Source organism: Lithobates pipiens, unplaced genomic scaffold, assembly GCF_037356315.1.
Source record: "Lithobates pipiens isolate NorthernLeopardFrog02 unplaced genomic scaffold, aLitPip1_a1.2 Scaffold_13, whole genome shotgun sequence".
In the NCBI taxonomy this organism is placed as follows: domain Eukaryota; kingdom Metazoa; phylum Chordata; class Amphibia; order Anura; family Ranidae; genus Lithobates; species Lithobates pipiens.
The window spans coordinates 322,414,203-322,616,053 of NW_027507718.1; the positions used below are offsets into that span (position 1 = coordinate 322,414,203).

The 201,851-nt window shown below is 43.2% G+C and overlaps 2 protein-coding genes across 2 annotated transcripts; one reads left to right on the top strand and one right to left on the bottom strand.

Moving 5' to 3' along the window:
- Positions 1 to 9,414: 9,414 nt before the first annotated feature.
- On the top strand, positions 9,415 to 100,880 carry NAA15 (N-alpha-acetyltransferase 15, NatA auxiliary subunit). The gene is made up of 20 exons (XM_077476922.1): positions 9,415 to 9,724; positions 25,137 to 25,221; positions 25,344 to 25,448; positions 25,691 to 25,848; positions 26,364 to 26,498; positions 56,499 to 56,652; positions 57,750 to 57,869; positions 59,513 to 59,608; positions 59,685 to 59,791; positions 62,202 to 62,274; positions 63,018 to 63,187; positions 64,960 to 65,112; positions 65,875 to 66,003; positions 67,177 to 67,390; positions 69,041 to 69,234; positions 69,758 to 69,866; positions 79,366 to 79,464; positions 92,330 to 92,473; positions 95,355 to 95,452; positions 98,555 to 100,880. Exons 1-20 carry the CDS (start codon positions 9,671 to 9,673, stop codon positions 98,753 to 98,755), a joined length of 2,598 nt encoding a protein of 865 aa, XP_077333048.1. The 5' UTR covers positions 9,415 to 9,670; the 3' UTR covers positions 98,756 to 100,880.
- Positions 100,881 to 102,331: 1,451 nt separating this feature from the next.
- Positions 102,332 to 178,726, bottom strand: LOC143975011 (uncharacterized). Its single transcript, XM_077476923.1, has 15 exons — positions 178,675 to 178,726; positions 165,677 to 165,805; positions 161,503 to 161,721; positions 159,904 to 159,994; positions 159,737 to 159,813; positions 158,870 to 158,980; positions 154,197 to 154,256; positions 150,547 to 150,703; positions 147,603 to 147,801; positions 144,892 to 144,970; positions 142,487 to 142,576; positions 131,139 to 131,211; positions 127,213 to 127,280; positions 119,059 to 119,186; positions 102,332 to 106,690 (listed from the first exon to the last, which is right to left on the bottom strand). The coding sequence occupies exons 2-15, from the start codon at positions 165,800 to 165,802 to the stop codon at positions 106,567 to 106,569; spliced, it is 1,602 nt and encodes a 533-aa protein (XP_077333049.1). The 5' UTR covers positions 165,803 to 165,805; positions 178,675 to 178,726; the 3' UTR covers positions 102,332 to 106,566.
- Positions 178,727 to 201,851: the final 23,125 nt, after the last annotated feature.

Genomic DNA, 201,851 nt, shown 5'->3' on the forward strand with positions numbered 1-201,851 from the left:
TTGTACCTCCCCCAGAATTTCGGAGGAGGAAAGATTTAGTTTTTCGTGAAAAGGTGCCTTCTATATTATTTGAAAGTGTCTACTGAGTTTAGGAGGTCCACTCAGCTCCTAGTTTCATTTAGTGGCCCCAAAAAGGGGACCAAATCCTTCAGGGGTTCCATTTCCAGATGGATTAGGGAAGCTATTTGTGAAGCTTACAGGTCATCAGGTCAGACCCCTCCTAACAATGTTAGAGCTCATTCTACTAGATATTTGGCCGCATCATGGGCAGAAAGAGTGGGAGCATCATGGGAAGAAATATCCAAAGCTGCTGTCTAGTCCTCCTCTCATGCATTCATCAAGCATTATAGAGTCTAAATGCTCTCCAGCCAGGAACTCTCCTTTGGAAGGAAAGTACTTTAGGCTGTCGTCTCCCTAAGGTATAGAACCTTGCTTATCCTCTCAAGTAGCTGTCCTGGAAGATGAAGGCGGAAAACCCTGTTAGACCCATCGGTAACAGTATTTCCATGTCTCAGGACAGCGTCTATATTCCCACCCTATTCTTTATTCACCGGTCTCCTTATTTAACCTGGTGGTGGTGTTTTAGTGAGATTCTGTTATTCCTCTGCCTGGTACACATTGGTGGAGGTTTACTTGACTTTCAAACAACTGAGGGTCAGAGGAATGGGAGGGGCCTTTAAATAGTGTCTGATTTGTGATTCCTGTAGAAGGCAGAGCCAATCATTTCTCAAGTAGCTGTCCTGGAAGATTCATGGAAATACCATTACAGGTAAGTCTAAGCCCTTGTACACACGGTCAGACATTCCAACAACAAAATCCGTCGGATTTTGTCCGAAACTGGTGTTGCATACACACGGTCGGACAAAGTTGTTGGAAAATCCGATCGTTCATAACATGATGACGTTATTTAGTTACGACGGGACTACGTTCAGGCTAGTAGCCAATAGCTTGGGTCTAGAAATTTGATCTGAGCATATGTGGCACTTTGTCCGATCTTCATTCTCTACAAACGATTGGACAAAGTCCGATCGGATCATATTGTCGGAAAATTTTTATATCCAGCTCTCAAACTTTGTTGGTCGGACATTCCGACGGAAAAAGTCAGATGAAGCCCACACATGGTCAGATTATCCGACAACATGGTCTGATCGGACATTTTCCATCAGAATGTCTGATCATGTGTACAAGGGCTTACAGGGGTTTTTATACACATAGAGCTTTCTTTCTGTTGGTGGTATTTGTTCACCACTGCTTTTCATGTTTTGGTAAACAAACAAAAAAGACAAAAAAATTAAGAAAAAAAATTCTTATCAAATTTTTCAAACAGGTAATTTTTCTCCTTCACTGATGTGCGCTGATGAGGCTGCACTATTGGGCACTGATGAGGTAGCACTGGTGGGCACAGATAAGTGACACTAATGGGACTGCACTAATAATCAGGCCATTGATAATCACTCAATCTGGGGTGATGTCTCTTTAGACAAAATACGAGCCTTGCTGATGCCATTGCATTAACTTACTGCTATTGAATATTCCTAGAAGTGCTTTTTATTCATCCAAATGTGTTCCTGCTTTTTAAATAAATCCTTTTTTACAACAACGGTTTTCCACTTTGTAGAGAATTTGTTTCCTTTTTGGCTATACCGTATGAGTGCATAAGGAAGACTTGATCCACCCTTTGTTTGGGGCTGCCAGTCCTGACCGGTTATCACTACATTGAGCCATTTAAGGGATGGAGGGATCATCACCCCTTGTGGCCAGGAGTAAGAGGCATGGAAGGTCCATCCCATTGGTGTATATTCACTACAAGCCTTGGCGACTCATTGGGCATATGCCTTACTGAGTCCATACATTCCAGCTGCCAGTCCTGAACAGTTATACAGTGGTGTGAAAAAGTGTTTGCCCCCTTCCTCATTTCCTGTTCCTTTGCATGTTTGTCACACTTAAGTGTTTCGGAACATCAAACCAATTTAAACAATAGTCAAGGACAACACAAGTAAACACAAAATGCAATTTGTAAATGAAGGTGTTTATTATTAAAGGTGAAAAAAAATCCAAACCATCATGGCCCTGTGTGAAAAAGTGATTGCCCCCTAAACCTAATAACTGGTTGGGCCACCCTTAGCAGCAACAACTGCAACCAAGCATTTGCGATAACGTGCAATGAGGCTTTTACAGCGTCCTGGAGGAATTTTGGCCCACTCATCTTTGCAGAATTGTCCTAATTCAGTTACATTAGAGGGTTTTCGAGCATGAACGGCCTTTTTAAGGTCATACCACAACATCTCAATAGGATTCAGGTCAGGACTTTGGCTAGGCCACTCCAAAGTCTTCATTTTGTTTTTCTTCAGCCATTCGGTGGTGGACTTGCTGGTGTGTTTAGGATCATTGTCCTGCTGCAGAACCCAAGTTTGTTTCAGCTTGAGTACACGAACAGATGGTCGGACATTCTCCTTCAGGATCTCTTGGTAGACAGCAGAATTCATAGTTCCCTTTATCACGGCAAGTCTTCCAGGTCCTGAAGCAGCAAAACAGCCCCAGACCATCACACTACAACCACCATATTTTACTGTTGGTATAATGTTCTTTTTATGAAATGCAGTGTTCCTTCTACGCCAGATATACTTGGACACACACCTTCCAAAGAGTTCCACTTTTGTCTCATCGGTCCACAGAATGTTGTCCCAAAAGTCTTGGGGATCATCAAGATGTGTTGTGGAGAAATTGAGACGAGCTTTGGTGTTCTTTTTGCTCAGCAGTGGTTTTCTCCTTGGAACTCTGCCATGCAGGCCATTTTTGCCCAGTCTTTTCCTGATGGTGGAGGCATGAACGCTGACCTTAACTGAGGCAAGTGAGGCCTGCAGTTCCTTGGACATTGTTGTGGGGTCTTTTGTGACCTCTTGGATGAATCGTCGCTGCGCTCTTCGGGTAATTTTGGGCGGCCGGCCACTCCTGGGAAGGTTCACCACTGTTCCATGTCTTCGCCATTTGTGGATAATGGCTCTCACTGTGGTTCGCTGGATTCCCAAAGCTTTGGAAATGGCTTTATAACCCTTTCCAGACTGATAGATCTCAATTACTTTCTTTCTCAATTGTTCCTGAATTTCTTTGGGTCTCGGCATGATGTGTAGCTTTTAAGGATCTTCTGGTGGACCTTACTGTGTCAAGCAGCTCCTATTTAAGTGATGCCTTGATTGTGAACAGGTGTGGCAATAATCAGGCCTGGGTGTGGCTAGAGAAATTGAACTCAGGTGTGGACAACCACAGTTATAGTACGTTTTAACAAGGGGGGCAATCACTTTTTCACACAGGGCCATGATGGTTTGGATTTTTTTTCACCTTTAATAATAAACACCTTCATTTACAAATTGCATTTTGTGTTTACGTGTGTTGTCCTTGACTATTGTTTAAATTGGTTTGATGTTCCGAAACACTTAAGTGTGACAAACATGCAAAGGAACAGGAAATGAGGAAGGGGGCAAACACTTTTTCACACCACTGTAACTACATTGAGCTATTCAAGGGAAGGAGGGATCATCTCCCATTCTGGCCAGGAGTAATAGGTATGGAAGTTCCATCCCATTGGTGTACAATATCTCACGTAAGTGAGTAGACCCATCACATTTTTGTAAATTTTTTATTATATCTTTTCATGTGACAACACTGAAGAAATGACACTTTGCTAAAATGTAAAATAGTGAGTGTACAGCTTGTACAACAGTGTAAATTTGCTGTCTCATCAAAATAACGAAACACAAAGCCATTAATATATAAAGTGTTGGCAACAAACATTAGTACACTCCTAAGTGAAAATGTCCAAATTAGGCCCAATTTGCCCTTTTCCCTCACCGGTGTCATTTGGCTCTGTAGCCTTACAAGGTCACAGGTGTGAATGGGGAGCAGGTGTGTTGAATTTGGTGTTATCGCTCTCACTCTCATAAACTGGTTACTGGAAGTTCAACATGGCACCTCATGGCAAAGAACTCTGAGGATCTGAAAAAAAGAATTGTTGCTCTACAAAAAGATGGCCTAGGCCAGTGATGGCGAACCTTGGCACCCCTGATGTTTTGGATCTACATTTCCTATGATGCTCATGCACTCTGCGGTGTAGCTGAGTATCATGGGAAATGCAGTTCCAAAACATCTGGGGTGCCAAGGTTTGCCATCACTGGCCTAGGCTATAAAAATCTTGCAAAGACCCTGAAACTGAGCTGCAGCACAGTGCCCAAGACCATACAGCGGTTAAACAGAACAGGTTTCACTCAGAACAGGCCTCGCCATTGTTGACAAAAGAAGTTGAGTACACATGCTCAGCATCATATCCAGAGGTTGCCTTTGGGAAATAGATGTGTGTGTGCTGCCAGCATTATTGAAGAGGTTGAAGGGGTGGGGGTCAGCCTGTCAGTGCTCAAACCATACACCGCACATTGCATCAAATTGGTCTGCATGGCTTTCATCCCAGAAGGAAGCCTCTTCTAAAGATGATGCACAAGAAAGCCTGCAAACAGTTTGCTGAAGACAAGCAGACTAAGGACATGGCTTACTAGAACCACGTCCTGTGGTTTGATGAGACCAAGATAAACTTATTTGGTTCAGATGATGTCAAGCGTGTGTGGCTGCAATTAGGTGAGGAGTACAAAGACAAGTGTGTCTTGCCTACAGTCAAGCATGGTGGTGGGAGTGTCATGGTCTGGAGCTGCAAGAGTGCTGTCGGCACTGGGGAGCTACAGTTTATTGAGGGAACCATGATTGCCATCATGTACTATGACATACTGAAGCAGAGCATGATCCCCTCCCTTCGGAGACTGGGCCGCAGGGCAGTATTCCAACATGATAACGACCCCAAACACACCTCCAAGATGATCACTGCCTTGCTAAAGAAGCTGAGGGTAAAGGTGATGGAGTGGCCAAGAATGTCGCCAGACCTAAACCCTATTCAACATCTGTGGAGCATCCACAAACGGAAGGTGGAGGAGCGCAAGGTCTCTAACATCCACCAGCTCCGTGATGTCATCATGGAAGAATGTAAGAGGACTCCAGTTCCAACCTGTGAAGCTCTGGTGAACTCCATGTCCAAGAGGGTTAAGACAGTGCTGGAAAATAATGGTGGCCACACAAAATATTGACACTTTGGACATTTTCACTTTCACTTAGTCCCCCTGCTTGCATTCTCTCTTGAAGTTTCTGGCCGGAGACCAGAATTTCCAAACATTTATTCCATTTTCACTTAGAGGTGAAATGATCACGTGGTAAAGGGCCGCTGTGATTATTGATCACAGAGCAACACCGCCCCTGGGCCTGGAACGTGATCATGGGAGGACATCAATAGATGCCCTCCCGGCAAAGTAAGCCTGTGCTATAGCCTTCATTCGGCTATAGTGCAGGCAGCAACAGGTTAATGAAGAGCAGGAATGTTTGAAATGGTAAAGAATTAAGAAGAAGAAGTAAAGAATTTTGCAGATTGGAGATTGTATTCTTTTTTGATACAGTGGATATAAAAAGTCTACACACACCTTTGTCTGGTTTCTGTGATGTAAAAAAAAAATTAGACAAAGATAAATAATTTCAGAACCTTTTCCACCTTTAATGTGACCTATAAACGGTACAGTGCAGTTGAACAACAAACTAAAATATTTTAGGTGGGGGGAAGCACAAATAAAAAAACTAAAATAATATGGTTGCATAAGTGTGCACACCCTTAAACTGATACTTTGTTGAAGCACCTTCTGATTTTATTACAGCACTCAGTCTTTTTGGGTATGAGTCTATCAGCATGACACATCTTGACTTGCCAATATTTATCCACTCTTCTTTGTAAAAACACTCCAAATCTGTCAGATTGCGAGGGCATCTCCTATGCACAGCCCTCTTCAGATCACCCCACACATTTTTTATCTGATTCATGTCTGGGCTCTGTCTGGACCATTCCAAAACTTTAATATTTTTCTGGTGAAGCCATTTCTTTGTTGATTTGGAAGTATGCTTTGGGATGTTGTCATGCTGAAGGTCCTCTTCATGTTCAGCTTTCTAGCAAAAGCCTGAAATTTTGTGCCAATATTGACTCGTATTTGGAACTGTACATAATTCCCTCTACCTTGACTAAGGCCCCTGTTACAGCTGAAGAAAAACAGTCTCAAAGAATGATGCTGCCACCACCATGCTTCACTGTGGGTATGGTGTTCTTTTGGTGATGTGCAGTGCTGTTTTTGCACCAAACATATTTTTTTAGAATTATGGCCCACACAGTTCAAACTTGGTTTCATCAGACCACGACACACATGCTTTTGGGAGACTTCAGACGTGTTTTTGCAAAATTTAGTTGGGCTTGGATGTTTTTCTTTGTAAGAAAAGGCTTCCGTCTTGTCACTCTACCCCATAGCCCAGACATATGAAGAATACGGGAGATTGTTGTCACATGTACCACACAGCCAGTACTTGCCAGATATTTCTGCAGCTCCTTAATGTTGCTGTAGGCCTCTTGGCAGCCTCCCTGACAAGTTTTCTTCTCGTCTTTTCATCAATTTTAAAGGGACGTCCAGTTACCGTTGAACCATATTTTCTTCACTAGATGGTGACTGCCTTCACAGTGTTCCATTGAATAGCTAATGCCTTGAAAACTATTCTGTACCCTTCCCCTGATTGATACCTTTAACAATGAGATCCCACTGATGCATTGGAACCTCTCTGCAGAGGATGTGACTAAGAAAATGTCAGGAAAGACCTACTAGAACAGCTGAACTTTATTTGGAGTTAATCAGAGGTATTTTAAATGATGGCAGGTGTGTACTGACTCCTATTTACCATGAATTTGATTGCTTAATTCTGAACACAGCTACATCCCCAGTTATAAGAGGGTGTGCACACTTATGCAACCACATTATTTTAGTTTTTCACTTTGTAACCCCCCCAAAGATTTCTGTTTGTTTTTCAATTGAGTTGTACAGTTTATAGGCCACATTCACATCAGTCTGTTTTCACATGCGATTTGATTGTCATATCGCTGCCTATTACCAGCAACGCCACCATCCGATCAGTGCGACGCCGACTTTGCGGTGCCACACTGATTCCCAAGTGTAGCTCCTCCACTACTTTTGGCGACTTTGGGGGGCGATTTCGATAGACATCTGTGCAGGAACACACACAAGTCTCTGAAATCACTCCTGAAGTCGGAATGACACGCGGGTGTGTGTTTTATATATATATATATATATATATATATATATATATATATATATATATATATATATCATGTTTTGGGGATTCTAATTAATTTTCTAGAAAAACATTACAGATTTTTACATGTAGAAGAGAAATATTAGAATTGGCCTGGGTGGGAAGTAGGCAGTGGAGAGATTAGAATGCTTGTCAGTTTTTAGTGCGGTCTGTGCCCTGTTTCACCCTCTCTATTAGAATTGTTTACCATTATCATTGAAAGTAAAAGAAAATCCACAATTTTGGGTTGTCCCCTGAAAAATATTAGAAAGGAAATCTTCTAATGGGGACACTAGTTCTGGTGACCTGGGGGTTCCCAAGAGATTCCCTTAATTTGCAGGGATTTCCTTTCACTTCCTGTTTTAGAGGAAAATCTCTAAACTGGAACACGGATGGTGGGAAAAAAAAAGAATCGCAACAGGGTCATAACCCTTTATTGCTATATCTCAAATGGAGAAAAAAATGTTTTGCCTGTGTGTAGCGGATGACATTTGGGATCAAATGTCACACGCATTGTAAATTTAGTTTTTGTCTCAGGACAATAAGGTTCTGAGGGTAAATTGTGTAGGTAGGCCTTAACACCAGTCTGGCCAGGCTATGTTTGAAAGTTCTGCCTGGTCATGTGAACGGTGAGGTGCACATGACAGGCCAGAACCAAGTCTGGTTGAATTCTTGGGTATGGGCCCTCTCGGAGCCAATCAGTGGGAGTGTCGGGGCTTGCTGATGAGTCTGGGAAGGGGTACTTAAACAGGTGTGGGTCACATGTTCGGGGTTCCGGAGTTGTTCGAGAGACCCGTGTGGTCTGTTCTGGTTCCAGGACCGGGGAAGCCCCGTGAGGGGTCCCAGTCATGGGGTGTTCGACACCCTGCAACATGTTCCTGTCTGTGGACCCTGATAGATCTGCCTGATCTGGGGTAGGGATCCGTCTGTTCCCCAATCTCGGAACCGGCTGGTCCGAGGCGCAGTAACTGAGGGAGGATTCAAAGTGTCCGGTGTGCTCTCGGCTTGGAGGGACACCACAGCTCGCAGAAGTGGCCGGGGGAGGACTCTTCGGAGGAGGGCCGGCAAGTGGCATCCTGAGAAGTGCCTGGTTACTGAGTTGAGAAGGATATTGACTAATTCACACTTTTCCAGTACCATTGAGGAAGCGGAAAACGTTCCAGGTACAGTGGAAAAAAAGGTTCCTGTTCACCCTCGGTTGATTGTTCAAGTTTTGAGTCAACGTGCTGACTGCCATGATCTCTGGCTAGAGATCTGTTCAGCCTTGAAGTACCCAGCTGCGAGTGGCTACTCTCTGGGTGGAAATAGAGACTTTGCTAAACCTGCAGTTCAAGGTACCTAAGTTCTTCACCTGTACCCTCTGTTCCCTATGAGACTGTGTTTGTGAAAGTTTTACTGCAAAATAAACCTTTTTGAAAGGAATTTATCTGTGTCAGTGTACAACTCGATGGGTATCAACCCCTAGACGTGGAGGAGCAGGCCAGGAGAAGGTAACTGGTAAGCCCATTAAGTCAAGGCCACCCTGCAACGGGTTATGGTCGCTACATGTAGTTCTACTTTACAATACTGGCAAGGAAGAATTATTTTTACTTTGTCTATACGCTTGCACACCTTTACTCAACATTACACTGGTCTTTACGTCCAGTTTTTGGCCCTTGCCCACGGGCGTCACAAAGAAATGAGAAAATATCAGTAAATTATGATACCCGTGTGCAAGGGACCTGATAAATTGAAGGACCAAAGAAAAACTAGTTTACAGAACAGTTCCTGCACTCAATCAGATATAGTTGCTGCTTGTGTATTTGGACTACATTCAATGCCAAATGTCAGAACACATTATCTGCTGTAGAAGATTCTTCCAGCAAGATTGATCAATGTTCGGGCCTACCGAGAGAGACTCTCCACTGAGGTAAATGGAGGTTTCTCCCACAGAAATGGCAGTCTGACATGAAGGGAAGGAAGATCCTATGAGAAGGGTAACCAGACATGTGAATAAAGTACAAACCAGACACGCCGTATACAGACACCCCTAGTCCTCATGGTACACAGAGAGGTGAGGGGACCATGTGCTCAGCCCTGGGCCCCTCAAACTCCGCACACTCCCAGCACTGGGGCCCCTGAGTGCTCTGTGGGCGTACACTGCTGTCAGCGGAAAGAGCCGGACACCGGGTCATGGCGCAGGCGCTGCTCTCCTTGTGACCCGGGAAGCCGTCCCTCCTCCTTCCGCCATTTTGGCCTCTGCCTCTTGTCGGGTCTGTTCAGTTACCACGTGAAGCGCCCGGCCGGGGCCCTGACAGGCCAGGGAGGAGGAGAGGCATATCGCTAGCACACGGGACTAGTCACACCGACTACCGTTGGGGAGGAGGCGAATCGGGCCACAGCACGAGGGGAACCGGGCGAGAGAAGCGGGAGGAGCAGAACGGCGAGTCCAACTGGAGGGGCGAGCAACGGCCGCGACATGCCGAGTGTCAGCCTCCCGCCCAAGGAGAACGCGCTCTTCAAACGGATCCTGGTGAGCGGGGGAGGGGAGCAACGGGGCCTTCCAATAATACTCTATTACTGTATACATCAATACATGGGGGCTTCCAATAATACTGTATACATCAATACATGTACGGGGTCTTCCAATAATACTGTATACATCAATACATGGAGGGGGGATTCCAATAATGTATACATCAATACATGGATGGGGGGCTTCCAATAATACTGTATACATCAATACATGGATGGGGGGCTTCCAGTAATACTGTATACATCAATACATGGATGGGGGGCTTCCAATAATACTGTATACATCAATACATGGATGGGGGGCTTCCAATAATACTGTATACATCAATACATGGATGGGGGGCTTCCAATAATACTGTATACATCAATACATGGATGGGGGGCTTCCAATAATAGTGTATACATCAATACATGGATGGGGGGCTTCCAATAATGCTGTGTACATCAATACATCGATGGAGGGCTTCCAATAATGCTGTATACATCAATACATGGATGGAGGGCTTCCAATAATGCTGTATACATCAATACATGGAAGGGGGCTTCCAATAATGCTGTATACATCAATACATGGAAGGGGGCTTCCAATAATGCTGTATACATCAATACATGGAAGGGGGCTTCCAATAATGCTGTATACATCAATACATGGAAGGGGGCTTCCAATAATGCTGTATACATCAATACATGTAAGGGGGCTTCCAATAATTCTGTATACGTGGAAGGGGGCTTCCAATAATGCTGTATACATCAATACGTGGAAGGGGGCTTCCAATAATGCTGTATACATCAATACGTGGAAGGGGGCTTCCAATAATGCTGTATACATCAATACGTGGAAGGGGGCTTCCAATAATGCTGTATACATCAATACGTGGAAGGGGGCTTCCAATAATGCTGTATACATCAATACGTGGAAGGGGGCTTCCAATAATGCTGTATACATCAATACGTGGAAGGGGGCTTCCAATAATGCTGTATACATCAATACGTGGAAGGGGGCTTCCTATAATGCTGTATACATCAATACGTGGAAGGGGGCTTCCTATAATGCTGTATACATCAATACGTGGAAGGGGGCTTCCTATAATGCTGTATACATCAATACGTGGAAGGGGGCTTCCTATAATGCTGTATACATCAATACGTGGAAGGGGGCTTCCTATAATGCTGTATACATCAATACATGGAAGGGGGGGGGATTCCAAAAATGCAGTATACATCAATACATGGAAGGGGGGGGGGGGGGATGACAATAATGCAGTATACATCAATACATGGAAGGGGGGGGATTCCAATAATGCAGTATACATCAATACATGGAAGGGGGGGGATTCCAATAATGCAGTATACATCAATACATGGAAGGGGGGGATTCCAATAATGAAGAATACATGGAACGGGGCTTCCAATAATGCAGTATACATCAATACATGGAAGGGGGGGGGAATTCCAATAATGCAGTATACATCAATACATGGAAGGGGGGGGGAATTCCAATAATACTGTATACATCAATACATGGAAGGGGGGGGATTCCAATAATACTGTATACATCAATATATGGAGGGGGGGGGATTCCAATAATACTGTATACATCAATATATGGAGGGGGGGGGATTCCAATAATACTGTATACATCAATATATGGAGGGGGGGGGATTCCAATAATACTGTATACATCAATATATGGAGGGAGGGGGGGGAATTCCAATAATACTGTATACATCAATACATGGAGGGGGGATTCCAATAATACTGTATACATCAATACATGGAGGGGGGAAATTCCAATAATACCGTATACATCAATACATGGAGGGGGGCTTCCAATAATACCAAGTACATGGAGGGGGGGCTGGAGGCTCTTCCAATAATACTGTATACATCAATACACGGGGGATTCCAATAATACTTTATACATCAATATATGGAGGGGGGCTGGGATATATACTTGGCACGTCACTATGAATAGAAGGGGGCCTTTCAATAATACTTTATACATCAATACAATGAGGGGGCCTGGGATATATACATTAATGTATATTTGGCATATCCCTATCACAGAGTACAGGGAGGGGGTGCTATGATTGATATACAGTAGTGTATACATGGCCTACCCCTACAGAGAGGGGGATTTGAGATGTACATTACTATATATATCATATAACAGAGTATGGGGGGGTCTGGGATATACATTTAACGTATACACCGATCAGCTGTAACTTTATAAACCATGAAAGTAAAGGGAATAACATTGATCATCTCCTCACAATGTTATCTGATAGTTGGTGGCATATAATAGGCAACAAGTAAACATGTTGCTCTTGAAGTTGATGTGCTGAAAGCAGAGATAATGGGCATCACGGTTTGTTGTGTATGGGGCTGTGTAGCTGTGGACCAGTTAGGGTGGCCACTGGACTCATGTCCACAGCCAAAAGTGCCTACAATGGGCACATGAGAACTGCCCCACAGAGCAATGTTAGAAGGTGGCCTGGTCTGATGAATCGTGTTTCTTTTATATCATGTGACTGGCCGGGCTTGTGTGTGTCACTTACCTGGCACTATGGGAAGAAGACAAGCCAGCGGAAGCAGTGTGATGCTTTGGGCATTGGTTTGCTGGATAATCTTGGGTCCCGCTATTCATTTGGATGTTACTTGACATGTATCACCTACCTTAATGTTGTTGCTGACTAAGTACACGCCTTCATGGATACAGTTATTTCTGATGGCAGTGGTCTCTTTGAGCAGGATAATGTGGTCTGCCACTCTGTAAAAAAATGGTTTGACATGGGTGCAGCTCAGTGTAGCCCAGTTTTCATGTGGGTTAGTGGCACATAATAGAAGTCTAAGGCAAAGCGCAAAAATGGTGGGTATACAGATCTGCACCCACTCTGTGAGAATAGTGCAACAGATCAGTGTGAAAGGGGCCAAACACGAGTTTGCAGTGTTGCCTTGGCCTACAAATTTTCCAGCTCTGAATCCATTCAAGCCTCTGTTGGATGTGCTGGTAAAACGAGCTTGATCCGTGGTGGCCCCACATCACAACTTACAAGGCTGAAGGCTGGGTTCACACCTATGTGAATTGGATGCAGGTTTCTCGGCATGCTAGGAGAGTGAGGCCAGCCTTCTATGGAGGGGTCCTGTGCGTCTTTTGGTCTGTTTCAGGTCTGAATTCTGCCCAGAAATTTGAGTTGAAATTGGTCCTGAAATGGTGAACGGGGACACACCAGACCCATGCTGTGAGCCACATGTGGCAGTAGTGTGAACCCATTTTGGTGAGGTGTGATCATTATTACACTATCACCTTTATGGTAACTGTTATTGTGAAATAAATTTTAACAAAACACTGTCTTTTAATACTTAGTCACTATAGAGTGATTTGGTAGAGCACTATTTTAACATGGGTAGCGCCACTCGTCCCTTCGCATCTTTTCTTTTTATATCCTAGAGCCGTCTTACGTTTTTTTTTTTTTTTGGGGAGGCTACAACCTTTACACACGTCCTAAGCGCAGACCTTCCTAATTAATTTGTTTACTTGAACCCATTTTTACCTAAATGCATTGCATTTACTTATCAGAGTCCTCATTCGATTCATCGCTGTGCCTGTGTGTGGCTCTTCTCTCCCCTCACTTCCTGGTCTCTCCGGTTTTGCTGAGGCAGTGGGAGCCCAATGCTGTCAATCAAAGCTGGTAGCAAGGGCAGAATCCCACCGTCTTTGTTTATAGATGCAGACAGCATGGCTCAAACAAGCTCGCCCGAGTGCCCCAATAGAAAGCGGCTTTCTGTGGCACTCACCGGAGAGAAGGAGCCAGGAGCTCTGATAGGGGACCCGAGAAAAGCAGGTTTGGGGCCACTATGCAATTCTATTGCACAGAGCACATAAGAATAAACCTGCTTATTTAAAAAAAAAAAAAAATACAATCACTTGAAAGGATCTGCTACGGACAGTTTCATGCCAGATAGCATAGCACACCTTCAGAGGTCTAGTGGCATCCACGCCCCAATGGGTCAGGGCTGCTTTGGCAGCAAAAGAGGGACCTATTCAATATTAAGCACTTTAACCTGGTCTGGGGGGGGGGGGGGGGGATACATTATTATATACATGCCATTTTTACTAAGTATTGAACGAGTTCTGGGATATTCATTACTGTATACATGACATTCTACAGTGCAGTAAATGTGAGCACCCTGGGCATCTACTTGCATATTTGTGGGTGTGTGCTCATCATGGTGGGTGGGGTTACGCTTTAAAATAAGTTAAGTTTATTTAACTTTATTGCAATAAAAATGGGTTAACAGACCCCTATATGATACCACTGGGCAGGTGACAGGTACTCTTAGGCTTCATGCACACTAAACTGCAGTTTATTGGAGTTTGGGTGTTTTTTTTTTTTTTTTTTTTTTTTATAAAAGCCCATAAACTCCACTCTGTTAGCCTATGTGTCCATGCACACATGGACGTTTTTTTTAGCTTTAATGAACAGTGGAGTTTATGGTTTTTTTTCTGAACGCTAGAAATTTGCGTTCAAAGTGCAGTTTTTCACTGCCAAATAACGATAAACATGCATAAACGCTCATAAACATGTGTTAATTAGTGTTCGGCGTTTTTTTTTTTTTTTTAATTCATTGTGGGAGTTTGGAATGCACTGTGGGATTTTTGGAGTGTCCTCTGTGTATTTTTATTAAAAACGTCCATAAACGCTAGTACAAAACGCTGTTAAAAGCAGGTTTTTCAACCAGCGTTTTTGAGCTTCAGTGTGCACGGAGCCTTAAGGCTCCGTGCACACTGAAGCTCAAAAAAGCGTTTTCTGGACTCCAGATTGCTGGCAGAAAACGCTGGTTGAAAAACCTGCTTTAAACGCTAGTACAAAACGCTGTTAATGAGCGTTAGCGTTTATGGGCGTTTTTAATAAAAATACACAGAGGACACTCCAAAAATCCCACAGTGCATTGAAAAAATAGAGTGGAGTTTATGGGCTTTTAAAAAAACACCCAAACTCCAATAAAATGCAGTTTATGAGCTCCAGTGTGCATGGAGCCTTAAGGAGACTCAAATTTCTCCCCTGCCCTTCAAAGCATCCAAACGAGCAAAGATACTTCTCTTGCTGTATCATCCAGGGAACACAGCTCTGAAACTGGAATTGTCAATCCACTGGATCACTTTGACTTTCCAGCCAGGAGCCAGCTGAGGAAAATGGGTAAAAGCTGATGGCTGCTACTATAACTGACAGCTTGTGCTTAACCTGTCACTCTTTGGATACAGTATGTAAGGCCAAAGAGCTAAACTACCGGTAGGTAAACTGTGGTGCCTCTAAGTTTCTTTTTTAGGCTTTTTTCCTTTATTTTTTCATCTGTTTTGTTGTCAAATATAGCTGCAGGAAAAGATTCCAAGTTACTGTTCTGTTGTTATGATGGCTGTGGGTGCTGGCAGGGGAGATTTTTTTTTTCTTGGCTGGAGAAATCTATATGTGCATGCCTATCCTTATTGTATGCTTTTCAGATTGATTTTTTGATACCCTTATAATGCTTCAAGTAGCTTATTAAACACAAGGTGGTCTGCTTCCTTTCCCATTTTTTCCTGACATAAATGTGATGGACCCAAGGTAGTGTTATGTAAACTGATGCACATTTGTTTACATCTGCCTGCTGTTTAGCTCAGATTCACTGATCCCCTGCTCAGCAAAATGTACATGGCCATTGTGAAGGCACTCTAGAATATTTTAACTAGTCAAATATAATGTTGCTGGAGAAAGGAAATACTTTTTCCTATGTTTTAACAAGTTGTGCATTTTTTAAATTGGTAACCTGAGCTGCTTGTTCCTCAGCTGGTTGGTACAGTTGTGGTGTTGGCTCAGCATTTTAGCTGTGAATTCTTGCAGGCTATGACCTGCATCAATTCCAAACTGGTGCCTTGCTTCAAGCTGGTATAGGAACATTATGCTTCTGTTCATGCACCTCCCATGGGAGGCAGACACAAGCTTTCCTGTGTTTTTAGGAATGCAGTTTCAGCACTTTTTTTTTTTTTTTTTTCTCCACCACCCTCATAATTTGTTTGAATCACTTTAGCAAAGTGCTAAATACATAGTCAACATTGATATTTGTAAACCATCTTATTTGATAGTAAAAGTGATTCTCTTAAAGCGATAGTAAACTCCAACACTCCTTTTTAAAGTGGTTGGATAGTCATTTTTATAACTTTTTACCTACAGGAAAGCCTATAATAAGGCTTACCTGTAGGTAAAAAAAAAAAAAAAAAAATCTCTAAACCTGTACGGTTTAGGAGATATTCCCCTGGCAAAGCGCCACTGACTGCAGCGGCGCATGTACGCTGGAGATTCCCGGCTGAAAGTCCGGCAGACGCCGGACCCTGCTGGGAAGAAATCTCCCACGCACATGCGCGGGAGTGACGATATCGCTGCTCTGGCCAATCACTGCGCCGGAGCCGCAAAACTCGAAAGACACGCCGAGGGAACATGTCAGCTCCCTCGGCGTGGATCGGCCAGATGTCGGGGCCTCGTTTTATGGTAAGTATTTCATAATGAGCTAGTATGTGGTGCATACTAGCTCATTATGCCTTTTCCTTTGCAGGTCCAAAAAAAAAGTCAGGGGGTTTACTACCGCTTTAAATTAGTACAGTTAAGCTTTTGAAAACATTTAACGTTAATATTAAGCCCCTGCGCATGTTTCTTACTTTAAATGTTTTTTTTTTTTTTTAAATGTTTCTTTTTGGGAGCAGCTGCTGCCATCATAACTGTCTTCCATGACTGAGGTTAGCTGTACTTCCACCCTTTCATCTTATCCAAGTATGTAATCTCGTGCAAGTGCAGTAATAGTTTAGCCATGCCTTGTTTTCATTGCGGGATTACTATGGCAACCATGTCCTGCGAATCGGAGCAAGCGTGCTTATGATTGTAAATGAAGTCTCGTGGTATCTCGGAGCTGTGCCGTAGACAAAGCACTGACGCAATGAGCATGCCGTAAACAGAGGCAAATATGCACTGGTGGTGTAAGCAGAAGAAACAGGACAGATTACAGACAAAATGACAAGGTTGAAATTAACACACAGCGATCAGTTAAGTGCTTATTAATGCTTTATATTGGGGAAAATTATCAGGAAGAGTTTACTACCACTTGAAAATCATTTTCTAATCCAGACACCCCTGCCAGTTACTATACAAGGTCTTGAACATTTACATTTGTGCATTACAAACAAGCACTACAGCTTGGTCAAGACACTGTTTAGTAAAGGTACAGCAGCTCACTACTGAGCTCATTTTCTTGGCTCTGTCCTTCAGTCGGCAAGCTCCATTTATTAGGCTGGCCATGTATGGCCACTGTGCTTGAATGTAGGTTGATCTATCAATGAACTTTTGTTCAACCAGTCTGTTGGAAAGTATTGATCAGCGCCAGTCGTTGTATTCTGATGGCAGGGAAGTTTCCCCACTGTCCAGAATACGACACCGGGGAGGATTCCCTCATCTACATTAAATGGGGGAATCGGGTCACTTTTTTTTTTTTTTCAACCTGCTGGGTACATGAAAAAACTGACCTATGGCCAGCTTTAGAGAACTATGCAATTCATTAAATTGTGAAAGTCTTACGTGACTGCATTTTCTTCTCCCAAAATATAATGCTAATATGGAGGTTATTATAGTTGGCTAATTTTAAAGAGTGATTGCAGTGCTATTTAAAAATACAGTGAATTCAGACATTAAAAAAACGAAAAAGTTACCCCTGCCAGATAAGGGCATAACCCCTCCAGTGGCGCTTACAGGGCTTCTATCTTCACCCAGTCTTTCTTCCAGGCTCTGCCATTCGAATTGCCGAGCCCAGATGATAGCACACCCGTGCATGCGTCACTCCTGTGAGTGACGCATGCACGGGATTGTTTTGAAAGGACAGCGTGCGTATGCCGTCAATTCAGAGCACATGCGCCGGGCTACAGGAACACTGAATATCTCTTAAACTGTGCACATTTGGATTTTCCTTGTACCTACAGGTAAGCTTTAACCGGTTCCCGAACACGTCACACAGATATGCTGTGGCACAGTGGCTCTCCTGGGTGAAATTCTGTACAGGCACGTCCTACCTCTTTTTTGGCCACCAGAGGGCATGCACCCGCTGCATGTAGGGAAACGTGATGTATGTGGCCGGCAGGCACGATTGTGTGTAAACACACAAACCCCTGTGCTGTCAGAGGAGAGGAGCCATATCGTTTGTTCCTACTAAGTAGGAAAAACTATGTCTCTGGTCCTAGTCAATCCTATCCCCGTACAGTTAGAACACACTGAGGGAGAACAATTAGCCCCTTGATCACCCCCATAGTGTTAACCCCTTACCTGCCAGTGACATTTACACAGTAATCAGTGCATTTTTATAGCACTGATCGCTGTATAAATGCCAATGGTCCTAAAAAAGTGTCAAAAGTCTACGATCTGTATGTCGCAGTACCGCTAAAAATTGCACATCACTGCCATTACTAGTTAAAAAAAATAAAAAATGCCATAAATCTTTCCCATAGTTTGCAGACTATAAATTTTGCGCAAACCAATCAATATACGCGTATTGCGATTTTTAGCAAAAACATGTAGAAGAATAAATATTGGACTAGACTGATGAAGACATTTTTAAAACTTTTTTGGGCGATATATATATTTTTTTTAATTGTTGCTTTTTTGTTTGTAGCTCAAAAACTAAAAACCGCAGAGGTGATCAAATACCACCAAAAGAAAGCTCTATTTGTGGGTACAGCGTACAACCACCCAATTGTCAGTTTTAAGTAATAGAGTGCCAAATTGTAAAAAAGTGCTCTCGTCAGGAAGGGGGTAAAATCTTCTTCCAGGGCTGAAGTGGTTAAAGGAGTTGTAAAGGCAGAAGGTTTTTTTTTTTTTATCTTAATGCATTCTATGCATTAAAGTGTTACTAAACCCAGTAATATGAAAATTGTTAATCTGCCCCCGCAGTGCCCACACCTTATAAATCTTCTTTTTACATTCAAATATTGCCACTATATACCTTTTTGGCTGATCTGTATACCATGGTCAGTGATCAATTACCTGAGAGTTGAGGTAGGAGGAGATTTCCACTGTATACATGCCCAAGTGTGATGCCAATATCATGTGACCGCCTATGTCTGAAAACAAGTAAATGTTTTCTCCAGCATAAAAGACACAACTGAGCATGTGCAGGTTGGCCACTGCCTGTGTGTTAGCTGGCCTTCCCAAGATAGACAATGCAGGAAGGGAAGGATCTATGCATATAGGTTAAAACAGCCTTTTTACACAATGCAGAGGATTAACCCCTTAGGTGCGACAGTGAATATATAACAAGCATTCTATGCCTGTATATAAAGACAGATTTTACTGTTGCGGGATTATGAGTGTCTTAGCCCCCAGGGACTCTCCCGATTGGCTGCGACACAGCAGCAGCGCCATTGGCTCCTGCTCCTGTCAATCAGTCAGTTAGCCAATCAGAAGAGAAGAGGGTTGGGGTTCAGTGTCTGAATGGACACACCGAGCTGTGACCCGCCTCGGGTGCCCCCATAGCAAGTACTGAACGGGGGGGAGGGGCCATGAACAGCAAAGAGGGACCATAGAAGAGGAGGATCCAGGATGCCCTATGCAAAACCAACTGCACAGAGGAGGTAAGTATAACATGTTTGTTCATTTTTCTTTCCCTCCTTTTTTTTATTTTTTTTGCAAACTGGTAATTTTTTTCCTTCATTGATGTGCGCTGATGAGGCTGCACTGTTGGCCACTGCTAGGTGACACTGGCAGCACTGGGCATTGATAGGTGGCACAGGTACACTGGCAGGTGGCACTGGTGGGCACAGATACTTGGGTGGGGTCTCTTCGAGACCGCTGTCCCTCTGACACTAGCAGGTGATTGTTTGTTTTTTTTTTTTGTTTTTTTTTCTGCTCGTGCTGTCATTACAAGCAGAAAAAAAGGCAGATTACTGATCTTTTGTTTACATCACGTGATCAGCTGTCATTGGCGGACAGCTGATCACATTAAGGAGCTGGGATTGGCCCCTTACACGATCTGTGATCAGCTGAGTCTCATTGAGACGGGCAGCTCATGCACGGGAGGACATTTATTGACGGCCTCCCGGTAATTAAGGTCTGCGCTGTACCTGCTATTCGGCTATAGCACGGGCGCAAGAAGGTTAAAAGGTGTGTAAAATTGTGACTTGTGCTTTTAATGCCTTTAAACTTCGCCAATTTTGCCAGGTTACCTGGGGAATATAGGGAATTGTGTTCTAACACCCTTCACAGTGATTCTTTCTCTTCCTGCGGTAGTTTACATAATGTAAAGTTACTGAAAGTACGTAAAAGTGCATGTTGCACCCTGATAATGACTGTGGCAGAAGGAAACATAGTGCACAAACCTTATTATTGAAATCCTCTAAAGCAGTGGTAATCAACCCTGTCCTCGGGGGGCCCACTAAATAAGAGCCCATTCACACAGGGGCAACACGACTTCCAGTGAGACTTTGGGAGGCAACTTGGACGACTTGAGTATGAATCACAGCACAACTTGAAGCAACTTACAAGGCAACTTGAAGTTGCCTCCAGGACAGGGGACTTTGCCAGTGGCCAATCACATAATAATCCGCTCTGTGGGAGGGAGGGATGTGCCTAGAAAACTATTTTTACTTCCTGGAAAGTTGCTTCAGTTAAGACAGGGGATCCGACTTGGAGGCAACTTCCATTGAAATCAATGGGTACAAGTTGCTTAGAAGTCGTATTGAAGTAGTACAGGAACCTTTTCTGAAGTCGGAGCGACTTCAGTAGTGTACATTAAGACGGCTCTCATTCACTTACATTGATTTTATCATGTTGCGCGACTTGAAGCAACTTGGGACCACTTCGTCGGATCCAAAGTTGCCTCAGTGTGAATGGACACTAACAGGCCAGGTTTGCAAGATAAGTGAAATACATCACAGTTGATCTCATTTGCTGCTCAATGATTGCAGTATTCTAGTCTGCATCTCCCCAATGTAATACATAAAAGCTGGCCTGTTGGTGGGCCCTGAGGACGGGGTTGATGACCACTGCTCTAAAGGTTTTGGAAACTCTGATGTGCCCAGAACGGCAAACACTGGAAGCTTACATTCATTTTCTGTGATGGTCTTTGGTAACGATTGCATTATTAAAATTTGAAGGGACCAATGTATAGAAGCTGTCCCAAAACAGGAAAAGGTTGTTGCCTTCAGAAAAGTGAACTTACTCTGATATTCTGTAATTGGCAACTAACACTTTTTTCTTAGGTTATGGTCAAAAGAATATCCAACACCGTTGCTGGAATCCGTAGATTGTCACTCTTTAGTAAACACGCTGAAGAATTCTGTCACCTCTTAACACTACAATTGTTGTAAACATGTCCTTGCTAAACACAACCTCATAAGTGCAACTCGGTAATGCTGAGGCCCCTGCCCAGCTGCTGTGCCTGTCACACAGATGAATGCATAGCTGAGGAGTTTTGTTGTTGGATCGATAGTCTTATGGGGAAGTCTGAGACTAGTTCCCAATTAAGACTGCCTTGTTTGTGGATCAACCAGTGGGTGGATTTCATAGCTGCTATTCAGACTAAAAGCAGCCATAAAATCAGCCTGCTGCTGTCAAAGGCAAGGCGGGTCTGAACAACTAATCTCTCAGCATCCCCCCTCAGGCTCTTCCCACTCACAAGAAACTGTAAACCAAGACACTTCATAATTTCTCAAGTAGCGCTACAGGGCAACGAATACACACATGCAAGATAATGGCACTGCAACTTACAATCGTACAACCGTATCAACTGTGAGTAAGGCCTCGGTAGGCTGAAGTGCATTAGTGTTGGCTCTGTTTGGAACAACTCCTTGGACACAGAGAATTTTTATTCATCCTCTCCTTGTTGTTTACTCTTATCTATATGACGGGGCAACAAATCTTATGGTCCATTTCACCTATTCACCCTACTCTCTCTCTCTGGTGTATTCTTCTTTTTTTTTTTTTTTCTGAGACACAGAGCTCCTTCCTTTGGGACAGGACATTTGTTAACCTACTGTGCCTTCTCCTGGTCTGGTGCTTCCATTGTTTTCAGTGACCGGGGAGGGCCATGACCACTGGCAAAAGTCCCCTTAGCTGGGTCCTGGCAGAGTGCATTGCTTGAGTGTGAGCATGTATGGCAGCGGCTCGGCCACAGGGCATAACTGTGCATTATGTCCTAGCTTCTCCAAGGAGATGTTTTTACTGCTAGCAAAGATAGCATCAGGCACAAAAAACACCTATAAATGTTAAGATAGTTACTTCTGTGAATGGAGCGGGTGGGCTGAGAAGCTGTGTATGATCACACTGCAGCTCTCCCCTCAGCCTTGGAGTGTATCCACCAGACGCCATAAACCATAAAATGTTCTAAAATGAAGCGCACAGGTGGCTTGCACCTCGTTGGACTTAACTCGGTGTGTCTGCACAGTTATAAAAGTGGCTAAATTCCCAGAGTTTGGCTTTAAAGTGATACTGGAGTCTTTGAGTTTTTTGTTTTTCCAAAAATAAAAAGGGCATATATATGCAAGGTTATATATGTGCAAGGTTATTACACCGAGCCATTTCTTGCCTCCTCTTCTGGAGTCCCCTGTCGGTGTCTGTTCTTCCTTCCTTGCATGTGCCCCCATAGCAAGCTGTGTGCTATGAGGGCACATGTGCGGGCACACTTCCGAGCTGGGCTGTGTGCATCCATAATGCAGCTCACCCACGCCTCCTCTCTCCTCACAGGATTTGACTGACAGCAGCAGGAGCCAATGGCATCAGACACACCTGGAAGAGTGTCGGATGTAAGACATTTTTCTGGTGCCTGGAGCTCTTCCAGATAGGGAAGCTTCTGGGAACAGATGGTGGGAAAGATGAGTATAAATAGAAACTTCTGTTGCTCCCTATGGTGAAAGCATGTAGATGCAATTAATACCATATAATGCAATAGTGCAATTGAGTCCAATAAATTACAGTTTCTTGTTGCTTTCTGGCATGTACCATAGGGAGCAGTTGTTAGCACTCAGGTTCTGTTTATCAGCAATTAATTTCAGGAGATTTTAGCTTGGACCTCAAGTTCCAGTAAAACGGAATTATGGTTAAGCCATATTTCAAAACCTGTTTGAGCATTGTTGCTCTTTTAGGAGTTTTGTTCAGCATTGTCAGTTGCAGGAGCATTTTATACTTGCTGAGCCAGTTTTTTCTAGAGAGCTTGAAGTTTCTAAATGGATGCAACTGCCGGGGGTGGAAAGACCAGTTCTATTTTTATTGTTTTCACATTGCGTTATCTCTTTCAATCTAAGTGCAAGACATTGTCTATTTTCATGATATTAATTATAACGACGAGAATTGTTCTGTCCTTTGAAATACACATTTTTGTGTATCCCGGATAGAATGGGTAAATGGCAGATCAAGCACAATCTGTTCTCCATTGGCTGCAGTTGAGGGACCCCTGATGTCTTCATAATTCAGTACCAGTCATCAGCCCAATGTTATTACAGATGGGGTTAGTTCTTTGTGATAGCAATACATGTAAGTGGATAAAAAACAATCAAAATCTAACAAAGAAATTTGAAGCACCCCTACCTTGTGCGCATGCATTTGAACATAAATGCACACATGGGGGTACATGTAAACAACAATTGCATAACACCATTGTACATGTGAGAGCAATCATTTTAGGCCCCTCATTTACAGGCAGCTCTACACTAATACGTTGTAAGGACATCATTTTGTATTTATCGGTTTTGCAGGTACGCAACATTTGGCGGTCTGACATATTTCATAACTACTCAGCACAGACTCCTTTTTGATTTTTATGTATTTAAAAAAGAAGTTTGTGTGCACAAATAAACTTTAAAGAGGTGAGTATATATATATATCTATATATATATATCTATATATATATATATATATATATATATATATATATATATATATATTTATTGACCCTAACCTGTCCAGCGGTGTCCATACCTGAGGCGATTCTGCAGGCGTTACACTCCATCTTGTGAAATCTCCTGTAGTCTTTTGGGACCTGTGATGTGTCCCAGAAGACTGCGGGGGGGGGGGGGTCAAGTTATGGCGATCTGAGCCGCAAGGGTGAGCAGGAATCTGTCAACCCCCCCCCCCCCCAAAAGTGCCAAGTGTGACAGTGGAGGGGGGAAGGTTGCAAACAAGCAGATCTTCCCATTTTTGGGTGGAGTTCCGCTTTAGGGTACTTTCAGACAAACTGCACCCAGTTCCCTCATCAGTGATGGAATAAATGGATCTCTAGCTGAATCATAGCAAAACAAATCCTCTCTGCTGAGCAGACCCATGTTAGGTCTTTGGGCATGCACATGTAAAGGGACATGAGTCAGTTTACATCGTTTTATCTCCAATCCATCACATTTAGGTTTAAAAAATTTAAAACCCTTTCCATTTTTTGTTTTCATACCTCAGAGTTGGATGTAAATGGACACGGCGTCCTGAAAGGGCCCTTCATTTTGGTAAATCTAAAGGAAATTGTGTGGTGTATTGAAAATGTAGATTTGATAGACCATTACACAAATATTGTGTGATATGTTTCAACCTTTGTGGGGAATAAATACTCTGGTAGTGAAAGGGTTAATCGGGGAAATAAAACAGGAAGTGTGTATTACAGGAATATACTAAATGTTATGAATTTTTCCTTGCCATGTAGTTTAAAATGGAAGTAAACCCTTCCAAACAACTTTGACCTACAGGTAAGCCTAGATTAAGGCTTACCTGTAGGTCCAAGTAATATCTCCTAAACCTATATGGTTTAGGAGATATTTGCCCGAAAATGGGCACCGCTGTCTACGGCGCATGCGCCGTAGACAGCGGCGCGCAGGCGCACTAAATGCGGCAAGTCCAAGAATGGATTTGCCAAATTTGTCTACTCCCGTGCGCATGCGCGGGAGTGACGTCATCGCGGCTCCGGCGAATGGCAGCGTCGGAGCTCCGAGACGCGACTCCCGTGCGCATGCGCGGGAGTGACGTCATCGCGGCTTCTCCGCTGTCATTCGTCGGAGCTGCGAGAGACGCCACAACCAAGATGGATGCGGCGGACTACAGGTGACAGCGGCGACTTCGCTGGCTCCTGTGTCAGGTAAGTGACACATAATGAGCTACTATGCGATGCATAGTAGTCCATTATGCTTTACCTTTGCAGGGAAAAAAAGAGGAAGTAAACCCATCAGGGTTTACTTCCTCTTTAACAGACCATAAGAGAGCAAATAAGATCAGTTTAGTGTTGAGCTAAAGTTTAGGTTTAAATAAACTGTAACGTCAATAGTGTTTTAGGTTTTGTGTGTTCCTAGTTTGTGTTGTGTGAACGTATTAGATTGTTTGAAACTTTATTGTGTAGCTGAATGTTTTCAATTCTCTTTTATTCAGCGATGTTATGAACACAAGCAATATCGAAATGGGTTGAAGTTTTGTAAGCAGATACTTTCCAATCCCAAATTTGCTGAACATGGGGGTAAGTATTGATGAAGTGTTCTCTGTGTATTTGTGTTTTACTGGTCTAAGAATACAATTTCATTATCTAGTTGCAATAAATGCAACCAACAGGATCACTAAATCTACAATTTGTCTCCTCAGAAACTCTGGCAATGAAAGGATTGACTTTAAATTGTCTTGGGAAGAAAGAAGATGCTTATGATCTTGTACGAAGAGGACTAAGAAACGATCTAAAGAGTCATGTCTGTATCCTTTGTACACCATATAATCCTGTCCAAGTTGTATTCTTGGTAACAAAGCTTATATAATTCTTCAAAGTGACCTTCAGGTTCTGCTTTTGGTATGCACTAATTGCCTTAATTAAACTGTCCACCATTTTTATAGGTGCTTTCCTATTTTTATTATTGGGCATAGCTGTGATAAAAAGCTTGTGTGTGTGTGTATAACTGTGTATATTGAGTGGAATCTTTCTTAACTCGTCTGTTAAGGCTGGCATGTATATGGATTATTACAAAGATCCGATAAAAAGTATGATGAAGCCATCAAGTGTTATAGAAATGCATTGAAATGGGACAAAGACAATCTCCAGATCCTTAGGGATCTCTCTCTGCTTCAAATCCAAATGCGAGACCTTGAGGGTTACCGGGTATGTACAATTTTTACAATTTTGTAGTGCACCAATACCAGCATTATGTATCTAACAGTCTCTACCTCAGTGAAAAAGTGCCTTTAGATTATTAGGATAAGAAATAAACCCTTTTGGAATTCTTACATTTAAAAATTTTTTTATATAATAGTTATAATATTTTAAATGCCATCTGCAGGCTTCTATTCAGTCTTGAACTGTTTTATAGGCTCCACCACTGAAATTACTTATTTCAGCGCAAGATGTGAGCTTTTCAAATGTGCTATAAAAGCTGCAGGAAGTCGGGTAGAGCCCACTTTATATCCTGGCTGGAGGATGTCTATCATCATCTGATTCTTGTCTCCCCAGCCTGACTGTCCCCCAGTGATGACATCATTGGGTCCTAAATAAGCTATGTAATGACAACGAAAAGATTTTATTTAAAAATGTTATAGTGTTGATGACGTGGGGAGGGGAGGAACCAGGGAAATTGGATAAAACTTCAGCTTTATGTGCACATTTTTCTTGATTTGCAGGAAACCAGGTACCAGTTGCTGCAATTGAGGCCGGCACAGAGGGCATCTTGGATTGGTTATGCTATTGCGTACCATTTGCTTGAAGACTACGAGATGGCTGCAAAGATCCTTGAGGAATTTCGGAAGACCCAGCAGGTATTGCATGTGATTGAGTTTTATTACTTTCTTAATTGTTTATTAAGTGACACAGGTTGAAATGATTCAGAAACATTGGGTATGGTTGCCTTCAAGAGATTGAACACTGCTAAAACAAAGCTGTAAGGATAGCCTAGTATATAACCCCTTCCAATTCCAGCATGCCTCAGGTTTTTGCTAATGTCCTAGAACAGATGTCTTCTCTCCTCTGAACAGAGCAAGCTGCTACTTAATTTTTCTACCTTTTTATCAAGATAATGTTTTCTAATATGAAATAAAATAGTGACACGTTAATATGCAGATTACCTGGATAATAAACCTACAATTGCTGCAGCTGTCACTAATGTGCTCCCACAGAAAAACAGTATAAAAAATTAGAAGTATGGCAGCACTTTTCATTTTTTTATAATGTTTTCTAATAGCAAGTTTCTTAAATTGTTGCAGAGCTGCCAGGCTTGGTTTGCATTTTTCCAGATCAGTCGGTAGTCTACATCGCCTTGGAAGGTCATACATTGACCCTCTGGAGAGGAAGATGCAGGGTCAGCCTTTAATGTGTCGTTGTGCACTAGAGCTGCAACTAACGATTAATTTGTCGACTAATCTATCGATTATTTTTTCGATTAGTCAATGACTATCCGATTTTTTTTTTTTTTTTCTTTTTTTTTTTCTTTTTTTTTCAATAAGCACAAGAGCAGCAGTCCTGTGGGCCTAGCTAGCTTATTATCTACCAGTTCTCAGACAAGACCCCACGGCATGGGTGCGCATATGCAATAGTTCGCAAACTGCCTCTTGAATTGTATGGTATAGCCGTTCCAGGAGCTGTTTGCAAGATGTCATACAGGAGCATACAACCCATGGGAGACTCGTGGGGTGTCTGCGCATGTGCCGGATCTCCTTAAAATAGGGGGACATTACAAAAGTTCTCCTTCCTTTTTATTATCAAGCAAGACAACGTTGGAGTCCACGTGGCATGTACAGTAACTAGTATGTTGTGTGTGGTTTCTTTTTTTTTTTTTGGGGGGGGGGGGGGGGGGGGGTAGGCTGAGTGAAAATCTTGTTTAAACCTTACGTTCAGGGGTGGCTTCTTCGTCCTTATCCAGGGAAGTATGCCAAAGTTTAATGGAAAAAAAATCAGCCCTGTTAACTTGGAATGCAGGAGCCACAAGACTGCATCCATTCCCTCTCCTCCAGAGTCCATATGTGATTTCTGTTTGGCTTTAGCTGCTTTTGCACACTTCTGATCACCTCTATGGTCTAGCAGACCCGGGAGCAACGACCATTTTCATTACTTTCTGTTTCCCACGGATGTACACAGTGTTATTTAAAAAAAAAAAATTAAAGAATTTGATCACATACTGATCTTTGTGTGATCTAATAGACTCCATAAGGCAGGCATGTCCAAAGTCCGGCCCGCGGTCCGGTTTTGAACGGCCCGCCTGGCTATCAGGGCTGTCAGATGAGCCGATCCCCTGCCGAGCTGTACATCTGCACTGTGAGAAGCTTTGTCAGCCTCAAAAGTGAAAGTAAAATGCAGGGGAATGTGCTGTGCTCTCTGCTTCCCCCTATAGCGCAGTACCCAGCTGAACGAGGAAGCTGGAAAGGTACTGTACTAAGCTAAAAGCTAGATTAGTTTTAAAAGTGCTTTATTCATGTGTCTGTATGGATGTCTGTGTGCGTGTGTCTGTATGTATGTGCATGTATGTGTATGCATGCATTTGTCTGTAAGTTACTTTTAATCCGAAACCCCCCCCATTCCTGTACCATCAGAACTGCTTTTGTAGGGGTTGTGTGTGATAGCTGCCAGGACTGCTGCTCCTGGGAAAAGCAATCCATGCACATCACTTTTGAGAGGCATTTGAAAGGCGGTAAAGAGGCATTATGTTGCTTCCTCACCACCTGTTTTAAGCCCGTAAATACAGCATCACTATACCGCAACTGTGCAATCCACACAGTTGCGGGGTGGTTGAAGTGCAGGCCCATTCACCCTGGGTATACCTCCAGCTGCAGCCACAGCATGTGTACACCCTCAGCTGCTCCCTCTGCAGCTAAAGGGGGAGAAGTTGGGGGTGGTAAAAACCGCTTAACCATGGGGTTTTACTGCCCCTCCAACCTGACATGTGAACAAGCCCTTGGTTCACATCTGTGTGGCTGTGTGTAGGGCAGCCCATTCATTTCAATGGGCTTCCCTACCCACAAAAATGCAGGGAAAGGAGTCCCCGAGCTTTTTTTTTTTTTTTTATTATTTTTTTTTTTTTTTTTTTCACTGAACCAAAAGCACCCCATGTTTTCCAATGTGTGGTACCATTAAGAATTATCGGTACCCCTAAAGTGCAGAGCATTCGTCTGTGTGTCGGGAACGAGCGCGACAAAGGCAAGACAATTCTTGCTGGGCAGTGTGTTAGTGCTCGGACGGACACACAGACCGAATTTTAATGGTTCAATGGTTGGCCCTCGTGCATGTTCACTTCATCAAATCTAGCCCTCTTTGAAAAGTTTGGACACCCCTGCCATAAGGAGTACCTATCATCAGTGTTAATTTTGGCAGAAAATTTTAGTTTTATGCTGTGTACGCATGGCCGGACTTTTCGACAACAGAGGTCTGATGGAATAAATCCATCCGACAATTTGATCGTGTGTGGGTTCATCGGACCTTTGCTGTCAAAATCAGACTGCCTTTAGATTTAGAACATGTTTCAAATATTTCCGGTGGAAAAATCTGTTCCTCTGTATGCTAGTCCGACGGACGAAAACCCACGCTAGGGCAGCTACTGGCTATGAACTTTCCTTATTCTAGTCTGGTCATATGTCATCACATTCGAATCCGTCAGACTTTAGTGTGATTGTGTGTGGCTAAGTCCGGTCGTTCGGAAAGTCAGTTGGAACTCCGCGGAAAAAGCAGTCGGGAAGACCGTCGGACCTAGTCTGCTGGAAAGTCCGGTGTACACTGCATAGGTCTGTCTTTTGACTGGATCTCAAAAGCTTTTTCTGGTCGCTAGATTGCTATAATACTACTATAAATAAAAATTATTTATTAAAAAAAATAGAACGCAGAACGATAATTAACGCGCGTTTAGTGTTTTTAGCTTTTTTTGTGGTCAGAAAAACAGCACTTTGAACGCGATTTTATGGAGTTCAGAGAACAGCCCATAAACTCCACTGCTGATAAAAGCTACAAAAAAAGGTCCATGTGTGCATGGACACATAGGATAACGTGGAGTTTATGGGCTCTTAAACAATAAAATTAAATAAATAAAATAAAAAATAATAATGCCCAAACTCCAAAAAACGGCCGGTTATGAGCTCCAGTGTGCATAGAGCCTTAACCGCTTCCCGCCGATATACGTCGGCAGAAGGGCACGAACCTGTACATTTCCCTTTAAGGGGGGAAACTCCAAGAGACCGGTCGCGGGTCCCGTGGATTTGATCGCCGCGGAGATACCCGCAAACGCCTCACAGAGAGGAAGAACGGGAATATGCTAAAGTAAACAAGCATCTCCCTGTTCTGCCTAAGAACAGTGACACAGATCTCTGCTCCCGGTGACTGGAGCAGAGATCAGTGATCTGTAAAACAGACATGCCCCCCACAGTTAGCAAGATGCCCCTAGGACACTCTTAACCCTACACTGCCACGTATTGGTTAACCCCTTCACTACCAGTGTCATTTACACAGGAATCGGTGCTTTTGAATAGGACTGATTACTGTATAAATGACTGGTCCCAAAAATGTCCGATATAATGTCTCAGTCACAATAAAATGCTCTGATCGCCTGCCTTTAAAAAAATTTTTTTATATATCTATATAGTAATAAAAATGCCATAAAACTATACCCTATTTTCGCTTATTGTGGTGTGTATTTATTTTTTTCTTTTTTTTTACCAAAAATAGAAGAATACGTATCGACCTAAACTGAGGGAAAAAATAGTTTATTTTATATATTTTTGGGGGATATTTATCATAGCAAAAGTAAAAAATAATGCTTTTTTTTTTTTTCGAAATTGAAGAATTAAAACCGCAGAGGTAATATCACCAAAAGAAATCTCTATTTGTGGGGGAAAAAAGGACGTCAATTTTTGTTTGGGAGCCACGTCGCATGATTGTGTAATTGTTGGTTAAAGCGGTGCAGTGCCGAATCGCAAAAAGTGCTCTGGTCAGGAAGGGGCTTAATTCTTCTGGAGCTGAAGTGGTTAAATGGCATTTTAGTCCCTTTTTGGTCTTCTGCAACGGTTTTCGATTTAATCGACTAAATCGTCAATACATTTTCCCAAGTGTTCTTCCAGGACAGCCCTTGAGAGATGGAGCTCCTCCCATCGACACAGGAAACACATTGCCACAGTTCAAAAGGCGGTCCCTCAGGTCCCTGGTCAGTCATTTGTGTTTCCTCCGTCGGAGGAACATGTTGCCAGGAACCTGGAGGCCCCTCTCAGGGGCTGCCTGAGAATCTGCAAGCCTAAGGGACCGGGTCCTGGTTTATGGCTGCAGTTTGGGTCCATACCTTTTTTCTTTGGCTCGGGTACCGTCCAGCTGAACCGGAGCAGACCCGTTACCCTCCTCCTTCCAGTGCCGAGGTGGCCAGGGGCAGAATGACGCCGGTTTCCCCCAGGAGTGGTGAGTGGAACCTTCCATCTTCCCTCCTCGTTGCAGGGGGTCGGAGACGCCGAGCGTTCACTTCCGGCGGAACCGCGTCATCACTGCGTGCCGAGACTTCCGGTTCCGGGTCTCTAAGGGTACAAGGAGGAGAGGGAGAGCCAGCGCTGTGCCTGTGAAGCCCGACCAGCGTCCAGCTATACCGGATTAGCGGCGGGATTCGGAGCGTCAGAGGGGGACCATGGAGGCTATTCCCCAGGATACTCCGGCGGAGACAGGCACCAGCCAAACCCAGGTAGGCTGCTGGGCATGCTATTACTCTGGTGGAGTGGTGGTGTTTGTAGGCTGGGCCCTGTAGTACCCCACGGTGGCGGTTTACTCACAGTGAGGTTGTTTGTTAGTGGTGATTCTAAGAGGGACATGGTGCTGACGCTAAGAAATCCTTTTGTCTTCTTATTTTCAGGCTAAAGAGATGCCAAGGGAAGACAAGACAGGCCGCAAAAAGTGCCCTAATTGTGGGAATAGGTTGTCCTCGGGCTCTAACAAAGCCCTATGCAAGCAATGCATTGCAAGCTTGCTTAAATCTGAGGCAGATTCCCCTTTAGCAAAGTTTTTGGGCTCCTTTAAAGAGGAAATGGCGTCGACCTTTAAGTCCCTCCGGGAGTTAATCACTGACGTGGGATCAGCTGCAGCTGCCTCCACGAGTAAAACAACTATAATCTCATCCTCACCATGCCTTACAACACCCAGCTCAGGGGAGCCCCGTATGGTCAGGGAGCCTAGCCCCACGTTGATTAGTCCCGAATCCTCTGACACTGACTCGGGTCAGGAAGAGGATCAAGCAGCATCTAAAGCCTCAAAATATAGATTATCTCTCGAGGAAGTAGATGAGCTAATGGGGGCTATCTATGATACGCTGGAAATTGAGGAGGAAGAAACTCAGTTATCCAGACATGATCAAATGTATGAGGCTCTGGGGAAAAAGAAAGCAAGGGTTTTCCCTATACATAAGGTGCTTTCTGACCTTGTCCTTAAGGAGTGGTCTGAACCAGACAAGAAGGTTTTCTTTCCTAAATCCCTTAAGAGAAGGTTCCCTTTTGATGAGAGCCCAGAGGCGGTCTGGAATAAAAATCCAAAACTAGACGCCCCTCTGTCCAAAATCTCAAAGCAGGCTGATCTGGCCTTTGAGGATATGGGCCACCTGAAAGATCCCATGGACAGGAGAACAGACATTGTCTTAAAGAGGGCCTGGGATGCCTCTATGGCAGGCTTAAAACCAGCTCTAGCCACTTCCTGTGTAGCTAGAAACCTGGAGTTCTGGTTATCGCAACTACAAGAACACTTAAAGGCAGGCACTCCTAGGGGGGAGCTTTTGAAATCCTTCCCTATGCTTTTTAAGGCCACCAGTTTCATCTCTGACGCCTCCACGGACTCCGTTAAATTTACGGCTAAATCTGCAGCACTTTCAGTGGCAGCAAGGAGGTCAGTATGGATGAAAACCTGGGGGGGAGACACGGCGTCTAAAACCCGCCTGTGCAGCGTCCCTTTTACAGGAGACTTAGTCTTCGGGCCTGAATTAGACTCCGCCTTAGAAAGGACGGCGGACAAAAAGAAAACCTTTCCCGCAAAAAAGAAAAATTTTCAAAGAAAAATTTTTCGTCCCTTTAAGGAACCCTCTAAATCAGAGAAGAGTTCAACCCCCAAAAAGCATTGGTCGGGACATAAAGGGAAAGGAAAAGGGGGCATACTGTTTAGCCGCCCCAATCAGGATCCCAAACCCCAGTGACGTCAGGGTTCCTGTGGGAGGAAGATTAAGCAAATTTCTTCCTCAATGGGAAGAGACAACCTCGAACGAGTTTGTCTTAAATATAATAAAAAGGGGTCATGCGCTGGAATTTCACAGCAACCCTCCTTCCAAGTTTCTGGTGACAAAGCTTCCAAGTCACTCAGAAAAGGCCAGGGCCTTACCTTTACTAATAGGGGAAATGGTAGATCAAGAAGTATTGACACCAGTCCCTATTCAGGAACAAGGGGACGGTTTTTACTCGCACATCTTTGTGGTAAGAAAACCGTCAGGGAGATTCAGACTAATTATGAACCTCCGTCCACTGAATCGCTCCATCCGTTACAAGAGATTTCGGATGGAGTCCATTTATTCCATAAAGAATCTCCTGCAGAAAGAGACATTTATGGCAACCCTGGACCTAAGGGATCCTTATCTGCACATTCCAATAAGGGAGGAATGCCAGAAATTTCTTCGAATGGCAGTGCAGATAGACACAAAGGTTTACCACTTTCAGTGCAGAGCACTTCCCTTCGGTCTATCATCCTCTCCGAGAATCTTTACCAAGGTTCTCGGAGAGGCTTTAGTTCCTCTGAGGCTTCAATCAGTCTCAATTATCCCCTACCTAGACGATCTGCTCCTAACAGCCCACTCAGAGAGTCGTCTTTCTCAGGACCTAGAATTGACTCAACTCAGTCTGAGTCGATTAGGGTGGATTGTCAGTCAGGAGAAATCCAAGACAACCCCAACACAGGAGATCCTGTATCTGGGGTACTGGATCAAGTCTGTAGATCAGAAAATTATACTGCCGGAAGAAAAGATTTTGAATCTGTGGCAGAGAATATCTTTTCTTCAATGCAGCCCCAAGTGTACGGTGAGGGAAGTAATGTCGGTCTTAGGTCTTATGACGGCAGCCATTCCAGCCGTACAATGGGCCAGGTTCCATCAAAGAGAACTTCAGGGTTTTCTGTTAGAACAATTAAAAGGCAGAGATCTGGAGGAGGAGGTATCGATCCCCTCAAGGGTAAAACGCTCCCTCTGGTGGTGGAAGGACAGGGAGAACCTAAACAAAGGGGTTCATTGGGTCCTTCCTATCACTTCAACACTAACAACGGATGCGAGCAGTTGGGGCTGGGGAGCCCACCTAGGCTCAAGCTGGGTCCAGGACAAGTGGACCCCGGAGGAGAAATGTTTCTCTTCCAATTGGAAAGAACTAACAGCAATCCTGAGAGCTGTTCTAGCTTTCCACCCCGCAATACAGGGTCACCATCTACAAGTCCGTTCAGACAATACGACGGCTGTAGCATACATAAACAAACAAGGAGGAACCAGAAGTCCTCGTTTGATGGTGGTAGCCAGACGCATTCTCCAGTGGGCAGAAGCCAATCTGGAATCCATTTCTGCAGTTCACCTGAAAGGGGAGCTGAACAACAAGGCGGACTTCTTGAGTCGACAAAAGATTTCGAACCAAGAATGGTCCTTACACCCAGAGGCATTCAATCTCATAACAGCTCACTGGGGAGAACCAGAGGTAGACCTTTTTGCGAGCAAGAAAAATGCAAAGGTTCCCAATTTTTTCTCGCTAAACCCAGGAGATCAACCCCTGGCGGTAGATGCCTTGCAAACTCCATGGACTTTCAGTCTGGCGTATGCATTTCCCCCTCTTCATCTCATTCCGAGGGTCCTAGCAAGATTCCTCAAGGAGAAAACCTGTTTGATTCTAGTAGCACCTTTTTGGCCCAGGAGACCGTGGTTCACAACGTTGCTACAATTGACAGACTGTCCGCCTCTAAGACTTCCCTACAGACAGGACCTCCTGTCGCAGGGACCTCTTTACCATCCGCAGGTCGCCACACTGAAGCTGTCAGCGTGGTTACTGAGGAGGAAATCTTAAGGAGTAAGGGCCTGTCAGACGAGGTAATTGCGACCTTACTACAGAGTCGCAAACCAGTCACGAGAGCTATTTACAAAAAAGTCTGGAAAAAATTCAATAGCTGGCTGAATAGCCGGGACATAAATACGGCTAATATTCTACAGTTTTTACAGGAAGGTGTAAACAAGGGTTTAACCCTAAGTACTATTAAAGTACAGATAGCTGCCTTAAGTGTATACCTAGATGAACGCTTACAGGAAAATCCTTTTGTCGCTAGATTCTGTAAGGCAGTCGCTAGACGCAAGCCAGTCAGAATCACAAAAGTCCCATCCTGGGATTTAGCAGTTGTGCTAAAGGCTTTCTTGGGGTCACCCTTTGAGCCTATCTCAGAGGCCTCCCTAAGGCTTATTACCTTTAAGACAGTTCTCCTGGTGGCAATCACTTCAGCCCGTAGGGTCAGTGAAATCCAAGCACTTTCCATCAGGGAACCATTCCTACAGATCCTAGAAGACAGAGTCATTCTAAAGACAGACCCTGGGTTCTTACCAAAGGTAGCATCTAGCTTCCATAGGTCCCAAGATATTGTCCTCCCTTCATTTTGTCAAAATGCAGCAAATGAGAAAGAGGAACGTTTTCATTTATTGGATGTGAGGAGGTGTATTCTAGAATATCTTAAAATAACAAATCCATTCAGAATCTCAGACTCCCTTTTTGTCCTTTTTTCCGGACAGCGTAGGGGACAGAAAGCTTCAAAAGTAACCATAGCTAGATGGATTAGGCTAGCTATAGCAGAGGGGTATAAGGCCTTGAATAGAGATCCTCCTGAGGGTGTTAAAGCTCACTCCACAAGAGCGTTGTCTGCATCCTGGGCAGAAAGAGCTGGTGCCACCCCGGAGCAGGTATGTAAAGCAGCCACATGGTCAAGCTTTTCCACCTTTACAAGGCATTACCGACTGGACTTAATGTCTAGTCAGGATCAGGCCTTTGGGAGGAAAGTCCTCCAGGCCGTGGTCCCCCCCTAATCTGGTAAGTACTTGGGGATCCTCTCAAGGGCTGTCCTGGAAGAACACTTGGGAAAACTGGAGTTAGTACTTACCGGTAACTCCTTTTCCGGTGGTCTTCCAGGACAGCACGATCCCACCCTTTATTTGATTATAGTGATGTACTAATGTTATTACCTGTTATGGTTTATATGTTTTTCAGTTCCATCCTTCGGTTCTTGGTGAATGACTGACCAGGGACCTGAGGGACCGCCTTTTGAACTGTGGCAATGTGTTTCCTGTGTCGATGGGAGGAGCTCCATCTCTCAAGGGCTGTCCTGGAAGACCACCGGAAAAGGAGTTACCGGTAAGTACTAACTCCAGTTTTAGTCGACTAAAATCTAATGGGTGTAGTTAAATTGTAATGCATTATTAGTCTTTTGACTAAAATGCCATTTTAATCATCTCAATTTTAGTCGACTAAAATACAACAAAGTTAGCCGACAAAATGAACACTGCCTACTGCTGTCGCAAGGGATGTTTGCATAATAATCTTTTTTTTATCTATCTTTCTTTCTGCTCGCCACACAGAGGCAAATGCATATGCACTTGCATATATAAACGGTGTTCACACTACACATGTGAGAGATTGCAGTAAATGTTATAGTGAGAGCAATAATTCTAGCTCTGGACTTCCTTTGTAACGCTGAACTGGTAGCCTACGGAGAGTTTTTTAAGTTTTCTAGATTGTCACCAATCCACGAGTGTGCGCAGTTTTAAAGTGTGACATGCTGGATATCTAGTTACTTGGCGTAACATCTTTTATATTTTATTGAAAACATCGGGTTGTAGATTTTGGTGTGTTTTTTTTTTTTTGTAATTAAAATTCATTGAAGTGTATCTTTTTCCCAAAAAATTGTATTTGAAAAACTGCTGTTCAAATACCACGAGATATAAAAAATTGCAACGACCACCATTATATTCTCTAGAGTCTATGCTAAAAAAAAGTATGTTTAGACATTCTAAGTTACTTTCTAGTAAAAGCATACTGATTTTTACATGTAAACTAAAAGTGTCAGAATATGCCTGGTCTTCAAGCGGATGGAAATAAGGAGCAAACTGTCAAAACGCATGCAGAATGTGTGGTTAACACACATCAAAGTGCAGTACGTCACATGTGCAAAGGTGTGAATTGGTCATAAAGCTTTTTAAGGGGGAATATTTAAAGTCTCATGCTCTCCCAATGATACCTGACCCTAGGACAGCAAGTAAAGGGTTAAATCTCTCCAATGGAGACAGATTGCATTAAAAAAATACCTCACTAAGTGACGTTATGCCTTTTGGAGAGAAATCATCTTATTTTTTAACCATAGTGACACAATGCAAAGTAAGCGGAACTATTCATCCCAGTAATACCAATGATGGGGCACTATTTCTCCTCCTGCTTACCAACCTTGAGGCCATGTTTATTCTCACTGATGTTGGGCCCTGGGACATTTTCTACCCCTGCTGACTACCCCTGCTGAAGGACCGTAAACTGGCTCTTTGAAAAATTTGGAGACACACTGTTCAGTAACTCGTGCTGCCAATGAATAGCCCACTGTACTCTAGATTGTTAATGGGGGCCATTAGATTTGTTATGCGCAGAAGTATTGGTGTGCCATTTGTGAAGATCGTATAATTGATTGTTCATGCTGATCAGAAGCTTTATGCATATTTTCCACAGTAAAGAGAAATGTTTATAAATCAATTAACTAAACACTGTTGTACAAAAAATGCATACAATTAACAGTACAGTCACTGTGTGGTATGTTGAATGTAGAATTTTATAAAACCATCTTTGAATATTTTGTCCTTTTTTAACATATTGTAATTAAAGCAGAGCTCCACCCAAAAGGGAAGCTTCACTTTAAGCACTCCTACACCCCCCCCCCCCCCCCCTGCCACATTTGCATGTCGTTTTTTTTTGTCAAAACTAGGTACCCGCTCCCACTTGGGCTCACTTCGCCTAGCCCTAGACAATCCGAGCGGAAGGTCTCCTCTCCTCCTCCCTCCCTGCAGTCTTTTGGGACGTGTCGGGTCCCAGAAGACTGTCAGACCATTCAGGAGGTGCAGTGTGACTCACCCATGCCCGGTGCACACCTAGTTATGAAGCCGTAAGCTGTCATAGCTGGGTGCCCACAGTTGAAATGTCGAGAAGGGAGAGTAGCAAATTCTCATGTGCACATTTTTGGCTGCTGGAACAGGTGAGTGTGTGTGTTAAAACTCGGATATGTGCGCTATTTCTGATTGTTATTCTATCCGAGTTTGGATACATAACTTGTACTATACCACTTTTATTGATGGCTTTGAGGATACACATCAATTATATGTTATGTTAATATGCTTTTTGTAGCTGCTGACTTTTAATAAACACATTAGCCACTAGAGCGCCTATTCAAACCAGTTTATAAGCACACTCAAGATGCATTAATAGATACTGATTTGTTTTTCTTGCATGCCATTTATATATAGAATATATAAAAAAAGAAGCTACTGATCTGTGGAGCATAAAATACCCTTTGCAATCATCCCTTTTTTTCCCCCCTTCAATAGGCGATTATTTTATCGCCAAATTCCAGAGTTTGCACATGCCATAGCTCAGCTAATTGTTATGCTGTACATAGACAAAGTCACTTAGCTGTTAGATCTATGAAGGCTGCAGTCTTATGGCTTCTGTTTTTAATTTATTATGTTGTAAAAACACAAGATTTGTTGTTTGCATGCTATATTGCTGTGCAGCAGAGTGCAACATCTTACTTTGTTACATTTGCCCGTGTATGCTGTAGGTCCCCCCAAGGGATCTTTTATTAGGGGGGTTTTTTTTTTGTTTTTTGTTTTTTATTGAACATAAATAAGCAGACAAGAAGTTGACACTGTAATAAACAAACTTAAAGAGGAGCTGCACCTAAAAAAAAAATATTAAAAGCCAGCAGCTACTAATATTGCAGCTGCTGACTTTTAATAAAATCACACTTACCTGTCCCAGGTTCCAGCGATGTCGGCGGCAGATGACGAGCGATCGCTCGTCTCGCTGCTGCCACCGCCGCCATCCTCTGTCAGGGAATCGGGAAGTGAAACATGACGGCTTCACTGCCCGGTTCCCTACTGCGCATGCGCGAGTCGCGCTGCGCGTCTCTTATGGTCCCCCGCTGTGTCTCTGGGAACTGTGTGTTTCCCAGAACACAACGGGGGGGGGCGGAGCGTCTGCGGGGGTCTGCGGCGGTCTGGCCGGAAGTGGGTGCAGTTACCTGGATTATCCAGGTAACTGCACCCCCCTCCCCCCTGAAAGGTGCCGATTGTGGCACCGGAGGGGGGGAGGGATAAGATTAGCGGAACTTCCCCTTTAGGGTGAAGAACCGCTTTAAGCATAATGGCAATAGGAACCGTGTGTATCAAGTAACAGTGGACAGAAAGATAAACTATTAGGGGTCATTGCTGGCTCCACATAATAACTGCAAATTAGCAGATGGGGTCTGTAATAGACCACAGTAAAACCCAGAAAAGAAGGGGGAAAAAAAAGAAGAGCGAAATAGGAGAAGATGGGGAGGGGGGGGGGGGGGCCTCGACCACCAGCTCAGGGTGGGTCCTCTCGTCTGTGCCAATCCTCCCAGACTTTGTCATGTATATTCAGTTTATCCTGTAATCTGGCTGTCATTTTCTCCATCAGTTCTATGTCTTTTATTCTAGTATACAGATCTGCCTGGGAGGATGGGCACCGTTGTTTCCAATGTAGGGCCACCAGGCATCTCGCAGCTGTCGGGACGTGTCTGAGCAGTTTTTTGGAACGTTTGGGAATCTGCAGGGGTGAGACTCCCAAAAGAAATGATTTTGGGGTCTTGGGTATCTGTACTCCTAAAAGGCGGGACAATAAAAGTACTTTTTTGGACAGAAACGCAGCTATCTTAGGGCAGGTCCAGTAAATGTGGTATAGGGTCCCTTTGGCTCCCTGATGGCGCCAACACCTATCTGAGCTGGAAGGGTAAATAGGGTGGAGAACATCCGGTGTCGGGTACCAAAAATAGAGAATTTTGTAGGCCTTTTATATGTAGAGTGTGCAGAAAGAGAGCTTTTGGCTGCCTAAGACCAGATCATCTGCCATGTCGCCTTGGGGATCTCCACTCCCCATACCTTTTCCCAGCAAAGCATGTATGCATGCTTACCCTGGGTGGGGATAGAGTAAGCCCTTGTAAACACAGTTTGGAGATTCCGACAACCAAATCCGTCAGATTTTGTCCGTCGGATTTTGTGCGAAAACTATTGTATACACACGGTCGGACAAAGTTGTCGGAAAATATGACGTTATTTCATTACGACGGGACTATGTTCACGCTAGTAGCCAATAGCTTTGGTGTAGGAATTTGATCTGAGCATGCGTGGCACTTTGTCCGATCGGAATTCTCTACACATGATCGGAGTATGTCCGATCGGAGCATCTTGTCAGAAAATATTTCCGAAAAGTTGGTCCGACGGAAACAGTCCGATGCAGATCACACACAGTCGGAATATCGAACAAAACGCTCCGATCGGACACATTCCGACGGAATCTCCGTCCGTGTGTACAAGGGCTAAGAGTTTAGCAGCCGATACATGTCTGAAATTGGACCTCGGCATGCGGATCCCTCCAACACCAGGCTCTCAAAGGGGGTTGGTGCTGAAAATTAGAGATTCGGGGGTCTTATTTGCAAATACCCATAGACTACCTGGCGAAGTAGACCAAATTTTCAGTGAATGATAGTATCTTGCGTGAGCAAGGGGTACCCAAGGGAACTTTTTGTGACTAGGTTATACTGTGTATTATTCAAGCAATATTGGCAATAATGTGTTTTCTATATGGGTGGCACTATGCTATCATAGTTAGTCAGGTTGAAAAAAGACACAAGTCCATCCAGTTCAACCTTAAAAACAAATAAATAAAATAAAAAAATAATCGTACAATCCAATACCCAATTTTATGCCCACAATTGATCCAGAGGAAGGCGAAAAAAAAAAAAAAAAAAAACCCCAGCAGAGCATGCTCCAATTTGCTACAGCAGGGGAAAAAAATTCCTTCCTGATCCCCCAAGAGGCAATCGGATTTTCCCTGGATCAACTTTACCTATGTTAGTACCCAGTTATATTATGTACATTCAGGAAAGTATCCAGGCCTTTCTTAAAGCAATCTACTGAGCTGGCCAGAACCACCTCTGGCAGGAGACTATTCCACATTTTCACAGCTCTAACTGTGAAGAAACCTTTCCGTACTTGAAGATGAAATCTCTTTTCCTCTAGACGTAAAGAGTGCCCCCTTGTCCTCTGGGTTGACCGTACAGAGAACAACTCAACACCAAGTTCACTATATGGACCCCTAATATATTTGAACATGTTGATCATATCCCCCCTTATTTTCCTCTTCTCAAGAGTGAATAAATTCAGTTCCTCTAATCTTTCCCCATAGCTGAGTTCCTTCATGCCTCTTATCAGTTTGGTTGCCCTTCTCTGCACTTTCTCCAGTTCCCCGATATCCTTTTTGAGAACTGGTGCCCAAAACTGAACTGCATATTCCAGGTGAGGTCTTACTAATGATTTGAACAGGGGCAAAATGATATCTCTCTCTCTGGAGTCCATACCTCTCAATACAAGAAAGGACTTTGCTCGCTTTGGAAACAGCAGCTTGGCATTGCATGCTATTATTGAGCTTATGATCTACCAAAACCCCCAGATCTTTCTCCACTATGGATCCCCCCAGTTGTACTCCCCCTAGCATGTATGATGCATGCATATTCTTAGCCCCCAAGTGCATAACTTTACATTTATCAACATTAAACCTCATCTGCCACATAGTTGCCCAATTAGACAGTGTATTGAGGTCGGCTTGTAAATTGGAGACATCCTGTAAGGACGTTATTCCACTGCATATCTTGGTGTCATCTGCAAAGACAGAAATGTTACTTTTGATCCCAGACCCAATATCATTTATAAAGATGTTAAAAAGTAAGGGTCCCAGCACTGAACCTTGGGGTACACCACTGATAACCTTAGACCATTTTCTATCCATTTACAAACTGATATTTCCAAACCTGTAGATTTTACCTTACACATGAGCCGTGTGTGGGGAACTGTATCGAACGCTTTTGCAAAATCCAAGTATACCACGTCCACCGCCACCCCTCTGTCCAAGGTTTTACTTACCTCCTCATAAAAAGAAATCAGATTTGTCTGACAACTTCTGTCTTTCATGAATCCATGTTGTCTGTTGCTTAAAGTGTTTTTGTTCAGCAAGAACTCGTCGATGTGATCTTTTATTAAACGCTCCAGTATCTTCCCAGCTATAGAAGTTAAGCTAACAGGTCTATAGTTACTTGGTAAAGACTTTGATCCCTTTTTAAATATAGGCACCACATTCGCCCTGCACCAATCCAGTGGGACTATTCCTGTCATTAATGAGTCCCTAAAAATTAGATACAATGGCTCTGAAATTACAGAGCTCAATTCTTTTAGGATCCGTGGGTGGATGCCATCAGGGCCAGGTGCTTTATCCACCTTTATTCTGTCTAAATATTTCTGGACCATATCACTTTTGAGCCATTGTGGATCATTTGGGGCTGTGTCACTATCACCCCCATTATGGACATGCGCTCCCCCATGCTCTTTTGTGTACACAGAGCTGAAGAAAGTATTTAATAAATTAGCCTTCTCTTTGTCCCCAGTCACCCACTCTAGATTATTTTGTAAAAGGCCTACATGCTCAGACTTGACCTTTTTACTATTAATATATTTGAAGATTTTTTTGGGGTTTGTCCTACTATCTTTTGCAATCTGTCGTTCGTTTTGAATTTTTGCATCCTTGATTTCCTTTTTACATATTCTGTTAAATTCTTTGTAACATTTAAATGACACTAGTGATCCTTCATTTTTATATTTTTTAAAAGCTCTTCTCTTATAGTTTATAGCTTTTTTAACTTTGGCTGTGAGCCACATAGGTTTTGTTTTTAGCCTTTTAAACTTATTGCCCATGGGAATATAATTTGCAGTGAGGTCCCTAACAGTCTTTTTGAAGAATTCCCATTTCTGTTCTGTGCCCATTGAAGCAAATATTCTCTCCCAGTCTAAGTCCTGGAGAGCAGCCCTCATCCTTGGAAAATTTGCTCTCTTGAAGTTAAGTGTTTTTATCTTACCCGTATGTATTTCTTGTTTAGCGCTAACATCAAAGGAAATCATGTTATGATCACTGCTACCCAGGTGTTCCTTTATCTGGACATTAGTAATAAGCTCTGCATGGTTTGAGATTACCAGGTCCAACAGAGCATCATTCCTAGTTGGGGCCTCAATAAACTGGACCATAAAATTGTCCTGTAATAGGTTTATCATTTTTTGCCCTTTAACTGTCCCAGCAGTGCCATTACTCCAGTCAATTTCTGGGTAGTTAAAATCCCCCATTATTATCACTGTCCCAGCCCTTGCAGCCCTTTCCATCTGTGCAAGGAGCTGAGTCTCCACCTCATTAATATTGGGTGGTCTATAACAAACTCCAACGATTAACTTTGAACTACACCCATCTAAATGCAGTTCCACCCATAATGCTTCAGACTCATCACACTCTCCATCCACCAGGTCCTCTTTCACAGTTGCTTTGAGATCACTTCTCACATAGAGACAGACCCCGCCACCTTTCCTTTTACCCTGTCTCTTCGAAAGAGTGCATAGCCAGGAATATTAATAGCCCAGTCATGTGAGGATTGAAGCCAAGTTTCAGCAATACCAATTACATCATAGCTCTCCTCATGCACCACAGCTTCCAACTCCCCTATTTTGCTTGGCAGACTTCTGGCATTGGTGTACAAACACTTTAATGCATTATTACATTTTGCTCTGGTGTTTTTCATATTATTTTTAGTAGTACAAATTGCCCTATAGTTTTCAATGGCTGTTTGCAACATGGGAAATTTCTTGTCACCTGCCATATCCCACCCCCCATCTATCCCCATTCCACCCTCCATTAATGTCTGACCCCTAACTGACCTGTCTGCCCAATGTAATTCTGGTTCACCCTCCCCCCTCAAACCCAGTTTAAATACTCCTCCAGCCTTCCCATAAACCTCTCCCCCAGCACAGCAGACCCCCTTCCATTCAAGTGCAAACCATCGTTAGCATATAGGTTGCACCCCAATGAAAAGTCAGCCCAGTGCTCTAGAAACCCAAATCCCTCCTCCCTACACCAGGTCTTTAGCCATGCATTCAGCTCTCTAATCACCCCCTGCCTTTCCTGTGTTGCGCATGGCACAGGCAATATTTCAGAGAATATCACCTTGGAGGTCCTTCCCTTCAACTTGCAGCCTAGTTCTCTAAATTGATTCTTAAGGAGCCTCCACCTTCCATGTATACGGTCATTGGTTCCAACGTGGACCAAGACTGCTGGGTCATGCCCAGCCCCTCCCAGTAATATATCCACCCGGTCCACCACATGCCGAACCCTAGCACCAGGGAGACGGCAAACTATTCGGTTGAGGCGATCCTGGCGACAAATTATTCTATCAGTCCTTCTGATTATAGAATCCCCTATAACCACCAACTGTCTAGGCCTATCTGCACTCCCTTCACCTCCTCTACTAGATGGGCTGCTCTCCCGGCTGTTAGGGGGAGCAGTGACATCTAGGGCTGCCACCTCTGTGTTTGCCACCTCCACATTTTCACCCAACTCTGCAAATTTGTTTTGATGCACAAACACAGGACTGGCCTTCCTTTTCTGCAAGCCCCTTCCACTCCCTCTAACTAAATTAACCCATCTTCCTATGTGATAATCCTGACTTGCCCCTCCACCCTCCACATCAACCCTACTGACCACCTGCTCAGCGAGCAGAGGACCCCTTTCAAGGTTGTTCTTTCTGCCCAGTGTTGCAACTTGCTCCTCCAGATCTCTAATGTGAGCTTCCAGAAGGGCAACCTGCTCACATCTGTCACAGCGGTATGCATCCTGGAGCTCTTGCACCAGTTTTGCATACATGTGGCACACTGTGCACTGAGCAAAACCTTCAACCCTGCTAGCACTCATTTCCCAGTTAAAATACTATTACTTAAAGGAAGTTTAAGATGTTACTTACAGGTTAGAGACTCCTGTCTTAACTCCTGTTTTCAACTCCTGGTTATTAACTCTCCACTTTAGTTCAAAATTCCACTTGTGTTCACAAAATCCACATGCAAACCACCATCAGGGAGCAAGAAGTTAAGTTGTAAGAATTGGCAGTTGTGTTTTTTTTAAAGGACAAGTTCACCTTTTTGGGGAAAATAATAATAAATGCATATATTTTTGCAGGAAAAATTGTGCATTTATTCTCTAAGGAGCCAGGAAAGCATTGCACCCGTGATCAGTGGATCTCCTGCCAGCAAGCCCTGCAGCTTTCTGTTGCTACCTGCACATGTGCTGGTCATTTACAAGCTACAGGGCTTGGGAATGAACTACAAGGCCACTCATCGGCAACCTCACATGATGAGCCCTTTTACTAGTAAGGGAACCATGTTATAATGAATGTATCCTCCTTCTTTTTTTTTTTTTTTACAAGTTTAGCTTAGGTGTGTAAAAGCTTTGTGTCTTAAAGCAGTTGTATACCCGCACAGAAATTAAAAATAAAATAAAAAAACCTGTAAGGCAAAGGCATAATGAGCTAGTTTGCAGTGCATACTAGCTCATTATGAAATACTCACCTAAGACCACTTTCACACCGAGGTGCTTTTCAGGCGCTTTCACGCTAAAAACAGCGCCTGAAAAGCTCACTAAAACTTATTTCCATTAAAATCAATAAACACTTTCACACTGGGGCAGTTTGCTGGCAGGGCTTTGAGAAACTCCCCTCTCCTTTGAAATTAATGGAAAGCTCTTCAAAAGCGCTCAGTGTTTTTACTGGCAGTTTAGAAGCGCCTCAGTGGGAAAGTGGCCTTAGAACGAACTGCCGACATCTGATCCCAGTCCATGGCGTGGGAGTTGACATTTTGCCCTTGGCGTTTCTTCCGGGTTCGCAGCTCCGGCGCTATGAGTGGCCAGAGCCGCGATGACGTCACTCTCAAGCTTGTGCCTCGGATGTCTTCTTCCTGTCAAGGTCTGGCAGCATCTGCCGGGCTTTCACAGCGCATGCGCCACTCACGTCAGCGGTTGCATGCAAAGTAAATATCTTCTAAACTGTACAGGTTTAGGAGATATTCATTTTACCTACAAGTAAGCCTTATTATAGGCTTACTTGTAGGTAAAAATAAAATGTATACAGCCGCTTTAATGGTACTGTATGATCTGTCAAAGGGCATACTTGGCTGCAAAAAGTAGTTTCTCTGAGAGATAATGCAGTGTAACTGGCATTTACACAATTATCTGCCACTGATTATTATGGTACAGGGCTTTGGTGGTTTCCTAAGTAAACAACAAATGTGACTTTGACTTCTTACCTCTGTTTTGTTAAAGACACTTGCCCTTGAAAATGATTTATTACTTATGACTTGTGTAGAACTAAAATTGGAGGGCACAATTCCTTTTTTTTTTTATTCATATTTACTTGCTAGAATGCTTGTTTGAGAAATATGGGGGCTCGTTGCTAAATGCGCCTGAAAATACTGGTTGACTAGTTGTCAGATGTGACTAAATTACAAGTATAAAAATAATGACTTGCAGCATTGACTGAGTTTCCTGAACTTGCTATGTTTGCTTGGGGTCGAATACTAAAGACAGTGAGACAGAGTAATAGTTGGGCAGTCTCAGTAATTGGCTGTGGCAGCCTGCTTATTTCTTAATGACAAGGTTTATAGCTTGTACTATGAACAGAATATGTAGCCCTGGACATATAGAAGAGAAACGGAGTACCATAAAAACAACTTTATTATGTAACATTAAAAATCTATTACACATCATTAAAATTACTTTCCACATAGGGGTTCACAATATGCAAAGATTTCAATTACAGTTCATATGTGTACTCAACATGTTTCAGAATCCTCCTTCATGAGCACGTGACAATCGGTACACTGGAAGCCACCTATAATATTTTTAATAGAGTAGTATTAGCCAGTAGGGTTCACTGGAATTCATAGCATGTTTATGTTGCACGTAGAGGTGTAAATGATTAAGCCACTGCCTCTCAGGTGGAAAATTCAGGTACATTAAGTAAATAGCCAATGGTCTTCTACACATACTCTTAAATTAAAAGGACCAACTTCCCAATGGTGAACCATCCAGACCCAATGTGAGTAAGTCACCATAAACACAGCATGGTAATCAAAGTAGTCAAGGCACATATATTCCAAAGAGGAGGCTCTTTTAACTTTCAGGTTATATAGTCATCTGGAGTATTGGACACTGGCAAATGTGGTGAAAACTGTAGGTTGTACTTGGCAAAACCCTTCCTATCATACCTTCCCTTTTCTTAGATTTTTTTTATTTTATTTTTTTCCCCTGCTAGTGCTCTAGGAGGATGGGGGCATCTTGACTTCAGCTTCATTGTTGTTAAGACTAACCTTTCATACTAGCTTTTTTTTTTTTTTTTTTTTTTTTTTTTTTTCCATCTTCAGTTAACTTTTTGCTGACCAATAGTATCCTAGTAGAGTTTTACATGCACCACAGCATGTTATGGGCAGACAGGGAGGACAAATTATCTCAAGTGGAGTATAAATTCAAACTATGCTCTAATGTATAGTATCCCATTGTAGTATCACCACCTGTGCGTGATATATAAATAGGTATGGATGAGTCCGTGCAAGGAGTAAGTACCAGCGAGGAAAAAAATAAGTAAATGGAATAAAATAATAAAAATATATATAAAGAGAACTAATAATGAGAAATAAAAATCTATATAAAAAAAACCGCGCTAATCAGCACCAGGAGAGGCTTAAGCCAAATCAAAATAAAAATAAAAAGCTCTGTATGAATCTAAAGTACCTGCATGTAAAAACACTACATAGGCTGCTGCCCCCCGGACGAAAGGAAACCCCTTAGAAGGGTTCCTTTTAAAAGTGAAATAAAAAGAATATTATCGGGTTAATTGGCGCTACCTAGAAAACAGGTCTCCATTACAAAAAGGGTCTTATGGAGAATCAATGAATGGGGAGCCAGGATACGGTCTTTGCAAAAAGCACAGTATTCCCTCTCACCCTATTTATAATGACACTGTATACTGCCGACCCCAGAATCACATAAAGAGCTAAGGACACCAAGAAAAGCCCCAGCTCCGCCCAAAGGAAGATTTGAATCAAACACTAAATGTAATAAATCTGTGGGCCATCATAGAAAGAGGGGTCCCAAAACATTAATTACTAATGACGGGAATTACCAATCAGACTCATTAAAATAATACTACAAAACAGTAGAAAATCAGGAACTAATGATGTTAGAACAGGCCAGGATCCTTCCCTAAAGAATATCTATTCAAACACACATTCTCAAGTATGTTAAAAATACAGGCCAAAAGATCTTATGTGCCAAACTACATATGCAACCTGATGAAATTAAAATTAAAATTAAAAGTCAAATCGCCTGAGATCTCAGGCGATTTGACTTTTAATTTTAATTTTAATTTCATCAGGTTGCATATGTAGTTTGGCACATAAGATCTTTTGGCCTGTATTTTTAACATACTTGAGAATGTGTGTTTGAATAGATATTCTTTAGGGAAGGATCCTGGCCTGTTCTAACATCATTAGTTCCTGATTTTCTACTGTTTTGTAGTATTATTTTAATGAGTCTGATTGGTAATTCCCGTCATTAGTAATTAATGTTTTGGGACCCCTCTTTCTATGATGGCCCACAGATTTATTACATTTAGTGTTTGATTCAAATCTTCCTTTGGGCGGAGCTGGGGCTTTTCTTGGTGTCCTTAGCTCTTTATGTGATTCTGGGGTCGGCAGTATACAGTGTCATTATAAATAGGGTGAGAGGGAATACTGTGCTTTTTGCAAAGACCGTATCCTGGCTCCCCATTCATTGATTCTCCATAAGACCCTTTTTGTAATGGAGACCTGTTTTCTAGGTAGCGCCAATTAACCCGATAATATTCTTTTTATTTCACATATAAAGAGAACTGCTGCATCCACTGATTATTGCCACCTGAGTGGCGTAAATGATTGAAAGGAAAATGAAGTAGATATGGAGCTGTTATGTTGATTCATGTGATTTGCAAATTATAATGTGACAAGTGATATGTTAAATTAATAATATAACTCAATTGGAAAAATGATGTAGTCCTAATCAGAATACCGTATTCCACCAATATTAACAAATTCATATTAACCATACACAAGTGCTCAGAAAGCAATCATTTATGCTATGTGCCATTGAAAGTATTGTAAGCAATCGCCTGCCTTGAAAAAAAATAATAAAAAGGTGACAATGGTGAAACTATATAAATAAATGAATGAGTTTAAAAAATAATAATCCCAAAAAATTATAAAAAAATTAAAAAAATTGCAAAATGATAAATGTGCCCAAAATAAATTAAGCCAAGATAAACCAGAAAATGAAATAAGTTTGAAATAGTATTCCACTATTTGGATCCCTTTCTCCTTTACATGGTATATGATGGGAGCACTGTCAGATTATCGTGGACCAGCCAGCCTTTAGAGTGCGACACAGTGGCAAATACCGTGAATGTCTTATACCCCAGGAGGAAGAGAGAATTCAGCCACAATAGGAGTACGGATAAGACATGCATGCTGGGATCACCTTTTGAAAAGTGAACTAGATCAGCGTTATTTCTCACTGGCACAAGAGCACCTAATTGAACACCAATTTTTGAACTTTAGCGTGAAACAATTGGATTTTAGTTTTCTGGTTTATCGTTGATTCATTAATTTTATTTTTTGGCACATTTTATCATTTGGCAATTTTTTATTTTTTATATTTTAATAATTTTTTGGGATTGATTATTTTTATTTTTTTATATAATCTTTATTTTATTTTGTCAGAAAAACAAAGTGCAACATAACTGTTAAAAGGAATAAAAGAAAACAGCAGGGAACTTGCATGCATAGAAAGGGTCCCTGATACATATAGACATTTCCCCTCATATGACTTCATCAAACTGTACCCCCACTGTAGGGGGGTTTGCGATGCAGGGACCTTAGCTGCTAAACAGAATTATGGTTTATTTATGGAGTGCAGCACTTTACTTGTTGCATCTCGCATGACCCGGAATGACAAGGTAGGGAAGGAGGGATGGGAAAAGATGGGCATGTCTATGACTAATCATTTAGCATAACAGCTAAAGCTTGGGTCATCAACTAACATTGAAATTTTGGGGTATGGGGATTTTTTGGTCTGATCTTCAAGCATATGTGATCTACGAAACTGTTTGCCGCCGGAGTGGCGACAGATGTTGTCCGGGTTTTGGAAGATGTATAATGTATCCAGGTGGCCCATATAGCATAAAATTTATCGTACCTATCTTTGCATTTTGCCATCCACTCCTCCTTGAGTAGACGTATCCATTCGGGTCGCCCCGGAACCTGGGTCGACTTCCAATGTATGGGAATCAGACACCGGGCAGCGTTCAAGAGGTGTGGGAGAATTGATTTACGGTAGAAACTTAGAAGAATGGATGGCGCATGCAGCAGGAACTCCATAGAGGAGTCCTGCAGATCTACATCTAAAATGGTTTTTATCTGTATCCTGATATCTTTCCAAAAAGACCGCAGCAACGGGTACTCCCACCAAATGTGTAGGAAGGTGCCTCGAAGCCCACAACCTCTCCAACATACAGCCGAGGCTGTTGGGTAGATCCTAGCCAAAGTCACTGGAACTCTGTGCCATCTGGTCAATAGCTTAAAGCTATTTTCTTGCATCTTAATATCCACTGAGCTCTTGTTAGTCAACTGATAAAGATGGTCCAGTTGGGTCTTTGTGAACGTATGCTGCAGGTCTCTCTCCCACTTCCGTATGTATATTGGCTTACCTCGGGATTCCGCACACTGCAACTTTTCGTAAAGTACTGAAATAGAGCGAGGGATATGATCAACGGATTTACATAGCTTTTCAAACGGGGTCATAGAGGATGGTGGTCTGACACGGTGGGACAGGCTACAGATAGTGTTGTAATTGTCTATAGCGGCACTCATCCATCGGGAATCTGCCGAATTGGGAACATAGCCAGTCCAAAGAGACCAGATCTTGTTCGTGTATGAACCTCCCACATCGCATCTCTCCGTCCCTAGCCCACATGCCGAAATAGAGGAGATGTTCTCCTGGAGTGAACCAGGGGAAGCCCCCTAGGGGTGCAAGTGGGGATACCTCTCAGATATGTACCTAGGACAGGTATTGAAATCATTTCAACAACTAAAAGAAGAGTTTGCCCTTCCGAATAGGATGCACTTTCGCTACCTCCAGCTCCGCCATGCTCTTCAGGAACAGTTTTTGCATACCCTGCCCAACGTGGAGAGGCTAGACTTAATGAACATAATGAGACATGATCCACGTAAACTGACCCCAGCTTCTATACCCTTCTAATTAGACCCCCAGCAATAGCTCAGGCGTCAGGCCTTAGGGGGACGTGGGGGAGCTGGAGGATGACTGGGAGGATGCACTGGAGGGTGGTAAAAAGGTCTCGGCTAAGCTCTCAGACCACCTTGCACAACTATACATCCTACTCAGGACTTATCTGATGCCAAGGCGCATAGCCAAATACAAACCCAATTGTAACCCCCTCTGTCCTAGATGTAATAGCCCCCAAAGCACTTTTTTTCATATCTTGTGGTCATGTCCGGAGATCCAACATTACTGGTCCCACATAGTACAATTCATCCACAGTGAAATGGGATCGACTTTGACATTGTGCCCTAAGCAATGTCTATTGGGAATATTCCTGGATCCGGACAAATACCACAAGATATTTTTGCAAGAATCTTTATGTGGCCAGGTTGCTGGTGGTGAGAAAGTGGCTACAAGTTCAGTCTCCTACACTCCGGGAGTGGATAGCTGCGGTTAACAATGTACAATAAAACTTTATGCCCATAGGGGCTGCCAGGCCAAGTACAATAGGATTTGGGATGCCTGGCTGGGCAATGACGCTACGTGCAATGAGCTCCCCGAATAAAGGCCAGAGGACTCTGGAACATAGCCCATGGGCCGATAGGACTGTTGCTGGTGGTGAGAAAGTGGCTACAAGTTCAGTCTCCTACACTCCGGGAGTGGATAGCTGCGGTTAACAATGTACTATATAACTTTATGCCCATAGGGGCTGCCAGGCCAAGTACAATAGGATTTGGGATGCCTAGCTGGGCAATGACGCTACGTGCAATGAGCTCCCCGAATAAAGGCCAGAGGACTCTGGAACATAGCCCATGGGCCGATAGGACTGCGCTGCGACACCTTACTACTATATGCTTAAATATGTGATGATGTATTGGACTGCTTCTATATACATAGTGTATGAGCCTAGGGCTGTATTGCCAATCTCTATATTCTACTAATTAATAGTTTGGTCAGCCAGGAAGTACCTGCTCCTCCAGCCATGTACTGTGTACCATTCTTGTGGTATCGTATGTTACTGTAATGTATCCGTTGTACACCTTCTTTGAGTTATTTTCAATAAAACACTGCGTTATTATTTTTTTTTATTTTTTTTATTTTTTTACAAACGTGCACCCAGTCTCTCAAGCCACAACTTACTGCGTTTAGATGGTGACCTCAGACCGTGGACATTATACGATACTATCTCCAGGTCAGCCATGGCTGGTCAATGGTAGTGACGCCGTGTAGGCGCAAGGATGTGGAGGAGAGACCTGCAGCACAGCGTTTTGATGAACCTAAAGTGCTAATGAGAAAGACATGCAAGTATAGCCCATATAAAAAAGAGGAAAAGAAGAGTAGCACATTAATAATACAACACAAAGCCCCATGGGTGTGTAATCCGTACGAACGTCGATGGTGCAGGGGTCACTTCTTGGCCAGCCGGCCCTAAATGGTTTAGGTGACCCATGTACCGTGGACTTCCTTGGCCGAGGGGTATAACTCCCAGGAGTTCACCTATGGGGGGGGGGGGGGGGTGAGTGGGGAGACATCGGGAAGTGGGCCCTGCTAAGGGACCCGCTCCAGTATATGGACACTCCCACAAATCGGGTGTGGTGTCAAGATATTAACAGCAGCAAAAACCGTCCCGTCAAGATCAACATAAAAAAAGTAAGGACTTGTGCAAAAAAAAAATTAACTTGTTGGGACAAAAAAAGAATAAGGAAAAAACGGGGGGGGGAAAGGCCCCCCCGAGTTCTTGAAAGCTGGGTTCGGACGTCAATCAGTGTGCAGGTGAGGAGGCAGGCGGTTCTCAACTAGCGGTGCCAGCGAGATTGTCCTGCGGTCTTCTGCAGCGTCTGCGATAAGCCTACCACCATGGTTTCAGATGGGCCGGTACTGGGATGGCCGTTGTGCGCCAATCAGGGATGCCCACCATAGGTTGGCCCAGGAGAGAGAGACAGTGGGGCAAGTTTGGTTTGTTCCGTTGACTTGTTGGCCCCCTTTAGTGACAAAGTGACTGAAAGGAAATCACCAACAGTAGATCAAATGAGCATCCTGCAGGGCTTCCAGCAATGGTTTAAGAGCCCTTCGTTGCATCAGCGTGCGTCTGGACAGGTCAGGAAATAGGGACAGCTTGGCCCATCAAAGTCCACGTAGCAGACCCCTCTAACGTGGTACATAATGTGTTCCTTTAGGGTATATTTGTGCAGCTTACAAATGTCCCAGGGTTTATCTGGCTCATCGGGGGGGGGGGGGGGTCTGAGGGCTCGATGGGCATGATCTATCTCTATGTGGTCAGGTGCCTCCTTGCCTAGGATCTGTGTGAATACCCCTTGAAGGGTGGGGATAATGACTCTGGTCCCTGTAGCTTCTGGCAGGCCTCCTACGTGGCCTGTGGCTCCTATTTTCCATATCAAATTGATCTAGTAGGGAGTCTATAGTTTGGTCTTGCGTTGTGCAGCGTGTTTGAAGGGCTGTAAGGTGGGCTGTATGTCCTCCACTGAGGCCTCTAGGGTCTCCACTCTACCCCCAATATGAGCAGTATCAGCCTGCAGGTCCTCAATGTCTTTTCTGAAGACCTTCTCCATCCGGGCCATGAAGCCCTCTAAATCAGCCCAAGTAGGGAGGGCCAAGATGTGGGACCTTAGATCCCTGTCCCCGAGGGCCTTCTGTGATCCCTTGTGCTTGGAGAGTGTGGATGGGGGGGCTGAGGGGGTTGCAGGAAGGCTGAATGGCAGCCTTCTCATGGGAGGTCTGTGCCGGCCTGCGGTGAGAATGTTCGTGGTTCTCCCAGTCACTCTGGTGGCTTGGATTGCTGAAGGGGCTCCTTTGGGAATCCGGTGAGGAGGGTGGAGGCAGTGATGAAGGTGGATGGCACGGTGAGGGGATTGGGGATGCCTCATGTGCGGCCTGTGAGCACACACCCGGCGCCATCTTGGATGCGGCCTCACTGCATCGGCTCCCGCTGGTGAAATAGGCCTCTAACGAGCTGGATCGTAGGCGAGGGGTCCTCCGGGGCTGCGGTGATGGCTTCCTCCGCCCTGGCATCACGTGAGGTACACATCCCGGGGCTAGATGCTGCTGTGTGCGGCGCTGTGTGGAGCAGATCACACAGAGCTTAGCTCACACACGTCTGCTCACTTCCAGGTCTCAGCCACGCCCCGGGTGTTTATTTTTATTTTTTTAAACTCATTCATTTTATATATTTATACCATTGTCACCTTTTTATTCTTTTTTTCAAGGCAGGTGATTGCTTGCAATATTATCAATTGCACATAGCATAATGATTGCTTTCTGAGCACTTGTGTATGGTTAGTATGAATTTGTTAATATTTGTGGAATATCGTACATGATTAGGGCTACATAACTTTTCCAATTGAGATATAGTATTTTCAATTAAGTTATATTTAACTTATCACTTGTCGCATTATAATTTGCAAGTCGCATGAATCAACAGAACAGCGCCATATCTACTAAATTATAAATATAAATGCTGCAAATACCTAATTTCAGAGCCGAGATTGTGATCACATGAACAGCCGGTCCCTCTCCTCCTCCCCTCCTGACTGATGTCAGCAGGCATATCTCGGGCCCCGTCTGCTACATCTGTCAGAGGAGGAAGGGAAAGATCTGGCTGGTCATGTAAACACACTCAGCAGATCAGTCTCTACAAATTCAGCACAGTGCCTAAAAATTGAGAGCAACTGAGCATGTGCAGAGCAGGCTGATCCAGTGTATTACTGGATTATAAACAGGACCAGTTCACACCAGTTGCAGTACTGCACTAAAAATGCATGTACAGTGTTTTCCATGTATTCCAATGGCTCTAGTTCACACCAATAGTCGGTTTCTGCATCAGAAACTGACTGCACCTGTGTGAACTAGAGCCATTGGACTTCATTGCAATACATGGAAAACACTGTGCATGCATTTTTTAGGGCCCGTTCACACCACAAAAATGCACTCATACGTTTCAGTGCTACCTGCCCCCAGTGCTACCTGCCCCCAGTGCCACGTATTAGTGCCATCTGTCATCAGTGCCACGTATTAGTGCCATCTGTCATCAGTGCCACGTATTAGTGCCATCTGTCATCAGTGCCACGTATTAGTGCCATCTGTCATCAGTGCCACGTATCAGGCCATTTGTCATCAGTGCCACGTGCCATCTGTTGTCAGTGTCACGTGTCATCAATGCCACTTATCAGTGCCATCTGTCATCAGTGTCACGCGTCATCGGTGTCACGTATTAGTGCCATCTGTCATCGGTGGCACGTATTAGTGCCACGTGTCTTCAGTGCCATGTATTAGTGCCATGTGTCATCGGTGCCATGTATTAGTGCCATCTGTCATCAGTGCCACTTATCAGTGCCATCTGTCATCAGTGTCACGTGTCATTGTCCTGGTGCTTCAAAAGTGTAATAAATAGTCAACAAGTTAGATATGTAATTTATGTTCCTAGAACACAGGATGGCGCTACCTGCATGTTGGGCCTCTCTATGTGGCCAGGCTGTGAAAGTCCCACACATGTGGTATTGTAATACTCAGGAGGAGTAGCAGAATTTTTTTTGGGGGGGGGGGGTGTCATTTGTGGTATACACATGCCATATGAGAGAAATAACCTATTACAATGACAATTTTGTGGAGAAAAAAAATGAAAAATCTTAATTTTGCAAAGAATTGTGGGAAAAAAATGACAACATCAAAAAGCTCACTATGCCTCTTACTAAATACCTTGGAATGTCTACTTTCCAAAAAGGGGTCATTTGGGGGGTATTTGTACTTTCCTGACTTGTTCGGGTCACAAGAAGCGAGATAGGCCACCAGTACATCCATCAGATGTGACCAATTTTGTGCGATTCGCACCACAGCTTGTAGACTCTCTAACTTTCACAAAGACCAAATAATATCCACTAATTTGGGTTATTTTTACCAAAGATATGTAGCAGTATAAATTGTGGCCAAAATTTATGAAGAAAAATTTATAATTTACATAATTCTGTCACACTAACAAAGAAATATGCCTTTTTTTTCAAAATTTTCGGTCTTTTTTTCATTTATAGCGCAAAAAATAAAAACCCCAGAGGTGATCAAATACCACCAAAAGAAAGCTCTATTTGTGGGAAAAAAAGGACAAAAAAATTTATTTGGGTACCCTTGTTGCATGACTGAGTAATTGTCATTCAAAGTGTGAGAGCACCGAAAGCTGAAAATTGGTCTGGGCAGGAAGGGTATTTAAGTGCCCAGTAAGCAAGTGGTTAAAGTTGTGTACTTTGTTCCCCTTAGACTTCTCCAGATAAAGTGGATTATGAGTATAGCGAGTTGCTGCTTTATCAGAACCAGGTTCTCCGTGAAGCTGAGCTATTTAAGGAGGCATTGGATCATCTTTGTACGTATGAAAAGCAGATCTGTGACAAGCTAGCAGTGGAAGAAACAAAAGGTAAATTTTCATGTGCGTTTTTTAAACTGTGGCTAATATTATTCCAGAATAGGTTGTATGTTATTGACTTTAATAATGTATCTAATTTGAATGTGACGCCAGTGCTTCTGAGTATCTTATTTTTTTTATTTTCAAAATCTTTTTTGAGTTTTCAGTTAGCATACAAATTGCCCACATAGGGGTTAAACATTACCTACGCAGGGGCAGGTCCTCTGAAGCGGCAACAGATCGCATCAGGGCACATAATACGTAACAAACCACCTACCTGCGAAGCAGCAATGGGCTGCAGCAGGTCTACCATATAGCATAACAGTCTTACTTATCTATACCCCAACGTGGGGAGAGGTTTAGTTCAGGAGGATCTTTGCTCAACACTATAATGGCAGGATAGCGTGACATGAGTAGTTGGATCAATGCTTCTGAATATCTTTAGTTGAATCCCAAAATAACATGAGTAGCAGTTTACAATTTAATTGTGGATACATGTCAGTCTCTCCTTTTTTGATGTGCAAAATAAACTATTAAAGTAAGGGGCAGCTGTCCCTAAACGATTGCCCTCCCCCATATAGATATCTCTCTATCTCTTATCTCTATCGCTAAGGCTGCTTTCACACTGAGGCGCTTTACAGGCGCTATAGCACTAAAAATAGTGCCTGCATATCGCCTGTAAAAAGCCTCTCCTCTCACTCCATTGTAAAAGCCCGAGTGCTTTCACGCTGCAGTCGTGCGCTTGCAGAACGATAAAGTCCTGCAAGCAGCATCTTTGCAATCGCCATGCCCATTGAAATGGCAGCACCGCCGGCAAAGCGCAGTGGTGCTTTGCGGGCGATTTTAACCCTTTTTCGGTCGCTAGCAGGGGTTAAAAGTGCCCCACCATTGTCTGAATAGCGTCGCTAAAAATAGTGACGCTTTACCACCAACGCCCCAGTGTAAAAGTGGCCTAAGAAAAAAAGTAAACTTTTTTATTAAACTGTCATATCTCCAGAATATATAGGTCATGAATGTGAGGGCAATATTTTAAATTCTAACTGGTATTCTGGTGCTTTTTATATAGTATCTATCTAATTAGTATCTTTATTTTATTTTTTTGCTTTTAGGAGATTTATTACTGCATTTGGGTCGACTTGAGGAGGCAACAGATGTGTATCAGGCTTTGCAGGAGAGGAGCCCTGAGAACTGGTCATATTATAAGGGTTTAGAAAATGCCATGAAGCCAGGTAAATAATCTTTTTAATATATATTTGTATATAAACAGTGTTAAAGGGGAATGAAACGTAAAAGAGAATTTTCTGACTGGTAGGCTTCTTAGGACCAAAGAGACCCTATTGGTCTCTTCTGTCATAAATCCCTCTCGCCAAAAAGCATTGGTGTACACTGAGCCGCTCAACTCATCATACATTTGTGACTCCAAAGCACGGGAATTGCATAATGATGGCTGAAAGAGCCTGAACCTGGAAAGAAGACATGGAGAAGATGTCTACGTTCATGACTGATTGGAGCCCTGACAGTACCACGCTGGAGGAGATCACTAGGGAGAGTCTGCCCTAATATGCTGGTTATACAAGTACATTAATTATAGTTAAAAGTTCCTGGGGCCCAATTTAATAAAATTATTTATTTTTTTGTTACGGAGGTTTCATTCTGCCTTAATTTAGAAGAAATTACATCGAAAAAAAACCACATCTATATATGAAAGTGGATTATAACGTTGTGTGTGTGTGTGTTTGCTTTTTTTTTTTTGTTTTTTTTGTTTTTTTTTTTTGCGCTTATCCCAGGCCCAGTTTTGGAAGGTTTATCCTCACTTCCTGTCCTGGGGACAACCTTTTCACCTGACAGAAGTGAGGGAAACTCTCCAGCAGCATTACAGACAAAAATAAAAGTGTTGGAATGATTAGAATTGCAGTCAACTTTTTGTCAGTTACCCTGTTGCAGATTTTCCCTCATTTCCTGTCTTGAAAAAATGTTGTCCCCAAAACGGGAAGTAAGGGGTAATCTCTCTAATGAAACCCCGAATAGAAGTAATACCTGCCAGATGTTCTAACCCTTTAACACTCCATCCAAACTAAGCGTGTTTTAGCTATAGATACTTTACATAAGTTATGCTTATTCTGTTACCTTAGAACTGACCTGGGAAAAACATGCATGAAGCAAATTTAAAATACCCTTCTCCTGCACGTTGGTGCTAGGTCAGATAGAAGAAAATAAGGAAGCCATGGCATTTTTATGCCAGCTAGATAAAAAGCATTGTTCTGCCGACTTTTGGGCCTTTTCCTCATGTTGCCTCCAAATATATAAGCAAAATAAAATAAAAGAAAATCGTTTGGGCTGACCATAATGGCTGCAGCATGCGTGACCCTGAAACTGAGAACTTGCTACTGGAGTTTTCAAGAGACGTAAAGTATTAGGTGGTTGAATTCACCATTGTCCACCAGAAACTTTAGATACCAGTTTCAAGTAAATTTAGCCTTAAAAAATGGAGAGACCAGAACCCCCTTGTGAACATTGTAATGGGTGGCTTCAGCCTGGATTTTAGATAGGGATTCCAGCAATGAGATTCCTAAGAAACATGAAGGGTAAATAGATGAGTTTGAAAGAAAAAAAAAAAAAAAAGTTTTTTTCCTTTTTTAATTTGTCACTGTAATATTTGCTCTTTTAAATTGGTCTGCATATACTTGTCGAAACTTTATTGCATGTGCAATTAAAAGGAAATCTGAGTTTATCATTGCATGTAATTGCTCACATTTTGACAATATATGATTTCTGTGCAGGAATCCTGCACATTACAGTAGTTATTTTTTCTTTGTACCATATTTATTAATCAGACCTATGTTAAAAAAAAAAACTTTGTATGCATTTGCAGCCACTGTAGAAGAGAGACTGAAGATTTATGAGGACAGCTGGACTAAGTTTCCAAAAGGTTTAGTGCCAAGGAGACTGCCTTTAAACTTCTTGACAGGTGTGTAAAAAGATCAGTTTTCCTACGAATGTACAATTGATTCATTGTTTGTTCACCCATAGCTCTTTGTTTTTAGGTGAAAAATTTAGAGTGTGTTTGGATAAATACTTAAGAATGAACTTCAGCAAAGGATGTCCTCCAGTTTTCAACACTTTGCGGCTGTTGTACAGTGACAAGGAGAAGGTAATGTTTGGGTAATGGTGGCTAATTGTACTTACATATAACTCTTTAGCACTACACTAGAATTTTTAGGGCAAATTATTATGGTTTATGAATAAATAGTCGCGCTACGGACTTCCCACCCTGTGTGTAACTGAAATAAATGAAAATTAAAATAAAAAATTGAAAATGCAAAAACTACTGTGAGTTATTAGACATAAAATTTACAGGGGTTAGAGCTGCCTTTGCCTAGATCCTCCACCCCCTAAAGGTGGGGGGGAGGTTTGAATGTAAAGGATTAAATAGTGGGCTATGGCGCTAAAACCCAATATATATCTAACCTATGATGGTCTATCTATAAAGATATATACAAAATTAATAATTAGTTTATAAGTGTTACAATACAAATCTATATTTCAGTGCTGAAATTTTTTTTACGTTGCAAAATGAAAATGAGAAAAATGCAATAATCAGTGTGTTTTCTCTGCATTGAAGGTTGGCACTTTTGCACTAGTCACTTTACCTTGTGTTACCACTACCTGGGACATTACTGTATGGGACTTCCAGCGATCCCAGAATGTGATTTTGAAAGTTTTTTTTTCTATGCACAAGGACGTTTTTGGGATTAATTATTTTGCACAACCTTTTGAATGATTTTTTTTTTCTTATCAATTTTGATATTATTATTATAGGCAATTTATATTTATGGGTCACAGTAGTGTCAGCACGTATTTGCACACACTGATAATTGCATTTTTCTCATTTTTAATTTTGCAACGTAAAAAAATTTCAGCACTGAAATATAGATTTGTATTGTAACACTTATAAACTAATTATTAATTTTGTATATATCTTTATAGATAGACCATCATAGGTTAGATATATATTGGGTTTTAGCGCCATAGCCCACTATTTAATCCTTTATATTATGGTTTATGGCATGTAAAGCAATAGCCATGATTTGGATGTAGCCTTCGGTGCATACAATCGCTCCTTGGTTATCTAGTCAACCAAAATTCTCACTTATGAAAAGGTTATTTGCAAAAATGTAAACTAGCCCCTGATTTCCAAAATATCAGGGATTCATGGCCTAATTCTACCCTAACACTTAACCTAGCCAACACCCATTCATGCAAGTTACCAATATAGGGAATTTGACAGTCTGTACTATGCACCATGTTTTGTTACAAGAGAAGTATGGGGTTTGGGATTATTTGACATTTATACTTGCATAGGTGGATGCAGCATTGGTGAGATGCTGCATCTGTTCCTCAGCGCCTCTACACTGAGAACCGAGCGATCGAACACCACCGACCGCTCGGTTTTCACAGCTCCCCAAGCAGAGAGCTGGAGGCTGTCAGTCACAGCTCTTCTCTACCTCCTCGCTCACCATAGCACATGGCTGTGGAGGGGGCAGGAGTGGCCGGTTTAGCCTCTCAGCAACTCGCAGAAAGACAGCCAGGTGTCTGTCCAGGGATCTAGGCGGATCTTGACTCCGTGGTTGTGATGACGTGGAGCCTGGACCGACTCTGACACTCTGCTGAAAACTGGTCATGGGAGTGCATGTCATTTACCGCTTTGGCTGTACTTCTCCTTTTTAAAAGAACAGAGATGCCACAGGGTTTTTATGGGCAAGCGAAGATACCAGATAAGAGTGTGACACATATGTAAAAAAAGTAGTACAAAATGTATTAGTTTACAAATTACATGTGAAAGTGTTAAAAACAAAAGCCGATGGTCATGCTACAACAATATACAGCTAAATCCGACTCATGAAGTTGTTCACATAGTGGGAGGCCGATCAGTATGCATGAATTGAGAAATCCCAACATGTTTCAGGATATTGAATAGTTAAATTCCTCCTTCAGGGGCTAATTTGAATCAAGCTGTATTATCTAATAACACAACGGCAGAAATGGATTGTCAAAAGTCATATACGTGTATGTATTTACACATGATATAAAAATAACAAAGAATGTAAAAGCAACATTCTAGGGAACAGCATGGGGGATATAGGGGGAAAGCAAGTTTGAATATGATAATACTTAGAGTAACCATCATTAGTAGGCCGAAATACACATCCGAGTCCGCTTAAATCTGGGCCTCCGCCTCAGGTAGTCCCATCGTATGGGTCAGTCAAAAGAAGGGGCTCTCCAAGGTGAATGTAAAACATTTGCAATGTTCTCTAGCTAAACAATGGCACATAGTTCACCATAATGTAGTTTTAAAAAAGAGTAAAGGAAACTTCTCCTTTTTAATGCATGTATGAAAAAGAAACAAACAAGGCAGTGTCTATTTCAAGTTATGTTCTTCAATTCAATTGTTGTCTATTTATACAATTGCTCATTCCATGTGATTGCATTGTCTCTGATTTATTGGAAATACTCACTGGTTCAGTAGTCTTTCTAAACGTAATTTTTTTGATATTTTCCAGGTGGAGATTATTGAAGATCTTGTTGTAGGTTATGAAACATCACTAAAAAGTTGCAGAATGTTTAACATTAATGGTAAGTGTAACTTCTATAGCCAAGTTTTACTTCTATTGTCATTGCTAAACAAACAGCATTTTTCTTGTGTTTCTCTTAAAGCCCAGCTCCAAGCAAAATAGCTTTTTCCCCTTGCAGTTGGGCTGTGCCTGCAATGCAGATGGTTAACTGCTCTTTTTGTCTAGGGAGTGAACACGGCACTTATACTCGCCAACTCCTTCAATTCTTGGGAAAACTGCACTCCCCCCCACATCCAGTGGGTAGACTGTTCCTGATGTCTCTATGGGCGTGATGACGTCAGGAACAGTCCACCACACAAGACACCTGGACTGCAGGTGGGCAACAGCCAAAGGGACTAGTCCTGTGCTAGGGAGATTCGAAGGATTAGGTGAGTATATTTTGGCTCTCAGAACCCCTAGACCAAAACGAGTAGTGAAGTACATGCACAGCCTCCCACTGCATGGTGGTTATAAAAATAAAAAATGCCTGAGTTCTGCTTCAATGGAAAAAATAGCCTGTTCTCAGTATTCGGTGTTAAGGTGAGCCTGTAATTTTAATGTTCAGTGCAAAGTAACAGGGTCCTGTTAATGTGCTACCCTTTTTGTCCTCCTGAGTCCAGTGAAATACCTGATTCTTCTGGGTATGGAGGATCGTGTGATTACTATTCCTTTCATAATGCAGAGTTTAAGCATTAATCGCCAGATTTCTTTGATAGTAGATGTTTTACTCTTGACATAGAACCCTGTCGCTCTTTTATTGTACAGATGATGGAAAAGAGGAGCCACCAACTACATTACTGTGGGTTCAGTACTACTTAGCACAGCACTATGACAAGATTGGTCAACCATCATTCGCTCTTGATTACATTAATGCAGCTATTGAAAGCACACCAACATTGATCGAACTGTTCCTTGTGAAAGCTAAAATATACAAGGTATTTTTTTTACCTTTACAACTATGTGACCATGGTAAAATATGCACCTTCACACATTGAGTTTTTGAAAGTGTCTGAACTATTTTTCTCAGAATGTCTTTTTCTAATCAGAAAAATGGATCATAAACATACAGTAGATCCTTGTTGAAAAAGGTTTCCCTAGTGCCTATGAAGCTGTTTGAGTCCATTCACATATGTTGGCTCTTTAAAGAGGAGGTTCACTTGGGGGGGGGGGGGAATTTTAGTCAGCAGCTACAGGATTTGTAGCTGCTGACTTTAAAAAAAAAAAAAGACTTGAATTGTCCAGGGATCCAGCGCTGCCCTTACCCAGGCTAGTTCTTCACTAGCCTTTGTGTTCCCAGCATCAAAACTGAGCAGTTGGCTTTACAGCCGGCTGCCCACTGTGCATGCGCAAGGTGTGCTTTGCTAATGGCCCGTAACATGTCCAAGAAGACTGTGGGGAGGGGAGAACTTCTGCTAGGATCGCCGAGGCGATCCGAGCGGAAATAGATGCCTGTCAAAAAGGCCAAATGTGGGGGGAGATGGGGACTTAAAGGGGAACGTCCCTTTTTGGGTGGCGTTTCTCTGAGTGTGCATTGTATGTGTGTGTGTTTTTTTTTTTTTTTTCTTTTTTGCACAGAAAGGCTTTTAGAATCTTTCTAATGTGCATGTAAATGAATTAAAATGTACATTAAACACAGAGGAAAACCTTTTTTTTTTTTTTTTTTTTTTTTTTTTTTCCCAGTCTTAGGAAAGAGTGCTTTAAAAGTTAAATTTAAAGTGGTTGTATGGTCTTTTTTTACAACTTTTACCTACAGGTAAGCCTATAATAAGGCTTACCTGTAGGTAAAAAAAAAATCTCCTAAACCTATACGGTTTAGGAGATATTCCCTTCGCAATGCGCCGCTGACTGCAGCGGCGCATGCGCACAGGGGGTTCTCGGCTGAAAGTCTGGCAGACGCCGGACCCTGCCAGAAAGCAAACTCCCATGCACGGGAGTGACGATATCGCGGCTCCGGCCACTCAGTGCCGGAGCCGCGATACCCGGAAGACACGCTGAGGGAACATGTCGGCTCCCTCGGCGTGGATCGGGCGAGATGTCGGGGCCTCGTTCTAAGGCAAGTATTTCATAATGAGCTAGTATGCTGTGCATACTAGATCATTATGCCTTTTGCCTTGCAGGTCAGAAAAAAAAAAACCTCAGCGGGTTTACTACCGCTTTAAGCCCTCATTGATGTATTATGTAGGTTTTGTGTTGCCTGTTACCTTTTTAAATTCCTAACAAATTTCCCACCCTTGTCTGTCATGCTACTACATTAATGAGGCCTTGAGAAATACCTAAAACTTCCTGGTGTGGAGTTACACATGAAGTTTTCTCTTGGACTCCCATAATGCAGTGCACTGTGCTTCATTTCTGGTGTCTGAGCACTGTCCTGTGAGGGGTACAGTTAATAAGAAAAACCTTATCTGTATAGTGGGAAATAGTCTATGCCACAGAACAGTATTCAATTTAAGGAAGCCCCATCAGTGAAGTTTAAAAAAAAAAAATCTTAGCAGGGGTTCGGACATAATCATGTCAAATATAGGAGCCCTGCTAGTCTAGGAGCGAACAGGAAGTGTTGGGGATCCAAAAACATACTACATTGACAATAGACAGGAGAGATTTAGAAATGGGCACAGTTGGTCCAGTCCTCGTCTTGATATATTTTTAAGAGTGATCTGTCTCAGGCAATACAATGTGTTATTTTTCAAAGTGGTATTCTCTCTTTTAGCATGCTGGTAACATCAAAGAGGCTGTTCGGTGGATGGATGAAGCTCAAGCCCTGGACACAGCAGATAGGTTTATCAACTCAAAGTGTGCAAAGTACATGTTGAAAGCTAACATGATAAAGGATGCTGAGGAGATGTGCTCTAAGTTTACAAGGGTTTGTATCACGATTTTTCAAAAATGTTGTAAATGGCATTCTGGTACATTTTTATCTGCTTTTACTTGTAAAGATAACTACTTATCTAATTTTGAGTGATATACTATAGTGGTTATGAGCAATATAGTAAAGCCTTTAGCTATACTTCTCCTTTTAAAGAGAAGTATGGGGTTTGCAAAGAAAAAAACAAAACCTCATACCCTCCTAGGCGGTGAAGCATCAGTCCAATGCTGCATGTATCCCTTGCTGTCTCTGCACTGAGAACTGAGTGATGAACACCACTGATTACTCAGTTCTCCTCTTGTCTCTGAGCAGAGAGCCATGACTGACAGTCATCGGCTCTCCAGCGCTGAGAGGAGAACTGAGCAATGGGCTGCGGAGGGGGGAAGTACAGACTTTGGGCATATCTCGTCCACATCGTCAGGATAGTTTCTGAGCCTGGACCAGCTCTGTGACTTTAGCTTACTGTCGGCTAAAATGGATAGCAGGAGTGCAGAACTAACTGCACTCCTGTGATCCATCGTATAAGTAATATATTGAGAGAGTGGAGAAAAGTATACCCCCTCCCCCATGTATTTTCTAAGACAAAACCATGGTAGCAACTGATTATTTGCAGGATTTTATCATTCAGCATGGGGGTGGGGGGTCAAGCAGCTGAAGCTTGGGACACAGGTTTTTCTGTTTTTTATTAGTCTAAACAAACTTAAAGTACCTTCAAAGCATACAGTTGTGCAAGATCACATCCTTCCCTTCTTATTACAGGAAGGCACTTCAGCTGTGGAGAACCTGAATGAAATGCAGTGCATGTGGTTCCAGACCGAGTGTGCACAAGCATATAGATCTATGAACAAGTATGGTGAAGCACTTAAAAAATGCCATGAAATTGAACGAGTGAGTGAACAGATAATACATTTTTTTTTTTTTTTTTTTTTTTTTTTTTTTTTTGTGGTCAGATTGTCTTTAATGTTCCACATTTTCATTTTATGAACCTAGAAAAGGAAAATATTCAGTTAGATTTCACTAGTTATAAACCCAGCTCCGACATAAAGAATAAAAATAAGGTTCTGTGCCCCCAGCCTCCAACCAACCTTTTTCCACTTGGGGGCCGGATTCAATGTATATGAATGGAATGCATTTCACGTACTAATAAATGAAGATAACATTACATAGCCCCTACACTTCTGGCCCTGTTTAATTTGCACAGCCCCCTGCACCTCTGGACCCCTTTATGTTTTTACACTGTCTCCCTTTTGGGAAAAAAAAAATTCTTATCACTTCTATTGCTGTCAGGCAGAATGTAAACATCCCTTGTGACAGTAATAGGCAGTGACAGGTACTCTTCATGGAGGGATCTGTAAGACCCCCAAATCCCTCTTTTGCACTTAAAATCATTCAAAATGCAGTGTTTGGCTATTTTGAATACTGTAATTTTTTTAAACTTGGCACCTTTAAGTCCCCTGTAAACGGGAAGTGATGTCATGACATTTACTTCAGCATTACTAGATCCCGAGACCTGATTGAAGCAGACTTCGGCTTTGTTTGGCTCTCTGGCCAGCCATCCCACCAAGAGGCCCGAGCGAGCTGGGTGAGGGCAGACATCTACTCCCACTGCTTGGAATAACAGCCAAGCGTTTTTTTTTACCTGCTTTCGGGGTAGCTGCAGCCATCACCTCGGTACAACCTCTTTAAGCCGAGGCCGCATATGTGTAGGGTTGGTGTGAAGGGTTTAAAATGTCCGTGTGCCGGGTGCACGTGAATTTATCATGTGCACTGACGGGCTGGACAGTTAGCCGGGGTGCAGCCCGCGGGCCGTAGGTTGCCGATCCCTAACATAGAGGATTTGTTTGGCCATATTTTTTTCCTATATACTGAGGATTGCCTCTTACAATCTTCAATACAAACTTGCAGGAAATAAACTTCTTAGCCTTGTCACTTATATTTTATTTTTTTGGAGGGCTGGGGACTATTATCGCCACCATGATCGTGGGGCAATGTCTGTAAATAAAATTGTGCTTGGTGTGCACATAACTAATACGCACATTATGCTTTGTAATTTTATTTTAGCATTTTGTAGAGATCACTGATGACCAGTTTGACTTCCACACTTATTGTATGAGAAAAATTACACTCAGGTCATATGTGGACTTGCTGAAGTTAGAGGATGTACTCCGACAACACCCATTTTACTTCAAAGCTGCCCGACTCGCTATAGAAATTTACCTAAAACTTCATGACAACCCTTTAACAGATGAGAATAAGGAGCATGAGGCAGACACAGGTATGTGGAAAAATGATTACCTTGTCTTTAAAACATAAAATAGCTCAGTGTAATTTCCTTTATTAAGATGGTTGTAAACCCAGATAACAAAAATGAAACTGAACTTTGTAGCTTAATTAGCAAAGCAGCACAACCCATTTGTGCACATCTGACAGGGAAACGAGCAGCCTGTCATCTGTAATCCTCCATGCTTTGCTACTGGCAAAAATCCGATACCTGGAAAAAAAAGGTGTCACCATGCTCTTTGACAGTCATGCAGATGGTGCGTGGCTCCTGCAACCTCAGTCTGACAGAGCTGGGAGTGTCTGTACTGTCACTTTCTGCCCACTCAGCTACCTCTGCACCATGACCAGCATAGTTACCCACAGTCTCAAAGGTCTGGGCACAATCTTGGACTCTTGACAGCTGTCCCAATCAAGCTGTTAAGGAATTGAAGGTCTGCCACAGACAGCTGAGTTATCCGCTGTAAATATACTGCATTGGCACTAAAACGGAGGTGCTGCCGGGTGGGGCAGCTAACACACATCACATACGGCACTAAAAAAAAAACCCTCTCCCTTCCTCCTCTGGTTCCCTCAGCAGTAGATATTCAGCGGCTCAGTATTGGGAACTCGAGGTCAGGTGGTGCCTTCCTGTATGTGTGAACTTGCGAGGAGGTGTAGCCTTTGTACCAAGAGGGTATACTGAGAAATTGAGGGTACATATAATGCTATTTTTATGTTTATTGCACAAATTTTTAAAGGATGCATGTCTGATTACTGAACAAGGGGTTTACAACCACTTTAAATTAACAGGCTGAACTAGTTTTCCATAGTTTTGTTCTTGCCCTTGCCTCTTAATGTATGGTACAAAAGGACCATGTTTTCGTACTCTGTAAAGAGGGTCAAGAATCATATTATTGCTTGTATACCCTTTTTTTTTTTTTTTTTTTTTTTTTCTTGGGGGGAGGGGGTCAGGAATTATGTTTGATAGCAGGCTCCAGTATACTGAGTCTCCTTGCATTTCTGGTTTCTAAAATGGCTTTTCATTTTAAATACATGCCAAATGATTTTTCAGAAAATTGGGAGTTTTTTAATTTTTTTTTTTTTTTTTTTTTATTGAAGTACTGCTAGAAAAAGGATTATGACAAGTTGTCATTTTACAGGTGTTTGTTAATTTACCAAGCAATGTAAATAGAAGGATAGGGGCTGCAAGCAATAGGGCTGTATTCATGCTACTCTAGACAGGGGACATAATTATGTACTTGTGATTTTTATGTGATGTCCCCTTCTTTTTTTATTTTTAATTTTTTTTTATGCAATCCCTGTTTGGGTGACCCTGTTAAAGGTATAGTGTACCCCAAAATATGTGCTTTTTTTTTGTAAATTCTTGTTAGATTCTGATGAAATCCTATGCTTGAATTGTCGGGTCCCTACATCTGCTGCAGAAACTGCCTTCTGCTTCTCCAAGTTGAACTTTCAATATATAGAGAATTCAGAAGAGGGTGGAAACACCTTTTGTAGTACATGGGTGGGAGTAGAGGCAGGAAATATAGTGGGGGATCTTGCTGATGGATTCCCCAAAAGACATATACCACCAGTCCTGCCGAACTGAAATATCGCTTTGGGTGGACTAGCTCTTTAATCATGTATGCATTGAATTCCCTGGTAGCCAATATGTCAGACAAAGAGCTGAAGAAACTGCGCAATAAGCAAAGGAGAGCTCAGAAAAAAGCTCAGCTGGAAGAAGAGAAAAAGAATGCAGAGAAGGAGAAACAGCAAAGGAACCAGAAGAAGAAAAAAGAGGATGACGACGAAGAGATTGGAGGCCCAAAGGAAGAACTCATTCCTGAAAAGCTAGCAAAGGTATTTTTAGAAGTCTGTTGAAAAACAATAGATTTCCAAGGCTGGGGTGTATTTTATTAGAGATGCAATTTAGTGGTATCCTGATGGCAGTTATTCAGCATGAATGGTGGAAATTCTGATTAGAGAGACTGCCAGAGCATGCCAAGTAGTGGTAGCCTGAGAGCTGCTCTTGGCATAAATGGTGGGATTCTGAGTAGAGAGACTAATATGGATCAGCAGCTGGGTACCGGTGTTTAGAAGTGGTATCCTCCCACAATTCAAACATTCTGGCTTACAGTACCTAAGGTTGACCGTAGAGTTTAATCGTGGTTAGGACAGTAGATGTTAAGAAGTGCTTTAGCTCAAATGATATGTGCTGTAAAGAATTGCAATATATGTTGATGTTCTAGGAAAATGATAAATTGTTTTGCTTTGTATCATATGTATTTGTCTTGTTTATCTAGAACAGTAGTCATTGCTCTTAGATTTGGCGCCAATGTTTTTGTTTAACCGTGCATTCTTTTTTTCTTTTTTTTTCACGCAGGTGGACAATCCATTAGAAGAAGCTATTAAATTTTTAACACCACTAAAGAATTTAGTTAAGAACAAAATAGAAACACATCTATATGCATTTGAAATCTATTTCAGGAAAGGTAAGAACCTATTGAAATGTTTCTTTTTTTATAGTCACTGTTTTATTGCAAAATATAGCATCTGTACAAAGACTAAGGGTGTTTAATAGTAGGGATTTTGTTTCTCAAACGCATCAGTCTAAGCCCTTATATACACGGTCGGAGATTCCGACGGAATGTGTCCTATCGGACCATTTTGTCGGATAATCCGACTGTGTGTGGTCTCCATCGGACTGTTTCCATCGGAGTATCCGACGGACCAAGTTTTCCAACTTGTCCGTAAAATTTTCCGACAAAATGCTCCGATCGGACATACTCCGATCATGTGTAGCCTACTCTGGACAAAGTGCCATGCGCGCTCAGATCAAATTCCTAGACCAAAGCTATTGGCTACTAGCCTGAACGTAGTCCCGTCGTAACGAAATAACGGCATCGCATTATGTACAATCGGATTTTCCGACAACTTTGTCCGACCGTGTGTATGCAACAGTTTCGGACATAATCCAACGGATTTGGTTGTCAGAATGTCCGACCGTGTGTACAAGGGCTAAGACCTTGTTCACACCATATGTGTATAAAAACGGATGGGGAAAAAACACGCAACTTTAACTTGCATAGGCTTAGTCATGCAATGTGCAGAGATGTGTGTGTTTATTGCATAGATCTGCAAGGACACAAATCTCGTTTCCTATGTGCTCTGTTTTCACAGAAAAAAAAAACCATTCTCTGCAAGTGCACGCAAGAAAAATGTTCTCTATGTGCCCTGGTTACACCACAGTGTTTTTTTTTTTAATTACATTTTTATTAATGGCTAAAGTACAATATAAAATTGTGAACAAAATTATAGTCGACCATAGCCAATAGTATTACTCGTATAAGGCATAACAAATATGTCAATGTTACAGCAGGTCACCTTATGCAAATAGAAAAAGAAAACTGAATGTAAAACCACTCAGTATAAATGAAAAATAAAAGGTTATAATAAAACAGCACAAAACAAAGGCATCAAAATTTACACATCCAGATTTCGCCTATGGCTTATTAGCCTATGGTTCTGCAATGTAAAACTGACTATGCCGAATACCCAAACTTAATCTTGCCAAGATAAGAGGTTAATCTAGACTTGTCAGAGTGTGTACTTAAAAGATTTGGAATGTATGGCAATGGCAAAACTCACTATCTTCTGGTTCCAGTTCAAGCACAGGGGGGACAGTAACGCTTTATTCAAACCGATTTGTAGATCAGAGAAATCCACAGTAAAAGGCTTATCCAGTCCAGAAGAATAAGCAGGATAGGGAAATCAGGAGTAAGGAGAGAAGCAGGCACAAATAAAAGAAGGAAGGGCTAACGGGGAAGCACACAGGGAGTTGGGGGGGGGGGGGGGGGGGGGGGGGGGGTTTATTACCTTCCAGTGAGCAGCCATCCTCAAGCCAAGAAGCAACTAAATGGTAGCTTGACCATCCGGTATAGGTTGGGTCATAGTTTGCAGGTATTCGTCAGTACAGGTGAAATATCTCTGGCCTCCAACGCTCCCTGAAGACCTCCTCATTATTATTCAGGGTGGCAGTTAATTCCTCCATACGTAGGATATCATTAACTTACCACAGGGTAAGTTACCACAGGACCTTAGTTGGTGGGCTGTAACTGCCTCCAGAGTGCAGGAATGCCAGCTCTAGCTGCATTCACCAAATGGATAGTGAGAGATTTTTTTTTGTATTTCCAGAAGGGTATCCCCGTCAAATGTAACGCCTTTGGGTTGCCACTTAAATCCACCATTGTCAGATGTTTAACGGTACGTGTCAACTCCGCCCAGGACGACCCCGGGAGAGGGCACTGCCAGGATATGAGCCTTCGTGCCTACCGCTTAATTGCAAGGCCAGCATATTTCTGAGATATTGCCATCTGTTTTGTGTAGCAAGAATGGTACACGGTACCATCTTGAGAGAATTTTGTATCGCACTGTGTGATGCTGGTTAGCAAGTAAAGATTTGTTGGCCAAGATAAAAATCTCGGCTGACTGAGCAAGTGTAAAATTAACTATTTGAGGACCAGGCCTCTTTCAGTAACAGTGTTTACAAGTTAACCACTTTGCATCCAGGCCAATTCTGACATTTCTCTCCTACATGTAAATTTCCTAATTTTTTTTGCTAGAAAATTACATAGAACCCCCAAACATTATATATGTTTTTTTAGCAAAGACCCTAGAGAATACAATGGCGCTCGTTGCAACTTTTTATCTCGCACGGTATTTGCGCAGCAATTTTTCGAACACGTTTTTTCAGAAAAAAAACTGTTTCATGCTTAAAAAAAAACAGTAAAGTTAGCCCAATTTTTTTGCATAATGTGAAAGAGGAGGATACGCTGAGTAAATAGATACCCAACATGTCACGCTTCAAAATTGCATGCGCTCGTGGAATGGCGCCTAACTTTGGTATTTAAAAATCCCCATAGGCGATGCTTTAAATTTTTTTACTGGTTACATATTTTGGGTTACAGAGGAGGTCTAGGGCTAGAATTATTGCTCTCGCTCTAACGTTCGCGGCGATACCTTACATGTGTGGTTTAAATACAGTTTTCATATGTGGGCGGGACTTACGTATGCGTTCGCTTCTGTGTGCGAGCTCGCGGGGACAGGGGCGCTTTACGTTTTTTTTATTGTTAGTTTTATTTTAATTTTTTTAGTTTTACACTTAAAAAAATAAATAAATTGATAACTTTTATTCCTATTACAAGGAATGTAAACATCCCTTGTAATAGGAATATGGCATGATCGGACATATTTACAGTGATATATGGGGTCAATAAGACCCCAAATCTCACCTCTAGGCTGGGAAGAATAAAAAAAACGATCCTGGCTTCCTAGCCAGATCAGCGCCGTTAATTTGAATACAGAGGCCGGGCGTGACGTCATAACATCGCGCCCGGCCTCCGAACGATCATAGAGACTCCGGGGACGATCTAGTCCACCGGAAATCTCTATGATAACTTGCTGGGGCCGGCGGATCCTGTGACCGACTCACCGATGGAAACGGTGAGTCGGTAGAAGCACCGGAGGGCGGCGGGAGGGCGGCGGGAGGGCGTCCCCTCCCGTCGCTCGTAAGAACGATCAAGCGGCGGAACAGCCGCTATGATCATTCTTACGGTGCAGGGAATCGCCGGCTGAAAACGGCAATATCTGAATGACGTCTGTGGCCTCAGGCATCATTTAGATATAACCACTGAAAGCCCGTGACGTCAATAGACGTAGTGTGGGCGCCAAGTGGTTAAAAACACATTTTTTTTTGCTAGAAAATTACTTAGAACCCCCAAACATTATACATTTTTTATTCTAACACCATAGAGAATAAACTGGCGTCATTGCAATACTTTGTCACACCATATTTAAGCAGCGGTCTTACAAGCACACTTTGTTTTGGAAAAAATTCACTTTTTTGAATAAAAAAAAGTCAACAGTAAAGTTAGCCCAATTTTTTTTATATTATGAAAGATAATTTTAAACCGAGTAAATTGATACCCAACATGTCACGCTCGTGGAATGGCATCAAACTTTTACCCTTTAAAATCTCCATAGGCGACATTTAAACAATTCTACAGGTTGCATGTTTTGTGTTTAGAGGAGGTCTATGGCTAGAATTATTTCTCTCGCTCTAACAATCATGGCGATACCTCACGTGTGGTTTGGCCACCGTTTTCATATGCGGGCGCTACTCACGTATGCATTAGCTTCTGCGCGTGTGCTCATTGGGATGGGGCGCTTTAAAAAAAAAATTTTTTTTCCTTATTTCTTTTTACAGTTTTTTTAAAAAAAGAATGTGGGCCACTTTTATTCCTATTACTAGGAATGTAAACATCCCTTGTAATAGAAAAAAGCAGGACGGGTCCTCTTAAATATGAGATCTGGGGTCAAAAAGACCTCAGTTCTCATATTTGGACTTAAATGGCAAAAAAAAAATTGTCATTTGAAAATATCCCATTGAAAAAAGGTGCTTTTAAGATGTATGGGCGGAAGTGACGTTTTGACGTCACTTCCGCCCTGCTATGGTATGGAGACGGGTGGGGGCCATCTTAGCCTCACTCGTCTCCCTACCAAGGAAGTGACAGGACCCGATCGCCTCTGCTGCTGCCAACGGCTCCGGTAAGCAGTGGAAAGCGGCAGGAAGGGTGTGGCACCTCTCCCGCTGCAGATAACGGTGATCTCGCAGCGAATCTGCCGCAGAGACCACCATTGTTTACCGAACCGCCGCCTGAAGAGATGGATACCTCGGTTGAGGCAGCAGCTGCTGCCTTTACCGAGATACCCCTCTTAAAAAAAAAAAAAGGGGACGTACATCGTCATGTGGGGGACGGTAAGTGGTTAATCCCCCAAATCCTTTTCTCATTGATGTATGAACAATGGAAATGTGCCATCTGAAGGCGACACTATGTATTCATAGAGCAAGTAAAGTGTGTGTCTGGTCGGCTCCCCATTCTTACAATTCGGCTCAAATGATGTAAGAGCCCCGAGATGAATAATGGTATCTAAGAAAGGTCTGTAAATAGTGTCTACGTTGGGCAGTAGTCCAGGGGAAGTTCGGAAATCCTGATGAGATCATCCTGGGAAGGAAATCCTCCCTGAGGCCAAAAGTTGAGAAGACAGATCTTCCCCTGATGGCATAAATTACGCAGATGTCTATTGGTGAACACTGGAGTCAAGTCAGGGTTACCGAGGATTGGTGTCAAAGGTGAAGGCAGCAGGTAAAGAGCCATTGTATGGAAGACTGTTCTCGCTATCTGTAGAGAGGCACCAATGAACAGGTGATTCCACATATCCTTATGAAATTGAGATACCAGCCAAGGAGAAGATCGGAGAGGAATTGAGGCATCGTCCTTCTCCATGGAGACCCACTGCTTAGTGCCCTCATTGCAATTCCAATCCACCTCCCTTGAGAGGTGTACTGCTCTGTAGTATCGGAAGGCCTATACCCCCAGTCCTTTTAGAGAGGGAGAGTATTGATAAACTCAATCTCAGTGGTTTGTGGAACCAGATCAACTCCCTGAATAGGTAACACACTTGTTTGAAAAATCACATAAAGACTACAATCTGCAAGGCCTGCAACACGTACAAGATTCGCGGGAGAACCATAATTTTCAAAGTATTGCAGCGCCCAAACCACATCAGGGACAAGGAGTGCCATTGGTTGAGATCCATCTTGAGTTTGCAGAGTAAGGGAGGAAGTTCATGGAGTAAATGTCCCCAATGTCTGAGGTAACATGTATCCCCAGATACTTAATCGATTTGTCTGGCCATTGAAAGGGGAAATGGTACGCATAGATTGCAGTTCCAATTGAGAAAGCTTAGTGTTAAAGAGCTGCTGAATTGAACAGATTAATTTTAATTGGATAGGGCACCGTACGAGTGTAGGGCCTGAAGAATGTTTGGCAGGTATATACTGGGATTAGATACAAAGAACATAAACTAGTCGCTTTTGAGGACGATTTAATGCCACCTGGATGATATTGAGGACACGAGTGGTGTTGTCCCTGGCCTCCTGAGAGAGGACAAAACCCACTTGATCTACATGAATCAGCTGAGGGATATAGGGGGGAGTCTATTGGCCAAGATTTTAGAAAAAAAATTCAGATCTACCTTAAGTAGCGCAATAGGCCCATAGTTCCCACACTGGGAAGGATCTTTGCCACCAGTGAGTTGTACACTGTCAGGAATTGAGTAATCAGTCTATCAGAGAAAGTACTATTATAAGCCAGTGAAAAGCTGTCCGGGCCAGGGGCTTTGCAGGGTTTTGTTTGAGCACTGGCAGTGCCCACCTCCTCCGCTGTGATCAATGATTGCAATGTCTCACTGGCATCACTTGGTAGAGAGGGCGTACCTGATGCACGAATATATTGCAGCACCTCCGTTACATGGTCTCCTGAGGTCCCTGTGGGATTAAGGTTATAAAGATCATGGTAGTACACCACAATGTGGATGTTGTATATGTCTTCACAGAAAACTGCATACATGTTGCAGATTTTCTTGCAGAAAAAAAAATATGCATTTGATGCCAGTGTTGTGTGAACAGGGCACGTAGAGAACAATTGTCCTTGCAGAGACAGGTGCAGAAAAACTCATGTCGCTGCACATGGTGTGAACAAGGCCTATAACCAGTGTTAACAATTTTTTCAGTTGTGGCACATTTTAAAAAGTATCAAAAATCTGGATATACAATGTAATACTGACTTATAATCACACACACATTGAACTTGTCTTTTTTTTTTTTTTCTTTCAACCTCGCCTACTATGTTACTAAATCTCCGCACCTCTGTAGTTCAGAAGGCAGTGACACAATACCACCTACTTGCAGGGCATAGTTAACCACTTAAAGTGGGATTCCGCTCTTTTTTTCTTTTTTTCTTACCTGTCTCACTGGTGGGTGAGTGCTAGCTTCGATTGGCATCCACGTCCGGCGTTTATTTGACCCCCGGCGCGACGAATCTTTTCTTCAGGATGACTTATAAAAACCTACTCTGGCATTTTCCATTTTAACTGTGGGCGTCTGAAGCCCACAGGCATTTACTTCCTGGTATATGATGACGTCTGGCTCCCAGCATGCTCCGCTCCATCTTGCACATGCTCAGTGAGAGCAGTGACAAGGAAAGAAAAACTCCAGGAAGTTCCCGCCCCGTTGTCAAGGCAACGAAAACCACACAGCACAGAGAACAAAGAATGAATGAAAACTAACCCACAGAAGCAATCACTTGTTTGCTTGCTACCTCGTGTGTAATGGCAGATACAGCTGCCTGCCCACTTTAAAAATGGCAAATTCGTACACGCCCTCGTCACGTGACCGGCGTCCGAACGAAATCTCGCGAGATTTCGCAATTTCAATGTCCCCCATGGATTCTTGGGAAATTTCCCAGGGACCATTGCGAGGACGATAGCCACCCCTACTCCCACGGGAGGAGAACCCGGAAGTCAGCTGAAACATCAGAAATAAAAGGTAAGTAAATAATATTTTTTTTTTTCAGGGTTCGTTTAGGTAAGTATGCTAACTATTGATTTTAATAACATGAACTTTCATTTTTAGGTACCAAACCACTTTAACCTCCGGAAGATTTACCCCCCTTTATGACCATAATGTTTTTGCAGTACAGTACTGCATTTAACTGACAATTGTGCCGCCATAAAGCGCTGTAGTGTTGTTTTTTTTTTTTCACCCCGCATAGATTTCTTTTGGTGGTATTTGATCACCACTGGGTTTTTTTAATTTCTTTTGTTTTGCGCTATAAACAAGATTGACAAATTTGGAACAAAAAAATGTATATATGTAATGTGTACTTTTTATTTCTGCTTTAAAACATATTCCATGAATTAAAAAAAAAAAAAAATAATGACTTCATACATTTTAAATCCCAAAAAGCAGCGTATATTGATTGGTTTGTGCAAAAGTTATAGCTAACAAACTGAGATGTATACTGAATTTTTTATTTTTAATACTTGTAATTGCGGTGATCAGCGACTTATAGCAAGACTGCGATATTGCAGCAGACAGCCTGACACTGGCACTTTGTGGGAACCAGTGACACCAATATAGTAATCTGCTAAAATATGCTCTCCCTGTACTAATGTCACTGGTTGTGAAGGGGTTAAACATCTATAGCGATTAAAGGGTTAAATATGTGATTAGCCAGTGTTTGTGTATACTGTGTGGTGCTTTTACCAAGGGAAGTGAAGGATTTTATTCCCTGATTTACAGGGACAAAAAAATACACCTTTCCTCCTGTCAGAATGGAGCTCTGCCTTGTTTACATAGGCAGAGATCCATTCTGTGTGTCGGTATCTATTGGCCGGCACTCTCTGATCGGCTTGTGCTGTGTCAAATCACAGCTGCGACGTTGGCGGGCTCCCTACCTGGAGGTGCCAGATCATGTACTGCAGGAGAGCCGCTCTGCTGCCGCATAACTAAGTAATGCGGTTAGCATGCATTTGGTTCAAGGTATGTTATCATAATGCATTCTATGCATTAAGGTAGAAAACCACCTGGGTTTATACTTATCTGGGCCACATCTCAATGATCACGAGAGCAGCAGCTCTCCCAGGTCTCTCCATCCTTATTAGCTCTTGCAGCAGTGATGTCCATCTCTGCCAATGAGAGGGCTAGATCAAGCTGCACTCTGTGTGAATTTAAGCCTGCTTGAGTTCCCCCCCCCCCCCATAACAAATGTCTTCCTATTGGGGGCACTCAGCAGGGTGGAGGAACCAGGACCGCCAACTGGGGGGCCCCTGAAGAGCAAGATTGGGGCTGCTCTTAGCAGTTAAATATAACGTTTGTTTTTTAAGTGCTTTGCTTTAGAATCGTGTCGAGGAATCCAAGGAGGTAAATGTGTGTGAGCATCATAAAGTAAGATTACCTAAACTACTGACCTGAGATTTTGAGCCCCCTGTGTGTTCCACCACCTCATCCCTACACTGCTGAACTCTCCTCTCAAGACTGTTAACAGCTTCCACCTGCTTGATGCTGCACTGTTGAACTCCCCTCTAAAGACTGTTAAGTTTTCACCTTGCTGCTTTGCATAGCGCAGCCAGTCCATCCAGCGTCCCGCTGCCTGGCAACCACTGCGACACGAAGTGTGACTTGGCCACACCCCCTCACCACAGGACTTGCTATAAACATGATGGCGCCGAGCGGGCACGCTCATCGTGGACGGGTCATACGGGCCAAAAACCTCTAGATACAGGAAAGCTCTCTGCCGGGGACATAAGTACCGCACACCGGTTAATCTACTCGAGGCCGTTGAGTAAAGGCAATGAAAATTGCAAGCATTTCAGAATCAAGTTGCTCGCCTGGTCTCTGGATGCACCAGAACAGACCACTTCTCTCCCATGCTGGAAAAACTGTATTGGCTTCCTATCACCAAGCAAGTACTATTCAAGGAAATGTGCTGTATGTATAGGGCACACCGGAAACTGAACCCACTCCGATCGGCTAACTTCTCACAGAACCGACAATCGGCAGACTAAAATTTACTGGTAACAGACGCCTAGTTACAAAGGGCAATGAGCTGTGGAAATCCCTTCCAGCGTCTCTAAGGTCTTTACCCTCCCTCCTGAGTTTCTGGAAGGGTTTAAAAACCTTCCTCTTTATTCAGGCCTACGGATAATCTGAAGAATAGGAATCGTGCAAAAAACATGGCTTTTGTATGCTCTTTTTCCTCCCCATCTCAAGGGTTAGCCCCTCCCCAGTTTTCTCTGTTTTACTTTACCTCTTTCAAATTGGGTACCCTAGGCTCCTTTTTAACGTTCTATTCGAAATCTCAACTTGATTTTAGGGTCTATGTGCGCCTAGATGCGCTCCTAACGGTGCGCACTCAGTGCAGTACAAATCCCATATCAAATCAAGATTACAAGCTTTAAGATTGTTCCGATTTAATAGGACATAATTGAAATAGAATGTGAAAATGAATGTACGATTCTCTATTATGATCCACTTTAATTATGCCAAAGTGTATATCCTACTAAAATATTTCCTCCCTGTTTTCATAGAGAAATTTCTTTTGATGTTGCAATCTGTGAAGAGAGCATTTTCCATTGATCCTAACCATCCTTGGCTCCACCAGTGTTTGGTCCGTTTTTTTTGTGCAGGTAAGTCCTAAGACCTTTTTCATAGAAAACTAGTGCAAATGAAGGTAGGATTTTTGCAAAGCATATCAAAACGTCTTTTTTTTTTTTTTTTTTTTTTTTTTTTTTATTGGTTGATCATTCATTGTAACTTTTTTTATTCAGGGAGATTCAGGTTTATCAGGTATTCTACCTACAGTGCTTTGTGCTGCATATTGGCCAGCCTTTACAGATCTGGTTCTAAATTATTTTCTGTGTCTCCTTATAGGCATGATAGCTACTCAACCCTTCAGACCCCATTCACACCACGGCGTTGCATTTTTTGAAAGTTTTTTTTCTTGTGAAAAATAGGACGGTCCATTCATTTGAGCTTCTTTTAGCTTGACAAACGTGGCAAAAGAAGCTCAAGGACCTTTTCCAGCGCTGAGCTCTAAACATTTTGGAATACGACAAAACGCGTTTTGCTTCCGATATTTGTGGTGCCATTAACAGTACTTGCGCAACACTTGCTTTTACCGCATTCCTGTGAATGTTCTCAGAACTCCCTGATGCAAATGGGGCCTTAGCTGCCAGCAACATAACACTAGCTGCACAGAACCACTTCCAGCTGATGACAACTATTTTTTAAAATCGTGAGACCCTAACACCTCCTGCTGGTACCGCAGCTTTGTCACCAATACTGTTCCCTCTTTTACTGTGTGTCCCTGTTTTCCTCCCTTCTTCCTGAATTTTCTTCAGTTTCGCCATCCTGCAAGGAAACCAGGAGAGGATTTTAGATTGTAGCCGGTAAACATGTCATGTTTACTGACCCCTTTCATTCCCTGAATGAACACAGTGGGTGAATGGTACAGATTACGTCAGGGTTTATTTGAAACTGAAGCATATTAAATTGTTTACCATGTCTCCAGGTTGTAAATTAACAGGAAACCTCTGTGCAGAGTGCTTTCTGTTCATTCAGTGCAGCTTCATAGAAGGAGCTTTAGGACTGTCATCGCATCATCTCAAAACAGGGGCCTGTTTAGTCCCGATACTACACCAAAGTCCCATTTCCCCAGCATTGTAAAAAAAAAAAATTATATAAAAAAAATAAAATTAAAACAATAAACATAATTAAGCCATTTGTTTGTGGCTGGAGCTGCATACTGGCAGCCTATGTTACTCTATGCGGACTCTACAGTGGCTTTACAAACATAGCCGCAGGACCTAATTTGACAAGTGTGCAGATGAGTGGAGTCAAATGCATGCAGTCCATCATACACGTGTATAAATGGCAAATTAGGACCTATATCTGCTTCATTCCCTTAAAGTAACGTAACATAGGCCAGCTGCATAAAAAAAGCTCATCCATGCATTACAGTATAGGCCAGAGTTTCCATTTGAATGACCCCCAAGACCTCATTCACACACAGAGCATATTTTCTTGTGCACAACAGTACATTCATTCTTGATGCTGTATGGTCGTTTGTGGCTGTGTGAATGGGGCCTAAAATGCCTCCTCCCCACCTGACACACACAACATAAAGTGGATATTAAAAAAAAAAGTGTACACAACCCTGTTAAAATGTCCGGTTTCTGTGATGTAAAAAAAATGAGACCAAGATAAATCATTTCAGAACTTTTTCCACCTTTTTAATGTGATCTATAAACTGTACAAAAAACAAAACTAATGTTGCATAAGTGTTGTAACTGGGGATGTAGCTTTGTTCAAAATTAAGCAATCGCATTGACTCATGTTAAATAGGAGTCAGTACACACCTGCTCTCATTTAGGGTGCCTCTGATTAATCCCAAATAAAGTTCAGCTGTTCTAGTAGGTCTTTCCTGACATTTTCTTAGCTGCATCCTACAGCAAAAGCCATGGTCCCAGCTTCCAATGCATCAGAGGGATCTCATTGTTAAAATGGTATCAGTCAGGAGAAGGGTACAAAATAATTTACAAGGCATTAGCTATACCATGGAACACAGTGAAGACTATCATCAAGTGGAGAAAATATGGCACAACAGTGACGTTACTGAGAACTGGATGTCCCTCCAAAATTGATGAAAAGACAAGAAGAAAACTGGTCAGGGCAGCTGCCAAGAGGCACTAAACAACATTAACTGCTTCAGCCCTGGAAGATTTTACTCCATTCCTCACCAGAGCACTTTTTGAGATTCGGCACTTCGTAGTTTTAACTGACAATTGCGTAGGCGTGCGATGTTGCACCCAAACAAAATTGATGGCCTTTTGTTCCCCACAAATAGAGCTTTCTTTTGGTGGTATTTGATCACCTCTGCATTTTTTATTCTTTGCACTATAAACAAAAAATTAGCGGCGGTTTTCAAAAAAACACAATATTTTCTACTTTTTGCTATAGTATCTCCCAAAAATATATAAAAAAAAATGTTCCCCTCAGTTTAGGCTGACATCTATTATTCTACATTATTGGTAAAAAAAAAAAATCACAATAAGCGTATATTGGTTCGCACAAAAGTTATAGCATCTACAAAATAGGGGATAGTTTTATGGCATTTATTACTATTTTTTTTTTACTTGTAATGGTGGCGATCTGCCTTTATGGCAGACACATCGGATACTTTTGACACATTTTTGGAACCATTGGCATTTATACATCGATCAGTGCTATAAAAATGCACTGATTACTGTAAATATTTCACGGTCAGGGAAAGGGTTAACACTAGGGGGCGGTCAAGGGGTTAATTGTGTTCCCTAGTGTGTGTTCTAACTGAAGGCGGGAGGGGACTGTGTAGGGGAGATGACAGATCGCTGTTCATACTCTCTATGAACAGACGATCTGTCTCTTCTCCCCTTAGAGAACTGGAAACTGTGTGTTTACACACACATCCCGGTTCTTGGTGTGTCCGCATCGATCGCATCGGTTTTGGGGGAGAGCAGCGAGCGCACGCCCCTAGTGGCCACAGGGCGAAGCGACGTAACATAGCAACCTTTCGCCCAGCCGTGCCACTCTGCCACACTAAAACTGCGGTGGCTAGTGTCTGGGCCATGGGGTAGCGTGACAAGACTGAAGCCTTTTCTTACAAAGAAAAAACATCCAAGCCTGGCTAAATTTTGCAAAAATGCATCTGAAGTCTCCCAAAAGCATGTGGGAGAATGTGTTTGCGTCTGATGAAACCAAGTTTGAATTTTTTGGCCATAATTCCAATAAGATATGTTTGCCACCAAAACACTGCACACCACCAAAAAACACCATGCCCACTGTGAAGCATGGTGGCAGCAGCATGCTTTGGGGCTGTTTTTTCTTCAGCTGGAACAGGGGCCTTAGTCAAGGTAGAGGGGAATTATGAACAGTTCCAAATACCAGTCAATATTGGCACAAAACCTTCAGACTTCTGCTAGAAAGCTGAACGTGAAGAGGAACTTCATCTTTCAGCATGGCAACGACCCAAAACATACATCTAAATCAACAAAGGAATGGCTTCACCAGAAGAAGATTAAAAGTTTTTTGGAATGGCCCAGCGAGAGCCCAGACCTGAATCCAATTTGAAAATCTGTGGGGTGATCTGAAGAGGGCTGTGCACAAGAGATGTCCTCACAATCTGACAGATTTAAAGTGTTCTTGCAAAGAAGAGTGGATAAATATTGGCAAGTCAAGCTGTGCCATGCTGATAGACTCATACCCAAAAAGACTGAGTGCTGTAATAAAATCAGAAGGTGCTTCCACAAAGTATTCGTTTAAGGGTGTGCACTAGATTTCGTTTTATATTTGTTTCCCTCCATAAGTCAAATGTTTGTAAGTAGGGGGCCGGACCGGCTTTATTTGATCACCACTGGGTTTTTTTTGTTATATATAAACGAAAAAAAACAAATTTTGAAGAGAGAAAACTTTTCCAGTTTCTGTTATAAAACATATCCAAAGAAAAAAAAATCAAATGTCTTCAAATGGCCAAAACGTATTCTGCTACATGTCTTTGGTAAAAAAAAAAAAAAACTAAGTGTATACAGTATTAGTTTGAATGTATTAATATTTGAAAATTGATCGATCCTGATGTACTAATGACCTATCATTTTTGTGAGGCCCTTAAAATGATACGACAGTACAAATACTCCCCAAATAACCCCTTTTTGGAAAGCAAGACAATCTGAGGTATTTAGAGGCATGGTAAGATTTTCGAAGTTGTAATTTTTTGTCACAATTTTTTGGAAAATTAAGAAATAATAAATTTGAGGTTTTCTTTTCACAATTTTTTAAATTTTTTTTATTTTGCATTCATCAGAATAGTTTGTCACCATAGTAAAACTGTACTGCTCTGGTGATCAGGGATTATTTTTTATTTTTTTTACACTGTGATTGCAGTTACAGTGATGAACACTGAAACCCCAATTGTTTGACCTGTCATAAATGGTTCTCCATTCATGACCTCTTGCTTTCTGTTGACCTGCTATGATTGATTACAGCTAATCACATGATACAGAGTGCTCTGATTGGCCCAGGTACCATGTGATAGCTGTGGGCCAATCACAGCATCACTACAGAAACTTGCAGTAGTGTACACATTGTGATCATGCGGCCACTCAAAGCAGCCATAATCCGCTGGGTCGCGCTATGGGCAGCATGCTGTGTGCCCCGTGGGATGTGCCAGTGCATACGTGCAAAGCAATGTATATATACTTTGTTGGGCCTGCCCATGCCACTTGACAGCAAATGTACTGTGGGCGGTCCTAAAGTGGGTAATGCATTTTAGTTGACACAAACACCATATAATACCCAATTTCTTTGGTAATATATAAAAGATGTTACAACAATTAGATACCAAACATGTCGCTCTTTAAATTTGTGTGCTTCCGTGGAATGGTAACAAGCTACGATATATTAAACTATCCATAGGCGACACTGTAACCACTTTCCGACTGCCTAACAAACTTGTACTGCGGCAGATCGGCTCTAGTCTGCCGGCCACCCGCTGTTTCCGAAAGAGGCAGAACGGTCTACCTATGTAAACAGGGCAGCTCACTGTTCTGACGGGAGAAGATGGAGAGATCTTCACACAGTTAGCAAGCACCCCCTAGGGACATGTTTAACCCTTTGCCACTTACTGGTCCCCAAAATAGTGTCAGGTGTCTGATTTTGTTCAGTCCCTCAAAAAAAAAAAAAAAAAAAAATCCCTGATCATCACCATTACTAGTTTAAAAAAAAAAGTTTAAAAAATCCCATAGTTTGTAGACGTAATAACCAATCAATATATGCTTATTGTTTTTTTTTTATGTTGTATAGCCAAATACATACTGGCCTAAATTGAAGATTTTTTTTTTTTTTTTTACTGGATATGTATTCTAGCAAAAAGTAAAAAAAAATAGTGTGTATATATCGGAAAGTATTCAGACCCCCTTAAATTTTTCACTCTTTTATGTTGCAGTCATTTGCTAAAATCATTTAAGTAAATTTTTTTCCCCTCATTAATATACACACAGCACCCCATATTTACAGAAAAACAGACATTTTTGCAGATTTATTAAAAAATAAAAACTGAAATATTACATGGTCCTCAGTATTTAGTAGAAGACCTTTTTGATCTAATACAGCCATGAGTCTTTTTGGAAAAGATGCAACAAGTTTTTCACACCTGGATTTGGGGATCCTCTGCCATTCCTCCTTGCAGATCCTCTCCAGTTCTGTCAGTTTGGATGGTAAACGTTGGTAGACAGCCATTTTTAGGTCTCTTCAGAGATGCTCAATTGGGTTTAAGTCAAGGCTCTGGCTGTGCCATTCAAGAACAGTCAAGTTGTTGTGAAACCACTCCTTCATTATTTTCTGCTTAGGGTCATTGTCTTGTTGGAAGGTAAGCCTTTGGCCCAGTCTGAGGTCCTGAGCACTCTTGGAGACGTTTTTTTGTCCAGGATATCCCTGTACTTGGCTGCATTCATTTTTCCCTCGATTGCAACCAGTCGTCCTGCCCTACAGCTGAAAAATACCCCACAGCATGATGCTGCCACCACCATGCTTCACTGTTGGGACTGTATTGGACAGGTGATGAGCAGTGCCTGGTTTTCTCCACACATACTGCTTAGAATTAAGGCCAAAAAGTTCTATCTTGCTCTCATCAGACCAAAGAATCTTAATTGTCACCATCTTGATCCCCTTCAGTCTGGATTTTGCCCACAGCACTCCACAGAAACTGCCTTCCTAAGCCCTTGTACACAAGGTCGGACATTCTGACAAACAAATCCGTTGGATTTTGTCCGACACTGTTGCATACACATGGTCGGACAAAGTTGTTGGAAAATCCGATCGTTCAGAACGTGATTACGTTATTTCATTACGACGAGACTATGTTCAGGCTAGTAGCCAATAGCTTTGGTCTAGGAATTTGATCTGAGCATGCGTGGCACTTTGTCCGATCGGAATTCTCTACACATGATCGGACAAAGTCCGATCGGATCGTGTTGTCTGAAAATTTTATAGCCCAGCTGGAAAACTTGGTCTGTCGGAAACAGTCCGATGGAGCCCACACACTGTCGGATTATCCGACAACACAGTCCTACCGGACATTTTCCATCGGAATGTCCGACCGTGTGTACAAGGGCTAAGATTCACAAACTTAATAACAGCAAAAACCAATGGTCATTATTTCATACTCTTACTCTTGGACCTTTCTTCTGCCTTTGATACAGTCAACCATTCCCTCCTCAAACTAAATTTGCTTGGTCTCCATGGCTGCACTCCCCCTTGGTTCGAATCTTACCTATCTCATCGCACCTTCAGTGTCACCTACAACTCCACTTCCTCTTCTCCAACTCCCCTTTCCTTTTGGGGTCCCCCAAGGTTCTGTCCTTGGACCTCTACTATTCTCGATCTACGCGTCCTCTCTGAATCAGCTGATAACCTCCCATGGCTTTCAACTACCATTTATATGCCGATGACACCCAAATCAAACCCTCAGCTCACCCCATCAATCTCCTCACGCATCACTGATATTCTAACAGACATATCAACCTGGATGTCAAACCACTTCCTCAAACTTAATCTATCTAAACCTGAGCTCTTAATATTTCCTCCCCCACATGCCCCTTCCTCTGACTTCTCTGTCAAGATTAATGGCACATCTATCAGTCCGTCCCCACATGCCAGGGTGCTAGGGGTAACTTTAGACTCTGAACTGTCCTTTCAGGCCCACATACAATCTCTGTCCAAATCATGCCACCTTAACCTCCACAACATTTCCAGAATACACAACTTTTTAACTAAAGACACCACCAAGATTCACTCCAGCATTCATTCCCTGGTCATCTCTCCCCTCGGCTACTGCAACTCCCTCCTCATTGGATTACCTTTACATAGACTATCACCCTTCAGTCCAGAATGAGTGCTGCTGCCAGACTCGTCCACCTTACCAGCCATTCAGTGTCCTCCACCCCTCTCTGCCAATTCCTCCACTATCTTCCACTCACCCAACAAATAAAATTCAAAGTACTAACAATAATTTACAAAGCCATCCCTAACTCTGCCCCCAGCTACATCACTAACCTAGTCCCAAAATACCAACGATGCCGCTCTCTTTTCGGTCCTCCCAAGACCACCTGCTCTCTAGCTCCCATGCTCGCCTCCAGGATTTCTCCAGAGCTTCTCCCATCTTTTGGAACTCCTTACCCCAATCTGTCTGACTGTCCCTTAATCTATCTTTAGGCAATCCCTAAAAACCCTTCTCCTCAAAGAAGCCTATCCTGCTTTGAACTAACATGGTTTTACTTCCTCCATCAGCTCATTCCCCCCCACAGCTATTATCTTTTTGTATCAATTGACCCTTCCTTTTTAGATTGTAATCTCTAACGAGCAGGGCCCTCTGGTTCCTCTTGTACCAAATTGTAATGTCTGCCCTCATGTCATAAAGCGTTGCGCGAACTGTTGGCGCCATAAAAAACCTGTATAATAATAATCTTGGAGTCCTTCAGGTGTTTTTTTATTTTTTGCAAACTCCATGCAGGCTTTCATGTATCTTGCACTGAGGAGAGGCTTCCGTTGGGCCACTCTGCCATAAAGCCCTGACTGGTGGAGGGCTGCAGTGATGGTTGACTACAACTTTCTTGGATCTCTGGAGCTCAGCTATAGTGATCTTTGGGTTCTTCATCTCTCTCACAAAGGCTCTTCTCCCCCGATAGCTCAGTTTGGCTGGACGGCCAGCTCTAGGAAGGGTTCTGGTTGTCCCAAACGTCTACCATTTAAGGGTTATGGAGGCCACTGTGCTCTTAGGAACCTTAAGTGCAGCAGAATTTTTTTTGTAACCTTGGCCAGATCTGTGCCTTGTCACAATTCTGTCTCTGAGCTCTTCAGGCAGTTCCTTTTGACCTTGTGATTCTCATTTGCTCTGACGTGCACTGTGAGCTGTTAGGTCTTACTTAGACAGGTGTGTGGCTTTCCTAACCAAGTCCAATCAGTATAATCAAACACAGCTGGACTCGAAGGTGCAGAACCATCTCACGGATGATCAGAAGAAATGGACAGCACCTGAGTTAAATATGAGTGTCACAGCAAAGGGTCTGAATACTTAGGACCATGTGATAGTTCAGTATTTCTTTTTTAATAAATCTGCAAAAATGTCAACAATTCGGAAACAATATTTGCAGCCCTCTGTCATATATTACTTCTAGATAAGGCGCTTAAACCTGTGCTCTCGCCCAATCCCAAATGTATTTATAGGAAGGCATCTAGTTTTGGAGATAGTGGTGAAAAGAGTACTAAATCCACCAACTAGACCACCTTCCTTTTGGGATAGGGATGGCTGCTTTGCATCCAGGAAGTGTAGGGCATGCAGAGAAGTAACCAGAACCATAAGGGGCCTGGCAAGTTTTATAGCCACCTTAAAAAAGAATTTTCCATCAGAGAATGCATCATGTATAATACTACACATATGGTATACGCCCTGGAATATATATAGTCCGCACAAAGATGTTTAAAAATTAGGATAGCTGAACATATCCAGAATTATAAAATGGAGTTTAAAGACCATAATTTGTCTCTACACTTCAAAATGTTCCATAACCAGGATCCATGAGACCTAAAATATTGGTGTGTTTATCATTTAAAACTGGTGTGGAGAGGTTCCAATATAGTCAGGGAACTGTCGAGATGCACTGGATATTCCTTACCAATACACTTGCACCGAAGGGCTTAAATGTAGATTTAGACATTAACTGTTTTATTAGCGATTATTGAATTTAACCACTTAAGCCCCGGACCAATTTGCAGCCAAAGGACCAAGCCCCTTTTTGCGATTCGGCACTGCGTCGCTTTAACTGACAATTGCGCGGTCGTGCAACGTGGCTCCCAAACAAAATTGACGCCCTTCTCCCAACCCCCCTCCCCCACAAATAGAGCTTTCTTTTGGTGGTATTTGATCACCTCTGCGGTTTTTACTTTTTGCGCTATAAACAAAAATAGAGCGACAATTTTGAAAAACAATGTTTTTTACTTTTTGCTATAATATCCCCAAAAAATATATGAACAATTTTTTTTTCTAAGTTTAGGCCAATACCTATTCTTCAATTAGCGATTGATTGGTTTGCGCAAAAGTTATAGTATTTACAAAATAGGTGATAGTTTTATAGCTGCTGGTAATGGCAGGGATCAGCGTTTTTATTGACTGCGACATGGTGGACATTTCGGAAATTTTTGACACATTTTTGGGACCATTGTCATTTATACAGCAATCGGTGCTATTTAAATGCACTGATTCCTGTGTAAATGACAGTGGCAGTGAAGGCGTTAACCACTAGGGGGTGAGGAGGGGTTATGTATGAAGTTGTTTTTTTTTTTTATTATTGTAAGGGGTGTGGCCTGGCATGTGACGTCACCGATAGTCTCTTCCCTGATATAGGGAAAGACTATCGGTGACAGCCACAGTAAAAAGCACGGGGAGAGGTTTGTTTATACAGACCTCTCCTCGTTCTTCAGCTCTGTGACCCAATCGCGGGACACCAGCGGCAATCAGGTCCGCTGGTCCCATGGTCACGGAGCTCAGGACCGGGTCGGGAGCGTGGCGTCGTGCTCCCGACCCATTGCTGGGCACTTAAAGAGCAACGTACAGGGACGTGCTTGTGCCCAGCCGTGCCATTCTGCCGATGTATATCTGCAGGAGGTGGTCCTTAAGTGGTTAATGTCTATTATATAGATGTCTAATAAAATATATACAGTTGCAAAAAAAAGTATGTGAACCCTGTTGGAATGATATGGATTTCTGCACAAATTGGTCATAAGATGTGATCTGCTCTTCATCTAAGTCACAACAATAGGCAATCAGTCTGCTTAAACTAATAACACACACAGAATTAAATATTACCATGTTTTTATTGAATACACCATGTACACATTCACAGTGCATGTGGGAAAAGTATGTGAACCCTTGGATTTAATAACTGGTTGAACCTCCTTTTGGCAGCAATCACTTCAACCAAATGTTTCCTGTAGTTGCAGATCAGACATGCACAACGGTCAGGAGTAATTCTTGACCATTCCTCTTTACAGAACTGTTTCAGTTCAGCAATATTCTTGGGGTGTCTGGTGTGAATCGCTTTCTTGAGGTCTTGGCACAGCATCTCAATCGGGTTGAGGTCAGGACTCCCCAGAAGGCGTATTTTCTTCTATTTAAGCCAGCCATTCTGTTGAATTACTTCTATACTTTGGGTCGTTGTCCTGTTGCAACACCCATCTTCTGTTGAGCTTTAGCTGGTGGACAGGTGGCCTTAAGTTCTCCTGCAAAATGTCTTGATAAACTTGGGAATTCATTTTTCCTTCAATAATAGCAATCTGTCCAGGCCCTGATGCAGCAAAACAGCCCCAAACCATGATACCCCCACCACCATACTTCACAGTTGGGATGAGGTTTTGATGTTGGTGTGCTGTGCCTCTTTTTCTCCACACATAGTGTTGTGTGTTTCTTCCAAACAACTCAACTTTGGTTTCATCTGTCCAGAGAATATTTTACCAGTACTGCTGTGGAACATCCGGGTGCTCTTGTGCAAACTGTAAACGTGCAGCAATTTTTTTATTTAATTTTTTTGGACAGCAGTGGCTTCCTCTGTGGTATCCTCCCATGAAATCCATTCTTGTTTAGTGTTTTACATATCGTAAATTCACTAACAGGGATGTTGGCATATGCCAGAGACTTTTGTAAGTCTTTAGCTAACACTCTAGGATTCTGCACTTCATTGAGCAGTCTGTGCTGTGCTCTTGCAGTCATCTTTACAGGACGCCCACTCCTAGGGAGAGTAGCAGCAGTGCTGAACTCTCTCCATTTATAGACAATTTGTCTTACCGTGAACTGATGAACAGCAAGGCTTTAGGAGATACATTTACAACCCATTCCAGCTTTATGCACGTCAACAATTCTTAATCGCAGGTCTTCTAAGAGCTCTTTTGTGTGAGGCATCATTCACATCAGGCAATGCTTCTTGTGAAAAGCAAACCCAGAACTGGTGTGTTTTTTTTATAGGGCAGGGCAGCTGTAACCAAAACCTCCAATCTCATCTCATTGATTGGACTCCAGTTGGCTGACACCTCACTCCAATTAGCTCTTGGAGATCTGATAAGTCTATGGAGTTCACATACTTTTTCCACCTGCACTGTGAATGTTTACATGGTGTGTTCAATAAAAACATGGTAACATTTAATTCTTTGTGTGTTATTTAAGCAGACATCGATTGTCTATTGTTGTGACTTAGATGAAAATCAGATCACATTGTATGACCAATTTGTGCAGAAATCCATATCATTTCAAAAGGGTTCACTTAGTTTTTTTTGCAACTGTATAGTATATATGTGTGTTACCATCAGTGGACACACGTTACATATAACCCATGTGTGCCGATATGCATTGTGCACCTGTGCTGAAGTGAATTGTTACAATGCATTGCAGTACTTGATTAACTTAAGGCTTGCTCATCCAAATTGCTTAATTACAATTTTGGGTTCCTTCCATCTCCAATTTTCGCAAAAAAGGCACAATTTAAATTTTTGTTAATCCATACAGTTTTACATTTAGCGGAAATTTAGTGGGACTATTGTAAGTTATGTTGCATTTGTGAGTGCTAATAATGACTTTAGTACAACTATCATGGGACCTACTAATTTAGTAGTACCATATTTTTATTCTACTGGCTCTATGCTTTTAGAAAATATATGGTTTGGGGTGCCTTTTACAAACACTAAAAGCTGTAAGTGAAAAAAGTGAAGAATTTAAAAAATGCTCTGGCCACCTGAGATTTAAAATTGAGTGCTTTGAAAGTTTTACACACCTACCTAAAGCATTCTGCCTATATTATGTCTTGTGTGGTTGGTAAATGTTATTCAAAAACACTGTGTGGCTTAACGGCCCCTCTGCTTTCCCCTCCGGTGCTCACTTGGTGCACTGGGCTGTGGTGAGGATGGCTCAGGCTTTCTCAGAATCGCTGAGAGGCTGAGCCAGGTGCCAGTATGGATTTCGACCATATGGTCAGGATCTTTCCCAAGCCCGGACTGGCTCAGTGACATCAGCTGACAGCGGGCTTTAGCCTGCTAGAATGAACTGCACTCCTGGGATCCATTGGAGAAGTACAGCCAAAAATGCTTGGCTGTACTTCTCCTATAAATATTTGGTTTAGCTCAGAGTACAGCATGAGCAGGTGGTCCATTTTTTCATTCAAAATGTTGATTGTTTAAGATAAGATATATGAGCTGTATGTATCATTCCAAGAACTGTCACGTTGCTGCAAGCAACATCAGATTTCCAACCTGTCCATTGAAATTACATTTGAAATTTGAAAATTTGTGTAAGCAATACTTAAAATTAGTGCTTTATTGCAATTTTGTGTAATATAATTTTTTTTTTTATTGTACGCTTGTGTTCTATATACGCTTCATTTTAAAGTAAACTGTAAATGCTTTTTTTTCCCAATACAGTGTCTGAGAGCAAAGAACTAAATGTATCCCTTAGAACAGTGTTAAAACAAGAAATGAACAGACTTTTTGGTGAAACAAGTCCTGCAAATTTTAACAATGCTTTCCTAAAAGAGCACAAGGATTCAATACCACACCGGTTAGCAGGTAATTTTTAAACGAACACCATTCGTATGTGGTGTGTTTTTTCATTTGTTCATTCGCACACTGTTCCATCAAAGAAAACCTACACAGATCAGAACAAGCGGAGAGCACTTGGTACATGCTCTGCCTAGATGTAATGTGAAGGTATCAGAAGCAACAGTAGTGTTATGTGATCTGCTTTTGTTCTATGCATCTGTTATGATGCAGTGTATAAATTTGGAAACGTTTTAGAAATCCAATATCTTTCATGCAGGTCATTTTGTTTTCTTTTGGAGGGAAGGCTATATTAAAGTCACGGGGGAAAGGCCTGAGAGAAGGCTGTAATTCGGTCACATCACAAAACTGGGGAGCTAAATAAGGTGTTTAACCACTTGCTTACTGGGCACTTAAACCCCCCTCAGTCCCAGACCAATTTTCAGCTTTCAGCGCTGATGCACTTTGAATGACAATTGCGCGGGCATACAACACTGTACCCAAATGAAATTTTTATCATTTTTTTCCCACAAATAGAGCTTTCTTTTGGTGGTATTTAGTTACAGCTCGGAGTTTTATTTTTTGCTAAACAAACAAAAAAAGATGCAAAAAAAAAAAAATCATGTTTTAATAGTTTGTTATAAAATTTTGCAAACGGGTCATTTTTCTCCTTCATTGAAGTGCGCTGATTAGGCGGCACTGATAGGCTGCATTGGTGGGCACTGATGGGCTGCATTGGTGGGCACTGATGGGCTGCATTGGTGGGCACTGATGGGCTGCATTGGTGGGCACTGATGGGCTGCATTGGTGGGCACTGATGGGCTGCATTGGTGGGCACTGATAGGCTGCACTGGTGGGCACTGATAGGCATAGTTAAGGCGGCACTAATAGGCACAGATAAGGCGGCACCGATGGGCACAGATAAGGCGGCACTGATGGGCACAGATAAGATGGCACGGATGGGTGGCACGGATAAGTGGCACGGATGGGTGGCACGGATGGGCACTGATAGGTACCACAGATAGATGGGACTGATGGGCACTGATAGGTGGCACTGATAGGTGGCTCTGATGGGCGGCACTGCTGGGCACTGATGGGCGGCACTGATGGGCGGCACTGCTGGGCACTGATGGGCGGCACTGGGGTGCAGCACCTTTGAGGCAGATTTTGGGTGGCACTGTGGGCACTGCTGGGTGGCACTGTGGGCACTGCTGGGTGGCACTGTGGGCACTATGGGCACTGACAGGGGGGCACTTACTTTATTTCAGGATGGCACTGCGGGTGGCAGGTGGGCACTGGCAGGGGGCAGGTGTCCTTTAAATTTCTGGCCGTGATCGGGACTGATGTCCCGAACACGGCCGCCAGGGATCGGCTTTTTTTTTTTCTCCTCGCGCTGTCAGCGCGAGGAGGAATACTAGCCGATTACCGGCTCCGTTTTATCACATGATCAGCTGTCATTGGCTGACAGCTGATCACGTGATAAGGGGTCGGGATCGACCCCTTACACGGATCGGTGATCAGGCGAGTCTCACGGACTTGCCGATCACAGAGCGCGCCGCGCGCGCCCCTCAGGGGGCGCGCAGGCCGCTCGTAACCGGGACTACGTCAATAGACGTAGTCCCGAAAATGTGGGTCCGCGCTATTGCCGTCATTTTGCAATAGCGCGGTACCCAAGTGGTTGACCTCAGTTGGCATTTGAAGGTATTTTAACAATCACCTGATAGGAATGTTACCCTGTTTTTATTCTATAATTCACCATCTACCCTGAACTGTTGAAGTATGTACCAGTTTTCTTTGGATAGGAAAAATATTGTTGCCGGAAAATAATTGATCTGGTCTCCAATAGGCAGATTTAAGTGGAATTCCAGGCTATATCTAATCTTAAAAATGGTCAATTTCCCCCTCCTCCCCCTAATAAAAATGTATACACTTGCCTATTTTCAGGCCACACCGCCTCCAGTCCAGTCATGTGATCAACAATGGCTGATAATGCCTGGGAGCAGTGACAAACACCCATAGAAACCTATGGCCCATCCCTTGTTGGCACTACCTCCTTTCCTCTGTAGCAGCCGCTGGCTGATGCAGGGGAGCCAGGTCATGTGACTGGACCAGAGCAGCCTGAAAATAGCTTAGTATATACATCTTTCTTACACAGGTGCTGGGAGGGGGGAGGGAGCATTTTTAAGATTTGTTAGGTATAGCCTGGAATTGCATCTAAATCTCAGAATTTTACCATTTTTGTGTTAGGAGTATAGACATAACCCTGTCTGCACAGGTATGAGTAGCAATAAGCTTTTAAATGCCAAATAGGATCCTCTAGGGCAGTGATGGCGAACCTTGGCACTCCAGATGTTTTGGAACTACATTTCCCATGATGCTCCTGCACTTTGCAGTGTAGTGGAGCATGATGGGAAATGTAGTTCCAAAACATCTGGGGTGCCAAGGTTCACCACCACAGCTCTAGGGTGTTGATCAGTATAATTTACTTGAACATTTGTCAACGACTGGTGCCCTGAGAGCCCCCGATTCCTGCGCTGTGCAACATTCTAGTCCCAATGTGAGAAGCCCCCAGCCCTTCCAGGATCAGTGTGAATAGCTCCTTCAGTTAAAGCCCCACATTTTTTTTTTTTTTTTTTTTTTTTTTTTTTTTTAAGTGTGACAGATTCTTGGGTAAGCCGTACCAATCAGCTCCTATTGTGACAAGGTAACATTTTTAAAATGAAAGTGGAACTGATGTTGGAAAGCTTATTAAAGCACTTATATTTGTATTGTGATATGAAGCTGTTTGTTCTTGAAAAGAATATATAAAATTGACAAACTGATGCATATTGTTTGATATCATCCGCAGTATGGCTGGTTTGAAGGTAATAGTTGCCTATCATTTATTTTATAAGCATGTTTAATGTTACAGCTGCCAAAATGATGTACTATCTGGACCCTTCAAGTCTAAAGCGAGCAGTAGAGCTAGCAACGGCATTGGACGAATCCCTCGATAACCGAAGTCTCCAAGTAAGTGATTTGTTTGTACTCTTGATGGTTTCCAGTGGATTGTACTGTCATAACTGAAACCTGATGAGCAGCACAATTATGTGCATCACATTCAAGCTAATTGGTAAAGGCAGCCAAGTCCCATCAATATTCATTGCTTTTGGTAGTAAAAATTTGTGTACATACAGGTACTTGTGCTGCTTTGGTGCACATTAGAACAGCTAGAAGCAAATTCAGCTTGAGCGCTGCCAGAATAAATGTGCATTTAACCATTTTTAAAGAGGCGCTCCACTCTCCCCCCCCCCAAATATTAAGTCAGTAGCTACAAATATTGTGGCTATCGACTTTTAACCGCTTGCCGACCGCCTCACGCCGATATAAGTTGTCAGAAGGGCTCGTACAGGCAGAATCACGTACCTGTACATGGCCCTTTAAGCAGCAGCCAGTGGCCGTGGCAAGCTCTGTGAGTCGGGTCGTGGGTACTGCAGACTCAATCGCCATGGGGATACCTGCGATCGCCTCATGGGGAGGAAGAACGGGGAGATGCTAATGTAAACAAGCATCTTCCCATTCTGCTTGGTGACAGTGTTGCTGATCTCTGCTCCCTGTAGTTGGGAGCAGAGATCAGTGACGTGTCAAATGTAGCCATGCCCCAGGATACACTTAACCCCGACACTGCCCCCTAGTGGTTAACCCTTTCACTGCCACTGTCATTTACACAGATTGCTGTATAAATGACAGTGGTCCCAAAAATGTGTCAAATGTCCGATGCGTGCGCCATAATGTCGCAGTCGCAAAAAAATTCGCTGATCGCCTCCATTACTAGTAAAAATAATAAAAATGCCATAAAATTATCCCCTATTTTGTAAATGCTATAAACCAATCAATAAACGCTTATTGCAATTTTTTTTTAACCAAAAATATGTAGAATATGTATCGGCCTAAACTGAGGGGAAAAAAAATATTTTTTTATAAATTTTTGGGGGATATTATAGCAAAATGTAAAAAAGAATGCGTTTTACCTTTACACTTACCTGTCCAAGGTTCCAGCAATGTCATTAACCAAGCTGATTCTTCAATTGGCTGCAGGTGCTGACATCTTTACCAAGGTAAACTGGCAGTAAAGCCTTGCAGCTTCACAGCCGGCTTATAATTTTGCATGCTTTGCAGGGGAAGGACTTGTAGGGCAGTGGGTACCTGTTAAAATCAGGTACCTGCTCCCTCAACAAAAAAAACTTTGGTTGAAGTTCCACTTTAAATGTAGGAGAATACACCCTGAAAACTTTTTTTCCTCCTCTCTGGGGCATATCTCCTACATTCAGCCCTCCTGTCACTGCTCTCCTACCACAAAGCCACAAATACTGGCTTTCAAAATGCAGCTGTTCCTGCATAAAATGATTCTTGGCAAGATAGTCTGTAAGTGGAATACAAGGCATTGGTGAAAAAAAAAAAAAAAAACCTGTCCTGCTTTGTACTAGAAACGGCATTCTAATATAATTTTAATGGCACATAATATAGATTAAAGTGGCCCATGCCATCTCAATTTGAACAAGCTGAAATTTAGTTAGTGGCTGTCGAATATCCCTTTGTGAAAATCCTAACTAGACCCATTTCACACTGAAGCGCTTTACTGGCATGTTTGCTCTAAAAATAGTGCCTGTAAACTGTCTCTTCTGCAGCCCCAGTGTGAAAGCCGCAGCCCCAGTGTGAAAGGGCTCTTAAGGTCATGTCACATTAGTGAACTTGTTGACAGCAGTAGGATCGTTAAACAGAATACTCGCGTGCGCTTATGGCAGATCTCCCACACTGGTGGAAATGCTTTAAACCTCATTCACGGGAGCAGTGGTGAAACCATACCTCACTGGTCTGAACAGCATGGGAGCTATATAGTAGGAACAGGTAAGTGTTCTCTTGACAATCCTGTTGCTGTTGTGTTACTACCAGATAACAGGATCTCTAGTGTGACATGGCCTTGGTAATATATAATTCCTTTTTTGCAAACTTCTGTATTGGAGCAAATCCAAACTGTTTGCAAAAGGAAGAGAACTGCAGTTTTGTTTTGTTTCTCTTCTGTGTCATGTAATAGGTCTCAACTGCACTCTAATAACTAAAAAAGAATCGGAGGTCTCGTTAGCAAATAAGGGCAAAAGAGGCTAAGGGTTCTTGCTATGTGTTGCTATATAAAAGACAAAAATAAATGTTAATTGTATTGGTGTTAAAACAGTAGTGGTCTTATTTATAAATGTTTTCACCCAAGAGTCATACATTTCCTAATCCCTGTGTGAATTTTGGATGAATGTTGTGTGAAAAAAAATTATTAACCACTTTAGACTGGGGCGATAGCCAAAAGACTGCTACAGTGCGGCTCTTGTTTTGGGAGGACGTCCTCCTGGAACCATACCCCCCACGTGCTCTGTGATCGTGGTGTCCTTTTGACACAGCTGATCACAGATCACTGTAAAGGTCAAATCGCAGTGGCCCTTCACCATGTGATCAGCTGTGTCCAATCACAGCTAATTACAATGTGAACAGACTTGTCGGTTATCAGCAGTACTTTCCTCGAGGAAAAGTGATCTGGTAGCCGGCAAGTTTGACAGGGGACATGTACACAGATAATCGGGGCACTGATTATTAGTGCAACACTATCCATGTCGGTGAAGGAGAAAAATGAAAAATAAATTATAACCGACACACTTTTACTTTTTATTTTTTTTTCAAACCTTTTTGTTCTTTATTATTTTTGTGCTAAACAAAAAAAAATGTAAAATGACAGTGGTGATTACATACCACCAAAAGAATGCTCTATGTAAAAATATAACAATTTCATATGGGTAGTCTTGCACGACCGCACAATTATCATTCAAAGTGGGACAGTGCTGACAGCTGAAAATTGGCTTGGGCAGGAGGGGGGGTGAAAGTGGCCCAGTTTTTAAGTGGTTAATAGATCCTGAAGTGTATTACAAATTAATGGGAAAAAAATGCTACATTCAACAAATGTATTATTCTTCCTGCGCACTGAACATTGGTTCACAGAAGCTGCCTACATATTTCCACTCCTTTGATTGCTGTCTATATATAGTTCATCCATAGTGATTTTGTTTCCCTTTTTCCCATGACTTGCAGATCTGCACTGAGGTTCTGGAAGCCTTGCGTGATGGCAGCTTAGGAGACAACAAAGAAACTGCTGAGTCCTACAGAGCCAGCTGCCACAAGCTCTACCCTTATGCTTTATCTTTCATGCCACCTGGCTATGACGAGGACATGAGTATCACAATTAATGGAGATAGTTCAGCAGAGCCCGAAGAACTGGCGAACGAAATGTGAACAGCTGATATCGAACAGACATTGGACCATATCAACTATCTAATATTTTTGTCACGCACCTGCTGTATTGCTCTGTAACTTATGTGGAGAATGAAAGGAGTAAAAGAATCATTGCCTTTAAAGATTGTTTTACTTTTTTTATATCCTGATAAAGATAAAAAAAAAGAGAGATTAATGATGTATTAGAGGATATGGGTGGATCGGTTTCTTTAAATAACCTTTGCTGCTAAAATTTAAAGAGGGAATAAAATCTGAGTAAGCTGCCCTGTTTTTAAAGCAACTAATTTATGAAAAATGCCAAAAGGGTGTTACAGTGGTCAGAGCAGGTGTGCGGCACAAATATTACTTCCAATCTTGTCTTTTTAGAGATGAATGCTCCCGGACAGCACACTCCCAATAATGTCAGAGGGGCCTGTGTACAGACAGCTCGGACATTGCACAGGGTCAGAATGCTGTTTTAGCACTGGATTTTTTTCTTTTTATTGAGCACAAGAGATGTTCTGGAATTTCCAGGTCATTTGAAGTACTCCACAGTTTGCAGAGACCTAGAGAGGAAGTGTGATATTCAGTGGCATATAACAAAATGGGTATCTGGAGAATAGCGGACATTCTGCAACATACAGTATATTATCTTAAGAAACGTTCTCGAGATACTTAAAGGTGTTTGTGCTTACACTTTTTTTTTTTTTTTGATTGATTTTAGAATAATCTATTTGAAACAAACTTGAGTAACTTTCATTAATATAATTTGGAAGAAAAACTAGGCCCGACACTCTTTTTTTTTTATTTTTTTTTTTTTTTTATTACTATTGTTTTTGCCAAACATTGAAACTTTATTGCAAGAACCAAAATAATTCATGCACTGTGTTGTGGCATCAACAGAAGTGGTTTAGAAAAATCTGCCGCCTTTTTTTTTCCTGGTGGAATGAAATGCAGTGTAATCCACCGACATTTTGGAGACGTGGCTTCACAGTAGGCTGGTGGTCTTTCGGGACAAGTACAACCTCAGCAGGCCTTGCTTATATTATGCAGATTAAAAACATACTGCAATTTAGATACCTCTGGATTATTTCCACAGTGTCACAAATTTGTTATACTTGAAACACTTGATTTCTAAAAGCTCTACTACTTGCTCAGTTACCGGAGTGGCTCTACACTTTGCATGGGGGGGTGCAGATACTGTTTTCCCCCTCTTCCAATAACAGACCAGCTTCTTCTCTCTGCAGTTACCTATGTTGTTTCTTTTTTTTGTTGTCAAACATGAGGTACCAAATATAATGCAATAAAACATTTTGAAAAATGTTACTAGTTGAGCCAATCTAACCGAATCATGTGATTCCTCAGTTAACGCTACTGCATACACTTGAGCCAATTTGACTGAATCATGTGATTCCTTGGTTACAGCTACTGTATACTCAGGAGTCAGACACATTCTGAGAGTACTCAAACACCGACTTTGGTAGATGCTGAAAACGTAACCACCTATTGGGGTCTTATGGGAGGTGCAGCATGGGTTCTCATAACTGACATCTACAATCATGCCATCTCACTCCTCCTCTGCTATTGTCCAAAATGTAATTGAAATGAAAAATCCAGTAGGGAATGTGAGATTCCCTTTTAATGCTATAACAGGGACCTGACAATTTGCATTCAGACTTCTAGTCACCAAAGGCCTTGCATAAAGTAGGAAGCCTGTGGATGAGTTGAAATACTGGCCAAAATTTGAAAGTATCAGTTTGGTCTGGTCATTTAAAAGTTGATACATATTTTAATATATATTGTACATTTGACAATGCTTTACATACCCTTTGAGTGGATTTAGTTCCACCTAAAACTGAGCAGAGTGTAAGAGAAAGGATAAGTGCTTCTCTTGCTTCATACTGTCGTTTACCAGATCTTTCAGGTGCCTCTGACTCTAAATGGTACTGAACCATGCAGACAGGCCACGAAGTTTACATATCTCTCCATTTAACTGACGAGTGACTGCATGAAGGGGTATAGAGAGATTGGCTTGATACAGTGCATTGCAAGCTTCATGAGAGAGAAGATTGTGAACTTTGTTATTATGACTTGTTTTCCCTCCCTTCCCCATTTAAATAAAGAACTTGTCCCGCTTTTATCCTTATTCCTAATAATGGATGTCATGTGTAAACATTTAAGCAGTGTATTGTGCCCACAGCTGCTACTCACATCTGTATACACCAATCAGCCATATTTTTGACTACTGGCAGGTTCAGCAAATAACACTGATTATCTTGTTAAAATTGCATCTAAAAGTTGGTAGGCAGCAAGTAAATATGTTTTCCCTCAAATTTATGGTGTGTTAAAAGCAGAAATAAAATTGGCATTGCAGTTTGTATATGGGGCTGACCTATGTCCACAGCCAAAAGCACTTACCCATGGGCATTTGAGCATCAGAACTGGACCACAGAACAATGAAAGAAGGTGGGCTAAGTTGATAAATCCTTTTTTCTTGTACATCATGTGGATGGTTGGGGGTGTGTGTACATTGCATACCCGGAGATGAGATGGCACTAGGTTGCCGTATGGATAGAAGGAATGCCGATGGAAACAGTATAATGCTTTGTGTGAATTTTCTGCTGAGAAACCTTGGTTCCTGCCATTCATGTGGATGTTACTTGACATGTACCACCTACTTAAACATTGTTGCTTACTAAGTACACCCCTTTATGAAAATGTGTTTTTCCTGTGGCTTTTGCTTCTTTCAGCAGGATGTGAATCCTGCCAGTCTGCAAAAATGGTTCAAGAATGGTTTTAGGAACACAAGTTTGAGAAGAGAGGTTTGCTTGGCCTCCAAATCTCAATCCAATCAAGTATGTGGGATGTGCTGAAAAACAAGTTTGATCCATGGAGGACCCAGTCTCCCAACTTTTGGGACTTAAAAGCTCTGGTACTGACAACTTGGTACCAGATACCACAGCATAACTTCAGAGGCCTTGAAGGTTCAGGGCTGTTTTGGTGGCAAAAGGGGGACCACCTTAATATTAGGTGGGTGGTTATGGCTCATAGGTGTATAATGAAATCATTGGTCCAGGATTCATAAATGCAGTCAGTTTTTGCTATTTAAACCATGCAAGAGTGGCACTAGGCCTGGCTCTGACTAGAACAAGCAGAACTGTGTAACTAGTGTGAAGCTATGTCTGTTGAGGTTTACTCATGTTTCGTAGGGATTTTCAAATAGTTTGCAACGCGACCAGTTTTATTTATCACACAGTGAATAGCTAGATATTTTGAGTCCTTAAACTTGGAGACAAGGCTGCTATAGTATGTATTATTCTGTGAAAAGATAATTAAAATGGCAGTACACTAGAGGAAATTGTCATGTAATACTGACATGTTCAGTGTTTGTTTTAGTAGCAATTGCAAGAAGTTGTGGAGGCTTTTTACTGTATTGCATCTAACACACAAACCAAGGATGCTTTGAATGCTTTAAGGGACAAGATCGCACATGATCAATATGGCTATTCTGGGCAGAAAACTCCCTAAGCCATGAAGAAAGTCCTTTTCATAACACTTGGGTTTCTTGAGCGGTTTCCTGACAAAACACATGCAGAATTTCTTAATTTGGTATATGTGAGCTTTAATTGTGTTTTTAGTTTTCCCCCTATAAAACTTGCTAACCTTTCTAAATTGTACATCACAGGACACAGAGGAATTCATCTTCATTACTTGGATTATGCTGCAAAATTCAAGTGAATGGACAAAGACCAAAAATGGGCAGCAATCCCTGCCCAGACATAACCCCTCCCAGCTCAGCTAAGTCTCCATTTTTAGCTAATGTATGTACGTGATGGATATGCTTAGAGATATCTCTCTGAAGATTTCCCTTGTATTAACGATTTGGTATCTAATTGCTCGGCCCATCCTTACACCCCTGTTCAGGTAAAGAGGGTCTTTATTACAAACAGCTGCCACAACCTGATGAGGGACTGTACTCTGCCTCTGCAGACAAAAGCAGGAACATTCTGAAATGTTGCTGCTGGATCCTGCCAACAGTAATCTCCAGGGTACAGTATATCTGGTGACCTCATTTGCAGGTTGCTATACAGGTCCAGGGCAGTGATCCCCTGCAGGGTCGTTGAGTTGATGAAAGCCTCTAGGGAGAACCTGCTTTAATTGGTGAAGATAGGCCTTTCTGACCTTGCCTGCCTGTGATTTTGATGGCACTTGTGGCAGTCACGCCTGGTCTTGTTCCGGCAGTTTTTCTCCGTGCAGTGAGATATGGCAGCAGCAGAGCTCAAAAGGGGCTAATAGGGCTGGCCTCATGATCACCATTTTACCTGTACCAGCCCCAAGTACATGTACATGTTTTCTGCTCGTTTCATCGCACAGATGGCTCACTGGTCAGTGACAATCTGCCTTCAGCACTGTGGAGGTGCAGCTGCCTCTGTATTGAGATCTTTATCTACTTTTATCTCCAGTATTGAGATCTTTATCTACTGAGGTGACTTGTGACATGGGCGTTCTGACATAGGCCAACACTCCACTTAGGGTGGTTACTCCCTTCTGGGTTTAATGGGCGTCTTTACCTGCACAAGTTCAAGGCTTGGTGAGGGTTAAGAGGAGAAAGAATGATGGAGAAAGCTCCTAATAGTTTTCAGAGATTTATCGCTGGTTTGGAATGACTTGGGTGCACACGTAGGCACTCTTCCCCTTTGCAGAGAGAATGAAGCATTGGAAGAAAATACTCATACTGAAAGCAGGCTGTTCAGGAACAGGAATCCTCTATGGATGAATGTCTGGGTCCAGGGATGTCTTATGCATTTAAAATCTCTGTGGGCTTCCTGGATATGGTATGCAATAACCTGAAGTTGCTGCTGCCAACGTCCTATTACAATAACGTCATGAGATTATTTGGCAACCCCCAGGTCCCAAATCCATATTCCTTTCCAATGAACCCGCACTTGCCGGAAGTGATGTATATGAATCTGGCTGACCTGGAAAATTGTGTTTTCACTTCTGCGTGCTTTGCTCCCTAGTCCCCCATGGAGGAGGCATCCTACAAACAATGGGATTCTTGAAGAACCTGGTGGTCCTGCTCTAGATGCCACAGATAAAAATTTAGAGGCCCCCTTTAAGGCATTATCCTCTCTGGTAAGAGTAACACTGCAGACTGTGTTGGGGGGGGGGGGGGGGGGGTTGTCAAGTCCTTAAGGTCTGAGTGAATCATGCTCTGTTCCAGAGAATCTAACCTGGAGGATCCTGCCATCTGGCAGTGCTTAGAAGATTTTCCAAGAGCATTGAGTTTCTCAGTGGATACCTTTTTTTTGTAAGATTCCATATGGCTGGTTTTAAGGGTGGGCACCATATCTTTCTACATTAGATAGATCCTATGGTTTAAGTATTTGTTGGCAGAACTTCTCTGCAAGTAAGTTGCGAGGCAGTCCTTTCAGACTGAACCTTCATTTTGTGCCATCCTTTGATGCCTTCATCCAGAAGGTGTCTGGGTAAAGCATGTACTTCCCCTTAAAGAGGAATTTGTAGGTGACCAGTTAGAAACTGGTGACACCTTCAATACAAGAAGAGCTCCTTTTTTAAGCATCCAGCTTCAGGCTCTAAGCAAAGGTCTACATCCCAGTTCTCTAATAAGAACTGGATCCTCAGGTCCTACAGTTCCAGAGGCATTTCCTCCTCTCAGTAAAGGTGTGCTCCTAAATGCACAGGTTTGGGGACTTTCATTGGCCTTTGTGGCTGCCAGGTCTGCAGTGTGTAGTCCAGAGGATACAAGCTAGAGTTTATTTGATTTACCCCTTAACGCTTTATGCGCTCAGGGATATCCTTTGAACCCACAAAAAAGAACGGGTTTTCTTTCCGAACTAGAAAGACTGCCATCCTAATGGTTACCTGTGCTGACAGAAGAGGTCTCATAGCTTTGATTCCAACTGGTTAATGATTCCCAAGCCAAAGATGTCTGACCTAGGCTCTCCAGTTCCTAAAGGTACAAATATTCAGGATCGAGTTTACCCGTCGGTGATTGCTTCATCAAGAGGACTTCCTGGTGGTTAAGGATTCCAACCCAGATATCCTGATTTTTCCAGCCTCACCAATGGTTTTTGTGATTTGCAGTGAAGGATTGCCACTTTCAGTTATCAACCTTGATATTTGGTCTGCCAACTGCCCCTAGAGTGTTTACCAAGGTGTAGATTTTGGTTCTGGGATTGTTGAGGTCCTGGTTGTATGGTACCTGCACAACCTTTTTAGGGAGAAATCTGCTAAGAAACTGTCAAGCAAACCGTAAAAGACCTGGACTTCCGGAACTTGGCTTTGGTTTTGACATATCTGGCTTACTTAGGCTTAGTATTTGACATTACAGAGGTGAAAGGTACTGCTTCCACAGAGCAATGCCTGTCTCTTTGAACCTAGGTGGAGTCCCTGAGGTCATTGGAAAGTCCCTCACTTTGAGCATGCATGGAGGTGTTGGGGATGATTGTAGCCAACTTTGAATCGGTCCTCCAGTGTCACTTCCGAGCTCTGCAGCTTCAATCACCTGCTGTTATGGCGCAAGGGTCAGGAATCCTTGGATCTGCTAATGCATCTGTCTCCCGAGATCAAGTCAGCTCCGGGGTGGAAAATATCCACCCAGATTCTGGAAAATCCTTCCTTCTGATGAACTGGGGAAGGTCTTGACTATGGGTGCCAGCCCGTTGAGCTGGGATGGTGTTCTGTAGTATTTCACAGTTCAGAGAACATGCTTATTAGAAGTTGTCAATAAAGTTCCTGGTGGACAATTCAACTGGCTCTCCACTGATTGATTGTCCACCTTCACAGTCTTCCCATCAGAGTGCTTTCTCACAATGCTACAGCTGTGGCATACATTAAGGAGGGACAAGAAGGCATGTTGGTCACGAAGAAGCAGACCCAATCTTGTCTTTGGCAGAACTTTACATTCCAGCTCTCTCCGCCATGCACATTCCCAGCCATCAGCTGCTGAATTCAGTAGAACGGACCCTTCATTTTTCTGTTGTGGGGGATGCCAGATTTGGATCTGTTGGTGCCCAAATTTAACAAACTTAAAAGGTTTGTGTCCTGAACCATGGATTTTCAGGCATATACTGTAGATGCCCTGGTAAATTCCTGGGATCCATTTTCCCTGATCTATGCTTTTCCTCCACTTTAGCTTCTTGTGTTGTGCAGAGTAAAGTTGAAGGACATTTTAGTGATACTGAACAAACTGGTTTTGGCAAGAAGGTATGAAAGAGGATTTGCATGGACAGAAAACGCGTCAGCAGAAAGGTACATAAGTCTTTAACATGTGTACCTCGTGCTGATTCCTTTTATTTCAGTTGAAATCCTCTTCCATTCCTTCTTGGCCAAACCAGCATGAACTCCTCTGCATCCTGTGATGTATGACTAAGAAATTGGCATTAAAACCCTTTCTTGGCATACATCACGTGACACAGATCTCCTCCTCTGGTCTATTCCCCATTACTTTTTACAGAACTGAGGCTTAGCTGACATAGGAGTTATGCCTAAGTGGGGATCCCTCCTTTTTTTTTGGTTGGTGTCTATTGAACTGAAGGTGGCAGTGTTACCCAAGTAGTCATGAATATGAATGCTGAGCCACACTGTCTTGGTCTTTGGAATGGTCTGATTCCATTGCAGAGTGGGCAAGTATGATGTTTGAAAGACTCACCGTAATCTGAAAAATGCTAATTTTGGTTTAGACTTCTGTGAAACAGTGCTGAAAGGGTATTCATTTTTTTTTTTTTTTTTTTTTTTTTTTTTTTCTGTACTGCTTTACTACCTAGTTGGTTTTATGGCATCCCATCCAAGATGTGGTGTCTGCATATTCAAAAATGACCACAGACAAAAATGTGCTCCATATTGAGGTAAGTAGTGATGAATTCTGGGAAATCCCTCTTTTGAACCACCTCCATGAATACTTCAGATGCAGTAAGAAGTCTTCTTTTCTGTCTATAAATAAAAAAAAGTTTTAGTTTTTTTTTTATATATATATATATATAAATGGGTAAATTTATGTATGAAAGAGCCCAGTTTGACAACTGATTTTTCTATACATAAGATGTAACCTCTATTGCCAATGATCATAAATGCACCTAAAGCAGTTTTAAACCCAAAACCAGCAAATGTAATATATTGCAGCTTACCAGTCCTTAAATGTAGTGATTGTATTAGGTTTTTTTTTTTAGGCTATCTTCACCTTGCCAGTAACACACCTACTGTATTAGAGTGCCCCCATTCTGCATGAATGAGCACAGTGGTTTGGACCGCAACATTGTCGGGCTCTGGGGAGGGGTGTATTAGAAGTACTAGTAGATATAAATACACTATCAAATTGAAGCGAAACTACAGCTATTACTATATGATCAGTTACAGCAAACAGTATTTTTCCTTTTAGATAAAGGGTTTACATAAATGCTGATCATTTTAAGCACCCCTGCCAGTGTTAAATGGTCTGCCCCATATCTGTAACTGCAAGAGAGCATTTGTTTTGAAAAATAACATACTGTATGTACTGGCTAGCTCACCAAATGAAAATGGAAGAAAGCCTAAAAAAAGTAAATGAATACATCAATTACATCTAAGAATCAGTAAGCTACAAAATAATATTTGGTTTTAATACTGGTTTAAAGTGTAACTGTGCCCAGACTATTGCTGTATATATGCTTAAAGAGGAAGTAAACCCTAATGGGTTTACTTCCTCTTTGTCTCCCTGCAAAGGTAAAGCATAGTGGGCTACTATGCATCACATAGTAGCCCATTATGTGTCAATTACCTGACACAGGAGCCAGCGATGTCACCGCTGTCCCCTGTAGTCCGCAGCATCCATCTTCTTCTGGGTATCGCTGATCTAGCCACTCACGGCGCCGGAGCAGCGATGACGTCACTCATCCGCAAGGGAGCCGCCACCAGTGACATGTTGCCGTTAGCAGCGGCATGCTGCTAACGGCGCTAGTGCTCCTGCGTGCCGCTGTCTACGGCGCATGCGCCGTAGAAAGCCGTCACTGTCTTTTTAGTAAATGTCTCCTAAACCATGTAGGCTTAGGAGATATTTCTTGGACCTACGGGTAAGTCTTAATCTAGGCTTACCTGTAGGTCAAAGTGGTTTGTAAGGGTTTACAACCACTTTAACCAGAAGTAAAAGCATGAAAACAAACCCACACTGATCTTTTCAGCTGCTTTTGCTATGAAGTAATTCTCAAAGATCACAACAGACTTTAGGTTTCAATCAGCTTTACACTGATAATGCTACTGCCTGTGATTTTCCATGGGAGATTCAGTGGGGTTCCCTGCAAATACCTACAGGTGGGAAAGCAGTGGTAGGCTGACAGCACCTGCAGCTGTTTGCATGTAACCAGTAAGGATGAGCTCAGCCATGTTCACAAACCGAACGCTCAGAGCCCGCCAGGAAGTCAGTACTGCGTATTGCTAATCACATGCAGTGAGATATTGTCTCGATGCGATGGTCTCTCTGCCTTTGATTAGCACTGTGCAGTGCCAACTTCCTGGTGGCCTCTACACGTGCTGTTTGTGAACACGCCTGAGCTCATCCTTCGTAAGCAGTCATGCGACAATTATCTGCACTAGACACAGACTTTCTGCATCCAGGGAGGATCGTTCGGAGATAATCTAAGTAATAACTGCATGATCAATCATGCAGAAGCTTTCAAATAGCTGTGGGCAAGATCAGCATCCCAGTGTTGTGAAGTTATTCACAGGGAATCCCACTGAGTCGTCTTCGGGTAATTGAAGTTGGCGCTTTTCACAAGTGTACGCTGGTAGGCTGCTAAGATCTGTTGCAATAGAATGTAATAGGAAAGGCACAAAGATTTCAGTGCTTCTGTGAATTTTGAAGTTACATTTCTCAATAATGCCTATACTTGCAGAAGTAAATGGGAATTTTCTTTTCTGCATGTTTAAAATAACATACAGTAAATATCTTTAGTATGCATAGTCTGGGCCCAGGTTCACTTCTAAGTTGAACTCCAGAAAATGGCTAAACACACAGCTGAGATGTGTACAGTATGTGGCAGTTGTTCCTTTTGTGCAGTTTGGTATAGGTCCGAGGTTTAGCAAGCACTGCCAGACAGAGCCAGGATGGTGACCCAGTATTTAAAAAATACAGTTTAGTCACCACCTACCTATAATGGGACAGTGAATAAGCAGTACAATATATTAATGAATCATTCATCCATTTCCACCCCCCCCCCCCCCAGAATATTCCTTGTCAACACATGTACAATGTGGCATACCTGACTGGCAGCTAGTTTTGTTCCTCCCAAATCAAGTTCATATACTGGGTGCTGATGCATTTAAAATAGTTATCTTAATCATATAGTACAGGACTCGCCATGGGTTATAGGCTCATATCTTCAGGTGCTTGGGCACAGGGATGTTTTGAGCACATGCCTCCCCTATAACTATCCCCAATCTGCGATGGCTAATTTTGCAAGTTGAAGGCTCTCTGCTCTTTTCCAGAGAAACCAGCTTCCTTTCTTATGTTCCTAAAATAATTCTTTAATAAAGCGGTCTACAGCAGCAGCAGTGTACCTGGATCGGTGCAACCTCAGTAAAACCTTGGATGCTTTACCCAGTCCCCACACTGTTAGGCAAGTCACTAATGTTGTTTTTGGCATTTGATCCTGCATGATACTCTAGCTTTGGCATTTGGTGCAATGTGTTATACAGGGCCAGGGCTTATTGCTATAGACCCCAATCTCTGAAGGCCCCTTTGGGGTTATGCCCACCCTGACAATCCAGCATTGTGAACAGGTCAGACAGGGTGACTATATTTTGATCTTTACTGTGTAAAACAAGGATAAGTTTGGAATGTATTTGCTCCACACGTCAAGCTTGGCACTAAAATGTATCTGATTCACCACTTGTCGCACACTTTAATGCCACTTCCGGCTAGACCCCTTTATAAGATGCTCAAATGCTGCCTCCTGTTCTTTTGCCACAAGGAACCATTGCAGTATGGTCTACATTGGGGTTGATGCACACTCCTACTGGACATGCTTACACTATCTCCCACTCTACTCCATGAGTACCCTACAGGGGAATTTCTTCTCTTGCAGCAATGGGAGAGGCCAGGTCGAAAGGACGTCCATTCTAAACAGGCGATGTTTGCTCTGCCAAATGCCTGCACAACACCTCAGAGCGACAATGTGATTTTCACACCAGAGCAGGAACTGGTCTTGACACCAGCTACAGCATCCAATTCTAGTTCTACGATGGGCAGACAAGTAGCCTATTTGAGAGAAGCTTTGTAAAAGGGTAGAGCTTTGTTTACCAGCGTTTTCCAAGCTCTAGAACTAGGGCACAGGCCTTCTTCACGGAGAAAATAATGAGTTTCCTAGTTATAAGCAATAGCATGAGCAAAGTATGAATAGCTATCGAACGTGCTGTAGTATCCACTAAACCAAGAAAGCATACCTCAGTGGAAGGAGTGAGAGGGATAGTAGTAACTGACTGAATATAGTCCAAAACACTTTTTAATGTGAAAATATTAATAAAGTTGGCATGGGTATAGGAACCGCGCCAGCACAAAGAAGATTGATTTCTGTAAATTTTTGCAGGTTTGGAAGGGGTCAAAAAGACTTCAAAAATGGATCAGTTGATCTCTAGCTGATGCCAGTCTTGTTAAAGGAGCTTCCCAGAATTAATCTCAATCATCTTTATCTCATAAAGTCAAAGACATCAACTACCGAGGCTGCTCAGCAGACTTGCTGCAATCTTCCTAGTCCAAAATATCTTTGCTGAACTCTATCCAGTTGAAAAACAGTTTACAAAAAAGTGGGCAATTCTTTTGGTTGAAACATAAGATGGGGAAGGAATAGCCAGTGCTGCTGCTCTGGTGTAGTATGTCAATGTAAGCCTTTATTAAAACAATGTAAAAAGATCCTACTCATGAAGGTAAATGCATTGGGAAAATTCAAGGACAAAACTGGGCTGCTGGTAGTGCACTTGCCGAACAGGAGATAAGTCCATAACCGGATTCGCTGGGAGTATGCCGCCACCTAATGTGTCAATGGGTACACCACACCTATGACACCACAAAGGAATTCAGGTCACAACAGGTTGATATATTATTCCTTTGATTGACACTGCTGGCTCTGACGTAAACAAACATCTCACTAATCAAATCAATGTTAATAGATTCCAGAAAATGCTAGAAATTCAAAGCATGAAGTGTTAAAATGTATTAAAAAGTCTGTGCAAAAGTCCCACACATGATATACAGTGCTACGAAAAAGTATTTGCCCCCTTCCTGATTTTTTTTTGCATCTTTCTCATACTTAAATGATTCAGATCATCAAACAAATTTGAATATTACACAAAGATAACCCGAGTAAATCTAAGCCCTTGTACACACGGTCGGACATTCTGACAACCAAATCCGTTGGATTTTGTCAGAAACTGTTGCATACACACGGTCGGACAAAGTTGTCGGAAAATCCGATTGTACAAAACGTGATGACATTATTTCGTTACAACGGGACTACGTTCAGGCTAGTAGCCAATAGCTTTGGTCTAGGAATTTGATCTGAGCATGCGTGGCACTTTGCCTGTCGGAATAGGCTACACATGATCGGAGTATGTCCGATCGGAGCATTTTGTCAGAAAATTTTAGGGACAAGTTGGAAAACTTGATCCGTCAGATACTCCGACGGAAACAGTCCGATGGAGATTATCCGACAAAACCGTCCGATAGGACACATTTCGTCGGAATCTCCGACCGTGTGTACAAGGGCTAAGATTCGGTTTTTAAATTATTATTTCATTTATTAAAGGAAAAAAAGCTGTTCAAACCTGCCTGGGCATATGTGAAAAAGTAATTGCCCCCTCCCATGCTGAATGATGAATGAACTGTGATTAACGAAAGAGCCAACTTCCCTAAACTATGAACCTTGCTAGAAGATATAAATTGGGATAAAAGCTTAGGAACAAAGAACACGAAGGAGAGATGGATTTGCTTTAAGAGCATATTAACCACTTCAGCCCCGGAAGAATTTACCCCCTTCCTAACCAGAGAACTTTTAGCGATTTGGGAATGCCTAATTTTAACTGACAATTGCGTGGTGGTGCAATGTTGCACCCAAACAAAATTGGCATCCTTTTTTCCCCACAAATAGAGCTTTCTTTTGATGGTATTTGATCATCTCTGCGGTTTTTATTTTTTTATGCTATAAACAAAAAAAAAGCAACAATTTTGAAAAAAAAAAAGGCAATATTTTAACTTTTTGCTATAAAAAATATCCCCCAAAAATATATTAAAAAAAATAAATTTTTATTCATTTAACGCCAATATGCATTTGTGTACATATTTTTGGTAAAAAAAAAAAAAATAAGCTTATATTGATTGGTTTGCGCAAAAGTTATAGCATCTGCAAAATAGGGGATAGATTTATGGCATTTTTATTCACTTTTTTTTTTATTAGTGAGACCCCTTTCACACTGATGCGCTACAGTGCTAAAAATAGTGCCTGTAAAGCGCCGCTCCTGTCTCTCCAGTGTGAAAGCCCTAGTGCATTCACACTGGAACAGTGCGCTTGCAGGACGTTAAAAAAAAACTTTTGCAAGCAGGATCTTTGGATTGGTGTATACACTGCTCCTAAACCGCTCCTGCCCATTGAAAGTGAATGGGCAGCACGGCTATACCGCCGGCATAGCACTGCTGCAGCAGCGCTTTGCGGTGGTTTTAACCCTTTCTCGGCTGCTAGCGGGGGTAAAAGCGCCCCGCTAGTGGCCGAATAGCGCCGCAACATTGACGGTGAAGCACCGCTAAAAATAGCACCGCTTTACCGTCTACGCACCCACCGTCCCAGTGTGAAAGGGGCTTAATGGCGGCGTTCCACAATTTTTATAGTGACTGCAACATTAGGGCGGACACTTTGGATACTTTTGATTACTCAAAAGCTACTATTTTGGGAACATTGTCATTTATACAGCAATCAGTGATGTAAAAATGTACTGATTACTGTATAAATGACACTGGCAGGGAAGGGGTTAAAGGGGACAATCAAGGGACTAATGTGTCCTAGGGAGTGACTAATTGTGGGGTGGATGGGCTTCCTAGGACATGACAGATTACTGCTCCTGATGACAGGGAGCAGTAGATCTCTGTCATGTCACTAGGAAGAACGGGGAAATGTCTTGTTTACTTGGGCATCTCCCCGTTCTGCCGCTCTGAGACACGATCGCGAGACGTCTAGTCTGCGGAGCACGCGTGCCCACGGTGTGCCGATGTATATCGTCATGCACTGGTCGGCAAGCGGTTCATTTAGGGCATTAGCCAGTGCATCAATCTGTGGATAATACATTTAAAAGAGTGAACCAAGATCCTGGATGGCTTAACGCCAATGTAAAAATGCATATAAAAGAAAAAGAGAAGGCCTTCAAAAAATCCAAGGTTGAGGGATCATCATCAGCATTCAGACTTTATAAAAAATGCAACAATAAATGTAAGGGCACAATTAGGGTGGCTAAGATAGAACATGGAATACACATGGCGAACAAAAAAAATCCCAAGAAATTCTTTAAGTATGTAAACAGTAAAATAGGAGGACAGACCACATTGACCCCATAAAGAATGAGGAAGGACATCTGGTTACAAAGGATGGGGAGATGGCGAAGGTATTGAATTTATTCTTCTCCTCAGTCTTCACAAGGGATTCGGGGGGCCTTCAGTAAACAAAACTGCAGTGTTTATCCTCGTGACACATCACAGGAAGTACCCTCATGGCTAACAAAGGGCAGAATTAGACTTGGGAAACTTAACATTAATAAATCACCGAGATCAGATGGCTTGCACCCGAGGGTACTTAGGGAACTCAGTCAAGAAATTGCCAGACCATTGTTCCTAATTTTTACTAACAGTCTATTGACTGGAATGGTACCAGCATATTGAAGAAAAGCCAATGTAGCACCAATATTTAAAAAGGGCCCAAAATACATCCCTGGGAATTACAGACCAGTTAGCCATAATGTCAATAGTATGCAAGCTCTTGGAGGGGATGATAAGGGATTATATACAAGATTTTAGTAATGAAAACGGTATCATTAGCAGTAATCAGCATGGATTTATGAAGAATCGTTCTTGCCAAACCAATTTATTACCTTCTATGAGGAGGTGAGTTGATAGCTAGATAAAGGAAGGCCCATAGACGTGGTGTACTTGGATATGAACCTGCATTTGACACAGTTCCCCATAAATGTTTACTGTACAAAATAAGGTCCGTTGGCGTGGACCATAGGGTGAGTACATGGATTGAAAACTGTCTACAAGGGCGAGTTCAGAGGGTGGTAATAAATGGGAAATACTCGGAATGGTCAGGCGAGGGTTCTGTGCTGGGACCAATCCTATTTAATTTGTTCATAAACGACCTGGAGCATGGGGTAAACAGTTCAATTTCTGTATTTGTGGATGATACTAAGCAAAGCAGGGCAATAACTTCTCTGCAGGATGTGAAAACCTTGCAAGAAGATCTGAACAATTTAATGGGGTGGACAACTACATGGCAAATGAGGTTTAATGTATAAAAATGTTTTAAATAATGCATTTGGGTGGCAAAAATATTAGGGCTGTTACTGATTAAAATTTCCGTGTTCGATTAATCGATTTTTTTAATCGATTAATCGACTAATTTTAATTAATTATAACGCACATACAGATCCAACAACTTTTAGCTGATCTCCTTGCATTGCAACTCTGCATTAGTCAGTGGTAAATGTGGTATACACTATATACAATCAACTGACACTAGTTGGTTTCCACAATCCATGACTTAACTTCACAGTTCACACAAATATGTTTTAAATTCATACTGTAGCACTGACATAAGTATTTTTTTTCCACAGTAGTGTGGCAATCCCTTCACCTCCAGTCTAACTAATCACTCTCACCTTATGGCATGGACCCCTGTGCAAACAGCGGGTCATGTAAGCGGATAACAAAAAGGTTAACACGGACCATAAACTTCTCTCACGTTTTCTTGGATCTCAGCAAGGATGTCAGGTCATGGGTAGAAATAAAAGATCTAAGTGCTCACCGCTTAAGTATAAGATTAAATTTTTGTGTTCAAACACAAATTACTCACATAAAGATGATAAGAACACAGTATGTAAAGCCGACAATCGTGTTTAATTACGTAGGGCAGCAGCGAGTGATGTCATACATAGCTCCTCCCCTGTACGCGTTATGTTCAATCAGAACTTCAGCGTCACCGGACTTCTCTGACCTTCCCTTTGTTAGCAGACGGAGGCACTTGGGGAAGGGGGGAGGAGTCCAGTGACGTCGCTGTCCGTGACGTCACCCGATCTCCCACGGAACTCCCTGAAGACCAGGAAGGCGGCAGAGAAGCGAGTACCGATCAAAAGAATTTTGATCGATCAAAAAAAAATTCATCAAGGAATTAATCTTTAATTTCCACAAATATGAATGCAATCTATACACTAGGGGGAGAACCTCTGGGGGAATCTAGGATAGAAAAGGACCTGGGGGTCCTAGTGGATGATAGGCTCAGCAATGGTATGCAATGACAAGCTGCTGCTAACAAAGCAAACAGAATATTGGAATGCATTAAAAAAGGGATTAACTCTAGGTATACAAAGTACAAAGAAGGGCAACAAAGTTAATAAAGGGTCTAGAGGCCATTAGTTATGTAGAAATGTTGCGAGCACTGAACTTCTAATTCTCTCTGGAGAAGAGACGCCTGAGAGGGGATATGATTTCAATTTACAAATACCATACTGATGACCCCACAATAGGGATAAAACTTGTTTGCATGAAGGGAGTTAACAAGACACGTGGCCACTCATTAAAATGAGAAGAAAAGAGGTTTAACCTTAAAATACATACAGGGTTCTTTACTGTAAGCCCTTGTAGACACGGTTGGACATTCCGACAACAACATCCGTCTGATTTTTTCAGACGGGTTTTGTCCGAAACTGGTGTTGCATACACACAGTAGGACAAAGTTGTCAGAAAATCCAATCATTCAGAATGTGATGACGTTTGTTCATTGCAACGGGACTACGTTGCGGCTAGTAGCCAATAGCTTTGGTTTCATAATATGATCTGAGCATGTGTGGCACTTTGTCCGATCGTTTGTAGAGAATTCCGATCCGACAAAGTCCGATCGGACCATGTTGTCGGAAAATTTCATATCCAGCTCTCAAACTTTGTTGGGCGGACATTCCGATGGAAAAAGTCAGATGAAGCCCACACACAGTCGGATTATCCGACAACACGGTCCGATCAGACATTTTCCGTCAGAATTTCCTACCGTGTGTACAAGGGCTAAGAGCGGCAATGTGGAATTCTCTTCCACAGGCGGTGGTCTCAGCAGGGGGCATTGTTATTTTAAAAAAAACTATTAGCTAAGCACCCGAACGACCGCAACATACGGGATATACAATGTAATACAGACATATAATCACACACATCTGATGGACTTGTGTCTTTTTTCAACCTCACCTACTATTTAACTATGTAACCACAATTTATGGAAAGCAGAGGTAAATTTCACTTGCCACACCCATGCCTGATTACTGCCAGAGCTGTTGAATTAAATCACATAAATAGAAGCTGTCTGGCAAAGTAAAGCACGCTAACAGATAACAAAAAGACACACATCATGCCACAATCTAAAAAAATTAAAGAACAGATTAGAAACAAAGTAATGTACATGTATCGGTCTAGGAAACGTTTCAAAGCCATTTCTAAGGCTTTGGAACTTCAGTGAACCACGGGGAGAGCCATTATCCACAAATGGAGATAACTTGGAACAGTGGTGAACCTTCCCAGGAGTGGCCAGCCTACAAAAGTTATTCCAAGAGCATGACAATGACTCATCCAGGAGGTCATAAAAGAACCCAGAACAACATCTAAAGAACTGCATGCCTCACTTGCCTCAGGTAAGATCAGTGTTCGTGATTCAACAATAACAAAAAGGCTGGGCAAAAATCACATCCATGGGAGAGTTTCAAGGCCAAAGCCACTGCTGACCATAAAGAACACAAAGGCTCACCTCACGTTTACTAAAAAACATCTTGATTATCCCTATGACTTTTAGGCAAATATTCTGTGGACTGATGAGACAAAAATTTAACTTTACATCTGGCATAAAACTAATACAGCATTTCATAACAAGATCATCATACCAACAGTCAGTTATGGTGTGGGGCTGCTTTGCAGCTTCAGGACCTGGACAACTTACCATAATTGATGGAACAAAGAATTCTCAGCCCTACCAAAAAAATCCTAAAGGAGAATGTCCGGCCATCAGTTTATGACCTCAAGCTCAAGTGCACTTGGGTTATGCAGCAGGACAATGAGGCAAACACAACAGCAAGTCCACCTCCAAATGGTTCGAACAAAGCAAAATTTAGGTATTCAAGTGGTCTAGTCAAGGCCCGGACTTAAATCCAAATAGTGATGCTGTATCATGACCTTACACAGGCTGTTCATGCTGAAAAACCCTTCAATGTGGTTGAATTAAAACAATTCCGGAAAGAAGAGTGGACCAAAATTGCTCCACAGCAATGTGAAAGTCATTGCCAGTTATCGCAAATGCTTGATTGCAGTTGTTGCTGCCAAGGGTGGCACAACCAGTTGTTAGGTTTAGGGGGCAATTGCTTTTTCACATAAAGCCAGGCAGGTTTGGAAAGCTTTTTTGACTTAATAAATGAAACCATCATTTAAAAACTGCATTTTGTATTTACTGGGGTTATCTTTGTGTAATGATACATTTTTTATGATGATCTGAGTCATTTAGGTGTGACAAATATGCAAAAAAATCAGAAAGGGGGCAAATATTTTCTCACACAACTGTAACTGCAAATAGCTGTGTTCCAAACATGCAGGAAAGATGGTGTGATTATCCAACTCCACAAGCAATCGCCTCAAGCGATCACCCTATGTGAATCTTACTCACCACTCAAGTAAGTGGTTATGCCTCACAAATAAATGCTCAGCATAAATCGCTCAGAATGCACCACTCCTCTTGAAGAGTCTTCTTTTACACTGATATGAATGATAATCCGGTGGTTCCTCAGATATTGGGCAAAGAAAAAGGAGCTTGCATTGTGTATTAACATAAAAACATTAAAATAAATTCCAGTAACTACTTACAAACATAAAGATGTAAAAAAAAAAAAGCCGGTGGTAAGCAATTTTTTACGGGCAATGGCTGGTGTTGGCACTTTAATCATCATGGCACCATGGTTGATATGGTGTCAGGGTGATGGAAGCGCATTGTTTCTATCGTTACATTCTAATATATAATGAAGTGGTTCAATTCACCATAATGCAGAATCAGTGGGAGCCCTGGGCATGTCACTTGCCACATCTCCTGCCACCAGCTGCAGCGTGTCACCTGCCACCGTCACCTGTCACCAGATGCAGCATGTTACTTGCCACGTCACCTGCCACTAGATGTGGATTTTCACTCGCCATGTTGCCTGCCACAAATGTGGATTGTCACTTGCCACATCACCTGCCACCATTGGCAGACTTCCACGTGAAGTGCCACCATTTGCAGATTGTCACTTGCCATGTCACCTGCCACCTGATGCAGATTGTCACTTGCCACCATTTGCGGATTGTCACTTGCCATGTCACCTGCCGCCATTTACAGATTGTCACTGGCCACGTCACCTGCCACCTGATGCAGATTGTAACTTGCCACATCATCTGCCACCTGAGGATTGTCACTTGCCATGCCAGCCAGCGCCACCAAATGTGCATTGTCGCTTTGGTGGCAGGCTGGCAGCACTGGTCCATTTAGTGAGGGCAGGAGAGCGAGGATGCGGGGTGGGCAGTGAGAGAAGATGTCATCTCCCTGCTCCACGCCGCACTTCTGACATTGAAGAAGCCCATGTTCTGCCAAAATGAGCACCCACGCTGAGGGCAGAAGATCGCTGATGTGTGGCGGGCAGTGAGAGATGATGCCATCTCTCTGCTCCCAGTGCACATTGCTCCCACATTGAAGAGGCCCAGCTGTGAGGACGGAATAGCGGTGATGTGGAGTGGGTGGAGAGAGATGATGTCATCTCTGCTCGTCCACCCACCTCTCTCCTCTCATCTGCCTCTAATGCTGCATGTCTGCCACAGCCATGACCCACTGGTTAGGCAGGGACCCTGCAGCAAGAGACTTGGGCTATAGGCCCCAGATTTGGGGCTACAGCCCCAATAGAAGCCCCTAGCGACACCACTGCTTTGGACATAGCGACACCACTGCTTTGAACATAGACACGGCCTAAGCATTAATACGGTGTAACTAAAGTAACTTTTCGGGTACTTTACCAATTGTACTTACAGATCTGAAAGTTGCATATGATCACCAAGCTCTTCTTTCACATCATGGACAAGACACTGGACCATATTTCTTGTCACTTTTCTGCTGTCATCTTCCAGCTGCACTTGGTGCCTTATCCACTGCCAGACCTAGAATAGTAAGGAAATTAGAATTTCTTGTATAGAATATTCAAGAATATCTCACTTGTCACATGTACACAATTACGAGAAACCTTCGTTACCCTTGGTAACCACTTCATCTTCACACTGTATAAACTCTTGTATCATTATCTTCATACCACAATGTGTTTTTGTGACCTGACCGTTTCAAACGCTTTACTTGAATAAATTAATAGGATGACATACACAGACAACAGTCCGAAATAAAGTATAGGTTCTATATGGGAACAAACGGAAACAGAAATGTGTGACCAGATATAGGGAAAAACAATCTTATTGCGAGTCTCCACAGTTGTTAATACTTACAGTTGTGCTCATAAGTTTACATACCCTGGCAGAATTTATGATTTCTTGGTAATTTTTCAGAGAATATGAATGATAACACAAAAACTTTTCTTTCACTCATGCTTAGTGTTTGGCTTAAGCCAGGCATGTCCAAAGTCCAGCCCGCGGGCCAATCGCGGCCCGCGTTCCGGTTTCGGACGGCCCGTCTGGTCATGTTCACATATATATCTTTTGTGGCCCCCAACGAATCCCCGATCGCCGGGGGCCATAAAAGATAGATGTGCTGGCTGCCGCCATGGAGGGGGCGGGACGAGTGCCTTGGATACAGGACAGCGTCCTGTGTAAAAGGAAGTCCCGTCCTGCGCTGCCATTGGACAACCGTTTTGTCCATCACAGGAGGCGGGACTTTCAATTAAAGAGGCCGTCGATAGAAACAGGAGTTTCTCCTGTATGTCTGTCGGCGCTCATCCCGCCCCCCTCCCTGTCTCCTCCAAGGCTGCAGAGGACATGAATCAGGCTGCACTGATGGTAATGGTGAGTCTGCATTCATGGAAATGTGTGGGCTGCATTCATGGCAATATGGGGGCTGCATTCATGGCAATATGGGGGCTGCATTCATGGCAATGTGGGGGCTGCATTCATGGCAATATGGGGGCTGCATTCATGGCAATGTGTGGGCTGCATTCATGGCAATATGGGGGCTGCATTCATGGCAATATGGGGGCTGCATTCATGGCAATGTGTGGGCTGCATTCATGGCAATGTGTGGGCTGCATTCATGGCAATGTGTGGGCTGCATTCATGGCAATGTGGGGGCTGCATTCATGGCAATGTGGGGGCTGCATTCCTGGCAATGTGTGGGCTGCATTCCTGGCAATGTGTGGGCTGCATTCCTGGCATTGTGTGGGCTGCATTCATGGCAATGTGGGGGCTGCATTCCTGGCAATGTGGGGGCTGCATTCCTGGCAATGTGGGGGCTGCATTCCTGGCAATGTGTGGGCTGCATTCATTGGGGGCTGCATTCATGGCAATACGCTGGGGGCTGCATTCATGGCAATACGCTGGAGGCTGCATTCATGGCAATGTGGGGGCTGCATTCATGGCAATACGGTGGAGGCTGCATTCTTGGCAATATGCTGGGGGCTGCATTCATGGCAATACGCTGGGGGCTGCATTCATGGCAATACGCTGGGGGCTGCATTCATGGCAATACGCCGGGGGCTGCATTCATGGCAATACGGTGGAGGCTGCATTCATGGCAATACGGTGGAGGCTGCATTCATGGCAATACGGTGCAGGCTGCATTCATGGCAATGCGGTGGAGGCTGCATTCATGGCAATACGGTGGAGGCTGCATTCATGGCAATACGCTGGGGGCTGCATTCATGGCAATACGCTGGGGGCTGCATTCATGGCAATACGCTGGGGGCTGCATTCATGGCAATATGGTGGAGGCTGAATTCATAGCAATACGCTGGGGGCTGCATTCATGGCAATACGCTGGGGGCTGCAGATGGGCACTGACCCTTATTTTGCTTCACATGTCTTTATTTAAAATGTAAGATTTTTATTTTTTTTTTTTTCCTGAGACTTCCTTTTTAAAGTTAAGGTGTGTGGTATAAGCCGATTAAATACAGTATATCCAAATAACACACCCGAGCTCATCTGTTCACCACACACAGCACAAAGGCAAGATAATTCTTGTTGGGCCGTGTATTAGTGCTCGGATGAACACACTTAGACCGAATTTTAATGGTTTAAAGAATGTCAGACAAAATGGTCGGCCCTCGAGCATGTTCACTTCATCAAATCTGGCCCTCTTTGAAAAAAGTTTGGACACCCCTGGCTTAAGCCATTTATTATCAATCAACTGTGTTTACTCTTTTTAAATCCTAAACACAACAGAAACGTCCCAAATGTCCCTGATAAAAAGTTTACATACCCTGATGATTTTGGCCTGATAACATGCAAACAAGTTGACACAAATGGGGTTTGAATGGCTATTAAAGGTAACCATCAGTGATCTGTTTCCTTGTAATTAGTATGTGTGTATAAAAGGTCAATGAGTTTCTGGACTCCTGACAGACCCTTGAATCATTCACCGAGTGCTGCACTGACAGTTCTGGATTCTGAGTCATGGGGAAAGCAACAGAATTGTCAAAGGATTTGCGGGAAAAGGTAGTTGAACTGTATAAAACAGTAAAGGGATATAATTAAGAATGCCAATCAGCAGTGTTCAAACTCTAATCATGAAGTGGAAAATGAGGGGTTCTATTGAAACCAAACCTCGGTCAAGTAGACCAACTGAAATTTCAGACACAACTGCCAGGAAAATTGTTCGAGATGCAAAGAAAACCCCACAAATAACTTCAAGTGAAATACAGGACTCTCTAAAAACACGTGGTGTGGCTGTTTCAAGATACACAATAAGGAGGCACTTGAAGAAAGATGGGCTGCATGGTCGAGTCGCCAGAAGAAAGCCATTACTACACAAATGCCACAAAGTATCCCGCTTACAATCTGCCAAACAGCATAGAGACAAGCCTCAAACCTTCTGACACAAAGTCATTTGGAGTGATGAGACCAAAATTTTTTTTGGCCACAACCATAAACGCTTCATTTGGAGAGGAGTCAACAAGGCCTATGATGAAAGGTACACCATTCCTACTGTGAAACACAGAGGTGGATCGCTGATGTTTTGGGGATGTGTGAGCTACAAAGGCTCAGGAAATTTGGACAAAATTGATGCCAAGTTGAATGCAGTATGTTATCAAAAAATACTGGAGGAAAATTTGCATTCATCAACCAGGAAGCTGCGCATGGGACGTACTTGGACATTCCAATATGTCAATGAATCAAAACACAAGGCCAAGTCGACCTGTCATTGGCAAAAGCTTCTGGAGTGGCCATCTTAGTCTCCTGACCACAATATTATTGAGCCACTCTGGAGGCCTTTTGCCAAGAGGAATGGGCAGCTTTACCATCTGAGAAGATAAAGAGCCTCATCCACAAGTACAATAAAATACTTCAAGCTGTCACTGATTTAAAGGGGGCAATACACGGTATTAACAACTGGGGTATGTAAACTTTTGATCAGGGTCATTTGGGTAGTTTCTGTTGTGATTATGATTTAAAAAGAGTAAACACAGTTGATTGATAATAAAAGAAAATAAAAGTTTTTATGTTCTTATTCATATTCTCTGCAAAATGGCCAAGAAATCATAAATTCTGCCAGGGTATATAAACTTATGAGCACAACTGTACCTTCCATCTCTTGCTGATCTCTTCACTCATTGGAATGAAGAAAGGTAGCCCTGTTTAAACTGTACTGTAAATTCAGACTTAAATCTTACATAGAATTGAGAACTCTCTCTTTCTCTTCTGCCCAACCCCATGTTATAAAGCTGTATGCCTGAGCTGCCAATCACCAGCATGTTTACATAGGAGCAAATAGAGTGAGTTAGATGCCCCCAGACATGAAAGTGCTGGGAATGTCACTTCACTTCCCCAAGTGAGCATAGGAGTGGAAGGGATGTAAGTATACTCTCAGTAGGGGGCATTAAAGTAAATCTCTTGACTATGTAGTCAAAGTACAGTGCCTTGCGAAAGTATTCGGCCCCCTTGAACTTTTCAACCTTTTGCCACATTTCAGGCTTCAAACATAAAGATATAAAATTTTTATTTTTTGTGAAGAATCACCAACAAGTGGGACACAATTGTGAAGTGGAACGAAATCTATTGGATTTTTGAAACTTGTTTAACTAATAAAAAAATGAAAAGTGGGGCGTGCAAAATTATTCGCCCCCCTTGCATTAATACTTTGTAGAGCCACCTTTTGCTGCGATTACAGCTGCAAGTCACTTGGGGTATGTCTCTATCAGTTTTTCATATCGAGAGACTGAAATTCTTGCCCATTCTTCCTTGCAAAACAGCTCGAGCTCAGTGAGGTTGGATGGAGAGCGTTTGTGAACAGCAGTTTTCAGCTCTTTCCACAGATTCTCGATTGGATTCAGGTCTGGACTTTGACTTGGCCATTCTAACACCTGGATACTTTTATTTGTGAACCATTCCTTTGTAGATTTTGCTGTATGTTTGGGATCATTGTCTTGTTGGAAGATAAATCTCCGTCCCAGTTTCAGGTCTTTTGCAGACTCCAACAGGTTTTCATCCAGAATGGTCCTGCATTTGGCTGCATCCATCTTCCCCTCAATTTTAACCATCTTCCCTGTCCCTGTTGAAGAAAAGCAGGCCCAAACCATGATGCTGCCACCACAATGTTTGACAGTGGGGATGGTGTGTTGATGGTGATGAGCTGTGTTGCTTTTACGCCAAACATATCGTTTTGCATTGTGGGCAAAAAGTTTGATTTTGGTTTCATCTGACCAGAGCACCTTCTTCCACATGTTTGGTGTGTCTCCCAGGTGGCTTGTGGCAAACTTTAGACGAGACGTTTTATGGATATCTTTGAGAAATGGCTTTCTTCTTGCCACTCTTCCATAAAGGCCAGATTTGTGCAGTGTACGACTGATTGTTGTCCTATGGACAGACTCTCCCACCTCAGCTGTAGTTCTCTGCAGTTCATCCAGAGTGATCATGGGCCTCTTGGCTGCATCTCTGATCAGTCTTCTCCTTGTCTGAGCTGAAAGTTTAGAGGGACGGCCAGGTCTTGGTAGATTTGCAGTGGTCTGATACTCCTTCCATTTCAAAATGATCGCTTGCACAGTGCTCCTTGGGATGTTTAAAGCTTGGGAAATCTTTTTGTACCCAAATCTGGCTTTAAACTTCTCCACAACAGTATTATGGACCTGCCTGGTGTGTTCCTTGGTCTTCATGATGCTCTCTGCGCTTTCAACAGAACCCTGAGACTATCACAGAGCAGGTGCATTTATACAGAGACTTGATTACACACAGGTGGATTCTATTTATCACCATCAGTCATTTAGGACAACATTGGATCATTCAGAGATCCTCGCTGAACTTCTGGAGTGAGTTTGCTGCACTGAAAGTAAAGGGGCCGAATAATTTTGCACGCACCACTTTTCAGTTTTTTATTTGCTAAAAAAAAATCAAAAATCCAATAGATTTTGTTCCACTTCACAATTGTGTCCCACTTGTTGGTGATTTTTCACAAAAAATAAAAAATGTATATCTTTATGTTTGAAGCCTGAAATGTGGCAAAAGGTTGAAAAGTTCAAGGGGGCCGAATACTTTCGGAAGGCACTGTATATGTTTACTGGTAGAGGATAAATAACCAGCATAAGGGATCCACAGGCACAGCGTATAGTCTCTCTTTGCAATGAATAACTTTATGCTATTACTATACAAGTTGCCGTTGCACAGCCCTGGATGCAGGCTGTCTGCTTCCAAGATTATACAGTGGTACACATGCTTGAGTTTACGCAATCGCTGGTGCCTTGTTTATTAGTGTACACTACAGCCATTCACTGCAATGAGAGGCTGTATGCCAGTGGATCTTATGCACCAGTTATTTACTCTCCATGCAAAATATATGCCCTCTTATGGCCATGCGCATAAAGCCAAACTCTGAGCAACAGAAAAGAATAACTTTGCCGTAGGTCTCCCTGCACTGCAAGAATTAAATGCTTGTTAGTGACGCAGTGATCTATAAACTACGACCCTCCAGCTGTTGTGGAACTACACGTCCCATGAGACATTTACAGACATGACTAGGCATGATAGGAATTGTAGTCCCTGAACAACTGGAGGGCCACAGTTTGGAGACCCCTTGACTAGAGTAAATAATTTAACCCCTGCATTGCATGGAGAGGAGGCACACTGCAGGGATATATTCCAGTTTTAAAGGATAAGTTTGTGTTCAATTTCAAGTCTAGGTGTTAAAGGTTAAATTTCAGGGTTAGGTGAATGGTTTAGTTGTTAACTGTGATGGTTAAGAGTAAGTCCACCCAAAGCAAAACCTTTTTTGGATAAAAGAAAACAAATAGGGAATAGTTAAAACCCCATCTTTTTAGTGCTATTGGGAAGAATTCCTTTCACTTAGGCCTGATTCACACCTATGCATTTTTTGTGCTTTTTGCATTTTGCAGATTTGCATTACAGTCCATTTACCATGGGTTCCTATGGAACATGTTCTGTAGAGCAAATCTGCAAAATGCAAAAAGCACTAAAAATGGGTGTGAATCCAGCCTTACTGTCCTGTAGATACGCAAGGACAAAACAGGAATCATGCCAGAGTGAACTGTTACCGAGCTGTTACAGAGCTGTTACATAGTGAGCTGTTACCAGATAAAGTAAATCCATTAAAAGGATATCCCCTTTGTTCCAGTACTGGTGACAACTATACAATTTAGAATTTATTTTGCATCACTTAAAGTCCTGGTCACCAGCATAAATAGTTAAGGATAATTCTTCCTAGTGGGGACAGAAACAGTCCCTCGCTGCCTTATTTAAAACTCAGAAAGAATAGCTTTAACTCTGCTGCCAGGAGCAGACAGAGATACAGACACAGAGCATGCAGGGAGGAGGGGGTGAGGGGGAGAGAGGCTAGCAGGGAGCAGGTCTGCGTATAATGGAGGAAGGCACTCTGACCACGGTGGTCCGGGCTCCGAAGCCCTGATTTTGGTGGTCAGCGCAGAGAGGGGGATACAGGAAGTGGCAGATCCAGGGAGGTTTTTTACAGTTTAGAGGGGGCAGGTTACACAGCACAAGCACTGTGCTGTTTAATCTGCTTTAACCACTTCCTGCCCAGCCTATAGCAGATTGACGGCTGGGAAGTGCTTCTGTCCTGATTGAGTGTTATATGACGTCCAGCAGGATAACATGAGAGCGCGCTGCGTTTGCGAGTGTGGCTCGTCAGTCTGACATGCAGCATCTCCAATCGTGAGGCTTCTTACCACGTGATCAGCCGGGACCAATCACAGCTGATCATCGTGTGAACCAGGAAGTGCCAGTAAACGACATTCCTCGGTTCGCGCTGGCAGGGAGAGTCAATCAGTGACTGCCCCTGTCAGAGGGGGGGGGGGGCCTGTGCTGATAATAAGCACATTATCAGCACAGCCCCATCAGATGTGCCCATCACCTGGCAATCAGCGCCCAAAAGACTGCCAGTCTGTTCCCCTTTCAAAAAAAATCTCTCAGTGCCCATCACAGTGCCCAGCAGGAACACCTGTCAGTACCTCATTATCAGTCCTGCCCATCAGTGCTGTCAGTGCCAATCAGTCCCGCCTATTAGTGCCCATCAGTGCCACCTGTCAATGCCACATATCAGTGCCACCTATCAGTGCCCATCAATTCTACATATCAGTGCCGCCTCAGTTCCCATCAGTGCCAACTCATCAATGCCCATCAGTGCTGCCTCTTCAGCACCCGTCATTGAAGGAGAAAACAAAATTTTACGACAGAAACTGAGAAAAACATTTTTTTTTTCAAAAATGTTGGTCTTTTTTAGTTTGTTTAGCAAAAAATAAAAACCCCAGAGTTGATTAAATACCACCAAAAGAAAGCTCTATTTGTTGGAAGAAAATGATAAAAATTTAGATTGGGTACAGTGTTACATGACCACACAATTGTCATTCAATATGCGACAGCGCTGAAAGCTGAAAATTGTCCTAGGCAAGAAGGGGCAAAAGTGCCTGGTATTGAAGTGGTTAAGGGATCTGGATCTGTATTTTTTTGGGGGGGTTGACAAACACTTTAAATACATCCCATGTTAAACACATATGCATTAATATACCTGAGATCGAGATATTTCAGCTGTGGCAGAATCCTCAACTTTTCCATTGTAGAAGAAATGGCCATTACCTAAAATAAAAAACACTTAGATCTAATATGCGTGAAAATATATATACAAATGTATAGCAATTCTGTTTCTATTCTATTCAAATATCACTTTTCTGTAACAAAAATAAAGGTATGGAAAACTTGGAAATGGAAAAGATGAATGACAAATGTAAGTAACTGAAAACAAAAAATAACAGGAAATAGTATCAAATATCCATTGATGTGAATCTACAATATACAGTGCCTTGCGAAAGTATTCGGCCCCCTTGAACTTTTCAACCTTTTGCCACATTTCAGGCTTCAAACATAAAGATATAAAATTTGAATTTTTTGTGAAGAATCACCAACAAGTGGGACACAATTGTGAAGTGGAACGAAATCTATTGGATAATTTAAACTTTTTTAGCAAATAAAAAAGTGGTGCGTACAAAATTATTCGGCCCCTTTACTTTCAGTGCAGCAAACTCACTCCAGAAGTTCAGCGAGGATCTCTGAATGTTCCAATGTTGTCCTAAATGACTGATGGTGATAAATAGAATCCACCTGTGTGTAATCAAGTCTCTGTATAAATGCACCTGCTCTGTGATAGTCTCAGGGTTCTGTTGAAAGTGCAGAGAGCATCATGAAGACCAAGGAACACACCAGGCAGGTCCGTAATACTGTTGTGGAGAAGTTTAAAGCCGGATTTGGATACAAAAAGATTTCCCAAGCTTTAAACATCCCAAGGAGCACTGTGCAAGCGATCATTTTGAAATGGAAGGAGTATCAGACCACTGCAAATCTACCAAGACCTGGCCGTCCCTCTAAACTTTCAGCTCAGACAAGGAGAAGACTGATCAGAGATGCAGCCAAGAGGCCCGTGATCACTCTGGATGAACTGCAGAGAACTACAGCTGAGGTAGGAGAGTCTGTCCATAGGACAACAATCAGTCGTACACTGCACAAATCTGGCCTTTATGGAAGAGTGGCAAGAAGAAAGCCATTTCTCAAAGATATCCATAAAACGTCTCGTCTAAAGTTTGCCACAAGCCACCTGGGAGACACACCAAACATGTGGAAGAAGGTGCTCTGGTCAGATGAAACCAAAATCAAACTTTTTGCCCACAATGCAAAACGATATGTTTGGCGTAAAAGCAACACAGCTCATCACCATCAACACACCATCCCCACTGTCAAACATGGTGGTGGCAGCATCATGGTTTGGGCCTGCTTTTCTTCAACAGGGACAGGGAAGATGGTTAAAATTGAGGGGAAGATGGATGCAGCCAAATGCAGGACCATTCTGGATGAAAACCTGTTGGAGTCTGCAAAAGACCTGAAACTGGGATGGAGATTTATCTTCCAACAAGACAATGATCCCAAACATACAGCAAAATCTACAAAGGAATGGTCCACAAATAAACGTATCCAGGTGTTAGAATGGCCAAGTCAAAGTCCAGACCTGAATCCAATCGAGAATCTGTGGAAAGAGCTGAAAACTGCTGTTCACAAACTCTCTCCATCCAACCTCACTGAGCTCGAACTGTTTTGCAAGGAAGAATGGGCAAGAATTTCAGTCTCTCGATGTGCAAAACTGATAGAGACATACCCCAAGTGACTTGCAGCTGTAATCGCAGCAAAAGGTGGCTCTACAAAGTATTAACGCAAGGGGGCCGAATAATTTTGCACGCCCCACTTTTCATTTTTTTATTTGTTAAAAAAGTTTCAAAAATCCAATAGATTTCGTTCCACTTCACAATTGTGTCCCACTTGTTGGTGATTCTTCACAAAAAATAAAAATTTAATATCTTTATGTTTGAAGCCTGAAATGTGGCAAAAGGTTGAAAAGTTCAAGGGGGCCGAATACTTTCGCAGGGCACTGTATATGTAAAGCGCTGCATAAATTGATGGCGCTATATAAGTACCTTAAATAAATAAATTAGGTTAAACAATAGAAATTTTACATGACTGTAGACAAGTACATGTAACAAAGCTGATATGTACAAAAACATTTGCCTTTTACAGGACAGTATATTAAGAAACTTTCCTAGGACCATTATGTACAGTCCATTTAAATAGCATACTGACCGTTATAAAGTACTGTAAAATATTTAATATCTGCTAAACTAAGAAAATGTATAGGAGTTTTTTTTTTCAATAAAACCTGTATTTATTTTTGGTGAGAAGCAGAGAAGTGGGGCAACAAAGAGTTGCTAGAAAACAGATACATCCAAAGCATATTTTTCATCATATATTTCTATATCAAATGTTTGATTTTTAAAGACTTACAGTAGATATAGTTACATAGTTAGTAAGGTTGAATAAAGATACCAGTCCATCCAGTTCAACCTGAGTGAGTGTCTACAATTGTCCCTATCCCTGTACATTGCACACTCATATTGGTCCCGACCAGGGCTGCTAATAGAAATCACGGGACCCCGTACAGCCTACCTGACTGGGCCCATCTCCTCCGAAAATATCAAATTATATTTTTGCTAAAATGCAAGGCTCGTGATGCTATGCTTTGCAGTCATGGTAGAAATGATACCCCTGTTTAACCATACCCATTTAAGTGAATAGTGGCACAAAGGCAATATCTGTACCTGATCGCTCACGGTGTTCATTCTGGGTGGTGTGTCCTCCCACGCTCACCACTCTGAATTGACCCACCTGTGTGCCCTCAGCAGCTTTTGGCAGGAGAGGAGAGGAGGGGAGACAGCAGCACTGCGGGGGGGGGGGGGGCACACAGGGGTCCCAGACAAAAGGGGGTGCAGATACTAGAACCGATCCTCCAGCAGTGCAGCCAGAGGAAGAAAAGAAAATTAGAAGCCAGCAGCACTGCACAAGAGTCACACATATCAGCAATAAGGCAGTACTGCTCCCCGGGTCCCCCTTTTGACGTGATGAGGCCTGGGCCCAGTACAGGAGGGCTGGCTGTACTGCCCTATCAGCTGCCCTGGTCCCTACCCTCAAGGAGCCCATAAGCCAAGGTCCTCATTCATATACTAGCGCCAATTTTGGACAGCAGCCAATTAACCTACCTGCATGTCTTTGGAGTGTGAGAGGAAACCCACACAGGCACAGAGAGAAGATGCAAACTCCAGGCAGGTAGTGTTGTGGTTGGGATTTGAACCAGCGACCCTTTTTACTGCTAGGCAAAATTTCTAACAACTACACCACTGTGCTGCCCAAATATGAGATAGAATATATCCCGGGAGGAGCCAAAGAATCTCTCCCACTGCGATCATACAAAGGATGTGCACAAGGTGGTAATCACTGGATGAGTGCACACACTAGGGTTACACCCCGAGATATACTCTCTCGTGTCTACTGTATGTCTTTATAAATCAAACATTTGATATAGAAATTTATGATGAACAATATGCTTTGGATGTATAGTTTGTATATGTTTTCCTGTTTTCTAGCAATTCTTTCTTACCACTCCTCTGAGCCCTTGAAAAAGCCGTCAAGACGAAATGCTTCAGAATTGTGAAACCCTTCCTAATGTGATATTTCCATGCTCGTTATCTTCTGTCATTTTGGTTGTATTACAATACTTTGTTAATATTATATATACAGAGGGAGGAATCACTACCTTCAGGGGTGGTGGGGTTTGAAAAAATGAGTTGAGATAGACCTCCTTGGTTCTAAGGGATGTTTAACCCTAACATATTTTTATTGAATTTTGTAACAATAAAAAAAACATTTTTTAACCTATATCTGTGTTCAGACAATCATTCTGAGAGGTGGTTTGAACACTTTTAAAGACCAACTTTTTTTCTATTGTTGGTAGATGATATTTTGAGTGTTGATTCTACATGCAGTACAGGTACAGGTTGAAATGATTTTCTAAAAAAGGATCTACCTATTTAGATTCACGTTTTCAAGCTGAGATTTTACCTTTAAGCCAGGCATCAATGAACAGAATGCCAACAGCTATGTTATACTTTAGACCAAACAAAGTAACGCCACCCTAAAAACAAGAAAAGGAAGGAAATGTTAATATTAAAAACTAGATTTATAATTTACTTAATTTATACACACTATTCTACAGCTGAAGCTTACAGGCTCCATCTAATATTTGTCATTTGAAGATTCCCGATCATTGATTTTATAAATGACCTGGCTCATGAGTCTTATAAACGAATCTTCTTTGCTTCTGCCATAAACACTGCACCATTTAGTTTGAAATACTAATTTTGAATATGAAAAAAACAAACAACAAGGGGGCGTGGCCGGCCGCAGCAAGGGGAGGACGTACCTTGGCTGAGCTCCGCTGGCCTAATCCTCTATCTGCCGCCATCCGCCCTCATCAGGCCGGTTCTCGGCCGGCGGCGGACTCAGTGCTGTTAGGAGAGGGGACGGCATCATTTTGGCCGCTGTCTGCATCCACGGGGCCCGCGATCAGGTTTGCGGCCTACTCGGCACTCCGAGTCCCGGCCGCCATCTTGAGGCCTGCGGACACGCCGGAGCCTCCGCCCTGGAGTATTGGACGGCGCGAACGTGCGCGAACACTAAGGGGGTCGTTTCGCTGCCGGTCAGTGTGGACCCCTTCGGCCTGAGGCTCGGGCGCGGAGGTACCTGCCCAGCCCTGCTCAGAAGCAAGACCAGCAGACATACACCCTGAGACAGAGGTAGGCGGCCATCTTGGTACACCCTCCATAATACAGCAGGCACCCAATGCTTCCTGGGCTTAGACCTGGCCCCCCCCAGCAACCTTCTGCAACTTACAGCACCCAATACATGTCAGTGGCCCTGGAGGGCCCTGAGAGAAACTGACAAAACTGTGTGGGGATGTTTGCGCGGACGCTAGGAGGATGACAGTGTAGTCCCTTAGTGTCGCGCCGTCGGAAAATACCACTTGACATATAAGGCATACCCAGTCCTATTTCACTGCCGCTACTGCCCTGGCCGTGCGCTACTTAGCAAGAGGCGGTTATGTATAATACGCCCCGGAATCGCCCCCGTAACAGATCACAACAGAAAGCATCTCCTGCCCGGGGGAAGGTGAAAGGGAAAGGCAAGATGGCGCCCGAACCCCCAGAACCTGATGACACCACCCAACATTCGGACGATAGCCTGTCCCAATTCCCCTCGAATTTAACGAGCCCGGCGGACATCGGCTCCGACGCCCTGCTACAGAAATTCCGCACAATCGTGAGAGACGAGATCAACGCAGCTTCCCGTAAACTATCTGCAGAACTGGTGAGGGGCCTCAAGGAATTGGGACACCGCACAAATCAGCTGGAGGAGAGGATGGACCTGGCGACCACGGTGCTGGAAGGTCACGAGGAGGAGGTAGAAAAGCTGAACGCGGAACTCATTACTCTACAGGATAAGCTTGAGGACTCTGAAAACAGGGCCCGCAGGGGCAACCTCCGAATCCGCGGCCTCCCGGAGACTGTAATGGACCTACAGGGAACAGCAACTGCATTCTTTCAAGAGCTCGCACCTGATATCACGACCGAACGCCTTGAATTCGATCGCATACACAGGTCCCTCGCTCCCAAGCCCACGGAAGGTCCGCCCAGAGATGTAATCATAAAATTTCATTTTTACAGAACCAAAGAGCGACTCCTTCAAGCCGCCAGGGAATTGCCTGACTTATCTTTTCAAGGCAACCCCCTTCAACTGTTTGCGGATCTTTCCCCGGTCACTATCGCTAAGAGGCGGAATATGAAGCCCTATCTCCAAATCTTACAAACCAGGAACATTCGCTACCGGTGGGGATTCCCCTTTAAACTTTCTTTCTACCACATGGGTCATCAGTTTCACGCTTCCTCCCTGCCAGACCTGCGACGGCAATTCCAGGAACTTCAGTTTGACCTTCCTCCCTCTCAGCCTGAGGCTGCTGTGGCCCGCCCGGGTCCCTCCAGAGCCCCACTGCGATCCTCACAATCTTCTCAGAATGGATCTCAAGCCCTCCGTTCTCTCAAGGCTCAGAAATTCCAAGAGGCTTCCTCGGGCGGACATCGCTAGACGACAGTAAGAATCCCGCATTTCTGTTTTGACTTGTTTGACTGCCCCCCACCCCTTTTTTTTTTTTTCTTCTCTCTGCCCACTGCCGCCACACATCTCGCGGACCAGTAGCGAGAAAGTTTGCTGCAACTTGGGCGCCCAGACCAAAGGAAGGAAGTATCCATATATCCTTTATTGTGACTTAACTGGGAGCCACGCTGAGCCCCCCCTTTTTTTACATTTTGAATGGACTAGGGCTACCCACAACTTTGGTCTACCATAGCCCATCATTTCTAGAAGCACTGTTTTCACTCAGGGAAGGACTGTTTTCTCCCCCCCAGCCGCAACAGCCCAACCCCCCCTTTTGTCCACCGCCCTTACCCAATATTTTATTTGTCTATTTCTTTATTTAGTTTATTTATTTTGTTTTTTTTTCTGGCCCTCAAAGAAATGGGCTATAGTGACCCATGACGCACGACCTTACGAAGCAGGGCGCCCCATTGCTACTAAGGAACTATTAGTCCAGGAGGTCTAGTACCGTGACTACTATCCTGCTCTTACGCTCTTACTCCAGGGGCCTATGCATAGACTGTTTCATTCAAGAAAGGGCGTGGCCCTTGACCCGTCCCAGGGTTTTTTTTTTTTTGTTTTTTTTTTGGGGGGTTTTTTTTTTTGGGTTTCACGGGTTCATACGTTTTTATTGTCTGACTTAGACGGTACTATCTGCAGGTTGCCTGTGGAGGTTGGGGTTTTTTTTTTTTTTTTTTTTTTTTTTTCTTTTTCTCCTCCCTCTCTCTTCGGATCAGAAGACTTACCGTTTACCGGCTATTTTTTCCAGGCCTTAGCTTACAGGTTCTCTGTTCCTCATGTCAGAATTATTTTTCTTTCTGTTTATTTTTACTGATGATTAGTTTTATTGTTTATGCAGTTATGCCACTGTTGTCAGGTTCTTTGACATTTGCAATAATCGTTAATGTTAAGTCAGGTGGTTTCCGACGGACCACCGCTCCCCCATGTGTTGGTTCTTGGCTCTGGCTTCTGCTCGAGCCAACTCCCAACCGCGTAGTGGGTTTTTTGTCCCACGACCGATAGCAATCTTACTGTGTAATAATTATTGGTACCTAGCATTGCATGTCTCTACTTTCCATGCTATAATGATGCTCTCTATTCCTTCCCCACCCCCCTCTTTTCTTCTTTCCTTATTCCCTCTCTCCTTCGGCCGCGCGGGGTGTGCGCTTCGGCTCCAGGTAAGCGATTTTCTGCTACTCTATCAATGACGATTAAGTGGTTGTCCCTGAATGTTCAGGGAATGAACTCCCCCCACAAGAGGGTTAAAGTTTTTAAGTTTCTTCGCAGACAACACATTGATATTGCTTGCTTACAGGAGACACATTTTTCTGAGACCTCTCATCCTAAGTACTTTGACGCTCAATTTCCTCAGGTTTTTTTGGCTAATGCCCCAACCAAACAGCGCGGGGTTCTCGTGGCGTTCCGCAAGTCAGCTCCATTTAGATGCGCTAAACAGATAGCTGATCCTGACGGCAGGTATTTACTGCTTCAAGGCACTATCCATGACGCGGAAGTGACCATACTGACATACTATGCCCCCAATGTTAACCCGGGACCCTTTCTGACCCATGTCTGCGTGCTGCTGGCCTCCCATGGTAAGGGCACTCTTCTACTGGCAGGAGACTCCAACCTAATTCTTAACCCTAAATTGGATAAACACCCGCCGGAGAAAAATGGTCCGACGTCGAGCGCCAAATTATTCACCCGAGCCCTACAATCCCATGACCTAGTTGACTTATGGAGGGAATGCCATCCGCAGGGCAGAGACTATACCCATTTTTCCCACCCCCACCAAGTGCATTCACGGATTGACCACATGTTTATGCTTAGACGACACTTGCCACTGGTGGTAACGGCCTCAATCCTGGCCGTACCGTGGTCTGACCACGACCCTGTTTTGATTGTCTGCCACTCTATCCTAGATAGACCCCGACTTTCTCCTTGGGTCATGAACGACTCGCTCCTTACTCATGTAGACACTACAGAGGAGATTGTCAAGGCCTCTGAGGAGTACTTTCGGGAGAACCTGGGCTCAGTGACCTCACCGGTGATCCTCTGGGAGGCTTATAAAGCAGTTTTGCGCGGACGTATAATTGGCCTAGCCTCGGCCCGTAAGAAGACTAGAGAGAGTAAACAAAAGGAGCTGGAGTCCCGACTGGCAGATATATCCGAGAGGTTTAAACAGTTTCCTACCCCGGACAACCGTAAATTACTGGAACGAATCAGATCTGAGCTTGACCTGTGCCTAACTGAGGGGGCTGAGCGGGTACTCCGCTGGTCCCGTCAGCGATGGTACCAGAGAGCAAATAAACCCACGCGCATGATGGCCAACAGGCTCCGAATATTTGCCCCCAAAATAACCCCAATCACGCTGAGAGATCGCAACAATGTCCTTTCTGGGAACCCGAAGCATGTTCTAGAAGAGTTTGGGTTTCGTCTAGCGAAGTTGTATGCGGCATCAGAGGGGGCTTCCACTCAAAGCACGGCGGACTTTCTCGCGGGCCTCTCGCTCCCATCCTTGACCGGGGCCCATGTCGCCCTTATGGATAGGGACATTCAACCCTCGGAGGTTCTACAAGCTATAAAAGAACTTAAGGTGGGCAAGCGACCCGGGCCGGACGGCTATACCGCGCTATATTATAGGAAACTGGCACCAGTTGTGACGCCCCATCTGGTGGCTATGTACAACTCGGTAAAGAGAGGCTGTCCTCTCACCCCGGATCTTCTGACGGCAAACGTAGTTATGATTCCGAAACCGGACCGAGATCACTCATCTTGGGCCAATTTCAGGCCTATCTCACTTATCAATATTGATATGAAGCTCCTGACGAAAATCTTGGCGACACGCCTAAACTCGTTCCTCCCTCGTTTGATAAAAAAAGATCAGGTCGGTTTTGTGCCCCAGAGACAGGCTGGCGACGCAATCCGCCGTATAGTACAACTTCAACACCTAGCTCATGCTCGCTCCTTGGAATCTATGCTTCTTTCCCTCGACATGACTAAAGCCTTTGATACCTTGTCATGGCCCTATCTTATGTCTGTTCTGCGGCATTTTGGCTTCGGGTCCCCGTTTATGTCCTGGATGTCGGCGCTTTACGACTCCCCCAGAGCAAAAATAAAATATTACGGGTTTGAATCCCCCATTTTTGACATTCGAAGAGGGACCCGCCAGGGATGCCCGTTATCACCCCTTCTGTTTGTACTAGCGCTGGAACCCCTGGCGGAAGCGATAAGAACGCACCCTGATATAAAGGGCATTGAAATTGCCAGTTCTCCTCATAAGATCTCCTTGTTTGCCGACGACATTCTCCTCTCTGTCACTTCCCCCAGAACCACCCTGCCCAATTTACACGCCCTACTACGGACGTTTGCATCACTCTCAGGGCTTCAGATCAACCCGTCCAAATCAAAGGCATTGTCGATCAACCTGTCCCGGGAGCTACTGGGGGATCTGCAATCGGCCTTTCCCTATCAATGGGTCTCCTCTCTACCATATTTGGGAATTCGCATCACCTCCACATACCAGGCTCTATATCAGGCCAACTACCCACCCCTGTTTAAGCAGTTAACAGATATGCTGACATCGTGGTCATCTTTACCCCTCTCTTGGTTCGGGAGGATATCAGCCATCAGAATGGCGTATCTCCCGAAGCTACTGTATTACTTCAGGGTCCTCCCAATCCCGGTTCCTTCGCATATCCTTAATATTCATCAGCGCAGGGTCCTACAATTCATCTGGGGGTCGTCTCGCCCTCGTATCAACAGACAAATCATGTTTGCTAAAAGAGCGAATGGAGGCCTTGCGGTCCCAAATCTACGAGACTACTATACAGCAGCCGCCATAGCACCCCTCTCTCACCTCCACGAAACGTATCAGCTCCCATTGTGGGCGGCGATCGACCTACTCGAAGTGGACCCCATCCCCATTTCCTCCCTACCCTGGCTCCCGCCAAAACACCGCCCCACGATTACGGGGCCCTGCATGACCCACACTTTGAGGGTTTGGGACTCAGTGAAGTTTTCCGCAGGGTTGGCTTCTCCCCATCTCCCGCTGCTGCGACTCCTTCGTTGCCCTCTTTTCCCCCCGGGTCTCGATAATCCTGCGCAATTCAATTGGTGGACCCAGAATGGCTTCGTAGACGTTCACTCACTACTTGCACCCACTAGAATACTACCATTTGCAGCCTTGCGCTCGTCTCATGATGTACCCTTGCGGGAATATTTTAGATATCTTCAGATTCATCACTTCCTCCAGAGCCTTACCAAATCCCAGGATACCCCTTACAGGTTGTCTCCGTTTGAAAGCATCTGCAGATCCAGGCCCCACTCTCCTGGTCTGATATCATTAATATACTCAGCCTTGATCGCCAAGAGGAAACCCACGGTGCGATCCTATCACCTGCAGTGGGAGAGGGACCTGGGGAGGGAGTTGGATCCGGAAGATTGGCAGGCAATGACCCTGACCCTGTCAAAATGCTCATGCAACGTCACGATCCTAGAGAACGCCTACAAGGTCCTATACCGGTGGTATTACACCCCGACACGTTTAGCCCGCTTCGTTCCCTCATGCTCCTCTCTCTGTTTCAGGGGGTGTGACCAGGAGGGCACAATGGCCCATATTTGGTGGACGTGCCCGAAGGTGCGCAGACTATGGGTCAGGGTTTACGCATTGCTTCGCAGCCTACTTCGGGTGAACCTAAAAAAGGATCCATTCGAGGCTCTTCTCGGTAAAGCGATACCTGACCTACTACGCTCAGAACGACAGTTGGCGCAGCATCTCTTTACCGCAACTAAGCTGACAATAGCGCGGGCATGGAGAACCCCGGCCCTTAGCTTTGAGGCAGTCAAAAACCGTCTGAATGATGTCATGGTCAATGAAAAACTGTCCTCTGTTCTCTCTGACACTCATACCAAATTTCTTAGAGTCTGGCAACCCTGGATAGAGTACCACCATTCTCCTAGATTCGATGTTACCTTGCTGTCGCTGTAGGGGCTCAGTGGTGCGCACCCCGTGCGCGCCCGTCCTCCTCCTCTTCAATCCCCCCTCCCCTTTCTTACCTCCCTCTCTTCTCTCTGGACCACTCTATTCCCCCTGCTCTTGTCTCTTCACATTTCCCCTCTTTCCTTCCCTCCCCCCCCCCTTTTTTTTTCTTTTTCCCCCCTTTTCTCTCTTTTCCTTTCCTCTTTTTTCCATCTTTCCACTTTATCAGGTATGATTACTATAGGCTTCAGGCAAGCTCCAGGCCAGGCCTGTGCTACATCTATGTGAAACCTAGGGTTTCTCCTGATCCAGTGAATGTGTACACGGTTAGAAGAAGATCTGTTTGAATTATATTTATCTGAAACTACCTGTACCGATATCCAACTGTAAGCCTATTGTATTGTCTCATAACCTTGTTACTTTTCAATAAAATCTTTGTAAACGAAAAAAACAAACAACAAAAAATAACAAACGGACCACCCTTTTGAAGTTACCTGCCCAGCATACTCGACTAGTGAGATGGTATCCAAATGGCAAGCAGGCCATGATCCTGTGGCACCCTGCCAGCCTGCACACCCTTCATAATTTGGGGTGCTTTAAGAAAGTCCCCAATAAAAAGGATCCCACTTAAAGCAAACATACCTGATGGTCTCTTCAATGGGATGGCTGTGAAAGGGGCTAGCATGAGGAGAAATTATGTGGAATCAACCTGCCCCCATGGTGGCATGTAGGTTGCCACCAGCCTGGTGAACAGATAATGGGGGACTTTGCAATGTTTTTATTCATTTACTGCATTCACCACATAGAGATAGATGGATGGAATACAACAATTGTGATAGCATTTGTCAGCTCACTACTGGAAAGTATTAAGAGCGTGTTAATGTACTAAGATTGATATGCCGCGAGAATAAGATGAAAACTACACTAGTGGAGTAGGCATGATCAGAAGATCAAATTTAATTCATAGGAGCCTTTGGAAGACTCCTAGTTCCACCAGACATGGATAAAATATTTAAATATTTTTATGTCAGAGGCTGTCATCTTTCCCAAGCATACACTTTAATTTAGAGCTTCTCTCCTTTCTACATCCATAAAAGGTATTATGACCTGAAATAATGAAAGCAGTATAAAAAAAACTCCTTTTAACTTAGATATGTACAATGCCTTAAAAAAGTATTCATACCCCTTGAAATTTTCTGCATTTTGTCATGGTACAACCAAAATTTCTTTTATTTGGGATTTTATGTGATAGACCGACACAAAGTGACACATAATTGTGAAGTGGAAGCAAAATGATAAATCATTTTCAAAATCTTGTACAAATAAATATCTGAAAAGTGTGGTGTGCATTTGTATTCAGCCCCCTTTACTCTGATACCCCTAACTAAAATCTAGTGGAACCAATTGCCTTCAGAAGCCACCTAATTGGTAAATAGAGTCCACCTGTGTGTAATTTAACTTCTTCCTGCCAACCCACCATCAGAGGGACAGTGTGGGTCTCGTTTTGGGTATACGTCATATGACGGCGCCCAGAATGGCCGCTCTCGCGCACCCACGGGAGCATGCAGCGCGACAGCCACACCGTATTGCTAGGTCGCAGGGTAACCTCGATCTCTGTAAAGAGCCGGATCTTTAACCATATGATCATCTGTGTCCAATCACAGCAGGTCACATGTAAATGCGGAAGTGCTGGTGATCGGCTCTCATCGCCTCACATTGACAGAGTGTGTGGCGAGGAGAGCCTATCAGCAGCATCTCCTCGCAGGGAACACCCGAACATGTAATCAGGACACTGATCATCAGTGCCTTGATTGCAGTAAAGCCCCCCAGTGCCACCAATCAGTGCCCATCAATGACACCAATCAGTGTCCATTGATGACACCAATCAGTGCCCATTAGTGATGCCAATCACTGCTGCCTTTCAGTGCCCATCAGTGCTGCCCATCAATGTCCATCAGTGCTGCCTATCCGTGCCACCTATCAGCGCCCACAAGTACTGCCCATCAGTGCTCATCAGTGCCACATGCCGCATATCAGTGCCACCTATAAGTGCCTATTAGTGCGACATGTTTGTGCCTCCTCATCAGTGCTGCCTCATCAGTGCCCATAAATTCTGCCTAATCAGTGCCCATAAATGGCATCTCATCAGTGACCATCAGTGCAGCCTCATCAGTGCCCATCAGTAAAGGAGAAAAATTACTGACAGAAACTAAGAAAAACTTTTTTTCCCCCAAATGTTTGCTCTTTTTTTTTTTTGTAAAAAAATAAAAACCCGGCAGTAATTAAAAGCATAAAAAGAAAACTATTTGTGTGAAGAAAATTATAAAAATTTCATTTTGGTACAGTGTTACATAACTGAGCAATTGTCATTCAAAGTGCTGAAAGCTAAAAAATGGCCTGGACAGGAAGGGGGTGAAAGTGCCCTGTAGGCAATTGGTTAATCTCAGTATAAATATAGCTGTTCTGTGAATCCCTCAGAGGTTTGTTAGAGAATCTTAGTGAACAAACGTCATTATGAAGGCCAAGGAACGCACCAGACAGGTCAGGGATAAAGTTGTGGAGAAGTTTAAAGCAGGGTAAGGTTATAAAAAAAGATCCCAAGCTTTGAACTTCTCACAGAGCACTGTTCAATCCATCATCCAAAAATGTAAAGAGTATGGCACAACTGCAAATTTACCAAGACATGGCCCTCACCTAAACTGACAGGCCGGGCAAGGAGAGCATTAATCATAGAAGCAGCCAAGATGCCCATGGTAACTCTGGAGGACTGGCAGAGATCCACAGCTCAGGTGGGAGAATCTGTCCACGGGACAACTCTGGCCTTTATGGAAGTGTGGTAGGAAGAAATCCATTGTTGAAAGAAAGACATAAGAAGTCCCGTTTGCAATTTTGTGAGAAGGCATGTAGGGGACACAGCAAACGTGGAGAAAGGTGCTCTGGTCAGATGAGACCAAAATGTTACTTTTTGACCTAAAAGCAAAACGCTATGTGTGGCGTAAAACTAACACTGCACATCACCCTGAACACACCATCCCCACCTTGAAACATGGTGGTGGCAGAATCATGTTGTGGGGATGCTTTTCTTCAGCAGGGACAGGGAAGCTGGTCACTCACAGTTGATGGGAAGATGCATGGAGCCAGATACAGAGCAATCTTAGACAAAAGCCTGTTAGAGTCTGCCAAAGACTTGAGACTAGGGCAGAGGTTCACTTTCCAGCAGAACAGCGACCCTAAACATAAAGCCAGAGCTACAATGGAATGGTTAGGTCAAAGTATATTCATATGTTAGAATGGCCCAGTCAAAGTGCAGACCTAAATCCAATTGAGAATCTGTGGGAAGACTGGCAGAGCTTGAGCTATTTTTCAAAGAAGAATGGGCAAAAATTTCACTCTCTAAATGTGCAAAGCTGGTAGAGACATCCCCAAAAAGACTTGCAGCTGTAATTGCAGCCAAAGGTGGTTCTACAAAGTATTGACTTGGGGGGCTGAATACAAATGCGTGCCACACTTTTCACATATTTATGTGTATAAAATGTTGTAAACCATTTATCATTTTCCTTTCACTTCACAATTATGTGCCACTTTGTGTTGGTCTATCACATTAAATCCCAATAAAATAAATTCATGTTTTTGGTTGTAACATGATAAAATGTGGAAAATTTCAAGGGGTAGGAATACTTTTTCAAGGCACTGCAGATTTACCTCAGAGCAGTGATCATTTTGTTCTGCCAACTGGGAAGTAAGGATGACCTCTGGCGTGTTCGCATGCTCCATGTGCAGAGCCTGCCAGGAAGTCGGCGCAGCACTGCACTAATCACAGGCAGTGAGACATTGCCCGATGCGCGGCTGCAGAGATCGGGCAATGTCTCACTGTCTGTGATTAGCGCAGTGCTGCGCCGACTTCCTGGTGGGCTCTGCACGTGGAGCATGCGAACACACCAGAGCTCATCCCTACTGGGAAGGCACCCCCCACTGGCAGAAAACAATAGCACCGCAGGAGGCATTTCCCTATCAACACACACTGTGTTGATGGGGGAATCAAGTGATTTTCTTTCCTTCTACCTATGTGGGAAGGAAAGAAAATTGAATCATCTACACTACAGTATGTGCTGCCTTAGTGACTAATACATTGTTCCAGATTTATTCTAACTCATTTCATTATTACTTGTGATTTTTGAGTCTGACAGAAACCTGATCTGTGTTTTTTTTAATAAACAAAGTAAGAGGTTGTTCAACTTACAGCAGGCATAGTAAGTAAGTCTGATTTAGTGATCTTTACAGCTGGAACAACATGTAACTGGTTTGGTCCATCTGTGTGCTCCTGGAAAAGCTAAACAATATAAGAACATACAGGAATAAGAAATGTCAGCAACAGGATTATTTCTCAACAAGATCATATTATATGATTTAACGGCTTTCGGACCGCCCCACGGACATATATTGTGGCAGGGCAGCTGCCCTGTGCCAGATCATGTACCTAGTGTGTGATCTGACAATTCTGGGTCTGGAGCGGGTGCTGGCGGCTGGCGACAACCCGCTCCCGCTGTGATTGACCTCACAAATGCACTACTGGAAGAATGGTCAAACATTCCCATAGACACAGCCTTCTCAGAAGAGTAGAAGCTGTTATAGCTGCAAGGGGTGGGCGCAATTAATATTGAACCCTACAGACTAAGAATGGGATGCCATTAAAGTTCATGTGCGTGTAAAGGCAGGCATCCCAATACTTTTGCTAATATAGTGTATGCAGTGGCGTAACTTGAACCTTCAGGGCCCCGATGCAAGAAACCATGAAGGGCCCCCCTGAACCCCAGCCAGGGCCCTTCCCTCCAGCGGTGGAACTCCAGGGCATGGTCACAGATATGACCTTTGTGAGCCCTGTAGTTCCACCACTGGTATCAGTATTTTTTTTTTTTTTTACATTTTTAGGTTCCCCATTGGGGGACTGTCCCTAGGCAGGATGGGGTCCCTGTCCCAAGAAGAGATGAGGTCCTTTTCTCCAGGGCAGATGAAGGTACTGCCCCCAGGTGAGAAGGGGTCCCTGTCCCCAGGGGAGGTGGGGGTCCCTGTCCCCACTTGAGAAGGGGTCCCTGTCCCCAGGGGGAGATGGAGGGGTATGTAATGGTGTGTGGGGGATGGGGTCCTCTCACTCACCATGACCAAGCTGTAGGCTGGCTGGGGAGACTCTGGCTGGGGAGAACAGACATCGGACTGAGCGGCAATGCGTGGAGCAGGAGAGGGGTACTCTGAGGAGCCGGCCGAGGACACAGGTCATGCGGGGAATGCACAACTAAATAGCAGCCAGTGCGATAGTACAGCATGGAGCTCTGCTAGTCACCCTCTACCTCCAGCCACCCGTGTGCATGGTGCACTGGTACCCCTAGCTGCCTATGCTGCTGCCGACCATATGTAGAGGGGGCTGCATGGACCCCCTGCATCACAGGGCCCAGTTGCGGTCGCGACTGCTGCACCCCCTATAATTACGCCCCTGAGTGTATGTCTATACCAGGCCAATGTCCTTGGATGTTGGAAAGCACTGAAATAAACACCACTACTCCAGTATTCTCCATTTGCTCCCATTTTTCTGCCAAAATCTCCAACTTGTCAAAAACTCCAGCCGCGCCATAGGTGAGTGTATTGCACATGCACGAGCACGTACACAAGAAGGGGTTTCTTCTGCATGTCAGATTGTCACATAAAAGCAATCAAATACACCAACTGCTCTTGCCACCGCAGCACGCCTGCGCGTCCTTCGTATCACAGCTTGAAAGAATCCCATCAAATTTGCCAACTAAAATTGTAGCAGTGCGTCTGCGCGGGAATACTGACATCCCCCATCAGATCTTACGATCGTCTCTTTCACACATAAAAGAAAGAAGATACATGGAGAGTGAAGAAAAAATACGGAGTTTTATCATACGCGATGCAAAGCAATTAACATGATGAACTGGCAAGATAATCTATGGAACAATGTTGTTCCGTAGATTATCTTGGCAGTCGCTTACATATGCACACATTATTCTGTAGATTATCTTGGCAGTTAATAATGTTGAAGATCTGACAGGGGTTTCTATCATTGTTTCCATGCAAGCGCACTGCAGCAAGTTCAGTTGGAGTATTTGATGCCATTCTTTTAGTCTGTGATATGCAAGACTCGCAGGCGTGCTGTGGCAGTAAGAGCAGTTGGTGTATTTGATGCCTTTTACCTGACATTCTTGTGCACGTGCCCGCAGCGCTCTTGCGCATGGGCAATACAGCCAACTCGTCAAAAACGACTTCTGGAAATGATGCGGTTGGAGATTTTGACAGAACAACAGGTCTCGTGTTGAACGACTGGCTTGCTGTACACAGGAGGATGGTTGCTTGGCACAAGCACCATTTGCATTCTCTGAATGGACAAGGCAGACAGGAGGGGCAATGACAGCGTTTCTACTTTTGAAATCAGTGATATCCTGCATTCTCAGTTCTGCCAGTGAGCAATGGGAGCAAAGCAAAAAAAAAAAAAAAAAGTCTCAGAATGTTGTTTGTTTCTACCTGTGTGTGTGCTGGAATGGTGATCAGCAGCAAGCAAATGGAACACAGTCTACAATAGCAAAATCCAATTTATGAAGTTTGTTTTACCCTTTTTTTTTAGGTTTATTTTACCTTCTGCATTGGCAACACCAGATCAATGTCATACACCATAAATCCATCCACTCCAGCATTGATTTCAAAAAGCTTTAACCTAAAATGAAGATTTATGTCAACAAATGATGTTTCTAGGAAAACATACGGTATATTATATACTGTGTATGATCTAGCTCTAGCTTTGAATTCTGGATTGTTAAAAAAAAGACACTTTCTTGTCACAGACTTTTAGGAAGGATTGGCAGGACTGTGTTCTTTGATGGATGGTCATTTCTGGGTAGCAAGTCAAAAACTACGCCAATAAAAGTTCATATTATGCTATTCATACTTCTGCATTAAAAACAAAGACATATTTTTATGTGTTTTGAAAATGTCTTTAACATGTTTTTTATGGCTGTATATTTCCAGTATTACCATTAAAATCCATGTAAAATACACATATACGCACTGATTCATCAAGCAGCAATTCAAGCTAACCATATACTATATAATGTAGTTATAAAAAACTTTGTAAAAAAAAAAATGTGACATGAGCATAAACCTAAACAATCCAATCTTTTTGTATCGAATCACACAGGCCCTTTCATAGCTGATAGTAGATCAAAAGGAGATTGTAAAATCAGTTTGTATTGTGTATTGTCAGCTTAAAGGGGTTGCAAAGGCAGAAGGTTTTTTATCTTAATGCATTCTATACATTAAAATAAAAAGCCCTCTGTGTGCAGCAGCCCCCCTCAGCTGCCCCCCCCCCCCCATACCCAAGGTCCCTCTCTATCCAGCAATGTACACAAGTGTCTCGGCCTTCCAAGACTCTCCCTTCTGATTGGATGAGACACAGCAGTGGTGCCATTGGCCCCTACTGCTGTCAATCAAATTTAGTTAGCCAATCAGGAGAAAGGGGACAGGGCTGAACCACAGCTCTGTGTCTAAATGGACACACGGAGCTGCAGCTCGGCTTGAGTACCCCCATAGCAAGCTGCTTGCTGTGGGGGCACTCAACAGGAGGGAGGGGCCAGGAGCACAGAAGAGATACCCAAGAAGAGGAGGATCTGGGCTGCTCTGTGCAAATCTACTGCAACAGAGCAGGTAAGTATAACATGTTATTTTTATAGAAAAAAAAAAGAGACTTTACAATCACTTTAAGGAAGGCCATAGATTAACTCAATTACTTCATCAATACATTCAGTATTGTATTCTTACAGTGCGAGGTTTCGTCAGAATACAATGATCACTGCATGCGGCTATAGTGATCGCAAGAAATCGATTGGATCAACTTCAGTACAACCAGCCTGCCCATACATGGATCTGAATTTGTCCATTTCCTACTGAACTGGCCAAATATCGATCCATCTATGGCCAGCTATAGATTTCTTAAAGTAAGCCTAAAGCTAAAATTCAGACACATAAAAGACAAATTCTTGCAGCTCTTTATTAATATATCATTCAATGTATTTTTTTTTAAAACAAGCAGTGCAAGTACCTGAATTTGACCCTGCCTGTTGGTTTTCAATGTACTGTATATCAGCACTCAGACTGGAAGAGGGAGAAGCATAACAAGGAGCCAGTCAGTTGTGCTGCAGTGCCTATGTTCTAACAAAGAGCATACTGATAGGAGAAAGAGCGACAGAGAGATGAGATCATCAGCCTGCTGCTTACCTTTCACTGCCCAATCAAAGGTTGGGGAAGGAACCAGCGTTTTGCTTAACCACAGCAGAGAAAAACAATCCTAGACAGGATTACGTGCCACAGAGCTGTGTAAATTTTAGGACTGGATGGTATACAGTGGCCATCTGAGACTTAACTGTATATGTAGAAACTCAGTTGCATCAGCAGCAGGCTATTCCTGCAAATCAAATAATTCACCAAGAATGCACCAATTGGCTTCTGAACAACCTTATCCACATCATAGGTTTTTACATACAAATATTCTGCTGGACTAACATATTGCTTATATTTTACATCAAACTACCGTATTTATCGGCATATAACATGCACCTTAAAATCAGGGGAAAATTGTGGGAGCGTGTTATATGCCGATCCCCCTCGATCTCCGCTGACTGTGAGCGGAGCGGAGCGATCGCCGCTGAGATACACATAGCTGAGTGTACTCGGCTCTTCTCAGCTCCACTCACAGTCACGCCCAGTCCCGCCATTGGACCTGTGTTATGTCCATCAAAGGGCGGGACTGGGCGTGACTGTGAGTGGAGCCGAGAAGAGCCGAGTACACTCGGCTATGTGTATCTCGGCTCCGTCCAGTCCCTGCAATCTAGGCAGCGCTCGCTCAGCTCCGGCGAGTCTTGGCAGCGCCAATTTTAAATGAATCGAAGTGATAGACACTGGGGGCAAGGCAGCACTGGGGCAAGGCTGCCCTGATAAGGCTGCACTGGCAAGGCTGCACTTGCAAGGCTGCAATAGACACTGGGAGCAAGGCTGCACTAACAAGGCTGAGCTTTAAGCCCCATAAATACTAGATATAGTATTAGATATCTGAAATAAATATCAGATTTTCTGCTGATTTGTCTTCAGATTTACCAAAACCATGTAGTGCAAGGGCCTGTCTGATTGCATACAAATTGAAACTCCCAAGGTTTGACCTCATATTATATGGTTTTGGTAAATCTGAAGGAAAAAAACTCAGCAGAAAATCTGATAGTGTGTATGGGGCTCTAGTTTGTAGCAAGTACAGCAGTATAGTGTTCTAGATGAGTGTGCTAAATATTTATTTTGTTCACCTTTTGACAGCTTCCATGACACTGTTATACTCCTTACTTTCTTTGTCCTCGGGGAGAAGCAGGGCAGCCATGCCACCCGTAGCCAGGGCTCCTCGCCGATGACATGTCTGGACCAGTAAATCCATGTAGCTTTTGAGGAACCTTTTCTCCATGTTTACATACTTACTGCGATCTGGCAGTAAGAACTCCAATCTATGTCCTAAAATTATGGAAAAACATATTTCATGAATATAAACATAGAACAATTAATTTTGAATGTTTTAGAAGCAATGGAAGAAGTAGCAAATGTTACATAAAATTATATTTTTCCCAACACACAACTAACCCCACTAAGCGGCTGGGTTCACACTTGTTCAATCACAGACATCACATGTGATTCGCACTGGATTGCTGTGTAGCTCACATGCGATGTCTGTGTGATGCAAATTCAGCCATTCAGGACCCTTTTTTTGGTCCACATTGGAATTGGAATGTGTGTTCACACCATTTAAAAGTTTGTACTGTGATCTATGAACTGATCTGGGGGTGTCATTAACTTTACATGTCAGAGCTTCCTGATGACGGCCACTCTCATTGGCAGAACCACGTCGAGGCTTGATCGTGTCATCGCGACCATACATCCATCTGGAAAACAGGAAATTTTTGGACGAAAACCCCTCGTATACACATGCTGATCACACTGTGTTCTAGGAATCAGGCACCTTAACATGTGAGGGAATCTCATTTGTATTTTAATTAATTTTAATAAAATTAGTATGGGAGCCCCCTCACTTTCATTTCTCTCCCAATTCATGGAGGACCACCCTGAGCTTAGCTGATTTGGAGGCTACAACCCAGGGCTAATTTATCCCCACAAGGCACAAGTGACCATCCTAGAGATGGGGGTCAACCTATAAGTGTGAGTGCACATCCATGTGGGGCGCCTTGGTCTGCACATTGAAATTGGAGAACCTTTATTGATTTGAAGCACAAGCACTTTATTCACTGAAAAGTGGGACTTTGAATGCACATGAACTGTTGACCCTTTATAGATGAAATTACTCTTATGCCCCATACACACGATTGGAAATTCCGCCAGCAAAAGTCCGGTGAGAGCTTTTGGTCGGAAATTCCGACCGTGTGTATGCTCCATCAGACTTTTGCTGGCGGAATTCCAGTGAGCAAAAGATTGAGAGAATGTTCTCTATTTTTCGGTGGAAATTCCGATTGTCTGGTCCAATTCCGACGCGCAAAATTCCTACGCATGCTCGGAAACAATTTGACGCATGCTCGGAAGCATTGAACTTAATTTCCCGGCTCGTCGTAGTGTTGTACGTCAACGTGTTCTTGACGGTCGAAAGTTCAGAGAACTTTTGTGAGACCGTATGTATGCAAGCCAAACTTGAGCGGAATTCCGTTGGAAAAACCATCCAAGATTTTTCCGATGGAAATTCTGCTCATGTGTACGGGGCATAATAGCATATTGTGGTGTTAATTTTTTCTTGTTTTTAATTAACTTTACATTGACACCCCCAGTGGTTCGCTTATGTCAGTGTGAACCAGTGTGTGATTCAGGTGCAAACTGACACTGAATCGCAAGGTTTCCCGCATCGCACCAGTGTGAACCACGACAACTTCAGAAGAAGAACAGACTGGAGTTTGCATATAGAACCTGGCCATCTATCAAATAAAACAACAAGCGATTATTCAAACATAGATGGCTGAACAGAAATAGATGAAAGTAGCACTTGCCCTACTTTTTTCTGTCATTTCCCAGATGTATAATGGACTAGCAGTCATAAGGCTAGGAGACTGATGTTGCACAACATTCAATAATCTAAATGTGGCTTCTACCTCTCTTAGGTTGCATTCACACCTGAGCATTTTGTAGCTCCAAAACGATGGAGGAGAAAAAAAACAATTATACTCTATGGAGTTGGTTCAAGTCTTCACTCCAAGTCACCTGAAGGCAAATGCCTGATGTTCAAAACATTTTTAGAGCTTCTTTTGTAGCTTAACTTGGGCAGATTGGTGAGTTTATGAAGCGTATTTCCCGTGTTGAAGCTTGCGTTTTGTGTTTTATCACACTTTTTTTTATTGTATCTCTGCACAGATGTAATAATTAAATTAAAGTAAATAGTAATAATAAATAATCATAAATAAATAAATATTAAATAAATAATAAATATGAAAAAGCTGAAAAACATAGCAACAAATAATGCACAGTTTGATGATATTTTTCTCTATTGGCCAAATAAAAGAAATGGCAAAGCTCAAAAACACTCAAAAAATAGCTGTACAAAAACATGCAAAAAAAACCCCTCAAAATGCACATAAAAAACGTACAACAAAACACTCAAAAAACACTTTTTCTTTGTCATAGAGGTTATCTAGAAAAGTTAATTGCGCCGAAGCAGCATATTGAACAATTCACCTTTTATATTGAATTCCTCTTGAAAAATAGCAGTGTACCTGCAGTGTGAGATCTTCTAGCCTTACGAGATTTGGGGTGAAATTTGGTGATGTGACTTTAATGCGGCTTGCTGGAAAGGGCACACTGTACTTGTGGACCTGCAGTACAAGGATCTCCCTGCTTTATTTATTCTGTAGAACTGTGCTTTCTGCACCTCTCCTCCACTGCTTCTTGAATATTCCCCACCAGTTATCAGATCACCAAACAACAGAGAGGCAACTCCATCATAAGGAAGCAAATTCATGTTCCTCTCTAGGAAGATGACTGTCTCCACAAAGAGACACAATGCAGCTCATAGGCCATATTGATGATGAGTAGTCTTTTGTTCTCTGCTTGCCTTTTTGTCTGTTCAGTTCTTTTTTACGTTTTCCAAGGAAGTCAAAAGAAAATATAAACTTGTGTAGGTGTCCCAATGCACCTTCTAATTACTAAGGCACCCTACTAAATGCTAACACATAACATGCAATAAATAAGTTAAAGTGTTTTAATTACCAAACTTGTTGACAAAAGATGCAGAGTAATCCCAGATGCCACAGTTTAACCCAGCAGAATGTTGTCTAAGCTCATACAGGATTTCTTCCATTTCAAAGGAAGCCAACACGCTTTCGATTAGCACTGTAGCCTTTATGCTTCCCAAGGGCAGGTTAAGCTACATAGTAAAACAACAAAATCAACTAATGTATACAATCGGGCATTATCAAAATTTCAACAAGTCACTACTTTCTAAGGCCGCGTACACACGCGCGGACTGTTCGCCCAACTTTGTCCGTCCAACAGTTTCAGCAAACAGTCCGCTCAAAATTAGCATGGACGGACATGCCCACACACGACGAACGAACAGTTTGCTGAAACCGTGCGCGATGACGTGAACAGCACGTACGACGGGACGAAAAATACGACGTCCTATACACTGCATTAAAGCTTTCGGCGTGAAAATCCTTTCTGAGCATGCGCGCAACTTTGTTTGACGAACAAGCCTACACACGAGCGGGCTGTTCGCTGAAACAAGGTTTCAGCGGACAGTTTTTCGGAAATTCCGAAAAACCTTGTCCGTCCAACTGTCCGCTGAAACTGTCCGCTGAAAGCCCACACACGAGCGGACTGTCCGCCCAAACACTGTTCAGCGGACAAAGTTGGGCGAACAGTCCGCCCGTGTGTACGCGGCCTAAGCCTTTCAATAGTGGGATTTCCCCACCAAGGAAAAGAACACACCTTTCTTACTTAGGGATATATACAGATATTTATATACTATATATAAGTATAATAAATTTGCTGGTCTCTGTGTACTCAGTCAGATACCCACCTGCACTTCGCAGTTTGCACAAACTCGTGGAGAATTGGAGTGGCTATAACGGCAGAGCTGGTGACACCCCTACCCAGACGGTGCATGTATTCCCATTATAGGTCCCCCAATACTTTGTGACTTAATTAGCAACACATTGTAAAATTGTTCTGGGAAATGACTAGATCTAGCATCCCCAATATCACTTTTTCCACAACAGACTAACAGGAGGACTGGAAGTCCCAAAATATTATTTTCCTATTATACAGTGTCCTTAACCACTTTCAGACCGGACCAATTTGCTGGTCAAAGACCAGACCACTTTTTGCGATTCGGCACTGCGTCGCTTTAACTGACAATTGCGCGGTTGTGCGACGTGGCTCCCAAACAAAATTAACGTCCTTTTTTTCCCACAAATAGAGCTTTCTTTTGGTGGTATTTGATCACCCCTGCGGTTTTTATTTTTTGCGCTATAAACAAAAATAGAGCGATAATTTTGAAAAAAACGCATTATTATTTACTTTTTGTAATAATAAATATCCCCCAAAAATATATAAAAAACATTTTTTTCCCTCAGTTTAGGCCGATACGTATTCTTCTCCATATTTTTGGTAAAAAAAATCGCAATAAGCGATTATTGATTGGTTTGCGCAAAAGTTATAGCGTTTACAAAATAGGGATAGTTTTATAGCATTTTTATTAATCATTTTTTATAATTTTTTTTTTACTAGTAATGGCGGCGATCTGCGATTTTTATTGTGACTGCGACATTGTGGGGGACCCATCGGACATTTTTGACACATTTTTGGGACCATTGTCATTTATACAGTAATCACTGCTATATAAATGCAGTGATTCCTGTGTAAATGACACTGGCAGTGAAAGGGTTAACCAGTGGGTGGCAGTGTAGGGGTTAAGTGTTCCTAGGGGTGTGTTACTAACTGTGGGGGGGTTGGGCTTTCATTTAGTGTACACTGATCTCTGCTCCAATCACATGGAGCAGAGATCAGCGTCACTAGTTGCTAGGCAGAATGGAAAAATGTTGTTTATACAGCATTTCCTCCATTCGGCCGCTCCGTGAGACGATCCCGGGGATGCCTGCGGCGATCGAGTCCGCGGGTCCCGTGACCGGACTCACGGGGGTCCCGACCAGCGCGGGAGCGCGCCGCCGGCGGCGCGCTCCCGATGGCGCGCTCCCGATGGCGCGGCGGCAACGAATATTGGACGTACATGTACGCCAATATGCCTGCCCGTGCCATTCTGTCGACGTACATCGTCGTGCGCTGGTCGGGAAGTGGTTAAAGTGTCACTAAAGCCACATCATAAGAAACAATCAATAAATGCTGTGTTACATGGTGTTCATACTCACTCAGTCACTATGAGATCCGTTTTCTGTATTCTGCAAAAAACCTGGTTGATCCTGCTGTTCTCTATCTCACCATTCTGTCCATGTCCCCAATGCAGTTGGTGATTTTGCAGAACAGCTCTGCACATGCTCAGTTTTTAGTGACTGGCAAAAATTCACCCACACCATCTTATTGCCAAAAAAAAGATTTCAAATACCGTATTTATCGGTATATAACACGCTTCGGCGTATAACACGCACCCCAAGTTTAGGAGGGAATTTAAAAGAAAAAAAACTTTTAGGAGGGAAGTTTAAGGAAAAAAACTTACATTTAAATGCCCATTAATGCAGCCTTGTCAGTGTCATTTGCAGCCTTCCATTGCAGCCTTGTCAGTCATTTGCAGCCTTGCATTGCAGCCCTGTCAGTCATTTGCAGCCTTGTTAGTCATTTGCACCCTTGTCAGTGTCTTTGCCGTTTAAAAATGGCGCCACTGAGATACAGAGCAGATGTTCTGTGTATCTCGGCGGCGCCTGGTTCCACTTTCCGAAAGCCACCGAGAACAGCCAAGTGCAGGCCAAAATAGCCGAGAACAGCCAAAAATAGGCGAAATCCGGCGAGAGCGGCAGAGAAGCTTTGAAACGGTGGGGGATCGGCGTATAACACGCACCCACGATTTCCCCCCGATCTTAAGGGGAAAAAAGTGCGTGTTTTACGCTGATAAATACGGTATTATATTTGTATGACGGTTTAAAACCGTTTATTAATATTATTTTTTTTTTTTTTACTCTGTATTCCAAAAGCAGTTTTTTTTTTTTTTTAAACATGACCAGTAGCTAGACTAGAAGCTCCTCCTGCTTATGTTTCCCTGCAGAAAGGCTGGGAAAGAGCTGTGTCATGTGACAGTTGTATATTGATTAGGAAGTTTTCTATTAAAACAATTACAGTACAATCTTCCATATACAGCAAACAGAAAGGATAATGTAAATGAAACAGCGTGTGTTTAGTATTATAATATTAACATTTGATTCAGAGGAAATGTATTCTTTCCTCATATCTTAGTGCCTAGACAGTCCATGACACTGTAGGGCGGAAGCGATGTCATAACGTCATTTCTGGCCATAGCTCTTAAAGGGGCATTTTTTTTTAATTGCATTTTATTGTAAATATGAGATGATATCTTTTTGACCCCAGATCTCATATTTAAGAGGTCCTGTCATGCTTTTTTTCTATTACAAGGGATGTTTCATTGTAATAGGAATAAAAGTGACAGTTTTTTTTTTTTTTTAAACAGTGTAAAAATAAAAAGTAGAAAGTAAAATAAATAAGAAACCCCGTCCCGCCGAGCTCGCGTGCAGAAGCGAACGCTATATATATATATATATATATATATATATATATATATATATATATATATATATATATATATATATATATATATATATATATTGCAATAATACTCTTAGTATAAAGCACAAAAATATAACAAATTTACCAGAATGCAATACAATTATCACCTTTTCCTCGGTCCATACAAATATTTGATTCCACAGTCTGGCCTCGTGGTAACTTTCCACCTGCAATAAATTCAAATTCTGTTACATTTAATTTGCATGCAAAATTTGACATTTTGCACTCAGGGATTAACAGTGTTTAGACCAACTGGGCTTTCAGAGGCAAAATGCGTCTGAATTTGCATGAGACAGTTCCTAAGAAAGTCAGACAACTCGTTTTTTTTTTATTTTATTTTTTTTACGTTTTAGGTATATACTACATATAGAGAAGCTCTTTTATGTGATTTCTCTCCCCTCCTTTGGCACTCTGAGAGTTGCCGGGAACCTGTAAACACAGAGCAACAGCAGTCAACCTTCATGCAGATTCAGGATCCAGCCAGAAGTCTTTGTACATTGGAAGCTGAGGGATTGAGTAAAAAAAGCACATGCAGGCCTACACTTGTATGGTCATATCTATTTGATAAGTATATATTGCTTTGGGTACTCAGTGGAGGGTTGGAGTATTTGGTGTGGTGTGGAGCAGCTTTCATGTTTGAATGTTTGGTTCTCTGTGTAACTGACGTATACTTGAGAAGCATCCTAGAAACCACATCTGGCTACTCTAGGAGGTGTATTTATACAAAATATTTGCATAGCTATTTGTCCAGAGTAACTGGACACTCCTCTTGTGTGAATGGTGCAAAATCAAATGTTTACAGGCTATTTCCAATACAGGCTGAATATTATTTATTCATTAAAAAAAGAGTGGTTCAGGAAAATGCCACATTATACTCACTAGATGGAGCTAACGGTCATAAGAAAAGAGTATATGTTTCCTATGACCCTCAGCTCCACCTTGTAGCCATTATGCAGTATTTTTCCAAACGATTCTATTGTTTATTAATTAATAACATTGGGATAAAATAGAAGGAAAACATTGACATTTGATCCATTTGCACAGAAAAAAGGTATTAGCAGTACCGATGGATGAAAAGCATATTTATAATTTTTTTTTTAAATATACACACATACAATACAGTGTCTACTGATATTTTCTCCTTAATATATGAACAATGCATTCCACGTATTATACAACCTTTCCAGGTAATACGTGAAAACAAACAATGAATTAGTGTTCACTAGCTGGTAAACATTGCAACTTTGTCCTGTCACTATAATGAAAATATTGTATTCTGATATCTGTAATTAATACCCATAATTGTGCCTCTAGAATTGAGGAAACAATTGAAAGCACATATACAAAAAAATGTATGGGAGGCAATAATTTTACAATTTTTGTGTGCCACATCCAAAATTTGGAACAAAACTTTTAAGATACCCCTAGTGGTGGACTTTTACTTTGCCCCAGTGTCTTTTCCGGGTGGGAGCCCAATAGCTCCAATTGCCCACCATTGGGTGGGGGGTCTCGGCCCCTTTCCTTAATATCTTGCCAGTTTTGTGGCCTGTTCTATTGGAGTGATCCTATGGGAAGACCTCAAGGGGGCAGAACAATTACTGATAACAACTACCCTGGCTTTCCATTGTGTTTTTAAAATGGAATGTCTTTACAACACACTGTTTTGAAAATGTAAGTGATAATTACAATAGTGAAGCATTTTATGTATTTCTCTACAAAATTTGAATTCTTTTGTTTAATGCATACTCTATTCTCTGTTTTAATAGATTATATCTTACAGTTGTACATATTCCCTGAAGAAGGAGATTTAGTTTCTCTGAAACGCGTAGGATACTTGAAGTAACTTATATATGTACAGACTTTCAGTGTACCTATACATTCCTTGTTTTATATATACTTTTCTACTTTTGTTTTTACCTTTTTCAATAAAATTGTTGTTTGAAAAAAAAAAATCTGGATAGTTATTGTACGTGCCTTAAAAGTCCACCACTAGGGGTATCTCAAAAGTTTTATTGAAAGCACATATAGACCTAAACTTGTGTGGTTATATACATAATATTGAATGATTGTAATGAGTAAGCAGGTCTGTGAGAAACGCGTCCACTGAGCACCTTTTTTGGATTGATGTTTGTCATGTTCACTTGATTTTATGCACTTTCAATAAATTCTTTTGATTTTACTTCTGGATGAGCCGTCATTCTTCTTTGTTTCCATTGGATTTCCCTGGCTGCGGACCAGGCAGGCACCCGGATCTCTTCAGCAGCTCATCAGATCCTCACAGGTGGCTTTGAGCGGTGTGTTCCCAGTTCTTTCCCAGCTTTTTCTCTCAATATGATTTACCAAACCAGTCTATTTCATAAATATCTGAAAATTAGGCATGATTTGGATACACAATTTAACCACTTCCAGACCACCCACCACACATATACTGCAGCAGGGTGGCCCGGCTTCACAAAATGACGTACCTGTATGGCGTTTTTTTTGCGCATGAGATACTGCGGACCACAGAGAGGCAGAACAGGGAACTGCCTATGTAAACTTGGCGGATCCCTGTTCTGACAGGGGACAACACTGAGATCGGCTATTCCAAGTAATCAGGAGCAGCGATCTCGGTCCCCTGTGCTGTCCCAGTGAGCCCATCCCCCACACAGTTAGTAAACACACCCAGGGAACACAATTAACACTTTGATTGCCCCTAGTGTTAACCCCTTATCATCATTCCTGTCATTTATACATTGATCAGTGCATTTTTTTAGCACTGATCACTGTATTGATGTCACTGGTCCCCAAAAAGCATCACTTAGGGTCAGATTTGTGCGCCCTAATATCGCAGTCCCGCTAAAATTTGCAGATCGCCACCATTACCAGTAAAAACAATAAAAAATAAATAAAAAAGTCCCTAAACCTCTGCCCTACTTTGTAGACGCTATAACTTTTGCGCAAACCAATCAATATATGCTTATTGAGATTTTTTTTACCAAAAATATGTAGAATACATATTGACCTAAACTGATGAATAAATTAGTATATATGTATTTTTTGGATGTGGATGTGTTATAGCAGAGAGTATTTTTTTCAAAATTGTCATTTATAGACCAAAAAATAAAAACTGCAGAGCTCTAAAGCTCTATTTGTGGGGAAAAAAGGACATCAATTTTGTTTGGGTACAATGTCAAATGACTGCGCAATTGTCAGTTAAAGCGACGCAGTGCCATATCGCAAAAAGAGTAATGTGGTTATGCTTCGTAAAATAATCAATGCAAACTCAACTAAAGGATTGATCTCAGCCATCTATGATAATATATGTGACGGGGCAATAAAGGGGAATGAGGAGCTTCCTTGTAGGGGTAGGTGGGTGGAAAACTTGTGAGATATAACAGAGGAGCAGTGGAAACAAATACTGGAAACAGGTCCGGTGATCTTCCTATCTCCATCTCAATCAATATCATATTTATTGCTGTTGCACAGGGCGTACTGTACCCCCCAGAAACTATTTTTATTCGGACGGAGGCTGGATGCCAAATGTCCACGATGTAGTGATTTAAAGGGAGACCTTATTCAAATGATCTGGAGGTGCCCAAAGTTAAATAGGTACTGGAGTAAGGCTATTGATACTATAAATATAGCTTTTGGAACAGCTCTTAGATTAGACCCAATGTTATGTATACTAGGGTATATGGAAGGGTATAATAATATGAGGGATAGACGAAGGGCAATACTTAGATGTTTGTTTTAAGCATGCAAATTGATTGCAAGGAAATGGCTGTCAATAAATCCACCAACCTGTGCAGAATGGGAGAGTGAGGTAAAGAATACGATAAGAAAATAAACATTTGTGTATACCAAAAGGGGAAATATTAAAATATTTAGGAAAAAATATGGAAATGTTTAATTTATAGAGAGGTATAAATTACGATATATTGATATAATATATATGATAGTAATATTGGCAATGAAACGATTCTCTCTTTATTTGTTTTTATTAAGGAATTGCAATTTTTAATGTAAAAATGATAAGTTTGGGTAAATCAAAAGTATGATAAGATATTTATATGTACAATAGGATGGTAAGTAGTGCACTGTATAAATAGAATGTTTATGTTAAATGTTGTTATAATTGTGGATGTGGGAAGCATGCATAAAAAAAAAAAATCTTTAAATAAAGATTACATGATTTAAAAAAGAAAAAAAAAGAAAAAAACTTTTTAAAAAAATATAAAACAAATGTAGCCTAAGAATCTAAAAACAGGAAAGCTACAATATATTACAGTTTTGTTTTTAAACTGCTTTAATTTCTAAATGTTCTGACTTTATGCTTGTTCCAGGTCAATGAAAATACTGAAGCCAGAAACAGCTAGGCAATAGTATTATTTATAAGGGGGCAAAAATGTGAGCCCCCATCTTCTATCACTACTGTTTTCCTTAAACCATGCAAACAAAAGATAAAGCACCCCCAGTAGAGTTTGTCCTCACCTCTGTCATGTCATCTTTCTACTGCCAGATTATCTGTAAATGTCTAGCTGCTATACATTGTCCATACCATCCCATAAATTCTATTTAATTTAACCAAAGCAAATGAATATTAAAAATAATTTACATTAATTTACAACTTGATAGATGAGAATGTCTCAAAAATGCTATTCCTCAACCAATGGCTTATAAACTCATAAACAACATGTATCTTGATGTTGCTACTCTTGAGATGGTTATCAGGGCCTCTAGGTGGGCAGTATCTGTCTTTTACTACAGAACCTGGCCTAAGAGCTGACATATAGATTACCTTTGATAAATAGAAAAAGGGTCCACTTTTACTTTCATAAAGTCTTCTTCCCGTATGGTATATCAGTAGACCAAAATCAAAGAGAGGACCAGGGATCTCCCTGCCTTTTACCTGTAAAGAAGTTATTATAATCAGTAACACTATTTCCAGAGCTATTATGTACACACTGGACATTATAATGATAAATCTTTTATTTTTGTGACTGAGCAATAATTATTCACGCCAGTAATCCATGTCCAAAGCTTGTCCAAAGCTTGGCATAGACATTAGGCCAGTGTTTCTCAGCTCCAGTCCTCAAGACGCCCCGATAGGTCATGTTTTCGGGCCTCCCATTTATTTTGCACAGGTGCTTTGATCGGTTTTACTGCCATAGTAATTACCACATCTGTTTCATCTGAGGGAAATCCTGAAAACATGACCTGTTGGGGTGCCTTGAGGACTGGAGTTGAGAAACACTGCATTAGACAATGTTCACCTGTGAGGACATGATGAAAAAGACCAACATCTGTTTTCACAAAGGATCACCGCACTCATGCATTTGTAGGCAATGTAGGAGACTTTGTACAGTAAGCAACCCTGGACCCAGGTTTATCTCAAAGGATAAACAATAGCACTTAGGAGTAAAATATCCTACTAATCCCAAGTATGATTGCCATGAGGTCTTCTGGAGTCCACAAGTAAAACAGCTGATCCAATACATTAAAGGTGATCACGTTAAATTTACTCAGAAGTAATGGCATAAGAAGAGTGTCACGTGACTATGCAGCATGTATTGTATGGTAGATGAGGTAGTGCCATTTCATACAATACCGGTAAGGTTTAATTTAGAAAATAATGGATTTGATGTGCATTGTCATTACAAATTACCAGCATGTTGTGCTCCACCATGTTCCAGGCTCTTGGTCTAAGCATTAACACTGGGGCCTCTGAGATTGGTGGTATACCTATAGGTGGATTAACACACATAGAATGAGATACAGATACTGTGTGTACTTTATTTCATGTTTTTCAGTAGAATATGTGCAGTATGTTACCTGGTACCTTGTTGTAAACAACTTGGTAGACATTAAAAATTCCTTTTATCTGATTGACAAATGTTGGACAGTTTCCATCATCAAAATCCACCTAAGTAAAAAAAATATATATATAAGAATCCATTGGATTGGTTGCCATCATATAAGAACTGATTACTAAATGTTCAGCTTGGGTTTAATCAATATGCATAATAAGTAGGTTGTGATCTTGAGCGGTTATTAACTCAGGGGTAGTAACAATTTTAGTGAGATCCTGCCAGTCCGAACTTTGTTTTAGGGCTGGTCAGCCCACTTTTATTAAACATGAACGTAAAAGTTCAACAGAAAACTTGTCCACACAGGGACTTCCACTATCAAAAGATATAACACAACAATAATGCAAAGTCACCTGGCTCCCTCTTCAGCAGCACCGCTGCTCTTTTCACTGGTCCCTCAGACTGCCCACCCTGCTCCCCTGGCTTTCTGGGCTCTTCTGACTCACTCAGCCTGTAGTTACAGCAGCCTGCTGCACGGGCCAACTTCCAGGCCTCTCAACAACTCAGGCTCTCTCACTCCAAGACCTCTAGATTCCCTTAGTTAGTTCCCTGGACTCACCTAGCCGTCCTTGCTTTCCCAGTCTCCCAGACTCGCTTAGCTGCCTCAACCCTCTCAGTCAGATGCACGTGGAATCTCTCCTCCAGCATAGAGTGCTGTCCCTTGAGTGGAGCACACCTCTGTCTCCAGATAGGAGCACTGAACAATGACCAAGTTCTTTATTTTAAGAGCTGTGTGTACCTCCATTCACAGCCTGCTAGTCTCATGCAAGACACGAACACTAGGTTGGAGATTTCTTCCCTCCCAAAACTCTTTGAAGTCTCCAAACTTGGAGCCTAATCCAGGAATACCAAAATTCTGCTCTGCATACATGCATAATCTGTGTCATTTATATTTCCATCTTCACAGCGGCAGGGCCCCCGATTTGTAACAATGTACATAAAACTCTATATACTACAGATTTTTGACTACTTATAATCATACGTAAAACTACATTTCTGTTCAAAGAAAGCAGAATTTATTGTAGCAGTATTTTTTTTAAAATAACAAACATGTCATACTTACCTCCTTTGTGCAATGGTTTTGCACAGAGCAGCCCCAATCCTCCTCTTCTGGGGTTCCCACCCCTCACCCCTGCTCAGTACCTTCACAGTAAGCCGCTTGCTATGGGGACACTTGTGCAGTCTTGATTCTGAGCTGCACTCTGTGTGTCCATAGACGCAAGGGGTTTCCACTATCAAAAGAATTAGCACAAAAATAATGCAAACTTGGCTCCCTCTTCAGCTGGCAGTGTACACATGCTGTGACCATTGTCAGGCAAAAATTATAGCCACTGTTAGTGCAAATTTCAAATGCTTTCAATTGGAACAGCCCCCCCCATCCTTTCAATTTATACAAAACTGACCTGTTTTGGAAAATTCAAACCTTACTGTATTTAGTAAAATACAAGTCCAAATTGGTACCCTCCACAACGTTCATAACAGCATTTAATGAGATGAAGGTAAAAAAGGGGTATGATGTAACATGAAAGATTTTCTGCACACTGACCACTAGTATAAACTGTACCTGAATTCCTTGGGCAGACGAAAGTAGGGCTCGGTGAAAACGTTCAGTCTGACAAGGCGCTGTATCACCAATATCCACATGTCTGTTCTGCAGTCTTTGGGGAACAGTTGCAACACTCCAGTGTGGATCATCTCGAATGTGAGTGTTTTCCAGAGGGAAGTCTGGATAACCATTTTTCATGTCAAGCTCAACTTTCCGTGCTGCTCTTTGCCACAAAATCTGAAAATGTGTCATAACACCAACACAAACATAAAATTAGGTTGACAATTCTTAAGAAACAAAAGGAAACTTTGGACCCATAATATAGCTGTGAAATACATTTTTGTGCACCCTAACAATATCTTTACTGTGAGCTGTCTGGTTGGGCAAGTATGGGCTCAGAAGGGGTGGTTTATTACCTAATGAAGAAACCCACAAAATGTAAAATATTGCATGTTATTCCACTGCTTATGCCTGCTGGTAGGACACTAAAGCTGGCCATACACCTATAGATTATCTGCAGATTTTCTATGATTAGATGGAAAAAGTGGATGATTCCTCCATCCACACAGTTTAGCGAACATTGAGAAATCTGTTGCACTTTTTCCATCTAACCATAGAAAATCTGCAGATAATCTATAGGTGTATGGCCAGCTTAAATACCAAACGTTGCCTTGTGCATTATCAACAATGAGGAATAAGCGGCACTTTAAAGGTGTTGATGGTAGTAGATGAGGGGGTGTATTCAAGGCATGCCTTTCGGGCAGAGGTGTGACGAAAAAACCTTCAGGGCCCTAAGGAACCATAAAGAGTCCCACTAGTTCCACCACTGGTGTCAGTGGGTTTTTTTTTCTTTACCATTTTATTTTAGATTTTTTTACAATATTTTTATTTTTTACCTTTTTTTTAGGAGCCCTGTTGGGGGGCTTTGGGGAAATATCAGGGGTCTAAACAGACCTTTTATGTTTCACCTTTGAGACAGAGAAACGAGATTGAGGACACAACCCTCAATCTCCATCTTTGCAGCCTCAGCTACACAGAATGAATGGACAGGAATAGCTCTGTACAGAGCTTTCTGCCCATGCATAAACTGAAGTATAGTAAACACAGTCTACTCCTCCTCAGTTATGGATTAACAGAGCCAGTGATTGGTACAGATCGCTGACTCTGTTTATTCAGACAAGGAAGGGACTGGTAAATGACAGGAAGATGGGGGGGGGGGGGAATCGGTTCCTCTACTTCAGTGGTTCTCAAGCTCAGTCCCCAAGTACCCCCAACAGGCCATGTTTTCAGGTTTTCCTTTACTTTGCACAGCTATTTTAAATAAATATCAATGACATGGTATTGATAAGAGCTTTTTTACCTAAGGGAAGTTCCCAAAATATGTGCCGTTGGGGGTACTTGAGAATTAACATTGAGAACCACTGCTCTACATGCTGCCACCCCTCTTATCCAGGTATACAGGAGGGTATACAGGTGGGGCTGCAAGGGCCCCCTGGAGTACGGGGTTGGGTTGCTATTGTGTCTGCTTTTGTTAGTTTTCAACCAAACTTTTGAGCCCTCAATGGGCTGGAGATAATATTTGCAACACTAGCCAACTGCACATAAAACAGGGGCCAAGGTGGCACTGTCTTAGGCTGTAAGGAAAAGAATGGTTTAGCTTCTTGTTAAAACATTTGCAGCATTTTACATAATATTTGAAAAAAACTGTGATATATCATGGCCAACAGTGTAGCCAGTACATTGACACCAACCTCAATGTGTTGTGATGTATTACAGCACATCGGAACATGCTGCCAAAGAATACAACGTGTCCTGCTTTTTTCAGTGCACATCAAAACTGTATTGGTATGCACAGCGGCAATAGGGCAGAAGGCAAATAGCCTTGTTCTTGTTTTTGGACTACGTTGGACAAGACAGTCCAACACTGTTGGTGTGAATGGTAAGCAGTGTATTTATAATAAAGTTAAACAAAATCTTAACAGGGTATATTGTATGTGTGAAAAATATCGAATGGCAGGGAAAAGAAAAAAAAATCAAGCATACCAGCCCACTTGTACAGTATATGGTCAGTCATTTTTACTGAAAGGACCCATTCAGACCTTTGGCATCCTGGTTAACTGTGTTAATGCACATGTTAAGGTGGTGTAAATCCTTACATATACCCAGTGAAGTGACTGGCCTCAGGTGATACACAGACATGAAACAAACTTCCATTCAAAGTCCAGAATTTTCAAAGCTTGCTTGAGCTGTCATAAACCAGGGGGCGGAGAGCTGAAATTACACTCTGCAGAGCTCAGTAAGGAGAGCTCTGAGAGCTGATTGGATGGATGGATGGAAGGGGCACCCCCCCCCCCCTTTCAAACACACAGGAACAGAACTGAGACGTCAATCAACTAGAGATCCATCCTGGTCATATTTTTTTCTCTTCTCTCAGAAGTGACTTATGCTGATAGAAGAGGAACAAAGCAGCAGAGAAAAATTAAACATAGTGCTCCTAATTGAGACAAGTACACATTGTAGAGGGATATGCTTTGTTCATATTTCATGTCTGAGGTTTAAAACCACTTCAAGGCACATGCATTATGTGTGTTGCATTAAAGCAGCCCATTTAAATCAAAGGACTGGAAATGCAAGGTCCCAGGCCTCCTCTAGTCAAATGAGAACCTTTAGAGCCAAGAACTGCTGACATGCTTCCGTATAGAGTGGGTTCTAAGGCATAGTGGATTCAATGCAAGTTAAATTCATGGGCGCCAGACACTTCTTGAATGTCAAGAGATTTTATTTCTCTTAAACATAATACCCTTAGGACACCCTTAGGTAGTTTCAATGTTAATTGGCAGACTCTGGGACAGGTAGACAGCCATGCTGGGAAAAGCATCCAGCAAGAGGCCACATCTGCATGTGTAGGAATGCTGTCTCCTATGGCAACAGTCTTTAACAGTTTCCAACACAAGGTGTAACAGTTCTGTCACTTCAACTACAATCACTTCTTGTAGTTCTTCAGACCACTGAGCTCCCAGTCTGTCTCTCACTAGACTAGGTGATTCACTGCCACCGAATCCCTTGAGCTCTTCCACTTCACTGTAGTATCTTTCTCAAGTGTTACACCCACTTCTCTGCTAGGTCCCTAGCTTGGCACTCCAGATACTTATCAAGCTTCACCCCACTGGCCTGCTCGGTCCCTGGCTTGACACACAAGGCTGCTCTGCAAGCGTCACTTCCACTGGCTGGGTCCCTGGCTTGACACCTGCTTAAGTTTCCCGATTCTTCACCGTCCCCAGTTGGTGAGAATTCTGCTCCGGTACTTGCTTCGGCTACTCACTGTGGTCCCTGGTAATAAGGTGGGTGGTCCCTTAGTGGCGACAGCTTCCCCTCTACCTCTGATCATGACAGTTTCTCCAGCCGGCAGAACCATCACTTCTGCAAGTCACAATCCCACCCCTGCGCTGCTCTCTTACTTCTGGATAGGCCCAAACTCCAGCCCAGCAGTCCGGGCAGTACAACACATGTCCACCCAGACAGCCATCCAGGTAGCAAAGAACCCTGATCACCTAACCCAAATATATAGGTTCTCCCAGCAGGCCAAGGGATTCAAGGAAACCCCTGCCCATTGGCTGAGATACCCCATATACTCATAATCTGTCCTTGCTTTGCACTTGTCTTATCTATTGCCACCAGGTAACCGGCCACCTAGCGGCAGAATAGAGAAGTGCAGCAATTCCAGACTTAGGGTGAACTCAATTGATCCCTAACAATGAGCCAAGATAACTACACCTGGCAGGTAAATTTAAGAGCAACCCTGCCTAAACATCATAGTGCCACACACCAAAATGTACAAATAAGAACATGCACCAATTCTGGCAATGCAGCGTGCCAAATTGAGGCGCCATTCAAAATGGTAAGGTACATGTGTTAACGTGTGTTCAAAATTAATGGCATTGCAATGCACTAATACAAATAAGGTGTCTTACCATACATTGTGGTGCTACTGTACATTGCGGTAACATATGCATTACTGAGATGCACCGAACTGAAAATGTGTTCAGGTGTTCATATTACTAGTCATTCCTGAAACTGTAGTGTGTACTACATGGAACCAGGGGAAAAAATATGCTACTTTATTATATATTCAGATAAAATAAGCTTAGGATTTTTGTCAAACAAGTTTGCTCACTTTTTAAAAAATACTCACCCTATCAACATCATTATTAAAAACTGTAGTAAGTTCAGCCAGAAAATGAATTGCATCAGGTGTCAGTAGTGTATGGAACTCATTTTCCAGACCAGCTGGTGGGTCACTCAGATCCACGTTATCCATTGCCTGTAAAACAGTGAAAGTATTTGTAAACCCTAAAAACATTTTCTTTAATAAAATACTTGTTTTCTCCTTTTTTCATCCTTTGTTGCATCTCAGCAGGGATGTGCAGTGAGGTCAGTGGCTGGTGAGACACTGGCTAGTATCAGAGTCAGATACACGCAGGTTACATACGCCATGATTGTTAGAGCGAGAGCAATAATTCAAGCACTAGACCCCTCTCTAACTCTAAAAAAAAAAAAAATGTACAGTGTAGTCTATGGAGATTTTTAAATACTGAAGTTCGGCACCATTGCACAAGTGTGCGCAATTTTAAAGCGTGACATGTTAGGTATCTATTTACTCTGCGTAACATCATCTTTCACATTATACAAAATAATTGGGCTAACTTTACTGTTTTTTTTTTTCTTTTTTATTTATAAAACAGTTTCTTTCCAAAAAAAAAGTGTTTGAAAAATTGCTGCGCAAATACCATTTTATTCCCTACGGTCAAAAACTGTACTCAAGCAGATGGCTTAAGGGGCAAATTACTGAAGTTTGAAGTTATAACTTCCAACCAGTAATTTCACAGTAAATAGATAGATAATAAATTATTGTTATAACATATAGCATATAAATATATGATGTAGCTTGATTAAAACAGTACATTTTCAACAGCAGCAGATTCTCATTCTCCCTCCTGTGTGAGAAAAACATGGGATTGTGGGTAAATCTTACAGTGCCTTGCGAAAGTATTCGGCCCCCTTGAACTTTTCAACCTTTTGCCACATTTCAGGCTTCAAACATAAAGATATAAAATAAAAATTTTTTGTGAAGAATCACCAAGTGGGACACAATTGTGAAGTGGAACAAAATCTATTGGATTTTTGAAACTTTTTTAACTAATAAAAAAATGAAAAGTGGGGCGTGCAAAATTATTCGGCCCCCTTGCGTTAATACTTTGTAGAGCCACCTTTTGCTGCGATTACAGCTGCAAGTCGCTTGGGGTATGTCTCTATCAGTTTTGCACATCGAGAGACTGATATTCTTGCCCATTCTTCCTTGAAAAACAGCTCAAGCTCAGTGAGGATGGATGGAGAGCATTTGTGAACAGCAGTTTTCAGCTCTTTCCACAGATTCTCGATTGGATTCAGGTCTGGACTTTGACTTGGCCATTCTAAGCCCACGTACACACGGTCGGAGATTTTGGCAACCAAATCCGTTGGATTTTGCCCGTCGGATTTAGTCCGACGGATTGTGTCCGAAACTGTTGCATATCCAAAAAAACTGTCAATGACAATCAACACTGCGCTATCCTCAGAAATTATATACAAAAAGAAGCTGCTAACACGATCACGAGGATATACAACAGTGAATAAAATTCCAAATGTTAAATTATAGTGTAGCGCTATATAAAAAATAAAAAATAAAAAAAATAAAAAATATATTAAAACCACTTAATGATGTGACAATATTGTATAAATGTCAAGATTAAATAACATTCAGTAGTGCTTCCCAGACTGCACCACACTTACATGAAATAGTGAAAAAATATGATAAACCAAAGAAATCAAATATTGTGAGAAAGTCCAAAGAATTTATGATATGACAAAATCCAAAGAATTTATAATATGGAAAAAGTCTATTATTTGATTCAAATTAAATCCAATCCACACGTGAGAGGGAAAGAGCCATCCACCTTCTTCCTATGAAGACCACATGCAGGCACCCTGTTGCATATCCATCACCAAATAAGATGTGGGCTTACCAGATAGAATGGATCCAAGCGAATATACATTCGAAGGATCAGTCAGGCTTCAGAATACTTTTATATAGAGTTATCCAACATAAAAGGCTCTCCAGGGAATTTTCAACCAAGTACTCAAACAATGGGAAAGTCTTCCGCTTTAAACTTCAACGCACATTGTAGAACTCATACAGAAAGGAAATGAGGGCCACAATAGTGTAAATCCGTTTGAAAATTTTTTAAATAAAATAAGTAATGAACTTACATGTATCCAATGAATTAAGCGCTTATATCATATAAAAATAGAGCTGCAGTAGGAGTCCCGACGCGTTTCGTCCTCAAAAGACGTCATCTGGGGTCTACCCCAGATGACGTCTTTTGAGGACGAAACGCGTCGGGACTCCTACTGCAGCTCTATTTTTATATGATATAAGCGCTTAATTCATTGGATACATGTAAGTTCATTACTTATTTTATTAAAAAAATTTTCAAACGGATTTACACTATTGTGGCCCTCATTTCCTTTCTGTATGAGTTCTACAATGTGCGTTGAAGTTTAAAGCGGAAGACTTTCCCATTGTTTGAGTACTTGGTTGAAAATTCCCTGGAGAGCCTTTTATGTTGGATAACTCTATATAAAAGTATTCTGAAGCCTGACTGATCCTTCGAATGTATATTCGCTTGGATCCATTCTATCTGGTAAGCCCACATCTTATTTGGTGATGGATATGCCACAGGGTGCCTGCATGTGGTCTTCATAGGAAGAAGGTGGATGGCTCTTTCCCTCTCACGTGTGGATTGGATTTAATTTGAATCAAATAATAGACTTTTTCCATATTATAAATTCTTTGGATTTTGTCATATCATAAATTCTTTGGACTTTCTCACAATATTTGATTTCTTTGGTTTATCATATTTTTTCACTATTTCATGTAAGTGTGGTGCAGTCTGGGAAGCACTACTGAATGTTATTTAATCTTGACATTTATACAATATTGTCACATCATTAAGTGGTTTTAATATATTTTTTCTTTTTTTTCTTTTTTCTTTTTTATATAGCGCTACACTATAATTTAACATTCGAAACTGTTGCATACACACGGTCGGGCCAAGTTGTCTGATTTCGCGGTTGCCAAGAACGCGGTGACGTAAGCCGTGTACGGCGGGACTAGAAAAAGGAAGTTCAGCACCACGTCCGGCACCCTTTGGGCTCCTTCTGCTGATCTCGTGTTTTAGTAGAAGTTTGGTGAGAGACGATTCGCGCTTTTCAGATTAGTGATTCAGATCGCTACCGCTCTTCAGTTTGTGCTTGTCTTTGCGTATCTGATAATCAGTGCGTGCAGTCATTAAGTATTTGCTTCTCATTGTGGACTATATCTTGGTATAGTACGCTTTGAAAGGCATTTTTTATTGTCTGCTTGCTTCTGCTATTCAGGTTGTCCTTTCAGGCCTTGCTGTTTATCGGTGCTTTCTGGTGTCCGTTCTGACCAGCCGACCGTTTTCCAAACATGTTTTGTCTACGTACTCATCGTACAGTTTGTGCTGTGCAGGGGTTCTTACTTTGACTTTGACACAAGCCCAGTCCATGAACAGGGAGGGGAGGCGTTTGTGGACCAAGAATTGGTTGCGCCAGCGTCACCAGTTCTCCCACATGCCTTTGCTCCGTGAGATCCGCGAGAATAATCCTGATCATTTCTGGATTATTCTCAGGATGACGGACCCCGTTTTTCACTGTCTGCTGGCTTTGCTCACCCCTTATATCACCAGGCAGGATACCTGCATGCGGCAAGCCTTCACTCTGGAGCAGAGGCTCATCGCCACGTTGCGCTACTTGGCGACAGGGAGAAGCCTTCAGGACCTCAAGTTCTCTACAGGCATCTCCATCTCCCCCCAGGCTCTGGGGATCATTATTCCAGAGACCTGTTCTGCCATCATTCAGCTCCTGCAGAAGGACTATATTATGCTAAGTTTTATCCTTAAACATCACATTCTATGTATTTCATGATTGCTAATGTCTTGCATTTCTTTCCTCATTCCCTAATTACCATCATTGCAATATGCTCTAATTCATATGCTCTGCCCCTTTGTCCTCATGCAGATTTGCCTCACTAACTTCCCCACCATGCTCTTCTTGGCCCCTAAAACTATAGTCTAGTCACTTAACAAAGTCTTTTGTCAGCTCCATAGTATTGCTTTCCCCTAAACACCCCCTAAAATCTCTACAAATGTGATGTGTGTGCTTCAATTCATGCAAAGTGACCTTTTTTGGGTTTTTTGGAGTTGTGCCAAACTCATTAGGTACCCCCCTCTCCCCAACTGCTACCTCAGCTGATAGCAATCTTCTATCTGATGACTTGACCCAACCCAATACACACTCTAAATACCTTTATCATGATCACATTTATGTACAAATTCACCAAAGCATGTAGTGTAAGGGCCTGCCTCAATACTTTCAAATGCTAGTTTTTTTTTTAAACACATTAATTTTCTTGCTATATAATAGCAGAATGTCAAAATGTGCTTCCATTTTGTTATTATGACACTTCTTACCTGTCCGGTGGGCTGCCAATAGTGTAACTAAGGAGGGGCTTCACAAAGTATCACACATTATTTAGGCATTCAGCTCTCAATCAAGTGGAGAGGGTTACCTGTCCTAAACATCCCCCCTCATTTTTTAGCAAGGGCCCATCAGATGGGGGGGGGGGGGGGGGGATATGACTCTCATAAGGGGACCTTATACTTTACTCTTTAAAAACTCATTTCTAAAAATGTTATACTAATTTTGCCCAAAAATTTGGGTGTCTAATCTGCATGCAATGTTGATTTGTCAAATTACTATTTTTTTTTCTTGTGTCACTACACAGTGTCCTTCAACGCTACAGGAATAGCAGACTGTGGCCTCCCACTTTGCCATTTTTATTAAAGTTGTGCCTTTTTCACCAACAGTGCAAATCCAAGTTCAGAGCGAGATGAGGGGACAGTCTCTTCTTCAGATAATCGTATTATGTTGTGGGTCTGCTACACACACACCTTCTTTTTGTTAACTAATGTGTAGTGCATTACTGATCTAAATCATGCTCATTTTCAGCACCATGGCAGGAAAATGGCATGATTGTCCAAATTTACACATCACTGTGGGTGCTTTTTACTAAAGGCACATCCACTATGCACTACAAGTGCACTGCAAAAGTACACCTGAAACTGCACTTGGAGTGCAAAGTGGAGTTGCCTTTAGTAAATCACACTCCTTCACAGCACAAACTAAAATTTGACTACAAATACATTTTAAGCCCAATGAAAAAGGAAGCCACACATTGTTGAGAATTCAACTTTTTAATACAAGCACATTCATATGTGCGTTTAGTAAAGGTTTTTTACAACAAACCAAGATATTTTGGGTATCCAAAACAGAGTTTAATCATATTTATTTGTTACTTGTTTTTTTGTGTAAACAGGAATGTATCAAACCGTAAAATACAGAACACAGGAACTTACAAAGTTCAACTTGGAAAAGTGAAGACTATCAGACATGAGTATGTACAAACTGGGCTGATATTGCCTTCATCACATGGGGTGTGACCCCTGAAAAATCCAAATTTGGAAGATGCACACAGTGTGTCAACATGTACTATCTCCCATCATGGGGGATCAATGTACATGGTTTGGGGCTGCAACCCCTTCATCTCAGCCACTTTACACAAAACACGTACATTGATCACCCATGATGGGAGATAGCGCATGTTTACACACTCTGTGCATCTTCCAAATTTTTAATTATGCAAAATACAACATTTTTATGTTAAAAAGCAAAAATAAAACCCTATCTAGTTTTTTTGTTTTCAAACTCTTCCCAAAACATCAATGATGTTCTTCATTTTATTTTTAACCTCATTGATGTTTTGTTGTACAATTTCCAAATCCCTATTGCACCCCATTATCTCCCCAATCAAGATCTGGACACTTTCACTGGTAAAACGGGAATCTTCCTCCACATCACCTAGAAAAAAATAAAAAACACACCATGTAATCCAAATATGGTGATATACATTGATGAGCTTACCGGAAGCTGTGTTCTCCGACACTCACCTGTTGTGGTGACAATTTGTCCAACCTCCACGATCTCTCCTTCCCCCTCCTCCTCCTGCTCCTGCTCCTCTGTTTCTTCTTTTGGAAGTTGCCCTTCTTTGGGAGGGGTGTGGTCCCTGGTGTCCTCATGGTCCCTGGTGTCCTCATACTTGCCGAGTCTTCTCTTCCCTATGAGAATGTAAACAAAGATTAATTAGCACACAGAGGGCAGAAATAGGAATCTGAAACATTGCTTGGAAGTGTGGTACAATTGTTTTTTTGGGCCGAGTTACAAGGTGAGAACATTATTGGGGCCACTTTGTTAAGCTGGAATACTTCCCTGCAGAACGATGTTTCATACGAACGAACGAAACCATGACCTTGAAAGTGGCCATTTTAAAATGCACAACATGAAATCAAAGCACATGGAGCGTGTATGCAAGCAAGAATAATCATATGAACACACGACAACTACTTACTTTTTTTAAGAACACGCTTGATCCTTGGGTACTGCTCGTGCTCCCTCAGTTTCAGGTCTGACCAGCGTTTTCTCAGTTGATCCTTGGATCGGCGTACCCCAAAATTCTTCAGAAGACTCTTCATAATTTTATTCATGATCTTGGCCTTTCTGATATTTGGGTTTGGGTAAGGTCCATACTTCCTATCATAGTCGGTCCTGTTCAATATGTCGACCATCTCCAACATCTCTCCAAAAGACATATTTGAGGCCTTAAATCTTGTCTTCCTGGATCGGGACGTTTCAGGCTCCGGGCTTTCCTCACTCTCCTCCTCATTAGTGGAACTATTATTGCGCACCTGCGTTCTCTCCACCATGTGCTCTCCCCACTGCGTGGGAAGCGAAGGGGCGAGGAATAGTCTGGAAAGAACGTCAGAGGCGGGCGGAGTTTCACGCATGCGCACTGTATATAAAACGCCACACATGTGTATCGTCCGTACGATCTGGGAGGAGAGTGTGAGTCACGGACGCGGCGAACGTAGAAACAAAGGTAACATTTTTAACTTTGTGCTTCACTAGACTAGACTGCTTGTATCTAGGCCGATGTTGGGACAAGATTAGGAGGGATTTTAATTGCATTATTAGTATTTGAGGGTTTGTCTTGTGTTGTGTCTTGCAGACAAAATGGACCCATTCAACAATCCCAACTTTATGGGGCTATTCCTTGAGCTCTACATGGAGATGCCCTGCCTGTGGCAGTTCCACAACAAGTTTTATAATGACAGATCAAAGAGGAACGCAGCACTGGAGAAACTGCTTGCTTTGGTGCAGATCAGGGTCCCCACTGCAGACATGACATATCTGAATTGCAAAATTGTGGCCATGAAGCTTACATATTTCAGGGAGAGAAAGAAGCACCTGGAGTCCTTGAGAGCAGGAGATCCAGATGCTGTTTATTACCCCAGGATGGTGCACTTTGACAGGCTGCATTTTCTGGTAGACCATGGGGTACCCAGGCCACCGCTCAGGCCACCACTCTCCAGGCTTCCTCCAAGGCATCCTTCACCCCCAGCTGAGGCTTCTGATGTCCAACCTGGGCCTTCCAGGCAGCACCATGTGGTGGGGCCCAGCTTGGGACAGGTATTGCATTGTTGAACATATTTCTTGTGTTACATTTAATGATGTTAACTAGATGTTCTTATTGATCAGTAAGTTGAGATTTCTCCAAGTGGTTTACATCTTAATAGACAGTAGTGACCAAAAATGATTGGGACGGGAAAGAAAAATGCTGGTGTCAGAATGATAGTCTGTTCTATTTGGTAACAGTCAAATAGCAAAAGCCAGGAGCACAAAATGTTGTGATTGATGATCAAAAAACTAAAACTATGTCCCCTTTTCATACACAGGAAGACCTCAGTCGGGGGGAGGCTGTGGCAAGTGGCAGCCAGGAGGTCCACCAAAGCCCTCCTTCTCCTGCCCCAGCTACAGGAGCCCAGCCACAGCCTGGAAGGATGCCTGGTGGGAAGTCACAAAGGAAGAGCAGAGAGTGATGGCCTGGGTTGAGTCTGGTGTGCCAGAAGATGCAGCCTCTTCAAGATCACCATCCTGGGGACAGAAATGGCATCTGAATTTCCTGCTCTCTAGGACTTCAGGAGCAGACTTCTCTCCCTGAGATATCTACTCCTCAGGCCACCAATTTTTTTATATCTCATTTAGTCATGTCTGCCCTGGGGGCCAAAGGCTGCACCAAAGTTAAGAAGTTTCTCCAGTGCTGCGTTCCTAGTTTTATTTTCGAGCAAACAAAATAAATTTAATTTTTGTTTGATGAAATACTTGTGTATTGTGTTTTCCTTCAAAAAGTAAAGAACAAGGGGTACCAACACTAAACAACCTCCTGTAGATTAAAAAAGAAAATCTAAAAAATACAATAATGTTGTTGTTGTAAGTTTACACCCAAAAATAAAAATTAAGAAATAAGGAGAAATGAGCAGTGTCTTTAAAGGAGATTTTTAAAAACATCCAAAAAATAAAAAAACAAATCAAACATTGTGTAGATGTGACGCAAACTAAAATTGTATTGCTGAAATGGTTAAAAAAGAGTAATGAAATCCGTTCGGGAGAAGTGTGTGTGACTATGAGCATCAAAAGAAGTTGGTTCTTGCAGCATTGTAAAGAACAAGAGAATGCGCTTGATGAATGATTTTTTAACATTGCAGCGTGACGAATGTGCTATATCGCTTACGAGCAGTAGTTTTACCTGAACGAGCACTTCCGTGTCGGAATTTGAATGTGAGCATGCGTGGCACTTGGTCCAATAAAAATGCTCTACACATGATCGGATTAGGTCCGACCGGCCCAGTTGGTCGGGAAATATTTCCAACATGTTGGAAAACTGGGTCGGACGGAGATTTGGACGGAATCAGTCCGATGCATACCACACACAGTCGGATTATCTGACGACACGGTCCGATAATACGCATTCCGACAGATTCTCCGACCGTGTGTACAAGGCATAACACCTGGATATGTTTATTTGTGAACCATTCCTTTGTAGATTTTGCTGTATGTTTGGGATCATTGTCTTGTTGGAAGATAAATCTCCGTCCCAGTTTCAGGTCTTTTGCAGACTCCAACAGCTTTTCATCCAGAATGGTCCTGTATTTGGCTGCATCCATCTTCCCCTCAATTTTAACCATCTTCCCTGTCCCTGCTGAAGAAAAGCAGGCCCAAACCATGATGCTGCCACCACCATGTTTGACAGTGGGGATGGTGTGTTGAGGGTGATGAGCTGTGTTGCTTTTACGCCAAACATATCGTTTTGCATTGTGGGCAAAAAGTTTGATTTTGGTCTCATCTGACCAGAGCATCTTCTTCTACATGTTTGGTGTGTCTCCCAGGTGGCTTGTGGCAAACTTTAGACGAGACTTTTTATGGATATCTTTGAGAAATGGCTTTCTTCTTGCCACTCTTCCATAAAGGCCAGATTTGTGCAGTGTACGACTGATTGTTGTCCTATGGACAGACTCTCCCACCTCAGCTGTAGTTCTCTGCAGTTCATCCAGAGTGATCATGGGCCTCTTGGCTGCATCTCTGATCAGTCTTCTCCTTGTCTGAGCTGAAAGTTTAGAGGGACGGCCAGGTCTTGGTAGATCTGCAGTGGTCTGATACTCCTTCCATTTCAAAATGATCGCTTGCACAGTGCTCCTTGGGATGTTTAAAGCTTGGGAAATCTTTTTTTATCCAAATCCGGCTTTAAACTTCTCCACAACAGTATTACGGACCTGTCTGGTGTGTTCCTTGGTCTTCATGATGCTCTCTGCGCTTTCAACAGAACCCTGAGACTATCACAGAACAGGTGCATTTATACAGAGACTTGATTACACACAGGTGGATTCTATTTATCACCATCAGTCATTTAGGACAACATTGGAACATTCAGAGATCCTTTATTTGCTAAAAAAGTTTAAATTATCCAATAGATTTCGTTCCACTTCACAATTGTGTCCAACTTGTTGGTGATTCTTCACAAATAATAAAGATTTTATATCTTTATGTTTGAAGCCTGAAATGTGGCAAAAGGTTGAAAAGTTCAAGGGGGCCGAATAGATTCGCAAGGCACTGTATATCCATAAACCCATGTTTTTACCTTGTAGTTAAGAGGGCTGGGCTTTTAGACACATTCCTTCTATGTGCCCCTTCTATGACAATGCAGTGAGAGGCTTGCCTCCACTGCAGCATTTTTATTTCCCATCTAAATGCATGCATTGCAGTAATGGCTGAATGGTATTACTCAGCGTGGGTTTCCAGATGGTGAAAGCAGTGGACCATACCACTTTTTATCAGCACAACCAGGAAAATAATTAAAACAAAGACAGAACGTCATTATACAGTGCCTTGCAAAAGTATTCACCCCCTTTGCATTTTTCATGTTTTGTTGCCTTACAACCTGGAATTAACATTGATTGTTTGAGGATTTGCATCATTTAATTCACAGAACATGCCCACAACTTTGAAGATTTTTTTTTTTATTGTGAAGCAAACAACAAATATGACAAAATAAGAGAAAAAGTAAATGTGCAGAACTATGCATCCCCTTAGAGTCAATACTTTGTAGAGCCACCTTTTGTGGCTATCACAGCTTCAAGTCGCTTTGGATAAGCCTCTTTAAAGTGGTTGTAAACCCTTACGACCAACTTTGACCTACAGGTAAGCCTTAATCTAGGCTTACCTGTAGGTCCAAGAAATATCTCCTAAACCTACACGGTTTAGGAGATATTTTGCCGAAAGACAGGCACCGCTGTCACCGGCGCATGCGCCATAGACAGCGGCGCGCAGGCGCACTAAGCGCGCCGCGGTCAACGGCGATATGCTGCAAGTGGTGGCTCCCATGCGCATGCGCGGGAGTGACGTCACCGCGGCTTCGCCGAATGACAGCGGCGGAGCAGCGAGACCCACCGAGAAGATGGATGCGCCGGACTACAGGGGACAGCGGTGACTTCGCTGGCTCCTGTGTCAGGTAAGTGACACATAATGGACTACTATGCGATGCATAGTAGTCCATTATGCTTTACCTTTGCAGGGAAGGAAAGAGGAAGTAAACTCATCAGGGTTTACTTCCTCTTTAAGTCTGACCACAGATTTTCTGTTGGATTGAGGTCTAGGCTTTGACTAGGCCATTCCAACACATTTACAGGGCTGGTGCAAGCATTTTTGACATCCTATGTGAAACCTCATTTTGCTGCCGCCATTGGCTCCACCCCTGACCCCACCCCCTGACCCTGACTCCACCCATAGTTACATACATGCATAGTTACATGCTGCAGGCTGCAGAGCATGCAGACGCGGAGGGAAACAAGCGGCCGGACACCCCTAGGCAGCAGTGCACCCTAGGCGGCTGCCTAGTTTGCCTAGTGGTAGCGCCGGCCCTGCACATTTACATGTTTCCCCTTAAACCACTCAAGTGTTGCTTTAGCAGTGTGTTTGGGGTCATTGTCCTGCTGGAAGGTGAACCACTATCCTAGCCTAAAATCACACACAGAGTGGTACAGGTTTTCCTCAAGAATATCCCTGTATTTAGCACCATCCACCTTTCCCTCAACTCTGACCTGTTTCCCAGTCCCGACTGCTGACAAACATCCCCACAGCATGATGCTGCCACCACCATGTTTCATTGCGGGGATGGTGTTCTTTGGGTGATGTGTTGAGTTTGCGACAGACATAGCGTTTTCTTTGATGGCCAAAAAGTACAATTTTTGTCTCATCAGACCAGAGCACCTTCCTCCATACATTTTGGGAGTCTCCCACATGCCTTTTCACAAACTCAAAACGTGCCATTTTGTTTTTTGCTGAAAGTAATGGTTTTCTTCTGGGAACTCTGCCATAAAGCCCAACTCTATGGAGTGTACGGCTTATTGTCGTCCTATGTACAGATACTCCAGTCTCTGCTGTGGAACTCTGCAGCTCCTCCAGGGTTGCCTTAGGTCTCAGTGCTGCCTCTCTGATTAATACCCTCCTTGCCCGGTCCGTGAGTTTTGGTGTGCGGCCGTCTCTTGGCAGGTTTGCTGTTGTGCCATGTTCTTTCCATTTGGTTATGATAGATTTAATGGTGCTCCTAGGGATCATCAAAGATTTGGATATTTTTTTATACCCTAACCTTGACTTGTACTTCTCAACAACAGTGCCCCTTACTTGTTTGGAGGCAGTGTTTGGTTAGTGGTGCCTCTTGCTTAGGTGTTGCAGCCTCTGGGGCCTTTTAAAAAGGTGTGTATATGTAATGATAGATCATGTGACACTTAGATTGCACACAGGTGGACATCATTTCGCTAGTTATGTGACTTCTGAAGGTAATTGGTTGCACCAGAGCTTTTTATGGGCTTCATAATAAAGGGGGTGAATACATACGAACATGCCAATTATCAGTTTTTTATTTCTGAAAACTTGTTTTATGTATATATTTTTCTAATTTTCCTTCACCAACTTAGACTATTGTGTCCTGATCCATCACATATAATTGAGATTAAAAAACATTGTACTAAAAGCTGTAATGTAACAAAATAGGTAAAAAGCCAAGGGGGTGAATACTTTTGCAAGGGACTGTACCTCCTTTATACAGCCGTTTAGCGGTATATACTGGATTCCAATGGCAAGAATCACCAGATTCTTGTGGCTGCAATGACAGGTGCATACAAAAAAGCAACGGCTCTTCAGCCTGTACAAAGTATTGACAGACAGTAGCCTGGTCGTACAGGTTAAAAAAAATTACAATATTTCACTATTTTATCCTTGCATAATTTTGCACATTAAGAATACTTTACCTGCAATTTATACTTTCCAACTACTTTACACAATCTAATATTTCATAACAATGTGACCAATTTGGACAACTCTACCAATAATCAGACACAACCTACATTATTGGTATTTTGAAGGCTTCCTGCACTGTTCCAAAGCAACCAGTCAGATTTAAATCTTCTGTCATATCACAGAAGTTTAGATCTGATCTATGTGGCCAACCCAAAGATTTCACTAAGAAAGATAACAAACTGGATCACTTTTATGATCTGCTATAAGAGGCCACAACAAAACAGGATCTCCAAGTTATAGAACAAGTAGCAAGTAGTTACTCACAGTGTTTCCGGAAATAAAATGCGTACAGTATATCTGCAGATCTTTATTTAAGGAGTTGGAAAATGGGATTGCGCAGTAAGTACGTTCCCATCAATATTTAACAGTGATGTCCTCAGACTTTGATCTGTAACTTTAAACATTCCACAAAAGTAAGATTATTTCTCATGCATATCTGGTTAACAGAATTAGTGAGGCATTTTGTAAAGCTTAACGGATGAGAAAAAAAAAAGATAGATAACCTAAATTGCAACTTGGACCACTAACAATTGTAATATATAAATGCTGTAAATTAAGAATACTTTCAAAATAGAGGTGTTAATAGTTTATTTTTTATCAATTAACAAAATGTAAAGTAAATGAGCAGAAGAGAAATCCAAATCAAATCAATATTTGGTGTGATTACCCTTTTATAGGGTAAATGGAATAGCCATTTTATTTATCATTTATCAACCATTTATTTATGATTAGCAAAATATGTATTTCTGATAAAGCACAGGCCTGGACTGGCCATAGGGCAGACCGGGCATTTGCCCGGTGGGCCGGGGGCCGCTGGGCTGCATGTCTGGCACATGCAGAGTCGGCCGCGGGTTCTGTCATGCTGCAGGACCGGTGTACTAACACTGGCCGTTGATGTTCCGCCAGCGGTGTAATAAGTGGGGGCGGGCCGCCAGTGACAGGCTCTTTGAGAGCTGTAGTTGCTCTTTACAGTGGGGGGTGGGTGCGTGCTAGCCTCGGAGCCGCACTTGAGTGACAAACGTAGGCACATGGGGGCGGAACCCGCAACGATTCCCCTTCTCTCTGGCACAGTGGAAGCAGCTCTGATCAGTCTCGGTTCAGCTATCTCGCACAGCCGAGCAGAGTGAAGCCGCCTCCCCCTACCCCTCCTCCTTTATGTCTACACAGGGGGAGGGGACTCGACATGCAGTCCTGTGCTGATCTCAGGACCTGAGACTCAGGTTCATTATGGGTCTGAAGGGGAGGTGTGTAATGTAGGGGGGGGGGGTTCTGTAGTGTAGAGGGGGTCTGTAATGTAGGGGGGTTCTGTAGTGTAGGGGGTCTGTAATGTAGGGGGGGTTCTGTAGTGTAGGGGGGGTCTGTAATGTAGGGGGGTTCTGTAATGTAGGGGGGTCTGTAGTGTAGGGGGGTTCTGTAATGTAGGGGGGTCTGTAGTGTAGGGGGGTTCTGTAGTGTAGGGGGGGTTCTGTAGTGTAGGGGGGTTGTGTAATGTAGGGGGGTTGTGTATTGTAGGGGGGTTGTGTAATGTAGAGGGGGTTCTGTAATGTAGGGGGATCTGTATTGTAGGGGATCTGTATTGTAGGGGGGTTCTGTAGTGTAGGGGGGTTCTATATTGTAGGGGGTTCTGCAGTGTAGGGGGGTTCTGTAGTGTAGGGGCGTCTGTATTGTAGGGGGGTTGTGTATTGTAGGGGGTTCTGTAGTTTAGGGGGTTCTGTAATGTAGGGGGTGTTCTGTAATGTAGGGGGGTCTGTAGTGTAGGGGGGTCTGTAGTGTAGGGGGGTTCTGTATTATAGGGGGGTTCTGTAATGTAGGGGGGTTCTGTAATGTGGGGGTCTGTAGTGTAAGGGGGTCTGTAATGTAGGGGGGTTCTGTAATGTAGGAGGGGGTTCTATAGTGTATTGGGGTCTGTATTGTAGGGGGGTCTGTATTGTAGGGAGGAATCTGTAATGTATGGGGGGTTCTGTAGTTTAGGGGGTCTGAAATGTATGGAGGTTCTGTATTGTAGGGGGTTCTGTATTGTAGGGGGCGTTCTGTAATGTAGGGGGGTTCTGTAGTGTAGAGGGGTTCTGTAGTGTAGGGGGTTCTGTAGTGTAGGGGGTTCTGTAGTGTAAGGGGGTCTGTATTGTAGGGGGGTCTGTAATGTAGGGGGTCTGTATTGTAGGGGGGTCTGTAATGTAGGGGGGTTGTGTATTGTAGGGGGGTTGTGTAATGTAGAGGGGGTTCTGTAATGTAGGGGGGATCTGTATTGTAGGGGGATCTGTATTGTAGGGGGGTTCTCTAGTGTAGGGGGGTTCTGTATTGTAGGGGGTTCTGCAGTGTAGGGGGTTCTGTATTGTAGGGGGGTTCTGTAGTGTAGGGGCGTCTGTATTGTAGGGGGGTTGTGTAGTGTAGGGGGTTCTGTAATGTAGGGGGGTTCTGTAATGTAGGGGGGTCTGTAGTGTAGGGGGGTCTGTAGTGTAGGGGGTTCTGTATTATAGGGGGGTTCTGTAATGTAGGGGGGTTCTGTAATGTGGGGGGTCTGTAGTGTAGGAGGGTCTGTAATGTAGGGGGGTTCTGTAATGTAGGAGGGGGTTCTATAGTGTATTGGGGTCTGTATTGTAGGGGGGAATCTGTAATGTATGGGGGGTTCTGTAGTTTAGGGGGTCTGAAATGTATGGAGGTTCTGTATTGTAGGGGGTTCTGCATTGTAGGGGGCGTTCTGTAATGTAGGGGGTTCTGTAGTGTAGGGGGGTTCTGTAGTGTAGGGGGTTCTGTAGTGTAGGGGGTTCTGTAGTGTAAGGGGGTCTGTATTGTAGGGGGGTCTGTAATGTAGGGGGTCTGTATTGTAGGGGGGTCTGTAATGTAGGGGGGTTCTGTATTGTAGGGGGTTCTGTAATGTAGGGGGGTTCTGTATTGTAGGGGGTCTGTAATGTAGGGGGGTTCTGTACTGTAGGGGGGTCTGTAATGTAGGGGGGTTCTGTAGTGTAGGGGGTCTGTATTGTAAGGGGCGTTCTGTAGTGTAGGGGGTTCTGTATTGTAGGGGGGGTTCTGTATTGTAGGGGGGTTCTGTATTGGAGGGGGGTTCTGTATTGGAGGGGGGTCTGTAATGTAGGGGGTGTCTGTATTGTAGGGGGTGTCTGTATTGTAGGGGGGTCTGGAATGAAGGGGGGGTTCTGTATTGTAGGGGGGTCTGTAATGTAGGGGGGGTTCTGTAGTGAGAGGGGGTTCTATATTGTAGGGAGGGGGTCCGCACTGTAGAGAGGGCATCTGCACTGTAGGGGGGTCTGTGTAACATGCAGGGGTCCAGAACTGGAGGTTCAGGATGCTGTGTAATGTAAAGGGGTATAGAGGTTCAGGGTGCTGTGTATTGTAAAGGGGTCCATAGGTGCAGGGCGCCGTGTAATGTAAAGGGGTCCAGAGGCCATGCCCCCCCCCCCCCCGGGCTGCTCAGTCTAAAATGCCCGGGCCTATTTTTTGTCCCAGTCCGGGGCTGATAAAGCAGATATATATTTGCTGCAAATTGTTAGAAGTCATATTGTGTAACAGCTATTGTGTTCAAATGCTATTTACACTTTCATTTGCAAAAGCTATCTCGGCCTTTTCCCAGAGAACTATTGGAAGTGACGTGTCTATATGAACCAAGTATTTTGCATTTCAATCAAGATTTTACTTCAAAGAACCTTTAGTTCCCACCCTTTGGTAAAACATATAAATTGTATTACAAGGCCCTAGCTAGACAGAGCAATTCTTTTGAAACCAACATGTACTGTGATTGTGCTGCTCTCCCTGCCTGTAGCTAAACTACAGGCGTGTATTAGAAATACATCTATTTTTCAATCTGGCTTCAGCAGTCAAAATGTTAATGAAACCCATGAGTCTTGGGGTTTCCCCTACAAAGTGGTCCTTCACTCCGGTGATAGAAACTCTGCAGACATGGTTAAGAAATAGAAAAACACAACCTGGGAATTCACTTCTGACGGCGAAGGTACGCAAACTTTTTGCTTACTGTAATTTGCCCTTGTGCTGTGCTTAGTTCTGTAAGTCAGTTTCATGGAGAAGTACTCTTTCTAAGAACCTTGACTGTTGACATTTTTATTCTTATTTCTACTTTCCATACTATCTGTTACTTAGTACTGTCCTTTGCATAAGTGTATTCTGCTGAATTATATATAAAAAAATAAATAAATATATATATATATATATATATATATATATACACAGTACAGGAGGGGATGCAGACCTATGCAGAGGCTGCGATGATGGTATGGTCCCCCCCCTCAAGACAACAGTGTGACACATTCTGAGCTCTGAAGGGTTCATGTTGGGGCCTGTAGTCCTTCACTTTTGGGGGCGCACATCCCCCAAAAGTGAAGGACTTCAAATCCCAGCATGAACCCCTCCTCTTTGTATGGGTCTCTTTGCAGTGCCCAACTCCCTCATGACACACATGATGCATCCCGGTGCTCAGGTAGCCTCACCTCAGACCAGACAAGTGCTCTCAAGTCCTGAATTATTTTTCCCTTCCATTCGAGCATGCCGCCAGGGAAGATAGAGGAGGTGGACGAAGCTAAACCACTCGGCGAGGAGCTCCGCTCCGAACGCTTGGGCCTCAGGCTCACGTTGTGTCACTCAGGTGACGTGACACTGGTTGCTAAACGCCAGGCGATTTTAGCAACCAGTGCACAGTGGCAGAACAATGTAAAACAAGGGCGAGATATTGGTTATATGCATGGTGCCCATGTGTGAATAAATCAGCGCTGGCTGCGGCAGCCTTTTCTTTTGGGGCATCAGATCGGTCCGGGCCCAATTTCCACCCTGCCCCTGGCCCAGTCTGCCTCTGACAGCAGCGCTGCACCCAGTAAGAGACTCGAGGCTATGGGCCCCAGATTTGGGGCTATATCCCCAATAGCAACCCCCTAGCGACGCCACTGCCTTGCCCTATTTGAAGCACAATGTGTGCTTAGGTAGGATTTCTGCAGTTCATGCATCTGGGGGACTGGCCAGGTCAGAGATCGGTTCTTCGGACTCAAGGTTTCATTCATAGGTTGTGGCTGATAAGGTACAATCAGGCATGTACTGGCCATCGGGACTACAGGGAGTTTCCCGGTGGGCCGATGGCTCAGTGGGCCACTCTGATGTAAGTGGGCTGGTGATGGGACACTCTGATGTAAGGGGGCTGGTGATGGGACACTCTGATGTAAGGGGGCTGCTGATGGGACACTCTCATGTATGGGGGCTGCTGATGGGACACTCTGATGTAAGGGGGCTGCCGATGGGACACTCTGATGTAATGGGGCTGCCGATGGGACACTCTGATGTAAGGGGATGCTGATGGGACACTCTGATGTAAGGGGATGCTGATGGGACACTCTGATGTAAGGGGGCTGCTCATGGGACACTCTGATGTAAGGGGGTGCTGATGGGACACTCTGATGTAAGGGGGTGCTGATGGCACACTCTGATGTAAGGGGGCTAGTAATGGGACACTCTGATGTAAGGGGGTTCTGATGGGACACTCAAAATGTAAGTGGGCCGGTCTGGATGAAGTCCAGGGCCAAATTTCTGTCCCAGTCCAGCCCTGGGTACAATGTGTGGTGGGGCCCTGGTTTATTTCCAAGAGTGACAGGCTGTTTAAAAACAGCAGTGCTTGAAACCTTTGTACCAGTTCTGCATGAAATCCTGTTTTCTTTTTCTCTTCTGCGTAGCTCTCTTATAAAGCTACACAATTAGCAGGAAAACTGTCTTCTCTATTCTGCAGACAGTGCCTATAAACTGATGTGGAAGCCATTTTTAGGGAAACAGAACTGTCTCCATACACCTTCAAAACATCATCAATTCTGCTAGGTACACTTGTTCACAGTTTTTGAAGGCGCTCGGCAGGTAGGTCATTCCAAACATCTTGGGAACGAAATCAAACATCTTCTGTGGTTGTTGGCTGGCTCAAATCCCATCTCTTCATGTTACATAGTTAATATGGTTGAAAAAAGACACAAGTCCTACCAGTACATACGCAATGTTGTTGAGATCATGGCTCTGTGGGGGCCAAACCATCACTTCCAGGGCTCCTTGTTCTTCTTTACACTGAAGATTCTTATGACATTGGCTGTATGTATGGTGTCATTGTCCTGCAGCAGAATAAATGTAGGGCCAATCACATGCCTCCCTAATAATATAGCTTAATTGGTAAGTAATAATAATGTATTTCCCAGAATTGAAGACACCATTGATCCTAACCAAAAAACTCCATTTGCAGAAATGCAGCCCCAAACTTGCAAAGAACCTCCACCATGCTTCACTATTGCCTGCACACATTATTGAAACTCTCTACAGCCCTTCAGCAAGCAAACTGCCTCCTGCTACAGCCAAATATTTCACATTTTGACTCATCAGTCCAGTCCTGCTGCCATTTTTCTGCATCCCAGTTCCTGTTTCTATGCATAGAACATAGAAACAAGGCTAAGGGACACAACTATGCACAGTACTGTATATATATATATATATATATATATATATATATATATATATATATACACACACATATATATTTACTGTATACAATATATATCTGTATTGTAATTGTATGCATTGTAATTATAGTATATTGTATGGTAATATATTCATGTATTGTATATTATACACATAGTTGAGGAGTGTCTCTAAAATGTGTATAAGGCAGGTAAAAATTTGTTTTGTGGGATGGCCATTAGGGATGAGCCGAACACCCCCCGGTTCGGTTCGCACCAGAACTTTCGAACGGACCCCAAATTCGAACGAACGTTAGAACCCCATTGAAGTCTATGGGACTCGAACGTTCGAAATGAAAAGTGCTAATTTTAACGGCTAATATGCAAGATACTGTCCTAAAAAGGGTTTGGGGACCTGGCTCCTGCCCCAGGGGACATGGGTCAATGCCTAAAATGTTTTTAAAAATGGCCGTTTTGGCGGGAGCACTGATTTTAATGACGATTAAAGTGAAAAAAAAAGTGAAATATTCCTTTAAATATGGTGCCTGGGGGGTGTCTGTAGTATGCCTGTGAAGTGCCACATGTTTCCCGTGTTTAGAACAGTCCCTGCACAAAATGACATTAAACGGAAACAACACCATTTAAAACTGCTTGCGGTTTTAATGTTATATCTGGTTCCTGCAATATGGTTGAAAATCATTGAGAAAAATGGCATGGGTAGCCCTCCCTGCCCATTACCAGCCTATTTGGGTCTTGTACGCATATTAAGGGGAACCCTGTACCCATATTAAAAAAAGGAAATGCGTGTGACCCCCAGGCCCTATATACTCAGAACAGCAGTATACAGGCGGTGCAAACAAGACAGGGACTGTGTATGTTTGTTGTGTTAAGTTGAATCTGTTTGTAATTTTCAACTGGTACATTTTTAAAGTGTAGCTCCAGTCAAAAAAACTATTTTTAAGCTTTTTGGAAAGCATAGGGAAGGGTTATCACCCCTGTATAATTTGTTTTGTCGTCCATCTTTTTTCATCTCACTTGCTGTTGTCTCCTTCCGTTTGCAAGTAGGAGATGTTTGTAAGTTGGATGTTTGAAAGTAGGGGCCTGCCCTATATGCTCTGCAGAAATGGCGGAACAAGGTGTTGGTTTTGCCACAACATTGTAAGCCCTCAAAGTGACTCTTGGTGGGCGCTGGAGCGCCCTGCTGTGAACGATTATATCAAGAATTGTAATTACATGCCATTGTTGAACAGTGGTAGAAAAATTGACCTTTGGTGGTTGTGGTGCTGGTGCCACAACACTATAAGTCCTCACCGTTACTCTGGGTGGGCACAGGAAGGGGCCCTCCTGTGAAATATTATATCAAGAATTGTAATTACATGTCCCTGTTAAACAGGGGCAGAAAAATTTGGCCTTAGGCACTGCTGCTGGTGCCACCACACTGCAACCTCTTCCATATACTCTAGTTTTATTGCAGGAATTAGCCCTGCTGCAAAGCATTGCATCAAAAATTGTACTTAAACGCCCCTGTTAAACAGGGGCAGAAAAATTGGGCCTTAGGCACTGGTGCTGGTGCCACCACACTGCAACCTCTGCCATATACTCTTGTTTGATTGCAGGAATTAGCCCTGCTGCAAAGCATTGCATCAAAAATTGTACTTAAACGCCCCTGTTAAACAGGGGCAGAAAAATTGGGCCTTAGGCACTGGTGCTGGTGCCACCACACTGCAACCTCTGCCATATACTCTAGTTTTATTGCAGGAATTAGCCCTGCTGCAAAGCATTGCATAAAAAATTGTACTTAAACGCCCCTGTTAAACAGGGGCAGAAAAATTGGGCCTTAGGCACTGGTGCTGGTGCCACCACACTGCAACCTCTCCCATATACTCTTGTTTGATTGCAGGAATTAGCCCTGCTGCAAAGCATTGCATCAAAAATTGTACTTAAACGCCCCTGTTAAACAGGGGCAGAAAAATTGGGCTGATGGCATCAACCAGAACCAGGAATGTTCTTCCAACATATCAGCGGAGGAGGAAGAGGATAGACAATCAACATAACAGGACAGTCACTCAGCATCAGCTTAGGCAGTCTTGAAGGGATGTGGTATTTCAAAAAAAATTATTCGGTTACATCAGCTTCAGGTGCTTGGTAGCTGTGGGTGATCCAAGACTGATTCATCTTGATGAAGGTCAGTCGATCAACTGATTCGGTGGACAGGCGCACCCTGTGATCGGTAACAAAGCCACCAGCAGCACTGAAGGTGCGTTCCGAAAGAACGCTGGATGCAGGACAGGCCAGTAACTCAATTGCATACTGTGCAAGCTCTGGCCAGTGATCCATCCTCAAGACCCAGTAAGCCAGAGGATTTTCGGTGGGAAAGGTGTCCAAGTCTGACCTTGCCCCTAGGTATTCCTGCACCATGTAAATCAGACGCTGGCGATGGGTGCTGGAACCGATCATACCTTGGGGCTGCGGACTAAAAAATTGTCTGAAAGCATCAATCAGACGGCCACCTTCTCCACCGCTCCTTCTGACCGATGCCTCAGCAACACGTTGTCCAGGACCAGGAGTTTGTAACCTCCCAGTCTCTGGGAACGCGTAGCACAGACCTTTCTGCAAGGCCTCCCGGAGATGTCTCATCCTCTGCTCCCTCTGCAATGGCAAGATAAGGTCGGCAACCTTACCCTTGTACCGTGGATCAAGGAGAGTGGCCAGCCAGTAATGGTCCCTCTCCTTGATCCGAAGAATACGAGGATCCTTCCGCAGGCTTTGCAGGATCAGGGAGGCCATGCAGCGTAGGTTAGCTGAGGCATTCGGTCCGGAGTCCTCTGGGTCACTAAGGACAACATGATCCGCAGCTACCTCCTCCCAGCCACGTACAAGTCCACGTGTTTCTTGGGACTGTAAATCATCCCTACAAGACTGCTGCTGCTGCTGCTGATGCTGAGTACCAGCCTCCACCTCCATGCTGACACAATCATCCTCCTCCTCCTCTTCCTCCTCCTCATCCTCTTCCTGTGTGATGGGTGGCACAGCAGGACTCTGTCTGGATAAAGGGGGCCTTGAGAGGCAAGGAAGTCCTCCTCTTCCTGCTTCTGTTCTGCCTCAAGTGCCCTGTCCATTATTCCACGCAGCGTATGCTCCAAGAGGTGGACAAGAGGTACAGTGTCACTGATGCATGCACTGTCACTGCTCACCATCCTTGTGGCCTCCTCAAACGGTTACAGGACAGTGCATGCATCCCTGATCATGCCCCACTGGCGTGGTGAGAAAAAACCAAGCTCCCCTGACCCTGTCCTGGTGCCGTAGTCGCACAGGTACTCATTGATGGCCCTCTGCTGCGTGTGCAGCCGCTGCAGCATGGCCAATGTTGAGTTCCATCTGGTGGGCATGTCACATATAAGGCGGTTCTTGGGCAGGTTCAACTCCTTTTGGAGCTCAGCCAGCCGAGCACAGGCATTAAATGATCGGCGGAAATGCACACAGACTTTCCTGGCCTGCTTCAGGACATCCTGTAAGCCGGGGTACCTGCCCAAGAACCGCTGCACCACCAGGTTAAGGACGTGAGCTACACAGGGCACATGGGTCAGTTGTCCCTGTCGGAGGGCGGAGAGGAGGTTGGTGCCATTGTCGCAAACCACCATTCCTGGCTTAAGCTGGCGTGGCGTCAACCACCTCTCGGCCTGCCCCTGCAGAGCTGACAAAACATCCGCCCCAGTGTGGCTCCTGTCCTCCAAACAAACCAGCGCAAGCACGGCATGGCATCGTTTTGCCTGCGTACTTGCGTAGCCCCTGGAACGCCTACGGAGCACAGCTGGTTCTGAGGACAGAGCACTGGAAGAGGCCATGGAGGAAGAAGAAGAGGAGGGGGTGGAGGAGAGAGGTGTGTCACAACCAATAGTAGCATTTTAGAGGCGTGGTGGCGGAACAACCTCCAACACTACTGCACCTTGTCCTGCATCCTTCCCAGCTGCCAGAAGAGTGACCCAATGGGCCGTGAAAGACAGGTAACGTCCCTGTCCATGCCTGCTGGACCATGAGTCAGCGGTAATATGCACCTTACCGCTGACCGCCCTGTCCAGCGAGGCAAGGACATTGCCTTCCACATGCCGGTAGAGAGCCGGAATCGCCTTCCGTGAGAAAAAGTGGCGTTTGGGGACCTGCCACTGAGGAACCGCACATTGTACAAACTCACGGAAGGGGGCCGAGTCTACCAACTGAAAAGGCAGCAGTTGAAGTGCTAGCAATTTAGCCAAGCTAGCATTCAACCGCTGGGCATGTGGATGGCTGGGAGTGAACTTCTTCCGCCGGTCCAGCAGCTGGGGCAGGGACATTTGCCTGCTATAATCGGACGTGGGTGTACCGCTAGCAGAGTTCCCGAAAGCACTTGGCTGTGACACACCTAATTCTACACCTTCAATCCTCTCAGAGCAGGTTTCAGAGAGGACTGAAGGTCTAGTGGGGTTGGAGATGCCAGCTGATGAGGAGCAAGGAGAGGTCCGCTTTGTTCTTTGGTGTGGGTCTTTGAGGTACGCTTGCCAACGAGCTGCATGGCAGGTCAACATATGTCTGGTCAAGCATGTGGTGCCCAAGCGGCTGATGTTTTGGCCACGTGAGATACGCTTGAGACATATGTTGCAAATAGCAGCGGTGCGATCTGATGCACTCGTCTCAAAAAAGGCCCACACCAAAGAACTTTTAGAATAACGCGCAGAGGCAGCGCTCTGCACAGGCGGAGCTCTGCGGTGTGATTCAGTCGGTGTGCTGCCCCTAAGCTGGCCCCCGGAGGGCATCCTGCCTCGTTGGACATGTGCCTCCTCCTCCTCCTCCCTCCTTCCAGGCACCCACGTGGAGTCAGTGCCCTCATCATCCCCTCCCTCTTCATCGCTGTAGCAAACCTGGCAGTATGCTGCAGCTTGTGGAACATGACTGCCAGATTGCTGTCCTTCTTGAGCATCCCCTCTCTCTGTGCTCACGCTACTGCCTTCCTCTAGCTGAGTGTCATCATCAGAGCCTACAAAACACTGGGAATCCTCCTGGAGCATGTACCCAACACTGTGCTCAAATAGTTCAGGAGACTCCTCAGGAGGACATGGTGGGTCTAGGGAAGGAGTCACTGATGATGACATTGAGAGGAGGGAAGACGATGCGTTGGCAGCTGCTTTGCTAGTACCCTGAGACTGGGTGAGAGAGGATGAGGAGGATGAAGAGGGCTTGGTCATCCACTCTACCAAGTCGTTGGCATGTTGCGGTTCAACATGTCCAGCTGCCGAAAAGAAGGACAAGCATGTCCCATGGCCACGTGCTGATGACAATGCACTGCGTCCACGACCAGCACTGTTGTCTCTAGACACAGAGCCTGCTTGCCCTCTTTTATCGGCTCGTGCCTGTCTGCCTCTCCTTGCTGGCCTTCCAGACATGGTAATGGCCTGAAGGGAGTTGGGTAAAACAGCAGTTGGGTAGTGTATATTGTGCTGGAGGCACACAACACCCACTAACTCCTGCAGATGCCTTTATTATAGAACACCAGAGATAAAGGGGTATATACAGATGTATGATCACTAGCTATATAGGTGAGGTGAATATAGCGGTGTATACTGCGGTCAGGGCACGCAGACAATAACCAGAGAACACCAGAGATAAAGGGGTATATACAGATGTATACTGTGCTGTGCTGGAGGCACACACAACTTCCAATAACTCCTGCAGATGGCAAGTGGGCTCAAATAGAGAACAGCTATGTAGGTGGATATAGCGGTATGTACTGGGTACAGAGCACGCAGACAGCACGCACTATCTCCTAACACTACTGACTGCAAGCTCTATTATTAAAGATAGATCACTAGCTATATAGGTGAGGTGAATATAGCGGTGTATACTGCGGTCAGGGCACGCAGACAATAACCACTACACAACAGCAAGATAGAAAATCGGCCGAAAACGATCGGTGTGTACTGTGTTGAAGGTACACAGAACACCCACTGCTTCAGACGCCAACACACTACACAAGGCCGCCGCGCTGGCGGCCTTATATAGTGTGGGGCGTGCACTACACAGCCTGAGCTATGATTGGCCACAGGCATCCTGCCTGTGGCCAATCATGGCTCTCCTCGCTGCTGGCGCTGCGATTGGCCAAGCATGCGGGGTCACAGTGCATGCTTGGCCAATCATGAGCCAGCAATGCACTGCGCCATCGCAGTGCATTGTGGGCCGTGAGCGCCACACGAATTTGACGCGAACGGACCAAAATGTTCGGACTTCGCCGAACGGACGAACAGCCAATGTTCGAGTCGAACGTACGTTTGACTCGAACACGAAGCTCATCCCTAATGGCCATGTACAAGTGGTCATCGCACAAAAATTACAGATTTTAATATTCCTGTACTTTGTATGCTAAATGACCAACCTCCTTCCTCCAATTCCATCGATCACATTTTTTATTTTATTTTTTAAAGGCATGGTATAGTGTTTTTAAAATAAATATTGCAAATGCATAATTCATAATTATGCTTTCCAGTCAGCAGGTGGAGCTTTAGGCACCTTTTTGTTTTCCAAACTACTCTTAAAGCGGAGGTCCACCCTAAAGTGGACCTTCCGCTTATTGGAATCCTCCCCCCCTCCGGCGCCACAATTGGCACCTTTCAGGGGGGGGGGTGCAGGTACCTGTACAGTACAGGTATCTGCACCCACTTCCGGGATAGCTCTCTGCGGAAAGGGGCGTAGATTACGCCCCTTTCCGAAAGTCCCCCGCTGCCTGCTGGGAAACACACAGATCCCAGAGGCAGCGGGTCCATCCTTATTGCGCAGTGAGACTCGCGCATGCGCAGTAGGGAACCGGGAAATGAAGCCGAAAGGCTCCACTTCCTGATTCCCATACCCAAGATGGCGGCGGCAGCACCCGAGAGACGATCGAGAGATCGGCTTCGGGTGCCGACATCACGGGCGCGCTGGACAGGTAAGTGTCACTATTTTAAAAGTCAGCAGCTGCAGTATTTGTAGCTGCTGGCTTTTAAAAAAAAAAAAACGCGGAGTCCTGGCGGACTCCCGCTTTAACTACTTTATCTTAACCACTTGCCACCCCTGCCTGCAGATCTTTAACTGTGTTTTAAAGTCAGGAGGCAGAGTGGACTCCCCATTCATGTGATCACTGTGATTGGGTGTGATGGGGTCACACGATCATGATCATCCTGCTGGCTCCTGATCACAAACAGAGACCAGGTGCTGTCTGTGACAGCTCAGTTACTATGCTTGTATAGTGCAAAAAGCATGCTCTCAGCACAAAAAACTTTGGCCAGCATGGACACATATGTACAGTTTGTAAGTGTTAAGGCCCCCTGTACTTGCTGACACTCATATATTACATGGTTGGCTGAAAAAATAGTTGAAAAAACTGGATAACTGAAAGACAACTGAATAACTGATAACCTCAAAATAGGATTTTTCCACCTATGCCACCTGCCCACCATTTCTCTGTTCAGATTTTTAATGAGTGAGATACAGTTTGAAAGAAAGAAGGTTCTGCTGCTCATTCATTAGGAAAGTGATATCGCTCTGCAAAACCTGTGTACTGTGTGTTTACTGTATTAGTAAAATAAAGAAAAAGGAAAGATTTGAAGCATATTTTTTTAAATTCCTAATTATCTCTAACCTTCTCTTTAAATTCAAGTTGCGCAAACCAATAAATATAGGCTTATTGCAATTTTTTTTACCAAAAATATGTAGAAGAAATTTGGATTTTAAATTTGGATATTTATTATAGCAAAAAGTAAAAAATATTGTGTTTTTTTCAAACTTGTCACTCTTCTTTTGTTTATAGCCCAAAAAATAAAAACCGCAGAGGTGATCAAATACCACCATACAGTGTTGCATGACTGCGTAATTGTCATTCAAAATGTGACAGCGCTGAAAATTGGTGTTCAGGAAAGGGGTGAAAATGCACTGTATTGAAATGGTTAACTGACAGCTAAACTTTCATACATCTCAAAATGTCAACTGCAATCTATATTCCATAACTCCTAATGTAATGAAGTTACCTTCATAAAAAATGTTTACATTCATTTATAAGAAACCGATCAGTTAGACACCAAACACGCTTAAAATACAAGGTCCAGAAGGCTAATAAGACATGTAATGTTCGATGGGAGCTTATTGTCCGAAATTCTGACTGTGTGTAGGCTCCATTGGACATTTTCCATTGGAATTTCCGACACACAAAATTTGAGATCTGGTTCTCAAATTTTCCGTCAACAAAATCCGTTGTCAGAAATTCCGATCGTGTGTACACAATTCCGACGCACAAAGTTCTACGCATGCTCGGAATCAAGCAGAAGAGCCGCACTGGCTATTGAACTTCTATTTTCTCGGCTTGTCGTACGTCACCGCGTTCTTGACACCCGGAATTTCCAACAACATTTGTGTGACCGTGTGTATGCAAGACAAGTTTGAGCCAACATACGTTGGAAAAAATCCCATGGATTTTGTTGTCGGAATGTCCGATCGTGTGTACGCGGCATTAGACTTTCTAGGTGAAAGATACCATATAGTATGTTTGGTATATAAAAGAATTGTAATTTAATGATGTTATATACACGCCTGCCTTTACACACACACATGAACTTTAACCACCTCAATACATGGCACTTTCACCCCCTTCCTGCCCAGGTAATTTTTCAGCTTTCAGCGCTGTCGCACTTTGAATGACAATTGCGCGGTCATGCAACACTGTACCAAAATGTATTTTTTTATCTTTTTCTTCACACAAATAGATTTTTCTTTTGGTGGTATTTAATCACTGCTGGGACTTTGACGCTAAATACCAGGGTTATGGCAGCAGCTAGCTGCCATAACCCCAGTATTTTCAGGAACGCTGTGTGTTTCTCTTTAAAATAAAAGTTGCCTCTGCAGTGGATTTGCCACAAGATTTGCCACAAGATTTGCCACTGGGGCGTTTTTCAGGCGTTTTTCATGCGCTTTAGCCCGAGTGCTTTCACACCGAGATCCCTTTCACACTGGGGCGTTTTTCAGGTGCTTTAGCGTTAAAAAAAGCACCTGAAAGAAGCTGCAACTGCAATCCCAATGTAAAAGCCCGAGTGCTTTCACACTGAGGCCCTGCGCTGGCAGGGCGTCAAAAAAAGTCCTGCAAGCAGCTTCTTTGCAGAGCTTTTGGAGCGGTGAAGACAACGCTCCTAAAGCGCCCCTTCCCATTGAAATCAATGGGAAGCGCCTGTAAAACGCTATTGGCAGCAGCGTTTTGTGGGCGCTTTTAACCCTTTATTTGGCCACTAGCAGGGGTTAAAATCACCCCAATAACACTCGAAAAACGCTGGTAAAGCGCTGCTAGTTTAACCACTTTCAGACCAGACCATTTTGCTGGTCAATGACCAGAGGTCTTTTTACAATTTGGCACTGCGCTGCTTTAACTGGTAATTGCGCGGTCATGCAATGTTGTACCCAAACAAAATTTGCGTCCTTTTTTTCCCACAAATAGAGCTTTCTTTTAAAGGTATTTGACTGACTCTGCGATTTTTATTTTTTGCGATATAAACGTAAAAAGACCGCAAATTTTGAAAAAAATGATATTTTCTACTTTTTGTTATTAGAAAAATCCAATAAACTCAATTTTAGTCATACATTTAGGCCAAAATGTATTCAGCCACATGTCTTTGGTAAAAAAAAGTCAATAACTGTATATTTATTGGTTTGCGCAAAAGTTGTCACATCTACAAACTAAGGTACATTTTCTGGAATTTACGCAGCTTTTAGTTTATGACTGCCTATCTCATTTCTTGAGGTGCTAAAATGGCAGGGCAGTACAAACCCCCCCCAAATGACCCCATTTTGGAAAGTAGATACCCTAAGGAAATTGATAAGAGGCATGTTGAGCCCATTGAATATTTTATTTTTTTGCCTCAAGTGATTGAATAATGACAAAAAAAAAAAAATTTTTTTTTTTTTACACAAAGTTGTCACTAAATGATATATTGCTCACACATGCCATGGTTATATGTGGAATTGTACCCCAAAATACATTCTGCTGCTTCTCTTGAGTACGGGGATACCACATATGTGGGACTTTTTGGGAGCCTAGCCGCGTACGTGGCCCCGAAAACCAAGCACCGCCTTCAGGCTTTCTAAGGGCGTACATTTTTTACTTCACTCCTCACTACCTATTACAGTTTTGAAGGCCATAAAATGCCAAGATGGCACAAAACCCCCACAAATGACCCCATTTTAGAAAGTAGACACCCCAAGCTATTTGCTGAGAGGCATGTTGAGTCCATGGAATATTTTATATTTTGCCACAAGTTGCGGGAAAATTACAAACTTTTTTATTTTATTTTATTTTTTTCACAAAGTTGTCACTAAATGATATATTGCTCACGCATGACATGGGCATATGTGAAATGACACCCCAAAATAAATTCTGCTGCTTCTCCTGAGTACGGGGATACCACATATGTGGGACTTTTTGGGAGCCTAGCCGCGTACGGGGCCCCGAAAACCAAGCACCGCCTTCAGGCTTTCTAAGGGCGTAAATTTTTGACTTCACTCCTCACTACCTATTACAGTTTTGAAGGCCATAAAATGCCAAGATGGCACAAACCCCCCCCCAAATGACCCCATTTTGGAAAGTAAACACCCCTAAATTTAGGGGTACACTAGTGAGACTAGGTAATAAATGGCGGGTGCCCTGAAACTATAAAAAAATAACTAACCAACCAGCGTCACCTGTAACAGTTATATGGTGATCACTGGTGAAAGGGTTAACTAGGGGGCAATCAGGGGGCTTTATGCGGTAGTATATGGGGGTCCCTGGCGCTATAAAAAGCTGCGGCGAACCTAAATACCTACCTGCCTAACTAGCGTCACCTGTGACACTAATACAGCGATCAGAAAAACGATCGCTTGTTAGGCTGGGTTCACACTGGAGCGATGCGGGAACGCCACAAATCCGCGGCGGGTTCCCGCATCGCATGCCTCCCGGCGGCAGTTCACACTGCCCTATGCGAACTGCTGGGAGTGTCAGTGAAATGTTAATGACACCCCCAGATCAGTTCGCATATCGCAGTGCGATCTGCAAACTCGGATCGCATGGTGTGAACACCCATGCGATCCGATTCTGCTGCGGACCAAAAAAAGGGTCCCGTGCGAGTTTGCGGCGGGTGTGGCGCGAATTCAGCCATACTATCTGTATGGCTGAACTCGAATCGCACAGAGATCGGATGTGATTTGCACTGCAGTGCGGTGCGAATCACATCCGTTCTCATAAACCGCTGCAATGTGAACCCAGCCTTAGTGACACTGGCGACGGGGGGTGATCACGGGGTTAAACCTTTATTGGGGGGGTTAGGGGGGTACCTTAGAACTAAAGGGGGCTAACCCTAACTGCCCTAACAGTTATTACAGTCACAAATGACACCCGCTGGGTGATCAGGGGGTTAAACCTTTATTAGGTAATAAATGGCGGGTGCCCTGAAACTATAAAAAAATAACTAACCAACCAGCGTCACCTGTAACAATTATATGGTGATCACTGGTGAAAGGGTTAACTAGGGGGCAATCAGGGGGCTTTAAGCGGTAGTATATGGGGGTCCCTGGCGCTATAAAAAGCTGCGGCGAACCTAAATACCTACCTGCCTAACTAGCGTCACCTGTGACACTAATACAGCAATCAGAAAAACGATCGCTTATTAGGCTGGGTTCACACTGGAGCGATGCGGGAACGCCACAAATCCGCGGCGGGTTCCCGCATCGCATGCCTCCCGGCGGCAGTTCACACTGCCCTATGCGAACTGCTGGGAGTGTCAGTGAAATGTTAATGACACCCCCAGATCAGTTCGCATATCGCAGTGCGATCTGCAAACTCGGATCGCATGGTGTGAACACCCATGCGATCCGATTCTGCTGCGGACCAAAAAAAGGGTCCCGTGCGAATTTGCGGCGGGTGCAGCGGGTGCGGCGCGAATTCAGCCATACTATCTGTATGGCTGAACTCGAATCGCACAGAGATCGGATGTGATTTGCACTGCAGTGCGGTGCGAATCACATCCGTTCTCATAAACCGCTGCAATGTGAACCCAGCCTTAGTGACACTGGCGACGGGGGGTGATCACGGGGTTAAACCTTTATTGGGGGGGTTAGGGGGTACCTTAGAACTAAAGGGGGCTAACCCTAACTGCCCTAACAGTTACTACAGTCACAAATGACACCAATGCAAAAAAATAAATAAAATGCAATTGGTGTCACTGTGACTGGGGGGGGCAGGGGTAATTGGGGGGGGTGATCGGGGGGTGAAGGGGGGGTGTGAGTGTGCCTGGCATGTTCTTCTGTGTAGTGTCGTGTTGGTGCAACTCACCGATCCTCTCTCCTCGGTGCCGGAACGAAAAATACCGACACGGAGGAGAGATTACATCACTTCCTCTGCCTGTGTTTACATTACAGGAGAGGAAGTGATGCAATGCTTCACTTCCATTCGTCAGGAGCGATCGCGAGGGGGTGGCCATGAATGAATGGCTGCCCCCTCATCCCGGATCGCTCCTGAACGGATACCGACCGCCGCTGGCACCGGGGGGGGGGCCCGATCGGGGCCCCCACCCGCGGGAAGGCAGGGACGTACAGGTACGCCCATATGCCTGCCCGTGCCATTCTGTCGACGTATATCGTCGTGCGGCGGTCGGCAAGTGGTTAAGCGGCGCTTTACGAGTGTTTTTCGGGCGCTGACATTGTGAAAGGGCTCTTAAAGCACTTGGGCTTTCACATTGGGACTGCAGATGAGGCTTCTTTCAAGCGTGTATTAAGTCCTGCCCTGATCATATAGCACAGATTTCTTACTTCAATCTGATCTGATCTTTTTCGGTATTGGTATTGCTTGCTATGTTCATCAGAACATTACTGATATCTATTCTCATTGTGTTTAACTCATCTTTTTTGTTCAAGATGATTCATCATGTTGACCATATCATGTTTAGTAGGCAGCGCTTGTATTCATCCAGGCTCTGTCCCTGTTGCTTGCTGCAGCTCCAACGGGAGACTGGTATGTACTTTTGGGGGCTCAAGGTTATGGGGGTTATATCTGTGCTAGTGACTGCGACCTCTGCAAATGAGTAGCAGCTCCTTGATGTGAATGGTTGGAGTGGAACTAAACCCATCGATTTAAAACGGTTCTTCACCCTAAAGGGGAAGTTCCGCTAATCTGATCCCTCCCCCCCTCCGGTGCCACAATCGGCACCTTTCAGGGGGGAGGGGGGTGCAGTTACCTGGATAATCCAGGTAACTGCACCCACTTCCAGCCAGACCGCCGCAGACGCCCCGCCCCCCCCCCCCCCCCGTTGTGTTCTGGGAAACACACAGTTCCCAGAGACACAGCGGGGGACCATAAGAGACGCGGAGCACGACTCGCGCATGCGCAGTAGGGAACAGGGCAGTGAAGCTGTAATGCTTCACTTCCCGATTCCCTGACAGAGGATGGCGGCGGGGGCAGCAGCAAGACGAGCGATCGCTCGTCACCTGCCGCCGACATCGCTGGACCCTGGGACAGGTAAGTGTGATTTTATTAAAAGTCAGCAGCTGCAATATTAGTAGCTGCTGGCTTTTAATATTTTTATTTTAGGTGCAGAACCGCTTTAACAAATTCAAAAAACAGTTTCATTCCCATCACATGCCGGGAATGTACAATGGCTTGAAAAAGCATTCACACCCCTTGAAATTTTGTACAATTTGTCATGTTACAACCAAAAACGTAAATGTATTTTATTGGGATTGTATGTGATAACCCAATACAAAGTGACACATAATTGTGAAGTGAAAGGAAAATGATAAATGGTTTTAATTTTTTTTTTACAAATAAATGTGTGAAAAGTATGGTGTGCATTTGTATTCAGCCCCGAGTCAATACTTTGTAAAACCACCCTTCGCGGCAATTAAAGCTGCAAGTCTTTTTGTCTCTACCAGCTTTGCACATCTAGAGAGTGACATTTTTGCCCATTCTTCTTTGCAAAATAGATCAAGCTCTGTCAGATTGGATGGAGTGCATCTGTGAACAGCAATTTTCAAGTCTTGCCACAGATTCTCAATTGGATTTAGGTCTGGACTTTGACTGGGCCCTTCTAATACATGAATATGCTTTGATCTAAACCATTCCATTGTAGCTCTGGTTGTATGTTTAGGGTCATTGTCCTGCTGGAAGGTGAATCTCCGCCCCAGTCTCAGGTCTTTTGCAGACTCGAATGCCTCGTACACAAGACCGGACTTTCCTGGCTGACTAGGTCTAACAGTCTTCCTGATGGACTTTTGGCAGAGTTCCGACGGACTTTCCGAATGAACGTCCATTCGTTTTGAACGTGATGACTTAAGACGGGACTAAAAAAGGAAGTTCAATAGCCAGTAGCCAATGTAGGCGAATGCCGATGTATGTCGGCAGAATGGCACGGACAGGCAAATGGCCGTACAGGTACGTCCCTTTAAATTTGCTGCCGTGCCATCACGTGCGTGCCGGTCGGAACCTCTGTGAGTCCGATCGCGGGGCCTGCGGACTCGATCACCGCGGGCATACCCGCGATCGCCTCACGGGGAGGAAGAATGGGGAGATGCTAAAGTAAACAAGCATCTTCCTGTTCTGCCTAGTGACAGTGTCACTGATCTCTGCTCCGTGTGATCGAAGCAGAGATCAGTGACATGTCATAGACAGCCACACCCCCCCCCACAGTTAGAAACACACCCCTAGGACACACTTAACCCCTACACTGTCACCTAGTGGTTAACCCCTTCACTGCCAGTGTCATTTACACAGGAATCAGTGCATTTGTATAACACTGATTGCTGTATAAATGACAATGGTCCCAAAAATTAGTCAAAAATGTCCGATGTGTCCGCCATAATGTCGCTGTCACGATAAAAAAATAAAAATCTCTGGTCGCCGCCATTACTAGTAAAAAAATAAAGTTATTAATAAAAATGCCATAAAATGATCCCTTATTTTGTAAACGCTATAACTTTTGTGCAAACCAATCAATAACAGCTTATTGCGTTTTTTTTTTTTTAAACAAAAATATGTAGAAGAATACGTATCGGCCTAAACTGAGGAACAAACATTTTTTAATATATTTTTTGGGGATATCTATTATAGCAAAATGTAAAAAATAATGTTTTTTTTTTCAAAATTGATGCTCTTTTTTCATTTATAGCGCAAAAATAAAAAATGCAGGGGTGATCAAATACCTCCAAAAAAAGGTCTGTTTGTGGAAAAAAAGGACACCAATTTTGTTTGTGAGTCACATCGCACGGCCGCGCAATTGTCAGTTAAAGCGACTCAGTGCCGAATCGCAAAAAGTGGTCTGGTCTTTGGCCTGCAAAATGTTCCGGGACTTAAGCGGTTAATAATATGCTGCCACACCAAAGGAAATATCAGAACCCAGAAAATATATACAGTGAAGGTAGTGCTGCGCTATGAACCTAAATACTGTGTGTAATAAAGTGCAAAAGTGCTCAATGAAAGATATGGTTGAAAGAGGCAATGTTCAAAGGCCAATATATATCCAGTCCTAGGCAGTATAAAAACGTGTTGCATGTCCTGGGATTTCTTCGGATAAAACAATAAAAGTGTATCAATAAGACAATAAAAGCATATCAAACACTCAAATGATTCTTCGTAGAACAGTGATAGGAAATATATCCATATGGTGTGCACATGAAGTGAAAAAACGGTGCTCAAAAAGAAGGTGCACTACAATTGCAATAAATCCTGAAGGAATAGGTAAAATCCTAAACGGCATATAAAACATACAAAAAAGTTTCCTCCATATAGTTATATGCTGCAAATGTTCTTATAGGTGAAAGCAAAAAAGATAAGTAGTGTCCATATAAGTTGCAAGTTAGGTAAGTGGCTGTATATTAGCAGTGTCAGCATAAAATGACAAAGTGCTGGTGACAATCCTCTGGCGTAAAGTGCTGGTGATAGGTGACTTCCTGGTTCCTGTGTAGGGATGAGCTCAGGCGTGTTCGCATGGAACACGTGCAGAGCCCGCCAGGAAATCGGCGCAGCGCTGCGCTAATCACAGGCAGTGAAACATTGCCCCAATGCGCGGCTGCAGGGATCGGGCAATGTCTCACTGTCTGTGATTAGTGCAGCGCTGCGCCGACTTCCTGGCAGGCTCTGCATGTGTTCCATGCGAACATGCCTGAGCTCATCCCTTTTCCTGTGCAAAGTAATGTATAGATGTACCCTTACCTTACCGCTGTAAGGTAGCAGCATGTGGGTATATCTCAAGTACAGTTGGTATCACTCCACATGGGACAGGAGCCAGCACCACAGAGGAGTAAGGATGAGCTCAGGCGTGCTCGCATGGTTCATGTGCAGAGCTCGCCATGAAGTCAGCGCAGCACTGCGCTAATCATAGGCAGTGAGACATTGCCCTGATGCACGGATGCAGAGATCAGGCAATGTCTCATTAGAGCAGCGCTGCGCCGACTTCCTGGTGGGCTCTGCACGTGGACCATGTGAACATGCCTGAGCTCATCTCTACAGATTACTTACTCCCTTCTACAGCTCTGACTTTACAAGTAGTCCCTCTGCATTGCACTCTGTTTGATGCTTTAGAATGGCGGGTCAGCAAGCCCAGACCAAGATCTACCAGTCACCTGTCCGCGATCTACATAGTTGCCAACTGTCCCGAATTTCCCGGAACATTCCCGGGATTAGGACCCTTATCCAGATTAAATTTTGTCCCGGGAAATTCGGTTTTTCATGGTTTTTCGCCGCCGGCCCCTAGAGGGGGGCACCTGATGGCATCTGGTGGCAGGCAACATGGCTAGTGACGCGCTCATGGCTCCCACTGATTCTGCATTATGTTGAGATGAATGATTTCATTTTATATTACAATGTAATAATAGAAATAATGCGCTTCAATCATCCTGACACCATAACAATCATGGCGCCGGGATGATAGAAAGGCTAACACCAGGTATTTGGAGTATCTTTATCTGCTGATTGTCAAACTCTGGAAA

Coding starts and splice junctions, on each gene's coding strand:
- NAA15 (XM_077476922.1), top strand. CDS start 9,671: ATGCCGAGTGTCAGCCTCCCGCCCAAGGAGAACGCGCTCTTCAAACGG. Junction 66,004..67,176: donor AATGCCATGAAATTGAACGA/GTGAGTGAACAG, acceptor ATTTTATTTTAG/CATTTTGTAGAGATCACTGA. Junction 79,465..92,329: donor GGTCCGTTTTTTTTGTGCAG/GTAAGTCCTAAG, acceptor TTCCCAATACAG/TGTCTGAGAGCAAAGAACTA.
- LOC143975011 (XM_077476923.1), bottom strand. CDS start 165,802: ATGGATAACGTGGATCTGAGTGACCCACCAGCTGGTCTGGAAAATGAG. Junction 159,995..161,502: donor CGTCTGCCCAAGGAATTCAG/GTACAGTTTATA, acceptor TTTTTTACTTAG/GTGGATTTTGATGATGGAAA. Junction 127,281..131,138: donor CATTGATGCCTGGCTTAAAG/GTAAAATCTCAG, acceptor TTTTTATTTTAG/GTAATGGCCATTTCTTCTAC.